At 34.4% G+C, this 288358-nt stretch overlaps 18 protein-coding genes across 23 annotated transcripts; 6 read left to right on the plus strand and 12 right to left on the minus strand.

The window, feature by feature from the left end:
• The first annotated feature begins 26074 nt into the window (after positions 1-26074).
• On the plus strand, positions 26075-89894 carry LOC142986193 (uncharacterized). 2 transcript variants are annotated; one of them, XM_076134531.1, is made up of 12 exons: positions 26075-26284; positions 26479-26603; positions 33366-33549; positions 77743-77915; positions 80581-80738; positions 81891-82078; positions 82321-82489; positions 84276-84507; positions 85959-86224; positions 86370-87243; positions 87331-87401; positions 87495-89894. In XM_076134531.1, exons 2-12 carry the CDS (start codon positions 26570-26572, stop codon positions 87582-87584), a joined length of 2439 nt encoding a protein of 812 aa, XP_075990646.1. In that variant the 5' UTR covers positions 26075-26284; positions 26479-26569; the 3' UTR covers positions 87585-89894. The 2 variants fall into 2 exon arrangements, with proteins under 2 accessions (XP_075990646.1, XP_075990645.1); XM_076134530.1 differs by lacking the exons at positions 26075-26284; positions 26479-26603; positions 33366-33549 and adding an exon at positions 46271-46614.
• A 1200-nt stretch (positions 89895-91094) lies between these two features.
• twz (BTB/POZ domain-containing protein twz) lies at positions 91095-116146 on the minus strand. The gene is made up of 5 exons (XM_076134532.1): positions 116048-116146; positions 97772-97947; positions 95072-95277; positions 93145-93299; positions 91095-92695 (listed from the first exon to the last, which is right to left on the minus strand). Exons 2-4 carry the CDS (start codon positions 97933-97935, stop codon positions 93151-93153), a joined length of 519 nt encoding a protein of 172 aa, XP_075990647.1. The 5' UTR covers positions 97936-97947; positions 116048-116146; the 3' UTR covers positions 91095-92695; positions 93145-93150.
• A 4699-nt stretch (positions 116147-120845) lies between these two features.
• LOC142986297 (uncharacterized) lies at positions 120846-127825 on the minus strand. The gene is made up of 3 exons (XM_076134721.1): positions 127666-127825; positions 121628-121770; positions 120846-121031 (listed from the first exon to the last, which is right to left on the minus strand). The coding sequence occupies exons 1-3, from the start codon at positions 127748-127750 to the stop codon at positions 121026-121028; spliced, it is 234 nt and encodes a 77-aa protein (XP_075990836.1). The 5' UTR covers positions 127751-127825; the 3' UTR covers positions 120846-121025.
• A 2172-nt stretch (positions 127826-129997) lies between these two features.
• LOC142986107 (serine/threonine-protein kinase OSR1-like) lies at positions 129998-150596 on the minus strand. 3 transcript variants are annotated; one of them, XM_076134358.1, is made up of 14 exons: positions 150400-150596; positions 148148-148249; positions 145871-145922; positions 144344-144530; positions 143842-143966; positions 143409-143502; positions 143172-143316; positions 142388-142553; positions 141749-141896; positions 140063-140265; positions 139628-139822; positions 139179-139255; positions 137964-138165; positions 129998-137868 (listed from the first exon to the last, which is right to left on the minus strand). In XM_076134358.1, the coding sequence occupies exons 1-14, from the start codon at positions 150432-150434 to the stop codon at positions 137794-137796; spliced, it is 1806 nt and encodes a 601-aa protein (XP_075990473.1). In that variant the 5' UTR covers positions 150435-150596; the 3' UTR covers positions 129998-137793. The 3 variants fall into 3 exon arrangements, with proteins under 3 accessions (XP_075990473.1, XP_075990475.1, XP_075990472.1); XM_076134360.1 differs by lacking the exon at positions 150400-150596 and adding an exon at positions 148325-148452; XM_076134357.1 differs by lacking the exons at positions 148148-148249; positions 150400-150596 and adding an exon at positions 147545-147699.
• LOC142986108 (uncharacterized) lies at positions 147820-160421 on the plus strand. Its single transcript, XM_076134361.1, has 6 exons — positions 147820-147903; positions 153392-153589; positions 153926-154000; positions 155902-156036; positions 157919-157992; positions 159373-160421. The coding sequence occupies exons 1-6, from the start codon at positions 147877-147879 to the stop codon at positions 159464-159466; spliced, it is 603 nt and encodes a 200-aa protein (XP_075990476.1). The 5' UTR covers positions 147820-147876; the 3' UTR covers positions 159467-160421.
• Positions 160422-162658: 2237 nt separating this feature from the next.
• On the plus strand, positions 162659-182880 carry LOC142986422 (putative fatty acyl-CoA reductase CG5065). Its single transcript, XM_076134923.1, has 8 exons — positions 162659-162813; positions 177463-177665; positions 177759-178067; positions 178514-178709; positions 179134-179332; positions 180072-180311; positions 180650-180907; positions 181224-182880. The coding sequence occupies exons 2-8, from the start codon at positions 177465-177467 to the stop codon at positions 181384-181386; spliced, it is 1566 nt and encodes a 521-aa protein (XP_075991038.1). The 5' UTR covers positions 162659-162813; positions 177463-177464; the 3' UTR covers positions 181387-182880.
• On the minus strand, positions 182840-185957 carry Tpi (triose phosphate isomerase). Its single transcript, XM_076134924.1, has 6 exons — positions 185798-185957; positions 184920-185047; positions 184596-184707; positions 184344-184453; positions 184054-184260; positions 182840-183683 (listed from the first exon to the last, which is right to left on the minus strand). The coding sequence occupies exons 2-6, from the start codon at positions 185028-185030 to the stop codon at positions 183477-183479; spliced, it is 747 nt and encodes a 248-aa protein (XP_075991039.1). The 5' UTR covers positions 185031-185047; positions 185798-185957; the 3' UTR covers positions 182840-183476.
• A 496-nt stretch (positions 185958-186453) lies between these two features.
• LOC142986325 (protein disulfide-isomerase A5) lies at positions 186454-198512 on the plus strand. Its single transcript, XM_076134772.1, has 12 exons — positions 186454-186615; positions 187193-187437; positions 187720-187927; positions 189340-189468; positions 190046-190146; positions 190947-191098; positions 192312-192442; positions 193311-193472; positions 193880-194021; positions 194553-194755; positions 195108-195285; positions 196262-198512. The coding sequence occupies exons 1-12, from the start codon at positions 186583-186585 to the stop codon at positions 196519-196521; spliced, it is 1944 nt and encodes a 647-aa protein (XP_075990887.1). The 5' UTR covers positions 186454-186582; the 3' UTR covers positions 196522-198512.
• A 987-nt stretch (positions 198513-199499) lies between these two features.
• Positions 199500-200386, minus strand: LOC142986705 (phospholipid phosphatase 5-like). The gene has a single exon (XM_076135308.1). It carries the CDS (start codon positions 200361-200363, stop codon positions 199500-199502), a length of 864 nt encoding a protein of 287 aa, XP_075991423.1. The 5' UTR covers positions 200364-200386.
• A 10566-nt stretch (positions 200387-210952) lies between these two features.
• Positions 210953-213659, plus strand: LOC142986420 (uncharacterized). The gene is made up of 3 exons (XM_076134920.1): positions 210953-211062; positions 211602-211660; positions 212059-213659. The coding sequence occupies exons 1-3, from the start codon at positions 211045-211047 to the stop codon at positions 213497-213499; spliced, it is 1518 nt and encodes a 505-aa protein (XP_075991035.1). The 5' UTR covers positions 210953-211044; the 3' UTR covers positions 213500-213659.
• A 2871-nt stretch (positions 213660-216530) lies between these two features.
• LOC142986606 (uncharacterized) lies at positions 216531-220817 on the minus strand. Its single transcript, XM_076135134.1, has 3 exons — positions 220681-220817; positions 219830-219882; positions 216531-218950 (listed from the first exon to the last, which is right to left on the minus strand). Exons 1-3 carry the CDS (start codon positions 220696-220698, stop codon positions 216793-216795), a joined length of 2229 nt encoding a protein of 742 aa, XP_075991249.1. The 5' UTR covers positions 220699-220817; the 3' UTR covers positions 216531-216792.
• Positions 220818-241392: 20575 nt separating this feature from the next.
• Positions 241393-244922, plus strand: LOC142986430 (uncharacterized). Its single transcript, XM_076134929.1, has 3 exons — positions 241393-241524; positions 243149-243377; positions 244271-244922. The coding sequence occupies exons 1-3, from the start codon at positions 241507-241509 to the stop codon at positions 244429-244431; spliced, it is 408 nt and encodes a 135-aa protein (XP_075991044.1). The 5' UTR covers positions 241393-241506; the 3' UTR covers positions 244432-244922.
• A 3287-nt stretch (positions 244923-248209) lies between these two features.
• On the minus strand, positions 248210-250658 carry LOC142986468 (uncharacterized). The gene is made up of 2 exons (XM_076134983.1): positions 250379-250658; positions 248210-249999 (listed from the first exon to the last, which is right to left on the minus strand). Exons 1-2 carry the CDS (start codon positions 250456-250458, stop codon positions 248916-248918), a joined length of 1164 nt encoding a protein of 387 aa, XP_075991098.1. The 5' UTR covers positions 250459-250658; the 3' UTR covers positions 248210-248915.
• A 1909-nt stretch (positions 250659-252567) lies between these two features.
• Positions 252568-257423, minus strand: LOC142986294 (uncharacterized). 2 transcript variants are annotated; one of them, XM_076134719.1, is made up of 3 exons: positions 257174-257423; positions 254726-254778; positions 252568-253705 (listed from the first exon to the last, which is right to left on the minus strand). In XM_076134719.1, the coding sequence occupies exons 1-3, from the start codon at positions 257189-257191 to the stop codon at positions 253375-253377; spliced, it is 402 nt and encodes a 133-aa protein (XP_075990834.1). In that variant the 5' UTR covers positions 257192-257423; the 3' UTR covers positions 252568-253374. The 2 variants fall into 2 exon arrangements, with proteins under 2 accessions (XP_075990834.1, XP_075990833.1); XM_076134718.1 differs by having other exon boundaries at positions 252568-253708; positions 257174-257421.
• A 2592-nt stretch (positions 257424-260015) lies between these two features.
• Positions 260016-262139, minus strand: LOC142986694 (uncharacterized). The gene is made up of 3 exons (XM_076135290.1): positions 261105-262139; positions 260392-260895; positions 260016-260084 (listed from the first exon to the last, which is right to left on the minus strand). Exons 1-3 carry the CDS (start codon positions 262137-262139, stop codon positions 260016-260018), a joined length of 1608 nt encoding a protein of 535 aa, XP_075991405.1.
• A 555-nt stretch (positions 262140-262694) lies between these two features.
• On the minus strand, positions 262695-268498 carry LOC142986683 (uncharacterized). Its single transcript, XM_076135266.1, has 3 exons — positions 268281-268498; positions 264468-264541; positions 262695-263308 (listed from the first exon to the last, which is right to left on the minus strand). The coding sequence occupies exons 1-3, from the start codon at positions 268302-268304 to the stop codon at positions 262933-262935; spliced, it is 474 nt and encodes a 157-aa protein (XP_075991381.1). The 5' UTR covers positions 268305-268498; the 3' UTR covers positions 262695-262932.
• Positions 268499-270889: 2391 nt separating this feature from the next.
• LOC142986206 (uncharacterized) lies at positions 270890-276293 on the minus strand. 2 transcript variants are annotated; one of them, XM_076134552.1, is made up of 2 exons: positions 272690-276293; positions 270890-271325 (listed from the first exon to the last, which is right to left on the minus strand). In XM_076134552.1, the coding sequence occupies exons 1-2, from the start codon at positions 272690-272692 to the stop codon at positions 271035-271037; spliced, it is 294 nt and encodes a 97-aa protein (XP_075990667.1). In that variant the 5' UTR covers positions 272693-276293; the 3' UTR covers positions 270890-271034. The 2 variants fall into 2 exon arrangements, with proteins under 2 accessions (XP_075990667.1, XP_075990668.1); XM_076134553.1 differs by lacking the exon at positions 272690-276293 and adding an exon at positions 271395-271692.
• Positions 271856-281604, minus strand: LOC142986205 (palmitoyltransferase ZDHHC3). The gene is made up of 6 exons (XM_076134551.1): positions 281139-281604; positions 280220-280377; positions 279789-279980; positions 279217-279438; positions 278856-279068; positions 271856-277649 (listed from the first exon to the last, which is right to left on the minus strand). The coding sequence occupies exons 2-6, from the start codon at positions 280358-280360 to the stop codon at positions 277491-277493; spliced, it is 927 nt and encodes a 308-aa protein (XP_075990666.1). The 5' UTR covers positions 280361-280377; positions 281139-281604; the 3' UTR covers positions 271856-277490.
• Positions 281605-288358: the final 6754 nt, after the last annotated feature.

The following is a 288358-nucleotide window of genomic DNA, read 5'->3' on the forward strand; positions in this document are numbered from 1 at the left end:
CTCATGTAAATTAAGAGCGGGTAACCACGTGGTTAGCACTCGTATTTACACACCTAATATTAATTTTCAATTCTTGGAAACGAATATTATAGCAATCCTCGAAGAATGCATACGTAGCGTTAGTTTAGTTTTTAAGGAAAACTGAATATCCTTTGCCACCTGGATTTCCTAATACATTGCATGTATTGAGTTGTATCAAACTCATAAATTAAAATAAACACACAATAAGGTTATGATGTAAATCATTTGAACAATGGCTTGTCGTTAAGTCAGGATATCGATTGAAACACGGGCTGTTTCATCAAAACGTCACAATGCACGGAACTATGTTGTAAAATATCGTGACTAATTAATATCACGATATTTTTCAATACATAACTATAGTATGCATATAGTGCAAATATTTAAATGCGCCGTCTCAAGTTTCCTCATTCCATTTATTCCTGAATAAAAAACATGTCAATAATTGTGTACTGATTCGATTTTGGTCTTCAAGATTCGATAGGACTTGAAATAAAAACGCGAACTCTATGTTTCACCTACTTCTTTTATAAAATCGTCGATGTGCAGAGTCAAATACCATTTACAAATGCTTGGCACTGGTTGGTAAGTTTCCAGCGCGGCTTGGTTGTTGAACTTGACAGCACATAAGGTGTTAGAGCACGCATGCGTGTTAGAGGTGCGGTCGTCGTCGCCGGCTGTGGCAGTGTTGTTCAACAGCTACCTTGGCTAAAGTCAAGGCTGCTACGTAACGTCCCGAATCACGTCGACGTCGTGGTTGCAGCGCGCTGCCGCCGAGCAGCCGCACCGCCGCACCGCCGCACCGCCGCCTGCGCACACAATGTCGAAGGTGAAAGTCAAGGCCACACGTAACACTGATCTAATGGACACCATACACATTACGTAACAGTAATCGAACAATTTTCGATAAAAGCCCCGATTGTGAGTAATTTTAACAATTATTCAACCAGCCGTGAATTATACGCTTCTTGATTATACTGGCTTAAAATCGAATCTAAATATAGATTTGAATACTCAACATTTTTGATTGTTGCGTAATATTTTATGAAAAAACTTATGATTTATCTATTTTGTTTTAGATCGCTGTAACATTCTAAGGAAACTGAACGGCTGATAAGCGTGAAAACAACTTCAATCATAAAGTGCATTTTCACGAAGCTAGATTGCTTTTGTTATTATTTAATGAAATTTAAAGTATGGTTAGAAATACAACAAGTATATGACCAATGACCAGGCTATTTTATCACCAAACTGCTTACGACGAATGGTTTAAGCAAGCAATAGCTCAAAGGTGACACGTTGACTGACCGGATCAACTCGTGAGTTCAAGTCCTTGGTCGCGCTAGTCTGAAATATTTAGCTCACTTGGAGGGGTTAACTGGTATTTAATATCACATTTAAATATTGCAATAATGCTATAAAGTTATTTGCGTTTTAAACTTTATACAAATATACTTAAAAATGCAAATGAAATCATGTCCTTTAAGCAATGTTCATTAAAAGCTAGGAAGACAAATTTTAGAAACAGGTTGTACCCACGTATAAGGTATTAGTATTCTTATATAGATTGTTACTTACGGAAAACATGAAAATATTAGGTAGAATAACAAGTTCCACTTGACTACGTCTTATTATATTTTAATTTGTTTATTTCTGAGTGCCAATGTCATTAATTTATTGTAAGTATTATTGTTGTTTTACTAAAACTTTAGTCGCACACATCTAAAACACAACGCAATGAAGTGACTCTACATCAACGTATCGTCAAAATACTCTTCAGTCCATGTACCTACTTAATAAAATTTATTTAATGTGATAGCCGAATATTTTACAGTTAGTTAAATCAGCAAAAAATGGTTGCAAATATCTAAATTTGCATAATTATTACCTCTTTTTATTATGAACCCATTTGAATTAATTTAATTGGAGCAACTTTAGACAATCATTTAATATACTGGTTTTATTGCGTCGGCCTATTTTTGTAATTAATATTATAATTATTTTAAAATATATCGTTACTCTGTTGTCATGTCACATGATCAATTTATTGTACTAATTGTGTTATGAAAATTTATCTTGTGACGCGAGATAAAGGAAAGATTGGAGTGCAAACATATCCAAGACTATTTTTAACGAATGGAGTTATAAACACGGTAAATATTATTTATGTAGGAAACAAAATAATGTTATTATAATATAGGTACCTCTACCTACCTATGAGTTCAAAGCATTTTACTACCAGGATCCTGCTTTCAATTGTCAGCATAAAGTGTAACCGGTAGAAAAACTAGTAAACAAACAAGAAATGCGTTTTGTGCGGAAATTATTATGCTTGCTTGCAATATATCACAGTTACGCGTATACTCGATGTAATTACTTCATGTGTTTGCATAATGTATTGTGCGTTCAATTAACGTCTCACTCTGTGACCCTCTCAAGAACACATATGTGTTCCGGCATCGCACCGTTCGACTCCCATCCGGGGCAATGTCGAGGTCTCTAACAATATCTGCATATTCATGTACAAATAACTTACAAACTTCAACAACGTGGATTAGATAACAGAGCCGTATAATATTGAATGCTTTTTTCTCTCGTAGAATGACACTTATCATTTTCTTCAACGTTTGGTTAAATGATGAATTCTCTCGATTGACTCTCGATGTCATGAAATGTTCATTATTTTATTTTTATAGCAGGCTACTGCAATTATTAGCTTTTATAGAATGTTTATAAATGCTTCATCCAAACGTCACAAAAATTATAATTGCAAAAGTTGTACAATTACACGGCTGCCACAAATGATTCAGATTGTGATCGTGGCATGAACTGAAAAGTATAGCCTTGTCCTCTTTGTCTCAAGTCAGGGCAAACGGATCAAGGCGAATATGTGCAGTTTGCAAGTAACACAGATCCTCCGTCACGCAGGCTATTTCAGCAGGTATATTTTCTAAGGTGCACAATGCCGCCGTAAACAATAAAATTATGAATAACCTAACCACATAATCGCTTACCGGCATCAATGTTACTTCGGTCATGTAGCATAACACTAATGAACGGATAATGCAATTTACTCGTCAAAATGCTGGCCGCTGGTGTCACCCAAGGCGAACAATACGTAGAGTCGAGCGGGTGGCTGAGGTCGGCATCTATCGGAGCGTTGTCGTAATCTTCTAAATAAATTCAATGTCAAGTGCGTGGGAGTTCTCGTGCAGGGCATGGCGTCGCTTCGGAGGACGATCGTGTCCAATGCTTACTGGGGCGAGGTTTCTTCGCATAAAAAATCGAGTCATGCACATTCAGGCTAAGGTCTCTAGTGAGCTCGTGGCGCCCCCGCGCGGTCAAGTACGCGTCATCTCGCGGCTCCGAGGTGGCTGATCTACATTCAAGTGTTTATGCCCGACGCCGCCGCTCCGCCGCTCACGTACCACCACAGACATTATGTTCTTTATTTAGATCTTGAGTTCATACAGCTCGCTCTGTTCTTATCGGTCACTGTGTTTGATCTAACAGGTGTGTTGTTCGTTTATACAATTGTATTATTAAACAGGTATTGCACTTAAGAGCTGTAGACTTTTGTTACGTCTGCAAAACGCTATAAATTAAACCGTTGACAGAAATGCAGTCGTAAGACTTTTTTTTGTCAATGCGTATCAATTTGATATGACTTATTGGTGTTTTTAATAAATCAAATGTACTGGCCAATTAAAAACCAGAATGGCCGGATGAGATCCAGGACGATGCTAACGCGAATTGAATTACTTTTGATAAATTATACTAAAGTGAATGCTTATATAGCGATGTCAAACTTTTATATTTGGCTTGGAAAAAACTGATTAGGAAGATCTTAGTGCGAAATAAACCTCTTCTAGTAGTAGAGATTTAATTCAAAAAGCGGAGCATTGGTAGACATGGATTACGACGGATCGGGGCGTTGAACATAGAGTCATGAGAACGCGACATTATTTTACAACTGACTGCTATTTTCAATTATCTAACGATGCTCTAAAATATAAAACGAAACTGTAACTTGATTTCAAGATTAAAATGTAAACACGCAGGATCATTACGAGATAATTTGTTTTGCGGACATATCGATAACTTGCAACTTTTTACTTTAAACTATCGGATGAATAATCTACAGTTTCCATTGCAATTTAATATTTTTACTGTTACCTCGAATAGCATTGCATTGCAAATAATGTCTTCTTAGAAATTTTAATGGCTTTGGTCTCTTAAAACAAAATAAGCGTAAATACGACGTAGAAAATGGCGTTCCTCAGTCTCTGCCTATCTGTATCCTTTTATTGGACATCAAAATAAAAAATGCTATTTTTTTTATCAAGCCACAATACATCGATATGATCATTGCTGTCATTCAAAGGCGAATAATCCCTTGTAATATCTATTATAATTATATTAATATGAGTTTATAATATGTAAGTATATTAATTGCAATTAACATACTATCCTAAGATCAATTATTTAAGATCTAGATCCATATTATTTAACCTTACGAGTCGAGATTGGTCTCGTTCAGCAATATATATAATTTCCCATCTAGATAACAGTTGTATTATCTTCTGTGAACGGAACCAGTATGATTATATTCTAATTGGTTCTCTTTCCTTCCTCTGGTCTTCGGACATTGTTGCGAAAAAGAGGTTAATTGTAATCGCGGATAAGATGAGCAATTATTGCCATTACCGAGTTTCTGTGCCGCGCTATCCTTGCCCATAAATAATGAATATCATTAGTATTGTTACCTGCTACTATTATTTATACTATGGCATTGTTGCCGACTCGGTGATTAATGTCGGTACACAGCTCAATTACATACTACACCGGAGTTTTCAAACCAGTCCATCCCGACTTACAACATGTCAAATTTATTTACACAATTATTAACTTTTAAATTATTTCTTGAATTTTTGTGCTATGTAATAAAAACTGAGTTATACTTTTAGCTGATTTTGTCTTGGATCTAAAATTTAATTCTCTTAATTAATATTTTTTACAGAAAATAAAAACTTTTAATAATTAAATAATTATAGACCGTCAATAACGTGACGTAAGAACTTTAATGATTTGGTTAATCTTGATCCGGTCTTCATATTCTACGCATTGACGAATATTTTTTTGCAGCGTGATTATGCAACTTAAGATACTAGTCTGTTTTTTTTTAGCGGCATTAATGGTTTTCTTTGGAAAATCTATTTACTCACGGCAGCTCTAAGTTTCAAATGGTTGACGGTAGCATCTCATAGTATGTCTATTGTAGTAATCTATTTGTAAACAAACTTATTATCCTTATGACGAAACTTGTGAGTTGTTACCACAGCTACAAGCACTTGACCAAGCTTCTCAGGACTGCTTACATTGACTTACATTGTAACGGAAGAATGAAGTAAAATACACAACATTAAAGGTTATTTAAGTACTAATTTAATGTCACAACCTCGAAATACTTTAAAGTAATTAACTATTAAATGTATGTCATTATGAGCGAAGTAGAACAGTTTTTCTGGACTCACGAACAGATAGACTAGATAAATTTCCCAGGAGGCCGTATTAAGCGTTATCGAGCAATCTTTGTTTGTGGATATCTTAAAGTCTTGAATTAAATTAATAAGTCGCTCTATAGTTTTAAGTTCTCGACGAGAAACCGTCATAATTGCCATACATACTAATAGATTCTTAATCTCAACAAAGTACACACACCGTGCAATTTATGCGTTGATCTTGACTCGCTGTTACGTAGGTATGACAGCTTATTACATTAAGTAAGAATTACATATTACCTCCATGTGTAATAAGTTAGTCTCACATGCTACCGTTTGTCACTAAGCACATGCCAACCAACTCGTCCGTAGTGATTATCACATATCCTTGGTACAGCTTCATTATGTAACGTGATGAGTGCATAATTTATGAAGTAACAATTAGTTTCAATTAACTCACTAGAGACGGAAACATACATTTATCAAGCCACGATATTAATAACATATTACCGTACTTAAAGTTCTTATGATAAATCTTAATGCCATCAAAAACATTCTGTAAAAACCTCAAGTCTCGCCGTAAAAAGTTGTGAGATCTATATAATACCAAGTCGATTAATCTATTTATTCTCTACTTAAAGGACCTTCTGTCTTAAGTTATTACGTATGTTATTATCATGCCAATTTTAAAGAAATACCTTTAAAACAAATAGACCGACCTGGCCATCGCATGATTTGATTATTAGTATGTATCACACTACACAGCACGACTAGAAGTTAATGCTCCTGAAATGTTAATAATGGCGAATTTGTGTTTTCTTGCGATGACCAAGTCGATCTATTTGTTTTAAAGGTATTTTTTTAAAATTGGCATGATAATAACATACGTAATAACTTAAGACAGAAGGTCCTTTAAGTAGAGAATAAATAGATTAATCGACTTGGTATTATATAGATCTCACAACTTTTTACGGCGAGACTTGAGGTTTTTACAGAATGTTTTTGATGGCATCTCACTTCTTTTTGTAGAGCGAACATAAGTCCAATTTGTATGGAAAGACTTTTTTTTTCATAATTCAACATATTTTTTTATGGGAATGTTGTTCAGTTTCATGGGCTAAACACCCTTACCCACCCTTTACCCCCCTCCCGTTATGCCTCATATAGTAGGTACCTATTTACACCTATTTATTTTATTTTCTACAGTAATAATAATTCATTAACTGTAAATGTAACCTTGTAATCTTATACATTTATATGGGATTACAAAGTTATTGTTGCAGTTGGTGTATTTAGAAAACTGGACCGAAATTAGCAAATATTAAATTTTTCCCATGATTAAGACACTAAACCCTATTTGTATTCTAAATTTTAAGCTTCTAAGTCTGCTAGAAGTACCTTAGACTTTTGATGATCGGTGAGTCAGTGAGTCAGTGAGTCAGTGAATCAGTGAGTGACAAAATTCAAAATTTTAACAAGTTGTCATTCTTAAACTACTGGTTCAAATTGACTGAAATTTTAAATATACCGTGTTTATACAATGACTGATTAGTTGCTGAAAATCCAGGCTTCTTGTTTTATCCACAACGAAATTATAGGGGTGTCAAAAATAGCCCGAATTGCTTCGAGAAAAGGATGTTACGGCCGTGCCGCTTTTTTTTTGCTCGACTTGCGGGGGCACTTCCGTGCCCCCAGATACAATTAGTTTTATTGTCAATTAAAAGTCGAGTGAATTGAGCGCCAAGGTCGCACCTAAGGTTGTTTTACTATTTGACGTTGAGTTAATTAAGTTATTGTTATGTATATGTTATGGCTTATACACATAAATTAGATAATACCCGTTCTATCATGATTACGCGATAAAGACAAACACGAATTTGTTTTACATTACGCGAATATAATTTGATAACTTGATTTTTAATGAGTACTCGTCGGCTACTTTGACGACACGTGTATCTGTCGGCCTTCTGCGATCTGTTGAGATTTTCTATATAGGAGAATACCAAAGAAAATTGCCATCTAAAAATACTAAGACGTAGAATTAGCTTTTAAAGTGAAACGTCACACGGCATTCATTGTTAACCGAACTAATCACAATATGGACAAGCGTTTCATTATTTATGGAAAAACAATGGTTTCATTCACAGATTTTGGAAAATTTGCACAAATACGTATTTTTAAATTTAATTTATACCTTTACCTTAAGTTCTCAGGCTTCGGCGGCAACATATTATTATATGTTTAATAATGATTGGGTTTAATTGCGATGACCAAGCAATCCGCTGGGATGCGACGAACCGTAGTCAGGCCTTTCAATTTCGTCTTTATTACTGGAGGATGTCCGTTCCTTTTACATTTAACTAGAACCTTAGATCTTTTATTAAATATAATTAACTTTGAAGTTAATTTAAACAAACAGGTTTTGTAGTAACGTGCAAAGAAGATACAACGGAGTTTGTTTTTCTTTCGGCTTAAAATAGCCATCATGTTAAACACTTCTTATTGGTCCATGTAAAAAGAGCTTCTACGTTTCTACGAATTGATTTTCAATCGGTCTATGAAGCAATTAGCTATGGGTAATGTCGTCAAACAGATACAAAGAACGGTGTAAAAACCAGAAGCTTCTTAATAAACGACCAAATTAAGGTAGTTTTCCGAAGGCGCCTTAGCAATTCACCTTTAATAATGACCGTGCGTTTTGTGGTTAGAAATAAACCGTCGGAAACAGCCAAGGAACTTTTTCAACGATACAGAGTATGTGGTTTTCCTTTATAAACATTCCAAGTGAGGTGTCTGAGACGGGAAAGACCGAGTAAACTGAAAACGGTACTCTTATTTAAGGGTTTACGTTTAAGGAAACACTCATTGAGAATTACTAAGCCCAGTTAATCATTTAGGTACTTTTTCTTTCTTCAATATGACATGGGATGGCGAAACAAGGATAATTCTTGTACTACTCATTCTATGACCTTTTACACTCAAAGTACATACGTACTAGGCAAGGGTTCATCAATATAGGTTTACAAGCAAACGAGCTCGTATTCAAAAGATTGACTTTACAATGCACCAAAGTAAATTATGCGGTGAAATCTTAGCTGCTTCAAAGACTACACATAAAACCACACATAATATTAACTAGAGACTAGTAGTTAAAAATACCGGTAGTATTTGTGACAAATATTTAATGCGAAACTTAGCAATTAAGTTTAATATAATCGACTAACAAATACCTAAACTAAATGTCAACTGGAACGGTAGAACTAATTCAACTCGTTCGAAAGAATATAAAGTGTTCTGGGAAAGAACCGTTCGTGCGTCACTGTAAGGTTACCGATGAAAATTTGCATCGGCTGTTTAATGCCAGTTCACGAGATAACAAATCTGCGCCATTTATTTTGCTGCCAATAAATTTCCATTTTTCACCCAAATTACGGACATATGACGGTTTGGATTACAATACATCGACTTGAGATCAACGTATTAATTACAAGACTGAGAGTTAGTTTGTATAGTTCGTATAAAGCTTAAGAACTAATAGTCTGCTGTCATATAATGCTTATCTTTAGTCTTATTTAAAATTTCCCTAGGTCAAAGCCATAGAAAACAGAGAGATCTACTATAATTCTTTCACCTATATCCCTGTACCTGTGACCTATATATATCCTGTGAGATTAATCTACAAAAATTAACCTTTTTAACCTAAACCGGGCTACGTACTACCTCTTATTGAGTAGAGAGTAATTGTTTTGCTGTTTTAGTCTAAGTATGACGCTTTATTTCAATATTTTTAGTGACTGTGTTGTTTACAGTTAGGTACTTATTGTTCTTGGAAATAAATGCATTAGCTTTCTTTTTTCCTTCTAACACTCATCATAATTTTCTAATTTGTTATAAACAAGGTAAATGTTTTAACAATAAATATATGTAATATCCCTATGCATCATTCAGGTGCCTTTCTCAAAATCCTCCTAATATCGCAATGCAAGGGAATATATTTTAAGGGTTTGAAGCCCTTTCTCGGAAAACTTTATATTCGTTTTAGTAAACAGGTATATTTTCATACATCCACTTAAATATTGATGGAAGAGTTTAGCTCCTTATTCATTTTCTCTTTATTTTACTAAATACCTTACCAGTATGACTAAAACCTATTTGATTCAGTTTCAGGTATGACTCGTGTCTCCATTGCAACACTCCTGTGCTTGTTGATTTTGACGTTATTAGACATTCTAAGGAGTTAGTTATATCGGAGCATCGGCCAAAGAATAATGCTTTTTTTTATAAGAATATTAAATAAAAATATGTAATTTTTATGTTTTTGATTACTATTTTTTTGACGTTATATTTTTTTACGTTTTTGTTCAATTTTTTACACACAATTTATCACAAAAATATCTGATGGCGGAAAAACGGCCCTTAACGCTTTACATACTTTGCGAAGTCTTTTTATAAGTAATTACAATTAATAGAATAGCTATATTGTTTTCTCGCCATTGTTAGCGATCCCAGGTGTTTACTCAAAGTATTTAATTATTTAATAAGAAACATATTGTTTTATTCATAGAACTACTTTGTAACACGTAAATTGATTCATAGCGCTGTTACCATCTGGAGCCGATACTGCAATAAATCATTTATTAAATAAGATACACAAACAACATATTATTAGATTATCTATTATTACATTTGGTGTTCTTTTTTTATTGTACATAAAATGTAAAGCTATATATGTTTTGTCAGACTAATTAAAATGTAACAGCAAACCAAAAATAATAAAAATAAATATCTGTGGCATAGATTGTTTTTAGTTTTTATGACTTTTCAACAAAATTCTACATTTTCTGAAAATCATGAAACACAGACACATCTTCAATTGACAATTAAGACACTGACTAAATATTAGTACTATCTGGGGGCACGGCAGTGCAAATAGATCAACTTGGTCATCGCAAGAAAACTTCGCCATTAACATTTCAGGAGCATTAACTTCTCGTCGTGCTGTGTAATGTGATACATACTTACTAATAATCAAATCATGAGATGGCCAGGTCGGTCTATTTGTTTTAAACGTATTTTTTTTTAATTGGCATGATAATAACATACGTAATAACTTAAGACAGAAGGTCCTTTAAGTGGAGACTAAATAGATTAATCGACTTGGTATTATATAGATCTCACAACTTTTTACGGCAAGACTTGGGGTTTTAACAGAATGTTTTTGATGGCATAAACATTTACTGAAGCGACTGACTGAGAATAGAATTTAATATTAAACTTCGGGCGTTTAAAAATCTTCGACACTAGGCTGACCATTAACCAAATGGTGAAAGAACAAACTTCAATAACTGGATAGAGTTACAAAATCTTTACAAGAAAAGTCCAAAATATTATCTCCGTAAATAAAAACTCGTTTAGAAAGTCTGTAGTCATTGGAAATAACAATGTAGTCATGAAGACTTAAGAACTACAGCTGCCAATCATGCTATTTTGGTATGAGGAGGTAGCTTTGTCTGTTTTACACATACTTTTTAAATTACTAGCTATTTAAGTTACATAAAGGTACATGAAGTCCATAACGCCCCGACAACAGCGTTGCAGCGGATCGATAACGGACGAATGCTAACAAGTAATTCGAGGTTCCTAGTACAGTTTCCGTAGTGTAGTGGATATCACATCTGCCTTTCAGGCGGAGGACCCCGGTTCGATCCCGGGCGGAAACAGTGTCTTCTGCGCTTCCCTTTTTGTTCTGTATATTAATTATTTTGTTTATAATCTGTTTGGTTTTGGAATATTTTGATCTAGATTTAGTTTTTAGAGCTTACAAGGAACAAAATTGAGTATTTCGAAATAATAAGGAAGAAAATATATTTTTTGGAGTTATTTGTGTGGAAATGCTTCGATTTATTTTTGGTTTTAATATTGGAACACTTAATATGTTGTTTTTGAAAAAAAGACTACTTGTTCAATGGTCAAATACTTACTATGCAATTTTGTTTAGAATAAGGGTATTTTTGTAAGTAGGTTATCTATATGATTTCTTATATCTGAAAATAAGTAAGCTAAGTTAGTATTTTCTGAAAGTAATTTTAGGAGAAGTTGACGTTTAAGTTTTAAAAAATTTGGTATCTTTTTAGAATCTACAATATGATGTTAATAGTTGATAATCCTGATAGTTGCCAATTGAGATTACAGTCCATGAGCCATGCCAATGCCTTCGGGCGTTTAAAAACTTCGACACTAGGCTGACCACTAACCAAATGGTGAAAGAACAAACTTCAATAACTGGATAGAGTTACAAAATCTTTACAAGAAAAGTCCAAAATATTATCTCCGTAAATGAAAACTTGTTTAGAAAGTCTGTAGTCATTGGAAGTAACAATGTAGCCACGAAAACTTAAGAACGGCCACTGTAGCTGCCAATCATGCTACCTTGTCATTTTGGAGGTGGTAGCTTTATCTGTTTTACACATACTTTTTAAATTACTAGCTATTTAAGTTACATAAAGGTACATAAAGTTCATAAAGCCCCGACAACGACAACAGCGGTGCAGCGGATCGATAACGGACGAATGCTAACAAGTAATTCCAGACTCCTAGTACAGTTTCCGTGGTGTAGTGGATATCACATCTGCCTTTCAGGCGAAGGACCCCGGTTCGATCCCGGGCGGAAACAGTGTCTTCTGCGCTTCCCTTTTTGTTGTGTATATTCCTTATTTTATTTATATTCTGTTAAGTTTTGGAATATTTTGATCTATATTTAGTTTTTAGGGCTTACAAGGAACAAAATTGAGTATTTAGAAATAATAAGGAAGAAAATATATTTTTTGGCGTTATTTGTATGGAAATGCTTCGATTTAGTTTTTGGTTTTAATATTGGAACACTTAATATGTTGTTTTTGAAAAAAAGACTACTTGTTCGTTGGTCATAATTATGCTATGCAATTTTGTTTAGAATAAGGGTATTTTTTGTAAGTAGGTTATCTATTTGATTTTTCATACCTGAAAATAAGAAAGCAAAGTTAGTATTTTCTGAAAGTAATTTTTGAAGAAGTTGACTTTTAAGTTTTAAAAAAATTTTTTTTTTTAGAATCTACAATATGATGTTAATAGTTGATAATCCTGATAGTTGCCAATTAAGATTACAGTCCGTGAGCCACGTCAAATGCCTTCGGGCGTTTAAAAAACTTCGATACTAGGCTGACCACTAACCAAATGGTGAAAGAACGAACTTCAATGACCGGATAGAGTTATAAAATCTTTACAAGAAAAATCCAAAATATTATCTCCGTGAATGAAAACTCGTTTAGAAAGTCTGTAGTCATTGGAAATGACAATGTAGCCACGAAAACTTAAAAACGGCCACTGCAGCTGCCAATCATGCTACTTTGATATGAGGAGGTAGCTTTGTCTGTTTTACACATACTTTTTAAATTACTAGCTATCTAAGTTACATAAAGGTACATAAAGTCCTTAAAGCCCCGACAACGACAACAGCGTTGCAGCGGATCGATAACGGACGAATGCTAACAAGTAATTCGAGCCTCCTAGTACAGTTTCCGTAGTGTAGTGGATATCACATCTGCCTTTCAGGCGGAGGACCCCGGTTCGATCCCGGGCGGAAACAGTGTCTTCTGCGCTTCCCTTTTTGTTGTGTATATTCATTATTTTATTTATATTCTGTTAAGTTTTGGAATATTTTGATCTAGATCTACAATATGATGTTAATTATATACAATAGATAAATAATGTAGTTGATATATTATTTACTTTAAGTTCTAAATTACAGTTGTTGAACAACAATTAACCGATTCGTTGTGACTTGCGTTTTCGTAAACTTCTAGCTGTGGCGGCAAACAAATATTTCGTGACACGCCTGTCGGGCCATAGAAGTTGATGACTCAATTTGAGCGAGTTATATGATATTTAAAAAAGACACGCCTCTCGTGTCATACGCCATATATAAAAGAATTGAATGGCACGCCTGTCGTGCCATCCGCAACGAATCGGTTAATGCCAGGTCGGTCGATTTGTTTAAATGTAAATTATTTTTAATATTGGCATGATAATAACTCATGTAATAACTGAACACAGAAGGTCTTTTAAGTAGAGACTAAATAGATTAATCGACTTCATATTATATAGATCTCATAACTTTTTACGGCAGAGAGACTCAGCTGCGAGACTTGGGGTTTTTACAGAATGTTTTTGATGGCATTAAATATTATACTAAACATCAGTAGCCTAGCAACCTTAGTACACCTTATATTCAAGTACGGTCCATACCTTTTCTTGAGACCAATATAACAGTACCGAGATTTTTGACAGCAACACTTCATTATTCAGTATTCCTAGGAGTTGAACAATATTCTGAAGTCTCATTTATATACGTCATTAGATTGTAGGTAGTAAGTACTATTGTTACCGCTGAATGTGGTTAGATTACTCATACAATGATTAAACCACAATTTTTCGAACTCTCGAAATATGTAAAAATGCGGTTTATGGATTCAAGTAATTAGGCTAAATAAGCAATAAGTAATATATTCGTAAATATAGGTAGGAACTATTTTATTGCGGCACGTGTTTTTCAGAAAAAAGATACGACAATATTTATATTATTATGTATAACGTAATTTGTTTGTCACTTTTCGAGGATTTTTTGACTGCATCAATTTCATTAAAAACATGGTAGGTATTATCTGGTTTATAAATCAGAAAATAATTGCACGTCGAACATCTAACTATAGGAAAATAATATCTTTGATGCTTTTATCTACATAAAAGTAACTTACTCAGGATGGTCTGCGAAGACCAAAACAAAGTTGGTGAAATGATGTGGTCACGTTTCTGGGGAGATGACCGGAGAAAGCCAACGACGTGGGGCCTGGATTTGTAAGAACCTGCCCCTAGCCCAACAGTGGGACACTGACGTAGGCTATTTAAGGTTAGTAAGTACTACTACAACGAATTTTGATCGCAGATCACTATCTTCATTGCATAGAATCCCAAATACCTATTAAAACATATCTTGATGTACTGAGGTCAACTTAATTACTAAAGTAACCTGTTAAAATAAAATGATCGTGCCCAACTCTATTTGTCGTTACAAAAACATCAAAGATGCGTAATTGTACCTTTAATACGCACGTTAAAGCAATTAATAAAAAACTACAATGATTATTATAATAATATGTTACTAAGGGAAGTACTTTAATGAGCTGATAAATCATTATTGAATACGTGTTTGCGAAATAGGAGGAAAATGATTGTATCAAAAACCTTTGATGTTTTGCAATACTTAGCTTCAGACAATGGAGCTAGTTTAGTTTTACAATAGTTGAAGGTACTCAACGATCGACAAAGGGACTGCATAGAAAGCCAGTTCTGAGAGGTTTTGATTCCCTTTTGACTATCAACAACCGGCTAGCCATCCAGATATTTTGTATTCAATTTTTATTAGCGCCTCTAGCGGGTGCCGTAGAAAATATTATTAGCGACTGTACAGAATTGCGCTACTGAATGATGTGATTTATATCAGCAGTTGTCTTGTCAAAGGTTTTTTTCTGACCAATTAGTCCTAACAGAAAAAAATACGTTCATTTGATTACACAGACAAAGTTTATTTTCAAAGAATTAAGTAACATCATTCAATGATCTCAAGCACGCGGGTTTCTCACGATAGTTTTTTTCATCATTAAAACAAGTGCTAAATTAATTGCTAAATCATATGACATAAGAAGTTTTACGTCTTATTTTTTCTGACGTTGAAAAATAATTACGAGACTAATTAGAAATTCTTCGGTGTTCTGCAGCTCGTTTTCTCCATTTACTGAATATTAAGAAATCCCAACAATTACCTTCTTGAAAAGGTAAAACATAAACTAATATTGGCAGAGCCTAGAACAGCTAGAAAACCAGTTACTGAAATATTCGTAATCCTTTTTGTACCCTCATAATTATTTCATCATCATAATGAAAGATTATGATTATGAAAGATGCCTGTTACACTTTACCGCAAATAGGGCTATAATGAATTTTGGTGAATTTTGGCACATACTTAATCTACACAGATAGGATACTATCTGTTTATCTATGGTGTCATTATGACAGAAAATCATACCACACGGGCAAAGTAACAGACGAAACTAGTGTTTAATAAAAAGGAAATGATCCTAGGTTTTTGCATCCGGTAGTTATTTTCTTCACCAGTGATTAGTCATATTGATTAGTTTCACGAAACTGTGTTGTAATTAGAACAGATTTATTTGGCGTATCGAGGTGCTCCTTCAGTGTCAATGTCGTTGCTGGGTTCCACTTCACGCCTCATTACTGCTTCTGTTTTAGAACTAATCACAATTTAATTATAAACAAAGAAGAGTGATGTAATGTTAAATCACGATTAAAGGATCTGTTGATTAAGGAAAGCTGTACTGCCTGAAGCGCTATTAACTTCATATTCATTACATGCTGTGGTATGTCTTTACATTAAAACACTAATATAAAGTATTTTACAGGGTATACTATAATATCATTGTAATTTCCGATCGGCATAGCTTTTTATAACTTTTGGCACATTGTAGAACTATAAAATACATTATGGTATGTATTGTAATCGCTGAAATAGTCATATTGCTACTGGCCTTTGAAGGCTAGAGGATTAAGTACGGGATTAAGTTTATTACTGGATTGGAAGTAAAGCCAAGGTTTCTTTATTCTACCAATGCCGCACTGTAAGCTTTCCTCATATTGTATCTAAAATGTAACCCATACTTACTACAGTTTCAGAAAACTGTCCCTTTTTCTGAAAAAAACTTATAAGGTGTGATAATAAATTACGAAATCATTAATACGTCTAATATTTCGGTCTGTTAAACTAGAAAATACAGGATTATCCCTTCAAACCCTCGAAGCTTTTGAACGTATTGTCAAGAATATATTCTTAACTACATAATATATTAATGTCGCTCTACATAACAGCGAATACTAACTTTCATACGAGTAAATTGTCCTGATATTTTGTTTTAATTTGTTCAGGGGAAGGATGTTTAATGATTTCGGACTCTACCAATGCCATCAAAAACATTCTGTAAAAACCTCAAGTCTCGCCGTAAAAAGTTGTGAGATCTATAATACCAAGTCGATTAATCTATTTAAGGCCCATTTAGACGGGGAGAGTTTCTCGTCTCGAAGATGCGATTATCGAAAGAATATAAAACATTTTTTTCGTCTAAACATTCGCTCTCCTCACTCGTTGCTTTGGGCGAGAATTGCCTTGCAATGTAATATTGTTATGTCCGTGTAAACATAATTTCAAAGCAATAATCGTATTTCGAGATTTTCGAGCCATGAGTGCAGTGCGCGATGGTGTTTTAATTATATTTGCTCTTCTAAGGCAAGAATAAGGTAAACGGAAAAAGAAAAAAAGGCGTTGGGTTAGAAAATGGATAGCTAGAAGAAATGATTTGGGAGCATCTAACATGTTGTGCCTTGAATTACAATTGAAAGATGAAGAGACATTCAAAAATATATTTCGGGTTACGAAAACTCAACTCATATATCTACTTCAAGAAATTGGACCATCTATACAAAAAAATGATACAAATATGCGTCAAGCTATACCCGCTCGTACAAAATTGGAAATAACTTTAAAATATTTGGCTACAGGAGATTCATTTTAAACATTATCAGAAATATTTATAGTATATAGGTGTACCATAAATTACTTTTTGGTAGAAGTTCTGCAAGCTATTTACATAGCATTGGAGGATTTCATTATGAATAAAATACGATTAATTTCAAAATCACTTAACTATCAAAAGATTATCTAAGTATTTATTCAAAATCAGTCTTGCTTTAATAAGGTAGATTACAAAACAAATAAATGGCAATTAGCTTATAATAAATCAACTTAATATAGAGATATTAGGAAAAAAATATTATTGTGCATTCGTTGAATCATTTGGAAAGTCATCTTGCATGCTTGAATTCCACCACTGTGTGTCGCTATCAGTTCTCGAAAATGCATTGGATCACTAAACTCGAATGACAAATCTCGCACTAAAAACGATTCAAACTGATTTGTACGATACTCGTATCAACTTGAAAATATGTCACACGAAATCGTGTTTATACAAGTTGAGATTCTCGTAAGCAACAATCTACTTACTACACCTTCGTTGTGTAAACCAACATAGGCAATTATCGCCTAGCGATAAGTCATAAGCGAATCTCGTATGACATAATCGTAGGCGAGATTTTAGTTCTTACCTGTATGTAAACATTTTGATACGATTGTGTTATAGCGATTATTGCTTGTGATAGTAGCGTATAGTTTCTCGCTCGGAACCGTACGAGAAACTCTCCCCGTCTAAATGGGCCTTTAGTCTCTACTTAAAGGACCTTCTGTCTTAAGTTATTACGTATGTTATTATCATGCCAATTTAAAAAAAAATACCTCTAAAACAAGTAGACCGACCTGGCCATCGCATGATTTGATTATTAGTATGTATCACATTACATAGCACGACAAGAAGTTAATGCTCCTGAAATGTTAATAATGGCGAATTTGTGTTTTCTTGCGATGACCAAGTCGATCTATTTGTTTTAAAGGTATTTTTTTTAAATTGGCATGATAATAACATACGTAATAACTTAAGACAGAAGGTCCTTTAAGTAGAGACTAAATAGATTAATCGACTTGGTATTATAGATCTCACAACTTTTTACGGCGAGACTTGAGGTTTTTACAGAATGTTTTTGATGGCATCTCACTTCTTTTTGTAGAGCGAACATAAGTCCAATTTGTATGGAAAGACGTTTTTTTTTCATAATTCAACATATTTTCTTATGGGAATGTTGTTCAGTTTCATGGGCTAAACACCCTTACCCACCCTTTACCCCCTCCCGTTATGCCTCATATAGTAGGTACCTATTTACACCTATTTATTTTATTTTCTACAGTAATAATAATTCATTAACTGCAAATGTAACCTTGTAATCTTAAACATTTATATGGGATTACCAAGTTATTGTTGCAGTTGGTGTATTTAGAAAACTGGACCGAAATTAGAAAATATTAAATTTTTCCCATGATTAAGACACTAAACCCTATTTGTATTCTAAATTTTAAGCTTCTAAGTCTGCTAGAAGTACCTTAGACTTTTGATGATCGGTGAGTCAGTGAGTCAGTGAATCAGTGAGTGACAAAATTCAAAATTTTAACAAGTTGTCATTCTTAAACTACTGGTTCAAATTGACTGAAATTTTAAATATACCGTGTTTATACAATGACTGATTAGTTGCTGAAAATCCAGGCTTCTTGTTTTATCCACAACGAAATTATAGGGGTGTCAAAAATAGCCCGAATTGCTTCGAGAAAAGGATGTTACGGCCGTGCCGCTTTTTTTTTGCTCGACTTGCGGGGGCACTTCCGTGCCCCCAGATATATATTATACTCGGAAGAATTGACCTAGTCAAGTGGAAACAAAGCGGATTTAAGAACTTCTAAAACATAAAAGAATACACTTATTTCTGCTCCTATAAAGTATCATTATCAACAACAGTTCTACGTCTAATAAAACATATATCATGTCAAACTAGACTGACATGAAACGTCTATTAACTCAATATTAACTGCAGGACAAAACATGACACAAGAAATGTGTCGGGTTAAGGTCCGGTTACCAGTTCCTATCTATCAATGATACATAGTTGAAACTAAAAGTATATCAAGTAATGACTAATCGATCATTGCGCTATTTTAAGTGCGGGTTTTCCTCGACCGAACTTATTGTAATGTATAGGTATAGTAGTATTAAATGGGTTCTGTCGTACTTGAATGTAAAGAGCTTAATAATAAGCCTTTATGTCTATAGAGACAGACACTTTTTGGGAAGTTGATTATTTTTTAAGTCTTCCTCCCTTTTCATTAAATAATTATGCAAATCTTCAAGTATTGATATAAAATCTACTCAACTAGTCAGCTGTTCTATTGAAATCTGCAGAATCTAAGCCTAAACTTAAGTACAAACATTATACACACGAATAATCCAAAGTGGAAAAAACTCTTACTTTAGTTACTATGCTAATACTAAATGTGTAATGTTTCTAAGGAACTCTAACAGAACTTGTTTCGAACGAATTGTGATTTAGCCGCTAGTCTTTCAGCTTTCGATAAAAACAATAAATAATTTGTTACGAATACTTTGTTAGTGTGTCATATCCTGTTGTATAATTTAGAAAAAATCTTTAAAGTGATGGAAACAATTGCTTACTAGGGAATGCAATCCCGACTCGAGATCGTCAACTCGAGATCCCTCGCGATCAGAAATATCAATGCCGCGGGATCCCGAGATTTTCGGGATCCCGTCTAGTTAGTAAAAATAATACAATTCGAACGGCTTGTTTAATGTAATATGTGTGTGATAGTGTGGTGAATGCAATAAATTATTATTTGAAAGAAAATAAAAGCCTTTACTTTTCAATATTACTAACAACGTAACACATTTAACAGGTGTAATATAATATTAACATGAACATAATCAAAAAAGTAGGTGTAGCTCCAGGAGATCAAAATAAAAAGTAATCACATGGCATTTTGAAAGTAGCCTCTTAAAATACAAAGTGTATCAATAGTACAAGCTTCTAATCGGCATCTTAAGTCTATTGCAATGTAGCCAGCTGCTGAAAATGCCCTCTCCGACAATCCCGAACGGGATCTCGTCATATTATGCTTCGGGATTGATCCCGAAAAAATACACGGGATCTCGCGAGATCGGGATCCCGCGAGATCGGGATTGCATTCACTATTGCTTACTTATAAAATTGGAGAAAAACAGTGTAAAAATAGGCAATGTTACAAAATATATTAAAAATAAATTAACAAATATATTACTTGTCAACAGGACGTAAAAAACAACACAACTCACTACTCCACAAAGGTAAAAAAGCTAATCAATTACTGAACAGAGGTCACTGATAATAAAGTGATGATAACTACAAGGTCATAGTCTCACATAGCAGCCTTTTTAAACAAACTACAATGTTTTAATTAGAACATTTACTTGCTTCGAAGGTTACACTATGATGTAAGGAAAAAGTCGATATTACGTCGAACTGCTATTTGTGATTCGAGATTTTGGCGTTTTTAAGGAATCGATTTGTATTCCAGTCATAAGTAAGGTCTCATCTAGCGAAGGTCGAAGAGTTCCTAGACGACACTCAGGCCTTATGGAATGTATTTTACTTAGATTAGGCTACGTTGAACGAATATGAAATGGGCCTAATAGAATCGGAAGAACACTAGCTCAAAGTTTTGCTAGTTCTCAATGACTTTACTCTCAAAACGCATTCGTCTTGTTAAGCGTAGTTTATTCAAAGAACATTCCCATCATTTAATATGTCTCCGTTAGGGACTTTATCAAAAAAAAGAGTTCTTAAATAGATATCAGAACTTCTCATAGAGCTGTCTAACATTTACCGCATTTTCAAACTTCTTGGGACTAAAGATGAGAAAGATATTTATCCTTTAATTCTCACCACGAAGTTATCGGCAGGTATGATTCTTGAATTGATTTGATTCAATTAAATAAAATATATCAATAATCAAGCTGACTAGTTGTCTTGTATTATAACAGTAAGCAATCACTATATGATTTATTGTTGTATCTCCATTTTATTATTTAAATGCTGCATTCAAGTTAATTTTTTGTAAATAATAATATGTACCTACTCTAGCACTGAATTGGGCGTTGGTGAATGTTTGGGACTATTAATTCGAGTGCGCACTTGCATTTCGGTTTATTTATAAATGCATTTAATCTTGTTAATCAGGAACTAATTGCATGAATATAATTTGCAACAAAATATCAATTTCAGTTCTTATGCCACTCATTTATAAGTCATAAGAAATTAAAACCGCGATCATTATAACAATCAACGAGTTTAAAAACCTATTATATATCAATCATCATTAACTTGTCTAATCTGACTGTAATGTCGTAGATCTACACAAATATTACGGATGTTATACGGAAGCATTTTCGCATCGACTACCCGATGTGGGTATATTATTATTATAGGATCGTGGTTGGTGCCATAAAGGATGTCGATACGGAACTGATTCTAAAATGATACTTATAAGAACAGGAACTTACATTAGAGCACTGAGTCATTGTTGGACATTATTACTTTTTGTTTCACCGCAACGAGAACACTAATAATTAAGCAAGGTGACACTAGAATCTTTAAGCAAATATGATAGTTTTACAGCAACAACTACTCATTACACATAATGTCAAGGTTCGCACATTGCGAACGGGGCGAGTCATGTAGGCCGCGCTGCACTTTGTGGTTAGCCCAAGGGGATTATTACGTTAACTTCAAAAATTATCTACGATCTAAGAAAATCACGAAGTCAGCGGCTCGTGTATCGTGTAAGATATTGTGTCAATCATTGTCTCCGAGCACTTCCGATAGGCTCCGCGGTGCCTACGTGATCGATCAAAGGTTTCCAGGAACAGTGGTCTGAGTGTGACGGTCGACCTTCGAGACGCGAAGATCGGCCCGCGGTTCCAGAGCATGCTTTCTGGCGCAATACTTGGCATTGGTGTCGACAGACCAGGAAATATTTAAATTTAACCTTCAAAGAAAAAAGTTTGCAAGGCGAATTTAGTTCAGTACTGACTACATGTGACTTTGAGTTCAACTATGAGGTCATTTTTGATTTGATTAACCGAAGATTCAGGTATTTGGATCACGATGGTAATGAATATCAAATTTTATGACTGCTGACCACTAGTTTGTACCTATTAGCATAGCACTAAGGAACCTAATTATAATAATATACATCCATTGGCAATGTCTGTAATCGTCTAATCTAGTTTTCTCTGCTCCTCCGTACGAATCAATGTTAGGAAAAGTTTAAAAATACATGAATTACACACTTTCCGTGCGTGTCGTGTATTTTCCTAACGTTCGAGATTCATTAGCAGCTTGGTCACAGTAAAATTGCCTTGACCGCAAACATGAAGATGTAATGTAATACATGCACTTACTAATATGACGTATTTTACGTAGACTCATCTAACCATACTCAAAGATGTAATATCACAAGTCATTGCGGGCGTTACTCTAGTTTTGTTGAAAGAACACTTATTTTAGGTGTTTGCCTGTTAGCGAGTAAATCAGTTACTGCTCGTGTAATACGAGTATGATAAAACAGTTTTAAGTTAGCTAATACCGAGCTTTAAACTTAAAGTAACAGATAAATGACTATAATCGGTAAGAAACGCCGCAAATCTAAGTAACTTGCTCTACATACTATCACACGCCTAATCACATGCTCGTAACGCAGATAAATAATGGTTCGAGACTAGAACAATGTTAGCGTTTTTAGGTCACTTGCAATAAATCTGCATAACGATGTTTTAAATTACATGGACTGTGCTGCCTACAGCCTTTATGGGCATGTCAAGACGGTTGAGGTCTTTAGACTCATGGAGTTTTTTATTCAAGACCAAAATAATAACGGCAGGATTTTCAAACATTTCCGAAGTAAGTAACACTCTTGCTCGATCAGATTCTTTCACTCAGTACAAAGTCGAATTGCCCGCTTCCAAATTGTCTTAATTGTAGATCACGAAAATAAAAAATAGTTAAAAGTTAAAATAATTGTAATGATAACTTATTGTACTTACTTATTGTCTGCAAGGATGGTAACAAATGACGTTCTTTGGTCTCTGGGACTAATATTTCTTTTTCTTTTCTTTATACAACAAGATTTTGCTTTGTTAGAGAACATTGCAATTTGAACGATAACTTTAATACCTATCGTCAACGCGATACGGATTACATACTTGGCATTCTTACAGGCTACATAGTCATGGAATGCGAAAAGTACGTCAATTACTAAGTATCAATCCATCTATTTCTACTTAGTTACCGTTTCCTACAATAATAACCAGTTCAGAGAAAAATTAAATTCAATAGTACTGTATATTTAGCAATTTACTACCGGCATACACCCACTCATACTGGTTTTCTTAGTATTATTTCTATACTATGTATGTGCAGAAAAAACGCATAATATGCGATAGACTTAATACTTACATGTAGGTAAGTAGTCTTCGAATTTTGGTAATTAGACAAGGTGTTCCCAAAAGTAAGACAAAGTTTATTTAAATTAGTAAGTGAAATACTTTTATGCACTATCGCGTGTGCTCTTCAAATGTTGCTAAACTAGGCTTTTCTTAGTTTGTTAGCAGGAGAGTGTTGAAGTCCTATATTCACATTATTTGACATATTGAAAACACACATATGACCCTCGAACATTCGATTCTAGAACACATCGAAAGCACTCTTCAGCTTTCTTTGAAAGAGCATTGCTTATTAATACAATAATGACTACAAATAACACTGGCTATTACGTTCACAATAGTTGTTTAGTATTATTTTAATTAAAAAATTCAACGTTCAGAAACCACGCGGTGACCTTGGTTGTATGTAAAGAAAGAAATTACAAAATATTAGAACTCAATTAACATCTATGGACTAATTATATTATTTGTTCGTAGATCTTTATCTGTGAAACCTTCGTTTGAAAGGAAGTGAGATAGCGAGTTTCGCGGGCTCTTTAGGGGAGCGTGGCAGAATATGTATCCGGTACAAAATATAGCGAACACTTTAACGCCTAAAACAATCACAAAGCTTAAGGTTTTTTTTTTATTCGTGACATTGACGTTGTTTTTTGAATTTATAATCTCAGCTTTGTTAAATTTTAATTATTTATTTGTTTCTATTTAACCCTTTTTCTTTTATAATAGTGTGAGTAAAGAACGAATCAACTCGTTGTGTAAATCAAAGACTAACCTTTCTTTTATGTAAAAATAGGTATCTTGTTATTTTTTTGGATAGGTTCACATGTTCTTAAATACAGCTAAACCTATATTTACCTACCTTACACTCCGTTTTCACATAAAATGACTTATAAGTGAAATGTACGAATAACTCGACCCAAATTCAATGCTTCCCACGATAACACCCTGTTTGTTATTAAATCAAATACACACGAGCAGATACCTATTCTAATTACTAAACCCGATGATATAAAAATTCGCATAACAAATAAAATATTCTTTAATTAGCGTAATAATTAATGTTGTAAGCTTAGAAAAAATATCTAGATTCAATCACAGGTTGCTCAATTGTGTCGTAAGACATAGATGTTGCGGCTTCACAATGTTTATTTACTCAAATACGCTAAGTTTAATACGTATTTTGTTAACTTAGTGATTCATTCATATTATGGATGCTAGTGTTTGTTAGAGCGTCCATCTTTCATGACAAAGCGGCTCGATTGGGCCTGCAAATTGTAGAATGATAGATTGTAGATGAAGAAAGAAGAAGAAACAAGGAAATTATAAGTAAGAATTTCTGTCAAAAATAGAAAATAACTTCAGGGGGAGTCTCGGATAGAAACAAGTAGGTAAATAAAAAGATCCGTGGGCACAGGCACATTTAAAAGCTAGGAAAGCTATTCCAGCCAGAAGTGAACGAGAATGCAAAGAAAACTTATATTGATTGGCGTTCCCTCTTGACATAGTCATGATGAATGAGCCATGTAAAGCGAGAAACGCACTTATGTTATATTCCATTAACACTCTTGGATACTATTACCCATAGGAACTATTATAACCCTTGGATACTAATTTGATCATTTTCTACAAAGAAGATTCACAGGAAATGAACTTTTCGGCTGGGATTCTGGACTTCGCATCATACCGGGATGAACAATTATTATAAGTAGGTATTATTCATTTTACTAGGCATATAATGAATTTAAATATTTGTGGAGTTTTGACTGATTTTAGGGAGATAAGTGATCAGACCAGTGCTACTAATGAAAACTATTTTCTGAGTATTCGTAACAACTTTACATGTCAATTAAAATTTAGTGTAGGTAGGTACCTACTTATACATTTGCTTAAAAACTGAAGGTCATAATGAATCATAATTTTGAATAGTCCCAAAAGTATTCATAATAATTATGTTAAGTTTTTGACAATGTGCTAATGATTTGAATATTTAAAAATATTTCCGTTTCCTTAGTATGGAATTTAATTATATAAGCCTCTTTTCATTTATTGTTATGTTCAGTTTTAATAATATTGTATTTTTGGTATTATTTTAATTTAAGCTTAACTCCATATATTAATTATATGATGAATAGTTTTTTTTAACGATCATCGCTAGCGTCATCTGTTTCAATATTTAGGAACTATAAGCGTCTATTAAAAATGCGGTGCATTATTAAATATTTGAATTAGGTTTTATTATGCATGTATAATATCATCAAAAATAAATAGTTCTTATGTTTCTGTATTTCTTTTACTTGAATAAAGTATATTTTTCGATAAAACTTGTATGCTTTAGCAGTGACATCTATTGGATATTTATGGTACTGTTTAGTACGCTGGTAAGTCGCTACCTTTAGTAGTTACACTTTTGCTCACTAGATGTCACTCTCATTGTTTATTATTCTGTTGTAGGCATGTTATAGATAGCGACATCCAAAACATTTCGAGTGGTAAATAATTATGTTTACAAAATTTAAGTAGTTATTCATAAAATTAATAGTAACAAGTGCAACAATGAAGAAGTGTAGTAGACTGAGGATCCCATGTATGGTTTACAAGTGGTGTTTGTGTGAAGTTGCGGATTAGAACTAATCATGAGTTATGACCGAATTCCTAAGCCGCTTTAAGGTATGTAGTTAAATAGTAGTTTACTATTGAACTTGAAAAATATATAACAAAAGTAATTCTATAAAGTCTAGTAAAAAGTTCTATCTATTGCAATAAGATTGTTGTAAAGCGTGTTAGAAATAAATGCATGAACAAATTGATGTTTATTTGGGTGCAGCGCGGGTGAATGACCTTTGCACTATATCTGTGTGTAGGTTTATAGGCCGGGCGCCGTGCACTCCGTCGTCATGGTAACGAACCCCGGACCGCGGCTTCTTTACTACAAATTAACTGAGACCGAATACAATGCATAAAGAACTCGAAGTAAACAATAATATTGGTAAGTAATTGGGTATTTAAACTTATTGATATGCCTTTAATTGTATACGGATGATGACAGACGACCTTTCCATGTTTGAAAATATTAGATTTTCGAAGAAGTGTATTTTGAACTGAAGTACCTAATAAAAATATAGTTATGAGATTCAAATAATTAAATTACATAACATTTATTATTCGATTTGTGTAGTTTTGAAAATAAACGGTTTTACTGAATGGTCATCAGACCAGTTATCAAATTATTGTACCTACCTATAATTTTAAGATACTTAGGTAGGTATACAAAAAGAAATAACTTTACAAGTTTATAATGAAATATTATGGTACAAAAGAAGCATCTAAGAATTTTGCCAATTTTTTGCGGCTGGTAAATAAACAAACAACTTTTAATAGGTACCTACACTATTATCCAATATTTTAGCGATCAAAATTTAATGTGTTAAATGGAATAGGTTTATTTTAAACGGTTTTATTTGTCAAAGTCAACTTAAAGGTAATAAGATAAGAAGATCAAGACATTATAACCCCTGGGTATCCTCGTTTTCGGCTGTCTTTTCCGAAGTGACAGTTCCACGAATTACAGTATTCAGTGAAAGTGTATGTATTTTGGTACTTATACCAATAAAATAAGCTAGATAAGCTATGTAAGTAAAAACTAGACACGTTAATTTTATACTTAGCTTGTTTAAAAAGTAAGATTTTACGTAATAAATATATAAATATCAGTGGACAACTCACACACGGTCATTTGACTCCAAACTAAGCAGAGCTTGTACTATGGTAACTTAAAATTGACACACAAAGATTTATCTCGGGTGGGATTCGAACCCGCCACACGCGGTGCTGCAGCTATTGCGGCGAAGTGACCACTTTAAACACAGCGCCAAACGTGCTGTTAAAAAAAAATAGAGATAATAATTATGATTCTCAATATTCGGTAATCTCCTGTATCGAGTGCTTGACATTTCACACAATGTACTGCAAAAGTTAGTTCTTTCACGTCCGCTAGAGAACGGCTGATCGAATGTTTATACAAAAGTTCTCAAAAGCTGGTTGTCGATACTCGATAGCGATAGAGAATCGTGCTACAGTAATGTAAGTATAGATGGGAACCCGTATTTAGTATTTATTCGATGAGATGAACCCTTTTAAATTCATTAGGCAAATTGATGACTAAAACTTATGTAACTTTTTAAGTACTTTTTTAATGGAGGGAAGGAGCCTCCTTTGTGCTATTTTCCTTAACCTATGGATTACTTAGTTTTTACATGGCTATAATTATTTCAGATTGTTAAGTAAAAAGAGCTAGAATAACATTAGTTAGCGTCGACTGAAAATCAAAGAAATCATCGTACGTATGACTTTTAACCACCCTATTTCATATCTCCGATTTACGTCATTATAAAACTGCTGAAGCAGTTTTGGGGAAATAAGCTCAGAAATGATAAAATTTAAGATATAGGTAATCTAAAGATGTATGATCTACGGCCTGCGCAAATGAAGGACTCAGATTCTCGGAAGAAATCTCAAAATCACAAAATAAATAATAAATATATTATGATGTACCAAAGGTAGTAATTATAATATTATCTTCTGCATATCTTACAATACGACCTATAGTAGGTATGGGTTGAGGATTTTGTCACACCGAATTTGATTTCGAACAAGTTAATGTGAAGAGCCTAATGCATCCAGAGATGATCCTTTTTATATGTAAAAAAGAATAAATATGCACATTGAAAGTATGAAATGTATAACGAAGAACAAAAAATTACATCGAGGTATGACCCTTGGACTAACAACGGGTGAAGTTTTTATATTTCCAGTAAATTCTAATAGTCATCGCCTGGCAGTCTATTTTAAAGTTAGGTTATCTATAACTAATTGAACTTACAACGCTTTTCACCCAGATAAGTGTTACTTAGTTGTTACTTAGTTTCTCCACGTGACGTCCTGTAAATAAACCAACAGAAAATTCCACCCGTTAACTTAATCAATACTTTTCTAGAAATATCAGTTAGAAGTTTCGGTAAGCGGTACTACATTAGCCAAAAGAATGTTAGAAAAATGCTTTTCTAATAAATGTGATTCGACTTGACCAGTGTTATATCGGTGCCGATAATTTGAGAACAAAAAAAATACCATAGTTTATTGCCATTTAAACTCTTTTTCTAGGACTCGCAGTTTGTCCGGAAAATGCGATAAACCATTTTTTACCATAAAAAGCTAACTCTCTTTCACCACGACAGAAAGTTATTCATTTCCAGCGGAGTGTCCGTAATGAGTTAATCGTGTTTATTTATTTAAAAGTATCTGCCAGAAAAGTAAGTAGCAACTAAAAAGCAAGCTTTGAAGTTAAGTTGTTGCTGAGTTTATAGTTTTAGTCCGCGCTAAGTAACTTAGACCAGACTTGACCAGGGCCGAAGAAGTTGAGCTAAAATATATGTTCTGTCTATCTACTAGCCCACTTCCACCTACTGTTGAGCATAGACCAACTATCAGAACGCCATTTTTTACAATCCTGCGCTTGTCTTTTCCATTTGATTGCAGTCCTACACATTTCACGATGTCGTCCGACAGAGATAATAGGTATACTTTATTTCCAAAATTTTAAAACGGTAAACCATCACGTTTATGTCGTTTATCCTTTAAAGTCGTTGTCGGACGCTGCCGTTCCATTCCTATGTGACAGAATATGTATGTAGCATCAAACTACCATCCGTAAAACTAACCAATATCAATTTGAACGCGTAAAAACAGGCCTTTCAGCTAGCAAAACATAGCTATATGTATTTGCGTTTGTAGTGTCGCGTCCAGGGGGTTATTTTCTAAATTGTGCAAACAGAGTGTGCACAATGTAACGAACGGCTCTGTCGGGCACAGAGTAATTTTATATATTTTGTTACAAGGGCTTTCGGACTAGCTCTTGTAACAAAATATCTGGCTAAATAAAAAGTTGCAACGTTTTAACACAAAGAGTAACGGAGTGGGAAAATGCCATCGCTATTTGTTGTAACCTGAATATTATTTAGCGTCATAGCTGCTGAACTATGTACCATAGCATGTAAGGAATGGCAGGGATTTAGCTGTGGAGAAATTCTCTTTGAATACCACTACTACATACTTATAAAACTCATGTCTAGAGTTCTGTGCAAGGATTACCGGAAAGTGCAAAGAAAATTAATGTGCTCTATATTTTCCAAACTGGTCGATTGTTATAATTTATACAAGATTTTAAGAGATAAAAAAGAGAAGTTTCGTTCTCTGGTCTCTACCTATCCCAGAAGGCATGATTAAAATTTTATGTAGGAATGTTTGTTTCATTTGCTTTAAAAGTAAAAAGAAAATCGCAAAGAAACGTGTGTATAAGAGTTCTTCAAACATACCTAAAAAAACTTTACTTGACCGGTGTTGTAAACGTAAAGCTTAACTCCGCTCTCATTCCTCAAAGAATTGCCTAACATTTGGTTAGTTATCATAGGGAGGGCAGGTTAAATTAACTGCAGACTTTAGGTGACCTAAGACAGCGATAGACGACAAAGTCCTGAATTACCAGGAATCGAAAATAAACTAAGTCGCAGAACTAAGTATGATCTCAAACAAAACTATGCAACTATTTCGAATATTTGTAAAATATGCCGTATGGCGTATAAATAAACTATTATGAATATTAAACGTCCATTATTACGCAATGCATTCGTAGTTACAAATGGAACACGTAACTGCATTTCTTTAGACTTAGGTCGACTGATAGACCTACGAAATGACGATAATATATACGTACGAATTGTTCAGATAATAAAGTGTATTTAAAAACACGTACACATACATAATATTACTTATTATCTACACTTTATACTCAAAGGTGTATAATACATCCGCATTTTGGTATTTAAAGTTAGTTCCGTGAAATAGGGGACAATCCTACTATCATATAGCCTCATCGCCAAACTCCGGGCTACTTTGACAATAAGAATTAAAAAAAGATCAATAGTACTTTGTACAACCTGGGAATCGAACCCATTGAAAGTTCAATAGTCGGATTACCAAATTTTTACTCGCTTTCTAGGTAAAATATGTCATGTTTTAGTGACGATGAAGATTCAAACGGCTCGTTGAAATAGAGAGGTTGTTTTGTGCAGTTATTTGATGTTTAGTTTCCTCTATGCTAACATCACAAAGGTATTCGTTTCGCCATACAATTTTGTCAAACTTTTTTGCACGTGTTATTGGACCAGCGAGTGTCATATGTATTGTGATGTGGAGTAAAACTAACAGCAATACACTGTTTGCGTTTTTTAGATTTAAAACCTAGAGAATGGTTGATTCGTTTTCAAAGATGATGAGATAAGCGTTGATTTGAAGCTTTAGTGGATTGTTCAGTAAGTTACTATTGAAATATTATATTTCACAAAGCATGAATGCTGAATTGAGGAGCTCGTGGCTTAGTTAACAACAGCCGCGCGGATCGATCTCTGAGGTTAAGCCATGCTTGCCGAGGTTGATTTGTGGATGGGTGACCATCTTATACATATCGAGTTCCTCCGTGTTTCGGAAGGCACGTTAAATTGTGGGTCCCGGCTGTCATTTTCGAAGATCTTTGACAGTCGTTAACAGTAGTCAGAAGCTTGAAAGTCTGACAACCAGTCTTACCGAAGGATATCGTGTTATCCCAGGTAACTGGGTTGCGGAGGTCAGATAGGCAGTCGCTCCATGTAAAACACTGGTATTCAGCTGCATCCGGTGAGACTGGAAGCCGACTCCAACATAGCTTGGAAGAATGGCTAAGCTGATATATATACAAAGCATGAATGCATTTTAGTTCTTAGTAGGACTATAAGTACTCGTACTACTCTTTCGGAAATAGGAACGTTTAAAATATTACTCCGACATCGCAGTAATTTGAAAAAAGTTACATACATATTTTTAAAAAATATTGTGTATTTATTAATCTAACTTCAGCTAACCCTCATTCTTAGTTCAACCATGGGACAAAGTAAATTTGTGCTCTACACTTAACAAATAAGAGAATGACACAGAAGAGAGACGAGAAGAGACTTAGAAATACTTAGCTTAGCTCTATAAATAAATAAGATGAAACCTTGAGTACATTTAGTAAAGTACCTAATAGAAAACGTTCGTCAGTCTTTTAAAAGGTTCCCAAGTATTTTTTAAAACGAGACGCATTTTAAAGGAAAACTAAGTACGATGTACATAGCATAATATAGTAGACTATCTATCTTCAAAGACTTATTGATGCAAGTTCACGAAGACGGCTCTTAAAAGTGCTTAAACTAGAATATGAGTGATCCTTCGCTCGGCGACAAACATGCGACAAGCGCCGAGAGGTTTCCTTTACGCTAACAAGTTTTACGAACGAGTATAAGGATGCAGTGTCGTGAAACTACTTTGAGAGCTTTTGTTAATCTCGCACAACATCTTACGAGGTGAAGGTTTTAGTATGATGTTAATAGTTTACAGATTTATACGTTGTAGATGTTCGAGAATGTTTTGGATTTCTGTTATACATGACTTAATAGTGACTATCGTTACAGGAGCTTACTCAACGACAGGAATAAATGTAGTACCCACTGTCTGCATAAAAGTTTCGATTGTCGAAGGTAAAGTGTGATCCCCATCTCCACATATAGACATTAAAAATTTCTGTCCAAAATCTACCGATACTCTATGGGCTGATAAGTAATACTCTCATATAAAATACAGAAGAGAGAAATGCAGCCAGACAGTTGATAAAATAACATTGTACCGTAGTTTTAAAAAAACTTCAAAATTAAGAAAACAATATACGCCAATTATCAAAATGAACTTATCGATAGCTACTCTCAACTTTATTGTCTTTAGTGTTTTGGAATACGCTATTCAGCGTAGGGTTTTCACGTTCCATCCCACAGAAACATACCTCAATGGCTATCATAGATCACGCCATACTTGATAACGATCGGTTTGAAACTGCGCCAATCCAATTAGCTTCACTTAGACGAATGATATGTATAAATTAAGATTTTTCGCCAGCCAATTACACTTAAGAGAAATCGAGGCATGTCATCAGTCAGTCAACATGCTAATTACTTACAAAAAAGTAGTGTTTTTGATTTAATTGTGTGTTTATCTGCGAAAAATACTTGTATAGATTGAATCAATGAATACAAAATTTGCAATTATTGTCACATTCCTTAAATAAAATGCAACTAAGCATGGGGCACATTATACATGAATTGAAGTAACTCCGTCCAATTTTAACTGCTTTGAAATATTATTGCAATAAATGTTCCTAAAAAATATTTGCCCTATGAAAATATTCGCATTCGACTTCATAACAGAGTTGCAACTAGTACCAAAGTGTCATATTCACTCGTGCAGAGCGAAGCTCCTTCGCCAATTTGATGCCACTTAAATATTCCTCGAATCGTTGAAAATACATATGCCTGTTATACTCAAAGGTGCAGGCAGAGCATACACCTCTGCCTACACTTTCGGGTTTAAACCTACATCCATGTTTCGCCATTGAAATCTAGTCAATCGAATAAGGGGCAAGCCTACTGCCATATGCACGGCACGATAGTCAACTCCGAGCTACTATTAGAGAGCATTCTATTGTGAATTAGAGTAGATAGCACTTTTACAAGCGGGGTACTAAACTCGAGACCTCGTGATCAGCAGTCGTATACACCCAGATTGCAGAAACAGTTGTAGAGATTTTTTTTTTTTATAACGCGCTGATTTATTTGGATGTTTTCTTCAGATCTAAGCGGCATGGCGGAGACGGAGAGCCACACGCCGGGCGTGATCCGCAGCACGCGGGACTACCTACAGGTGCCGGAGTCGCCCGCGCCCGCCTCGCCGGACGGCTCCGAAGATGCCCGAGTGCCTTCCCCCATCTCAACCCTCTCCGGAGACGATGACTCCTCAACAATATCCACCTCCAGGTTAGGCAGATTATTTTTCATAGAATAATTAACGTAAGAGCGAATTTGTAGTGTTACTTAGAGAATACGTCTTGGCAGCAGAATTATCTACACGTCTAAAATACAGGTGCGTACAGATTTCCTTAAAAATCTTCGAAATATTGTCTCAAGCTGTTGGAGTGAAGGTAGAGAAGAGAGGTAACAAACTAACAATTGAAAGAAGTACGGTAAACGGTAGCAAATATCCTATTTATTTTGGCGAATTCGGAATGAACAGAAAATATATCGATAATATTTTTTTGAATATATATTTTGGTACACCGAACAAAAAACAAGAGAATGTGCAGCAATTTTGTTTGCTCTGTCCATCCAGTCCTATTCCATATGTAGTGTTAGGTTATGGCTCGAAGGCATGCGAAAAATTCACGCATTCTGTCAGCACTTCATTGTCCCCTTTCATTTTAGTCAAAGACCTTTCAGTAGATGCATATTGTGATCCTGTACACGATGTTGGGTTTGTTCTCGCCGCCCACGAATTTTCATTCCAAATTGAAAAATCCTTTTGCGCCTGGGAATCAGACATGTCGGTAAAGCTAAAAAACTGGACATTTTGTACTCACATATGTACTGTACTTTGCAGTTTTATTGCACATTGAATTGATAGTGAACGGCACATAAAAATGGGGGAAAACGTGGCCCGAAACACGAACATGACGCGTACATAAATGTTTTGATTCGAACAAAAAATACCTTTGTTTTTGAAGCACATAGAAATGTGCTCTATTGTTAAAATATTCCTTTTAGAACCAAATATTGGTTATACAACTCTCGATAAATTAATCTAGTCATTATAAGTAAGTGAAGAACAATGGGCGTACATAATGAGTGATACAGTTATAGTAATTGAAGGTCAAGCCATGTAGAAGTGTTAATCCTGCTATGAAATAATAAGCGAACGTAACGAGAACTGTTATTACGATTGCTTTACTTCATTCATCATGCGATCATGATCATTCCGAAATCATATTACGCAGACATTAAAAAAATTCTAGTGAAATGCCAGACTACAGATGTAAAGGAATCGAACTCTCGAAAATGTTTTATCATTTATGCAACAGTAATGTTTCGGCTTAAGGACCACTTTGACCACTCTCGTCATTAGCGCTACTGAACGGATTATCTTTTATATTTAATTACAAATGATAGCAAAATACTCCAATTTTGTTAATGATGAAACAGTAAGATTTAATGTTTACGTAAATATTGAAATAAATTCATTAATTTGTATTGTATGTTGAAAGCCGCATTGGAAATATATCAAAAGTCAGTCAAGTCACAAAGTAAAAATCGGTGATTGGATTTATACTTGAAAGTAGACAATAAAGCTTTTTACATTTTATTATCAGTATTATTGATTAATACTCAAAAATAATACTGATCTCTTACACAAAGACTACCTTTGACACGCTAAATTATCCCCAAAAGAGCACAACTGTTTAAAAGATTATCAGCTAGCTTAGAAATCAAATTTACGAATGAAAATGAGTGAAAATCTTTTATTATATCTTTTGTCTGAAACGGTGTTGGTAGTAACTAAGTATAAGTAGAAAATCCGTATTATTTTACATCATTTTATCTCTTTACGCATTCGATGTTAAATAAATCGTATGAAAAAGATAGTTTTAAAATATTTTGAGTGGAATTAATCAAGCCCTTGTTTAACCAGGTGCATGGAGTCAATGAATAAATTAAGCAATTTTCCAATTTATTACCTTTTTTAATCATTATTCCCGGACAAGTTTGTTTGCTTTAAGCACTTTATGAAATTGCAACGCGTACTCGTGCCGTAGCGATTTACGAAAAAGGGAAATGCTCTTAATGCTCTACCTTTCATCAATTGACCAATCACTTTACTTTCCAGTCTCTGCCGGTGTCTTCTGTGGATATTTCAAATGAAATAATATGCAGAAAATTTCCTTGGAAGAGATGTACATATTTAACTTTAAAGGATCCTTTTCGAAAATTGGAAGACTTTCTGTTCCTAGTCGTGTTAAACCTGCTGTAGTTATGAAGGTTACCATTCTTAATAATTATAGTACAGTCAGCTCCAAAAGTCGCTTAACAACTTCATATTTTCAAAACCTCTGTGTTACGTAACTTAAATAAATAACTGATTAAAATCAGGTAAAATGAGTCAGAATTAAACATTTCAATCAATAGCAAATGTTTTTTCTATGGAATAATGTGCTCAGTTCAGTATATAGGGTTACAAAGATTGAGTATGACCGGCTACTTTTGGTGCTGGCTGTACGTAGTATCTAATGTATGCCTTATTATATTATGCGGTACTTACTCCTAGTAATGTGTAAAATATTTATGGAGTTCATTTTAATCACATTTCATAACCGGAATTGTTTATTAGCAAATTCTAGTGAGGGATTGCAACCGCATTGCAAATTAACAATATCGGTATTCAATCAGTCAATTTAGACTGTTGCAGTTCTCTGTAACTATAATGGACATTCCTACCCAATTCCACTCATATACAAATCCACTCCGATCAGTTTCGGGGATTGTTTAGCAAATTAATTGAGGTTAGGGATTAATTTTACAAATCTGCTGTAACCAAAATTGAATATGCGTGCATTTTAGGATTAACGAACAGATTTTAAACGATATATATCATCGATAAAACCTTAAAAGTAGGGTTTCGGTATAAAGTTCTGTTTTGAATTGGTGTTTCATCCATCCTCTTTAACCTTAGACAATGAAAGCAAGGCTATGTGATCACATGTAGTAAATATTTTATGACAGAATTTTACTCCTTTTCTAATTTCAAGAGCAAATATTTCGGCATCTATTTCATATTTTAAATTACTTGTTCATTGTGTTCGAAAATCATATTACACCTGGTTATAAAATTGCAGCCAGGCACGAGACAGTATAAAGAGGCTTTGAAAAATAACGAAGCTGTGTGAGACACGAACTGAAGCACAGACAAAGCAAAGACCAAATCACACACGGCTGTTGCTTGTAGAGTCGAGTTCTACTCTAATTTCAATATAGCAGCCTGTTATTTTCTAGAAAAGTGAAAAGGTAATGGCGAAGACGGGGTTGGTCGTTAAGAGTGCATTTTCTTGTCTTAGTGTAATCGCAAAAGCATGCGCTAGAAAAGGTGTTTTGAAAAGATTACTACCTTTACGTAATTCGAGCTTTAACATAAAAACATAAAATCATTTTTTCCATAACGGTAGCAGAGACCAGGCAACGTGATACTTATTTAAAGTTATTGTAAATATGCCTTTAGGTGCACTTTGCTTTCAGATATACCGCGTGACTATCTTGCGGCGATCGCGGTTCTTTGCATATCCATAAAAATTAAAATAGGCTGGATCATTGTATTAGTTCCTTTAAATTATCGATCAAAAGATATGACAGCAGACATGCAACTCAATGCTCTATTTAATCCTCTTTGCCATTCATTGTTCTCTTATTGCCCCACGATGGGGAGGCGGGCACAAATCAACAACTCTGATACATGTTGAGCGAGCTCCGAGCACCATCCTTTTTATTTTCTCCACCCTACTACATATCTATACCAAATAAACCAGGACCTAACAACGGTCCGTCAATTTTAATATTCCTCGCAGTCATAAAACAGAACCGCTCCGGACGCTACATTACGTTGATAATAATCAAATTACACAGTACTAGGGGATTAACGCGATCATATACATGGTTTAACTTGGTTTGCTTGACGTTTCGGCCAGGTTACTCTGGCTGTAATCGCAATCTGGGCTCAGTGCAGACCAAAGTGAATAATGCATGCTCGCGGTAATTCCCTTGTAATATTAGATAACAGTCATGCGATGCAAGTGTAGTATAATAGGTATGATGCACAAATGTAAATGTCAGCAAACTATCTCGAAAAAATCATAAAATACGAAAAGGTAAGCCTAAAAAGCCAGCTTTTTAAATGCCAGTGCTTGCAACTGCAGATAATGAGGTAGAAATCCCAATGTTTCGTTCAGGCACAGTTTCAAAGGCTTACTCTGTCGGCTTGTTCAGCTGAAGTTTGAAAAATAGAACGGCTAAAGGGCAAGGCTCGTCTCTACATAAGGCGTAAATATGACTGGTGAATAGTAGACCGCGAATTTAAACTTTGTTAACTTTTAAGGGGAAATAGGGGTGGTATTCTAAAAAGACAACAATGCTAACACGGCAGCGACGGCGGCACCGTAACAACACCGTTCCCGTTGCCGTACCGTGGTAACGTGATTTTGATTATATACTCGGATTTTATATACTGTGTATTAGGGTGTTTCACTTACTAAGGCAAAAAAATTAATGTATTATTTTTCTAGACTTTGCTCGCCTTTCAGATCTCAGTCATGTAAAAGGTATGTATACCAAATTTCAAGCCGTTTGAATAATATTTAGGGGTTGCACACTTGGTCACTTTTGAAAATGTATGAAAAATATTCAACTATAAATATTCATCACATTTATTAAAAAAATTGAAATCAAAACTCTATATAATAATATTCTTTGAATACTAAAATTAATATTCATTGTGACAGACGATAAACAATACGCATCAAACAATTTTATAAGATAGTAGCTCAGCTTTAGTTCACTTGGTGACGTCTTTTCCGTGATTTTTGACTACCATCAACAGTATTTGTTTTTGTTGCTCGTCTTTCACCGTTTCATTAAACTTTTCTTACATTAGAACTATTCCTCGTTCTGCAGTATTAATAACCACCTTCAAAACATTTACTTGGATCTTTAGTAAATCACTGCAGTACTCTGTCAAATCGTGGATTCCAAACAGCTCGAAGAAACTCTTTGTTTTTTTTTTGTTACAAAATCGCTTACGATAGTTTCTTTAAAGTCCAGTCCTTTACCTTCCAACCCCATCTTTTCTTTTTGTTCTGCGGGTACCATTTCCAGATTTTGAAGCACCTTTTCCTTCGCTTCTCCACGTAAATGTTCATTAAAAGAAGCCAGTCACACGTTTGTTTCTGATAGATGTCAGACGTCTTTTGGCCGCTGAAATAGCACTTTTGTCTTCGTCTGGCTAAGAATTTAATAAATGTAGTAAGTCAAGTCATATGAGCCCATCGGCTTACAGGTGCCTCGTGCCACAAACGGACGTATATGAGACTGACGGAATCATCTATTCTATTCATTAATTCCTGTCGAATTGCGTTGAAATATGTTCAATTGTGAAAAAAAAAACAATTTTAAGTGTATAATAATATATTATGCTTTTGTCATCGATCTTGCCTGACGGAATTCTGAAACTGAAGTTGATTTCAGCTCAACCTTCTAAATAACGGGAGTGAGAGTAGTAACAACTCCTTGTAGTCCTCTCTTGGATGGTTTTGTCCCTTAGAATACTTTGAATGTAACTAACCATTACCACACGTTGTTTTTCTAATAATCCTTGAATAGGAGAGCCTTAGTCTCAAATTGTTGTGTATAAATTTTTTACAAGGGTACTATTGGCTTTCGTCCACACATCTAAGAATTTAGCACTGGCAAAATTTAGCGGCATTTGAGAGTGTTTGTTTCATTTCTTTACGGTGATAATTCAACACCAAAGTAATTGCTCTTTTGAAGGAAGTCTAGCTCTTAAAAAATCATTAAAAGGCACTTTTTCTAATAACCAAATACCTCTCTTAGTCCCTATGTTTAAAATAGATTACTAACCTGCGACAAATATAATCCCACATAAGAATTATAGAATAAAAACCCACACTAGCACAATATGGTACAAAATTCGAAATTATGCTATATCAAGATAAAAGTCACCAATGTGTGCAACCTTTAAATATTGTCCAATCACAATGAAATTTGACTGAAATTTTGTTTGCACCATTGAGAATCAGGGGCCGTGCAAAGTCACATTAAAATCACAACTTCAGAAAAATGAAACACCCTACTGTGTATGTATTGCTTGTACTTGAATTGTATGGTCATAAAGTATCTTTCGCCAAAATATGTAATTTTTATTTATACAAGAGTATTTACAATATTGTATTTTTAGTTATAATGTTTTCCACTAATCATTTGAAATTCGGCATGAGTTGTCTGAGAACATTTTCCAACATGGACATAAACCATGTTCAACATGCACTCTACAGTTGAAGGCTGTAAATCAAAGAACAAAACAGAATTACGAGTGTCCTGGAACTGCAACATGAATGGTAATTGGACATAAGGGTCACGTCAGAGCACCGTGCGCGCTTTAACTGAACCGCATTCTAACAAGATCTAATTAGTGGACGAACTGTTGTGCCTGTCTCCGCTAAAGTTCACTCTCATTCAAGCACATATTGTATGAACATTGAACAAGTCGCGGACGCCACCTCTCGTCGCTGTTCCCAGCGCAAACGATTTTAGTTTGACACAAACTAGAACAATGTATGTTAGAAACTTGTTTACCAAATTCGACAATAGAACGAATCCGCTTACAGACTTCTAACTAAACCTATTGTCAAAGCACCTGGTGTGGTGGCACACCTAAACATAAGTTTGAGTGGTCACTCCACAACTAGCGCTACGACCTGCACAAATGTTTGCAGCTTAAGTATTTTGTCCAATATGAACTAAATATGAAACGGTGATACGTTGTATATAAGGGCATTGTCTATCATATTATTTACAGAGATAAATTTTACTGACAATAAAGTTTTTAGGAATAGGAATTTCATAAACTAGAAAATTTTGCACGATACAATCTTCGACTTTTCGACGCTCAGAGAGTTAGTAGACAATTATTTATTGAATCGAAAACAAATCATTAGCAGTTGCAACAAAATATTATCGTGAAATAGCCTTACCTGGTGCCGGCGCAGAAAATCACTGATTGGGTTTCGTCGCAACTTATTGGACGGCATTCAATATCCTGAGTTAGATCGCATTGTTGGCTGCATATCCCGCTTAAGTCTTTTTACTTCAATTTTCGAAAACTTAAATGCAGGGTGTATTTTCTAGATGATATTTCAGAATGATTGCAGTTCTACTCGTCTTCTCCGGTGTTTTCAACCAAGGTATACGAGTGGTCGGTATTTCATTCAAAACTTTTATGTACCATTCTGTTCTTATTTATGCACCGATTTTCTTCAGCTCTATATATTATTATGCTATCTAAAGATGTCATTAGTCGTAGAACTAGTTCACTTTACTTGTCTATTGTAGACTATTCAAGCAGCCAAAATTGTGATTTATCACAGAACTAATAAATTAATAATTCTCAAACATAAGTAATTTGTAAAAAAACTACTATTACTCGACGAAAAATTTTTTAGCTTAATTACGGGATTAAGGGAAATATTGTAATAACATGATAATTATCCAACCAATAACAGATACAAATCAAAGTGCGGTTACACTAATTAAAAGTAGGTGCAAATCATTTTACCATAATAACCACAAAAGTTGTATAATTAATACTGACTCTAACCACCTGTACCTACTATTTAATTTGCGGTTCATATGCTATCCAGTTAATATCGCATTAAGCTCTCGAAGGAAAATAGGAAATGCATCAATTTTGCATATTCAATTTAGTTTCGCAAACCGATTGGCTTGTACATGTGGTAGGAGGTGAAACGTCCCGAACAGGTAACTAACTACCTCGTTAAACCTGTTTGAAAAATACATACAAAAAAGCTAGGTAACACTAACCCCTATATTGTTTATTTTTCCAACACGTCACGAGCCTGCACGGTTTAATTAAAATGTCACCGTTTCACCTGCGATGCTTTTGGTGCCAAATAATAGAGCGCTCGTCTATTGTTACAGTTTGGACATACTGTAACACCCTGCTGATAATTTACTGAGAGAAAATCCAATTAATATATGCTTGCCTGCAACTGAAAATCGAATTTCGTTATCAAAGCACTACCGGCAGACCACACGAGTAATAGGTATATGCATTTATTATTTTTTGTATTGAAATACAACATTTTGCTTGTATTTGATTACCACACTGTTTATTAATTAACCAGATAGGTGTATCTGACACTCAGATTTTCAATTTTACATTAACTTTGTTAATACAGAGTTCATTCGATTTTTTCCAATTTCTAAAACAAATAAAGTACCTGTGAAATGGCCTACCCGTTACTAAACTAATTCAAGAGGTAATCCATCACGTTTAAACGTGATTTCAACATAATTAATGATGAACTTTACACACGTAAAGAAAATATCACCTTTCTGACACTCTTCTATCACCAGACAGATCTTTTACTTAGTAAAATTATGACTTTACTGATACCTTAAGTAAATATCCGGGTCAGGTCGGGTCTAAGACTTATACTGCTATTAATAAACATGGCGTAAGCTTGGATTAGTTCTACTGAGTTTTGTCGTTGACAGACCAAAGAGCCAATGTTCAGTAGTTTGATGATCAAAGTCTAGTTTCGTGAACCACTAAGATCAATGTAGCATGATTGGAATGACCGATGCCGAATTTATTAACTATTTGTAAGAAAGGATGAATGTCATATTTGTCAACTGAAATAGCAACAAAATAATTTCTCCAACACGAGAGCGCCACAGAAGTGATTACTTTTAGACAATAAAAAACTGTAAATGTAATTTATAATAAGATGAACGGTTCGTTATGATGCATGCAAAGTCCCTAACCTTGGCCGGCGTGGACCCAAAGCCTAGCTCCCCACTTTTCGCTCATAGAACGCCAGCAGGATAGAACCTTTGCAGAGCAATGAGACAATATGATTGGTTGAATTATTTTTATATATGAAGATATCAAAAAAGCGTACCTACGTAGCATGCCTTATAATTTAAGGTTCGTACTGTCGATGTTATTTTAACGTATAATGCTACGGAGATATTTAAGTAATATCACGAATACAGTGTGACATTTACATGACACGTCCATTTGTAATGCAAAAGTTGTTATTTATAAGTTCCATAACGATTTAGTCATGTAACCCCGTCACCACGGCTTGACCAACCTTAATTGAAGTAGACTGATGCGAATAGTTAGACTGAAGTTAGGAAACTAACGGTCACTCTTCATTTAAAGAAACAACTACTATTTAACAAGGTACCTGTAACTACTACTAAAAATATATGGTAACAGCTTCTGCTCATGTCTTCTTACAATTGTAGGCATAAGAGTATCGTATAGGTATGTATTAATCCACGTTGGAAACTACAGTGTAAGTGTGTAACCATAAAACTAGTATATACGTGAAAGATTAGCAATAAAATAAAGACAAACTACTCTTAAAAAAATGGTCTTCAAAAAGTAAAAATATCTCATCAAAAATTTAATTTAAAACACATGCTACCATCTTATACGTTTGAATACGATGGCATTTTGACTAAACTATAAAATAATTTGTGCGCATTTAAGACTGCTAGTTTTCTACTTCTTTGGATGATATGAAAAGACATGTTCAAGTATCCAATAAACGTTGAACCGTAACTATCCTACCTTCTTGGTTCAAAAATTTACAGCACTTTTAATGTAGTTTCTGTGACTTAAGAAGAGCAATGCGCACGCAAAGCGTCAAACTATTTGTTTACTACTCAAGTGCCATAAAAACTACATCGTTCAAATTGATAAAAATACTGAAATATTAAAAACTAAATTTTTATAAAACCATATGGCAGCAATACCGCGTCGATGAAAAAAGAATCACGTAAATCCGATTAGAAATCTCGTCTCATCTGAAAATGTATATTCGTAAAAAACATGCCATCGGAATTGAAAAGTCTCCTGCCTTTGAAGTCACATAAAAATGCATACTCTGCATGCATGAATCACAAACTTTCGCGTTTATAATATTACTAAGACTGTTATTTTTGTGTCTGTTCTTCTATTTCCTTGACCTCGCCCTCTGTGTGTTTGTCCTGTAGTCTTGAAACGTGCCTAAAGATACCTAAAGGGCAGTAGTATTGCTACATTGGATGGCAATGCTAATACGCATTGTGGAGAAGTACTTCGTTCAGAAATTTCTCTAATATTACCGCTAGCAATCGGGCTCTACTCACGACTCGACTCCACACGGCGAAAATTTGTGTAACGTTGTAATGTTCTTTTACGTCTGCCGTCTGTATTTTATAATTAAGGCATAAACAGAATTCAAATAATTGCAAGGAATACCCGACAACATGTCAAAAGAAATGTATATAGTAGTATCCCAGTGCGATCCGACGTCGTCGTCCAATAAGCCCTGTTAATTAATAAGGAAAGCGGATATTCTGCTATCGTGCTATTCGGATCTCAAAAAAGAGTATTTAAATTTGTTAGACGGCGAGACGGTCGCGTCGAAGGGGGTAGGTAGTCGCCGGAATTTGTAGATTCGATGTTGTTTGTATTTATGCAAAAGTCTGAGCAATTCTTGATTACTCCTTAGGGCGAGACATGTCAAAATATTAATTTAATTAAACGTTTTATGCCCATAAATAATAAGTATAGTAAGCTCATATTCGTGACGGAATTGATATTTCCATCATCGTCATCGTTGTCTCGACCATATCCTGTGTTAAGAAGGATCGTCAAAGCATGTTTTCTTCCTCTACCCATCGCTATCAGCCGTCAACTCTGTCTTAACACCATTCAATTCTATATCCTATTTCACACAATCCATGCATCTTCTTCTCCGACAGTCATCATAATCTTATAAAGTCTGTTTTACGGGACTCATACATTATGCACTTGATTATGTATTTAGTTCGACAACTTAGATGGCAGCCTTGGCAATATATCAACATTATAATAATTATTTTTCGTATTTCCAAAATAAAGTAGATGTATCAGATAAGTTAACGTCACCTGCATAATCCTGTGGACCGCTGATGTTCTAACATATACATTTTGTACACCTCCGGCAGCCGCGAACTATCCTTATAAGGCCCTCTACTATTGTAAGTCGTTGGGCTATATATAATATGTTCATTGAGTGAGCTAATAATTCAATAATTATAATTAGCCGTTTTATTCGCATACTTGAGCAATCCATTAGAATGTCGTTAAAGGCTGTAGTATCGCCTTGAATCCTAGTAGTCATTGTTATAGAGCTTTATTGCACTAAGTGGTGTACATTATACAAAAAACTTCAAAGAGAAATAGTACGGGCATGGCCTCCGACCGTCCTTAAGTCTTCACAAGTAGAATAAGTTACTTAAAGTGGTTATTGGAGGTCTTCCATAAAACATAAAATATACCTACTAGTTATGAATGCAGCGCGGCTCACGTGTACATTTTCATTTTCATTTTCAGTCTCTTTTACTACATAAATAAAAATGAATCATGTCAAATCAACCATTATTTCATGTGTTTGTAACTATTAGACCAAGGTTTCTACGTGATAGGCTGGGATCCAAATTTTTGCAAGTATGTGCTCAATCGGGTAAAATTCTACTTCGAAGTCGGGCCGAGCCACTAGTTTATTATAATACAATAATTATACCTATATTTCATTTATATACTTTAACTAACTGCATGATCAATTTTACCAAAGTGAGTCAAGTGAGCGGCTTAGTATAATTTTAGGAGCGTGAATACTCGGCCCTAAATAAAGGAGTCGCTTTTGTATTGCAAAGGTTTCCTAACACCTTTGCCTTTTACCAAAAAGTGCTCTAATAAGATTTTCCTGCAACCAAAAATAAAATCACAATGTGCACTAGGCACTTTGCGTTCGAATTCCAGTCCTACGTGGAACCAATTAAGTATATCGCTTTCAGATGAGTGAGCAGGGGTTGGTACAATGTTCCATTAGCCGTGCTATCATAACGTCTGCTGTATGCTATATCCATATTACTGCATACTCTCCTCATCAAATTGGATTGTACAAATCAAAACAATTTTTCTTTTTCCTATATTAAACTTGAAATAAAGTTTATCAGTCCATATCCCCATAACTACAAGTATTGTATACTTTCAGACGGATCAGTTAATTAGCCATCTGCGGTAAATTATACATCCACCATTAAAATAAACTAATGTCCATGTTTACTTAAACTGTCCGCGTATCGGCTCTATCAATTAATGCAGCTGCAATAATAATTCATAATAATTCTAATCATTAGGTACATACCTATCTAATTTACACTCTCAGCGGATTTATGGGTAAACAAGACATGTTTTCATTTTGCAACTTTGTTATTATCATCTAAGTTTACCTTAAACCAATCAGGTACACAGAGACATGCATCGACGCATGTATCGAACTATGTATTCTATCACCGCGTGACGAGAACAAGAGGTTATCGCTTACTTATTTATTTCGTTTGCAGTCAACGTGAACTGAACTTTTCCTTCCTACTATGTCAAGCGTGTATAACTCTATATTACCTTCGACTGCTTCGTTAGGAATAACTAACGGTCAACAGTCTAACATAAATAAAATCCATTGTATAATCGATGCATAAACTCTATGATTCAATTACCATGCAGCGGTGACGAAAACCGCACAATCGACCACGTGAAAACTGCGTAATAATGTAAACAAACCGTATGAACTGATAAAAATAAAAATGAAAACTCCTAACTGACTTTTCATGACATTGACTCTATGTTTGCAATGTGATAGGCTGACGAGTTGCAGTAGTAGCTAAGTGATTAATTAGTTAAGTGTGAACGCGGCTCAAGACCGCCCTTTATCAGTAGCCGACTAACGACGTACATCGGCGAGTGCCGTGAAGCGGCCAGATAAAGGATTTGCAGTTTGTTTATGCGTTGCACCGACGGCGGGAGACGCAAGCGGGGCGCGTCAGTGCGCGCGCGTTGCCTCCGCCGCTGCACGCGTGTGCCGTCGGTGCGCAGTACTCCGACGTCCACGTCCAAGAGCAGACCATGGCTGAATGGTCGCTGCCGGATCTCGATAGTCCGATAAACCAAAACGATTATCAATTCGCGACATATCCTCCGTGCTACCAAAACAAACCAATGCAGCCGCCGCAGCCGCCCGGAGTCCCGCCGAGCCAGCCATGCCCGCCGCCGCCGCCGCCGCCGCAAGCGCAACCCTGTGCAGCTCAGCCCACGAACATGGCCCTCCACTTACAACACTACGGCAACTCTTCAGTTGTCCCCAAAGGGTAAGTACCTTTAATGAACTTCCGTCCGCTACCTGGAAAATTGGCTAAAGTACTTTATAACTTTTAAAGTGTCAGAATGGGTCGTAACTTTGAAAATTTAGGACATTTCCTATATTCTAAGACTGAAACAGGTTAAACGCGGTTTTAGTAATATATTTCATTGTCCTTGCGGTATTTAACAACTCGCTAAATATTGCTCTTTATTATGTACTTGTCACTGGTGTCCGTCGGTAAAATACTTTCTTACATGCTTATTTTATCCTAAATTGGGGCGTAATCAAACAATTTTCTTATTCTAACTAATCTATTCGCGTTTTTCTGGAAAAATCATACGCACAATACTTTTTACTAGGTTTTTCCTACTGTACAAATGTATTTTTATAGGTTTATGTTTCTAAAATTTTCCAATATTTTGATACAATATTTTGTTGATGGTTTTATTATTTTCTATAGAGTTTTCCTTCATTTTCCATAGAATTCGTCAAGTATATTCTTACGGAATTTTGTTAGCAACAAGTGTAAGTCGCCGGCCGGCTTTTTTGAACGTTTCGCTACTTACAGATCTTGACCTATTTTAACGATAACCTAAGCAATTGCCATAATTCTATAAACAAGATCTTTTTGTAATTATCGATAATATAAGAATTTATGAAGAAAATATTGTTCTTGCGAAACAAGGTTTATTTATTTAATTGTTCCATTACTCTACATTCAACTACTCTTCTAAGTAATTAAGATATATTGGGGACACACAATTTTAAGAGTTTGGTGTACATAGGAGTCCTTATTAATGATTTCTCATTCAGAAGTATTTATAATACTAAAAATATATATTTTGTATTTATTATACATTTGATTCATAAGACGGATAGTAAAGGTGGGTAATAGACAAATATTATTAGGAAACTGTAATTGAAGTGAGGTTCAACTTCAAACAATGAGTCAACACCTAGCGGAAGGAAGTTCATTACTTAATTATGTTCCTGGTGTGTTTCTGCTGGCGAAACTAGTCCTCTAAGAGTGCTGCGCTGTAGCTTTTTAAGACTTAATAACTAACGATTCTATTTTCCTACTACATAGAATCAAAGTTGTTAAGTCCTAAAAAGTTTATGGTAACCGACGGGAGAACTCTCCGAGGTGAAACAACATCTTCAAGCCGAAAACTGATTAACAAATCGATGCTTTGCGATACAACTATGGTAATTCATTTATTTTATGTTTTTTTTCTTTTATTTTTGTTTTTTAATTTCTTTTTCAGGTTTTGTTATACTACCGGCGAAATTGTCATTTCATTTTAACACTTCACTTTATTTTAGTTTTACTATTATAGTTAAAAGTTATTCTTAACCCAAAAAATATCTGATTATCAAAACAGATTTTCTTTAGAATTCGACCTCTCATTTCTATTTTTATATTTTGACAATGAATGAGTATGAATAATTTCTGAGTTGCATTACGTTAGAGCGATGGAAATCGGAAAATAATTTTAGACGGTTCACTAAAATTGTTATTCAGATTTAGAATGAGCCGATACTTAGTTGAGATAATGAACGTCATTGTATTTGCAATTTCATTTAAATAATAGAGTTCAATAAACTTTTTTTATAACTACTTGCTCATTAAAAAAATGTCTTACGTTGTCAAATTTTGTTTACTTTTCGCATAGAACTAGTATCATGTTAATTTGGCAGGTACCTAAGAATGTCTTACGCTGCGTAATACGATCTATAGTAATAACAAGCCCTGCCTACTTTAGCGATATTACGTTACAGTTTCACTGACCTGGCCACACCGACTGAAATTATTGCAATTTACTAGAGTAAACAATAAAAGTATGTTCTTTGAATTATTGCGTAAACGTACACTATTTTATACTTTGTGTTGCACAAATTGCATAAACTTAAACTAGTTTTCTGTATCTACGTCAGATGGCTTGAGTCTCTTTGTAGTCACTTTAACCCGGAGGAAATTGTAATTCAATTAAATATAAATAGCTTATATTCATAATGGCGATATAAGAAATATTGTCATCTTTTATAAGTACTTCTTGTCTCAAAAGCTTGTTCTTATAGAAGAGCGTTCTCTTTTGCTAAATATCGCACATTTCATTCACGATTCATTTTCTTCTCGAGCAGATGCAAGACAATGACAAGTCAATTTAATATCTGAATCTTACAAAGAATTGCAGAAAAAATAAAAATAGAAAGGGTCATTTGAGTATTCAATGGAAATATAGCGAAACTGTAAAAGTTTTACTTGCTTTTGATTCTCGGAAAAATAATTATGCGCCGAGGCGACGGCATTAAGACAAGGTTGATAATAGCGCGACGAAGCTTTAAAAAAACACTTCATATAATGCTTTTAGAATATCATGGATACGGATTCTTATTTCGTATTTTTTAAATATCAAATAAACTTAAAAGTATTTTAAACTGAGTTTGAAACATTTTGGGCAAATTAACTAAACTTTACCGCGATATCAGTTTAAATCTGTTAAACTCTTACTTCCTATATTTTTATAATACAATTGAACAACTTAATTTTATCTAATATTAGAAAATTTATTAGGACATAAAACAACATTGTTAAATATATTTTCTATGCAACTTCTGGAAAACCTGGAATCGTAGAACCTGTGTTGAACCAAAAACACTTCCGAGAAGATTTGTCTTTGTTTAGTCAGCACGTGTTCATATTGCTCATAGAATTCGCTTTACATCCTTTTGTCCGAAGCGTGCATACCAGCAAAACTTTTCAGACAGAACTTTTTCCAAAATGTGAACGCCTCCCAATTTGTATAGAATCTTCCACATAACAATTTGGTCTGTAATTAAAAACTCATAAATGCCATAGGTATTAAATACCCACCTGGTTCAATCAATAGCGAATGTGACTGCTAATCACGATGGCCCTCCATTTGATTGGCGGGCCGGCCAGTTATTAGGTTTTTTTGCTAGAAAAAGTAGCAACGACTATGGAAGTGCTAGTTGCCTTTCACAGGAACTGTAAAGCTTATGAAAATTGGCTGAGTGTAGGGGAATTGAAATACTTTTGCCTATTAAAAAAAATAGTGAGAAAAAGAACGTTGCTGAACACTAGTTAATTATCTCGTCAGTAAGACGCTGTACACTACACGCGCAAAGCCCCAAGCTTCAAGAACGGGTCGTGTAAAATGTTTTGACAGGACGGCGAGGCTCTAGGCAAACTCTCCTTACTTTTTACTCAATTTAAAACATCTAAGTTTTCTACAAACTACTCCTATGCACTTGCAAGCTTTAACGTCAAATATTTAACTTTGAATTTTGAAAATCTTACCTGAAATTTTAAATTTTATTAAGGAACCTTAGCGTTTGCATTATTTTAAATGCACAAGTAAAATTTTAATATAACGTAGAGTAAGACTATAGGAAACACCTTCTTTGGTTTTTGTACTTGCTAGTTCTGTAGTGTGTACTACATATATACTATAATGAATATGAGAAAATCTTTTGTCGATTCTAGACATATAAACAAGTATTTCCCTATATTTTTATTTCCGAAGATGTTAAATTCTATAAATACTGTGTGAGTTGCATTGTATTATAAAGTCAGATAGTCGGCGTTTGCGTAGGAGTGGAATATTGCTCTAACACTCCGTGTAGAGTTATTAAGTAGACATGTACGTATATTGCAAAACATCGTTATACAGAACACGCGATTGAATATAGGTCTAAGTTGCCTATAATCCAAAAATCAACTTAAGTGTCGAAAACTTTTTCGCTGTTACAGTTGCATAAACGGAAAAAATATTTTTACGGGAGTAGTTTTTGGCGATAGCAATTTTGCGTCTGTATTTATTTTATTTGGGGAATAAATAAACTAACAGGAAAAACAAATTCTCTTAAAAAGTTTGCTTATCAAAATCTGGCTCCACCGAATTAGAGTGCCCACTTGAGGTCCATTGCGATCATTGAGTCATTTCCCTGCCGCTTCAAATTTCAGTCAAGTTGCAATGCGAATAACAAATTTCTATATCCGATGCAGTACGCTTTCCAAGTACTAATTCCCACCAGTCATTAAGCACCGTCATTCATATCGGTTTTAACAATTCTCAATTCAATTCACAGTTTTTAATTACATTTACGCGTAGTTTTCAAACGATTGGGTTAACACGACATATTGTAAAGTTTGCTCCGCGCCTTTACGGAATCGAAGAAAAGTTCGCAAATTGGTTTGTCAAAAACTCAAGCGCAGTTGCAAAGTTATACTTAGCTAACAGGTTCGCATTTACGGAATCTCGATACGCGCCGAAATGACAACTTAGAAACAGTTAAAAATGAACAGCCAATTTAAAATTCGACAAGAGCCGTCTGCGATTTTATAACTTTTTAATATGAGATGCAACAGTCAGAATTCCAAAAATACTTTCTTATTATAACTAGACAGTACTAGAATGTCCTAACTATTATTTGCAATAAGCGAAATTAGTAACAAAGTTTTTGATTTCTATTTTTGGATATCGTGACATCGAAACGTACTTTCAATGGTGCTCGTCAGACGTACCGGTGTCTAGACGAGCCTAATTTGAATTTTGACGTCCATTAATTGTATTCAATATATAGGACATACGTAGGACCGAAAGTATTTCTGTACCATAAATGCTCCAATTAGACTGGGTTGACTGAAGGTCCTAAGATAATAAATGCAGTGTCTATAGCAACTGTCTATAAATAAATCGTAACGTGACTTGTAGAGATGCTTTCGTTTGACATTGATCGGATCAAATGAGTATGACAATTTTAATTGACGCACGTGTGGTAATATCAAGGGTTAGATGGAAGTCATTTGAACTCGATACATCTGGCTACATCTTGCAATTACAGAATGCGACGGAAACGAAAAGAAATCATAAACTATACTTTTTATATGAATCTTAGTTCAAGGTGTGATCTGACAGTAAACTGGGATGACTACATTAAATAAAACAATACTGCAGTCTAGTGCAAGCATTTTTGGACTCGATCCAGCAGTTATTAGGTTAATTTTCGACACATAAACAAATAAACAAATTTATAGTCTCTCTTCTCTTTATGTACGATACTTATATTCAGTCAGTAACAGAATCTGAGAGCACTTATTTCATCTCTTATGATTGTTTTGGATTTTTAATCTTTTCCGCGTAGCTCGTATAGGATATTAAGGAACATATTTCCTTCCTTACAATATAAGAGCTGTATTAGAAAATTCAAACAGCGTAGAGATCATAATGTGAGATACGAGGTTCATAGGAGCACCTCACGCGTATTGTAATAACATACCCTTATTGCAACAAGAGCTACCAATTTATACCAGCATTTTGCCCAGAGAATACTTTTGTAGCGATGTTCGATTTTATTGTCCAGTTCTTTTTAATAAAACGGACACTTTTACAAACGGTGTAAGATAGAACAAATACATTCATATTTAGATATCTATTTGATTTTATGAGCAAAAACATGCATAGACTAACTAACTAAGGGCAGCCAAAACCATATTCGCATTTGAATCTCTTCAAACTTTGAAAAAATGGACTGTATAAAAACTACTTGAGTCTACAAAGTTTTCTAAAGTCTGACCGACCTGAACCTGACTTCCACATCGCTTCACATTTCATGAAGTTGAAAAATCAATAGCGCTGATAGAAAGATGGACATAAAAGGTAAAAAATGCAGACAGACAAATGCGCTGTCCGATATTTGCACTGAGTGCTAACCTCGTAGTTTTGTTTGAAGCTCAGAGAGACAATTCATTTCAGCATAGGGCAGGAATTAAAATCAATCGAGGAAATGTTTGCAGCTGTACAAAGCTCGCAATAACAATAAAACAAGTAATATTTTATTCATAACATCATGTCTGATATAAAAACTAATTACAAATCACAACAGGCGTTTTTTATCTTTACAAATTTTCAAGAAAATAGTGATGGCATAGATTTTCACTATTTAACTTACTCGACCCTCGTAAACTTAGAATTACTTCTAAAGAAATTTCCATAGTCAATTTACTCACTTTTCCGCAAGAAACATTATTAATTTATGCAAATATAAAATAATGTTTATAATTGCTATGAGCTCTACATTGTTTATTACCTGACAGATCGATTCCAATCATTACTACATACTAATCAAGGTGTAAATCAATCAATAACAATTATTATTGCGGTACTTAATATAATTTATTCGTAACTTATAACGACGATAAAGTCATTAATTGTTGGATTGTGACTTCGCTTAACATAATCAGTAGGTAAGGTCATAATAATTGAAATATTCGAATATGCGTTAAGGACCTTATTTTTCATACAATTTTTAAAACACACGTAACAAAACTATTTATTTCTTCCTTAAGTTGAAAACGTGCTTCACAATGTTGATGGTAACTCTTCATAATAGTGCTCCCTTTACGATAGACGAAAGTTAGAACATTAAATTTACTTATTAATCAAATTCTACATTTTGGAATTCCAGTCTTTGAGGTAGTTTGGTTAACATGGTCATTGCAAGCGAAACTATGTCTCAACTTTACTGCACCAGTTCAAGTGAAGTTTGAGGTTTACGAGTACGTACAAGTACGTCAGAATTTCGCTACAAATACCTGAAGCTTACAGTATGTCAAAGCAACGTTTCATATTAATTAAAACTTAAGTTAGATGACCGTAAAAGTTATACCTTCGATAGCGAATTTTGTTCGCTGCGATTACTTTAGTATTCCGAATTTCTCCTATTACAAAGCGCATTGGTCATTGAAATGCCAAAGTTATGAGTAAATAAGTTGCGGGGCCGTTGAATAAGTAGTACGCTATTGACGGATAATATCGTCGACAGTGATATAGATAATAATTTCAATATAGATATAAATATCCTCGTCAGTTTCTACTGAGCTCTTCATTGACTGCCTATAATCATATCGACCCTCGACTTTTTTCCAACTTTTAATTACTACCACTATTATACATGTACTACACACCCAAAATCTGCACCGTAATTAATAGGCATCTGTAATCTGTACCTATCGAAATATTACAGGTTCACGCTAGACAAAATCGCAATCCATAATCCCTGAATCAAAACGTTCAATTTTACAATATCGGGCTTTGAATAGGGACCGCGTCCCTCTCGGACCCAGACGAATCCTCCCATATAAGTTTGGATAGATATACCGCGAATGCGGCTCACTATAATTGCAGACTGCACTAATGACTGGGCACCCTATACCCTGTCAACAAACAGAATACCGTGATTGTCCATGCAATTCCCGAAATCCGTACCCCTAACGTAACTAGTGAATGCACATTCAAATTTGAATTAACAGAAATGACGGATCCATTTCAACGTGTAAAATAATCTACACTCGTTAGTGACTCACTAATTGTTACTAGGCCGTTGAATGATCTTTTGAACCGTGAACTAAATAAGTAGTTGTTATTCAAAATTTTGTTTATTAATTATTACGCAATGTAATTGCAAACGTATTGATTGATCGGCAAAGAATCAGCTAAGGTAGGTAAATGGTGACGCGGTCAATCCGTAGATAGATAGTTGCTAACTCAGGATATCCGCGATTCGGAAACACGTAAGATTGTGTTGTAATATTCATTGATTAGCAGAATCGAACATGAATGAAAAATCGTAGTGAAAACATATAAAATTACTGTAATCGCAACTCATTGTTGTATACCTACTTTCTTATCACAAGTGGGTAGTTATGACTACTGTACTATAGATAACATTTTTATTTTAAGTATTATTATTGGGTTTAATAGAAATATCAGTAATTTTTCATCACATTCATGGTTTTTTTGCAAAACAGCAACTCCGTTTGCCGCGGGTTCGATTCCCACACGAAACGGAGTTGCTGTCTATTGTGCTTCATAAAGATAAAACATTTAATTATTGATTCTTTTACCTAAGTCCTTTGTAATACAAGATCATATTTAACAAACGGGCTGGGTATTTAATGAAAATAAGAGAAAACTACCCCACATTTATCTTTCATGCGTTTTAATTCCTTCATATAACCGTGGTCAAGGCAAGTTGCAATTTATGACCCAAGAGCTAGCCTTACAGCGCAGCTTACGACTAAGTTGTCTTAGACCTACAACAAACTATGTAGTTGAGAACACGCAACTTTATTAATATTGGATTTCAACCCTTCTACAAACTGTGTGTGTGCTCCTCATTTCGCAGAAAACCGTCATTTTCTACTTAGGAAAAGGAAACCTTGCAAGGTGAAGTTTTATTGCTAAATTTCAAAAACTGACATATGTGTATAAAGACAAATGACAATAAGTACATGTTTATTGAAAACCTCTGAACCTTTTCTGAAGCAGATTAACCCCCGGTTTCTGAGGTACATTTAGCAGTTTATCTATTCAATAGCGTTAAAACTCATATTTAAAAAAAGGTTTCGACAGTGACGTGAACAAGGTGTATCAAAATGGCATTTAATACTTTGCATCCCTAAAAATATGCAGTGTTTGGTAAATTAAGAAGTGAATGTTGTATAAGCATGGCGATTTGAATTCCATTATTTAAAATTAAAACATTCCTAGCTCGTTGTTCGTGCTTTTTAACAACGCTGCTAGGTTTAAGAATGCACTTACTAGGATGGAGCCGTGTTAAATTAAAAAGGTAGCTAAAATGAAATACTAGGAACTGAATTTAAAAATAGCCATCATACTTCCATTTTCTTAGTTTAAGTAAGAAAAGCGACCTGTTGAGTTTCAGATTTCGCGTACAAATAAATCGTTTCCTCGTTTGTTTAGAATATCGGATATGTTGTGTCTTCGTGAACGTGCAAGAGTGCAAGAGGGCGACACGCTTACATTAGACTGAATTTTACACGAGTAAGGAAACGTGTTGGTTCTGTGTATCTGTCAAAGGTTAAAGTTAATTGTAGAACGAATATAAATAGGCAATTGTCTTAACTTATTAGTTAGTGTAATGATTTTTACAGTTATATTGAATTTGATTTACAACCTATGAAGTCACATTTGCACAGACTACAGAATATTAAAGTGACAAAATCAATACAAGCCATAACCACGTTAATTTAATACGAATTGCATGCGGTCGATAGTCTGACTAGTTTTGATTAGTTAAGTAGTACGATCGATTCCCAGTTTTCCATAGTTTAGTACCTTTGCACCGGACTTGCACCAGTGCGCTGTTTTATATTCATTTACTGGATATTTTCAAATTAGTTCCTGAGTACGACTCCGGCCAGACACTGAGGGATTCCAGCGAATAAGAGAAATGCAAGATTCCACAGTTCACGAATGGCTTGGCCGGCATCAAATGTCTCAGACGCAGACAGTAATTACAGAGCATCCATGCCGATGCGACTGCAGCCTTTGACGAACACCGTACACATCGAACTATCATGTGTACGGCGTACGTCTAGTCGAGCCTTAACGTGATACGTCGCACGTTTCCTTTTGCTGTGGTGAGCTTCGCTCGGACTAATCTCCGAAATTTAATCATGCATGAAAATCGAAGAACACAAAGGCATATATGTCCTTTCGATGCAGCTCTTAGCGTATAAATCCCGAATGGTACCGTACGTGGCTTGCTGATATAGATTTCACTTTGTTCTTCTGTCAAGCCTCATGCGGGCCAATACCGAATCACAAATATCGCATTGAAACGCATGGTATGGTTTTGACATAATTACTATGTACAAAGGACTACATACATAGATGGTAAAGATATTTGATTAGACAAAGACTATGCAAAGAAATAAATCTATTAGGTCATTATTTTAAATCCCCACGTATTCATTTGGCAGAATAGTATCAATCCTATTTCTATTAATATTTGCAATTAAATGTTATATGCCCAATTATCAAAGCGAAAATTAACATATTTCTGCTTTAGCAGATGGCGTTGATTGGGTAAAACCCGCAATGTATTCTAACTGAATTCTACAGAGATTGGTAAATAAAGTGAGTCAGTTTCAGTATTCCAGTGGCTCAATCCACTACATGCACAGTCCATCTCATAAATTAACCAACTACCGTGAAACTGATGAAGTCAAAGGGAATTTTCAGTTTGTTGTGTGCCACTAACTATAGCCACGCAATATACGATGTCTCATTAATAAATAACATCTCATTATGTGCTATTCTATTAGTAGTAATGACTAAAAAGCATAATTTTAAATAAAAATGAAGATAGGTATAATACCATATTCAAATTGTTTGAGAATGTCAACGTGTTAGATTGTATGATGAACTAGAAATTAATATGAATGAATATTTATAGCAAACAAAATCATTTTTCTGCCAACTAAGTGACCCTTTTTTGTTCTATCCATAATTTGCAATTTTCGTACGGAAACAACAGAACTTTCAATAAATTAAATTTAACTTAAAAATATTCTAACAATATACTGATTGACTTGCAAATCTGCTCAACGTGTATCATTTTAAGTAATGAAATCATTTTGTATCTTATAAATATTGTAATTTCTAATTCATACCGTAGTCGTTTGCCATAATGTATTCGCTGAGCGTCGTCCTACGCTCCCAGTGCACCGATGCTCGTAGAATGTTGCATACACTCAAATCCCGCTCGTGTACTAAACCTACATTACAAACATATCCAGTTACACTTTGTCGCCTGTAAAATATACTAAAAGGGGTTACTTTCTTGCAAGGATACGCTGCAAGGTCTTGCAACGTCTCATTACTTACCGCTTGTTGCAATTTCAAACTCCACTCACTTTGGCGTTTGTTATTCATACTCGAGTCTCGAGTATGTTTAGGCTGTCAGCTTCTCTGATAGAGCTTCAGGCAAAGTAATCAATTTTCGTATGGAAATGGGGATGAATACTGAAGGATACTTTGATAGCCTTTTGATGCCTTAAGTTAATTGAGCATACACTATCGTCCAGGTACTAACTTTGCCGTCGGCGCCGCAACCGGTTCAATCTATTCAATTAGTCAATGTGTCATTCTAATTTGCAAGATCATCAGTCAAGATTTACGCATTTCATAAATAATAAGGTTCTAGCGCTTCAGAGGTTTGTGGCACTAACGTCTCAAGCGCGCCGGTATCACAGATTTGTTTCTGTTCCCTAAGGCGATTAGAAATAGTCATAACTAATATGTTAATACATATTTACCTAATCTTAAGACCATAAAAAGCTTTATAAATCCTTACATAAAGATACTAATTAATCGGCCCGAGTATAATTCATGTAGCCACATGATTTGTAAACGGGCCGAGATGATAAATAGAGACATGAGTCGCGAATGCATCTTTACAAGTATTTAGTGAAGCCGATCGTGTGACAACTCCCATCTATCGGAGGCTAGCACAAGCGGTTATATGTCACGAATACGAGTAACAATCATTACTGCAGTGTTGAGTGCCGATATAGATTAATATGTTTTCGAGCGAACACCGTAAAAAGAGAACTTGATGGAGTATTGTTGAACTGAAAAGTTATTTGATAGCTTTGTGATAAACAAAGACTTAGATGCACTTGTAAACGAGCCAGTTGCGAATTGCGTTCAAGGGTCAATGACTCATTAATGACCTAAAAAAGACATCATACCTGCAAGTATTACACTATAGGCGAAATTTTCCATCGTCAGATAATTTTATTCTACAAATAATTGATGATTTGACGTCTTGCCATATTTTTTCGACAAATTATCAAAAAACGTTCTATAAAATTATATGACGTTGGAGAATTAGCCTTTATAGTAATTAGATATAAAATTATATCGATGGCTAAGAAGTTGTTGCCAATAAAATACGATGTTTCCAGAGACGTGATTGGTTTAAAAAGAAATAAACTCATTTCTTCGTAATAGTAGTAGTCACAACTCATTTCATACTAAAAGTAAAATGCTCTGCGACGGGACTGCAATGAGGACTAAAAATTACTTTATTTATTGCAATTTCAGAAAAATCTCATTTCTAGTATTAAATACGAAATAAGCACACAATTTGTAGAAGTTAATGAAAAAGTACATTCGATATTAAATGTCAATAAAATCGTGGAACTGCAACTAGTTTCAAATCTCTGAGGAACATTGCAACTAGCTGATTTCATCGGTATACTTTGAGAATCATACACTGTAATTTTATTAGGAAAAAAGAACTTGTTCGTATATGATTGGCTTATCGCGTAGCTGTTTAAGCGTTGCGTGCGTTACATTATGTACTATCTAATTGCAAATATCGGAAAAACCTAGACGACATTTACTCGAACGACTGCTGACAAGACATACATGGCTATACTCATTGTGGAGAACTTAATTTTACCAGAAGAATTAGAGCTTAGAACATTCTCTAAACTCAATAAAACTGACGCTGCTTAATCAATTCACATTGGTAACGTCCCAGCCATAAATGCTTTGTAAAAATATTTCATTGTAACTACATGAAACATTGCATAGCACATATTGTACTTGTAAACTCGTATCCTCGTGACCACGTGTCTAATAAAGGGTGTGGACTTTTAAAAATGTAATAACATACGAACACCGCATCCTACAACAAACCTATATTTATTGTTCCTACGCTTTTCTTGGTATTAAAGAGAAGGAAAAACTTTTATATTATTTGAGATGGGTGGCGAAGTGTGCAGCTCGCGCGAGGTTGAGCAATGTTTTTGAGGTAACTTTAAGATGGATGGCCGTTTTTAAAATGCTGCAAGCGCTTGGAGCTGCCATTAGGGAGATACACTATCTAGGTAGTAAAGCATACGTTACGAGGAGCTATTCCAACATGTATCGTGACAGTCAGTTGTTAAGTTCGTTAACGTTCTTCCTTCAGTTAGCGGATGACAGTCGCTACATACGTATAAGATCTTGAACAGAGTAATTTATTTAGATATTATAGTTAGATATTCCATTAGATATTCATAGGCATAAACAGTCATAGAAGTATTCTTCTAGTTACAACCAAGAATATCGCACAATAAAATTATGATTTACTAGCTGACCCGCGCAACTTCGCTTGCGTCACATAAGAGAATGGGTCAAAATTTTCCCCGTTTTTGTAACATTTTTCGTTGCTACTCCGCTCCTAATGACCGTAGCGTGATGTTATATAGCCTATAGCCTTCCTCGATAAATGGGCTATCTAACACTGAAAGAATTTTTCAAATCGGAACAGTAGTTCCTGAGATTAGCGCGTTCAAACAAACAATCAAACAAACAAACAAACTCTTCAGCTTTATTATACGTGGGCCACTACTTATATTTTGAGCCTAAATATGAAAAACGGTAAACGTGTGAGCGAAAACTACTTTATCGTGTTCTCGGGTATTCTTATGCATGATCTAGATAGATTTTTATCCGATCGAAATATTTTTTTAATATTTTTTTTTCTTTCCCGATGACCCCTCAAAAACAAGGTGTTTAAAAGCGTAACCTGTTTCTTGAAGCGATGAAAAATAAATGTTTACGGCATTTATTTTTGACGTTTTGGATCTAAATAAAGTCATTTGATGTCAAACTGTAACGGCATTACGAGAAACTCATTAATTAGTTTTTTTCGTGCACATAATAGCCGGCTGTTTAGCGAGATGCGTTACGGCCGGCATTGATTTTATTGAGCTCGACCTGTAGGATTTTGTGATTTTTCCATATTTTAAACCAGTCTTTAGGTAAATTTTTGGTTGTAAATCAATAAGAATTAACCATTCTGCATTTTTATAAAGACACTTTGTGCCGTTATAAAGTTTTTATACAAAATTAACGGACCATTTGTTCCGAAGTGCTTCAAGCGCGAATATTTTTTTCTGGATTTGGTTCATCTTAAAGCTTCCATAAAGTCGACTGGTGCTTATTTTTGGGCTCATGCGCATTATATCCTAGATCCCTGTTTTATCACAATTTGATACACGTATTTTGAAGCCAAACGATGGACTTTTCAAGCATTTGTTTGCACTAATCGGCGGGAGGACCTTCTCGAATTATTGTAAAAAAAAATTGGTTCATTTAGAAAAAATCTTCTAATCGGAAATGTTGTTACCTAATATTTTATATCTAAGAGTGGAAATAATGTTTAGGATTGTGTCATTCTTTTCTTGTATCAGGAAACTAAAATGCATAATTAATTTTCGCACAGCATCAATTTTTCCGGAGACAACTGGTGACCTTGGACGACCTTCAGGAATTTCATTGGTGATGGAAAAATAATCATTATAGAACTCTATTTATTGGCGTTTTAAATTTTTAAAGGATCAGACTTTATCACCAAAATAATAAATAAGTCGATATAGACACGACTGTTTCTATAAGTCACGTCGAAAGTCGTAAAAAATATTTGCTCGAAAATGTTAACATCCTAATGCCATTTTCCCGCACACTTACAATTTTCGATCGACGATATTGAAAATATTTTCAGCGCAGATTTCAAAACTTTCTTAGGAATGTAGTAGTCAAAAAGACCAAACTTTACGATGAGAACGCCAAATGAGGTCTAAAACAATCATATTCGTCAAGGCTCAAAATATAAATAGTGACCTAAGTATTAGTATAGATGATAATTGCAAAGTAGTGTTAGTAATTTAGCATACCTACATATATAAATGAATCTAAAATTATTAAGAGATTAGTACGACATTAATTTTCTTGCAATATTGTTACTCTTTAGTTTATTTAAACGTTATATTCCTGTGCTAGGTGATGCTTGCACTCTTGTTGCTAATATCCAAGCCGCATGTTCCCATCTATTTCGCTCTGGCTGCTATATTTCCTAGTTCGCCTTTTACACATCTCGCTTCATGTAAGAGCTATCCGGTTCTAATTAAGATTCGGGTTTTACTCACTGTAATGATGAGCAACGCAAATGCAGAATTTTGCGGTTATTACCGAAATAGTAAGGAATAACATAGAAGACGAGAGTTAAAACAAAATGCTTTGAGTTACGTTACATAAAAAAAAATATTCATCATCATCATCATCTCAGCCGGGAATCGTCCACTGCTGGACAAAGGCCTCCCCCATCGAGCGCCAATAGGAACGGTCCTGGGCCGCCCTCATCCATCGGACAAAAAAAATATTACGAAGAATGAATTGAATAATTAGTTGCTCTTTTGTTCCGAAGGCAATTAAACTACCTACAGAATTTGAAAAGTCAGATTTGCGTAGAAAATACTTGAAAACTGTGCGCTGTGTAGGTACAAAAATGAACAGAGAGCTTTTAATAAAGAGATTCAGTGCACTTTCCGTTTAAAATCAAAAGCTCTCTCTGCAATATTACATTAATTGAAATAGATGAACAAAATGTTTCAGACTTTTATCACGAGTGCTGTTACTCTATGAAGAATTAATAATAGCAGTTGTTTCGCCAATAATTAAACAAATTGATTGACAGTAATGCACCGCAGGAGTCGAGTTCACAAATATTCCCAAAATTAACTCGCATCAAATGTACTTAATTGCCCACTAAAGAGCATAATTATATTAGCTTTTATTATTTTAATTATATATGATCGAATGATTTTATATTGGAAATGTTTATTAACAATGTAATCGTATGCATTGAAGGGAAACTTATACATTATTTGAATCAATTAGTTACGTTTGAGGTAATGGTTTCATCTAGCTAATGTTCGTGGTGATCAACACTAGTCAAAGTTTCCTGCAGCTTTGCACTTAGTGTTTTCTTGGCGCAACTTTGAAAGCACTTCGGTAAATAAGACTGGAGACATCAATCTTGTGGTCTATCAATACTTTCACAGTGCACGAGTACCGTCCTATTATCTCTCCGACTCAGTCATTAGCGTGATCTAGGTTATCAGATTTCATAGATTTCTTAACTTTGTTTTTAATTGTGTGGTATCATGTCACCACCGAGTGCCACCTGTTTCAAGATATACGAAGGCGTTATTATATACACAGCTACGAATCAGCTATTTGATTTTCTACTGAGAGAAAATTCTTGAAATTTTTTCGCTTTGTTAAGAGAATATTGTTATTGCATTTTTTTTGCCGTCTTGTTCAATCACGCTGCACTCTTCACAAAGCGTTTTCAAGTCAGGGAACATTAAAAGACTCAAGGTGGAGCGGAACACGCTTATTATGTTGACTACTTATTTAATTAAATTTGCAGTTCACTAGCCAGTGCCGTACTCTAGTTCATATCATTTTATGAACTTTGAATAAGGGAAATTAAATGACTTGACTGTTTGTGGACTATATTGTTTTTACTTAAGATCTACTTAGTTAGAAACTAGCTATTGACGTCATTGGATTAAGATAAACATAATTAAATGAGATTGATAATTTTCTACAGTCGCATAGGTTAAGAAAGAATGATAACTTTTACATAGCGACTGTTAGATTGACGTTTGAATTACAAAGTGATTTCAGCAGAGGATTGAAACATTGTTGTTATACGACATGTAAACTTGAACGCGGGAAAATATTTGTTTGCAGTCTGCAACTGTTTGTATTCGATTGCAGCTTTAAATCAATTTTTGTTTGTGTATTTGTCCACTCAACCTGATGTAATTCACTATTGGATTGAGGTTTCTACGTTTACTCTGTATACTAGAATTGTTGAAAATGTTAACTGCTATAAAGATTGCTAAAAGGCTTTTCACTGGAGATTACGCGTCCGCTGAATGCTAATTGCTCGCTTAGAACTATACGCAAATAGAAAAAGTCCAAAGAAACTGCACGCGCTTTCACAAAACTATGCTCACCTTCGTATTTTTGAGAAAGATAAATTATTTCGAACTTTACATTCCGATTTATTTTTATTTAGACCTCAATAAATAGCGACAGAATCATAGTGGTCACTAATCCTAGTTTTCCTTATTTCTAATCTCAATAACAATTATAATCAAGATTGATTATAAAAAATTGTCGTCAAGGTAGGTATTTATGTCATTTGTTCATTAAACGTACATTTACAAACAATCCGATTCTATAACGTGACTATTCCATTTCTATGAAAAAAATGCTACTCCAATTATTGTATTGTATACATTTATGGGCTATTAGCTTCAGTAGGTACTATGTTTGTAACCAGTTCCATTCTATGTTAATTTAGACGGGAGACTCGTGAGTTCGTAGTGTAGGTCTTAGTCAGATCTATAAAGTAGTGCGGCAAAAATCACCTATCCCTGTAATTAATTACCGCACAGCGCAGTGTTACAATGATTGCCCATTTCAAAACTAAAGAATTTATTTCAAGTAAGAATTTTATCCCTAGTTTTTAGACCTAATTTTTATGCAAAAAAGTTCAAAGGGCCAATAATAAATACTACGCGTTATAGATGCACTATTTCTACATTTTTTTGGTAGACATCAGAATCACGCGAAGTAATTCTGATATCTATAAAAAAAAAGTAATTAAAAAGTGTTTTTGAATAATAACAACAATAGGTGAACGTTGCTTAAGCAAATACATTTAACAACACTCAAATATAGTAACAAATCGTATGCAAATACAACATGTACTGTTGAAACATAAGATCGTTTACGGATGTTTTATGTTCTAAAATGTACAGTCAAATGCAAAGTAATAACGAAGACACGCGATCCTTCTCTTTTAATTTTGAAACGGACTGTACCTACACAATGCGTTATTGCGATTCTAGTTTCTGTTTAACTTTTGTTTCATTCCGATGCAAGGTCCAACGTTTATTGCTTGTCGGTACGAATACACTTAACTAGTATATCTGCTAAAGGACTTTCGAGTGGAAAATGTTCTTGTTCAATAAGCTTATGTGCTATTTAAAATTGTAAATGTTTTTCTTTTCTCTAAGCTTTTTTATTGTGGAACAAAATATGGGTGAAGTATGTAGTGATTGTAATCATCACGAAAGTGGATGTCTGTTTGGAAAATCTTAATCAATGCAATGATTTGTGACTACTAACTACTACTGATTGTGAAAATAACACAAAAGCCTATAGCGGAAAACAATACATTTCTTAAACATGTTACGAACAGAAATCATATAGCACGCAAATAATACCTACTAATATATATTTAAGTCCAAATGTAAAGTGCTTGATAGCTTTCCACGTTAACACTTCCTCTACCCGCAAAATTGTATGTTACACAAAACCAAAGGAAATTCTACTTTCCGAACAACTCAAACGATAACGACCGAGGATACAGTCGCAAGTCGTTGAAAGCCACCTCCAATGCAACATTCAGAGAAAGAGTCAAACATTTCCACATGTTATAATGTTCTTGATAATACTGTATTGCTGCCAAAACATAAACAAGTTGGAAACACCGTTTATCCCCTCCTTTGCCTAAACTAATCCTATGGGTTAGCGCTGAAATCTGAAATACAAGTTAGTTGCAAGCTTACAACGTATTTCAGTAGCAGATGCTTTTAGTATGCCAGCTTCTAACTTGCGTACGTACAACTTAAAGTACTTAACGTGAGCTTTTGTATCAAAATTTCTGTTTATACTCGAACTCAAGACATAGTATTAATGTGTGGTGTGTTTGAGTCAGCTTTACTGATGGTGGAAACTCGTCTTTAATATAATGTTATACTGCAATCAAAGACCATAGAAAGAATAATAGTCTTTATTAATTTAAGAAAATTTTGATGAATGTTTGTTACATATTCATGCTTATACTTTAGAATGAATTTGGTTTGACGCATACACTTTTTACCCCAGTTTTTTTTTCACACGTACAATATGCGGGAAAAATCTAGTTAGGAGCACATTTTTTGAATTCAAAAACCACTTTTGAGATAAGAGTCACAGAATATTAATTTTCGCTGTTAAGAATAAATATCTTGCACTTTACGTGAAAACTATTGTTGATTTCCGTTTGACACGATCTTTCACTTAACTCCTCTTGATAATGAGAAAAGGGTTTCTCCGGGAATCTAGAAAGGAACCTAAAGATCAAACGAATCTTATAGCTATCTAGGTACAATTCTACGAAGAATTAATTAACACTTCGTCACTTCTGCAATCGCAATTGGCTCGATTTAATCGACTTAATAAGTTCATCTGAAGTCTTTACCTATTTAAAAGCTTAGAAGCATCGTGTTTTGTTTACGGGTAAATTATAAGCCCTAAATATAATGATTACCATAGTTTATTAACTGACTTTTCTATTTTGTAATAATAATATAATTAGTTACATTGACCGCCAACGCACAACAACTAAAATAAACAATTGAATTTTAGATACTAATATATCCCTAAAAGCTTAAAAATTTACCTTGAACTTAAAAATCAGAATTGCACTTGTAATTAAAAAAAACATGCAATAATATACCTACCTAACATTTTTTTTATTAACTTGTGAGCATGATCACAGATCTAATTATTAATGGAAAATCATGGAATACCATACATGTATATTTCTCTTCCTGAATAGGTGTTGGAGCATCATGTCATAACTCAACATCGACCTACTCTCGTACATTTTTATAATTTTCCGTTTGTTTTCATTCATTTGTATTCAAATTATTCCGGTACACTTCGCTTGCATCTTAAGCAGAACCTAGACTTGATAAAATATTTGTAAAATATACAATCCCTAGTATAATTCTCTGGTACAACATCTCCCGTCGACTTTAACGATAGCATGCGCATTGTTAAGCTGCGCTGCCATAAGTGGCGTTAACAATTATATCCAATCAGGCATAAATCCCTCAGAAGAACCTCTAGCTTACTACACTGCTCATTGCAAACAGACTGAATATAGGACTCTCATATCATTTAGAACAAGTATCTGTCGTCAATAGATTGTTGTTTTCGAATTAATCACGTGATAACAAGTATATAACTTATGTCGATTTCAAAAAATCAAATAAATTATTACGTACAACATTTTTTTCCATGTGACTTGGCCATCGGCTGTAGTACACTGTACTGGCTAGCGAGCCACGCTAAATTTAAATCTTGGCATCGCTTACGTACGCGATGCACTCTACATAAGCTTTAACGTAATAACGTACTTACAATCTTACTATCGAAATGTTTCTCCCATACTAATTGGTCTCATTATATTTATTAGACAGAGCGTTTCATTGCAGCCATCATTGCAACGTGTTTCCAATGTTGATGTTTATTTATTTATTTTGATTCAAAATGTAACCCGGCAAAATGTTGTGTGTCTGTATGGACTGAGCTGACATACTTGGCTTCGTTTGTATACAAAAGAAACATTATCTTGTAGACAAACAGACATTCACTAACGACGAAGATGACATATTAATACAGCAGTGAGTTCCAACTTTTTGGTTCGGTCTGTTGTTTTAAAAGTGATAGAACTTATGACGAACTTGTATGTCGTAATGCGAAGTAATAATCACCAATGCCGCTTTTTTCATTTTAAATCCGACTAAATGAATACTATATTGCATAAAGTTTGTTCAACGTATTGTCGATTACAAACTATTTTATGTAATTAACCATTACCAGTAATTATTCTCAGCTTCACAAACAGTAAATATCTTAACATCATGAAGTACGCTCCACAGATTTTTAATTAAATTTGAAATTTAATTAAGAACTGCAAAGAGCACAAAACTTTTACGTTTATTATAGAGTAAAAAGTCTAGTGAAATGTTAAAAAAAACATCTGGCCTTTACGTTAAGCGCTCGCATTCGTTGTAACTCGTGCATGCAATTAAAACTAAAAATCCAGTAAGTTTCAGTAGAACAAACACAGTGTAACGAGTGTCAATTGCATACAATAATATTCACACATTATAGACTACATAATTGATTTAATTACGCCGGGTCTCGCCACCAATGAATTATAAATTTATAGAATCAATACCATCGAAGGATCGATGGAAAGTTCAGTTACAATTCTTAGTTGTGCTTAAAAACTTCATTCGTTTGTGCGAGTTAGAACGGTTCTTGTTACTTTTTGAAACGGTAAGTTTTCGATAGGCTTTTAAGGTTCCAAATCTTACGCTTACGTTTTAAAGTATGAAGACTTGATCGAAAAAAAATATAATGAACGTAAATTCACAATTAAAAGTACATTTCGAGAACAAATTTTCAATTATAAGTTGTAAATGGGCGAGCGTAGCAAGCCGCCAAATGTAAATGAAATGCAAACTAATTAACCTGCCAAATAAATTAAGTACACGTATTGGTCTTTTCATGCTTGGTTTAAAACATGCGGTGCGTATGACAAATGAAAAGTATTGGAAACTTCCAAAATAATACATTTCCGTAACCCACAAACGCGATTACGTATGTACTTTGTTTTCTATTGTAATTTATGTTGCAACCTCGGCTCATTTTTTTTCTGTCGATATTGATTTCATAACAGGCTACAGAGTAGTGAGCTGCATCGGTAACAAAAATGTGTCTGCCAAATCGTAAAGAACTTGAATTATAAGACGATGATTATATCGCTGCATCTGATAAATTAGATGCGATGGAATAGATGTAATATATTTTTATTCGTATTCGCTTTGGCAATAATGCATTCTCGTCGGCTCATAAACGTCGGGTGCTGAAATTTAACGTTATCCGCACCGCGATCCTTGAAAGAGTTATAATTAATATGCTTGCCACTCGGTCTGTCGGTCACTGTTAAATGGGTTAGCATTAGCATACTTAGCGCTCAGACGGGTTCTAACTCCATGTAAAGTTTTGCCTTTGTCCTTATTCTTTGGGAAATAGTGTTCGAGGGCATTGACTACGAATTGAAGATTTTATACGAACTTCCGGATGAAACCTTTCGTAAACTTAGAAATTTTACCCAAACAAATGTAAAATTTCATTTTATGTCGTATTCGAGATGTTTTGTTACTTAATTTTTTGCTTTTAAGTCCTGTTACGTAAAAAGTCACATTTAGATCAAAATCAAGTAGCCCGAGCTTAGCGAAACCTCCATAAAAATCTTGTCCTTAAAACGGCTCTTATGATAAACCACGTTTACTTTGTACAAAGACATCTGCCTGCATTCAATTCTTACTAAAGAGTAAAGATATATTCATTAAAATTAGAGAGAATCAGCGTACACGTGCTCGAAGCATCGAAATGCTATCAAGTGATATCAACAAGAATACATCGCAGCCAGAGTAAACTGCCGCCGTACTGATTCAATAACGAAGCAAACAAACTAAAATCGTTTCCGATCACAATATTCGCTTTGCAGTTTCCATTACTGAGGGAATGTTACTATCGATGCATTTACAAGCTACGCGATAATTACCGGCAATAAAATTGTATTATACCTTATGGAATTGTATTAACACTAAGGGTTTATGTATATGTTATTCGTGCGTCTAATCGTTATTGGTTACACTGGACTACGATAAAAGATTGTGTCAATCAGACTGTAAAGAAATAAACTATTCACATTATTATTAATATGAAGTAATATTACCTATTCAGAAATATGTACATTTTTACACTAATTGAAATCAAGATACCTTGATATCAAATAATTTATTAGAAACAAAATATTATTACAGTGCTATACAGCCAAGTTCATTCGAGACGGCAAAAATAATAGTGGAAGCGATGTCAAAGATAGTTAATGAAATTGCCAACAGTTCTAAAGGAAGGAAGGACCAGTGAAAAGAATTCAAGAAACTGTGGAACACTCTTTTTAATTAATGTTACGACAAACTTAACAAAATCATACCCTTTATCAACGTACCTCGGAACTGATTTACTGACATTTAACGGACATATTCCATTTATTATAGAATAAAGCAATTTTAGTATAGATAGGTACATATATGAACCAAAGGCAACATGCCGTATTGTTAGGTATACGCAGAAGCTTCAAAGACGTGTCCGTCGTGCAAATGGCTGTATCTTGTGTCCGTTGCAGCCTGTGATTTGCTCTTTACATGTAAAATCGAAGTTCGAGAGGTATTGGTTAGGAACATGTAGGTAGATGTATTTACACTAACACCCATGCACTTAGTGCAAAGAGACTTTGAGTGTATTCTCCCGAATAATTTATCGAGAATTTACAATTGGGCTGCACCTCTGTTTTGGAGCTGCGGCCGATTGATTTTTTAATTGAATATTGAACAACACCTCTTGTGTCCGTCAAAGGACATAACATTTTCAATTAAATCCTGGTGGTAAAAATCCGACATGAACGCGGCGCGATAATACTTGTCCATATTTCCGATATTGAAGTTTGTAAAAACTAAAGCTATCATCGTATATGATTGGGTTCAGACTTCAGTTACATTAGCACCTCTTTGAAAATACTTTTGTCAAAAGGAAAATATCATATCTCTGCTCAAAGAAATCGTATTCCGTGAATAACTTTGATTTATAAAGTTGAAACTCAATTAGAATGCAACTTGCATTGCTGGGCCAACTATATCTTTTGAAATACTATTTTGTTTATGAATCTAAGCAACAGTTTTCATAAAGACGTAAGCCTAAACCAATCTTAGCAATCAAAATCAACATCTGATATTTAAATCGTCATAACTATTATTAAACTATGAAGTACTTTATCTGTGTGCCAAAATTAAACTTTCTACGTCAAAACATTCAAAGATAATCTGTGACAAAAGAGCAGACAGACAGTCGCCGTGTTTCTTCCTTATGCATTCCATTACGCAAATTTTTGTTATGAGAACAAAAAGTGCCTATCAGTTACCTATCAGTACAAACGTATAGTTTGGGCGATACTAAAGGAACATGTCTTACGAAGCTGACACTATGTTATTGTTGTCGAGTTCGACCTTGCACTTTATGACAGTTGGCAACAAATTTAAATAAAGCAGATAAATAGCATTGTACAATAGGACTGCACTTAACAATGACATGTCTGCACCTGCCAGACACTGTTTTGTGATAAGCCGAGGTAACACCTAAGAATGTAAATAGATAATATTTATACTGAGCGATTAGAAATGTTTCTTCGTTTTTCCTTACAGTTCTTTCATTCAATGCCTACGGAGTGCGAGTGTGTATGGATGAGACACGCAGACTACGTCTATACTTATTTATACTTAGTGCTGACACTACCGGCAGACTGGCTGTCTGTAGTTCTTTACTGTTCTCTAGTTAATCAAGTTAACTGTTTTACCGGTTCGTTGTAGAAGTAGTGCTCCTTTGTCGTTTATTATTTGGTTTAGACAAGTCAAAGGCACCAGTACAATCAGATCTTGGCAATTTTATATTTTCTGAATAGCGAGCCGTATCTTTTTTACACAAATGGTCGGCTGATATATCAATGAATAAATTGTTTCTGAATGAAACAGTTAATTCAATCACATGGATGCGTGACTTGTATTATCGCCGTAGTTGGTAGTTTTTTGTGGATTTACGTATGTGTCTCAGTGTATGACAACCAGTAGGCAGGTTTTATCGATAGATCTTGATGTTTTCTCATTAAGGTGCTTTCTACCGTTAGGTTATTTATACGCCTACAATAGGCAAATTGAATATATGAAGCTAGATCGAATCACGAGGCGATCCTTTTCCTCGAATTGACGCGTGAAGCGTAGCGTGCATAATGGGTATAAAAAAAATTAAACGACATAGAGCCGTAATAAAAGCTTTGCCGGCAGTTTTCTATGAAAAAAATATTAGTGCAAACATTTTCCACTTTCGGTAGAGTACTGTTTGAACTGCTCTTTGTTATCATAAAGTAATATTACATAGGGATTTATATAACAGAGTGTTCGTCCATTTTCACAAGTGACACAAATTTCAGTGTGGAATATGTTCTGACATGCACTTAACTGCCGATTAACATTTTATGTACCAACAATACTGAGTATTTAAGAGTAATTTAAACCGTACCGACGTATGTTCCAAAGTCTATTGAACAGCAGGTACGGCATTTAAAATGTGTACCCAATAATAAACTATTTATTATTCGCAAATCTTTATCATTTCATCGAGCGTTCTTTCCACCCCTTATTGCACCAACAGCCAATATCAAAACGTGCAATCGCAATGGATATTTCCTAACACTATTTAAATAAGAGCTTATTTAGATTTAATCAAGTGAAGTATTACATAGAGGTAGATTCCCATCACTCAAGGGATTGTGTCAAAGAGACGCGTGCATCAAATACAGGAGATAGACTAAATAACCTTCGTGTAAATTATTTAATGCTGCACTATATACTGACCTTTCCAGTCTGTACTTTAGGGAATAACCTGCAATTACTTTACTGCTAAATTTTAATTGAGTACGCAATTTAGAGAAAGCACGTCTCAGATCACAGAGGCGTTCTCCGAATTCATGTCTAAAAAATATGAAGAAGTGTATTATTTATTACTAGTGTTAAAAAGAAATGTATTTTCTGAGACACACATGTCATACTTTAATCTTTATCATGCAAAGACTAAATATAAGGAAATATTACTGACAGATCAATCATATATTTTTCCATCGCTTTGTCTATTTTTCAACCAATAAATATAGGGATTATATTTCAAAATTGTTGGACTAGTAAGAAGTGTAACTCATGCATAGCCTTTCAGGTCTCCATCGCTGGTCACGTCCTTTCAACACAGATAATAATCTAATTCACGCCTAAATGCACTAAGTTATGCGGCCTAAAGCGTCACAGTAGTCCATCGATGCAGCAACGTGAAAAGATAATAATGTCTCATGTCAGTAGCCAATTCACAGGGTGTAGTGCTTACATTATGTTAGTACCAGGTCAAAGATTTCACTTTGAAAGCATCGACGCAAACAACACTAATTCATGAATTGATTTGATTCATAATGTTAGTCAACTGCGCATTTCCCTGGGCGTTTAGGCATAGGCTTTATATTATACTTGCAATTGTGTTTGGTACATTCTAATACCGGCCGATTACGTATGCAGGCCAATACTGCATGGGTAAATTCCACTTTGGTAGTGTAGGTAATGGTCCAACATAATTGAATCAAAGTTTCATCCAGTTTAGCATGTTTCTTCACCGTTAAAACGATGATGATTTACTTCTCACATAACATGACCTTAACACATTCAACAGTGTTATTGAACAACCCTGCCTTGTATAAAAAATCTATGGAATTTCTATCCATTATAATAATTATCCACAGCACAGAGCGACATAAACTTTTAATTCACTTAGGCACTGCACTGCTGTAGTACACGTAACCATACAATAATAGCATTACACTGTTACAGTAATTACAATAAGCAGTGTTCTAAAAGTAATAAAATTTTATTGTGGGGAGTCTTCGGTGCACTATCTTTAGTTAAACACCGGAACTGGTAGATACAACGTTCTCAGAGAACACTTAGTTGCAGACGAAAATAGTATGCATTCAGACACTTTAATCTTAACCTACACAACGCTTAGTGCAGCTATAATAGAATAAACGCACTATCAATTACTTTATAAACTGCATTAGCGACAATTGGGTAATTGAGGAGTTTTAGTTTTTACTCGGATTTACTGGGATTCATTGTATCTGTGGTTTAATTGGGTTTACAAGTTTGCCATAGATCCTGTGATTGAATCGTAGAGTTGAACTGCTGACATCGTTTCTAAGCGCGTCTCTTGGACGGATTAAACTCAAACTCAACTCTCGATCGTGTAATCAGGTTTTGGTTTGACATCCTATTCATTCGTATTTTGCATCTTTTTGCGCCACCTCATATAAATTTTCGAGTTCAATAGTTTCGCTGTAAAAGTATTTTCAATTAACATCAAAAATGTTTTAATAACGAATCATAGTCTGTTTCTTGTGTTACGCGTTTAATTAAATATTCGCATTTCTCATACCTCTGAGTTTTTGCTACAACTATTAAAGCGAACAATGTATCAGATATAAAAATAGTTTAAATCAGTTTTAAGCTGTTTTGACTGATAACAAAACTTATTATGATTTTCACTCACAGTCTAGTAATCCCTATGATTGATGATTGGTTTTAAATAAATCAACTGAATTGTAAGTGAGGCGAAAATATTAATTTTCAATACATTACATTTGAGTTAATTACGTTTTAATATTATTTTAACTTATTTATCCAAATGTATGTAGGTAATTAAATACGCCTCGGTGACTTTTGCGAAATCAATTGGAACATACAAACATTATTTGTTTATTTGCTGTGACAAGCAGAGTAAATACGCCATATTAATAGGTACTTTTACAAATTTACAGTAAATGAAAATGTGGTTTAACTAAACATTAGAATTATGTTTCAAAATAAAATACATCTTGTCGAAGTATCCGGAAAAAAAATCGATTGTATCTTAAAATCTTTTATTATGAGAAGTAGCAAAACCACGCGACTTTGCTTCGCACATCGTATTAGTAAAATTGCGCCGATATTAACAGCTTAAAAGTATAATATATAAGTAAAAGTATATTATAGACTTCGTGTACAGTGTAAAGTGTACCTAATACATATAAAAATATGAAATACGCTGGAATTGTACCCACTAAGCGACAATTAATCGAAATATACCAGTAAAACCTTTAAATGACTAGGTATCATTTAGTTTCATATAAACAAGCCATTTAAAATAAACTATTCTATCGATTCCACTGCAAACTGTGCTCCTTTGAGAGAAATACGACACACGCGTGTCCGTGAAGATTTAGTTCTAGGACGATTTAAAGTCATCGGGGGGTTTCAGTCTCTACCGCAAACAAACCTTTTGCATATAAATACGTCTTTAAGCACACCGAGAATGTTCTAGCTTTCCATTATTCTATAAGATTACTGCACTTAGAATTAATCATTGTTGCAGGCGTCTTACAATAGAAGTAACGAATACAAAGTCCACGGAAACCCGAAACTAGGTATTTCTCCATCACACAAATATTGGTTCGATTTGGAATTCGAAACCCTTTGCAATGTTAATGGTAAACAAGCACCTAAGGCACTGCGTCATTGCCTCATAGGTACGGTCAATTCTAAGTAAACATTGTACGCCTGACTTGCAGTTGCATAGTAAGCAGTCACGCTACCCTCTCAATTGTCGCTTACGAATGCTTACATCAAAGTTGCAGCTAGACTGTTCCACACATGGAGATGATAGGATCATAATCGGTATTGACTTCATGTGACACCTTTAATATCGGATCACTAAGTAAACATGGTGATCTAGCGGATCAGTGCACGTTGTCATAGGTTATCTAACGCCAACACATAGTTGCAGGTCACTTTCGCAATTATTTTGTTGTGGTCCACCTTTCATACCTATAGCTAAACTGTCAACATAGTTACTATCACGTTTTGCACATCCTGATGTTGATTACCTACTTAGACATTTCATTAGAAATTATAAACAATTTTATTACTTTCATAAACAGATATTTGTATAATTTCTTATAAGGTCATCCTAATACTGGCATAAAGTGCATACTGGTTCATAAAATAAAAATGTCGATGACTTTTGATCATTATCACTATGGGATCGATGTCCTGTACTGTAGTTAGTGTTTCACGTATTGTGTTTAGTGAATTAGTAATGAGTTATAATAATCCCTTGCGCGACACAAACAATAATTATATTAGTATCATTAATCATTTATCCGCGTTAGTTTATTCATTCGTGAATATTAATTCAGTATAAAGCTCATTGCGGTTAATAATAACAATTGCTATCAAAATAAAGGTTTACCATATAAACTATTTGGAAGAAATTAACTGAAAAAATCCAGCATCTGTCATTTTTCATAAATACTACAAATAAAATGATTACTGTTATGCATCGAAAAATATTGTATCAAATCTTATGAGGCATTTAAAAGTATACAATGATAATAACTCAAGAAATGAAATAGTACCAAGTTGACTTTTAAATGTAGCGCAAAACACTGACTCTGCAATGGATATTAATTAGACATTTCAAGACGACTTAAGTCTTTCGCTCTCGGAAACTCTTCCTGCCAGTAAGAAAAGGTTCGTTATTTTAATAAAATAATGATCAGAATAGTTCTCGTTGCGAAACTATCATTGCTGAAACAAGCTAAAGTTTAGAGATAAACATCTAGTATAACCCTGTTTGTGATTCAGTAGATCAAACTCGTCAAAAATAATATTATAATCCGAGCTCCGAGCGTCCCTCAACTAACATAAACAAAGTGCATTTGCAATTATTATATTTCCCTCAAGCTTCAACTTTTCCAACTATAATAGGTATATACTTTGTAATACAAAAGTTTTAATCAAATCATGTTACCTTGGACCGATATACTCTATACAGAGGTGTCATCAGTTCCCTAGAGTTACTTAAAATAATTCATCGCATGTGGTGCAAGCTGATTCCCTAGCCGTTTGAGTACGTGCATTTAGATTTTTCATGAATATTTCATGCTGAAAAACTGTACATTCGCTTTAGTACTTAAACTTTATACGCAGAATAAAAACATGATATGCTGATGTGTTTGTGCAGCTCTCACACTAAGCTCTAACGTGTTCGTAATTGACTCAGTTTAGTGCACTGAATAATAAAACAGAAGTAAACATATGTATTTCGTGCAAATCATATTAATTAGTTCACTGTAGAGTGAAACAAATAGAATAGGACGACGAAAAATCTTGTGAAACAGTGGAAATGAAAAAGGGAAATGCACCGGAACACATATTTGCATACTGGTCGTTGTTTGTGGCTGTCCGCATTCGCAGCTCTTTGGACAAAGTGTCTCTGTCCCTTTATTCTTGCATGACTAAAATGCAGCTAAGTTTCCAATTTGAACGACTGCTTAAGTTGCAAATTATTCTCAATTTTACATGAGATCGTAAACTGTATACATCCATAAATCATCACTTAACAGAAATAATAAGCACCCTTTAATAAGTACCCTGAACAGTGAACATACAAAAATAATTTCATTCTTGGCTAGGTTAGAGCAACCGTTTAAAGTTTGCAAATATGGCTATAAAATATGAAATCTAATAAAATCTCCACATATACATACATGCTCGTTCCTTCTCCATACAATAGATTGCGAATGACTATCGTTTCACTAAATTGCATCGGACGGCAATTACTTTGACTCCTTTGATTTAGGTATTTGTACAAAACGATTCTCTTGCGAACAATTTAAGACCGCTTGAATTAAGTTATGGTGGTGCCAAGCATCCAATAATTTTCTCTACCCCGTCCATTAAAGTTATTTTCCATTATTCAATCGGAGCAATTATTTCATCATGTGACAATTCCAATGTAGATTTTCCAGACTAGCTGCGGACAGCTTTTTTATAATTGATCGATGACTCTACTAGGTACAAAGCCGTTGTTAATGTACCACCATCATTTGTTTAACTGTCCAATCAAATATTATAATTAAAAAAAAAGTGGCCAATTGTGAGTTGGACTCGCGCACGATGGATTTCGCAAGGCAATGACGTGTTTTTTATGGGAGCCTCCTTAAATATATATTTTTTTTCTTTTTAATATTTGCTGTTACAGCGGCAACAGAAATACGCCATCTGTATAAATTTCAATTGGCTAAGTATCACGGTTCATAAAATACATAATCTGGTGGCAAATCGACAGATAGGACCCTAACAGGGTTCCGTTTTGGTGCTTCGGGTACGAAACCCAAAAAGTGGTGAACTTTTATAATGAACCGAGATTTTTAGTGATATGTTTTCTCACGTGATTGTGCACACTTCTTGTTGTTTTCACCGGCTTAATTATGTACGTGAAACCACCTCGCGCCTCGCTACAATGTAAATTGTTCAAGTAGCAGGATGTTTGATTATACAAAAGTCATGTATTGTAAACTTTCAATTAGGCTATTCCTAGATGCAGTAGTTTAAACATGAAGTACATAACACACGTTGTTATGTGATAACCGATACCGACCACCCATTATTAACCAACAACGAAATGCTAAATCCAAAACTTGATATTTTTAAAACGATATTACCTTCGATATTTCTATTATTCTTCTAATACGTTTATTTTAACAATAAGATATAAACTGACCTTTAATCAATGTTGGTAAACAATTTCGCAAAATACATTTAAGTTTGTTATACGAGTATCCCATTTCACCTCATGGTTAGAATCAACTAACGGAATCATGACACAAACTCGATAACAATAATAAAAATATTAATTAGTAACGCGTAAATACGACATTATTTTTGTAGAAATCTCCCTAAATATTAGCAGTCTTCAACCAACACTGCTAGAGGAGATACCTACATAATTATATCAGTTGAGGACGATTTGCATTAAGCCATTTTAATTTACTTTAATCGTTCTTTCCCCAGGGACAATCCAAGAGAGATCCGCAACAGAAACGAGAAGATGCGAAGAGACAGATTAAATCAATCAGTAGCGGAACTGGCAGCTATTGTGCCTCCGGTGGTGGCCGCCCGCCGGAAGATCGACAAGACCACAGTGCTCCGACTCACTGCTCATTATTTGCGAGCTCATCAATACGGTCAGTATTATTTACACGACAACAATTGTACTCAAACGTCCAGTTTAACTTTCAGGAAAAAGCACTAAGTCTGATTGTGATAAAGCGCTAAACTTTTAAATTGGTATTGTTTGAGTTGAGCGCACCTTATCTTTGAGACATTGTGCATTCTACAATATAAGCAAAATATTACAAAATATTTATCTACTTTTAAAGCTGAGCCTTTGTATAATGCTGGCGTTAAATTTAGTTGCATCGAGGTTTAGGTGGTGAGGAGGCTTGATTAGTTGACGGACGGTGTGACGCAGTTCAGAGCCCCGTGAGTGATCTAGTTCTACGCTTTAATTTGCAAATATTTTCTAGTTTCACCACATTCCATGCAGTAATTGTTATGTGTTGGAATGCAAGCTCCACCCATACCAATTACGCGAGGCATACGCGACAAAATTGAAGAGTGCACATGTGTACTATGATCATCTCACAACAAAGGCGAATTGTATTTAGTAGGATATCCGTCCGACGATGCAGGTGCGCACATTTTGTATCATGTTATTAATGGCATGTCATTTTCCACATACGATCGTATAACTCTGATAAAATAAGGCGACAGCAGTGAATAATTAGAAAGTACATGTCAAATGAACAATGTATAGTTCCATAAGTAACAGTCGAACGACTGATTACAAATAAAAGTTGAAATTATAAAGTAAATACCCATAAAAATAATCAAGTGACGCGTGGAATTTCACTGAAAACCAATCGCGTGAGATAATCGTTGAAAACTCGACCTATAACATAGATCATCACCGTAATCAATATGGATATGTATCTTACTAACTACAATTGCGCAGAACAAGTATCTGAGTGTTTGTTATGTATTGACACAATGAGTCACCAAATTAGAATATTAATTTCATAAGGTGGGGGGTTATAGACTTTATCTAAAGATTGCCTACATCATTTTGTTAACATGCACCTGATTGTAGTCTATTATCTTTATAATTACATATTTGTGAATCTATATACTTAGACAGTAATGTACGGCGATAACACGTGGTTTCCCGTATAAACAGCACCAGTCTGTCACCTAGATTTTCCTATTTTGTTTGATTGTCTAGTGACGGTTTGAGACTAACTTCAAGCGTGTCTTCAATGCTAGATGCTCAGTTAATTGTAAATTTAGAAATAATATATTAGATGATTCAGCGCATGTAGGTACCTAGTGAGACGAGACTATGGTACGGATGTCATCGGCTTATAATCGCATAGATTCTACTGACGCGGTAGAACAACAGAGCTGCAGCAACATTGTTGCATGTCATTTGTACAAGGTGACATTTCACCAGCCAGATATTTGCACTTTAAACACTTACGATAATTTGAGGACGATTATGAGTTGTTAAGTATGACGGGTTGAAACCCTAAGTGTTACAAAGTAAACGGTTGTTGTTAATGTGATGAATATCCCGTCGGTTACTAGACGTGGTCAATAAACTGGTGCAAAGTGCAAATCTATTCATAGTACCGGCTCATTCGTGTCACTTTTAGTTTGCCTCAGATATGTAACATGCATTACATTAACTGGGAGTTCTGTTGTCAAAATGTAGAGTTCGCCTTTTTTAATGTTTGTAAGTTTATGGTAGACAGCCTTACAAAAATATTGTACACGATAATCGTTTTAATAATTTTATCAGATTTTCATGTAGTAGTCATTAAAATGATAATTTTACCCAAATTAATTTACCAAAATATTTAAAAAATTGTAGACAAAACTAAGTAATAAAATCAACAGTTTTCATAATATGTACGATTTAGAGCAATTAGTTATTGCAATGTAACATATTTGTCTATCAATATTATAAAAGGCAATCGTGTGTAGTAACGTGAGCGCGCGCGCGCACGTGCTGTGCCATGCTTCTGCGCTTAGGTCGTCCACACACTGCATTGCGAATTCAGTTATTTTGGTTCATTCGTTTCAATGTCACTAAAGACAGCGTGAACGTGTCATTACGCGGTGGCGTAATGAAGCCATAACCTTATCCAACATGAGTTAATCATATTTTAAATATCTCTTTATGAGTCTATAAAATACTATTAAAAAACAAAACATACGCTGTCACAATAGCTAGGTACTAAGCATTTATGATTCAGGTTATGTAGCCCTTATGTATTAGACAATCAACAAAGCAAATAACTTGATGTGGACGTGTTTATGTTTGTCTCATTAATTCTCTAAATAAGGCTAGGTATAGTAAGAACTATTCCGTACAACGCTTGGAGGACCTCAACGTCTTAACTTTTTAGTAAAGACACAATGGTCGCGTCGTAGAAATCTACTAATATAATAACGTTAGTTCGATTTCACTGCAATATGGCACCGGACTTAAGTGTCATATTAAAGCTGAACAAGACGATGATATCTGATTGGTAAACAAAAAATTTAGTGCGAAACATTTATAAACAGTTCTTCGAGGAACAAACGGTCAATAAATACGTAAAACTCGGGCTGAAACTGTCATTTTTATACATATTTGACAGTCAGCGTTTCAGCGGGGACGATCCACTTTATGTGCATTATATTTATGTATGTTACTGTGCATTTGTTCTTCGTAGCTGTAGTGTACTTATATTGTGAATTTGGTATTGCAGTATCCACTTAATAGTGTTAAAGTAAATTTGACTGCAGTGTTCGGCGATTCCATCGGTCAGTCGGCGCAAGAGTTCACTCCGGCCTCCGTGATGAAGGTCCTGAGTCTCTTCAATGGCTTCCTGATCACTGTCACATACAGAGGAATTATAGTCGTCGTCTCACAGAATGTCCATCAATATCTTGGATATACTGAGGTTAGTACCTAAGAAAATTATAGTTGTTAATGTACGTTAACTTCGATTGAAAACCGCTTTACGAAGCGACAAATGTGTTTTTTAAATTAAGTTACGAAAGTGAAATCATAATAAGATCTTAAGTATTATTACATTAAATAATACACTTCACTAAACTCTATCAGCTTATTCGTAAAAAATAAGTCATAATTTTATTCCACGTGAATCAAAAATATGGCACGAACTTAAATTTAACATAATGTATTATTATCTTATATTACAATATAATATTCCTCCCGAGAGGCGAGGAGGTGCCGTAATGACAGAGAGATGTCACTAGATATTTGTGCACCATTATGACGTCTGACGTCACTCGCTTGTATCACACGTGGAGTCAATGCACTTTATAAGATAACCACATTTCGCTCTGTTTATCCCTACTGTTTATGATAAACTAAAAACGTCAAATGTTCCCGTTTTCGTTGCAATTATTTAAATAGATAACGGTTACTATTCTAACGAGCGGCCTTGCAGAATATGTCGTCAAAATCTGTATGCAGTGCTTGATGCGCGTGTAATGATTTATGGGTCAGTGATTTTAGAGCTATTTCCTTCTAAGCTAACGGTATCTGATCCTTGTATTATTGAGTGCAATATTCTATTGCGACATTTGAACGATTTAAATTTTAATAAGAAACTACTATATTCGAGAATTGTACTGATATTTTCCTGCTTTTGGTAAATATGATGAAAGTTCGAATGTCCTTTTTACTGACAGATAGTTTCAAACTTAATCGAAAGGACCAGAACACATAACAATATGAACTTACCCGAACTTGATAAATAAGGCAGTAACTGTCTATTGGTACATACAACTTGCAACGCGTTGCAAATGCATATCATTCAAATGAACAGGACTAAAGTTTAACTCGTTTCATTCTGCGAAGCGGCCAACCTAGCCTTATTCCCAACTGTTCCGATGACAACTTCTAGTCGAGAGTAACTTAATATTAGATTTGTCTCCGCTCCTTCCTCTGCAAGCGAGAGATATAACCGATACTGTAATTAGAACTTGGCAAGATATTTGTCGGTACGGACTCTCATTAACACCTATCAACTACCTAATATTGGATTTAGGGAATATATTATTTACTATTATTTTTTCGTACTCAGCTTGACCTCCTCGGACAAAACTTACTCAACATTACACACGAGAATGATCGTGCAATGTTGAAAGACCAATTGATGCCAAAGACCCAGAACTTGGGCCCCAATGGCGAGCTTCTGATCCCTGATGAACCTGGTGCTAAGTGCGAAGTGGAAGAAGCACTAGCACGGGAAAAAAGGCGATTCATCGTCAGGTAATTGATTACTTTCATAATATCTTCATTGTCAAGTTAACAGTTTTTTTTTATAACTTTGACGTTTCCTCTTACCTTAAGTATTTAGTATAGTGTTGTTGATCTGACAATAAAACTCATGTGCTGAATAAATCTAGCAAACTTTTTATAAAAATAAAAATGGACGGGATAAATATTTATTTATCGCTAATATTTATCGATCTCTATAACCTCGCATTAAGTATATTTTGTTCTATCTATAGATTCAGGAAACTCGGACAACGTTCAGAACCTTGCCAATATGTAACATGCCACGTCGAAGGATCTCTGAGGAGGTCAGACCGAGCCTGCGGTGGCTCCAACCGATGCTGTCAAATAGTTCGCCGCGTACGCGCTAGAACCGAAAATCCATGCTCCAGTGGAAATGACATTGTAAGTACCTAATATTGAGATTCGCTCGCATATACCTACTCCATACATTTTATCGTAATCTGATTAAACTCAACCTATACTAAGACATATATACAACTTATTGCAGTCTTATAGGTTTTTCAATTTTACAAGCCCGTTCTAGTGTTAAATAGCTATTAAAACTTTTATAGAAAGATTTGATCAGCGTCTTAAGCGCAAATCTAAATGATTGAACGCTGCAGCTGTGGCGCAACTTACATATGTTATAGGATATAAATTACGAGCCAATTTTATTTTAAACGGTTCAAAAACTTAAACTGATTGTATCTGCAGTTCGTGAGCAATTGTTTCAAGGCAAATAACAGTGGTAATTGAATATTACACTCGTAAATCTGCAATCTGAATATCATCACATATCTAATTTAAACTATTTCATGAGCTGAACAAACCAATTATGCTTAGTCGGATGTAGAAAGTTTATCGGATTGCGAACCTAGGCAGTTGTGGAGGATATTTTAGATTCGATTTACATGCAGATAACATTGATTTGACCGTTATTACTTTGAGAGAATAATTGCGGCTGCGACTTACGCATGGAACGCCAGCATCTAAAACGGAATAAAGCTTTTGGTTGTTGCTTCGACAATCTACCTCCTCTATCGTTTCACATCTGAAATAGATTCTCTTCACTGTACTGAAATATAAATGGCTCATAGCCTAGTGGTTTTTGGTCATCAGGCTTTATAATGTATTCCAATGGAAAGCTTAAGTAGTTAATCTTAAATGGCATGGCTGTAGCATTGCCTTATAGGTATAAATAAATCTCAAATATGAAATATATCGAATCGCTTCGTATGTTGGAACCGTTTCAGTCAAACCACTTCATTCGAATACCTACTTGGCTATCTTCAGTAGTTTATCTTAAATTATATATGGATCACGGACTTAGTATTGCAGACAGGTTATCATATTTTCTCTAGAACATGTTAACTAAAGTTCAAGTTTGTTTACATGTTGAAAGATTACGTAGGAATATTAAAAATCTGTACTAAAATGGAGCGAAATAGAAGCAGATCACATCGAAATAGTGTTTCATTAAGTGGGCGTTAAACGTGCGAGTAAGTACGCCGACTTGAGGCACGACCATTCCCCTTATAAAGTTTACGTAGGTACTATCGAAACATGCGCTAAAAAACTCAAACCTATTCGTACATTTTACCGTTTTCATACATTTTAGAAACACTATTTTATAAAAGTAATTATATAGATATTATCAGAAAATATCAAAGGTTACAGACATTGTTGATATCGTTGGCAGCGATCATGTCATGTCGTTATTACACTATACAAATGTATAGGTAATACTGTAGACTAGACTAGAATAACGTGGGAATGTAAGTAGAAAGACGTAACCCTAGCACAATTAATACTAAGTCATTAGTATTTTCGATGTACTGGAATGCTTAAAATAATGATCATGGGAGTTTTATTATCACTAATTGCATTTAAGAAAAAAAGCAATGGTAATAATATCGTCTACCGATTGTCTGCAATTCGATTACTTATTTTGCTACGTCCTTCACAATGGATAAAACGCAATAAATCAAAGTTATCTCATGAGTGTCGTGACATGACCTCGATAACATATAACTCAGTTGTAATTAAAAAAACTATCAACACCTTGTTCATTCACAAGAAAAAAGGCGTGACGTTTTACATAAAAACCGTTTCCCTGGCTATTGTTGGCCGTTACAAGCTAATAACAAATTGTCTTATCAATCGATAATTACTTTGGAAATCTTTCTAGGTGTTTATAGGTATCGTGCGTCCCACGAGTGAGACGTTCATCAACGAGAGTGCTCTAGAGGGTTATCGTATGGAATACCGCACAAGGCACTCGATCGACGGACAGATTATCCAATGTGAATCTCGCATCGCGCTCGTGACCGGCTACATGACGCATGAAGTGAGCGGAGTCAACGCCATGAACTTCATGCACCGCGACGACGTGCGCTGGGTGATCATCGCCCTTCGAGAGAGTAAGTTCCTACGATTCATACCACATACATTACATACATTTGTACTCCGATACTGCTAAGCCTGTGGAGGGCCAAGTAAGCACGCACTACAATCAACATTACATGCGATACTATAAAAACGTAATTGGCACTTGCAGTTGAAAAGTATTATGTTGGTAAGAGGTACACAGTAGTACACAGTTGCACTTGTGAAAAATGTAGCAAGAGCTTTGGAAAATTACTGCTATATTCAGTTTCCTTCGGACTTATATGGAAAAAATTACATTGAGTCTTACTTTGTTAATTTTCTTTAAGAATTCACTTATATAGCATAGACAAGTTAATTTGCTTTTGCGTGAAATAAAAAAGTAAATAATTACTCATTTTAAAATATTATTTTATGAAAAGGATCAATTGCGAGGTTTCGAAGTAATGGAACTTTCTAATTAGTTTCAATTTTAATTGAACGTCGCGAACTTATTGCGGTATGGAATAACGATGATCAAAGCAAACTCCTGTGAATGCACTTATAAATGAATGAAATGTTTTGTTTTAAGTAAAAGTGTTATTACTTTATTACGCAATGCAATTTGTGCAATACCGTTACCTTATTCATGTACTTTCTACACCACTACATACATACATATACATATCATTCATTTTTACACAGACTCACACGTTCATACAAATGGTCTGTTTCGTTGACTTGTTTGTTTCCCTAAATTTTATTAACGTGTTTCAAATCATCAATCCTTGTATTGCGTAGTACCCGAATACCATTCTGCTGAATTGTTACTTTTATTGGTTTTATTTATACATTTTATGCGCATGCGAATTTTATTTTGTATAGGTATCTCACTTTACTTATTTAGGTTGCGCTTTGTCATTAGAATGCAATATAACGAGTGAAATATTTCCTTTAATTTTCCGCTCATACATTTACATGTAGATAGATGTGTAGATATGTGAAAATGTTATTTAACGCCTTTCAAGTCAATATGTACCTAATCAGACGACTATATTATCTGATGCCACTTGTTTACCGCCTGCACATCTGTCACGTCTATCGCCATTTCATAAATTGTTATTACTTTAGATAACCACTTTCTATTTTTCCATTGGAACTGCATAACGACAATATTAAATACCTATCACAATTATCCAAGACTGATTACATCTAGTATCAGTTGCCATCAAGTGTTTCAGTACTTAACCCCACATAAGTAGAAAATTTCCTTTGAGAGTAGAGTAGTTACAATTTTGTGTTATCATTATAATATGTTTATTTTATTTTCTTGCTGTGTGCATTACGATTTTTTATTTTTCTTAATAATGCTTAAGCGATTGTTTTCATTGTATATTTTTACTTTGCTACGCTCGCGCTGTTTAGAGATTTGCAACGCGATAGTTTTGAGGAAGCGTGGATTTAGTAAACAAGAATAAATTGAACATTGGTGAATATTTGTTCACAGTGTACGACCAGCACCGAATGTTTGGGGAGTCATGCTATCGCTTAATGACTAAGAACGGTCAATTCATCTACATGAGGACGCGGGGCCGCCTCGATGTAGATCAAGATTCTCGAGCCTGCACTAGCTTCGTTTGCACTAATACCGTGGTCGATGAAAAAGAAGGCAAACATTTGATCAAGCTGATGAGGAAGAAATTCACTTTAGTTGTGAACCGAAATAGTCAAACTCCAGCAATTGAAGCACCCGAAGAGGAAATAAGAGACGAAGTAATTATGCATCATTTTATAAATTTTTGTGTGTACAATTATAGTCTTTAAGTGTGAACTTAGAAACTTCCAGTAAAATTTATTAACAATAAACTAATAGGTACATATAAAATTGTGACTTTATATTTTTTCTCAAAACTTTCAGGTGGACAATGACGACAGTCCAGCGCCTGTTGAGGATCCACGGCGTTTAGAGGAAGTAATCCTTCATTTAGTCACCAACCTTCCCTCTCCTCCGCCAGATGATCCAAATGATGATGCTCGAAGCAATACACCAGAGAAGAGTATGTCTCCAACACATCGGATTACAATTATACCCCCAAACAAAGAAAAAATTGTGAGCGCTATTGAAAAGATTTACGATGTTATCAAAACTTTAGATAAAGACCAAGATACGAGTTCTAATCGAGAGAAGCGCACTGTAATTACAGAAACACGACACTCTTTACCTGCTATCTTCGATAGTCACCACTATCAAAATCCTACTCAACAATGTAGAATAGTCGAGTTAAACTCGAATGCCTCCGAAGATCCCAATGAGGTGTTTAATTTCGGACAAGCTTCGAATAGCTCTCTGGAAAATTATATGTGCGGTAATATGTCTGATAATAATCTAAATACTGAAGCTCTCCTAGATTCTGCCCTTTCGCCAGACCTAGGATACTTTGATAACTCACCTGGCGCTTATTCGAGTATATCATCAATCTTCGGCAGCATAAATCAGAACCCCGAGGAGAGCTTTAATATACACAATATGCAGCAGGAATGTGAGCCTCAGTTCCAAGTTATCGATCCAGATATGAACTTTTTCCCACTGCCTACATTAGAAGAGCAAGCCAGTTTATTGCAAATGCTACCTGAACCGAGCACAAGCAACTATACCAGTGGCACAAAGAGACGGAATGATTTTGGAGATGAAGAAGATATGCAGTACAAGAAGAAAATCACAGAAACAGTTCGACAAAATGATGAAACTGGCTTTGAATCACCAACACTCGAAAACTTTTTTGACGAAGCCCGTTAGTATTTTATTTTCATGTGACTTGACTGGGAGTTGATATTGTGTCTCGTATTTTAACTAATTATTAAATGTATTTCTTTTCCAGTTTTCAATTCTCAGATAGAGACAGCAATCAATTCATTAGACTCAATTGATCCAAGTTTCCCTGACTTATTGGTACGTATCCGTTATTTACCTTTTATTACTATTTTTCGTCTAGTATTTAAATTATTTTTCTTATTCCTCACAAATTGATTGTGTGTGTTTCAGATCTCGACCGACGTTCAAGATATTTTGGGTCAGCTGGAGAGCGAACAACAGCAAGAAAATGTCAACGATGACTTCCCTGACTTCGAGTAAATCGCTTGTAGTGAGTGTACATAATGTACAAAATGTGTTTGGAACAAAAAACTATGAACATCGTTATTGGTCCGATGTGAATCTAGCTTATAACTTCTATCGGTAAGTTATAGGATTGCAATTGCAGGCAATTGCGGCTATGAGTAAATCGAGTAAATATGTTTATTTCGGACCGAATCGTTAATAATATTATTCAGGACCGCTTCATTGTAAATACATTAACCAAACTTTTTGTCATCAAAAAGTACTTCATTTTAAAGTCATATTACGAAGATCTCTAAAATTTTATTATTTTGGTTTAATTTAAAATAAAGATAGGTCATAAGATATTATAATAAACGTTTTATATTATAAACATAGTAACGGATCTTAGCGTCACTCGCCCATAATGTCATCATGTCAAAATTACGGGTTCTTGTAGTCACTGTTATGTGAAATAATGATAGACTGTAAGCAAATTATAAATATTGGCATTTAGTAAACGGACTTATACGTTTTTTGCAACGAATAATATGTAGTTGAAATTGTTGCAAGTAAACATTTTGATGATTCGATATTTGTAAGTTTTAGCACCAGGCACAGATTTCAACCCTAACATTTATAGCAGCAAAGTTAAATAGGTACTTGAATAGTTAAATAGATAACGGTAGCTATGTAAATGATGTCGATGCGACTGTAGTTCAGTAAATATATCTCTGTCTGCTACGAATACAGTAGTTTAATTATAAGAATGGGGACTACTTGGGTATCAGAGCAGATATCAAGTAGCAAGTTTTAGCATAAGAACATTCTGTTATTATATTTTGCCAAAGCTACACGAAAAACTTAAAACCTAGTCACATCGACCAGTTACTTTTTGTAGAAAACGTATGAAAAATAACCAAACAAGAGCCAAGTCTTTCGTGAAAACGGAACTTTTGATTGTCTAATTATTTTTCACGTATCGTAAGACTGAGTATTTTTTAATTGTTGGATTTCATATTTTTAATATGTTTAAGTGTTTATTTAGATATATACATTTCAGCATTTTATAGATGTTTTAGTAGATTTTTGTACCCTAATTAGGGGCCTTTTGTTTGTACCTTTACATGTTTGAGCATCACTAGATCAGTGAAGACAACTTTATTATAAAGAAAGCAGCTTAATCCAATTTCTAAAAAACTGTAATGCAAACATTAGATACATAAGCAAAAACAAAAACTGAGATAAAGATTGTTTAACAAGTCACTACTAAGAAGATTTTCAATGGTTTAGCGATGCTACAAATGATAAAATTTGCACAAATATTGTGCTCTGTTTTGTTACGTCTCTGCCTGTCTCAACACATTAGACTTAGGTCAAGTGATACATATTTTTCACTGAATATCAAATATTACGAACATGCCAAATATTTTCGTTCTTTTGTTTAGAAAACCTCCTGTTATAAATGCCAAACTTTTGGTCATAACATTATTATAAATTGTACAATCGTTATTACGTATTAGGACCTGATAGTGTGTACAATATTATTATTCGTCGGTTAAACACAAATAGATCTCATGTAACAATATTCATATACGCTGACAAATTTTAAATTATTCAAGTAAGTGTATGAACATTTTATAGAATTTAGACTTGTACTTGTATGAACTAGAGTTAGGGACAACTCAACCTCTTTGATCTTAGCCAAAGCTCATCTTTGGCATAAATTGAGCTACTTATAGAAGTAAAGCGGCCATGATGTCTAGTTTATATAAATGTAAATACGTTATAAATTAGGGTGGACGGTGAAATATTTAGATTTCAATATAACGTGCCAATTCCAATATTTAAACTTTTTCTATCCATATTAACTCATTATCACCTAAACCGTCTCATCTTATGTGATCTAGAGACGGTTTTTTATCCATTTATCCATTTTTATCACTTCTGTAATCATAATAATATTGTGTACGTACGTCTGAAAATGACAATTATCATATAAATGAAATGATATTTACTTAAATACATGATATTATGAAAGTACGTACAAGCGTTGCTATTTATACTACTGAGGAATTAAAAACATTATTCATCAAGTCATGCAGCATGCAGTTGACGTTCGTTAGGTGACGTAATGATTTATCTGCAGTTTTGCAAGCAGAGGTCGGTCGAGTCAAAACCCCATTAAAATTAATGCTATGTACCAGTGGGCTACTATGTTGCTATTTATAAGCTATGTGTCTAGATAAACAATCTATATTATGTGTCGCTGATATACGTACATGTATCTAAGTGTAATCTTAATGTAACTTAGATGTTGTGCAAATATTAAATTTTCGTATAAATGTTTCAACGATTTATTATTTTCAATGCAGGCTTTGACAATGATTACGATGTAGTACACCGGTGTCACTACATGTTCTCTCAAATACATGATGTGTTTTGTCGATATTCGATTCTAGTTTAGTCCGCTTTGATTATCCTGAGTTTCAGAAGTTTTAAATATCGTATGACATAGTTATGAAGATTATAAATACATTACTAGAATGTCCCTTTACCGAAACTTAGATATTGTAAGTGGATGTAGACGCTGTAGTTTTACAATAAATATTTCCACTTACTATCTCTTTTGGGAACCAAGAAGGACTGGAATGATATTTGTAGGGAAGATTTTAGGCGGAGAAGGAATTGATAGGCATGACGTAAGAAACGAAGGTGAACATAAGTAACCAGGAACTGAGAAATGTGACGAATTTAGATGATAAAGCCTTGTATAGGTAGATGTGTAACGATACGTATGAAAAGATTTTTTGTAAAAGAAACTTGTGATTTTTCTATAATGGAGGATCGACGATGTATTTTGAAGGGATTTACACTTTTTATGTAGTATTTTATCTATAAAATCGCTCAAATTATTGTCATTTGCTACGTAGATGTATAATTAGGCCTGCAGGCTGAGTTTGCACGTCTGTCTAAGACTTACACCATTTAACTAGTTATGCACTGCAGCTAATAAACAAAATATTCCTTCATCAATGTATTGTAAGAGGTAGCATTGAATGTGCACAAGCCGAGGTACTGATATTTAGAGGCTTGATGCTCGGTACTTGTGTAGTTGAGTAATAATGGATTTTCATTTGCACAAACTCAAAATATAGTGAATCCAGATATCATCACCAATCTTCCACCATAGTCATAGTGTAACTGTTATGAGAAACAGGCATATGATGTCACTTTTTGCTATGGCACCTAACATTCAATTTCGTAGTAAACAGATGTTTAATAAATAGCAGTTCGATTTTATTAGGAGACAATTCACATGGACGTGTACACTCAGCCTAGAAATATTTACTGGATATATTTATATATTACTCGTACATAAACTACCTGCGATTTCATGTATTTATTGTATGTCTATGTAATACGTGTAGCCGAATATTTATCAACAGATAATCACAACTTATTGTTATATATTCCACTTTCGTAATCAAATCCATTGGATGCATCAATAGCTATAATTTTTGTGGGTAGTAAATAAAATACTATAAATACAACATCAGAGTTTTATTTCATGCATTGGTTATCCATATTATAATATATCGTTGAGATAAATGTCGCTAAATAAAGTACCACTATGTGGTACAAAAACTTACAATAAACCTTACATCTAATTGTCTTAGGTGCTATGACAATTACTTTCTGGAGATGTCATCCATTTGAAAGTTCCGAATACCAGGGCTTAGCGAGCCTCTGTACGGACGTTATCTAATCTAATAATTGCAGATCATCTGAAAACATTCCTACTTCTAGATATAATCAAGTTTTAGATCAATGGATATATGCCTTAACAATACAATTACAAACCGACCACAACAACACACACCTCAAATAAAAACATTACTCGTCTATTGATAGACCAAATTAAAGCTTTTAACTGGTACCATTCAGCCTCAGACAACCTAAATACCAAGTAAATATACTTAAAATAAAAATTACACTAAAATATAAATTTAAAAAAGGTGCCAGTTTTACTGACACACTTTAATTTTACGCTATTAGCCTACATACTTTATAATTATAGCTTAATTTTACTCCTAAATAAGATGTAGGTATAGAGGGGCGACGCCACTATCAAATTTCCAAAAATGTACGAAAAATACTTCAAATTTCCTAATTTTCACAATAGGTCCTAAATCGTTACTAGTCCAATTTCATATAAGAGTGCCAATCTATATACTATTTAAAAAGATAAGTTAACTAAAAGTAAATTACAATTTACGTATATCGAGGTATGTCTTGTTGCAATCTACTGTATTACGAATAGATTCTTAACATTATAACATACGACAAAGCGCTGCTAAATACTACTTCTATTTTCTAAAAGCTTGTATTCAAACCTCAAAAAGATACGATGCATAGAATGTTTGTGAGAAAGTGTAATAATTTAAAGAGATATCGTGTTTATAAATCTAAATTTCTAACTTCGCTGTATCCAAACCTCGGTTATCGGGTGATAATACGGGCAAATTCACATCTCTCAATCGCGTCAACAATTCTAAAGCTAAAACAATAATACAATAGTATAAATGTCAAACATATTTCTAATAACGGTATTGTAAGCAACACCAATGAAATGTGTAAAGGATAATATCTTAAAATTAATAGTGTATACGTTAAACGTGTCGAATCCATAATCTTTAAAAAGGTTAAACAACTTAAATAACTAACAAGATTTCCAAATAAAACTCAACAACATGTAGATAACAAGATTTACTAGAGCTTTGCTTCAACCTTACTTTGGTTCGGGTGAATCGCGTTTGTTTAACTTATTTTTATTCTTTTTGTCTGGTCTTTCGCCTCGATTTCGAGGGAAATATTCGTTAAGCCGGAAGAAATACCAGCCTCTGAACAAGCAAAACAATAAGAAACAAAGTGAATAAACGCTACATAGGTTCATGATAATGCTCCAATAAATCTGGTCGTCCATTAACAAGTTTTGAAACAAATTTTGCGACTAAATCTAATCCGCTTTGGAATGTAACATAAGATGTAGTGCAATGATAATAATAATAATTAATTATAACGACTTATAAGCGACGCCTCTTTAGCTCTGTGAACCCCGTACTCGTCGATGCACCCGACGCGAGGGCCTGAAAACAATAATATCAAAGAATTTAACATTAATTGAATAATATTTTTGTCCGGTTGTGTTCTACTAAATTGAATTCTTATAATTTTTGTTTTCTGAATAGGAACTACCCTAGTTACTAATATTGTTGCGCCATCTGCATTTCTACAGAAGAACCAAATACAAACACACCTCCGTCGAGCTCTCCGATCTTTTTCCATGTGAAATATGGCTAATTTTAGATGTGCGTAAAATGTTTACATAACTTTTCTCTGATCCTTATAGTATTAAAATCTGCTTATTTATTTATATTGTTTTTGTGGTGTTTGTCTAAAGAACATTGCGGCCAGTTCATCTCTTGAACCGATTTGTGCGATGTTTATATAATATGTTGATGAATTTACTATAACATTATGTTAATATGATGTGAAATCAATTTAATTTCATTTTAAAGCCGAAGTTTCTACCCACCCACATTCAGGACCACCGTTGCTGCAAGCGGTCTCTCTCCTGCATGAGGAGCTCGGCCTCCTGCTTCAGACGCTCGGTGGCCTGGCTCAGCCACTCACGGTCCTGCTTAGACTCTTCGCGCTCCCCCTTCAGCTTAGTCAGAGCATACACCATATCTGAAACACGTTGAACAAATATTAAGAAACTTGTATAACAATTTAGTTCTATATAAAAAATACTTCTCAAGAAAAATCTATTGGAATTTGATAGTCTTGTAAGTAGATCAAGATGTATCTTCATTGTAGTGCCAATTACAAAAGAAGGAAGGGTAAGACGACTCCCGCACTGCATAGGTATGAATCTTGTGTCGCGGAGATTTTACAAATAGTCGTTACGAGTCTGGTGTTCTTGGTGTGTCTGATTCATTACCTACACGAAGGACAAAAAGACCCGAAGCAACTATCTATAGTAAGTGCAGATGACATGAAATCTGGTGCAATAGTAGTGCAGCGGATTACAGCATGAGGTGCTTGTTAAAACCACTGTAAACCCTATTAAGCAAAAATTCAAGCGATTCATATTTAGGTACACCGGCCGTTTTATATAAACGAATTAAAGCGAAACCAAAAAAAAAGTTGAGATAAAATTCATGATGGATTTTTAACTCAATTCGGTAGCCGAAACTAGTGCAAAATATTTTATTACGAGCGATGACATGTAAGTGCATTTTCGTTAGTCCGAGCATGAAGTGTCAAATTGGAGCCGTCGCACGTTGGGTGGCTGCAAGTCACATGGAACAAATTTTATTTCGTTATACCACCAGCGGCACAGGTGCAAACATTTTCAATGTCTCTCGGTTGAATGTAGTTTTTGCATTAGTTGCCGACTAACCAAATGCATGAAAGCAAAAAACACTCAATTCTGAATCCCTTTAACAATGCAACTAGGTATGTTTAAAACCAAAAAAGTTAACGGAAACGCTCAATTCTGAGAATAAAACAATGAAGTAATACAATCCCTTTCATTTTAAAAGCCTTTCTCGATTTATATTCGCAGGGGTGAACAGGAGCTACAGATAAAACATTTCTGTCTCCTGTTCTGTTTATTCATTCTTAATAACGGATAATTTATTTATTAAAAATGTCCTAAATAATAACAATCTATTCGTAAATGCAGCTTCTATCGGTTTTATTATCATTTGATACTGTTTTAATAAAAAATAAACTTGAGTCTGCAATTAAATTTTACTTTAAACAGTTTCTCTTCAAAGCTTTAGCTTGTTAGTATTAATGTTTTAAAATACCACGCTTTACTTACTGCAATATCGGATGTTAAGCTCAAGAACATACGAGGGTGCAGTACTTGGAAATCAGTTCAGTATCAGTTACCCGGTCAAGTAAAGTCACAATCAAGGAGGTTTCACCGAATTGACCCGGCTCTAAATAGCCAATGTTATGTGTTCTGTAATTCAATCCGCATGTTGGATGTTAGTGGCAAATATACTTTATGATACACAAATATGATGTTAATCCGTATTATTGTACCTTTTACTGTAATATTATGTTGTATTTAAGGATTATAAAAGCAATGAACTAGTTTTCCTAAACTCAGCTATAAATTGCACAAGTAGAAATCTTGAAATAAAATATTTTTGAATGTTAATACAATATTATTAATGTTATCAGTTCGCCGAGAAAATTTTGTTTGCTTGACAATCAGATCGATTTTATCAGTGGGTGTTTGCTAAAGTTAATGAGGGTTTATTGGAGATGTAAATCCACAAATTCCGCGCTGTAGCATCACTTAAATAAAATCGCGAAAGCCAAATAAAAATAAATGTTGATAACTCTAGACGTATGCAACAGATCTTCGTATATCACACGCAAATTATGTGCAGATCACAATGAATAACACTTTAAGAATTAAGATAATCAGAGGAAAAACTTACGATCAAGTTCAAAATAGTGAGCCTCATGCAGCAGCAGCTCCAGGTAGGGGAAGTCGCAGGGCAGCAGCAGCTTCTTATTGCGCAAGAAGTTGAGAATGTGGCGGAACATGCCACCGTCGCGGTCGATGAAGTAATGCTGCTTCAGAGTGTCCAACACGATCGGTATTGTGCCATTGAACATCTTCCCGAGCCGCGACTCCGGGTAACTGCACCCAAACAATAACACACTTCAATACATGCACATACATTTCATCAAATCGATGCATCCGTCCTCTAACAATACATCTCGACCATTCACCGAGATCAATTCTCGAGTGTTGCAAATTGCTCGTGCGTCAGTGGTTCGTTGATATTACACTCGTTGATTCGAGTGAACTAGATTTTAAAATTGTTCGAGATTGAGAGCTCTCCAGCTATATTAAAAGCTATATTGGCAGATCAAAGTCTGACGAAGGCGAGCAGTGTTGGACAACAATTGAATATTCATGATATTATGTAAAATATTTTTTAGACCTTTGAGGTGAGGTATATTTTATTTTTGTGCCCTGAAGTGAGTTGATTAAAAGAAAAAGTAGCGGGGTGAGGGCGAGGGCGGGTGAGGATCGCGAGCGCGGCGCGCGGTATATCCCGCAGGGCCCGCGGCGCCGCCGCTGGCGCTCCGCTCCACGAACGCTCCCACCGAGAAATAACACGCTGAGTTGAGATAAAACAAGCTCATGTACAATCGTTCCTAACTATGGATATACCACATATTATGTAATCACATAACGCGGCCACAATTGCACCGGGGCCGCGATAATCCGCATCCGTTGTAACGCCTGCCACTGTTGACAATGTTGCGAATAAAAGTTGTAAGGATGCGTTTACAAACTCTTCTAATTTGTTCCTGCCGTAAACTACAATATACATACATATACACAATTGAACGCGCATATATATTTGGATAAATCTTATATAAAATGTTCTAAAGTAAATATTTACTCTGTAAGCTATTTATATTGATGTTTGTTAACAAATTGAGCAAACATTATTTTAATGTGAAAACCAGTATTTACTACAAACCATTTTAAAAGTTAACCATTGAATACTGTCGATGTAATTTATTTACAAACGCCCAGGTTTACAGCAAAAAGTCCCACAGCGCAATAATTAATTAACAAGGCTTTTAATTTCATGCTTAATAAAGTTATTTGTTATATTTATTCCATGCAAACTGTATGTTGTTGTTAATTAAAATTGTAATGTCTGAATTTAAAACAGTTACACGTTCTATGCAATAGTATTTTGGAACGTTAGAAACCACCAACATCACCATTTGACGAACTTATACTTTATTTTTTCGAACGTCAACTGAATCAACGCTAACTTAAGCTTTAATTAAAATACCTAAAAATGTATATCATACAGTAAATTCCACAACGTAGGCAAGTTAGTACTATCCACAGTACCTATACCTAATAAGTTGAAACCTAGACGTTAAGTAACGTTCATTTTGACAGCAAGTTTCCAAAATGAAGTACGAGCAACAGCATGATCTATCGGCGGGTTGCGACATATTTCTCAAGAGTCGGACTAAAGAAGATATTTTGAAGACGCGCGTTTATCGTAGTTAAAAGGCACAGTGCAAGCGCAGCATAGGTGACAATTGGTTTCGATACAAATGCAAGCAATTTGCTAGTTACGTGTTGACGATGTGCCGAGGACACGTAGAGGACACGGTTATCAAGAACGCACCTAGACTATACGGTTAAAAATAGTAACGTATTCAGTCCCCTATCGAATGCACCTTCTAGAATCTAGACTATACTATCTGTATAATTTTATTTTCTCCGTTAGGAAAAACTAAATTCTAAAATTAGAGCTGATATTCATACAATAACATACACATATACTCAATAATAGAGATCTTATTTCTAGTAAAATCTTCTAATAATCATTTCAGTGTAATCAATTATGTAGAACTAATTAGTTTACAATTCATTATCGGGTACAACAGTGTACACAAGATATTTGATGCTCTTATAATAATATTGCTAATGAGCAATTGATAAGCTTTTATCCGCTTCGCAACTTGGATTGCAACCGATAGTCTTCTTTCATTTTATTGTACCTCAAGTTTCAAACTTCAAAAGCAGGATAAACTATAGCATCCGAGAAAAACTCCCGATTAGCAGCTTGCTGGCTGGTTTTCCGTTTTCTTAGAATTAGTCATCTTATTTTACCCTATTTCTCTTAACAAAACTGTATTATAATTAAAAGTTTATTTAATTAAGTTGCTAACATTAGTTTTACTAACGATTATGTTATTGTACTAGTAGTTTCGATATTTCGATTGAAGGCATTTATAATAAGCAATATAAATTTAGTATAATGTGTATATTATAGAAGCTAGAATCTAGACATAATGATAAAATTTTAATAACTTACCTTACCCTGCCCTGTAAAAATTGCAATGCTTGAAAAAGGCTACTAAGTTTGTCACTACCCTGGCTTATTCCACTTTTCCCCGTTGGATGATCCCCATTGATGGGGATTATTGAACTTTTTGTTCACTATTCCCCGTTGACCCAAAATTTTTATTTAATGGGGATAAATGAACTATAAAGTTCAATAATCCAGATCCTTTTGTATATATAACTTAGTAAGCAATAGATGATTTGAATTTGAAGGTAAAAAAGTAATTAGAGTGAATATACGTACGCAGTCAAAGTCTCCAGGGAGGAGGTATAGATGGTTCCTCCCACGTCAATGTGGACCGGAGCGTTGAACTTGGTGGTAGCGGCCACACGAGGTATGCCTGCTATCAGTTTCTTTTCCATGGGACCTTCGTCCGGTTGCGGGCTGCTCGCCTTCACAGGAAGCATCTTGAAGTAATACTGCAAAATACACGAAAGATATGCCGTTAGAAAATATACGTAAGAATATGTTTTGGTAAGGAATTTTAGTTGGCTTTGGCTAATTAATCAATCTTAAATATGCATACAAAAATTTGTTTAATATGTGTATGTAAATAATTTAAAGCGTAATTTGTACAGATGTTCGAGTTTTGTATAGACATTTTTGCTGTTGTAGATAGCTGTAGTATACATAGTTTTAATTTATTATATAATGGCACTGCCTAAAGCGACCGAAAGAATGATTGCCCCAAGGCATAAATAGACTCGTTTCATGAGGCCACCAGATCCTCACGTTGCCATCGGCGTAACGCCAGCGGCCATGCTAAATTGGACCCGCAACAAATGTGAACATGTGCCATTTCTACCACACTATATTTAACTGCTATACGGTACTTATGTATGTTTCATTATCATTTTAACTAGCTTTATTAATTCTATGCGAGAAGAGTAATTCCTATTCTGATTAAGTATGTGTCGAACATAAAAAACAACATGATCTCTACCTCTAAACAGCTAGGGTTAACAAGTAGTTTGAGAATTGTAATCAAAAAGTTTAAGCATGAGGGGAATTGCATAGATAAATGAAATCGTTCACAAATATTGCTTGTTGCATTGAGCCGCAGGTATCTATTTCGATGATGTTTCAAAATGTAAAAGTGCACCGGCGACGTGAGGCTTGCGCCGCCCGTCAGCGTGGGAGCATCCCGCGAGACTCGACCCACTGACTCCGCTCCCACGCCATCCTTCACACACTATCCATCAATAAAGTTCCATGAAATACGAAAAATTACCTTCTTGCTCTTTTTCTGCGAAATCAATACCGTCAGTCCAGTGTCAACCGCAACACATTCGACAATAAAACAAAATGAGTTAACGATAACGTTAAAGCCAACTGCAGTTACCGTATTACGTATCTGTGAGAACAAACTAGTACTCGGATACTTATGCATTTAGCTATAATAGCGTATTACACATGCAGGATGTTAGTAACAAATTGCTATGAAAATTGTCATTTGCGAAGTCGTGTCGCGTGCAAAGCGCTGGAGGCTATACACCGGACCAAGTCCGACTTCAATTATTTTTTATCTCTTGAATGCATCTCCGGCGCAGTCGTCTGGTGGCCTATCTCACTGGTTTCACACCTAACGCTCTATTCATGTGCTAGACTTATGCTTTTGTGAAGGAAAGCGCCCTTTATTCGCCGGTGCTTCCGTTCTTACACCGGTGCTGATATTTAACAATAAAAATAATGTTCTAAAGAAAGTTTGTGACGGTTACAGTGTCGTTATTCGTGCAGTTTATAAAATAAATATAGGAATTATTTATTGTGAGGTGTTCCACTCGCTTAAAAGTAAAACATTAATTTTAATTAATTATATGGATAATATAAAACACGCTAGTTCATGTTTATGTACCATAAGTACATCTAAATGTGTCTTTACGATGACATTCACGACGATCCCTATAGACATCAACAGCATCGATTTATTATAAAAAAGAAATAACTCATCAGAGTGCTCAAACAAAACCAAGAATACTCAGAATAGAGGTCGAAAAACGAGTTGGAAATCAAGCGAGTAAAGTCGGCTACTGTATACTTGTAGTTACGGTAGCAAGCCGCTAGGGGGCGTAACGTCGCGAAGCAAGCCACCACTCTTACCTGTCTGGTTTCATTATAAATATGCCTCAGGCTGTTTGCCTGCTCCGCGACAGCCCAAATACCTAATCACTGGGTACCAACATTACCAACCAACGCAATAAACATGTACGATCTTAGGTTTTCGATATGGGTGAACTCAATATAGATATTAGAGAATTAAGGCCTCCACATGAAAGCCTATTTATTGATCGAACGGAACACTAAACGAATCGTAGCAATGTTTGATTTAGGTAATTAATATTTGAACTTCAAATAGGTCGTTATAATCTACATTCGTTGCGTCAGACGCAAATAGAGACCTACAATCCCGTCTGTATTGAAAAAAAAATAAAGTTACGTTTCTTTTTAAAATATATGATAACATATTCACAACCCATCAGTCTGATCAATTTTATTTTACAGTTCACTTAAGGCCGAGAAAAAACTTTTATAGCTAAAAGAGCTGTGTGAAAATGTTCATTGAAAACTCAACGTGGCTCATTATGAATTATGTCATAATCTACTTTGTGCTGGAGCTCGGAGAATAATCGATCAACGCGCCGTCGATTATGTCCTTAAGTCCGGTTATTAAACAATATTTTTGTGTTTTTTCACGAGACAACGGTGTCAATTTTTTATGACCAAGCTTTTTTTCTTATTTCTTTCATAATTAATAAGCATTGACGCGTTGAATGCGCTTAGGTCACTAAAACCGAGCTATAAGTGTCTTGAATTAAGTTTTGGTCTTCATCATTGTGTGAATAGCAATCTTTCAGCGGCCATACTATCAGAATTAACCATTAGCCTAGTACCAAATTTTTTTAAAGATAGGTTTGTTTCTACACTACACAGAATCAAAGCAAACAGGTTTAATTGAAACTAAATAGTGTTTATTGACTTCAGGTACATAAGAGCTACACACAATGGGGCCAATTAGCCCTGCGGTATTGCCCATGGGCATTTGAGCTAGCTGCAGGCTAGCATCAAAAATGAACTTGTGATGGTTATAGAGCTTTCCTGCTTAGAACAATTTCATGGGATATTTTTTCACAAAAAATACTTGAAAACCACAATTTCATTGAACGAAATGCAAGGTTTGTTTAACTCGCTGCTTGTTTCTCGGTTTATCGATGAATATAGTCTGGGACTCTTCAAGTCAAAAGTAAATCAGTTCTATCTAGGCTAAGGCGTCAGTGCCCTTGCCTAGGTAGAACCGATTATTGAAAACTATGTTACGGCTTCAGAGGCGTACATACTTTTTGATAAGGTTATATGCGGACAAAAAGCCTACCCACTATTTAAAAAGCTCCGTCAAACACATAAAAGAACAAAATTATCATATCTGTCGGATATCACATGACCACCGCAATATTCCTTTTTCACGACGAATCAGTAGAACGATAATTAATTAATGCAGTGCAAATTGTGCGACCAATCACGATGCAGATAGATATTTTAAAGCCATATTTTACTGAGTCGTAACTGACAGTGTAGCGACAGAATATTTTAATTTATATAGTCTTTACGACACATTTAGTATTTTACCTGACCCTACATCATTAAATAGCAACGATTTTTACATCCAACTGTGATACAGAACTAAAACGTCCGCTCCTACGACTCGTGACTGAAACATGTCAAGTTAATTCAAGCTATTGAGTCCTGATCCCGCTCAAAACAACAAAGTAATACTTAGTTGTACATAACGCAGGTGGAAGACATTGAAGATATGGAATGTAAAGCGTACGCGCTGAGCCCGTAGCACTGATGCGCGAGCCTGCGGCGGCGGCGACGTCAAACATCGCCTTCGGCTACGCGCGACGTTCCCTCATACCTTTTACACCATCAAAGTTTAATAGACTATAGACGTATATGTTTTTTATCAAACCCTTACAATGAATAGACATGTCTTCGGTTTCGATATGTGTGGCGGTATAAATTGATTGTTTCGAGTTCTAAAATAGAATGCTGTGTCTTTGTAGTCTTACGTAGTGTAACAAAACGTAAAATAATCGTCTAACATAAAAAATATCAGATCAGGCATAGTTTATTGACCGAGTTTTGAGTTCTGCTGCTACCGTCTTACTAAATATTTTGCTATAAAAAGCTGTCCCAAGATTAACGTATCAAAATGAACCTCACACGTCCTAAACTGGAGTAAATTCCGTGTGAATGATCTTAATTTCAAAAATATACAAAAAAAATACGAATAATACGTTACAATATATTAATAGCTAGTTGAATATTCATTCACAGTATCAGATGCACCGTGAGAAAGTGCGGCCACAGTTTGTCGCAAGGATTTTATATTATTCACAAACAAAGAGCACAATATCCACCTCGAACTGAATAAGATATTATTCCTGATGCTTCAGACCGGCGACGTCCATTCAAAGCTTGTGGTTAACCTTGTAGAGTGTCCCATAAACTACTTGTTACTATGTTCCTTTGCAAACGATTCAATTACGTACATACTTCATTTCTTTCACACAATCGCTTTGTTCGTAATAGGCGAAATGTACCAAATAATTTATCGATTTTCTGTCAAAACAATGCTACTAAGTTTATTGGCAAACAATAATTTAATTAAATCCCAATATCCGCTGGTTTTGTCTCATTTCACAAATAATAATATTATAACATAATGTATTCGAAATTGTGCATCTAATTACAGAAATTTATTCGCAATCGGTTAGAACCTAATATATTAATGATTATCAAGTTTAGCCTTGGTTTTGTTGGATTTCTATGATATATATTTTAATAATCCTGTTATCTTGTGAAATCATAATATATAGGGTGCGATTTATATGTATGTATAAGTTTGAAATGGGGCGGACAACTTAACTTCAACCCATATATGTATAAAATTAATAAGAGATGACTCTCAACAGGAGTCTATAAAAAAATGTTTCTAACATCACTAAGTACCCAATAGAGAGATTTTTGTTTCTTAACTACGACTCATATAAAAGAGGACATTATTCTATAATAGGGGTGCAATAACTAAAATCTGTTTTTTATTAGTTACCCTTTGGCCCATCGTATTGACAGACAGTAGGTATTATTACTCAGTTAAGCTGTTTAATATTGAATGGCAGTGCAATTCTAAATAGATTAGTGCCAATTGCTTGAATGCACTTTGTAAAGAGATCCCGTTCCAAAGATCGGATCGTATTGTCGAAGTGTAGGGCTAGCTCTTGAAATAAAAATTCTATAAAACGCTTTGTTTCCTTGTTTCTTGACTATTATAATTATTATTGCTAGACTTTATTCTTTGGTCTCTACCTATTCCTGTGGGAAAAAGGTGTGATTCTATGTATGTAATATATTTAAATCCAAAACCTCTTTTTATTAATAGCGGTTTACAAAAAGACCTTAGTCTTTTTGGTGTTAAGTCTTTGCTTAAACCTATTGAGTGCACTAATTCGTATTGCTACATGCTACAATAAATAAATCCGAGTATCGGTAGCTTGCAGGAATTATGCTGCCCCCGATAATTGAAAACACGCATCTAAAAAAAGTACGAACGGGTAAAAATATATTGTAATCTTCAAAAAAGTGTAAAAACGCATAAAAAGGCGCTTTATTCATAACAAAATTTTAACAAAAATGTTAAATTGTCAATGGGATCCTATCACATAAGATTTATTTACTTTTACCAGCTGTAAGACAGATACATATTATTTGTTTTTGTATTTATGTATTTATTGTCACTTTAAGTATCAGATAAATGATAAGCAAGCACGTAAACTTTCCCGTTAACATCGTAAGCACTTAATACGTTTACGCGCGATGGTTGTAGGCCCGATTCCCACATGCACATAAGTACCTATAGACTATTAGACTGTGTTTACTTTGTTTTCGTTATTAATAAAACACTTCCCCGCGACTAAAGATTCATTCTTAGAATGTGAATTGGGAAGCGTAATCAGTTGTCGAAAAAATATTAAACTTGTACCCGTAAAAAGTTTCTGCAAAATGCCTATTGTTATTTTTTTTCACAAATACTGGTTTAATTGTAATTATCGCGGTCTAAAACATTTTAATATGCATTCATTTGATACCAACAAAAATACGAAACTGACGTAACACCGTATTTCTATGCTAAATTTTGTTTCTGACATTTCATGAAGCGTAGCTGATTTGATTGGTAGTCTAATACCCAAGTGGGTTTTGAAAAAAAACTAAGAAGTAAATGCTATCATAAAGTAAGTCGCTGCAGCCTTGTCAAGCCGTCTTGTATTACGCAAAGCGACCATGCTAACTGCGGCTAAGGATTGCTTCCACATTTATGTTCCTCCATTTTTCATAGTATGATATTTAAAGCTGTCTACATTTTTATGTTAAATTTTTATTTAGTGTAAGAGTGGTAAGATGCGTGTGAATAGGTTTTTAGTGGAAATAAATAGTCTGAGATTATTATATTAACTTTAAATATTTAATAACAAACCAATATAATAGCAGAAACTAGTTCTATCCAGTTACAATTTAATCCTTAACGAAGTACTTAATCGTAGGTCATGTGCAGTAAAAATGGGATGCATTCAGCTATTACTTGGCTACTACTAAATAGCAATCTTCCCGCGAGTCCTTATGGATATCTTTTTATTTTTTTTTACTCTCAATTTAATCCATAATTTTATATATTATAAGATAAGATTAGGTACATTTGCTTTTATAAAATTAATATGAGATAAGGAGGCTTTGGCTGCCAAACTAAAAAACAGAAACAACGTATAAAATATTTTTTTTACTTTACTCTACAGGAACATTTGAAGGTAGTCAAATAATGTTCAGTATTCAGTTGTGTATCAAGACAGACAATTAAATATGGAAACTTTACAAATAAATCCAGGAAGCTAAAGTTTCACCACATAGCAACAGATGTAGGAAGGGTTGTTCAGAAGTTAACAGTCAGACGGAAGCGATTAACTTTTCCCCGTTTAAAGAACTTTGCAATTGCGCGACAATAAATAAAAGTAGTAAATTAAGCATTAATTAAATGCTTAACTTCCCTTGTCAAGTCTCTGTGAAAAAACGACAACCTTTTGCGAATTCATTTTATTTAGTTTCTTTTTTCCTGACTGGAGATTCAGCGATAGTTAGTTGCTAGCGATTATGATGATGATTCGCGGGTCAAGTAAAGCGTTTTTGGACTATTTTAAATCTTAAAGCTGATAGCGACAATGTTATTCTTCTACGACGATCCGACAATATAAAACGGCAAGGAAATAAAAATGGCTAAAATATTTTCAGATGTGGTTTTGCACTGACTGATCGAATATTATGAGTATTGAGAACTACCCGCTAGTCGAAGTTTTACCAAAGACAAGAAAAAAAATCATCACCTGTCCTTACGTCTATTACAAGCCTTTACAAATACTTACATGTAGTGTAGGGTAACTTTAATACGTTAATTAGAAAATTATGTTTAACTCGTTTAACCGACGTCGAGACCTGTTAGCTAATGTAGTCCTTTATACAATAAGCTTTAAACAAATTTAACGCTTGGTCTCTCATGGAAAACTAGATGTTCCATTACAGCTTATTACATACGTTGTTACACAACGGTCAAAGCATATTATTTCTTTTGTAAAATAATGGTTCTGTGGTTTACTGAAAACAATTTATCATTAATGTTGCATTGTACAAAAGATATAATTACAATAATATTATAGTGCTTGCTCTACATTTTGCTCCGTTTATAGAATGTTGACGAATTAAATTCATTTTTAACATTATATGTATTCCCATTTTTAGTAGTAGGCTGTTCAAAGCGCGGCAAAGAGTGCCGGCGGGCTGGCCTGCGGGTAGGCCGGCCCTTCTATTCCAATTGTAATTACTGGCCCGGGGCGAGGTAGGCAAGCGCGAACAACAAGCTGAATTAAAACTTTATAATACTCAACAAGGCATAGAAGAGAACCCCTGCCCCCCGGACCCAGGGAAATGTAAAAACTCAACCCAACTCCCTAAGCAATTGTATCACACAAACGTTTTTATATAAAAGCAACGAATGCACCGAGTACCGAATAGAAAACTACTAAAACAATGTGTTACGCTCTTCGCTGGGCTTACATTTACGCTTACTCTATCGTTCGGCTTTTCCACAGAGGACAATACATCCTTTGTTAGTTATTAGATTCCATGAGAAACAAAATACGCAAGCTGTCATTGAACGTCATGTTGTCAGGGCTATTTGATTCAATGCCTGATAATTGAGGCTTAGACATTCCTCAGAATATGGTCCGTGTTCTATAATTACTTGAACAAGCACTTGGGTATTGTAATAACTGTATTGTACAGCGTGTGCAAATACAAAGTACTTAACATTGTTGTAGTGTATTTGGATGTAATTACCGGAGCGATACGCGCCGTACGCGGTACTGTAAGTGTAGGCCCCTCTATGTGCTAAATGAACGAGTTAATCAGCACAATGTAACTATAATTGTAATCATTGCTCGAAGCAATCAGCCAATAATGTGTCAGCTGTGTAAATTCTAGAATATCAGTGTGATTGGTCCATATTCTATTAATAGCTTTTATATCTTTTGCATAGTGATAGTATCTGTGTTCCTTACGTTAATGGCTCTAAACGAGCCGAATTGACATGGGATCAAATAAATGGTCGCCTCCGAATAATCAATTGCAATTTATTGACACTCGTTTATAGTCAATCGATCATCGAGGATGCATGTGACAATCAAATGTCTTTACAAGCGGTAAATTCAATGTCTTACAATTGATTTTTAATAGTAATAACGAACCTTATTGTAGAGTAAAAAGACTTAAAGACACATATCAACTGGAAACTGTATTTATACATATTTTGTATAATTTAGGGACTTCTTTAATGAATAAATTAATATCCTTACATTTTGAAAGGCACAAGTATTAAGGTTTCTTACTTAGTCTTATTTAAAACATGATCACAAAGTGGCAAACCTACATAATAATATTTGGAACATTAAAACACACACATTTTTGGTAATGGACCAATAGGTTAACGGTTTAAGGTTAAAGGTTTATAGGTCGTAATAAGTTAGGTTAAACGTTATTTTGAAGATGCACACTGATCACAGATTACAGCATCACAAATAAGTGTACAGTGGGTGTCAGTTCCAACCGACATCGTACACCCGCAGTAGACCGTCAAGCAGTGCTGAAGGAAATTAATACGTTGTAACGACAGATTTTATATTCTGAAAATAGTAAAACAGTTAAGTCTTCTTGTACTTGATGTACTCAAATGAATATGCGTAGAAAGCTTAACATTATCCCATCAAGAAGAAAGAGAAGAGAGAAAGATCAAGATATAATCCGATTTGACTCTGGCACGATATTTGTACTATTTTGTGTTGAAAACGTTAAAACTTCCAGACGTTAAGTTTGAAGAAGTATAGTTGTTAGGTAGGTATATTGTACGTTCAAGAATTATCGGTGTATACTCAACACACAATAGAGCGGTCGTAATACAATGTCGTGGCCGCCGGCGGCACTCGCGGGGCTGCAGGCGCCCTTTCCGTTTTATCAATAGTTTATGTTTGTGCCCCGGGCTACCTCGCCTCTAAGGGGCTTGGCACACCAACCAATTTTTGTCAGGATTGTACAAAAGCATTCGCGGCCTGAGCGCGTGTACATTTCAACGTCAGAAAATTTTACACTCGAAATATTTGAAGAGCCCGCTATTCAGCTTCGCAAAAAATAAGTTTCTGGTTCCTAGTGGTATTCGTTTGTGCGGTGGTATTCACGAATTGTTAACATAATGGAAACAATACCTGCTTACAAAATAATTAACATTATAATATTATGAACTGTAAATTGTGAAATTTTAACAAAAATATCATAGAACATTGCTTTTCATTTCTTTTTGTCATTTGCCAAATATAAGATTACAGTTTTAGCCACAAGTGAAATGAAATAAAATGTCACTAAAAGTATCCATACATCTGACGTTTCCTAAATTATTTGCAACACATGGCCACAGGACAATGACAATGATGAAGATAAGCTTTTTCTAGAAGTAAATATTTGCCTATCTGTGATAGTCTGCGAATTTAATAAAATGTTACGATATTTTATCCGCATCCCGATAGAAAGATTCAAATTGATTGCAGTTTACATTTTTACCGCGCAGAAAGCCGATAGTATTTGTTCAGGGAGATATTAAAACTCAATACAAATAAACGAGTCTTGGTTTTATATTATTTTCAGAGGTAAATAAATGTTTGCAAGTTGGCTGTTGACCGCACAAACGTTGTCGCATATTGCTTATGATAGAACGTCTTTGAGTCCTTTGAGTGGGGATAGCAAATAGATAGTAAAGCTTCATAAGCATACAAGATGTCTAGTGCTCTATTTGATTTGATGTGGAACCAACCTCGACGACGCTGGACATTTACTAGACGCGCGTTTGACGTAAAATCACGTTCAGAAACTGAAAGCGCTCTACTGAATGCATGCATAAATTATCCAATATAATTTTACCAAAAGTAAGGATAAATTAAATTTGTTAAATACTGAAACAATGGTTGATGTATTATAAGACTAAAAAGACAACGATTCTTAGTGACTGTTGACACTATACTCATAGATTTCGGAACTCCAATAGGAAATAAGATATCTAAGTGGAATAATGAACACAAGGTCTACTCGTGATTACATCGTGTTCAAGTCCAGACATTGACTGAACTTGCCAATCACAATAAACAATCAATTGCAATCGTTATGGAGTCAATAAACTGTAATCAATCGAAAAAGGTATCCAATTCCGACTGTCGATATGGACTTTCGCTAATTTGTGTAGCATTATGTCTGAACTTTTTGGTATTACGATTTCTGTATGAAAAATTGAACATTAATAAAATGATCACTATACCAATACTTATACCCACTTTCAAGAATTTTAAAATCCTACTCTATGAAAAGTTTAACTGAATGCAAAATCTAATAACAAAAGATTTTTTGAAACCCAACAATTATTTGCTACTCTGTATGTCTATCTATAGCACAACTAAGTTGACGACATCTTCGAGTCAAAAATTGATCAACTTAATTTTAATGACCTTAAAAAGGTGATAGTTACGATAATAGAGTACGCAATAAACTTAAAATCTTTTAAAGTCTTCATATAATGTTTTCGTTTTAATAAAGGTCATAATAGTCTAGTTATAAGCAATAAAATATCACCTGCCTGTCTGGTGTCACAGGCGCCACAGCTGATGCATCAAAGCCGCTCTTAATTCTGTGTCACTTGACATTAAACTACACTGAAGAAAAAAACCAACGTGCATTCATTTGAATGTTAGAAAAACATTCTGTAGCATTTTCATCTTTTGGTACTTTTGGCAAATATCCATTTACTAAAAGAAGTTACCACCGTTTTGCTACCAAAGATAGCAATCTTATATCCAAACTAACAGGCTTCATTTTGCAACGCCTAATAATGTCAACGTGCCATTATTTAATTTATGAGATCCTTATAATGAGCTCCCATTGTCGACTTGTCGTATAAAGAGACCCTAGTTCAGTTATTTTTTATAATTAAATGCGGTAAGTATACAAGAAATTTTATAACGGTTTGGTATTTAGACTTTTTTACTCGAGATTACAAAATATTTTAGCATTGACACAACATAGTACCTCTGCACAGCACGTTAACACTGCGCGCCCTAGCTGGAATCACGAAGTCTTCTCATTAGTTGTTAGGTCTATTGGTGCCACCTACACGTTTTTCGTCCAATCAACCCTAACAACAAACTTATACCACAGAATAAGTAATAGTACTACCGCTTATACTCCGTGCCCTAAAAATGGTTTTATTAATAAATAAACGTTTGAGCAAAAAATCTTTTTCGTAGTAAATTTAAGTGCGCATACTTCGGTCATGTGCTATATCACGATTCGTTCATTGCCGTCGGCTCTGTATTTAAAACGCATTGAAGTCATAAATTATTATTTAGCCACAACGGCTGCGAAGCTTATATGCAAATATGATTATTTTATATTATAAGGAGGGTATAATGTAGGGCGGGTGCGGGGAGGTCGCGACAGAGGCGCGGCGGAGGCGCGGCGGCGGCGCGGCGACGGCGCGGGCCGGCCGGAGGCGTCACGGCGCTCCTCGCCGCCGCCGCCAGCGCTCAGCCTCCGCCGACGATATTAAAGCACACCTAGCTCTGCTTTTGATACCTCCGGCAATTTGACTCGAGGCGCTCATCTGCAGAACAATCATTTCGGAAATTATTTTGAAACTGCCTTAAGCATCCGAGCCTGAGTCATCGAGCGTTCGACTTACCACCGCCCGCGGTCACGCTTTTACACTACGTACGTACCTCTCGTATATGTAGGTACTACGTCAACGCACATAACACGAATACTAAATATATAATATAACATAACGCTATGAAACTGCCGAAGCTCACTGAAAACACGCTTTTTATTATATACATAGGTACACTACATATTAGAGGTGCGTATATTTCAAATATGTAAATTCCAAATTATTCTAAAACTTGTCAATATTGCGATTTTATAACCTAGTTTTATGGATATAAAAGGTATGAATTATTTATGCTGACAGATTTCGACTATCTGTCCATGACATTATTATATATTCCGCACCATTATGGATTCTTAACTATCGCCAAACATGATAGAATAGTAGCGTGAAGTTCCTATACCATGCTTCTAATCATGACATATTAAAACAGGTCCAGTTCACAATGGACATTTTAAATTAAATAAGTAAGTAAAGTGTCAAGTGCCATAGCTATAAATATCAAAATCAAAATAATAACCTCTTGAAAGCTGTCTCGCCGCTTTAGGAATATAAATTTATGTTTTATAATACAAGTCTAGATTGACCAAAGTTCCCCACTGTAAGTAAATAAGATGCTGAGAACTGGTCTAGCGATTTGAATATCGGGTTGCTTGCCGAGGACTGATGAAAATCGCTCCTCGAAACTGATATTCATCACTGGATAGTGATTAGAATTATGATAGAATCGCAACTACACGAACCGGATGGTTAGTCAAGCTAATTTCTATGAGAATAAGGCTAAGAAGTCGTCACTTGCTTTTTAGATCAGGCGTTATCTTTGATAACAATATCAGTTACCTTACAGTTCAGTTAATAATTTTATTGTTTCCGTATCCTACTTAATATTATGAATAGGTATAATGTTTTTGAGGTTTGATATAAGTTTGTTACTCTTTCACGCAAAAATTGCTCAATGGTTTGTTACAAAATTTGACACAAAAATAGTTTCTAACATGGATTAATACTGAAAATGTTTTCACGCGGGCAAAACCGCGGGCAGAAGCTGGTTATACATATAACAATAACGTATGTAACGTAATAATATTGACACAGTATTAAATTTAAATGATGATTTGGGAATAATAAATTCGCGCTCTTGTATTTATTTTCGAAACCCCAATATTTCAGTTTATTTAATATACTGCCTGTAATTATTATGTCATACTGATATAATTACCGATAATGAAGTCTCATAGAGCTCAATATTTGCGAGAGGACGGTGGATTTGTAATGACACTCCCTGACTAGTACTTTGACAACGAATGAAAGTATTGAAAGAAGATTTTTTTCTGATATACATTTCAGTATTTCAACAGTTATCAGTTTTCTAAGTCTTCCTAAACCTTGTGGACTGTTGGCAAAATAATTTTCTAATATAGAAACAGTTTCGATTGCAACCAAATTAATCCTTTTCAACATTTTTGATCTATTAAAACAAGTAGCAACAAATCTAAAATTTAATTAATATATGTTTGCTAGACGTCTGGCAACCAAAACACAAAGTCTGGCATTCAAATATAAACGATCAGTCGTATGTGCTCCGGGAAATTTTAGTTAATTGAAAAGTTTACTTGGATCCGTGCACCTCTCAATGTTAATTTCCGCACATGCGAATCAAACTATACCGGATTATTTGAGAGATGTCAGTAAGTTGTGCAAAGGGCTAACGATATTTATTTGTTCGACAAAGCGAAACTTTTTGATAAGAACACAAGCCAACAAGCGTATCCGCTTACACATATAATTATGTATAAGTAGAGTCCTTAAGACGCTCAACTAGTGGGCGTTTGTTCAAGCACGTCGACGCTCCTAAACGATTCAGTCAAGTGAAGCAGACCAAACAATAAGCGTATTTAACAAACTTTTCGGTATTCCTACCGACACGTATCAGTAAGATGATATCTATGAAATCTAGCTTTCCCTTAATCATTTGGAAATCGAAAAGGACTCGGGGTGTCGCCGCGAGGCAGGCAGCCCTTACAATAAATTATTTACCGCTACATAGCCACAGGCAAGAGACCCTCAGAATAAGTAGATACCAATCAATAACTTTATAGGTATTTACGGTATCCATAAAAGCCTTAAGGGTTAAAAGAAGTTTATAACTCGTACTGGAGTACATACATAAAACACAATGTAACAACACTGTAAAATACATAGATACCGATACTATGTAGTGATTTTGCCCTGGGGTCATTTCTATTGATCAAATATATTATCAGTCGTTTGTATAGTTGGTATTAAGCACCACACTTGAAACAATTGGTTTCATTCGACGTACTCGAGCGCAATGTGCGCGAGTAGTCGGGCGAAGCTTTGTAAATAAAAGTTGATCGAGAGATCCCTCAGTAACAGACTGATAAGCTATAGAACTTTCCGTTGTGTGGTGAACTGTGGCATACAACGTAGCACTAATTACAATGCTGTATGTACTCGTACGTATGATGAATTATCCTTTGAGTTCTGTTGATTTCCTGATTAAATATTGCACTGAAGACGTCTGAGCATTGTTCAAATGGTTCTTATTGCCGTATATAATTGAATGTCTTTTCAATACATAAAATTATGTAGGGAAAGTATTTAGTAAAACTACATTTATGTAGTTAAGTATCTGATAAAATGATAACTAAACCAAACATCTTAGAATAAAACTTCTTTCGTGATCTACTCTTCTTTTATTAATTAACGGAATTATGGAACATTAAAAGTTTCTAGCCTTGACTTCCTAATCGCCCAAATTTGATTTAGTTTATCCTTTAACACACACACACACTTCGCTACTAAATATTTTTTTAATTAACTGCACTTTATATCCAATTCTTAACGGTCAAAAATATTTTCAGGGAGTCAGAAGTTTTATATTTAGGAGTATTTTACTAAAAATAATATATTAAAATCAGATCATTTAAAAACGCTTCTGTAATAATAAATTCACAATTTTTCAAAACTTCGTACAATTACCGTTATTTCGAAAAATACGAATTCAGTCGTTTTGCTCAGGCCCATTTCTTCAGTAGTATATTTTTTCAAGTCAGTATTAACAAATAACAAATGTTTCTTTTTTAAAATAGTTCTTGTGAACCGCATTAATGAGCTTATTATAATAAAGTTATAAACAATTGAATTAAGATATTAACATTATAATTTGCAAGTATTTATTATTTAAATCCGTAACTATTAGTAATATCTTCAAAGATATTAAATTAAGCAATTTGTATCTATGTAATATTTTTTTCTATTGCGTCTGGTATGACAGCGCTATAATAGTTTACCCGTTCGGAAACTTAAGTAATTACATGGTATTTAAATGTAACTAGTAATTAGTAAGTAGCATTAAAAGCACGAATAAGAACTCTTAATTTCTTCTACGAGAATAATGAATTAATTTTTAAGTATCTAATTTATCACCGTAACATGGCCACCTCTGCGGCGCAGCCGGTAGTGTATTCAACAGCTGATCATGAGCATGAGATCTCGGGTTCGATTCCCAGGTTGGGCAAAGTACTAATAGCATTTTATAATTTATAATTGTATTAATATTAGCCCGGAGTATGGCAAACTGCACAATGAAAGGTGTTTTAATGGGACTAAACATTGTTAAAGTGGGCGTATTTCATACACCACTGCCTAAACTCAAACAAGCGAGATATTATGTATGCATATAGTACTTAAGGGCTCTGATCAGCATTATTTCTGTAAGTATATAATACTTATTAGTATTCACTATTACTATTGTAAACGTCGTTAGATTATGATTCTACAAATACCACTAATAAAGTCTTTTTGGTAAAAGTGTGTAACTGTTTGGTTTCCCTAAAAAGATATATAAACGTCGCGGTAAAACTATGGACTTATAAACATTATAATAAAAAAAGATAAAAGATGTTGTAAAAATACAAATAGTATTGGAAAATAGTAATGAAAGTTCCTATTTGCTAATAAAACACAGGTCGTTTTGCATACAAAGTTGTGGAAGACACAAACACCCTATTATAAAAAATATTAAACGTAGTTGACCAAAAATCTAAATTCGTCTTCTAGCTCAGTTAAAATAAAATTATGTCATTGGTTTTCGCCATTTTTTTATCAGATTAGTTGCATACGCGGGGCGAAGATTCACTAGAAGTAATCAGGTAGAATCTATACTAATATTATAAAGCTGAAGAGTTTGTTTATTTGTTTGTTTGAACGCGCTAATCTCAGTAACTACTGGTCTGATTTGAAAAATTCTTTCAGTGTTAGATAGTCCATTTATCGAGGAAGGTTATAGGCTATATATCATCACGCTACTACTAATAGGAGCAGAGTACCAGTGAAAAATGTTACAAAAACGGGGAAAAAGTTGAACCATTCTCTCTTATGTGACGCAAGCGAAGTTGCGCGGGTCAGCTAGTATGATATTGAGGTCTAAGCACCGGATAATAGAAGTAACTAAAAACGCACGAAAAAATTTGTAAAATATTTTCCCGATATGATAACAATTAAATATTTTTCTGTTTTATTTATTGGCCTAGTAGAAGGTATTGATGGACTATGTACAAGTGACGAATAATGCAATAAATTTGACTGAAAATGCATGAAAAGCTCTATGTTTTTTTCTTACTGTACTCACTTAGTTTTTAATATTCTCTTTACCAATTACGCCTACTCAAGCACTCACTATCATTAAGCCTTGAAAACCGGTTTATATAATAGTGAAAAGGCACATCTATTATATTTATGAAGATATTAAATAGCTCGACGAATAAAAAATGTAATACAGTAGCCGTCGTTAAACGATGCAATTCTTTCTTATTTTATATTCATTAGTGTCTGCTACTACTGGCGTGGTTTTTATGGCGCTTTATCAATTTAACTGTAAGTAATATTAATAGGTATTTCGATCGATGTATAAACTGTGCTTCATTAAAATCCGTTTTAGTATAAAAAAAGAAATACATTTTAGTTCTATAAAGCCCTTGGCGAATTAACGCGACGCACAAGCAACCGATTTTTTTATGTTTAGTTACGGCACCCGTGGTGGACTCAAGGCCTAACCCCTTCCTCATTACGGGAGGCGACCCTTGCCCAGCAGTGGGACATTAATAAGTTAAATGTATTTATTTATTTTATTTATTACGGAACCCTAAAAAGTAACACAACTGTTGAACGCGTGTTCGATCGTGTTCTCAATACAATAATGTGGTGAAACACGCGTTGAACTTTTTTGTATAAGATGTTTTAAGGCTTGGGTGTATGTAATTATTGTCCAAATATTTACGGTTCATGTGTTTATTAAGTTACCGTTTTTGCATTTTTCAGACAACGAAATCGATTGTTTTTAACTTTATCTCTCAATTAAACTTACTAGGTTTTAATGCTATAGCTTAATAGGCGAATTTATGTTAAGGAACTTTAACTATCAGTAATTCTAAAGATTTAACAAGATTAGATATTTATTTTAATATATTAATTATTATTTCTTATTGTCATTTAAAAGCATACTGAATACAGACATGAATACTTAAAATGTTTCCTGAGTTACAGTATTACATTTAATTTAAAAAGTACAGTTCTGTTAATAATTTACTCCATTGTTTAAAAAAAACTACCATTAGTTAGTTATTATGAAACTGTCATAAGAAAAGATAATTAAGAAATTAGTTCCAAAATCGCATCAGCAAAGATTTTTTTAAATTTTGGTATGATTGCGCTACCACGATAATTATGTGTCCCATGAAAGTGGCAAGATAGACACCAAGTAATATCATCTGAATAAAACTGGATTCAAAAGCTGTGAATATTTTTAAATAGCATGAAATATAAAATAGAGAAAATATCAAAAACAATTTTCGACTTAATTCAATAATTAAGACAACTTAAAAACAATGAAGTTTAGTACCGCTAACTGTATTTTAAACATGTCAACGCTCGAGCTATGAACTAAACAAAAAAAAATGCAACAGCAATAAAACAATCAGCATTAATTCCCTGAAAAAAAGTAACTTAATCAACCCAAAAACTCGACAGGAGCTGAAACAACAAAAACTGGTACTGCAGAAACATCGAAATCCTGAAAAAAAATAACACGCAAAGCAGAAAAAATAATAAATGAAGAAAAAAAGTGTATAGTTATTACTTACAGTCGTCGTGAAGCTTTGAGTTGAACGTCGGACGTAAGTTGTGCGGCCGGCAGCGCGCGCGGGCCGTGTCAGCTTTCCGAAGCCAAGTCGCGGACTGATGCTCGGAGCTTTGCGACTCGGCTCTCATACCCTCGGGGCCGCTACACCGCGTTTTCCCGCCGCAAAAGGAGTTGCCAAACCCTATACTTACTCTCCCCTATGTTGGCATATTACAAAGGGTGCATTTTCGACTTTAAGCTTTTTGTTCTAGTCGCAAAAATTGTTTAAGTTAGTTTTTGATTATTGTTTCTTTTTCAATTAACAATATTATTACATTATAAGCGGTAAGCGCCTGATTAGAATAAGATAACTTACGTAGGTGGGTTTGTATTTAAAGAATGTTGAAACAGAAGTCTTAGGAGAAAATAAATATATTTTTTCTTTCAGTTTACATACACATGGTTGTCAAAAATACTTACCTTACAGCCGGTATTGAAGATGGCCCATGAAACTAAATCCTGCAAAAACTCTAGACTACTAAACCATAACTTTTGGGGGCGCGTTCTTTACGAGTTTGATTTTTTTTAACTGATGGCTAAGATTATGAATTAGTAGCAATAATACTATTAACATCTTACATTATTATCCTTTAATGATACTACTTTTTTTCTACAATTATAAATAATCTATTATACATATTATATTATACATCTATTGTTATATACGATATATACTAGTAAATCCACTAAAAAGTTCTTACCAACAATGTAAAGACTTTTACCATTAACAATAATTCTATAAAAAACTTTATCTGCTATAGTTACTTTCCTTCGAAAACTAAATATTTTTATGAAGAAGAGCTCGTTCGTCTAAACTCCACGCTTATCTCCCCGACGAAGTGTAAGTAGTCGACAGCCGTTCTTAAATTACTTTTCTATTCATCTCACCTTAAGCTTAAACCCGTGGGTGAAGTACAGGAACAGTACAAATCCGGAAGACACTACGTATTTGTTAAAGTAAGTTAAGTTATTACATATTTGAGAGCTTTGCTCTCTTCTTTTTGCAAGATATTGTTTAAAAAAGACAACTCCCGCACTAAAAACTGCTCTTGTGTGGCAGGGACTTTTACATACATGCAAACAATGGACACAAAGTAAAAACAGACCCGAAACAACTATTTGTAAACCGCACAAATATTTGTTTCGTGTGGGAATCGAACCCCGACGCGTAATAGCGTGGTGACCACCTTAACCACTGCACCACAGAGGCCGTCCAGAGAGACGAGCTTGCTAATAAAGAGACGCTACATCTAAGAGATAATTATGTTAGTGACTACTTCTATTTGTGTAAAGACTTAGCCAAGTATATTGTAGGAATCTGAAATAAATATTATTTTTCAGAATTACACTTGAGATCGATCTAAACTACTCTTAAGTAATCAGTAAAAGCTTAAGGTATTACAAAAGGTCTAAAATCCAGGAAGAAAATCTATTTCTGCAACAGTTCTCTAACTATTCATTAAGGGAACGTCAGTTAGCGTCGATATCCAAAAATTGTTTGCAAATTGAAATCCTGAACTTGGCGGCTAGAAAAATTGAGATAAAAGCACTTGGACGGGAACTCAAAATAACTGAGTAGAGTGGGTAGATAGAAATGTATTTGTAGTTGCGCTTTTGGTCGAGAACAATAAAACAAAACGTAAAAGTGCACCCAAGGTACGCTAATGCTGGTATAATATTCTCTATGGTGTATAATTTCATGGCAGTGAATACAAAGTATCGCTTTCGCATGCTTTGTTCGGCTAATTATTGTCTCATTTGACGTCATTATTACATGTCTTCCCGTAAATTGATACATGTTCAAAGCAAATACCCACCACCACAGCCCGTTGGAGAAATTACACTGTGTAAGTGATTCGATGATATATTATTAAATAGGCTTTCTTAATTTCTACTCCTATAATAGGATCAAATTACATAGTGATTATTTCAATCGATTTTGCTTTACAAGTGTCCGGAAGGTTGAAATTCCATCGTAGCACTTTTTGCGACATATTTTATGGTCATTCAAATTTCAGGTAATTTAAATTGAAGTCATGGTAGAAAATCGAATGGAAAACCGTAGTAGAGGTTTTGAATAGTATTCAGGCGCAATCATTTAATCCTGATGAGTAACTTAAATTTGTTATAATACATTTTTAGCATAGTTGAGAAAAGGGCAAACCAAATGTTAAAGGGAATAGAGCTTTTTAGAATCAGTGGAAATTTAGTTGAGCTTTGGTGATGGCGATTTGTTTTATTTTTATTTACTGTCTAACAAGATGGAGGAGACTAAGACCTCTTTTTCACGGTAAGTAGCCACCATGCTTAAAAAAATTTGAAATTGTTTGAAAATTACGAAGTAATTACAAACAAAAATAGTTAAAACTTATCAAGGCTGAATAAATCCAGTTCTCCTGTTCAGATTCAATAATTTGTAAATCAAACATAAATTGTTCATAATTATTACGAATGACATCTCTATGCAGTCTAACTGACATCTGGAAAATGAAGCCCGTGTAGCTCATTGTTTTCAAATAGCTCATTTCTATTGTTAACTACGATACGAAATTGAAATTGTGATTGAAGCTTAATAACAATAAATATATTGATTGGAGAGCTTGTTTTCAATAAGGAAAAATAACTTACCATGTTTTATAAAACTAAAAAAAGAGACAGTCTAAAGACTGCCTGTGCTTCTAGTATGTTGATCATTTGAGTGGGTAAGAATTATTTTTATGTAGGGGAGCTTAGAAATAATAATCACGAATGTAAAGTTTCATGTCTACAGTCCTACACACAGTGCCGACGGCATGGCCGCCAGTCAAGCCGCTGGTGACATTCGAAGCCGCTGGATATACCACACATAAGAGCCGTCGGCTTGGCCGCCGGTGTGCCGGCGGGTTAAGCAGCTTGCCGGCGTCACATCTTTCCAGACATTCGAGCGGTAGTGGTGTGCGGTTTCAATTGCTTCAGGCCACGAAAAATCGTCTGGAAGGACCCAAGGCCTAGCCCCTTCCTTGTTGGGTAGGAGATCCTTGCCGACCAGTGGAACAGACATGAGTTTAAAAAGGGGAGCTTTACATTTTCCCATTCACAAAATTACCTTCAGAGAACTACCTTCTTACACATATAAGTAAAGCTTGCTTGTTTATAAGTATAATAATATGTTAGAGATCATAAACACTAATTAAGAAAAAAAACTTTTTAAAATCCACTGCGATTTCTGTTCTAAACATTCACACCGCGAGATTCGTTTATGGCTTGTAAAATCTCTCATGATAGTCTGCTACTCAGAAAGACTACATAGGGAAATTTGTGTCGTGCGTGACTATCATGCAATTTGCCCCGCGTCAAACACTTTATAACTTTTCTTCATCACTTAAACGCTCTTTGTTGAACAGCGAAATAATAACGACACGTCGTATTCTATTAGATTTTTCCGGTATAATTTTTTTGTAAGTGATATAAGATATTTTTCCTTTTTTAGATTTCAACATAGGATAACATTTCACATCTAAAACCCCTTCTTAATAATAATTGAAGTATCATAAGCTTTAGATTCAATATATTTTTGTACATATAAGGTGTTATTAGGTGTAGAAGCGTGGTGGTCTTTCCTAAAGATATCAATAGATACTTATAATAAAATATATTATTATGTTAATGCGTGCGACATAGTACGTAAGGTACTCTTCTTGAATGTATAATTGTGTTTACACTAATGCCCATTTGATTGTTCATGCATTGATTAATATATATTTGGGCAAATCACTCATGGTCGTCTGACTCCCAAACAAAGCAAGCTGTGCCACGATAACCAGCAAATTATCATTTAGTGATTTTATTGATTATTACGATTTAAGGCCGGTTACTAGCGTAATTTTGTATCTACCGGCTTATAATGTATCTCAATTGACAACCACGAACCGATGCAGTACATTGCAGCTATGTTATAACATATTAATCACCACAATTTTAAAAAAGGAAAGTGGTTTTCTATTAATATGCACACAAAATTCACCAGGTGGAAAACTTGTTGCATATTATTTTATGCTTGTTTTTTGGTTGTTTAATTAATTTACAACAATACTACATAAGTATAGTAATTATTAAGTTTGATAAGAAATTTTCCCATGATTTTGTACCAAGATTTGAGGAAAATTTCCCAGAGAATTTCTTCTCTCTCCAAGTTATCAAAGTTTATTGACCCTCTAGATGATTGCAATAAAATTCAACGATGACATCGATACATACTCATCGATTATGAATGAAACAACAACATATTCTAGTGTTTTCCTCCAACGACTTGTAAATTGCTTATACATTTTACAAGAGGGAGATATTAAATTCAGTACAAACACACAAATGTATTGATTTAATTTTGTTGATGCAATAACATCTCTCTGTAAGCTAATTGATATTCTAGGCTTAGGTACTTGTATAAATTACTAACAAGAGTTATTTTTAGATATAAAACATTTATACTTCAGTCAAATACTAGAATAATAAGGTGGACACGTTATATTTTGCAGTACAGTTTAATTAGTTAGCAGTGTTTTATATCCTATGGTCCGCGAACCACTTTGTAAGATCTGAATACGATTACGTTTTTCAACGGAAGGACATATTTGGAAAGTTTGACTCACAGCGATTGCGTATATTTACTACAGTTGTATGCATTTTATTATTAATGCGAAAATAAAATAACTGGAATACAAATAATGTAAGTTTTTTCACCCTTCTTCAAACTCTGGCTTTTGAAAAAGAAAAGACATTAATTTTATTTTCTAAACTTACAATCATTTATTAGGCGAATGAAGAATTACTGTCTAGTATAAATCTTAACATAATTTTAGTAATGTTATTGATAAAGCTTAAATAAACTTAGGGCTACATTATTCTAATTAAGTTTCGATGCTTATTAATTAATAGTAAGTACGAGCGATGTCCGCCGCTGCTCAGAGCTGAAAACATAAAAATAAAATGTTATATTATATGCAAATAAATAAGAACATAACCTATTTTTATTTATCTTGAAACGGATAATAAGGTCTATAGAATAAGTTTTTTGTGGCCAAGAGTAACTTTTAGTGTTTGTCAAGTAAATCATTTCAAGTGTTGGAATATAATAAAAGTAGCTAAAAACTTAATAATCCGAGAGTAATTAGTAATTAGATTGTTTGAAAATAAATTCCAGTGAGCGATAACCATCACGCGGTGACACTCCTGGGTTCGGTTCCCACGATAAACAAATATTAGTGTGATCAACTAATACTTTAGAACTAATTACAATTAACCCTGTACTCATAACGAGAATATTATCTCTACACCGTAATGAAGCCTTGCATGCCTGAAAATTCTGTAAGACAGTTTTTAAGAACATGCAAAGTTCCCAATCGGTTTTTGGCTTGCGTCGTGAACTCTAAAACTAAAACCTCCGTCATTCTGAGATACTCATGCCCAGCACTTGGACAGCTAAATTATTATTTAAAATTGGGATGTAGAACAAACATGGGAATTGGGAGATGGAAGACTATACTACTTTGGTAGAGAAACTTACATAGCAACATATGACGCCGAGATGATGCTGCATGGGGCACAGGTTCACGCTCCCGTGCATCACCACGTTGTCCGGCGGGCAGTCCTTCATCAGTGTACATGCGCCGCCCTGCAGCACGCAGTGCTCCTCTATACTGGCCACAACTGAAAATTCAAACGAGATAACTTTATTTATTTAAATCTGTAGAGTATATTTATGATAGACAACAAGACTAAGTTTATAATAATGAGGTCAAAACAGTTATTATTTATTAATAACTTACTGATGTTATAAGTAAATCATATGTAGCAAAGTATGTATATGTGCTTGCAAAATGTTAGGTACATTAAGTAGATTAAAGTCACTCTAGAAAATTCTGAAAAGTATTGTAATCGGATCTTATACTGTAGAGGTATCTAAAATTTTTTTTAGAGAATTTTCGAAAATTTTTGCAAGTGTTTCGAAAATTTTGCAATCGTGTCCACATGTTCTACTAGGTTTAATTGCCGAAAATTATTATAATTTAATAGGTGTACACTACGAAAAGTGACGGTGTATGATCCGATGCTCGTTTGTCAGTCATCGTTACCGCCTAGTTTTATCATATCCGCACTTCATCACACCCTTTAAAACTAGATTGAGTTGATAGCACATTGAATTGTAAATAAGTACAGTGTGCACCAATTTATACGTAACTAGATTTTGCGCGACTCTTCCTGCGTGAAACTACAAAAATAGTTTTACAACGATCTGTAAGTTGCCCTTTAGTTACCAAAAAATCTGAACTTAAATATCAGATTCACTTCTTTCTAATTCAGTGTCAGTTTTAGCAATACAAACAAAACTATTTATAGTAAATTGAAAGTGTGGTAAAATTGTCGTAGCTAGCTTTGGTCTGTAAGATTTTCGCACGTGTCTTGTCAGCTTGTCCGACCGGAAAATGTCGATTGCCCTTTAGTTGTTATCAAAACTATCTGCTTAATTTGTTATTGTTATGATCGAGGGATATTAATTATTGGCAAAATAACATCTAAAACCAATAGTCATAACATACTTAAGGTATATCCGATAGCAAAACATCACTACCGGCGTAGGATTTATTATTACTGGTGCTTGTAAACATACAAAATGAAAATTTGCAGACTGCTCCCTCCGCCCGTCATATTATTATGAATTGACAGGTAATTATCAAGCAATCAGACACAGCTCAAAATCCCATCGGCAATATGAAATTGAAAATTGAATGTGCCATGGATATCAAACTATTTAGCCGGACTTGAAATGTGTGTATGCCTGATCTCGCCCTGTCGACGTATATCCATCCCGCTATCCCATACGCTATGCCTTACGCAGATAACTCGCAAATAAAAATAAGAAAATTTTGATTGTATATTCAATATGTATATTACTGCTTTGCTTTTAAGACGTCTTGAAATATGCTTTTAGTAACTATAACAGATTTGCTATAGGTAAAAATCTAACCGGATAAAGAGTATTATTGTCTTAAACCAAACTAGCTAAATGAGTTTATAAGTTTTAAAATCTTTAACCTGTAAGTTTAAATTAAATAGTTAAGTTAAAAAAATAATCAGTACTCTTATTACACGTTTGAGGTGGAGTGAATACTACCAGCATTAAAACTGTTCCTTTCAAAGCACAACCACTTCCGAAACTACTATTTGTGGACCATACAAACAAAATTAATCCTCTTGGGAATTGAACCTACGACACCCACGCGCATGATTAGCGGTGAGACTACCTTAACCAATTCCCTATGGACATGTACACCTACGTTATAAAAACAACGTGACAATGTATTTCATTGACCATCCCTTTGCGATGTCGTGTTTCCAAACGCGTATCTTGTTACCAATTACTGAGAACGATGGCAACTTCCGTTACATCCCTTTAGCTCGCGGTATTATTTGGTATACGATATGACGCTTATTGTTCGCTTGTCAATTTCGTGACATCACACCGAGACATACGTCTCGTCACCCAGGATTTACTCGTATGAAACTCAATATTAAAATCTAGGAAAACGTAAAAAACATCGAAAAAAAAGTTCGTATATTTTGATTTTTTATCAAAATATACGAACTTTTTTTTTCGATGTCCCTTATTACGCGGAGTATTATTATCAGTTAAGCATTTTAAGTGTTGTTGTGTTTAGGTTGAAGAAATTTTATTTAGCTTTAGTAAAGAACCGGTTAAGATCGGCTGAAAACTAGTTGATAAGACGGGGAAACAACTAAAATGTCATACCACGGGTTTTACGGATAAGAACGGATCCAATATCCGACTGATGGGACGGCAAAATCTGTCAAATTATCAGACTGATGTAAAAATAAATATCTGTCAAAATTCCTTTTGATACTTATACACATTTGGTGGAATCAAGGCTTGAGTTTTCTTATTATACCTAAGTAGATGAATGTCAATGTGTCGCAATCAAATCGCATCATACAACCATATATAGGCCCGTCGCAGCAGATGCTCATTTTCTTTATGTTGGCAAAGAAAAAAATTTTTTTGAACCATGTATCCCAAATTTGGAACCCTTAGGGCCGAGGGTCTAGTGTAAAATATATACCATGTATAAGTAACCTTTAAGTAAGTACTTTGTCCACCGGAATAACTCGTGATGTTATGTATTCAAGTACTTGCGTACTTCGTCGGTAGTATATTTTTATCTTTATTGCAAAAAACTTAAACAAAATATTAATCAAACGCTGAAATAGGTCAATGTCGAGCACATTGGTATTATCACAGCCGTCGGATTTCACGTCAAGCAAAACTAAACTGACATTGACCTCATTGCTACAAATATATCTGGAGAGGAAGTCATGGTGCTCCAAATAGCGCATTTTATTTACGTTTCTTCCACACAAAATATTACAATTTTAAGACGTCGTTAACCTGGATTTTGGAAAAGAATTTTTGTATCAGCTGTGATGACTAATTGGGTTTCGATTATAGTAAAAGATTCTGTCTCTATTAATAAAGGATTTAAGATTATAACGTTACGTTATAAAATATGTTTCCGATTATTTGATGTATTAAAAACTAAAGATACCTATTGAATGACAAGACTGAACAAATAATGTTAAGTGTTATTGCTTCAGGGTCTAAGATGAAAGTAGAAGACCATGCTTAATTACAAATCTATTTTACTTTGAAATCGAATAAAGCATTATAGAAATCAGTAAGTACATAATCTCGTCGTAATTGAATAATTTGTAAACAAGCGTAATTCTCTATCTAATACCAAGTAAAAATTAAATATAAATAATTTAACAAAAACAATTAAATAATATCAATATATTTTATAATATAATGTCATGCAGCAGATTTTTATATCTTTTTGTAATCTACTTTATGTAACTTGAATAATTTCGGCCAAAAAAGTAGTTAATAATATTTAACCAGATTCTAATGTTATCATCTCAAACATAAGAGAACTAGATTCAATTAGTAGGTACCTAAAGTGTAAACTTAGCGTAAATTCCTTATTGTTGGTTCAAAATAGCTGATAAAATTCATTAATAATAAAAAACAGCAAGTCACGCGGATGACTTGCAAAAATCTTGGGGGTCTCGAGAAGTCAATATGTGTTCATGCATCGATAAGAGACTCTTATCAGAGGAAGAAGAATCACATTGCCGTGATGTCATTATGTACTACAATATAAAGAATTCGACATTACGTTCCGTTTGATAAACTGTCGCCGTTTATTTAAAAACAATTCACGTGTCTGCTAGTGTGATTACCGACCAGCAGTGTTGGGCAAAATTTAGTTTGATTGATGATTGATGATTAAGATTAAATTATTTATTCATGACTAATGAATAATGACTAAAAAAATTCAATCATGAGTCGTGATTGATGATTAATTAGTGTTAGTGTTAGTTATTCAATCATGACTAAAATTTTAATGACTAAAAATAATAGTTAAATAAAACTAAGCTTTTCAAGTTTACGTTCCATGACTGTTGATTTGTCAATCACAGGTTTTTAATTAAAGCTAGTTTTACAACAGAATCAGTAATTTTTTTTTTTTTACACAGGTACACATTTGCAAAAATAAGTCGGGCTAATTTAGTTTAAAATAATTTAAATTGCTTTTTAAAACTACGCGTTTTGAAAATCAAATTTTATAAATAATGGAATTATCTTCTTTCAGTCAACTTAAGGTGGTGATCAGTTATAGTTTTATAGATGTGTTCAATTAAACTAAAATTATGTCACCTGAATTATTTTTTTTATAATAATGTAATAATCATCATACATAAATACAATAAATTAGTCATCAGTCATTTAATCATTAAATGATTGATGACTAATTTATTTAATCATGATTATGATTATTATTTTTACTCATGATTAATTCAATCATGACTAAATAATTCATGACTAAATTAGTCATGACTAATCAATTGATTGAAAAAATTAGTTGATTGACCCAACACTGCCGACCAGCCTATTGCTTTTGTTATGAACATAGTTTGAGGAAATGTAATTATGATGTTTTTCAGTCTTAAATTATATTTTTTCGTTTCTCCAGTTACAGAAAATTGGTCCTCCTCTCAAGATTTGTGCATTATACTTGATTTAACGCTACTAGACCCAAAGCACATCCGCGGCACATTCAATCTTAACGTTTTAACTCAGAAAAGGATCAATGTTAGGATACCAAGTGAAATAATAAAAGTTAATTAAGGAAACAGTATCTAATTGTTTTTGTTTAGGTACTCGTTTTAAATAGATATATCTATTCCTTGTTTTTTTTTGTGTTATTTTCCTCCTTAAGAAATAATTTTCGTTTTGATGACAACTAAAAAAGTTCCCCGTATTTAATTAGATCTTATCTTAGTGGGGAACTAAGTCGTAAACATGATTATATAAACTTTTTAGAACGAATTTGGCAGAAACGATTTTTATTTTTGTTTACAATTACAATAACTGTATTAAGATATACGCAGAATTGAAATCTATGAAGACATCGGATCAGACAGGTCAAAGGTTAATGAAAGCAGATAAGGTAGATTATCTGCGAGTTCCTTCCGAATGACAGTATTTAACCCATCACTGACCTACAGCTGAGCACAGATCGCAACTCAGATAGATAGCGAGGGGCCAGGTCTCAATCCGAAGCGATATCAGGTACGGGTATTTACAATTAATTGTTAAATACAATATTCATTTTTGACTGATTCCGTGGCGCAGTGGTTTAAATCGCCGCGCCAATACCAATACCATTGCGTCGGGAGGTTGTGGGTTCGATTCCTATACGCAGCAATTATTTGTGCGATCTAGAAATAATTGTTTCAGGTCGTGCTTTATGTCCGTTGTTTGTATGATTGTAAGAGTCCCCGCGACACAAGAGAAATTCTTAATGCGGGATTGTCTTTTTTAAAGAAAGAAGAAAGAATTTTCACCGATATGCCACAAACATAAATTAGAAAAGACCTAACCAATTTTTCAAATGTAAAATCTAGTGAGTGCAGTTGAACAGATGTTTCAGGTTTTTTCCGATATTACGCATTAGAAAATGGCCAATAATAAATCAGTGAAAAAAATGGTTGGTGGCCAATAACATAGGTACCAAGTATTACTATTGCACGTAGGTTTACTTATATTTTTATACCATAAAATCTTTCTACGAATGTGCAGAAAACGTAAGTGCCTGTATTTACAACTTGGCTAGTGTGTTTTACATTTACAGATTTTTACAGATTAATTACATTACATTACACGATTACATTAATTAATATGTAAAATCTGACATTATTAATAAATAATTGTAGGGTAAACAACAAATAACAATTTTATAATAAATTCGCAGCTTGTATTTCATAAACCTACCTACAAAGTATTTATTAAAAATCGCAAGCTAAAGTAAGACGTCATATTATTATGTGGGTCATTTAAAATATTAAATTCTAATTACAAGCAGGGCTGAATAATTAAATAATACTGTTGATTTAATATACATATAGTGAAGTAAATAGTAAACATTATATAAAGTAATCATCAAAATTAAATGTATATAAACTTACTAGAATTGGTATTAATCACACCGGCCCTCGCTGCCGTCACCAACATAAGTGCGATCAGCACAAACACTAATTTTAACATTTTCATTTTTAACGAACTTAAACAAATCAGCTGCGTTACTAGCGTGGTTGATTCCGGTAATGTATGAGCACGCCGGTTCGCTTCACGTTTATATAGACGCGTAATGATAAACAACGCGTACCGTTCACATAGATACTCGTAGCAGATATACGCAACCAAATACAACGTACTAGGGTTTTCCCAAATGATTTTTAACAAATTATGCTATTTATTTATTCATCCTTTCACATCTCCTAAATTCGCATTAACCCCGCTTCGTAATTATACAAGGATCTTTCGCGAAAAACTTAACGCATCACGTGCTTTTGTTATCTCAATGAATAAAGTTGTACCTACACTGAGCGACGTCAATTGTTTTGATTAATATTGCTTATAAATGCTTGTTATGTAATTTTCTGTAGTAAATATTGTCGATATCGTATTTTTTATTTCCCCAAATCGATTGGGTAAACACAGGGTTCCAGAAATAACATGCGTATTTTTTATGCGTGCCTAATCACGGACCTAATTTACTGAATAACATTATATTTGGTATTGTGGGTAATCCCTACTTAAGATCTAAATGATTTGTTATATTTTTTAAAGTTTGATACTGATAAATACCTACCTAATATGACACTAATTGCGTGTAATAATATTGGGGCTTTATGATATAAGATCTGTAGTACTTAGGTATTCAGAAAGCATGGGATTTGGTGCCTAACCAAATCCCATATTCACGGAGCACGCCGCATGGGCTAGAGCATCTACAATAGCGTCTGACTTAAATCAGTAACAACCCAAGTAATTATTTTAAATAACCAATTAACGTGTAGGTACATAATACGAATGACGGTTTCCAGTGGGTCACTAGGAACTGGGTAGGTACTGCCCGTAGATGTGCGCGGTATGAAGAGAAAATTGGCGACAAATAGAGCAATTATTGTTATATAACATGATGATTGGTTGGGTTTCCAATTGACCTCGGACAAATTTGTTTGTCGCAGGGTAACCTAGGGGCCTTCCCACTCATGAGACTTTTTATTAACAAGTTGATTTAATTCCCTACACGTAGCATTATCATGCTCTCCGCTATGTCATTCTGGGAACTGTTTTGTATCGAGTTTCACTGTGTATGGAGTACCTACAGATACCTACATATTTATTATTATAAACTACTTCTAACTGATTTTTACTGAATCAACAAGTGCAGAAGACACAATGTAATGAGTACATAATAGATAATTATCACAATAAATAAATAACTACTCACGAAACGTATTTTTTTAGCTACCCATATTCAATATATCATACACCCAAATGGTCAATCAGTACATGTCGAAAAAACAACTCTAATACTGCGCAACCAACAGACTTGGGACTAGAGTAGCAGGTAGGTAACCTGCTACTCTAGTCCCAAGTCTGTTGGTTAAGCTTTTAATCTGGTATATTTTGATGCTATCTGTCTGTCTAAGAATGCGAGCGTATACCTACGTACAAATTGTGCGCTTATAAGGACAGGTGACCAGAAAAATTAATTAATGAAAAAATTAATTACCTATAAAAGCGCAATGCAAAATAACATGTAAATGCTTCAATCAAATTTATTTCGTCTGTAAGTTTGTACACAAACCATTAATAAAAGCTGCAAACTAAAACTGTTTCGCTTGCGGAACTGGGTCATGGTTTATTGATTAACTGCAGTATTTTTAGTTTTCGTAAATAATGACGAATAAACAGGATCGTTGGCTATAAAATGGTTTGTAGCGAAACGAAAGTAAGTTTAGAATTACGAATTCATGTAGGCACGTTCATAAACTCTTTGTCCAAGAAAATAATGGACGATTGAAAAATCTGTGTCGAGATATAATAATGTAAAAACACTCTTAATTGGGATCCAATCACAGCCATATTTTAGGTTCTATATAATTTTAAACAAGATTTTTTGTGATAAGACACCCTGCACACAATACCAGGTTTCTCTACCACAGCCGGCGGGCATGCCCACAAGACCCGCGGCATCCCCGTTGGGAGTTATAGCCGAGGGGTAGCGGATATTATAGCTGGCAGCCCTGCTACAAAATGGAGCCGAGCAGTGTGGCCGCCCTGGGGTTGTGTAGATAATAATTGGTAAGCGCCTACGGCTTCACAATACCCGTCGAGCAAATCCAATACACTATGTCGCCGACTTGATATTAAGTATTAACTCTAGTGTAGCATAATTTGTTTACAACCGGTGTGTTTTTTAGATGTAGAAAAATAAAACTGTTTTATTTCACAATGTATTTATTAACAAATTCGTCTTTAACACACAGACTCCGTACACTTATGATACTGTTTGTATAAAATAAATGGTACAAACACAATAGTTTATGTGTAGAGTTAAAACTCAAATTATAACGTAGGTAGGTATATCTTAAACAAAAATTACATAAGCTTGATACATAATGAGCACGGTAATGAAATAAAGGCGTTTCCACATCTAAGCACGTGTTTAAACATCCCTATACCACATTGTTTCGATCGTGTATGCAATGGACGCATCACTCTATGAGCATGAACTTGAGAGCTTTTTGCGACCAGTTTTACACATAGTTCGCGTGCACTCGGTCATAGAATGGAATGATTGCTTAATTCGTTACAGTGATTGTCGTCGTCTGATATCATACATCCAAACGATAGATGAACAAAAAATTTTGCACACATGCCTATATTGATCTTCAATTATTACACAAGCTAGTCAATTCGCCTGATGCGCCAGTGTGAAAACGCCCTACAGTATTAAACTAACAAAAAAAATATGCATGTTGTGCTTTTCAGCCAGTACTTAAAGATAGTGATACTTTTAGGAATTATTTGTGAACCTGAATGAGCGCGAACTCTATCAATCTAATGATAAGACAGCCTCCGTTTCTCTCGCTGTGGCAATTAAGAGTGCACTCGAACTGATTTAACAGGTTCACAGTTATTTCCAACAGTTGTACATAAAGGTCTTAGCCTACCAGAATTGTTATAATAACAATATTAGATCTTATCATAAGTGAGCCTATATGAACTCGATTTTTCATAAAATTTACGCAAATTTTCATAATAATTTATTATAATAATAAAGGTGTTACAACACCAAACACTGAAATTTACTTGAATAATATCTATAGAGTACACACAGAGACACAATATAAGATGATTTTACAGAGTCACGTTTCGCAACATCGGCTCGATATAAATTCCCTGATGATCACATAACTATCATATTACATTCTTTTGTACGATTGCGGGAATCCCCGACATATGTATATCAAGTAGACTAATTGGTAAGAATCTGTATAATGATAGTAAATGGTAATAGTCATGTCTTTACTCGCATAAGAATTAATACTGCTTTAGAATGGATCTCTTATTACTAAAATATTTTATATTTCGTAACCGCATTATTAATTTAAATCCACAAAAGAAGTGCAGTCCATAGAAATTTACTCCAGCCCCGGCATAACAACAAAAGAAATAGATCTAGGTATCCCAGGATTTTCAGATCCTACCGAATTGTTTATTTGCCGAAATACAGGTGCAAAATATTAAACAAATTTTCGTAGAGCATTTATAGTAATCACCTGTTTAGAAAGTAAGAGCTATCCAGTATAATGATAAAACCACATATTTACGCACATACAACACCTTGCGTGAATATTATTAGAACAGGGCCCGGGGTTTAAATTTCTCCTAAGTCCTCTCCTCTCAATAGCCCGTAATCATTTAGTCAAATAATATGGCCGGTTTTTTTTAACGCATAACAAGTTTAAGTCGCACAATTATTCATTCTGCTTCTGATAACTAACGAGGTTTTCCATGACCCCTTGTGTTATGAGTTAAAAACAATGCCTGTTTTTGTAAATAATTTGGCAAAGTATCGAGACTTGCAATATAAACAGTTTTTTTCTACATCAGAAGTATATGTTCAGATATTACAGATAAAGTCTAACTTAATTGATACAAATTAAGATTGATACGACATCGAGACCTTAACTTTAACAATACAGGTGGCATTATGTAACTATATTATAAATAAATTTCATTTACGCATCCACAAAAGTTTACGAATTTCAAAACCCTAAGACAATTATATAGATGTCTCAACTATCAAATTAGGTAATTTATGAAAAAGAACCTCGCTTTAGCTGAACCTAAAACTAAGTAATATTATAATGTGGCTGATTAAATAGACATGATATTAGGGGGTTCATTTATTGAAATCTACAGCTAACAAAGGCTCACAAACATCAGCGCGGGGATAATACAGAGATTGTGTCAAGATAGTGAATAGTTTTGTACGTACGTCACGAGCTCAGGTGAGTCATGCACAGTTCGGTTTAATCTAATTTTATAGACTAAGCGGAGATAGCAAGGCACAACATAGGGCTTTTATAACTACATAACTTTATAAGCGACAGTCATCATAATGTCATCAATAGACAGAAATGAGATAAAGTTACATTTAAATACTTCACCTACGAGCTCATTGTTAGCTCGGGAACGGAGACTAAACCTAAGGGCTAAAGTACTAAGGCAAAAGGTAACCTACAGGGAAGAATTACAATATTTTAAATGCGTATTTAGAATATTCGTCACATCCTTCAAGGTAATCTAGATGTACACGTGCGCTGAATTTGACCCATGACACCTTTTTATCAATTTGTATGGCATTTACATCTACAGCAAAGAATATGAATGGCTGCAAGAACCATCGAATAAATATGGGTAGTTTCATAGGCACATGCAGATAGAAATTACAACACTAATGCTTTTAAGCAGAAAAATCGAAATATCGCAATGACATAAAATTCTAGAAGTTATGTTACTATTTCTCTAAGATATGTTAATCGAATAAACGTTTATATTTGCCTGTGGATTTATTAATTTTTTATCAATGTTGTCACATGATTTTACAATATTATATTTCATAAATTACGGATAGTATTAAAAATATATCAATATATACGTATTAACTAATCTTGATGACTCAGCCCTATATAGTAATACAATAGCATAGTTGGCTGCTATAATCTTTATGAAAATAAAACATTATGTACGGGAAGGGGTGTCGTATTAGTTATGAAGCGGCTATATAATATACCCAATATCACTTAATATACAGTGCATTGCAGGAGTTCGATATAGATTAAATCGATCTGTCGATTATAGCAATGTGGGTGCGAAGATATTATATTTGCTGATGACTGCTTATCTACGCGACATATTATTACGAAAACTGACAAAGCTCAAAATTAGATTTCAACTTTATATCTTCAAGGCGTTAAATTTACTTATTTATTAATTTTAGTATTGCCTGCAAACCTATTTATGACATTACAATATTCAAAATTTATATATCTTTTAAACACTATTCTTGATTTTATATTCATTAGCAAAATATATTAGCTAGGCAACCTCTTGAAACACTTAAACTGCAAGGTGTTTGAAATTATATATTCATTATGTACAAAATATTACGAACTATATTCGTAATTTAAGTAAACTTTGAAGAAAGCGTGCTATTTTTTAATAAATATTTCAACAACACTGACAAAAACATTTAAATTACCTAATTTCACCAGTTTTGGTCTCATTATGTGTTATAATTTTTCTCGCCGCATTTTTTATTTCAGTTAAGCCCTATGGCTTGCAAGCAACCTTAGGGTTCCAAACAACATTTGATTGGTGATGCCACAATTATATTTGTAGCCTTCCTAGATCATTTACTTCCTCTATGTAGACGTAGCCAGTCGTGCTAGCAATCTCGAGCGCCGTGCCAATATACTTACCTATTTCAATGTATTTAATTCTGACTTACTATACCTACTATTTGAAGTTTTACATCGATATCAATACTATATTTTAACAGTTACATACAGTGAAAGATTTTATTTTATAATAACGGTACCCTGTTTCTACACGAGAGTTAGGCCCAGGTAAACTACATAAATATATATATTGTCATAATTTATTTTTGATTATAAAGAACTACCCAAATAGTAAGAACAGCAATTGATAGATTCCCTTCTAATGTTTGGGGCGAGCTGTTCGCTTGATTATTATTAAACATACGTATTTTAAGACTTAGCTGCTTTAGAAAAGAAACGATCCAAACTAAGAACTAGTGTACAATTTGTAGTTACTATTAAAGTTAGCAATGGACGTTTTTGTTATAATAGCCAGTGAATAGATAATGTTTTATATAACTATCTGAGGAAATGTATCTAAACTTATGATATGATTTAACACAATACTTATTAATCACAGGGATACGCGAGTCGGAAGAACTTGCCGATCACTATTTCGTAGTGAGTGGAATTTTATCTTACTATTAGAGTATAGTGAGAAATTAAAATTAATTAGGTATAATCGATATCTAAAGATGTTTAGTATGTCTAGTGAGTTCCCAATAACAACCTCATTCCATCACTGCGTTCATAAAAGAGCCAACTTACAAATAGTTAACACCCAAACTTACGTTTATCTCCAAAAAGATGAATTACAATAATAAATGTCTATAACATTCTTTTAAATCCGTTAATCTTAAAGTTTTACGTGTATATAAGTGTTGGGCGTTCTCAATATATTCATATTGTTTCTCCTACATTATATTGGGCCAACATCAATAGCTCCTTTGTCTACTTATCCGAACAGTCTTCGTTTCATGAAACGCCGCGGTACTAATGTCTGTCATCAAATCACCGACGATCGCTTCACGATCAAACCCAAGCATATATTATATAGATTAATACATATATATTTGCTTACATATAAAGCCAGCCTTTGTCGCGTACGTTATACACACTCCTATGAAACTATTATAAAGAAAACTAAACTATAATAAGTTGATACATTTAGGGCAAACTGATATAATAATGGCCATTTGCAGAGACGGGTCAGTATGGAATATTGAATAGTACAACCAGATACTTCTAAAAAGTAATGGATATTAGGAATTGATCATCAAATCTAATTTTCAAAATAAACGACACTAATTCAGGGAATGAAATAGTAACAAGTAACGAAATTGTCACCAGATTTACGTTGAAAGACATAAGGGATACTTAAAACCACTATATTATAATTATATTCATATTCACACTGGCCTATCTCAACACACATAACCATAATTCGGGTTCTACATTAAATTAAATACGGCTACGGTATTGTTATAAAAGTAGTATTTGACCAATAGCCTCAATAACGATCCATTCCATATAATGCAATGTAGCAAACGTGAAACGAATTTATTTTATCAATTACATTGATTTTAATGGACAGATCGCGATGATCTAAATGGAAGATATCAAACAGATTTGAGAAAGACACGAAAATCTATGATATAAGACCGTACTGTCCAAAATCATTTTACTGTCAATAATTATGTTGAAATTAATTAATTTTCGAAATAGTTTTACCGATGATTCACTAATCTCACGATAGTCACTACAGATACGCTAAGTTTAGGATATTCGCAGTTACATATAAATCACAAACGGCACATAGTTAGTAACATAAAAAGAAAAATGTCACATAATTGGAAAATTTCTAATTAAACTTATTTATTCAGCAAACAATATAATAATATAAATATAATTTTCACAGGTTCAATAATATCGAATTAAATTTTTAATGGAAAGTAATTTTTCGTTTAGAAAATAACAAAAAGTAATTCTTTTAAATTTTAAACCCTGTATTTAAAAATATGAAATTATCCCTGTTATAAACAATAAATACCAGGTTCACACAATTGATCGTAAAAATAATACTTGAATGATGACTGATGACTTCTCTATTACTAAATAACAGGCCTAGAACTAAATACATTATGTTAAATACGTTGAGGTTAATTCGACAAAAATGTTAAATATACAAACAAATTTGTTAGTATTATAAATATTTATAATGCTTATTTTTTATTATGGCCTTTTGATGAATCCTGTGTTAGGTCACACTTTAATATTGCAGATTTCTTGATTCAACAATGCAATGAATTTTCAAGTAGGTCTAACATTTTTTTACATGTTATTCTGATTTGCTCTGATTTTTATAGAGACCAGATGTAATGTTTTTATTTCAAAAACATGTGCTGTTTATCAGCTTGTACAGATATTGTTTGAAGTTCTGAACATTAAAGTATGACAACACACAATTTGGACTATAGTAACACTACAGTGGTGACTGTGAAATGAATCTAGGAACTTTCTGTAATCGGTTTATTACCGGTAATGATATTTGAACAATGTCTGAAAAATGCTTGAATTCTCGCATTCTAGAGAACATAATACTGATGAAGATGGCATCTAACATAAATATATTAAAGTTACTTTTGGACGTTTAGAAGGAGAAGTACAATTTGTACATATATTTTATGATCTTATGAGCCACTGCCGCATTCAATAATTTAGCAGGACAATGAACTTGGGAATACGAATATTCCAATTTAACTATAATTATAGATTTTTCTTATAGGCATTCGTATCCAATTCCACTTTCATCCATAATTTTTTTGCACGTTTAGAACACAAATTACAATAAATAAAATCTTTGACAATAAGCTTCTATAACTAAATATATTAAGTATCAATAAAATACGAAGGAATGTAAAGGTATGCGCATCGGCCGAGATGTTTTTTTATGTTAAAACGATTTGCTTATTCTTTCATAAACTGCCTTAACATTTATAATGTCCAGATCATGATATGAGACGTTTAGTTCCAAACTCCTTACCACTATCTGCCGGCTCTTAACTGTTAGCCCTACTTCTTACCTACACAGTTACGCGGTAACATACCAGTAGTCAACTCACATGCCACTCATAAGAATCGAAGTACAGTATTAGCAATAAACACAATAATTACAATCGATCATATGCAAGAGCACCTAAAACAACGTATGCCAGCTACTTTTATATATCAATCACATTTAAATTCCAATAAATTTTTGACTAAATATATGAGGCCATCGTTAAATTTAAAACTTTACATAGCAATTGACTTTGAAAATGGTAACAGTGTTAGAGAAACGATTTTTCTAGATACATTTTAGTTATGAAACATTACTAGATACAACTTCGAAACGATAGCAAGGCACATCGTTTTAATCGCGATGCAGTTACAGCTACAATACTGCCGTATTTATGAACAAACTATTATATTTAATACATATTATTATAGTCATAAAAAAATAATTACGTATAGCATCAATTGATTATTTCCTATGTCATTAAACGTTTGAAATTTAATAACAGAAAGGTAAGTTAAAGTAGAGATTCAAGTAAGTATTGCTAAGATCGAAGGTTTCGGGCATCCGTATGTTGAGACTAGGACACCCGTTATTAAGTATCGAGAATATTAAAAGATCTTATATGCTTACGGAATTTTATCGCTTTGTTGGTGAAGAGATAAGTTAGAAAATATGCATACAACACTTTAACCAACCAGCGGTGAATTTGTTGTGGTAATGAATATTTTTTAAAATTTCATTCTACGTCTTTTATATTAATCTATACAGTTATTTGAATGATTTAGTATCTCTTCCGCCAGCAAAACGATAATTAATAAAGTATCAATAAGAATTTAATATTGAATTTCCTAAGTCTACGATGCAAGGAACACGTGAAGATATGTATGGTATGTAGTACTAAAATAATCAGATTTTACGGACATCAAGTAACATCGAAACATCGAATCATTATTGAATAATTATAAAAATTAAAACATGTTAAAATTTACGAGTACGCAAACGCACATTTAGTAACAAAACAAACAAAAATATCTTACCAACTACACATCAAAGCACTTATTTAAGTTATAAGACTAAAATTCTTTGGCTCGGTGGAAAGAAAAATGGCCAATACGACAAAACAATTGCATGCTGGAAAATAAAATTATAGTCATTTTTAAATTTTTACAATGACCCAAGAAGCCTTCACATTTTAGCACCATAAACAAATACAAGTACATAATAATATTGCTAGCAAAACGACGCCGGCTCACCAATCACAATGCTTCATACAAAATTGTTCTGCCATCATGTTTTTAATCAACGATTGATATTTGCGCGAATCCTATCAGAGTTTTGTCATCGAACTGTTCGTTGGGGCCAGCCGAGTTCTGAAACGTAAACAGTCATTATTTTAACCCTAGTTCCATAAGTACATTGAAAAGAATATGTAAATCAATAGAGTAAAATTAAATGATGATTTTACCAAATGGAATGTAACAGCTTTGGGTGGTGTCTGCGAGGCGACGAGTTGTGCGTCGAGCAGCTTGGCGAGGTTGTCGGCGATGGGCACGGAGTCATGCGGGTCGACGAGGCCGGCGCCCACCAGCTCCGTGGCTATACCCTCCGCCGTATCCTTGCCCATTATGAACTCGAAGCGAATGTCGTTCAACTCGCGACGTGCGTTCCTGTATGTGTCAACCACGGTCATTGTAAACAAAAGCACATAATGCCAATGCTGGACTCATTTTAAATTGAATATCGTCCATAAGTGGACGTATCAATCAAATAAATCAGAAAAAAATGGTTAACATGCCGTATAGAACATTCCTTCAAATAAAATAAAATATAAGAGGAATGAGGATAGAAGGTAAGTCACACCTTGTTGCAATGTATTAAACAAAATAAATATAAGCATAAAAAAGTTAAATTAAACATTTACTGTGTCTAGGCTCTTGTACATGCTAGAGCTCTTGCACAGCATGTTATAAACTTCAATTAAACATATTACAACGGTAGTCAAGTGATACCGATGTAATATTTTCAATTGGGCACATGACACAGCACATCAAACTCCAGTTTACATTGGTTTAAAATGGCTTGGCCACAGTTTGATAGTTCATTAAGGGTAAGAATTGGTACATGAGCTAAAAGGTTTAAAGGTAAATGATAATTCCTAATGATACAAAAAAAAAACACAATATGAAAATAAAATGATACTTTTACTGCAGTATTTGTTTACAATTACCCTGGTTGACTGTTTTCAAATCCTTATGTATTAATAACTTTTAAAAGTACACACTAAAGCACACACTTTAGACTATTAGTATAATTTCTAGAAATATTGTTAACCTAACCTTCCTATTGTTTATTAAAAGCTGAAGAAATATTTGAATCGTCTAAACTTTATCTTCTGGTCGGATTTATGAATGGGCACAAAAACTTAGTAATAATATGCTGGCAACTGCGTTACAAAAAGCCATAAGCATTGTTTATTGTTTAAGAATAACGCTTAAGTTTTTAATTCATTACTTAACACGCTAATTCCTGCAACTACCAATCAGTATCTCAAAGAAGGCTTTGTCTTACACTATGCTATGCCGCAAGTATATCACTTTACAGGTATAACTGGATACAACTACCTGTGTTTGTAACCAGTTATGCCTGAGATTATTTAATTTTCAGTGCTAATGATACTTACCTAAGTCGTAACACCAGGTTGATGACCTGCGGCTCGCCGTCTGGTCGCAACTCGAACGCCTTCTTAGGCGGCTGCTCCTGTAATGTTCACCAGTAAGGTTACACTTCACTCTATTTGGACACCGAGTAAACAAGATTGTTCTACATTCTATGCGTAAGTCTATTCTTCCCACTGATGGAAAAATATGTGGACAAAAATGTTGTTCGCGTAAATCTATACTTATAGTCTACTTGCGACACTGATAGAAAAAATTTAAATTTAGTGCCTCTGTTCTATGGGCGGTGCTGTACACGAATGTTAATCACTACTTCCCGGGTTAGGTAGTTTTATTTGGCTTTTCTTATTTATATTAGAACACTTTTAGTACTAGTCCAGAGTGCAGTTACGTGCCCAATACATGGGAGCTCTCCCCCTTCTAGTATAATAGGCGTCATAAAATATACATATACCTCTTCATTGTCACTGCCACTGGAGTCAGCTCGCTGCAGCTGGTTCATGGGGCGTTTATCATCAGTCATCGAGGCCTCGTCGTCCGAGTCTACTTCGGCGGCCGCTTCGGCAGACTCCTCTTCCTCCTCGCTCCACACCCACTCGCCAGTCACCGTGCGGTGCAAACGGCCTGATGCCCCCTGTCGTTTGCTTGCCTGCAACAAAGATGTCGATTATAAACTCTAAAATACCTCTTAGAATATAGATAAGCAGCAAGGAACTGAATTAATCTGTCAAAACTAGTGATCATCACTGATCATGCTTTTTCTAGTAGAAATTATTCATAAAATCACCACAACTCAAGAAATAGCCTCGAATTTTGCCAAATCTATCTTTGAATAGCATCAAGATAAGAACAGATGAAAGCTAAATGCTCAGCAAGTTGTCAGTCTCACCTTATGAACCCTGGTCTCCATGCTAGGACCGATAGCCACTAGGGTCTGTGTTAGGTATTTTCTGTCCTTTGCCTTCTTAAAGAATGGGTGTTTCAATAACTCTGTGGCAGTTGGCCTTTTTGATGGGTCTTTTTGCAGACAGTCAATAATCATTTTCCTGAATGTCTTTCCGTACGCCTTGTATTGTTCCTTTTCATCAGCACCTGAAACAAATATTTAAAAACCATTTAATACATGTTCATTTTTTGTATCATGAAGCAATACAAATATATCCAATGTATCTAATAAAAAGGCGAATTTATTAGTACCGATCCACATAACAGTAATATAAGGATAAATATTGTTGTAAAGTTTATAGTGGAATCATATAGGAAACTGATTCTTTCATACATAATTACAATGGACCCGCGATTCTGAGTAAAAGCTATGAATAGAACACAGGATACTGGTAATGTAGTTTTATTCAGTTGTATCCTATAGAAATTCAAATGATCTTTCATTGTGCAAAATTGTAGCTAATTTTATAGCTCCATTCGTGCTTATTAACAAAACATTTCATGTGCATTTTAAAAGTGTGCAGTCATCTGATATAGGAGGTCAAGTTATTACTAAGTATATGATGTTATTATAATTCAAATTAACTGATCTGGAACTTGATACGCGGTTCATATAACAATTGATTACTTATAACATCAGTGTTGAACATTCTAGTGCTATTGCGATTTAAGAATCTTATTACACGATACCTATTTGCAATACAAGTATTGAATATCAACGGTGACGACATGCATTGTCATAATTGCACGTGCAAATATTTTGGCTATCTTTGTTTCACTTTTAACTTGTTATAGAGGAAAGTACTTTACTATGAATTCTTATCTCTGCTATTGCCTCTATGGTGCGGCCGCTAGTGTTAAGCGACTGGTGATCATGAAGGTTCGATTTCCGGTTCGGGCTACGGGGACTATTGGTCTTTTCTAATTAATATTCGAATATTTAACAGTATTAGCCCAGAGCTTGGTAACTATAGTAATAGTCTCAAGCCGTTTCTTAAACAAGTGTTTATTACGAGTACCTCTACCTATATCTTCGCATATAACAGGCGTGACATTATGCATGTATTTATGTAAATCTTATTCTTGTAAATCTATATATTTCAACAGGTTTACTGTTCGCAAAGCCAACATTAGTTTTACTTTTCAAGTGGTGTCATACCAATAGAAGAACACACACAACACAATGACATGTCATTATTACTCATTATGCTCTGCACCCATCATTGTTACAGTATATAATTTTATAATGTCATATAATGACCAATGAGTAGATTAGCAGATATGTATTAAATTCAACTATATTTCCCCGTTAATCATATTAGTTCCATGTAATAGGGGGAGTGACTATTGACATATACAAGACGCATTATCAATCGCTATCTATCTATTTCCAATAGGAATTGTAAAAACATAAAAGCCCTTGGTTTGAAATACAAATCAAGTCAGAATAATCTGGGAGCAGCTGCATACCCTACATTCGAATCAGAAACAGATAAGACCTTCTGTCTGTAAGTGTTCACATGATAGCAGTATCGTAAATATGGTATACCACTTAAATTCAGTGAATAAAGTTGCGGATATCTGCTACAAAGTCTTTATTAAGACATTAAAAAGTTTAGTATATTTTTACCTGTGTCCAAATTAGGTGGGTCATTCTGTAAGGTAAGCATCAGGACCTTCATCGGTGGGTACTTGTGGTATGGAGCAGTACCCGTGGCCATCTCTATGGCAGTGATACCAAATGACCAAATATCAGCTTTGAAATCGTAGCCATGATCCTGAAAATTTAATTAAGTGTTAATATATAAAATTCTAATTTCATAGCACTTGAGAGATTACAAATTTGACTCAATAGTTTTTTAGTATAAAGATTTAGTGTTAGTATAAAGATTTTTTTAAGTTTTTTTTGTAAGTGTTTCATCGTAAGTTGGTTGGTATATATTGCAATATAATTGTTCTACTATATAAAAAGTTAAGGTAAAATCAAAACTAATAGTAAGCCTAATTCGCTTGGGGTCTAATAATTACTAATATATCGAACTAACTCAACTAATAGACAAATACAACAAGCACGAGAAGGAATCTAACTGAGTAAAAAAAAATAGGTTCAATCTGAAGGGACTATACTACAAGTTTGTTCATAGAAATCATATTGATTTAGCATTCATTTTTACAGTAACTGTTATGTAAGGATTGCATTACAGACGTCAATAAAGGGATCAACTACGACACCCATGCGATGTTAGTGATAGTATCATACAGATCTCACTTGTTCCATGACTTCTGGGGCCATCCAGCATGGCGTCCCAACGAAAGTATGCCTAACTTTTTGCCTAGATATGTCTCTACCAGTGGCCAGCCACGCAGACACACCAAAATCGGCAATCTGTACTGTACCATCTTCTCCTAACAATATATTTCCAGCCTTTATGTCCCTGTTGAAGAAAAATAACAATTATCATCCACTCAAATATAATTAATCTATTTTTTATACATGTTACGCAAGCATAACGCACAGCAAAAGCAAGTAGCAATATGAGTAGTAAGTACTAAGTAGCAAAAAAATAATACTTTAATTAGTAATGTGAATAGACCTTTATCTTTGTTGTAGTATCAGTTTAAAATCTATTTGTGAAAATATTACTATAATCTACCAATATTGGTTTGTAAAATTTCGCATTTGTCAGCTAGCTTCATTAAAAATATTTATCATCAAATTACATAAACATCTTTTGGGGTCATATTATGTAAGCAAATTATTTGATTTGTGATCTCCTAGCATATTAGTGTAATATGATATGTAAACGAATTTCACAGAAGTTATAAACACAGTTCGCTTTACTGAGAATTGGCCGCTAAGCTTGCTAAGCATACTTATGAGGGAATGTTTACTTAGAACTATTCTGTTTATGGACATGTTTTGTTAATCTTATTGCTGAATTGACTGTCATCAGATCTCTGACATCATCAATAATGAATGATGTAGGTATATTATTATATTGAAATGCAATTACTAAGCAAAATTTTTCCTACAATCTGTGAAGATCTGGTACCTGTGAATTTGTCCATTACTATGAAAATACTCTAATCCCCTGAGGACTTCCTTCAGCACCGTAGCAATAGTTGCTTCATCAAAAACACCATGTTTGCAGTTTGCTACTTTCATTTTATGTTTTATCACATCTAGCAAGCTGCCACCTGAAAAATAAAAAGGTTTTTTTAAGTAGATGAAGACCGTCTGGACACATTTTTAAAGATGCAACAATTAATTATATAATAATTTTACATACCTTCAAGGAGCCTCAGTACCAACCACAACTCATCATGCACCACAAAGCTGGTGTAGTATGTTACTACATTCTCATGATTACAACTTGACATAGCCTGCAACAAATATTTACACTTTTTATGAATGTTGTAAATACAATCTATTTAATATATAATTATTTAGATAATATAATTAGTTCCAGCTTACAGGAAAATATTTCAATCGGAAAAGATGATTTTAATTTGGGAATTATGGTCTATGTCCATATCCAAAACTGAACTAACAGTTGATATGCAGGCTTCAAATTATAGTAGTTTCATCTCTGCCATAACGGAATGACAAATTTCACCATCACTTTTTATTCAAGATGGATGCTTAGTTTTATACTATCTGCTTCTATTTCACAGTGGATTGTAAAGTGTTCACTATGTTTGTTTGAAAAAATAAATTCATACCTGTATTTCCTTCAGTAATTCGTCCATGGAGGTATTCCATTTCTCTAAATTGATGCGTTTTATGGCACATTTCTCACCCCGCGGTTTACAGTAAGCCGCATGTACCACCGCTGTGGCCCCAACACCTAAAATCCACCACAGCACAATTCAATAAAAATGATTAAAGACAAAGTTTAAGTAGTATTCACTGTTAAAAATAATGATATGCACTGGATTTTATTGACTTGCTCACTGAAAACAAAATACAATGACGCACAAGGCAGTTTCCTGGAAAATCTGTAATGGATAAATATTATCCTTTTGCCTGTATGATAATAATATAAGAGTCATGTTTATTATCTGCAAAACATCGAAGAATAGTACCAGCAGTGACATTTGTCGATCATATGGAATTTGACAGAATGACTGTAGCCGCTGATCATTTACGGTATAACCGTGAAGGCCAAAATTTATAGAATACAATTACTGACTAATGATTTAAAATATAGATTTTAACACTAACCGATAACGTCGCGTAGTTCATATTCCTCCTGAGTATTGGCCCATGGAGACAACTTGTTTGCTGTAGTCGCCATTTTGCGAGTGAATAAATTTCCGATTCCAGCCGCTGCCGTTCCGATCGACAAGCGAGCAGCTCGCGCATATGACGACAATGCGGTTATTTGACGATCGCATGCCCCAAATGATTTCTGAATGAATACAAAATAAATTATGCAAGACGTTAAAAAAAAGGGAACTAAGCAGGTTTTTTTTGCATGTGTTTAAAAACGCACACATATTAATTTTTCTTTTGTTTAAACTTACAATAGAGTACTAACGTCATCTATGTTTTTTATTTGACACTACTACTATGTGGATAGATAAATAATGGATAATAATTAAGAGATGGCAGGGTAATCATAAGCGGGAAATTTAAATGGTTTAATTAAAAAAATAATTTAAACTATTGAGTGATATCCCGATCACACATATTGAATTACTGGATGGTTTACATAGTAACCGAAAACTTATTATTTTAGTAAAAGTATTTCAAGAAAAATACTAGCTGAAGATCAGTAAGTTGCTCAAACTGCACTCTGCAGTACCTACTACCTACCTATTTTACTTACATATTTAACTTGACTGAATTATTTTTTTTAATGCTTGAGTAGGTATATTTTTAGTCTTCAAGGAAAGACTGTGGAAATTATTTCAGTTTAATCACTATTAAAACTTAAATTTGATAGTTTATAAAAACTTGGTAACATTTACCTTTTACCTGAATAATATTTTGAAGATTCGTGAGTAAGATTGATTTTTTTTAATGTTTAAAGTACCTACCTTAATATAGCAGCATCATCCTTTTAAAAAAAATGGATAAAAATGCAGCTGAGAGACCTAGTTACTGCTATGCAGTAAAAAATCAAGGTCGCTGAAAAAGCAAAATTCAACAAGTGTTGAATTGTTGTTTTTACATTACTCATTTACTCTTCTTACTTACGAACCTTATACTTAATGAGGTTAATATTCAATACAATAATTTATGAAAATCTTTATTAGATGCTTAACACTTTTTAAAATATGGTAATAGAAAAGCGTCAACGTAAGTACAGGTTCGACCTAATATCGGAAAAATATTACTAGCTTAAAGGACAGATTACCGTACACTGTAATATAAATAATTACAGCTAAGTAAATTGGTAATGTAACCTGTGCATTCACATCAATCTTTCTACTAGAAAGGTAAAAGAATAAGCCCCCTACGTGTTAATAAAAGAGCTCAAATAAAATGTATTTTTTTCTTACGCGTCAAATATTAAAACGACGTCTATTTTTATTTTCTATCGACAAGCAACGAAAAAACGACAAGTTTTCGTATACATGGATTCTTTCCAATTTTTGGATCCCTTAATATAAATTAAAATAAATTACTTGGCCCTGATAAGTAGATTAGTATAAGCAATGGTAATTACAGCTAAAGCTATGCGATAACCAATTTAATATTCTATTACATTTGTCTAATTTTATAATCATGTTTATTTAAGTATACCTGTCTGAAGACTCCATGAGCACCAGACGAAATTATATCTCCAGGCATATTACTGAAAACAGAAAGAAAAGCGTAATTAGCATTATAATTTTACTATGATATTTTCATTTCTTTTCACTTCCTCTGTTGGGTGTTAGTGATATTACCTATTTATATCGACAAGTGGTAAAACCTAGTAGCAGTTAGTATTTACTTATTGCACAGCCCTTACCGTACTGGCAATGTATGATTTACCACAAAACAAAATCTATGCAGTAAATAACAGGATAAAGATCATTGATGCTCAGAGAGGAAACTCACTGGGATTAAAATGCACCTATTTGCGGTGAGAAATACTTAAAGTACCTAACAAGTAGATAATAATGGTGTAGTAATGGTAAGTATCTACTACAATAATGAATATTGATTTTAAATCTTAATCATTTAAGACTTCTATTATAATTGTTTTGTACCGAAGTAGTAAGTATTCGATTCACCTACGTCTAAATAATTTCTGCCACACCAAGCCAAATTCTTAGTTGCAAACCTACTAAGCTGAATAGCCAAATAGGTAGTACCTATATGGTAACTAGTAACTCTTTCTAAAAAGGTCAGAATTCTAAGCATAAGAAGTTGAAATCTACGTCATAAAAATTAAAAACGTCATAAAAAGTAAAGTATATCAAAGTAACTCTTAAATCAGCACAACAATCCGAATTAAAAGCGGGTTTTTCCATGGAATTGAGTGTAAAAAAATATTTTCAATCAACAAAATTATGGTCACAAAAAATGGTAAACATTTTTGTGATGTTCTAAATCTGCGTATTTTTACACAAACTGTATCAAAAAGGAAAAGGGAAAAGACAATTTAGCTAATGACGCGGATTGTGTTAATTTTTAGAGTTTGACATTTTACTGATTGTCTGGTTAATCAGAAAGGTTCCAACAGATAACGATGAACTAATCTCACTGTTATAAAAACCGACGACTAATATAGAAAATTAAACCTTTGTGCGGTTCGAACTGAATGGATAAGGCTTTTTCATTTTATTGTTTATTTTATTCTGATATAAATTTTAATCAGTTGCTCATTTTGAAGATAGGTGATATGCGTTTTCATTTTGCGTAGTCCAGTTCATTTGTATTATCCAAATTATATGTATAAAGAAGGTTTTATAAAATCACCCCTCCTTTAGGGTGCATGTTAATTGTGAGTACAAGTAACGGTTATTTTTTCTCATCCTTTTCACATGGATATAAAGGGGTTAAAAAATTGCAACAACTTGGACCGCTTCCCAAATAACTGACATCAAAAGAAAGTTTAAAATTCCTATTAAGTATTTGTAACACACAAAATAATTGAGTCAGCAGCTGACCCTTGAACTGGTTAAAGAGATCATATCAAGACAAGATGATGTGCGTCTTGTTCTGAGTCCTGTTAAAACTTGAAACAGGACGAACCAGAAGAAAGAATAGCTTTTAAAATATCCAGTAATTTTATCTTATTTAGGACATGTCATGCATACTTATCACATAATAGAAGTAAAAGTTGATGACAGTTATTTCTGCATTCCATTATTTGATTAAGGAAAGGATACATTTCTAGTCGAACTGATTCTTTAATGGCCGTGGACTGTTAAATAACGGTTTATCTCATTATTATCATTATCAAAGTTTAAAAGTATTTGTACTTACAAGTCTATGAATATGTTACTTCTTTTTGCATGTACTGTCCTTTCCTGGACAAACGCACTTTGGCTCTCATCAGGCCTCACAGAGTAGGTAACCTTACCGGCATTACTTTTCAACATCGTATATTTTTTTACAAAATCACCGACCAACTGATCCATACTAAATTAACGAAGAGATTAAGTTGAACATTTTTAATAAAACACTTGGACAACAATTGTCACGGATTGAGATAATTTGTGATATAAAAAGAGGTTCGTAGAAGGGAAACCATTCAGAAAACCGTCTATTGTGATACAGTAACGATCATAACTACCCGAGAACTACAAGAACCAGAGATGTATCTTAGACAACTTCTCATAAAGGTACGTGCAGTTATTTTGAAATACCCTCGTATTATTATTTTGTCGCGCAGATTATAAATACTATCTAATCATGTTCCATTGGATTACAGTTTTAGTGCAACGATTATTTTTAGCACATAAAACTAGAAAAATGAATCATATAAAAACCGCATTCGAATAGGGTCATTTTAAACTACAGTTCAGAATAAAAAAAAAAATCTATGCGCACTTGCGAAACATTCAAGTAATAAAAAATAAAACATACCCGTCTCCAATATTATTGGTTTTGAACATTCCTCCTGTTTCTGGCACCGGGTCCATCCTGAAGGTGCCTCGATGTTTTCTTCGCATATCAATTTTGCGAGAACTAAATGTATCAAAACAGGACAATTAAAACCAACAATCTTATTAAATAGGCAAAATTAACTGAATTATGTATTACCGTTTGGCTATGCGAACCATATTTTTATCTTATAGAAAATGTTTCTTAAATAAACACTATTTCTGTGTGACAAAATGGTTTTTCCCGTTAAATTTTCACGTCGGAGTTACGTGTTGTGTTGATTATGGATTTAAACTTTATGAAACATGTGGAAATACATTTAACTCGTGACTAAATAAGCGTATACCATGAAGTCCTTATCGACTAAGAATTTTTAAATCATGGGTTGTTACTCATAGGTGGAAGTAGTGCAGCTCTTTTATTTTATGATTTAAATTTAATATTTTTGTAATTTTGGGAAATCTTGCCGTTTGCTATCACCTGTGTATATAGTAGACATATGAGTATGTCCCAATCCATATTAGAATAAAAAAATCTTTACAAGGCCTTTAATATGTACCTACCTACATAAAATAATTATCTTGATTTCATTTAAGCTGGTAATAACCGAAATCAATAATTGTCTTTCTATTCGCGCTTTTCATTTGTTAAATACTTTTTGTAATGTTACAAAAAGTTAATTTTGATCTAGAACTAGGACCAAAAATACTAATGTTTACCTTGCTTAGAATTTAATCATCGCAGTTGAGCATTAAGATTCGGTAATCATTAAACTTTAACATGTACTTAGTTCAAATTCACTAGTCGAATAAATCTTTAATGGGTCGCCAGAGTTGGGTGTAGCGGCCTGCTAAACTTTATTTCAGCGCGGCGCAGCCTGTGGCTAGATGCCGTCAATCACCATGCCAAGGCATTCCCAGCGGCATCGGAAATATAATCATTTGCTAGTCTGTGCCAGTAACAGATCTAAAAGTCTAAAGTCTTATGTAGTCTAAGTTTAAATTTCTAAGCCGAGAACCCGTCGGGTCTCCTTATTCTTAGAAGCCACTTGCTATGTTTATTTAGATTTAGAATTGAATATGGACTCTACTACTTTAAGCGAATTGCAAAAAACTTATTTTAGGAACCACATATTTTTTATTTTCTACCTGCCTTACTTTACTACCCAATCTTTTTGAATGAGACTTGCGGATGAAACATTCATAGGCAATTCAATTGAATTAACCCTAATTAGATTAAATAGTTAACGGGTAAAACAAGCTAATTTCAATAATTAAATTTATTGAACGTTCAGGGGAATTACATACCAATATTACAAATCTGTAGATAATCATTTCATACGTGTGTATTATTACATAAAAGAAAAACTTATTGTTTGTTATAAAGATTCAATAAAAAAATGGCTTCTGTTAGATAACTCCCACTTTAACAGTTACAAATAATAATTTGCGATCTGTTTCAAATCAACCGAGATTTATCAACACAACAAATCTTATTTTAGTGCGACAACCGAAGGTACCGTGCGGCTATTAGATGCTAAATTTAGTTCTTACAAAGGGGCTTGCTGGCTACTCAAGTTGTTTGCAGGATACGAGGTCGACGGTGTATTACAATAGGACTCCAATGAAACACGCGGGACGATCCTATTGTAGTCAAAACTAGTGTGCCTTTGAATATTTATTCTACGCAGTGCAAGCAAAATACATACTAGATCTCTTCTTTATATTATAACAACAACATATCTATCTAAAGAGATGTCGATAACGGATGTCAATATCAATAGAATTTCTATTGTGACTAATTTGGTACTATCAGCAATCAACATGCATGATTTTGGTTCATACTCGTATTCCCCTCGGCCTACATGCAGTCTACTCGTACTCAGTTAATGACATAACAATCCGTGAATTTTGCATAGAATAGTATCAAGGATTTGCACTGATTTAATAAATGAACATTTATCTATTAATAAATTACATCACTTCAGAATAAAAGACAGTGTAAAAAGAATCTCTTATATTGTTTGGATAGTCTTTCTGCATGCAACGAATTTGTTATTGCTTAGTCAATAATAGTAAACAACAAACATCGAGTATGTGTCATGCGTGTCTCATTGACCTCCATAAAAAAGCTGAATGAACGCTTTACGATTTTATTAAGAAGTAGACACATAGCAGGTGGTGGACGGCTGCATACAAACGAGTGATAGATTATTTATAAAAGTCAAATCTTACCCTTTTGGCAATAAATATACTGTATCTGCTGACATGGGAACTTTTTTCCCGGCCGGTCACTGAATGGTTTCGCGATCATTCACTTGTCATTAACTCCACAAAATAAAACATCTGATTACTCTGTATAATAATATGTAAAGCCTAGACTTGGATAAGTTGACGAACCCAGCGAGGCAGGTGCCATCACCACCACACGAATATAATATTGGCTGTAATGTGAGCGAAGTGTACAGAGAGCATCCCACAGGCCAAAGTTGTGACCGCAGGGTTTAACAATCATTTGCGATGTTACTACATCAATTGTTTGCGTATCTTACAATGTATCAAATCCATTCATAACAGAAAGAATAGTTTTTAAACGAGACATCATTATAATATTATGTTCTAATTGAATTCGTATCTGCGTGTTAATCGAAGAATAACTTACATATTTGTGTACATTTAAATTGAAGAAAGGAAATGGTTAATAGATTCAGATTAATTGAAGGAAATGATTATGAATAATCGTTCTGACCTGAAGGAGTCGATGGTTAAACGCAATCATGAACTTTATACTGTAGTTTTTTACTTGCAGTTAGTTTTTTAACTATTGCTATATGTACCACCCTGACGTCCAAGCTAATACCTAAATTTGGATGTTTCAAAAAACTATAGTAAACAAATTTAAGGTTATTATATAACGTAACTAATATCTAACATCATAAAAAGACGAGTTTTCACGCACGCATTCATAAAAGTGTGTGAAATTACTATGTAATTTGTGTTATATTCTTCATAATGTGAGTAGTAGATCTTCTGATCAGTGAATTTCTTAAATAAGCAGTCTTGTTTTAAATTAGGTAACTATGTCTTAGCACGCTGAAGCTGAAAAAAATGTCGAGTGTGAATAACTATTGTCGTATATGAGAGCGGCCTAGTTTCTGCTAAGTAAAATAATTGTGCTGATTTGCAGCCTAGTTTAATTGCACACGCCATATTTTAAGGCATGTAGGTAACGTATATTGGTAATATAATATCAATGCCATATAAGAATTCTGCGGTACCTTAATCGTGTATCAGTTAGTAAACTGTTCTTAACCCCTGGGTTCCTGCATAGTGCGACCAAAGCGAGATCTCTACGAATGACTGCCAATCAGAGCGCGGGCGAGTGCGACTAATCAAGTGAACGAGTTGACAACGTGACGTGATGGCCGCGTCATCTCAAACCTCGTAATAAGTGCACATAATACCATTCAATTTTATTTTACATAAAATCGTAATTGGTTCTGATATTCAATTTCACTCTCATATCAGCAATTCAATAATTCTGCGAATGATTTAACAATGACGCATTTATTACGTGGATTGCATAGTCAGGATTTAAAAATGAAATGCCAAGTCAACAGTCAAACACGTATAACAGTATATTCGCTAGCTTACCTAAATAAAATAAAAAAAAATCCTATATAGTATATCCTCAAATCGCATTTTGTTCGAAAGCCTAATTACAAATTAAGACTAATTATTTAGGTACCCGTGGAAAGATAAATATACAAAGAGCCCACACAAACGTCAGGGCGGTCATAACCAGTTGCATACAAATTATAAGGTGACCTTTGGCTTAACCAGTATTTTGTCGGAGCGTCATCGTCAGCGACATTTGATCTTTCTTGCTGATGGGCAGAACCCTAAGTCCTATCCTAATCAACATAATTATCTCTGCACACCAGTCAGCACTGTACAGTCATTTCACTATCAGTACATTCTAAAAGGTTCACTATCTTAATGTGACATTTTCTTCCCACTGCATCCGCTGCGGCCTATTTTTGCAAACATCCGCTTGAAGAACTTGGAAACAAATCTGAAAGTTTGAGGCAACTTATTAAGGCCAAAACTGCAAGTAGTTATTCGGCCGGTGATTGATACTGTTTTCAATATAAAAAATAATAGGAGGGAAAAACGACAATATTAAACAAAAAACTAAGTCAGATGAAACATGTCATTGTGTGGGAAACTATTCGGTTTTCCATAACGTCGTCATAAATGGACATTAATTAAGCTCTTGATCTTACGACCTTAGACTTAATTAATTCTACGATTACCTATTACGTTTCTTTTTCCTCTGCTGGAGATACAAATTTTTAGTTTATCGAGACTCGATAGTTTTTATTTTTCGTAAATAGGAATACAAGTTTTAAGTCATGAATCTATTGAGTTTAGATAAGAAAACGAATTTGCAAATTACCGTGAATGAGTAAATGTTTAAACTTCAGTAAAAAAGTTAGTTAATATTTACGTCACAATATATAATATGTTGCGCAATAATAACTAGTTGAAAGTTTGAAGCTAATAATTTTATTATTCACTGAAGAAATACTAGACATCGGACGCGAAATATAATACTAGTCTGGTGGTCTAGAAAAATAACGCAATTACTACCGGTTGCATTATTTTTTCGAAAACTAATTATTTGGTTTGACCGCTGGTTTAATGTAGGTACAAAATGTTTGACAATATACTTATTATAGTGTGGAGGATAGATTTATAATACAGAACCTTTATTTATGAATAATTAAATACCGCATACTTACGTTTTCAAAGAATTTACGTATTCTTTCGTCGGCATTTTATTTGTTTTGCCCATCATTTCTGATAACATTATCAATTAGGTAAAAACAAAGTATTAAAATTAAATTAATTTTTGATGTAGTTTAATTTCTACTTCTTTTTCCGCTCATGCTGTGTATAAAATTAATCCGATCCGTTTGGGGATGAGAACCTTAAGCTAAAATACAAATAAAGATAGTTCTTTTTGCACCAAAAATTATAATTAAGAAAGCAATAAAATATTTGAATAAACAATAATGTAAAGTTCTTTTTCTAACAAGCAAATAGGTACCAATAACCCAATAATGTGGAGTTCTTTTTCTGACGACAAAATACAGTAGGTAACGACAATCATAGTTTTATAAGTTCGCACTAGATTAGGGGACTATAATCCATATTTTTTTAGGCGCTGTGCGTGACGTTATGTTTAGCGTCGTCACCATCGTCCAACGAAGAGATAGCTCGAGACTTTATAGAACATGTCTTGAGAATCCCGAATCCCGACAAAGTGCTGAACTCGGTGCTGGGCAGACTTGAGAGGAACAGACAACAAGGGCTCACGAGACAACGAGTTTCTGAAGAGGACTGTGACGACCCCGCCGATGTAAATATAACTTATTCAATACTTACGGATGTACCTTTTTATTATGATTTTTTAAGATAAAAAATATGTTCTCAACGACTATCGTTAGCAACAGTGATATCACCAAAATTTTAATGTAGGTTTTTATACAGTTGCCTTTTGAAAAGAATAATCCCTATAATGACAACAGAACAACCTTCGAGAGCACATCATTAGCATCATCGTATCATGGTGCTTATAAAGATTATAATCTTTTGAAAATAATTATTTTTGTTAGCGTTTATATTTTGTTGGCCGAATAAGAAGGGAGAAAATCCACTTTTTGTTTGAAATACTATATTTTTTTTACATTTGCAGCTCCTGCCTGAATACACTGAAACCCTTCAGGGGTCACGGGAGCGGGAACTCAGACAGCTAGGCGTGCAAGTGCAGGTATTATTTCAATTTCCAATATTATCATCATCAATCACAGCACATTTCCACCCACTGTCGAGCATAAGCCTTTCTTTGTATATAGGTATGCTAAGATTCCCAATTCTGTGCTTATTGCATCCAGGCATTCCCCACACATTTCCCAATATCGTCCAACCAAATAATTTCAAATATCGTGCAGTATCTCAGTACTCTTCATCAATTAATAAGTGAGTCCACTACGTGGTGTACATTTATCCAAATTGCGACGAATATTATTTTGTGGTAAAACGATTTTTCGTTGGAGGCAGCTGAAGGGGTCATTAAGGTCATGGTCGGTCACAGCTCGGGGTTTATAACCGCCCTTTACCGTTTAACTGATATCAGACAAAAAGGTAACACGGTAAAGAAATAATTCCGTTTAACACCATTTCAAAACTTAAAAAATATAGAATGAGTTGACACTACCGTGACTTTGGTTGCGTACAATGTTTAGTCTTTGTTTAATTTGGTCTTTAAATATCATCATCGTATTTTCCTTCAAAATCGGTACAGCGGTATAGCCGTGAAACTGTAACACATTGACAGACTTTCCTATTTTTAATATTAGCGACGATCTTTTATCGTACACATACATAACTGTGACGGTACATAACTGAAACTGCGAGTTGTTAATCTTGAAATTACACGCCTAAGATTATGACATTGTATGATTATTACCTAAATTGTATTGATATAAATAAAAATCCAGTTACAAAAAAGTTACATAGCGATTAGATGGGAAAATAGGAATAAGAAGCCAAAACTATAGTAGAATCTACAATCTCAATACCCGTGTAAACGTGTTGCTGCTACGAGTTATTTGTTTAAATTAACAGACGTAGTAAATGTATAATGTATGCATTTCATTAAATTATTACTAAACATTAACTCAAAATCCTTTCTAATCCTTTATTTATTAACATTCAAATTTTTTGACTTATTTAAATTATCTAGCTCAGACATGTCTTAATATTATTGCTACTCAAAAATGCATTCAGCAATTATATAATTATGTAATGGTTTTGAAAATATACTGCATAACTTATAAGATACTGCAAAATAAACTTGCATTATATTACATTGCAAAAAATGCATACTGAGTAAGTATATGCAATTTTTGAAATGCAAATCATACAAAAAAAATATAGATGGAAAGTATTTTGACATTTACTTTGCTTTGAATTTAAATGCATGTCAGGGTTTTTGTTCATCCTAAAATTACTTATGATGGCTGACAAAACTTGATGGGTGGCTGCTACTGTAGATGAGTTAGAATGAGGGCCTTTCCTCTATTATAGCTTTATATAGGCAAAGTGAGACGATAACTGACTAAGCCGTCGAAAAGTTCTTTCTAACTCCTCCACGGAACTCTATTATTTTTTGCATAGCCATGGCCTATCTTTACATAACCAGTTTGTGCTAAGTCTAAATTTCCGCATTGTATATTAAATTTTATCGTAATAAAAAATAGTTCGCACATTAGATACCTACTATAAATAATTTCGCGGCAAGCTCCTATAATAACATCGTCTCAATAACATTTTTTTACATCTCGAGCTTTTTTTCACATTTCCTAGTCTAAAGTTCTTGTCTAAAAACTTTATAGGCAGTCTGCGTTTTTTAAGTTTAATGACGCAGTAAATATTATTTATGATCATTTAATATGTTAAACTAAGTTAAGTAATTTAATACCGAGACAATCCCTTTTTTATACATCTTTATAGATATTCCTATTAAATACAGACTTTGATGACAGATTTAGATAGATAGATTAGGTCACTGGTTCGTTTTTAAACAAGTTAAAAAAAAAACAAAACCAATAACCAATGTTAATTAACTCTCAGACGGTATTGCATACTTATCTCATAACTTTTTTTCAGAAACATTACCCAATATGTCATCTGGAGCGCAAAATCAAGAAGTTGAACACAAACGAGTATGAATACAGGCCAGCTTATTATGAAGAAGTTCGTTGCACTGTAACGCCCAGCGAAGAGATTGGCGTCACCAATGAGGTATATTAGATGTTATTGAAACATTCGATGTCTCGTGCATTGCAATTATTGGTTCATTTGTATCTATTAAATAGGTTCCGTCGGGGAAGATAACAGGAAGAAAGTTAGAGATTTTTCATAAAAACTTAATTTGCTCTACATTTTTACCTACTCTGTTGATTAGGTACACGTCAATCCGTATAAAGCTTGCTCAAATTCCTGACGTACGCAAAACAAATAATAAAGTCGGTTATTTCATTAGACCCATGTCCAACCCTTAGGTTATTATTGACATATTTTTTGCATTTTGAAGCTGTGTGTCATTGAACCTGTGAGTAAAAAACACAAACATAATTAACTCCCGATATTTAGTTTGGGACGAAGTAAAAAATAAAGGTTCTTTTATACATACATATTCTTTTTTATTATACAAACTGAAATAAAATGTCATTACAAATGAGAGATTGATCCCGTTTTAATAGTAATAGCGGTTCATCATTCTCAACTGAAACGAAATAGAATTCATTCAGCCTTACGTTACTATGACTAATGTATTCCACTCATTGATGTGTGTATGAGAACTAAGTACAGTGCGATAAGTTGGAGACACACGCCAAAATCTCAATAAGATGCTAGTTTTGACTGTACAATTCAAGGATATTCTTCTACTCTTCATTCTATGATGCACATAGACCTAAGATTTTAACGAGTAAATGCTCAGTAGGATGTGTATATCTTCCACTTCTGAATAGTATAAGGTTAAATATTAAGGTCAACTAGTATTGACATGAACGATGTCAACTCTACCATGCGTTTTATGAGGATTATATTTTAAATGGAAAATGTTATTCTTAGTATCCGCACGTTTAGCACCGCGTGCATTTTAACATATTAGTATTTTTGTGGCTGACAAATATAACCAGTTTACTAGAATGCTGTGTAACACATTTTAGGATAAACTTACTTGTTGTTATATTATGATATCTTAAATAGTTCTATGTAAATATATAAATTAATATTGAAAATTCACGCATAGATACTTAAAGAAAATGAAAAATCGAATTATATATTTAAAATAGGCTGTGCCACGGCCAAGGCCGCTTTAAGTAACGGAGATTTTACAAAGACCTTCCATAGATACGACATTGTGACATACTATCAATGCTGATTGTATTTACTTTGACTCATTCATAAGCAATAGTATTCCTAGGCCGACTGTAAAAATACCTATATCCGTGATTTATCAATCAAACGCACACGCTAATACATTTTTTATCACGAGTATTAAATTTTGCATTCATCTATGTTCTTACATACCAAGTTTACCATAGTTTAATATTATAATGCAACGGGTCTTATACGCGATTGAAAATTTAAAGGTTAGGATACCTTATTTGCTGCTCGACGTTTTCTAACCTTTCCCAAATCCTAACCTTTAAATTTTCAATCGCGTATAAGGCCCGTTGCATTATAATATTATGTGTACTAGTCGCGAGAGTTTAAAAACGTTAATTTACCGTAGTTGTAATGCGACAAACTTAATTGACGCCAAACTAGTTTGTGGACCCAACTGATCATTAACTTGAACCAGATACGATGTGTTTAGCCTTGTCTAGGTGACGGTGTTAACATTGCAATCGTGACTATGCTAAAATAACAGCCTGTAACTTGTGCCATATAGCAGTTTTTCTTTGTTACTTTTAATATTTTTTCTAAAAAGAAAATCTTTTTTCTATTAGTCTTGTACGAAAAGCTGTTTGGATGTGAGTGAAACAAAAGAATTTTGTAAGGATCGTAATAAATGGCGTTCTTTAGTACCTGCCGTAACCTACCTATATGGAAATAAGGCCTAATTTTATATATGTATGTACTTAAACTTTTCTAAAAGTCATTTGTTTTGCAGATATGTTCGAGTCTTGGGTTCGCCTGCGTGCAGTGGAATAAGACTATCCATTTAACTAGAAGACGATATTCCAGGTACGTTTGTGGGTGCTAATGTTAGTAGTCAGTGAATGCAAGCAAAAGTATTTAATTTCACGTGGGCTTAATGGTCACAAATGTTATGACTGATTCTGATAATCAGTAATCAAAGTACACATTGTTAGTACTTACTTCACCAGTTTAGAAGCAGTTTAGATAGAAAGTCGTTAAGTGTATGAAGATTCTATCTCTCGTAAAATGTATGTGAATTATAATATTAGTTTTTCTAAAAATAAAATAATAATTAAAAATAATTTGACAATTAAATATAATCTTGAAGGTTTACATGTGACACTAGATTAGTATCGACCTCGTATTGTTTATTGTTATGTTCAGATAGATTTTTGTGTTTTGTCATTACCTAGGCACCTTTAACACCATTTTTTTGCCAACCAACTTTGCCTAACTGTCTTGTACATCCATATTCGAAAACTTGGTTTATAAAACAGAAGCCTAATACTGAGTAAAATAATTACGCCATCGATTTGAACCTTAGCACTTATTGTTTTCTATTTCCATTTTAATCTTGCAGAGGTTAATATTGGTTTTAATATAAATTGGCTACAATATTACTGGCTGAATTAATAATCGTTAAAACTGAGCTAGATATTTAACAGACACCTTGTTTAACCTCTACATAACCGACAGTCAAACATGCAAATAAGTTTTTTTCTACTTAAAGACCTGTTTATCTTTCCATAACTGGAACAAATGGTTCTTATACCATCGGTGCATTTTACACGGACTTACAACGCGTCATCAACTGCATAATTTCGACACCTATGCAATAACTAAGATTAAAAGAATTGCGTAATTTGGGTCACGATTTATTAAATATGATAGTTAAATGTTAATTAATTTATGAATAACTTTCATAAATGCAATCTATGCATCCTGCAGTTGCATTATGACGATAAAGAAGGTTACCTTCAGAAATTATACATATTATTATGCATACTGTTGTCAAGTCGTGATGATGTCCAAAGTTCAAGTAAATTGAGTTCAATTGATTAAGAAAGTGCTTAAGGTGCAAATAAGATCTACGTCAATATGAAATTAACCTGATTTCTCGTTATTAACTAATTAGAAAATGAAACAGCTTATTTGAAGATTCGTAAAATAACAAATTGGTTTAAGTGACTACACCTAACAACCACAATGAACTAAATAGAATATTTTCGTCGACTTATATAAGTTTACTTTATATAAGTCATAGATGGGTCTTGGTCAGTCATACATAGATCATAGAAAACTGACGCGAAAGTAAAAGTTAAACTATGTAATTTTTACTACTCTGGAAGAGCAAATTTCGAATCAACATTGAAATTCCAGTTGAAAAACTGAGGTGTCTTTACAATTTTGATTTTAATTTTTCAGTGACTGTTGGGAAACCAGGACAATGGTGATTCCAGCTGGATGCGAGTGTATGTGGCCAGTCCATCGACTGGGTGATATGAAGCTTCATGTATAAACCACATATATTCATATAGTTTACCACGCATATTTATTTTAATCGTAATGGCTCATCACCATATAATATTATCGTTATTTTATCGAGTGAACAATCTTTACTAGTCAGTAGTTAGTAAGATAGTTATTAATCAGTGGCGTAATTACAGGGTGGCAAGTCGGCAAAATGCCACGGGCCCCCAGCCGGAAGGGGCCCCTGATCAGAGGAAAATCCCAACTCATTTTTTTTTATTTATCATACATTTAAGCTTTTCCATACTGGGGGAGGAGGTCCATCTGATGAATTTGCCACGGGCCTCGAACGGTATAGTTACGCCACTGTTATTAATGTATTATATGCTCTAGATTTATGTACTTACAATTTATTCTCGACTTCGAAACTATAGATCTCTTAACAGTGATAATTGTATGAAAATCCGTCAAGTATTTTAAAAGAAGCAGACACACAAATAGGCAGACGTCAATCACTATTGTATTAGAAAAAATCCTTCAAAAACATCCTAAGCTATTTCATAAACCTTTTAACATTAAGCATAAATATTGCTTTATACACTTAAATAAGTAAACTCCTCTGCCTTTATAAATAAACATTACATTAAGCAGAGATTAAATTTAACGACGTTTTTTCAGATATTTCTTGTTATAACATCTATTATATTGTACTACAACGTGGGTATTTATTGATCAGCTACTATATTTATCTGTGTATATTATAATATCATAATTATAGGCATAGTATCAAACTTACATAACTGCTTGAATACTTACAAGTTATTTTGATGCAAAGAAAAAATGTTGAAGGTTGTTTAGAATATGTATGTATTGGTTATACTGTTGTCGTTAGATTTATACATTATACTGTATCGAACTAGAGGTATGTAAGTAAGGAACTAAGGTCATGTAATTATTTAGTTGATATGCTACATGTACTTACGTGAAATAATTTAATTTATTGTAACGGTATGATAAAAATACACGTATACTTTTCTGCAAAATTTGTTTTAATTTTAAGCCAGCCCTATAATGCCTGTTACCGACTGAATATCTTCTGGTCCGGCATTTAAAAAAAAAATTGTGTCACCTGTAGTTATTTTAAGATAACAGCTACTGATTTTGAGAGGGAAGTAGAGTCAATGAGTTGAACTGGTAAAAGACTCTTTGCTACTTTTTATTGGTAAGAAGATCCCATACACACTTTCGAGAAAAACTTAAAGATTACAACTATAAATCGCTTCTTAATTGTCCTAGTTCTATTTCACCTTAACTTTTTTCTTTGTCAGAACTAAAAAGACTCTAAAATTCTAACCTTTACTAAACTTGTTCGACATTATTATTACTTTTGACATTGCTTGATTACGTAATGTCTGATGGTTCTAATATACTATGCAGTTTAATTTTCTTTCGAAAATACTTTGATTGGAACTTGTCCTGTGACCTTAACGTATCCTCACTCAAATACTCCTCCGACATATCTGGGGGCACGGAAGTGCCCCTGCAAGTCGAGCAAAAAAAAAGCGGCACGGCCGTAACATTCTTTTCTCGAAGCAATTCGGGCTATTTTTGACACCCCTATAATTTCGTTGTGGATAAAACAAGAAGCCTGGATTTTCAGTAACTAATCAGTCATTGTATAAACACGGTATATTTAAAATTTCAGTCAATTTGAACCAGTAGTTTAAGAATGACAACTTGTTAAAATTTTGAATGTTGTCACTCACTGATTCACTGACTCACTGACTCACCGATCATCAAAAGTCTAAGGTACTTCTAGCAGACTTAGAAGCTTAAAATTTAGAATACAAATGGGGTTAAGTCTCTTAAGCATGGGAAAAATTGAATATTTTCTAATTTCACTCCAGTTTTCTAAATACACCAACTGCAACAATAACTTTGTAATCCCATATAAATGTATATGATTACAAGGTTACATTTGCAGTTAATGAATTATTATTACTGTAGAAAATAAAATAAATAGGTGTAAATAGGTACCTACCATATGAGGCATAACGGGAGGGGGTATAGGGTGGGTAAGGGTGTTTAGTCCATGAAATTGACTAACATTCCCATAGGAAAATATATTGAATTATGAAAAAAAAAGAACGTCTTTCCATACAAATTGGACTTATGTTCGCTCTACAAAAAGAAGTGAGATGCCATCAAAAACATTCTGTAAAAACCTCAAGTCTCGCCGTAAAAAGTTGTGAGATCTATATAATACCAAGTCGATTAATCTATTTAGTCTCTACTTAAAGGACCTTCTGTCTTAAGTTATTACGTATGTTATTATCATGCCAATTTAAAAAAATACCTTTAAAACAAATAGATCGACTTGGTCATCGCAAGAAAACACAAATTCGCCATTAGCATTTCAGGAGCATTAACTTCTCGTCGTGCTGTGTAGTGTGATACATACTAGGTAATAATCAAATCATGCGATGGCCAGGTCGGTCTATTTATTTGTTTTAAAGGTATTTTTTTAAATTGGCATGATAATAACATACGTAATAACTTAAGACAGAAGGTCCTTTAAGTAAAGACTAAATAGATTAATCGACTTGGTATTATTATAAAGATCTCACAACTTTTTACGGCGAGACTTTGAGGTTTTTACAGAATGTTTTTGATGGCATTTTGTATCCAATATGTCTAAAGATTCTAAAAAACAACCAAATCTTATAAAGCTCTTTTCAAAATATTTTTTATTTGTCGGCGTTAACCATCAGTTTTTGGTCGCCTTTTATTATTTTTTATTCGAACTTTTTTGACAGCTCTTGATATCGTGTGCGTTTTATAGGAGGTAACTGGTAGAATATTCTAGACATAAAATAAGCAACTTTTAACTCACAGTGGCTACAATCGAGCGCTACTAACTGTAGCAGTAGGTATGTAATTGAAAGGTTTGTTTGAATAAGATAGTGTTTCTTTTTAGTGTTCTTTATTACCTGCCATGATGCTGTATTTTGTATCATCGGCTTTTCATAAAACGCAATAGTTCAGCCAACTGCGTACTGGTTCGGTTACCAACTGCATACTGGTTCGGTTACCAACAGTAAACATATTCGCATTACCAAGTCGTGAAGTTGTTGTTTTGATAGGGACTCCGTGCTATCACGTGGTATCACCGTAGACTGATAAGGCTGTAGTTACGCGGTCAAACTAAACTAAGTTAACTCTTGTAGTGGCAGTTAAGGTTGCATGTGTTCACGTCACCGGCTGCCGAATTCGTTTTATCTGCGAGGCTGAGAGGTTTTGCGCTCAGTCCGCTACAACAGGTGCGCGAGAGAGGCTGTCCCTCACCCGTCACTCTTGGTTGCTCGACATCGTCCAACATCAACGTAAACAACCAAAGTAAGTTCGTTTTTTCACCGTTACTATTTGTTGTTATGCAACAACGGCAACGGGCGCGGAGCGAATAGAATATTTGGCAATTGCCCACTTGTCACATAAGTAAATACTTATTTGTTTAGACTATAATTGTTTGTCGCGTAAACAATGACAGGTGTGACTTGAACTTGTGTTGTTTGTAAGTAGGTATGACAAAACAATACCTTGGTACTTAATACTGAAGGTAAAAGTAAGGCAGTGCTTACTGTTTACGTAAATAAATACGACTCTACCTGTCATCTGAAACTTTCATGACGTCTACAGATTTTCACTCACCCTTTTGGGACTTCTGCACTGAAGTAGGTTTCAGCTTTAACCTTTTGTTAAATTTCGATCACTTACATGAAGGTATATAATTAGTTAGACGATCGAAACGGGTCCTATATTCCAAATGCAATGGAAATAAAACTGATAAGCGACGGGTGTTATTGTGAGACATAATTATTTAGTAACTAGCAGGAATATTATTATGCATTATGCCGGGATTAAAGCGACGAATAACTTTATAAGTTATTCAACTTAAGTAGTTTTTGTGAAACATTTTGCCTATTCATAAAAACTATAAGTTTGTACATCATTAAGATGAAATACTTTGTTAACTAGTTTTTGCACGATTACGAACCATTCATAACAACGGGTTAAAGGATAAATTAACTTCCTATAATAGACAAGACTTAGACAGAAGTATTCGATATTTTCCATTTGTTCATACATACATACAATACCTTTTCCCACGGGCAAAAGCCTAAAAACGCCTCTTGCAATGATCCCTACAAACTTCTTTTGCTTGCATTCATCATCGATTTATACAATTTGTTTTTTTCTTATAAAAGTCCCTAGGAAAACTTAGGCCCTAGGAAATTACTTTTTACAGTCCACTAACAAAGTTTCACGATCTACATTGCGAAACAGCAACATGATACTATACTATACTATACTCGTACTTTATAAACTTATAAATGAAAGGAGGATAAACCTGGCCGAATGTAATCTAGTTTTCACTTAATAAATACTGAATTAAAAAAAATATTTGTTAGTAAACAACTCTACCGGCAATTCATCGGATTTGACATATTTTACGGGATTTTCCTTGTAATTCCTCAGTTTTTTTTTCTGTTTCAATCATTGATAATGGAAAATGAAAATAAAATCTGTGGGTAAAGTAGTTGGGAAAAACAACCTCCATATAATATTAATGTTTACAAAACAATTTCGGTTGTGTTATGTTTGGTACAAACGTAGGAGCGTAAATAAAACGTAAACATTACGGGAGGACTCACTAATTACCCTAGTAGCAGGCGACAACTAACAAGCAAACAAGTTGCAGTGTCAGTACAAACAAAGCCGAATGTAAACATAGTTTAGTAGTTGTTTTACTTGTTTTTACTATTTATTTTAATACTCGTTAGAATAAATAAATTATAAACATCATACGAATCTGGTTTATTATGCCTCATGCTAATGAGTTCTTGTCTGCACACACATTTGATTTTTATTTTTGAGTAAAATTTTGACCCACAGTAAATGCATTATTTTCGGTAGATTACGTTACGTAAATCATATCTCTAATATCCATTAATGAACCTTTACAAGTTAATTAAAGTGATATTACCTACGTCACATATAGGAGAACTCAGTCACTGCAACTAGTCTGAAAATACGTAATAGGCATTTCCTAATCGTTTTGAGAATTTTCCTCCGGTTTCCACATAATTACCGCAATAGGTAGCTATTTTCCGCGACAGTCCTTTGTATCTATGATCCATAGTTTTCATAGCCACAATTAACATTCGATCTCATTATCTGCACGCAATTAGGAGATACGATCTTTGTTTTAATAACTGTGACATTTGACTCTGATTCTCCAACATAACCCGTCATAAAATAATTAGTATTTTTTTTGTATTTCTTTATACTTTGTATAATTTATTATACTGAATATTTTTTTTGTAACGTGATTAAATTAACAATTTAAATTATAATTACATGTTTAAACAAATAATTTATGCACTAACTGACACACAATGTATGTTTGTACCGTGTCCTAACGACAAAGGTTTCCACAAAAAAGAACATTATTTTCCAAAGACATACTAATTACGCGATTGATTAGATACTTACGTAGATTGTAATCATAGTGCATGATTCATTGACCCCTAACTTATTCGTAATCTGAAGTAAATGAAAATTCTTCGCAATTTTGTATTTGCAACAAGATTTTCATGCAAAAATTATAACAGTTCGAGAAATTTTACCCGATTCCATAGTACTACGGTTAGTTCCCTAGTTAATCGATATACGTTACTGTCATCCACGAGTAGATCAATAAAGTAATATTTTTATGTTCTCGCTTATACGATCGCATCAGTCCTACCTACCCGCAGCCTTAGTGTTTTAAAAACTATATTTATAACACAAGTAACTTTTTAAGTTAACTATTAACATTTTTATTTTATTTAAAAATCTTTGAGGCCAATGTTTCCTTGGAAAAGGTGTAATAGAAAACATTTCGCAATTTCGCAATTAATATTAGGTTCAATGTAATGGACGCTAGCCTATTGCGATATACTGGGCACGGTTCCAAACTTCAAGCTGAATAAGTAGAGGCATTAATGTAGTGATTATTTTTATTTAAAATAATTTGTTTGGGAAACTTTTTCATGTGTAGTACATGATTATGATATCATCATTTCATAGTCATGAGATACATAATATGTGCAAATTGACCTCCAGCCGTAACCAAGCCGTACCAAAAATATAAGTTATTCGCTTTCTAGGTGTCACTTTTAATAACATTACGACCTCTAGAAGTCCAAAATCTATTAGGATCAGCTACAAAGAATGTTGTAAAGCTGTTTTGAAAAACAAGCTACGCGAATGACTACGATATATGTGTCGAACTAATCTAGAAAAGCAAATTAAAAAGGACGACTCAAGTACTAAGGTCGTCATCATTTCGATACTGCTTTGCGTAACAAACTAGTGCGATTGCGAATTTATTGTGTTAATGCTGAATTTTAATGAATGTTTGTGTGTTTTTCTATCTTCGGACTAACCGTTTCAAATATTTGTAAACACTTTTAATGGACGTGGGCGTAGGTCTATGAGATACTGTTGCTTATAGCACCAATAACGTGAGAAGTCCGGTTAAGTAACAAAACTTCGAAAATTAGAAAGCGTCTTTCCGGCTATGTGTGTAGGTTCAGAATGCTACCTTAATTGTTTTAATCCTGAAAACGCTGTGAATATAGACCGAACAACGAATATTCACGTATAAGTTTGATATTTTTTAAGTCTGTTAAACAAGGTCTTAAGACTGAACATTCTAGCAAAATTTACGAAATATCATTTTCATTTAATATTTACAAAGGCGTATAGTATTCATTTTTATACAGTAAATTCATATACCAAAGTACATCTACAAACTCAGTTTGCTTTAGCTTAGCCTTTAGTATTTTTTATATTCGTTAAAAACAATGTGCGAAACTTCCACTATTTACATAGTTTCGAAAGAACCACTGGAATTTTACCAAATATTGAACAAAGATTGGTTCGATGACTCATCGGAACAGTGAAATTACTCGTATATAAGACCTAACGCCTCGATCTAGCGTGGTCAATGACTCTACTATGCGGCTGAGGTTTACGCTAAAACCAAACGATTAATTAAACTTTATTTACTCAAGGAATTGCGACTAAGCTTTCCATTTTCTGAAAATGCATTACTTAAATGCGTGTACTAGTATTTAAATTTATTAAATTAGGGTAATTTGTCTTTGAATAACTTAGATTAAGTAAATAGCCAGCCAACTTCAATTATAATTAAAAGGCAATAAATGAGACGGATGTCAAACATTTATTATGGTAAACGCACTTATGCGGTGACATACAGACCGGCAATTTCTTCCCACGCTCGTGATTTTAATAATTTCAAAACAGATTATTCAGTTAAGAACTACTTTACCTGAAAATTAAAGTGCACTATGTATGTAATTACGTATGTCATAAATATTCACAAAGTTCTCACCCAACGCTCTGCAAAAAAAATGTACTACTTCCTTAATTATAAAAGGACGATTACCTTTAGCATATAAAGTTTTTACGGAAGATCCAGGTAAAAAAGCACTCAAAATAATATGTACTTAGGTTTCCTAATGAGAGGGTTTAAGTTTAAGGGAGACCCAAAAAGGTCAACATTAACATATTTTTACAAAGGCAATTTTAAATGTCTTGTTTTTTGGTTAAATTGACTAATCAAATCCTAAGGATGAGGATGTAAACAGGTAGTCAATGACCTTTTTGATTGGAGTCGTTTTGTAGCTTGATTAATATTATGCTGTCCAATAATTTGCTTTTGATTTAAGCACTTCCTATTTATTCTTACCTCAGGCTTAGGACTAAGGATGCAACATTATAGAGTAGCTGTTTCAAAGAATTTTAGATATACTTAGAATTTAAATATTATTTTAGTTATATCGAAAAATTTCGAATCTAAAATCGCGCATAACTTTTATTTAATCAACTAAACCAATTGCATAGTCCTTTTTTAAATATTAAGTTGGTAATTATGGAGACAAGGTTTCTATGGGATCGATGAGATTCAAATTCTCATGGAATAAAATAGTACTAAAATCGGACGAAGTTGGGCCAATCCGCTAGTAATGTAATAAATGTTATTATTACAGTACATTAGTACATTTGCAACTTGGTGTTGCATTTTCCAAAAAAAAAGAACATCGATAAACCCAAGAGTTGCATTTGCAAATTGCAATATTTCGTGTTACAAGATACAACGTTGCACAATAATGTTAGCGTGTGATGCCTCGTTTACACGAGTTCAGTGCTGGTCGTTTGTACTAACTACTTGGTGAGAAGTAGGCAATCTATTTTCATGATGTTGTAGCTGAAATAGGAATACGAGAATTTCAGGCGGTATTGTTTTTCTAACGAGTAGTAGAGAGAGACAGTGCCGGGATTACTTTTAAAGTATTTTATTTTAATACTTGCTTTATTGTTCCATAAGCCGAAGATACGAGTATTTACCTTTTTTACTCACTGCCAAAGCTGGTTGGATGTATGCCGAAACTTCAAGTCAACGTCTCATCGGATCGGATTTTATATTCGGTAGAACGTAATTATAGAAATTAACATGGATACTTATCAAAACAAGGAAAATAATACTAAATTGTATTGATTTTTTATTTTTTATGAATCTTATAACATAAAATGATCATTGATCTTACTAGATCAATTGTTAGCTGCAACATAGGCAATGATAGTCATACATACGTAAGCTAAGTACAAAACATTATTGGTCAGGTGATCAATGGATTAATGGTCATAGTCCATTACAGACAGTCAAATTAACGTTGCGTATTATATCAGGTACTGCGAAATCGTTGTAACAGACACTGCATATTTTGATATCACTATTTATTTCGTCAATACTTATTTATTTAGAAGCGTACCTAAAAGAAAAGGTACTAATGAGATAAAAGGGTCTCCTCACGCTAGATATGTGTGAATTGATTAAGTACTTAACATTACTTTAAAGTTTGTTTAAAGAAATTTCTATCATTCAAGGTTTTGCCACGATACCTTATTTAAAAAATACATATAATCAAAAAAAATCACTCATGTTTTCACCTAGGTTGTATATGTAGGCATAACTGAAGTTATTTTCAATGAAATAATTCACGACTTGATGCACATAATCATAGGTCATCTGTGGTTATTTGGTTATAACATTTTAGTGAAAGTTATTCAATGGTCTAACTAGACGGCTAAACTTGACCAGAAAGTTCTAGAGAATGCATTTTTGTGTCACAATGTCTAGACAGTAATGACGTGGTCAACCGCTGATCTAATTAAAAAATATTTAGTAATATTTTGAGGGCACGTAGAAATTATTTACCAATGCATTTTATATTCTAAATTATAATATAACTATTTACAACTAGCCAACTGGTCAGACTTCGTCCCGGTATGTAGTACAATTTTATCTCGTTGCCTCCATTTCTGTGTAAATTTAGTTCTGATCAATTCCATACAAACCTTGCCCATTAACCAATTTTGGTCTAGTTGTTTAAAAGTTATGAGCGTATACATTTCAATGATTTATTTTATTTATATAGATGTATTGCAAATTTGCAAATAATTGCATCAACAAAAAAAATACGATAATAATATCCCCGTACAAATATAAAAAAAAATCTTCTAACGTCTTCTATGTCAATATGTTTAAATACTATTTCATCATAAACACAGCTGCAACTTTGTCAAATTAATTAAGTATGTCGTTATGTATTTATGTAATTTTAATAGGAAAAACAACAGAAGCTAACCTTGACATTAATTGTCACATTCTGGTTTCCTGGCTGCTAATTATAGTTTTTACTTTTTTCCACTTCAGTGTATAATTAGATTTATTTTAATCTATGGAATAGATACTGAAAGAACGAAAAATAGTTTATTATTTCACTTAATGACTAACACTATTTTAAATATAATACTAGCATTCATAACCAAAAATAGAAACCATTAGTTTAATGAAACTTCTAAACGTTTAGTCGACCGAAACCGGAGTCAATTTAAGATAGTTGCGTTGCACGTTTTTCAAAATTCGTAGCTGTTAGCTTCTACGTAACTTGTAGGCATAAAAGTTCGTAGGCCGTAGCATTTTATCGTTTTCATTTCGCTTACTAATACGGTGTTACTTTTTTTTTGATCGCCCACATCAATGTCGGAGGGAATGATATTCTTTCTATCCATGAGGTATCAATTAAACTATGAGGATAGTCAAAATCGTATAGCTAGTATACCGCTACATTTGCGACAATGGTGTTTCTCTGCTAAATCTCTGAATATTGGTATCTTCCTTAATTTTGGCATTTTATGCTGAACTTCAAACACTAAGTGGAATTCACTATGTCACACAAAGGATATAAAAAACAGAAATGTTGTCGTGTAAGAATAATCGCACAGTGCCTAATTATAATGACGGTCAGTCAGTTGTCACCAACAACTTAAAAACTGTTATGAAGCTTTGAAGGCTGCCTAGATTCAAATCCTGTCGAGATATCAACATACGGTTTACCTTGAGTCTAGATGTTCTACCGTGTTGCTCAGTCTTATGCATTCGTATTTAATATTATGCACGACAGTAGTAAATTATTTTATTCTAATTTATTTTTATTGATATGATAATTTAAAACTTTTTGTGATCATCGTTTCCGAATAGAGCTATATATACATTATATAGATCGACGAATTTTTCTGAGTACGGTTTCTGAGTACATTTAGCGATAGTTTATCTATTCAATAGTGTCAAAACTCATATAAAAAAACGGTAAACTGACTTTAAGCACAATATATATTTTTTCCTCATGTACCTACTAAACTTGTGCTTACACATAACGTTTTTGTGAAAAGACAGGAATATTTTTAATGATTTTATTAAAGTTTTTCTTTTGTATCTACTTAAATTCCAAATGTAAGCACTCTAGTTCATTGTTACCTTGTGGTTAGCCTCTTAACTGCGAACACTTAAAGAATCGTTGCAGCATTTGCGACACATTCATGTAATTTATTTTGCAGTTACAATGAACTATTGTGATGTTGCTTATGATCAATTCATAGTGGCCATTACGGCATACTTACTTCACCGCGTTATTATTTAAAAACTTTTTTTATTTAGTGATTTATTTCATTCGTCTAACTGTCTCGTAAACTCATAAAAACCTTTATTTGTTGTGAATAAAAAAATAAATTATACATTCCTGCATGTTTGCATTGTACGTATCTAATGAGGAAATCTAAGTTCCTACTTGCTGCATTACGGACTAACAAATTACTTCAAATTAACAACAAAACAATATCAATTAGTAAGGATTATATTATTATTATCACTGTTTTATCGCTTTAGTAGTTAATCGTTTTAGGTTGTGTAATAATAAGTAAATCTCTTTCAAACAGGAAGTGTAGACGATCTTTAAACTTTGAAGAAAAAGCTAACAAAGCTTACTTTGTAAAAAACGGCCTTGAGAGATGTGAGATAAGAAAACGTTAGGTACCGGTATAGAATTTATTTTAATGCTAATTGAAATTTGACATCGCAAAACGAATATTTTTTATTCAACTGCTTGTTAATTTTATTATTTTAACATCAGCTATGTCTAATTAATGTTTTTTTATTTAGTGTAACTAGGATATTTTGACGCGAAATCTCATAAAATATGTGGTTAGGTACCTATTTGAGAAATGGATTTTAAACAGCGTCTCAAGATTTGTTCTCAAGACCGCGGTCCCAAGTTGATACCCGTTATTAATATGGGCCTTGGTAATCTTGTGAAATCGATACTTTTGTAATTATTTTCAACTAGTCTAAAACCTTAAATAATAATCATCTTGAACGGAAATGGTGTCAACACTGAACCTTTAAATTACTAACTTGCTAGGTTATTTAGGATACCAATTTATCAAATATAAGGTATTAATAAACATATAGACTGTTTCGCAAATTACAATTTAAGCAAAACGTGCCTGAAACGCCGTGATTATTTTAATTGATATTTCAAATCGACAAATTGTATCGATTTCACAAACCCTATGGATAAATTACCTAAATTATCTGCGGTCCAATATTTTAACTACTTATTATTTTATTATAATTAAGAATACGCAATAGTAGTTAAGGAAAATATCTTAAATTGCACACTATGATATTGCTAACTGCTCTGTGTTTGGGAAATTCGTGAAATGCAATCAAATATTATTTGTGTACAGGTATCTTAGTAAAAAGACACTTTGCCTTACCAAGCATTCGCGCAGTACCTTTTTGGTAACCTAATACGCGATCCTATTTAGGAAGTACTTACATACTTCCATGTATCAGTCTAGAAGTCATATCCTATTTTTAAACACAGGTTTTTGGCCTCAATGTTGACGGAGTTTAGTTGCTTTTTGCGATACACATCCATTAATTTATAATTATCGCAAGCATCTTCAAAGTACTATTAAAAAAGTAAAAAACAAATACAAACATGGAACTAATTAAGCATCTTCATTCATTTTCTTTTCATGATTTTTTGTATGAAAAAATACGGCGCAACTATTTCTACGCTTCTACTTTTAGTAAGGTCATTATTTATTGTCTGGAGGACTGAATTATATCATTTAACTTTTAAAAAATACTAAAATATGAGATTTATTCTACCTTGTTCACCAAGATCTAGTGAAACTGGCCTGTCAACTTTTTATTGGACTAAGAATTTCTTCTCAGTTATTTTATAGTAGAGCTTGTTATTGTCACAGAATATAGAAAGTATGTTAAACACGACATTATACGTTTCCTAATATCGCGCCAACATAGCATATTTCTGTATGGCTAATTTATGTCTAGGTCCTCCTATGATAAGGGGTGAGGCTACTGTCACCTTAAACTTTTACAATATTTTGTAAGATGGCATTTCAAATATTCGTTGTCGATGAAGCAATCGGTACGCGCGATCAAGTCGTACTTACAATCACTAGACTAATGACCAGCTCATCAAATACAAGATTATTTTTAGAAAATTGTCAAGTTGAGGCTACTTGGACCAAAGTACTCCTTATTTGGTTGGCCGTGTACGTAAATTACAGCAATTTTGCGGTGAACCAGTATTCACGAGTACTTATTTTAAATACATCCTCGAACCAGTAAGATTTTAAGTAGATATTTTTTAATTATCCAAAATTCTCATGAACCCGCAATCCCGCTAAACTTCCTTTTTGCCCAATAATTTACGAAAGTGAAAGTAGAGTGATCAAAACATAGTCAGATCCGCTTCCTGAGATCCACGGAATAAGTATTTGGAGATACATCAGTGGATTTCGCACAAACAATATAACGCGTAAAGAGTTGACTCCTCTTATAGAAAATGCATATTGCCGGGTGTATAAAACGCAGAGTACTTTGAACATCGTAGGTAGTTAAACGCGGAGGTTAATAAGATAGATAATTGAAATAATTATAGTTACTGGAACTATCAATGACACAAAAAATGTGCATGCTCCTTACCTGGCGAAACCTGATCCCAAACAGTTGTGCAAACCTTCCATGTCAGATTCCACGAATGTTGTTTGTGAACTCTACAATATTTTACTTGCATACTAGCGATAGTGTAAGTCTAAAAATACACCTAAAATGTAAAATAAACAGTTCGCTGTTGATATACAAAAAAACAAAAAAATGCCTGTAGACTGTAGAGATACTTATATAAAACTAGAGAAAGATTTCTCAGGAAAGAATCGGTATTTGAACACCTTGTCTAATTTCTATTCGCAAAAATGTTGGTCTTAGGTAGGTGATAACCTTAGAACTATTTGCTTGATATATTGCACACTGCCCATATCTAGTTTATTCCAGATTTCGGATTAGCGTTTGACGCGCAAGCACTGCGCAAACAGTCTCTATTGAGGTCGAGGTATCACTATAATAGGGCACCTAGTAACTCCGCACCCAATGTTGCATACGTGACATATGTCTCTCCTTTTGTTTTGTGTCCATATTATTATATCACCTAGAAAACCAACATACCAGAAGTGTTAGTTACCGACGAGTCAAAATGAATATGAAATGTCTGTAAAAAACAAACATAATAAACTTCGCACTATTGCCAAACATATCATGGTACGGAACACTAGTTGCGTAAAGTGATCAACTCGACCGATTCTTTTATTTTTATCAAAAGTTATTTTTAAACTGTACCTGTTAGTATTTCCAAACCGATTTCAGTAACGGCAATTAACTCTTTACACAATAACTTAGACCAAACTAAGTTGTCTCTGTCTTGTCCGTATGTGAAGATTTAATCTTAAGTTTTATCTAAACCAAATCCTAATTAGGTCATTTAAACAAATAAGATGTCACTTAAATGTAACGCTGACATAAATGTGTAGGACAATGTTTATTAAAGTTATGTGACAAAAACAGACAAACAAAAATAATCCGCCATTTTTAGAACCACCTGAAACATTTCCTTATGCCTAAATTATACCGACGGACTGCGTCTAATCCCTGACATTTAGCTTACTTCGTATTTTAGTGCATACTTATTTGATTTTATCATTATATACGATCTAATTATAACATTTTAATGTATATAAGCTGAAAACACACAATTTTAAAACAAACATAATTAAAATGCTTATTTAAAACGAACAAGATATATCTTACTCAATCATATTTTATTTTGTTTTTGCCTGTATTTTTCCATTAATGGCATCTTAGAATGCCGGCCATATAATAAATTGTATAGATAGATCGACTTGCACGAAGCAGGCATATTAAATAGATAAAAATATACTCGTAACTTATTAATATATTTTATAGCAGGTGATCCACAGGATTTTTTATAAACATAGGTAGTCACACTAATTAGATAAGTGTAGATTCCTGTTTGGATGACATTTGATCATTATAATAATTATATTATGATTGACATTTACATCATTGCAATTGTCATGACAATCTATTAAGCATTTTAGTAAAAGTGCTTGACAAGAATTATACTTACGCCTTTTTTATTGAACAAGTTTTTGATGTGCTTTATCATCTCTATTTTTCTATATTTCTGCACATAATATTGTAAACATTTAAACCTAAACAACGACTTGAATAACTAATAGAGCCTAACCCACGATATTAACCAATTTAGACTTCGTTTACATATTATGTATCTAAATTTAGAATAAATGTATTCAACATATTATTCGCATTTCTCGGTGGAAAATTACGCAGTTTTATAACAAACATAACCTTCTCGAGGCTTACATTTGAACGCATTATTATCCAATATTAAATACTTTAACCAACTCACTTATGGACTTGCCAGATACAGATAGATAATCTGATAGACAAGCAACAAAATTTTTAACTTAACCGACACTTATCCGAAGAAAATCTTCTAAACACGTGCATAAGCATGTGCGTCAACAGTAAACAGTTAATTATGACATCGTATTACTTAAGAAAGATGACAATTTAATTAGCAGTTTACCAAAGTAATTGGTCTGTTTCGTTGTCGTTAAAAGTAGGTACCTACATTCAATAATGACCATAGAAGTGCTAAGTACAATACAATAGACTTCAATAGAGTTGTGAGAATCATGCAATATTGTAAAAACTACGCTCTCGGTGCGTATACGAATGTAAATACTTACAAAACCAGTTGTGCGGGTAAAGCTGACTCCACATTTGCGTCTTCGACCATTTAATATTCTACATAATAATAAAAAAAGTATAATAATTGCTTGTTTACTACATTATTTCTAATTATTTGACTGGCGTATAGTATCACATCTGTTCAAATATTATTTTTTTTATCAAGTAAAAATGTCTCCCTACAGTTATGAATGATAATACCAGATCCGCGCTACACATTATGATTCCGGCCGATGCATGATCGTGTAAGTACACAAGTCGTCATAGCGGTCTTGACCTACACGGTACTCCGTTCTAAATGTTCCAACGCCGTCATGTAGTTAGATACAAAATCAATGAATATACAAAGAAATTAAGCTTCCTGATAGTGGATAATAGATACTTAGATATTTAAAAAAAAATACAATTAAAATGTTCCTTTGCCAGTGTTAATGTTTACTACTTTTAACAGATCAATCCATGGATATAGCATATACATTATACAATCAAGAGTCATCCATGCAAAAAAAATCTGATGACCTTAACTAATTAAATAAAATGTATGATCTCAATTGTTTTCACTGTGCGTCAATCAACGTTAATATTTTTTAATACATTTCATGCACCTACTTTAAAAAAATATCTGTATCCAATGACACAAAAAGGCGATAAGTCCAGCCTTATGATTTTATTTCCAAAGTACTTCTGTTATTATTATGATTAGCTATATTTATAAGACTGTTCGCACTTGCGTTGTTGTTGTATCAAGTATGTGAAAAGTGGATACTTAAGACCATTTATTTTATAGTAACAGCCTATGAAGTGACCTTAAGCCATTAATATCTCTCAACTATGTTTTTATAACTGCAAAATATTTCACATTATATGTATATTATGTATGTGGTATTATGTCAGTTTGATCGCCGATTTTTTACGCCTTACATAGCGCTCTTAAAGAGGATATGAATTTAAATAAAAATATGGGCAAAAACCAAACATGTTTCGAGTACAACGACTTTTCTCGAATGCGATTGGAGTACTCGCAATTAAGGAAAATCTATGCATTAATTAACTGCTTACAATAGGCACTCACATAAACAGTCCCAAGTCCAAATAAATTCTAAAATTCCTTACCATCTTAAGAAGGAAACATTTGCTTAGATCTACAAAAAAACATATTAATCCTAGATAATACTCGTAAACAAAACATCAGAGCACTAGTAAACAAGTCATTCAATGTAATTCATTAATGTTCACGCCTAAGGCCCTTACAACACATTCTATAAATAGAATTTCAAAATTATTCTGATGAGCTAAAAATAAAACCGACAAATGTGAAATATTTATGCGTTACGCAATATAGAGTAGACCGTAGTGGAAACAGTTGAAACCTCTATTTCGTAGCGGATTACGTTACTGCCTACGGTTCCTAACACAAATATACATGAATGTTTCTCGAAAGAATCAAGTGCCGAGGTCGACGGCTGCCATGATCTTGAATGCGGTACTCTAGCATATTAAAGTTACGAAACACGGGTCCATGAACCTTTAGGCGAAATTAAGCTCTACATTATAAAGGCATTTAATGGTAGACAAAATATTGTCGTTGTATGTTAAGTATTGTTTGGTAAAAAATATTGTTGACACAATGGTGTTAAGTCAAGGTCAGCATGTTTATGCAATGTTTAATGTTTATTATGCGTAATAAAAGAAAAATAGTCACTTTAGAATAGTCAATTTGTATACAAGGAGTGTACTGGAGACCCCGTGGTCAATACATTCTGAACCTCTTTTTTTGTCTTGGGATATAAATTAGGTCAATTATTAAAAAGATGACAAGAAATAGACTCGGTCTTTTCCATAAAATAAGGTCGATGAGTTCATACGCATAGTTTTACCTACTTGTACACTGGTTGTAAAATACCGTGGTTTTCTCGAGGACATCACCGATAACATCGATGTGTGCCCATGTCCCTTACCCGCCTAATACGATTTCACAAAAAAACATATTTGCCCAGGCTTTTAACCTTCAATGAGATGTTAAGCAACATCATTTAGTATACGAACATTACGATAAAATATTTTCACGACAATGTTAAGTAGTAAATACAATATTTGATTTTATGCAGAAATGGCTTCTGTATGCGTAATGAGATGTACCTATGTAGGTAGGTATGTTAGAGACGAAGAGAAGATTTATTTCTTTTTCTAGATTTTACGACTAACAGGAACCTCTAATTGGCACAAATAATACTTTTTTTGCTTAATCGGTTTAGCGCTCAATTGTGTAGAGTAATCCCATCGATTCTCTATATCCATATCTCTAAACCATTCGATGGCCCTAAATAAATAATAATAGATACAATAACTATGACTTTAGATTTTTTATAGCAATTCAAACAACATTTTGAATATTATTATAATCATTTCAGAAATGGCGTCCCAGTCCCCAACGATCAGGGAGTTCTACAAAGGTAGAAACATCCTTGTCACTGGCGGTACAGGGTTCATGGGTAAAGTGCTCATTGAGAAGCTTCTCTACTCTATCCCCGACATCGGGAAAATCTACATATTGGCGAGGCCTAAAAGAGGCAAGTCTATTCAACAGAGAATTGAAGAATGGCAACGGCTCAAGGTAAAAGTCTAATCAAAAAGAAATAAATGTCCTGTAATTAATTTTTGTTGTCTTAATTGCTTATATTCTTATAAATACTTTTTATTATTTCAGATGTTTGAGCGTTTGTGCGCCGAAAATCCAAGCGCTATGAAGAAAATTATACCTTTACAAGGCGACGTTCTCTTTGATAATTTTGGCTTATCCGAATCTGACATTTCTACTCTATGTGAAGAAGTATCAGTGGTATTTCACTTCGCCGCCACTCTGAGGCTCGAAGCGCCTTTGAAAGAAAACGTTAATATGAATACCAGCGGAACGCAGAGAGCCATAAACATCGCGAAGAAATTGAAAAACTTGACCATCTTCATTCACCTTTCAACTGCTTTCTGCTATCCTGATTATGAAGTATTAGAAGAAAGGGTAAGAATACTTACCTACTTAGTGTTTAAAGTACCTACACAGCAAATTATGGAAAATTATTAGTATACAAATTGGTTGCATCAATTTGAATAGGTGCTAATAATTTTCTAAGACCATCAAACGTTTTATGGACTACATAACGCTTCTTTTATACTTTCCTGTATTATGCATTTAAGTACATAATGGTTTTTGTCACACCCTTTAATGTTACAAAGAAATTGCAGTTATGTAACAGAGTGTGTTTCTACTATAATAAATCGCTAGGAAAGAAACCCCTATCTTTCAAATTATCCATACTAGCCAAGTATTAAATTACTTCAGTGGCTTTTCTTTCGTTATTTTCTTTAGTGAGAGAGTGTGTGACAGAAATATTAGAAGAAAAACAAGTGGAAAAAATACTCAGGCATTAATGCAACTTTGCTTAATAACTCATTTGATGTTTTCAGTTACACGCGCCTCCAGTCAAGCCAGAGAACGTAATGAAGCTTATCGAGTGGCTGGATGACAAACAAGTGGCGCTTTTAACGCCTTCGCTACTTGGACCTCACCCTAACTGTTACACGTTCTCAAAACGGCTGGCCGAAGCTATTATAGGACAAAATTATGACGATTTGCCACTCGTCATTGCTCGGCCTAGTATCGGTAAGATTACTATTTAAAGTGAAACTCGAATTTATAGAAATTTGTTATTAATGGTTTAGGCTAGGTCTGTGACACGAGTTAAGATGATCTTCACATAGAATGATTGCTACGATTGTGGAGGTAGGGATTCTATTCCTACAAGGACGCTACTTTGTCAGACGACCAATTGTTTCTAAGATATTTTGCATCCGTTGTTTTAAGTAGTATGGTAAAATACCATGGATCGAGAAAATCGAGATTCTTGACTATCATCTTAACCCTACGTCACACCATTTATTGATTACAAGATTAATAAGGCTTTCTTCGATTCAATAAACTTGAGTGAGTGACGGTTTTCTGAAAGATCTATGCATGTCCCGAAGAATAAGGGCAGCGATTTTAAACATTATTGTAAATATTCTAAATTGTTTATTTTTTATTTCAGTATGTCCTGCGGCAGTTGAGCCAGTGCCCGGTTGGGTGGACAACTTGAACGGGCCCGTCGGAGTCATGATAGGAGCAGGCAAAGGTGTGATTCGGACCATGCTTTGTGACGGCAGCCTGATCGCGCAAGTTATCCCTGTAGATACTTCGATCAACGCGATCATTGCCATCGGTATGATTGAAGGAACGAAGAAGGAAAAGTGAGTTTATCAAGCTATTTAGGCATGTGAAAAAAATTATTGAAGTCATCAAGTTGATGTTTTTACCAGACCAGTATTTAATTTACTATCTAAAACAGATGTACCACATCTTATTCTTGCGTTAATTATTTAAACCTTAATAATAATTTAAGCAGCGGCTTGGGTGCTCAGGTATCCTAAGACCTAAATTATGAATCCATGGCCAAATCATCGCCCACAAAATTAAAATGCAATAGTTTTTCCTGTTTTAAAAAAAATAAAACTATAACTTGAAATTAATGTAAACCAGCAGAAGCTCATTTGGCAATATTAATAATTGCATTTTATATAACTAAGTACGCCATGCTAATGCAATACCAACGTTGCATATTTGGCCTTCTCTGATTTAGTATTGTACATTTGCAATCATCATGATCATCAATCCATTTCATTATATAGCTTGACATTTACTGCACTAATAGATTTTTTCAGAACTTATATTAATAAAACATATTTTTAACTTGACTTGACGTGGGCTCAAATATCCACACTCGTTTTAAACCGTCGTGATGTGCGTTGTGGGTTCGACTCCTACGTAGTTGTACATTTGCGTGAGAACGGGTATTTGTTCCGGTTGTAAATTAGTCTTTACTAGAATTAGGTATGCTTATCAGTTATCCGTATTTACAAAAGTACATGCTCATATAGACGTATGTGAGTTGTCCAAATGGATAGTTGATTTTTAAACTCTTAATTTCAGACCAAAAACAATTCCTGTTTACAACGTGAATATTGGCCATCAACAACCAACAACATGGGGAGAAGTTCTTGAAATTGGCAGACGTTATGGCCGGATCCGTCCTTTCGAATGGCCTCTCTGGTTCCCTAATGGAAATATTACCACCAATCACCTACTGCACGGGTACCGACGTATCTGCTTCCAGTTGGTGCCAGCCTATCTCATTGATTTCTTACTGTTTATACTAGGACAAAAAAGATTGTAAGTTTAAAATTCTTACATTTTAGATTAATTAGGTACTGAGGTTCCTCAAGCAAATTTAAGGCGCATAGTTTAAATAAATAGATACGAGATATTCCTCTTTAAAAACTACATTAGTCTCTTGCGTAATGTTAAGGAATAATGTAATATGGAATGCTTCTCTTAATATGAATTGGGGAAGTTGAAATACGAGCAGTTTTATAAATGCTTAATATTAGAAATATGGCCAAATGTTGATGGCACGATTCAAGTATTTAGAGTAGATAAAATTAGTTTGTTTTTAAATGAGCAATTAATTAGTATGTTTCGTGTATCTAACTAAACGTTCTGCATTACAGTATGATTAGAGTTCAAGACAAGATAACTAAAGGATTAGAAATGTTACAATACTTTACGATGAGGCCGTGGAGCTTCCCTTGCCCGAACTACGACAGCATTGACTCCAAACTGAATGAAGAAGAAAGAGTGATCTTTAAGACGGACATCAAGGATTCAGACCGCACGCAATACTTGGAGACATGTGTGGAAGGAGGCCGAATTTTCTGCTTGAAGGAAGACCCGAACAAAAATACCATCAACAAGACTTACCAGAATTTGTAAGTAGCTAATTAGTTGCTAGATTTGTTGGAATTTAAATGGCTTTTACATCTGGTTGGTGATACAAATTGTGAACGTTTATGATAGTCCAACAAAGAGGGTACGCGAGTGGATGAGGGTTTAAAAATTATACATATGGTAGTCGGTATAGGTATCCTATTTTGTGTGACGATCGTCTTAACACCACTGGCTACGAGTGTCACAAATTAGGTTGCTTTTCCTGGATTTTTAAACTTCCAATGATACCCGAACCTACGTATCTTGTTTAATTATGAATGCCTGATGTTAACATTCATTAATTTTCTTTTCTTACAGCCTGTACTTCCTAGATGTGGTTTGCAAGACCCTCTTCTGGTTGCTGATTCTTTCATTCTTGGCGTCGTGGTTCGAGCCAATCAGAGCAGTCTTTGAATACGGGGAGCCAGTCGTCAAGCACTTGCCTTTCCTCGGACCAGCTGTTTTCAAGAACTCAGCGTGATATTAGAAAATTTATTTAAAAGATTTCAAACATGCAATTTAGTCACCTATCTTAATACTATCCTAATTAAAGCTTGATGAAACTAAGTTCAAAGGAAGAAGGTGACTAGGTGACTTTTTTGTAATCTTTTTTTGTTGTTAATATAACCATAGGATTGTGAAATTATTGAATAAGTAAATGGAATTAACGTGGAAGCGATGCAGGTATAAACTTGCATCATAAAGGTGTTCACTAGAAATGTTTAAATACTGGGGTCTGCATATTTCGATGTGCCCATTTTTTGTACAATTTAGGTCATTAATTTTTTTATGGAGTTTGGTTTGAGTCGATTTTCGTAATTCATTATTTGCTTGTTGTGGTTTTTGACTAGACGAAAATGTTGTAAGAATTTTACGTCATTGTGATAAATAAAAGCTCCTAAAATATGTACCTGTCTAATACAAGCGTATGGTATGAAAAGGGTTTAAAGTTAAAGTAAAAAGTCTTGGCATTATACAATCTTTTAGTTTTACGAATTAATTGTGAGTAAGTAATGTGTTAACTTTAAGGCATGAAAATTAAAGTACACCCAACAACTAAGAGAAGAAAGGTTTAAACTAGTCACTGAAGATTTCTAATGAGATGGTCTACGTGATATGACGGTATACATAGTGTAGATGATTTTCAGACTTATTTGCAAAGCTAAGAACCGGTTTAAATAAATATCATATTTTCAAGTCTAATAATATAATAGAATCTTATAATAGAAATAGCAGATGGTTATCTTGTAACTTAGCGATCCTACTGAAGATACGGTATTAAAACCGCGCTAGCGCTTGAGCGTCACCGCTGAATATTACAGATACTCCTATCTATAATCTGACATTGATTACGCGCCAACAGTATTGCACTAATTTTGCTATAAATACTGTGTACAGACTTCATTATAGCATGATTTTATTTCAGTACTACCATTTTGAATAGCATTGAGATTACATTTTACATAATAGGTTAGCCAATTATGGTACAATAAAATGTTAAATTAGTTATATTTTAGATAATAAGGGATAGAGGCAATGTATTTGAAAACTGTACGTGTGTGTTATTACGGTACGTCATGTGATATCTCTCGGGCAATGGCATTTATCAACAACTCGGATGATTACGTTTGGAGTGGTGATAGTTCGTTCTAATAAGTAGATAGATAAAAATCGATTATTTTGATCCTATCTCTCGTTGCGTAAGTTATTTCCATACATTTGTCAATATTGGTTGAAACATTACTAATCATATCAAGAGCATTAATATAGCACGAGATTATTGACAAGTGTTAAGCACGCTAGGATTGTTAATGACTTTAAATAGATCTAGATGGATGTTTTAATGCATATCTCAATATATTTTTGTATGGTGCTTGGTATGACATTTTTGTTAAAATAGTATGTACGACTGGGCTTGTAATAAAACACATACATGATTAAAGTAATACATATATTTTATACGGTAAAGTGTAAAGTATGTTTTATTTACCACTTGTAGAAAGAAAATCTCGAAAATAAATAGCAACAAAGATCAATATAACCATTTCCCAAACAAAACTGTACTCCCAATTTGTTTCTCAAACAATCGCAAAAGCTAGAAATAATATGATCTAAGTTTTATGACACAATATTTGATTTTTAGAGTAGGTACATGATTTATGATTTCCTACTTCCTACATTATAAATAATCTTACAATAATAAACAGTATGCAGCATTTGTTTTACATCATGTCTTGCAGCTTATTGTTACGCTAGCAAACATACTTAGAAATTAGACTTCAGAAATTGCAAACGAAGTTAGTAGAACTTCTTCGAGAATGTTACACAAAAAATCTCTTATCACCAGTCAGAAATATGTGTGGACTTTACAGATACGTAGTGTATGTAATTCCTTACCTACTAGAATGAGCCTTATCACATAATAAACAATAAATTATTACTTATCTTGTAATATTGGAAATTTTATTCCCACAGATTAACGTGACATTGCAGACGCATACTAAATGATGTTATCCCTAGTTAATGTTCCTAGTCCACAAATATTCCTAGCTTAGTCTGCACCTTAAATGTTTACTGAGTAGCGTTCACGATGTCAACGAACTCAGGTTTAAGACTCGCACCGCCGACCAAGAAGCCGTCGATGTCGGGGCATGCCGCCAGTTCTTTTGCATTTGCCGCAGTAACAGACCCTCCATATTGGATACGAACCGAATCAGCAACTCCTGCTGGTGCGTTGCTGGACAACCACTTCCTCAGGGAAGCGTGGACGTCCTGCGCCTGTGAAAATATCGAAGAAGAAAATTGTACGTGTGTGTTATATTCAATGAGAAAATAAACAAGTAATGGATATGTTACTGATATGTAACCATAAAAATGTCACAGACTTAATGCTTTAGGTGATAAATTGAGTCCATTTAAATCATGCAAGTTGAAGACATTGATTGAATCAGCATGATAGCAATCAATAATCCAAGCAATATTATCAACATGATAAACTTGAATCATGTTCATGCAATAAATTTTTACAGCATTTAATATCTTTACAGTTGGTGCAATTGACGCATTAATCTGTGCAAGGAGTTGATATCTTAACTCTAGTGTAAAAATGAAAATCTTGAAAATTTTTAACAGATGTTTGTAGACATACCTGTTGAGGAGAGGCAGTCTTGCCAGTACCGATGGCCCACACAGGCTCATAGGCAAGTACAACATTAGCCCATCTGTCTCCAACAGCAGGGATCAGGGCCTTGGTCTGTCTGAATACTACCTCCTCGGTTTTACCAGCTTCCCTCTCTTCAAGAGTTTCACCAATGCAAGCAATCACCTTAAGTCCTGAGTCCAGAGCATGGGCAACCTGATAATGGTAATAAAAGAATTAAAAACCTTATTCACTTCCATAAATTAAATCCACAGTTAAATACACATTATCATACAGACCTTCTCAGCAACAAGCTCATCTTGCTCTTTGAAAATTGTCCTTCTTTCAGAGTGACCAAGGATGACCCAGTTGCAGCCAATGTCCTTGATCATGGCCGGTGAGATTTCACCTAGAAAATTAGGCATATAATTAAAGTAATCAAAGCACTACTTTAGAAAAAGCTACAAAAATGCTTAATTTAGCACAGCTCTATATTTTTATGATTAAAAGGCATATTAAAATGTGTGAGTGTATTTTGTTTTTTGACTCACCAGTGAAAGCGCCCTTTGCAACCTTCCAGCAGTTTTGAGCTGAAACTTCAATGTTAGCCGGGGCAATGTTCTTCACATATTCCAAGTAGATAGCAGGGACTCCAATGACAACCTGGATACAGAGAGGTTTAGTTAGAAAAGATATCTTAGTTATTAATTTTCATGTACTACAAATTATAAATCACTTCAAGACTTGGAATGTGTTCTTGGGCGCACTAGAAGTTGTCACTTGCAACTGTTAATTCCCTATAAAAAAATAATAATAATAAGAATAACCCAATTTTATAAGGAAGGAGGTTATAAGAAAGAAGTCCGATGTCTTACCTCAACATTAGGGTCCAATGGGCCTTTTTTCAGTGTTTCAATGATGTCGGCAACTTGTTTCTTGTCACCATTCATCTTCCAGTTACCTCCAACAATAAATTTGCGGCCCATTTTGTTTGGAGTGTGTACTAAAAGCAAAAAATATTTATTAAAAACAGATATTTAAAGTTAATAGTTACTTCAATAACCTATATGAAAGGATGTCTAAGTAAGGACCATAAGAAAAAAGTGAAACGTGGGTAGTTTGATAAACATTCAGTGATGGTTGTAAAACTAGCTACCTAGTTGGTAGACAATGTTTACTAAAACATGATACATGTGCTAATGTAAAAGAATATGAAATGCTTATTTATTTTCTGTTTTTATTTTGTCATTGCTGAAGTCATCTGTATAAGAAATTCAAGTGGGTAAATTGCGATAACTGTGGTTTATTCGTTATCAGCATATACCTACAAGTTCAAGTTTATTTAGAAAAATATGACATTGACTCATGACCTATTTGACCGCCTATTGACCTCCGTAAATAAGAAAACAATCATTACAATAAATTCTAATATTAGGTCTAAAATTAATATAATAGAATGTAAATTTTGCGGATACTTAGGGCGGTATACCGGCGGTATACATGTATTTATTTGTGGACATGTACATTTATATAAATAAAGTAAAATTAACAAGTAATTTTGAAATGTAAATTAAAAGCACAGCTCTGAACAATAAGTATGAAATATTTGCTCGGCTCTGTCATAGCAAAAATATGGTTTAAAATATTTTTTTAATGCATGTATTTTCGAGTTACACAAAAAAAAACATAATAAGTAATTTCTGGATAGCAGCATCGCAATACTGTAATAAAATAATGGAAATCTGAAACTTACCACACAAGTTTTATCAGAAATGAACTTTGCAAAGAACTTGCAAGAGGGCAGCGGGAAAAATCAGCAGACCGGTAGACGGCAATGAAATCAGGTAATCTGCTTATTCTGTTTCCTCTGACACAAAAGCAAAATCAATTTAACTGTTACAGAAACTACAAATGGCAAGTCTAATAACATACGTCTTTAAAACATCAACCAATCACATGTCGACTAAAATAAAAACATTCATTTTGTGTTCAAAGAGAACAGACTAAGAGAAATGACCTTTGTGACATTGACGACTTTAGTTTTAAAAATCCCGTGTTTGACACTTAGGAAATGTATTTTACACGTAAAGAAGTCATTATTAAATATACATAAGCGTCACAAATCACAACTTTATTTGCTGATTAAAGCCGCAAGACACACGGTAAAGAAGTAATAAAAAAATAACAACAAGAATGAGAAGAGTTTAGAGGAAAAAACAGATGAACATCGTCAGTCGTTCATCATTGTTGCTACCGATCAAAGTCTATAGAACTTCTCTTTTAAATCATGAACCACTGTAATGTTTAACAGATTTTTGGGTTCATGATGCTCTTTGAAAATAATTTTAGAAGACATAGCTCAAGTCAAAATTATTTACTCTGGTAGCTCTCCGATGCCATGCTGTCAATGTGTCAGATTAGTCAGATATGTCATAGAAATTTAACAAAGTAGTTTCAGTAGTTTGTAACTTTTTTTAAATAGATTTAAAACTCTACAACTTAGCGAAATAATATATTTATTTATTTGAGGTGCTAAAAATGAAGCTCATGGACGGGAACATACTATGGAAGGTGTGTATTACTCACAAGTATCAACAGATTTTTTTATGCCCAAAACAATAACTGTACTTTCAAATATTGGCAGTTTTTTATTTTTAGATCATACCAAAATACATGAACTTTATCAATTGAAGTAAGCTTAATAGTATAACACTCTCTGATTCGCCTCATCGTTAGGATAAACAAATAAAATCATACCGGTTTACCGGCGTTTTTATCAGCGAGACAATGACACGATATGCCGCGATGGCACAAATAATGTCAATTTAGTCGTATCCTGCTGATATAATAATATGAGTTTTTTGTGAATTTCGTCATCGGTCTTGTTTAGTAATTGTGTGGGACTGTGGATGCTTTGAAATTGCAGAAGGCTGGCAATTGCTACATTTCTAAGCTAAAAACTATAAGCGCTATTTATAACATAACCCAGTTAGTTTACTGAACATTTTCACAGGTAGTTTATGAAGGGGACAGCAGGACATTGATAAACATGACCTCACTACTTTACTTCCATGTGGTAAACTCTGGACAGACTGTAAACTCCCTATTATATTTTCTCAATGATATATCTGTCTTCTCATTGTTGCAGGTGATATTGGGTATGTGTATAATACTAGTACAAACATCAGTGCAAGCAAAGAAACAGAAAACTTCAGTCATTACAGATATAGGTGATATAAAAGAATTTAAAAAGTTATTGAGAACTAAGACTAATGTTTTGATATTGTTTGTGAATGAGCCAAAAGCTTCGGCGTCAGTCACAGATGTATTCAAGGGTACTGCTGATGCTATGAAAGGACAGGCTACTCTGGCTATTATAGACTGCAATTCTGGGTAAGTATTTTTCTTGTTAATAAATAATTTTTACTTATAGCTGTATCATTGTTTGGCAACAGTTTCTTTATAGAATGAAGGAGGTGGCTAGGCCTTGAGTTCCCCATGCTAGCCTAAGTTAGGTTTGAAACTTGCATTCCTTCTAGAGCTTAATTTTTGGTAAATATTGTAATATTTTATAACAAAGTTTGACTAAAATTTTGTTTTATTGATTCCTCTTTATCCTTGTAAAGCACAAAGATCTAAACTAAGTACGTTCTAATTTTGTTTCCATTTTTTCAGAGAGGGAAAGAAGCTGTGTAAAAAGCTTAAGATAGGCTCAGACAAACCATACAGCATAAAGCACTATAAAGATGGAGACTTCCACAAGGACTATGACAGGAGTGAGACCATCAACTCAATGTCTAACTTCCTTAGAGACCCAACAGGGGATCTGCCATGGGATGAAGACCCAACAGCCACTGACATTATACATCTTCAAGATGGAGAGGTAAGCATAATTAAAAACAATATATTTTGTCTAAAATGCCAGTGTTTTTTTGTTTGTTTAACTCAAAGATTATCTTATCTTTAAGTTAAGCAAACAACTGTATTATCTTTGGTTTTGGGACACTATGCTGATCATCAATCAAACTGTCACCATTTTGGTAAAGTTGTGAATGTCCTATTAATGAAAAAGATAGAAGATCCACAACTATACCATAGAGGTGATAAAATTTGCTGTAATTTGGTTGAAAGCACTAAACAAAGGCTACTGTGTATCAAAATTCAATTGTAATTAGTAATTAATTGTCTGTATCATTTATTATGTTTGCATGTCGCGACAGTATTTAAAATAGTTAATAACCATTTTATGACTTCATGAGCTGTGCAAATTATACAGCTGTAGCATGCTATGTGTTATTCTTTTAAATTAACTGAAGCAAATGGATTATAAATTGTTATCAGCCATGGTAGGGAATGGAAATACTGTGTTGAGTTTGTAGTTGATAACAAATTATAGTGTGTTACCATTAATTGATTGCTTTTTACATTATTACTGTCTTACTAATAAACATAGTGTAAGCTATGATTAGTTATACAGGGTTTTATCTTTTTCTCTCATATACATTTTGATAATTGATTCAAAGTGACAATACACTACTCAGTCAGTACAGAACTAATCAGAGCTTAGACTTAGACAATTATAAGCAAGACAGATAGATTGCAATTATTTGTTTTACTAAGTACTGTTTTGTCAACATGTTTTGATAGAATGTTTGCAAGAAGCTTATATCTCAGTTACATATACAAGCTTTGAATGTGCTTAGCCTGTAGTTTTTAAAGTGCTGCTTATGCTTGGCGTTTATTGTAAAAATATCCATTGTTTACTTGCAAGAAGCTTATCTCTTAGTTACATATCTATTTCAGCTTTGAATGTGCTTTGCTTTTAGTATTTAAAATGCTGCTCATGCTCAGTGTTTGCTGTAAATATATCATCTTACTTCTGTTCTGCTAGCTGCAATTTGTATTTGATAATAAAAAGATGACTGTGTTGTTTGTATAATGTTTACATACTAATCTCCATTTTGTACCTAGTCAGCTATTGTCTTCTTGCGATAATATTGTTATGTGTTTACATTCTACTCATTTAGAAACATTATACTACTACTAACAAATACTAGCTAACCCTGCAAACATTGTAATCCCATTATATCGCGTCGTTGTTTTTTTGAATATTTTTTTCATAACTATAACAAACATTAACGTGTTTGTTATTGTTATGAAAAAAAAATATTCTATATAGAAAAGATTTATCGAATTTTGTACAGTCGTTTCGTAGTTATGCACGGTAAAACTTTCGGTTCATTATTTTTATTTGTATAGATTCTTATTTTTAATAGTATTATTTGTTTGTTTAAGGCTCTTGCAAAGTTCCTAAAGAAAAGTGCTGCGTCTTACAAGAAATCCCTTATAATGTTCTATGCCCCATGGTGTGGATACTGCAAGAGTATGAAGCCAGATTATGTTCAGGCTGCTGCAGACCTGAAGGTAAACTTACACCTTACTAAAATCATGTTTAAAGACTTCAACACTGGTATAAGTACTGGCTGAATGTATATCATATCTGGTTTAAAGGCTTTATAGGAATTATGACCCGCGCAACTTCGCTTGCGTCACATAAGAGAAAATGGGTCATCATTTTCCCCGTTTTTGTAACATTTTTCGTTACTACTCCGCTCCTAATGGCCGTAGCGTGATGAAGGCTATAGCCTATAGCCTTCCTCGGCAAATGCGCTTTCTAACACTGGAATAATTTTTCAAATCGAACTAGTAGTTCCTGAGATTAGCGCGTTCAAATAAACAAACTCTTCAGCTTTAAAATATTAGTAAAGATTAATCAGTAAAGCTGACTAGTCAAAGATAATATCAGAGCTTTACAGATAATATCTTTGTGTGTATGTACCATATGAGTTTGCGCGTCATTCAGCACAATAATAATTTATATTTCGATGAAAAGATTGTCCAGATAAAATGCAAAATTCAAACTTGCCTTTTTAATCTGCTATACATTCCATGTACTTTACAAGTCTTATCTCAATAATTGAATGCATGTAACTGGTTTCAGGGTGAGTCATTCTTAGCTGCCATCGATGTCGCCAAGCCAGGAAACTCGAAAATAAGACAGATGTACAACATAACTGGTTTCCCCACTCTATTGTACTATGAGTAAGTAAAGATTCTTATTGTTTATTCTTCTTTAACCTGTTTTAATGTCCTCACACACTTTACCAGTGTTTTGTGATGGTAATTGATCTTAAGACAGCAAAAAATTAGAACTATGCCATGCTGTAATTTTATTTTCGAAGTCTATTCTTTAATAGAGTAGTATTAGTTAGAGTAGTATTATATAGTAGTTTAGTAGAGTGATATATTTCTTAAAAGTCGGGTTTTGTAACAAAAACGCCGAATCACCACTCTGGTGATTCGGCGTTTTTGTTACAAAACCCGACTTTTAAGAAATATATCACTCTTAAATGATTGACCCTATGTATAAAGTAATACTTAAATACGAAACAAGATCATCCGGCTTACTCTTGGCGGAATCGAATTAGAATGTGATTAAATCAAATTCGAGTTAATGTCATATTGAACTCTTAAATTGCATACTTATGTTTTGTTTGATTTAGATAGAGAGATATTAGTTAGAGATATTTTCAAATTATACATATTTTTGATCGCGTGTTAGTTTGGAATTTATCGGATTCGTATTCGATTCTGTCGGGAGTAAGTCCACGTGTCAATATGCCCAGCAAAGGACTGTCCATAATATGATAAATATGTTTCGGTGTTTTACCAAGCTGTCCTTTTATTTTTTCGTGATCACAGTTTAACCCTTTTGCTGCCAACAACCCAATTGGTGGGTTCAATTTTAATGTGTTAACTGACTTAGGCAGTGAAAGGTAAAATTCGTCCTCACAAATATTGACAACATTGTCCATTTATTTAACTCTATTGGATTGTTGTAGGAAGGGTCAGTACAAACTACCATACAACGGTGATAACAAGCATCAAGCTATCGTAGATTTCATGAGGGATCCTAATGCTGCAACGCAACAGAAGAAGAAGGAAGTGGTTGATGAGAGCTGGTCTGAAGATACCGATGTCATACATTTGACTGGTAAGTTTTATAATCATACTATATCTTGCTATAGATTGTTTCACTCAGGTGGCGTATTTGTAAAAAAGCTACTTTCCGAAATTGATACAATAGTTACGGTCTACAAGAGTTAGGGAAAGGCTTCACTGGTGCCTTGCCATTGCAGCGTGAAGTCTAAAAGTATAAGGAAAAGGCTACAACGTCACTAGGACTTCGCGTTGCGGCGTGATTAATACAAATGTACATGATAAAACCAAGATCAACATGCGGGGCGGTGCCGAAATGCACCTTAAAATAGGTGTGCAAAGGGTGGATGAAAGTATATGCGAACTGCGAAGTGCAGGTGCGGCGCGGCACCTTCGATGAGTCTTTTCAATCCAAGACTGGGGAAAATTCACGGTATCGTAACCGAAGCAGCGAAACTGTTGTACACTTTTTACTTACTGGCCAGAATTAGAATAATAATCCAAAGAGGTAGGCTAACTTGTAATCAAATGCCTCTGTCTGTCACTGTTTGTGTTCTTTGACAATGTGTCATTTACATCAATATCAGCGCGAAGTTTTGGTATCGTCGCGATGAGTTCACGTAACGAATTGGGATATTTGAAGAATATTCTATGAAAATTTAAACTGCACTATGAATTTTTACAGACAGTGGATTTCGAAATGTTTGCAAGGTATAACTGTAGTTATTATTTATAAACAAATATTAGCAATGAAGGTTATGTCACGTTAGGCTAATGGTGTGTTTTCACTGAAGCGGAGCTTAGCAAAGCGCAGTGGAGCGAACCGAGAATCGGCTAAGAACCAATCACGGTGGTCGAAATCTCCGTCCGTAGAGCCAGGGTCTTTGGTGGAAACGCGATCGACTTTACTCCGATCTCCAAAGATCCGCTTCCAAGGAAACCTAAAATAATGATGAGAGCAAGGAACAGGTGTCGGACATGACAGTACGCCACGGTTTATTATTCGTGTAAATATCTATATGATAATAACAAGAATAGCTGTGATTGTTCTAATAGTCTTCTGGTATCATCTTAAATGACACTGTTCACTTCTGGCTTCCAATAGAAGTTTCGCATGCTTATTGATTTCCTATGTATTTCATTTCTCCAGATGTCTGTCTGTCCATTTATATTTTATTCCATAAGTCACTGTGTCTGTTATGTCAATCTGATATTCCATCTATTAAGCCATTTTTTGACACCTTAATTGAGTTTATTTTTTGTTTCAGTGGATAATTTTGAAAATGTTTTGTTGAAAGCTGAACATGCTTTAGTGGTTTTCTATGCGCCGTGGTGTGGACATTGTAAACGTATTAAACCAGAGTTTGAGAAGGCTGCTACAAAAATTAAGGAGGAAAAGGTAAAAAAAACTACTAAAAATAGTAACTCAACTGTGACATCTTTATTTTGTCATATTAACTTTACAAATACATAATTTAATTACAAATATGTTAAAGTTTAATGATAAAGCGCTACTTAACCAAGACTTTCATTGAAAAACGATGACTTATCTAAATTATTGTCCATCTGCCAAATATCAGAGAAAAAAGAACCTGTTGGTAAAATTAACATGGCAAAGTAAAGATGACACAGTTGACGCCATTTCTTATTCTGCAGTAAATGTTATTCCCCGTATATTCCTAATATTATTTTTACTTAAAGTGTGATAAACACACTTTAAACAAGATAACAACCAGTTCTGAATAATCATGTTAAAAATATCAATAATTAGGTCATTATAGATAGTGAAGTCACGCTTCTTAGAATTTGCTTTGATATTTACCATTGATTTTTTATTATCAACTTATTATTGTATGAATGAACAGAATAGATATATCTTTAGACTACAATATTTGAAACATAAAATAATGATTTGTATTAGACGTACGACTACTCGAATGACGTACGTGCGAAAGGCAAGTATTATTTGTTGCACAGATAGATGACAACTTACAAGATTAATTTATATGTCGACGACTGTTCTTTAATTTGGCAAACATCGGTACAAACTACAGACTAACATGCCATCTGTAACACATAAGTATATTTATAATGTCTATGTTTGCACTAAAGAGTGATCCACTGATTTACTTATCGACTGGTTTACAAACTGCCATTGAGTTCACTATAGTCGCAAGTGGAAAACTAAAAAGCAACTATTTTTAGAAAAACTCTATACTTAGCATATTATCATCATAAGCTATGAACGTTCTTTCTTATTTTTTTAGATAAACGGTATACTAGCTGCAGTAGACGCGACAAAGCAATCTGAGCTCGCTTCACGTTTCGGCGTGAAGGGCTATCCTACACTGAAGTACTTCAACAAGGGTGAATACAAATACGACGCGGGACATGCGAGGCAGGAAGAACAAATTATCAGTTTTATTAAGGTATGTAGGTATATATTTGTTTATGTTTACGCACATTGCTTTTTCGACTCTCACAAAATTTACTTAATCATCGTAAATAATGCTGCCTGCATCGAATTATATAAAAAAAAGAACTATTATTTGAATAGAATACGTTTTCACAAACGAGGCCACATGGGTTAAATTGTAATAGGGTTTTTTATTTTTATATCAAGTTCCAAATTTAATAAAGTGGACCATTACTTTAAATTTATTTTTGTTGATAAACTAGGCTAGTTTTTTTAAACATTCATAACAATCTAACCTCTAACCTAACCTTTGAGAGGCATGGATGGATGGAAAGGGTCCCTTTCTATCCAAAACGAGGGTAGCTCGTAATAGTGGCAATAATTCTGTTTAAGGTAGTATGTTAATGTATTTGTCGTTAGGATCCACAAGAACCGCCGCCCCCGCCGCCGGCCGAGAAGCCCTGGGCCGAGGAAGAGTCAGCCGTGCGCCACCTCGACACCGCGACCTTTAGGAATACACTGCGAAAAGTCAAACACGCTCTTGTCATGTTCTACGCACCATGTAAGTTACATTTCAATATTCTGTAAGTTCAGAGCACATTTTGTAATGTAGATTAATAACTTGTAGCTCTGTGATGTCAACTCAGTGGGCCTACGAAAGCTCGTAGCCGTCTGGAACAAAAAGCGAAAGTTTTGCGTTCTCTTGGACACTGTACACGAAGCGTTGCATAGTGTTCCGGTTTCAATAAAGCTAGCGGCTCGACGCAGAGGACATTATTATGTTTTATTTAGTAAGGGGAAATCTGCGCCGCACCGTAATTATTTGTCAATTGATTCGCATCGGGCATTCTTACGATATCGTGCACCTTTCGAGAATTTTGAAGAAGACGCCTTGACGTATTAAATCGTAACGTAGCACATTTGCGGCTTTGTAACAAATATTACTAGTTTGATGAAAATATTGGCAATTTAAACTCAATTAAAAATAATGAAACTCCTTCATCCAGAATATTTAGTCAAATTCAAGAAATTCAAATATTAACAGTCAGGCAAAGCGAGGTTAAATTATAAGTAAATTATATTTCTGTTTTAGGGTGCGGTCACTGCAAAAGTACAAAGCCAGAATTCGTAAGAGCGGCAGAGAAATTCGCTGACGAGTTAATGGTAGCCTTCGGTGCTGTAGACTGTACCAACGAGCAGGAACTGTGTGGCAACTATGACGTCAAAGGATATCCCACTATCAAGTACTTCAGCTACTACGATAAAGCGGTCAACGAATACACTGGAGGCAGGAAAGTACGTACACAGTGGTCATATACACTACACTTGTATTATAACTGTTTCATGTTGTTTGTTTTGTTCATCATTCAATCATTAACCCTGAATTTTCGATCGCTGCGTTAAAATTTTTCTCGACATCTCCAAGAATTGTCATCGTATTTCAGTCAATTTACATAATACCCTAATATTAATCATACTAACTCTCAAACCCCGCTCAGATAACGTCATTTTTATTGGTGAAATCGGCTTAAATTCCCGTTTACCATATTCGAGGTTTTCATGAACAGACAAACAGGCAACGCGACTGGGGACTTAAACAGTGTTTACAAAATAACTCATCTTTAAAGCCCTTACCTTTTTTTTGCAGGAAGATGACTTTGTCTCATTCATTAAAAGGCACATATCAGTGAACCAAGCATCGAGTGCGCAACCCAAGACGGCTCAAGACGCAGGTTTCGGTAAAAACGTCGTCGTATCCACCGATGCGGACTTCGAACAGATTATTGGTTCGCCCACTCCTACATTCGTTATGTTCTATGCCTCATGTAAGTATATTAAATTGAATGCATTCTTCCGTTATATTTAGACTGTCGTATTAGTAAACATTACGAAAGATCAGAGCAGTTAGTATTTGATTTGTCTTTTTCTGACAGCTATTTGAAAATGTTATTGAAAGAGACTATTGAATGGCTTAATTAGTAATTTTTATTGGATATAACTCATATTATTCTATCATAGATACAATGTGTGCAAATATGTCAGATCAAACAAAGCGAAGATGAGGTTTTTGTTTGTTAATTTAAAAATCAAGCGTTGCCGAGAGTCTTACCAGATGTTCTGAGTTGCAATACAAGATTTAAAACGCGGAAGAGTAATAAAACATCCGAAATTAACTCAATGACTGGCAATCAAACTAATCTACGCCATGCCAAGCATTCCGTGCATTCTTGCAACTAATTGTAATGTATTTGTAAATACCAGTATGTAATCAAAAATGTATGTAATATAAGCCAGACCTCTAATTACATAATGAAAAATCAGATAAGACAAAAAAGCATACAGTCCAGTCATAATATTAATTAATTAATATGCGTGTGATTATTCTCACGTGGAGGCTTTTGTTTCATTATTCGATATAATACTTAAAATGGGTGTATTGTCAGCGTCTTAATATTTGATAACGACGATTGTATTGGTTGTAGTATTTTTCTTGTAATCTCCGGTACCCAATGGATGGGTATCTATACTAAGAGTAAAAAATGTGCGTTTGTTTGAACCCATTAATCTCAGGAACTTGGTTTGAATTAAATAATTATTTTTCGGCTGGTTAGTCTATTTATTGAGGGCTAATAGGCTAGATAAAGTTACGCATTGAGAAATAGGAGTGGAATAGCGATAAAAAAATGTGAAAACGGGGAAATTACAAAACTAAGGTCCACGAAGCCAAAGGCACTGGCAGCCGCTGGTCAACTATATTTGGCTTAGATCGGCCAAAGGATATAACGATATTTTAAATTACAGGGTGCGGCCACTGCGTCACAGCTAAACCGGCATTCAGCAGACTAGCCACTACTTTGAAGGAGACAAACCATGGAGTACAAGCGATAGCCATCGACGCGGCTGAAAACTCTAAAGCCGCTGACTTTGCTAAAATACAAACACTGCCTACGTTTAAAATATTCGCTAACGGAGCACATTTAGCTGACTACGAAGGTGACCGGTCTATGGAGGACATGCTCAAGTTCTGCCAGTCTCATGCAAAGGTGAAAGACGAATTGTGATTATAGTATATAATCCGCTTCCTCATTATATACATACTGCGCCGTATCACAACTTGATGTTCAGTCATATCATGTTTTTATGTATTCTTCTTGCATTATATAGTATTTTAACGGTAGATCGTTTAAATAGTTAGAAATGTGGCGTGTGTACTCGTACAAAAATACAGCAATAACATAGATTATTTTACTATACACAGACACTATTTTTGCATGTTAAATCAATGTAAGTAATCGTTGAAAATGTTATAACGTAATAGTAGATGAATACAGTAAGACTATGACAATATAGACAATACAGTAAAAATAGCAATATATATAACATTATTTTATCTATTACGATTTATATGTGCTTAGATTTGTATATGTGCAAATATTATTTAGAGCAGTTTTTAGCTCAAGTATAAAGTTGCTAATGTAACATAGGTATGGATTACTTAAAAGACTAATGCAAACATATTCTAATAAAACGAATAGTAGTAGTTGTAATGCAATTGTTACTCTAATCTATCAGTTATTTTTGTACCCATTCTATTTAGGTGACTTTTTAGTCGACGTCTCTATTTAGACAATATGAAACTAGTAATGTATCCTCAATATAATTCACAAATAAGTATAAAGTAAATATAAATACTCAATTACGTTATACGGAGTTTATATAAAATGTAGCTTTTTATCTCATGTCACTATGAAATTGATCTTCCATTTTTATACATCGTGATCGTTAATATTACTAATACATTTTAATTAGTAGGCATTTGTGAGGTTTCGTAGTGATAAGAAGATCTTAATATAGTAAATTTTGCCTGGACAACAAACAGGCACTAAAGGCCCTTAATTCGCTGATATGCGATTGTTTTATGCGCAATATTAAATGTATATTTACAATGAAATTTAGTTTTTTGTTGTAAAATCGATTTAATCGTGCTCAGGGCTTGTGTACATGAAAGCAATAAGTCATGCAGAAACGCGGTTTTGCATCAAGTAGCATAATATATAGTAGAAAAATTTACGCGTTTTCTGCATGTTCAAAAAAATCATGTGCATAGCCCATAAAATCATGAAGGATTCCTATTCGAAACCTTTCAAGTGCAATTTTAATGTTTTTAGATATTTTATTAAAATCAAATTGAATATTTATATTATTAAGCGGCATGATATCAGTCATTCCTTGTACTTACATACGTATTATATAATATATTTAATTTTACAGAAATAAATAAGAGAATAGTATATACTGAAGGTTGGAGATGTTAGTTTGGTGAGAGACTACCACGTTAATTACATTAGTTAGAAATCTGAGGGTTCTAGTTCCATCGTAATTTGAAATCTCTTGTAATTTGTAAAAAGCATTTATCCACTACACCATTAATACTGTGCTATAATTGTCTCGATAAAGAGTCAAAGAAGTTTACTTATTGGCCAACGCGTTACTATGGTCTATCGCAATCAATGAATGGAATACGATACCTTTTGGTATGACATGGTGTAGTGGGTAAATTCCTCTAAAAGACCAACTCTATACGTATCTTGAAATTATGTAAGCAATATATTTAGTTGGGCCCTCTAGTTCGCTAGTTTCACATGTTTAGATAATAGTGAGGGCTTCCGAGATTCGCACTTAGTCAATATATTTATGTGCTTAAGTAGCTACGATCTGTTATTGTATCCTCAATATGCATTTATATTTGTTAAGTATATAACATATTATCAATTTACAGAACTAATGATAATAACAAGATGGTTGAGAAGACAGCCAGGCAGCTTTGTGTATTGTAATGTTTGTTGAGAGTTATTTTTTATTCATGTTAATGTGAAAGCTGTTTTCTAAACTTTACACCCTGAGCTCTGTCTTCTCGTGGTGTTACAGCAAGTGTAATGAAATAAAATATCATATTTATAATAATGCATAACTAAACTAAAATGTGTCGCGTAAAGTGTTAGATTAACGCAAATATTTGTTACATTCGTGCTGAATAAAATTTTAATTTTTACTTTTATTGTTTTATTCAATTCTCTACAACATACCTACTTATAATAGTATTAAGTTGCACCAGGAACTCTTTTAAGTAGGTACCAATTCATGACGTCAGATGGGGTCAATGATCGGTAAGAATGACGCAGGAAAAAAATATAGATAGGTCTTTCACTGCGATCAAGTAAACATTGATATTACTTAGTTTTTTGTTCCATATTTAAAATAACTACCTCAAAAAATGTATTTGCATCATGAAACAGGTCCCTATTTCTGTTTGTATAAAAATTAAATTTAATAGATAATTACCACTAAGCATTAATTTATTATTAATTAATTCCCACATTATAATAATATATAATTAATTAATTCCCACACGTAATATTGCAATATTTGCGTTACTTATATATTAGTTCTTTCGGACCTTTGTGCAAAGAGCTTGCCAGACAAGTAAAAAAATATATATCTTTAAATAACGCTTGCTATACCCGAAGGATTAGGTAGAGGTGTAATAAGAAAAATAAGTTAGCCAAGCCAATCCGTCTCAGGCATATATTTATCTACCTATTTAAGTATTTGGACTTGCTAACTAGTAAGTACTTAGTAAATAGTTGAAAACGTTCTAAGCTGTTTAGGAGTTAATTTTTCGATGACATAAAATACATCAGCAGATTTACACAATATCTAAAATTAGCGTGTTCATATAATCAGCAATTTGTTACGAGTTACCGATAATAAAACGAAATATAAGCTTTACGAAGTATTTTTTATTTGATCCTAAAGAAATACCTAAGTACATAAGTGTTATAAACAATCAAAATCGCAAATAAACTTAACATAAAAGACTACGAAATTATTTATTTTTTGAATAAGCTTTTTTTGTAACACAATATAATTTTAGACAGTTTTCATAAATTAAATGCAACTGTTACTACCCACACTTCAATTTGTTAACCTAGAAAATGACTAACATAGTAAACAGTTATGATGCAACAAAATATCGCTTTTAGTTAATTTTTCTATTGCTTTCTAAACTGTCCTTATTGCATAAATTATCTAAAATTAGACTAAAATCATCACACAGGTCTCTAGTGCAACACTGCATTTCATACGAGTGGAACAACTCTGCTTCCGTCATGGACGTTAGCGGCTCGCCCGATTGTTCCGAGCTGAAGGGATAGTAGTACTGGTGGTAACAAAGGTACGATGACGCGAATCCCAGTAAAGATCCCACAACGATGTCTTCCCAATGGTGGTGATGGTCATAGTACCGGCTTACAGCGATGGCCCCCGCCAGCACGAGTGGCGCCAAGCATGCAAGTGTTCTACAACTTTGCCTTTCTGACCACAACACTTTTAACTTTCCAAACATCCATAGACTCAGGAATCCCAATGAACAAAACGAGAAACTGCTATGCCCACTCGGAAAAGACTTTCTGCCTTCGATCACATCTCGCACACTACCGGTACACAATCCTGACATAACTCCATTAGGAAAACACCGGTAGAAGAAGTCTGGCCTCGGCCTTCCCACCATAAGCTTGAAAGATTCTGTGATCAAAGCGGTTACTGATAATGCAAGTGTCCATGTTAGCATCGCTTGAATGGTGTCCACGAAGTTTCTTGTTAGCATGAAGACGATATAAATAGCGAGAAGGGGCACAAATACAACTACGGCTACCATTGCCCATGGCGGCACGTACGACGGCTGACGGGGACGTTTGTAGCTGCTTAGCAGATCAGCTTCTGGTATAGGATCCATACGAGGCTGCACTTTCAGTTGTAACATACACACAATACCTAAAATTACCACCCTTAATAATATTTCCCAAAGTAAATTATAAATTATATTTTGGACTCCCGGCCACATAACTTCTTGTATGCTATGTGATCCATTTGTTTACCCTACAGATTTTGTATTGTATAAATAAAAAGCTACATAAAAATAGCAATAGTGCAAGCTGTTGATTGATATTGACAGATGTCTGAAGAACTAAATAATAAAGGATTGTTTTTGGTCTTTATCATAAAGTAGAGTAGATAACCGTGCGGTTTCAAAGTCGTTAATAGGATTCACTATGATTAGGAGATTAGTAGGTACACTCTGTCTGAAGAAGTGATTAGGGAGAGTAGCAGAAACAATAACATACATTCAATTCCGTGCGTCCTAGGGGCGTTCTACAAGAAACTATTAAGCCCCACTTCGTATGTAATTGATGATTCGAGCAGGCAAATGTTGTGCGGCGGAACTTGTTTAAGCTCGCACTTTACAGTGTTTCCGCATTTCCAGCTGTAGACACACGAGTGCACTGCCTCTGAGCTTTCTACCGTTTCTCATAAAAGCGACCAGTTCTTTAAACGCACATACATAATGAAATATAGAATATGCTCCTGCATTATATTTACTCAATAATTACCTCTCAAAATTATACTTAAATTAAATTGGCCAAATTAAGGGCGAATGTGGTAAAGCCACCCGAATAGAATCTTGAATAAAGATATTTTTTTGCCTTGATTCCAACATGATGCTTTGGTTCAATAAAGAAAAGACGATGAATCAAATAGGCAACAAAAAAGTCTAGCTTTGCAATTTGCGGTCACTGAACTTTGACTAATCTGGTGTATTACTATCGCACATAAAAAACTTTTGCAAAGAGTTGTAATCTCAGGAGATATGTATATTGCCTAGGTAATGCAAGAACAAGCCTGAATTTGAGAAAGAGAAAATTGCACTGGCTAGGTCCCAAACAATTTGAAAGATTTATAAAAATGTTTAATGGTAGGTATGCGTGCACTGAAAGACATTGCAGTACAAAAACTATTCTATCAACGCTGATACACTATTTTTACTATAAACCGTATTAAATAGAGGTAAAACACTTTTTTTAACTGCGACAACGGTTTCTATTAACTGCGACAGTGATAATACAGGTGTCAGTAATTTGTAGAACGAAGGGACTACAGTGTCAACTCACCATCAGTGCGAATTAACGACACAGAGATGAGGTTTTATACCATTATTAAAATTATGTACATTATGTGGAAAATGCTTCGAGGAACAGAGGTAGAGGTCACACGTGCAGGCACACTGCCCTGTGCACCATTACACAACATCTGCACCGGATACTTCCTCTCTAAAAAATAAAAGTGAACGTACTCACGTAATCGTAAACATATTATTTATGTTATGAAGTCAAACTTGAAATCGACATTTGCCATATAGAGCTCTTCACAGTCGTTATAACAACGTGTAGTAAGTGTGAATATTGCTTGATCGATGCCGTTCATCGTTATCGAATGCTGAATTTGTGTTATGAAGTTTTTTGCTACCGTCAGTTCATTGACAATGAACCGCAAATGTTAAAGAATGGCTACGAAAACCAACAATGTGGTCGTGCAATGGCTCGCCGACGTCAGCCTCCACATAAGAAATAATAACATTACATAACATGCAATAAGAAGAACCGAATAAAGGTCATAAAAAAATGTTTCTGTAGTATTCAGTTTATCGAAACATTCTTCTTATATAACGCTCGAGTTGTAAACAATAATTAAAATAAATTGAAACTGGAATTAATTTGATTATCTACTATTAATATTCATTCAATAATTAATGTATTCAAAGAATATTATGGTGAGATTGCGGTATTGTAATCAATATGATTCTGCATGATATTAAAATGCTTCGATTTAAAGATGACAAAGACCTGCTCAGGTTATTTTTAAGGACTGCGGCGCTACTAGGTACCCTATAGATATTATCACTTACCCGTTGACATTTCAAAGAGAGTTCATCGTTTAGGGAGCACGGCATAATGTCGTTTATCCCGACTTTAGTTGAACATAAAAAGCAATACTATATGTGAATTTAAGCTGTGGGACAATACGATCGTAGTTGAGTTGTCGCTTGAGTTCTGTGTTCAAAACACAATTTACTTATTTTCTTTCCTAATCATCAAGCAAATTGTATGAACTGAAGTCAGTCTTACAAATTGGTTTGGTGCAGAGAGATAAGTAGGCTCGTATACAGGGTGTTTACTGTCCGTCAGTACTGCGACCTATCTAGATCTGTTGTGACGCAACTAAATGTTCCTAGACAAAAAGAAGTGGACAGACACGTTGTGTAAGATTGCGTATATCTTGTTCTTCCTGTTTACACCTTTACCAACTTTGTGTTGGTTTTTCTTTCTCCATACTACAGGTCTTTAATACGATGTCAGCAATCTAGATTGTTGACAAGTCATTTGATTTTTTGCTCTACGCAACACGTAGGAACGTAGGCAGTTTTATAATGTTAAGAGTCTCTTAGCCCCCTTATTTGCCCTTTGTTTTCGTTGATGGTCGACCTATTTTGTTTGTTGTTTTAGCTGCTCGAATTCGTATTTGGCTTATCAGCTACAAGTGTGAGACGAGATTTTGATACCACGATACAGGCAATGCCTAGAATGGCTGTCATTGTTTTAAAAATATTGTAAACATGGGCAGAAATAAATGTTTTTTATCTTTAAAAACGATATAGAAGCATTCGGTGCTTGGATTTCGGGCCTGTAAAATAATATCATAGTCGAACACGTAGGTACATACTAAATTAATGTAGAGTTATGGTAATTTCAATGTGATTAGTGCATGGAACAACTTCGGACAAAACTTTACAACTTTCGCGAGACATGATTAATTTGTAGGTTCAAGATACGGCTCAGACTGTTGCTCCAGATCTAGTTTTAGATTACTAGTGCAGTCAGAGAGCGTTGACCTGCCATTTGTATTTTCTTTCCTTTAAGTGTGTGTCAAGAGACCAAATTTCAAACACTAGACACGAAGGTGACACAAAAATTGTAGAAAGTAAGTGTGCTGTTGAAAATTCAAGTAAACAAAGGCAAAATATTGCATGATCATCTTAATTCCCATGCTATATTCAGCCAGACACTTTTTGAAAAATGAGAGTTATATTCATAATCATATTAGACAATCATTCTTGCGTTAGAAAAGTTTTCCTCGCATAATTTACAAGGCTGACGATGTCACATTGGTCATGGTCTATTAGTGGGATTACAATACAAAACTATAAGAAATATGATAGCAAACGTTTACTTCAACCGTATTTGTATTCTGCTATGAAGTGGAAGAGTTCCATCACTCTCGTAATTTTGACATTACGTACGTTTAATGACACTCTTTTCCAGACTACCAGAAAGGTATGATAAGGTAGCGTGACTACAGCATACATATATCGAAGGAGACCTTTGAATTATATCGAGCCTTTTACAATAATACATAATAATTTAGCGAATAATGTCACAGTAATGTTATATTATGTTAATGACGGCTTTTTTAGTTTAAAATACTTGAGCACTAAATGCAAAAAGTTAATTCATAACCGGTTCGCTTTTGTAAAGTCAGCACACATTGCAATTACCCACTGATGTGTTTAAGAATCGCAAGAGTATTTTTTCAGCGTTTTGTAACACCGCTCAAGAATAAGAGAAGAATAGCAAGGAAACCGTTAGCAAACGCCCTAAACCCAGCTATGTCGTTAACAATTTATCATTTATGCCGAATGAACCATGCAAGTACCGCCTCGACGTAACTTTAGATGTTATCGATACATTATCTAATCACGTAGTTAGTTGTGGGTATGAAATATTCGACAGATGTTCTTGAGTACTCGCGGTTTTGAGGATTTTGGATGACCGCTTGACCGCGTTCTATGGAACATAAAAATACACGATTACGATCGCGCCGCCAACTATAATAATCATGTGGCACTCAACTCGCCGTAATAGCATCAACCTTTGACTTTCCTTATATAACAATGAAATGAATAATTTGGTACTCACTTGGTACGTTAGCAAAAGCATATGTTAGGAAATTCTTTGTACTGTAAAAGACTAAGTGCGTGTTATGTCAGTAAATGATAATAGTCTGCGTACTTACGAAGTTAGAAATCCTTGCTGGTCGCTTCACACGTCCTAGAATCTTTCCATAATTTGGCTAATATTTTTCTTTGGATAGAATCCATCGCATTGCCAAATATCATCTAAATCGCTGAACCGATTGTCGTGAAAGCGTAACAAACAGGTACCTCTCAGTAAGTATAGATTAAGCACGTGTATCTATTTCCTTATATTACATTAAACTACAAATAAGTACACACAGTCGATGTTCGATCGATTTCGACTTATATAACAGTGTAATACAAACACACTTGACGAAAACAAGTGTGACTGTCGATCTCAATAACTTGACGAGTCTGTCTTCAGAGGAGAGATAGTTGTTTTCACCCAAAAGCAGCATTCGAACCATATAAATTATAATATTTCTTTAGAAAAACACCATGTAAAGTACAAAAATATATATGACTAGGGGCCGCCCGCGACTTCGTCCGCGTGGAAACCCTTCCCATGTAAATCTCAATCCTCGGGAACTCCAGGATAAAAAATAGCCTATGTAACTTTCATCGTAATCGGTTTAGTAGTATTTGCGTGAAAAAGTAACAAACGTCCATACATACATTCTCACAAACTTTCGCATTTATAATATTAGTAGGATTAGTAGGTATTCAGACAAATGAAGACGTGGTCTGTCCACGTCTTTATTTGAATAGCCTTAAATATTTTAGACAAATTTTTCAAAATCTCCACGTGTGAAAGTGTATGCAGGAATAAATAATCGTGGATATCGTGAATAGACTAGTATGTACATATCGCAAGCATCATTCCTTAATTTCCTGCTGCGTACAATAAGCCAACGTGTATTGCAACTCTAACCTATTCATCTCTCACAAGCTTACACTCACGTCTCCTGATGTGACATTTCTACCGCAGCAGCTAGTGAGCGAAATCTGATACAGGTGTGGGAAGACATCTCAGTAACAGCAAAAATGCCTGAGTAGCATCTTAGCCACGAATTGATGAGCAAGTAATTGATAAAAAGAACGTTGCCAAAAGATCAGTGCACGTGTGCGGTGACCAGTACAAAACCACAACATTATAATGTAAATCTCTTAAATAGCGAGTTGTATTAAATATTGCATAGTTTCTCATTTGTAGCAAAAATATTCATAAAAGTGTTTTTCTACTAATTAGTAGGTAGATGACTCTTCGTCCGTAACTTTTATGCATACGAAATAAGTTAGATATAAATGTAAAAATGTCTAAACAACGACGATATCACATAACGCTTGATAATATTTAAGTTAGTGCAGAGAAATTTCGGATTCGGTATTTCACGTGGATTAAAAAAACTTAAATCATAATTCCTACTCCGTCTATTACTCCCGTTATCGAATCAAGCTCTAGAGGTCCCTAGTTTGTTTTTTGCTCCTACACCCCAGACTACCTAGCAACTACACTGTCTATATGTACTTTAATTAAGAGCTGAGAATTTTTAGATCTAGGCATCACCCATGAGGAAGGACACAATTATGAACTACTTGCAATCGCAAATACACAATATATTGTGGTCACACTACTTGCAATCCTTAGCTAGAAAATATTCACGCAGATGAAGAAAACATTCTGCAATCAAGTAATCTTCACGTTATAGTCACGTAACTAAGTTGAGTGTTTTGATATTATAAATTAACGTTAAGTAGGGATTTCAAATAAGCACCATGACCTTCTATTATTCTAGTAATGACCTGTAGGTAAGTAATAGGTAATTAACTTCAAGAACGACAGCTGGAGTACGTTGCCTTGTAAGACTCATGCAATGAGACAATAGGTCGGGTCTTACATACGTATATCTATTGGAAAAACCTTAAAGGAAGAAGCTAAACGTAACACGTAATTTGGAGAGAAAGTACAGTTGGGGAATTTGGAAACATGGGTTAACATAATTCCATTAATATTCTGTTCATGATATCGACTTGATCTTATAGTTCGTGGGTAAGTCGAGGATTAGATTCGTTTACGGCGCATCAAAAATTCATACACGATTTTGCAACGATTTTTGGAAATTGCACAGTTTTTTCGCCTGCAACCTAGTCATTATCACTGGCACGGGTTAACGACCCATCAGATGTTATGCAGTAGGTAAATTACAGTAGCCGTATTCTGGCCGATTTGGACATCAATGCCAGTGTAATTGTTCAAAAATGGCTATAGTGGCCGCTTTTAATCGCGGCAAAAATGGTTCCGCGTTGCAAAATATATGTAGGTGAATCTCTAGGTATACTTTTCCTCAAGTAAAAATTTTATTAGTCGGCTACTCATTATGATGTTATTTTGTTACGGTATGATAAGTGAATCAGATTAATTAAAATTATGCAGACTTAATTCAAATTAATGGGTGCTTTAACAAGCAATGTGCTGTGTCATGCAAATTCAAGAGATTATTTTTTCCTCCGGCGGTTAGCGAATTGATCTTACCTGGCTTACGCATTTTGATGATGCAACGTGCCAATAAGCAACTTTAACAAAATGTCGAGTGATGTGTAAACTTGACGGTCACAGACTTATGTTCCACTGTTATATAACACTTATATTATAGTTATTATAGGTAAATCATTTTTTTAGAGGCTTGCAATGATTCAGTATGACACATTCAAAAACTAATGTTATACCTATGTATTTGTAAGTTTCTACTCCTAATTTGCTATCTATTGTCTCATTTAAGTGCTGTTGTGGGAAATATACATCTATACAAATGACTGACTGTAATCCTGGATTACGAAATTTAAAAGAAACAAGTAGGTATCTACCTATTGTCGCTTACTAAAGCACTGTCCTAGTTACAACGAAAAAGGAGTTATTTTGTTAAATATTGCAGCGAAGAAATCAAATCATATAATTTATTGTTTACTAAGTTTTATAAACGAAAAAGTCTTATAACAGAGAGGTTATTTAGAGTATGAAATATTATTACTGGAATACACTTCAGCAAGTGTTGGTGTGTAATTCAGTAATTACAGAACCTGTGAAAAGTGAAGTATATTTTCAAAATCTACAAATATATTTATAATATTCGATTAAAATGCAGCAGGATCGCGAGATGCAGTCATACAGGTATAGCTATAGCATAGTTACAAAGATTTTTTGTTATGTTGTCTAATTACGCTAATTATGCTTTCTTTAAAGAAATTCAGATTGTGAAACTGCGTACAATGACCTTGCTGCAATTTAAAATAATTTTACTGCTTTTATTATTACATTTATAATGTTCTTACATATATATTATATTATATACACCTAACATAAATACAATGAGTCGTTTCTTTGCAGATTTTTACTAAATATATCTCAGAGTATGTACGTTTATATTTTGAAGTTTTACTGTAATATATTTAAAGGTGAAAAAACAATGTGTTCAGGATTTAACCTTGTTTGTATTAAACCATACCTTAGCATTGTAAACAGAAAAACGTAATTCTTTGTTTTAAACGTTTATCAAGTCTTTATATCTTAATAGCGAATTTAATGAGTGATTTTTGAAGAGAACGCTCGCATCATAAACCTGTTTGCACATTACAAATAGTTGATTTAGCTTGTAAATAAACTTAATTATAGTCCAACAACTTAGTAGAGATACTTAGCACGCACGTTTTATTTCGATTTTAATGAATAATTCTGTGTATTTCCAAAATAAGGTAGCCTTATCTAATTTTCCACCGGCAGCTGCAGCCTTCAGGTCACGGAGGTTCCTAATTCAGAGATAGAACTTAGCGTTCGAGGCTTCCTACTAAGTTGTTTGACTGTAAGAAACTGGCTGGTTTAAAATAAGTAAAAGTATTCTGCAATTTTATGCTTATTTCTAACTTGTATATTAGGTAGCGCCGGATTCTCCCCTTACGGATAGGTAATTATGCAAAACGAAGTGAAAAAAAACGTTGTCGTCTAAATATAGTGGTTTACGGCATATGGTTCATCCAGGAGTCGTACTCCGGTGAGATATATACTACGAAGCTTCATCAAAAGAGCACGAATATGTCAACATGGAGACAAGAATTCTTTCACATAGTAGATAAACTTTAGTGTGCAATGGTTTGACCTATGAAATTAATATGCTTTTTATTTCTTTATTACAGTTTATAATTTATTATGGTAATATTTTCTTACGTTTTCCATTGAACTTGAAACATTCGTTAGAGCAGTTTCAATTTGATTATTATCAGTTACATAATATATGTACATTCATATCATACTTTTGTCTAATCATAAGAAGAAATATTTATGTAAAACTTCATGTTCAATAAAGTATTTTCAACTGTTACAGGTTACTTAAACCACAAACATTTAATTTATGTTTTGTTTGTAAGATACACTTGGTAGTATCTTATTACTTAAAATGAGCACTAAATTCACAGAAAGAAATTGCGGATGGAGTCAGTCGCCAATAAATTCAGGAGATGGGAGAACATTTACGACACGGATGTCAAACATTTCGTAATCGCCTCATCATAGAGAAGCTTCCTCTAAATTGATCATAATGTATGCGCTAACACGTGAGTGTGAACTCGCTGCGTCATATAACGCCGTGTATGTCAATTAAATGCAATTCTTTAGTTTGTTTTCCTATTTTGATAGTTAACTTGTTAACCAAATTCTGTTTAAATTATATTAGGTATACGCAAGCGACTCTATCGGCTTTATATCATTGCTAACGAAATTCCCTTAAATACAGTAAACCAGGTGAAATAATGTTATTTGAAGTTTTTTTTACCTCTTACTGTCCTACTGCAGGGCAGGGGTCTCCTCCCGAACAAGAGAGGGCCTTGAGACCACCACACTGGCTAAGTGTCTGGGTTGATAAATTTCTAGGCATGCAAGGTTTCATCACGATGTTTTCCTTCACCGTTAGACCAGTTGATAATTATTTCTTATAAACATGAAACTTCCAAAAATCATTGGTTTGTTGCATGCTTATATGGATGAGATATTGAATCTTAATTTTATTAGGACTTAATTAAATCCTGGAAAGGTACCTACGTTTATTATTTTTCAGATACTTTCGCAAGTTGTCGTATATATGGCTGCAAATTTGGAGTTATCTATGTAATGGAAATTGATTGATGATTATATTATAAAAACATGAATAAAATCACGTGGTTGTTGTTTAAGTAATTTTATTTCTTCCATCATCCTAGATAGTACAATACCCTGGAGGCGTAAAGCCTAATAATGTACATGCTCGAAGCAATATCAATGAGGTCAGCAACCTCTAGAGCGGCTAATTGTGTCATCCACTTAGTAGTAATTGAATCGAGGTTTAAAATCTAGGAACGAAGGGCATGTAGAAAGTCAGTCCTGGTAGTAAACTCGTCTGTTTAGTACCATTCTGAAAGTGTTGGACGAGGTCAAAGGTACTCGGATCTCTGACATAAGGTTGATCACTGGCTAGAAGAATTGAGATCATTGAACTCTCTGAATATAGGTCGGCTGGTAATATTTTTTATTACCTGAATAGTATGTAAATGCTTCATAAAATAGATAAAAACATAGTTTGATTTGATATCATTTTAGGATATAGAATAATTATGATTAAGACTGCCAGCATCTATATAAGAAGTAATTCAAAGATCAGTCATGGCGTTTATTAATTACATCAACTTTTTAAAATTTTATGGCCGTTAATGTAAGAGAAAAAATACTACACAATTTCTTAAAACACACAGTTCGATATAATGGAACATTACTTAAACATTATCTAAATGTAAATGTATTATTACATATTGGCAGACACGAAACACGTTCTTATGTGTATCACAAAGCGCTTATGGGAGAGTTCCATTCATGGCTTCGTTACATAACACATCGGACTCGACAAACTGTAAGCCATTATAATATCATAATAATTACGCGGTTGTATCCGATGCGATCACTTTAAAGCCCGGCTTCTGTTTCCTACAATCACCCATTGGAATGTATTTTAATGTATAACCACTATTATCAAGTATTATTGCACATAAATAATATAATTTACCAATCAGACACAACATTTTCTGACAATTGTACGAAATTGCTAATTATTAGGTACTCACAAGCCGAAGATAGACTTGAGTAATTTAACGCTTAAGGCTCGCCCAGGAGCTCTTTTGATTTTCGCCGACATCAGATATCAATATAAAGCAATAAATCATGGTAGTTACAAACAACTGTGCACAGACCTTTCTTAATTTATGTCACAAGCTCGGTTTTCAAACTACGATAACCGCTTAACCACGCTATAGTTAAGTACATCGCATTAATGAAGAAAACACATACGGCATACCTATCTGGCAATAACAATATAAGTCCACAGAGTAATTGTATCTACCTCTACAATGTTATTTCGAGGAACAATGATATGGCTACGTGCACACACTCGTGCGTAGGAGAAATTTCGGAAAGCATATATTTTGAGCACAATAATGCTCTAAGACAAATTTTAATTACACATATTTATATTATCAATATAATATTAACGCGATGGGAGTAGGGGTTGTGCACATTCTCTGTCATATAAAAGGCTTACACGTTGCAGTGAGTTCATAAGAGTAGTTACATTCGTTCGGTCGGCATCTGGTGGTGGAGAGGCGGTCGCGACCTTAACAGCACCTTCACTCCCCACGCACCATGGCTTCCCGTCTAGCCGTGAGTAGCATCATTACTTTACGCGACACTGCGAATTGTTTCCGGGCCTTCCTCCAACAGTTCACTCTAACTACCTGACACTAGTGACGGAAATAGTGATCAATTAGCTATTCTATATTTATAACCCGCCCATAACTTATGTACAGATGATAACGGAAAGATTTAAATAATTTAATAAATAGATACCTAGGTCTAAAATATAAGTTTCTATTAATGAAATTGTAATTGTTCATCTGAGAGAGACTACACTTGTTTATATTTCGTCGGTGTAATCTAAAAGGTCTCGATTGAGAGTTTTGATATTCGTGCGTAGTTCCTTACGTAACTCAATTGTCATGGGGACATGCACTATCTCCGCTTTTGGCGGTTTTTAATTATAACGAAACATTATACGAGGCACTCGAATTTCTATAGAACTTTCATTTTCATATATATAAACACATTAGCGTGCCTTATAATCAGAGACTACGAAGAGTACGCTCATCAACGATTTAATAGTTTTATGCAAACTAAATGACTCTTTACTGTTATTATTTCAGCTGAGCTGCTTTCTACTGGCTAGCGTTGGCGTCTGCCTGGCGACTTTTGGACATGAACAGTTAGTATCATCATGTTCCCATACGTCAACTGATTTTCTCTATCCCTGTTTACATTTGGCGCTGTGGTATCAGCGAGTAAATTATTAGTTACGCTAGAAGACAGCGATGCAACCGCAAAAAAAACAGTGGATGGAGCAATTTGGTTGAGATTTCTATAACGATTCTCACGCTTCTTCATTGCGGTAAATGGTGAAAATCGAGCTATTGTGTTATAATGATAGACCTACCCTTGCACTAGGTTTTCACTGGTATCACGTTTGACCTGCTGGCTCTGCGATCTATTGTTCCTCGTTTACCTTCCTATTGTATAGTGCGTCGAGCTTTTGTAACGATGCGAACATAATATCTATTGTCGTTTGTAAGAGTATGTAACAATTGTTGTTTTTATTTGTTGTAGCGTTCATATTCGGGTGCATATACCTGAAGAGCATCACTCTTCCAAAGAGGTTGTGATACACGAGCACCACGATGATCACGGGCACGGCGGGGGCGGAGGCGGCGGATATGGCGGCGGCGGTGGCGGAGGATTCGGCGGTGGGCATGGCGGAGGATTTGGAGGAGGACATGGCGGCGGACACGGCGGAGGTCACGGAGGTGGCCACGGCGGCGGCCACGGGGGTTCCTTTGCTGATCACTTACATGGAGGATTCGCTGATTACTTGAAAGGCGGTGGCAGCCATGGCGGCGGCCATGGAGGCGGCTACGGCGGTGGCCATGGAGGTGGTCACGGCGGAGGCTCTGGCGGAGGACATGGCGGTGGATTCGGTGGCGGTCATGGTGGAGACGATTTCGGAGGAAGTCACGGAGGATATGACTTAGGAGGTGGACATGGCGGCGGCGGTGGCGGCGGTGGTCATGATTTTGGAGGCGGCGGTCACGATTTTGGAGGCGGAAGCCATGATATTGGAGGCGGTGGCCACGGAGGATATGACTTGGGCGGTGGACATGGTGGTGATATAGGCGGTGGTTTTGGAGGTGGCCATGGAGGTGGTTATGGAGGTGATCAAGGAAGCGGGCACGACGACCACGGACACGGCGGCGGATTCGGTGGCGGCTTCGGAGGTGGATTTGGCGGCGGTTTTGGAGGAGGACACGGCGGAGGTCACGATGAACATGATCACGGCGGCGGAATCGGTGGAGGCTTTGGAGGTGGTCACGGCGGAGGTTTCGGCGGTGGTTACGGCGGCGGCGGCGGTGGTGGATTCGGCGGTGGCCACGATGACCACGGACACGGCGGTGGATTTGGCGGTGGATTCGGAGGAGGTCATGGCGGAGGATCAGGTGGTGGTTACGATGGGGGCCATGGAGGTGGATTCAGTGCAAGCATTGGAGGAGGATACGGAGGTGGCCACGATGATCACGGAAGCAGTTTCTCTGGAGGCTCCGGCGGTCACGACAGCTATAGTGGAGGCGGTGGATTCTCATCGGGTGGACACGATAGCGGACTAGGTCTCGGAGGCTACGGCGGCGGCGGCGGTGGAGGTGGACATGATAGCTACAGCATTGGAGGTCACGGTGGTGGTGGCGGCGGACACGATAGTTTCGGCTCGTTCGGCGGAGGCGGCGGCCACGGCGGTGACAGCTACAGCCTAGGCGGAGGCCACGGAGGTGGTGGCTTCGGCGGTGGCGATAGTTACAGTGTCGGTTTTGGTGGTCACGGGGGTGGCGGCGGCCACGGCGGCGGCGGTGGTCACGGAGGATTCAGCATAGGTGACATCGGCGGCGGACACGGAGGCGGCCACGGCGGCGGCCATGGCGGTGGTTTCGGTGGTGGTGACAGCTACACTAACGCCATATCAGCCGGCCACGGCGGCGGTCCTTATCATAAACGGAAATGAAAGCCTTCATAGTATTACAAATCCAACTAAGTCATATTCCTCAGAGGTCGAAGTGGATAATGTTGTATCCAGTGCTATATAGTACAAGTTTTGTTATTGTAAATAGGTTGTAGGTTAAGTTATTGTTGTTATGTTCAATAAAGATTATTTAATTACCTTTTTTATTGCGTTTTTGTTACTCAAAATCCTCAAAGTAAAAGTATGTTTCTGATTTTTATTCCCACCTAGGCAGCTAGATTTTACGTTTCTATTTAGTGTTACATAGTATGTGTCGTCTGACCTAAGTAACCTCGTCTGTGAGAACAAAATTATGAGCATAAGCTAGCTCTGGCATTACCAATTATGTCTAACCTCAATGCCCATCAAATCTTGTTGTTATGACATAAAATGAATATTAAATAAATATTATTATAATAATAATAAAAGGAGAGTAGAATAATAGTTCCTATTACATAAATCATGCTTATCTGAGGTATAGTTAAAAATGCGACTCCAAATTAAGATGACGTAATCGCATTCTTTTTATAATTTCGAGCTTTGTCTCGTGCTAATTGACTGGCCGATAACAATTACATTGGGCTGTAGCAGCTTTGTGTAGAGCAGTGGTTACGTCACCGAGGAAACAGTCGCGGTTGTAGTTTAGGATCGAGATAGTCAAAAGACAAGACAACAGGAAGAACGTGCACGCAATATTAGTTTCACTCTCGACACTCGTGAGAAGAGACATTCGTTACGTAATTGTTTATAACAAAGTTGACTCATGTGTTGCATGTAATATAACTTTATTATAACTGCTCTTTTGTAAGGTCAGGATCGATTACTGTCATTTGTATTACATTAGCTTTTTTGACTTTCTTTTTGTTTCGATATCATTGAGTCTTGAAGTGTTGTAGGAACTAAGCAGATTCTTTATGATATTACTGCCAAATAATGTGTAAGAAAGTCTGAGATACCTACTACACTTACTTTAGAAGCCATATATAAAAAGTTTCCAGCATATTATTGAAATATGGGACCTCCGTATATGGAAGCAGGTAACAGGAAACAGATCTTTAGTTATGTCTCGCTATGTCCAGAGTCGAGTTCAGAGAGAGAGCCTGGTAAATTGTAGGAAACATTAGCAAACCTGCTGACATTATATTTTCTCTCATTCCTTACTTCAAACATTGTAAGTTTGTACCAGCTACTTGATAAACATTTAAAGTCCAATATTTGGTACGTATATTATTTTAGTCGGATTGTATAGAAATCTGCCGGTCGGTCATCTAGTCCTGTTTGGTTGCCAAATTTATTTTTATTTTAAAATAACATTTTAATTTTCAATTCACATACAATTAAACACGCTGGAAGTAAAAGCCTTGAATATTTTGAATCTTCCCACACATAACAGACGACGAAAAAGATTTGCATTGTTTTCAAAATAATTAACCGTCATTGTATTTTTGGTGTAAAAACGAATGCTAGTGTATTTTCCAAACCATTAACATGATGATAAGGAAAATCTTTTCTCATTATATTTTTACGGACCTATTGAAAATAGAAGTAAGATACAGGAAGTATCGGCATGGCTATTGTCTCAACCCCGTACCGAATAACTCAAGCTGTCATATGAACAAGTGATAAGTTGCATAACGATCTGATCTCTCCGCGTTGCCGTCGCAAGGAATGCCTTGATCTTAACAGTATCGTTACATAAGCGAACCTTGCTTGTCCGCCCTTCACTGGCAAACTTCCGCGAATAAGCTCGCCTCGCTTTTACCTAGATCCGCACTTATTCTGTCATCAAGTTTTTACTTCACACCAACTTCAGGAAGTAAATAAGAATACATGTAAGCGTCGTTGATGTGTTTGTCTAAGATGCTATTATATTAAAATGAGTTGTTCTACGGCTAGAGAAAGCTATGAAAGTGGTCACAAAGTATGCAATCTTATTATGGTAGACGCAACTTGATAAGTTAATGTTTGCTGAGTAATGTGTGTTTGTTTGTAAATTACTACTACTTTTAAACACAAAATGTAAATTGTAATATTTACAATTTATGCAAAATGTAAATTGTAATATTTACAATTTACATTTTGTGTTTAAAAGGTAAAATCGTATGATTGGTGCTTAGTTAAAGTATGATGTTTAATTTTATACACAAGTATGTAAATCCCACTTAGTTCGCAAGAGAATGAGAGCGAAATAGATCTCAAGAGCGCAGCTTACTATGATGATTTCTGCCAACATCTGCTCCACTATTTTTTTTGAAGGACGAATGTTATCACCGATATGATTCGGGTATTTCTCCATATTTGTTCCTCTTCTCCCATCAATTTGTACAGCACATTTTGTTCATAAATTAATATCATTTCTTAATTGTAAACATCATCTCTCAAAACCCAATTTTATAAATATGATAAAAGGTCATATGTACGAGTGGTTCTAATAACCTAAAATTAAAATAACAGGGTTTAAGGCTTTTTAGACTAAAGACTTTAATTAATTGAACCATTCTCTATTTACTGCACGTTACAATTGGCTAATGTTACGACTTACGAGTGTAACTCACAGTGCTGTCATCTGATATACATTAGCTCATTGAATGTGGTTATTAAACCGCAATAATAGGAGTTATGTGTCACAATTTGTACATCTGCAAGGTAAACTTGGTGATATTTGAGCGTTTCGTATTGTACGAAAAGAAGTAGGTAAGTGAGCATCTATAGGTTTTTTGCGCCATCTTAAAAATATTTGATAATTACAAACAGTAACTTGTAGATAAATGTTACGTTTCAAGTAATGTTCGTTTGATGTATTCATAATTTTGACCGGATAACTAGAATATAAAACCTACCTGTTACCAATCGACGTGCCTGTTCAAAACGTTGCAGCAACCTGTTGAATTCACTCGCGAAGGCAAATCTAGTACGTTAGGAGCTAGTACATGTTGCAATTATTTATTTATAGTCTGTCTATGTACGATAATCAATATCTGTGAAAAATTAACAATTATTTACATATTTTTTTATTTAATAAATTAAATAAAAGTTCTCTTTTATTTACATGTTTTAATATTTTCACTTCGCCTATAGATTCGTATAAAATGCATGAATACCATCTCGTTCGTACTCGATTTATAGCTACTGATTAATAGCTACGATAAATATTACAGTAACATAAATAACAAAAATATTCACATAGCGACAGACATTGAAACTCACAACACTCACGGCATTCAATGTTACACACAGACCTAAGATCACGGACTTACATAACTAAATTAATAGCACTAGGTTAATTTAGTCACTGTTCATATTTTGTCACCGTATTTCAGTTTACCCATGACACTCACAGAACCAGAGTTGTAGTAATTTTGTCCGGATTCATAGGACGCGTGCGCTGGGCTTTTGGGCTGTAGCGCTAATATTTTGTACCTAGGTCTGCGCTCTTTGGTTGTATTATGAACTTCGACACTTTGCTCTTCTGTGACACCTCTAGGCCGCGTGTCGTAGTTGGTGGGTTCCGTAGTGATAGCCTCGGAGCTTTGTACATTAAAATACTCTTGCGGGGGAGTCGTAGTTGTCGCTACCGTGGGCTCATTGGGAGTAGTTGATAGAGACGGTGCTTCAGCGTACTGAAAGTTGTCATTAGAAGCTTCGGCTATCGACTGTGGGTTATTATGCAAAGCTTTCACAGCCATTGCATTGTAATAAGGGTGGGCAGGGGACGTCTCTCTTATCGTGTAAACTGTGGAGGACGCGGAGTCTAATAATTTACCTTGATCATAGTTGCTTTCGAAAGCAGTGGGTACATTCCCTTCAATAGATGTGGCGGAAATACCTGAATTTTGCAAGTGATCGACAGTTGTCTGATGGTCTAATCCTCCGAAGCTAATATTTTGTGTAGATATGGATTTCTTTTTCCCTTTCTTAAACGGAAAATTTTGCGGGTAATTTTCAGTGGGATATACATTTGATGGCAAAGCGTATGTGTCAAAATCATAGTTATCGTTCGTATAGCTGTATATGTCTTTATTAAACTTTGAAAGCCCTACAGCTCCAGGGTGACCCGTATAACCGACATAGTGTTTAGGCTTGTACTCGTGAACCACGGTGGACGACACTGAGTAAGGGGCCGGAGCACTTGCCTGTGGCAGCCTAAAGTCACCAACCTGCTTTCCATGTCCATAATAAAGGCCTGGCACTACGTTGCTATTTTTAACGTGTCCCTTATTTTTTACTTTGAAGGATGGAACAACAGGTCTATAATCATCTAAGCCTGCTTCGTTAGTGGGCTCAAAGGATGTGGGAATCGTTGGCTTCTGTACATTACGAAATTTATTGTAAGGAACGTACATATTTTCGTAATATGAAAAGTCTGGTAGATGACTGGGTTTTTGATGATGTTTTAAATATTTTTGTCTGTGTTTATTTTTCAAATCCTTACCATTTAATCCGACGCGGAACCCTTGGCCCGTATAAGTCATTCTTGGCGGAAATGGTAAGTGGTTTTTGGTTAAGTCAACACCGGAAGGGATTTCCCCGTGATCATGGAATATATGATCGTGAGTGACTTCTCTTGGATTGTAAGCAGCATACTCAAGATGTGGCGGAGTTCCCATAGAACCGACGGCACTGAATCCCGTAAGAGTTTCGGGAGGTATAGCTATTAAAGCTTGAGAGTTCTTGATCGGGAAGGGTGGAAGTGGGTGAGGAGGGGCTAGTGCCGGTAGGCCACCGACGGACTCGAGCCCCACCACTCCAGGAATTCTGGACCCGTCGTCAAATACTAGCTTGTGTATATGCTCCTCACTGTATGTATGAATGTGTTCGGTATCACCGTCGATAATTTTTTCCACTCGTTGCGGCTTCTTTACTTTTCTAATAGTCCCCGAACCATCCACATCCGAATAAAACTGTTCATGGAACGTTGTGACTGGGTGTTCGTCATCTAATTGCGGTTGAGGTTTGTTTCTTACGGCTACTCGTTTTGGTTTTACCTTTCTGGGGGCTTTATTCCGCGAGGGCTCATTGTATTTTGGATTTTTTCTCTTCGGAGGATACTTGGGTGATACTGGAGATGCTCCAGGCGGGGCTGAATAGCCAGTGGGTATGTATGATATTTCTGAGGACTCTTCAGGTGGAGATAAGTCATAGTCCTGTTCTTCCCACTCGGTGGGAGTAGGCCCGTAGTAGCCGCGCGCGCGGTACAACGGCAGCAGTTTGGAGGCCGCCGACGATATCCCCGGCATCCGCGTGGGCGACTCATCGTACAGTTCTACTGAGCTGAGCGGTAACACATTCGCCACGGCCGGCATCGCAACATTGGTCGGCATTGCCACCGCACCTTCAGCGCTCGGCATGAAAGCCGGTGCATATTGTGATGATGCTGGATGATTGGTTATGTAGATCTTCTTGTGATGGTGAATATGCTTCACCTTTTGTGGTAGATGGATGCGGATCTTTTTCCTGCAACAATAAAAAAATAACAATGCCGGTATTGTATCGTGAAGTAATCGATCGCATGCATGTCGGACAGGTGTTTTTCTGCGCGGCCGGTGTTCCGTCTAGTGCAGTGTCAATGGCATGACGCGTGACTCGGTAGCGGCGCACGGCGCGGCTTTCGCTCTCGGTGGTCGCGACGTCGCCGTGCGCCGCTGACTACCCGCAGTTCGTCACACTCGACATACGACTCACAATTCGACTTGTGTTATTTATTTTTTTGCTACATAGGTAGCGATACCGTATGAGTGACGACGTTGATTATCGACTTGCACTTTCTATTAGGCAAGCGCTCATTATGCGCCTGGTTGGTGATGGTTCAACGTTCATGCAATTAACGCTAAGCGGAGAAACATAACAATTTATACACACTCGCCGGCACACTGACATTGACAACACTTAAAGATTACGTCGCGTAGCTAGCAATCAACACACTTTCGCTTGCAAATGAGGGCTACTTATGTCCTTCATATTGCATAGATATGTAGAATCACTGGAAATGCAGAATGAATATAGTAAAATTATGTTACTCTAAAAACGCTAGCAGATCTATAAAACTTGACATTTTCTATTGCAGTCGTAAACAGGAATAGGAAATTAATTTTAATAAATGGTTAACAAAAGGTTAATATCATTAAAACTCTGGAAGGGCAATTGCAGATAGATTTAACAGGAATGCTCGATGTTTGACAGAATACAGAAGCATAGGTCAGAAAGATTAGTGATTAATTTTGCATTATTATTTTCGGTTCATTCAGAGAGAGAACCCCTAAGATAAATAAAATTAAGAATAGTAAACCAGAGGTCAGTAGAGAAAAGAAACAAAAGATATATAAAGTTACTCACTTAGGCGCATCTGCCGTAATCTGGACTGATGCAACAGCTACCAGAAGAGCGAACTGTAAAGACAAATATACATTGAATTACACGTTCAAAAGACAAAAACATTTTTTCGGAAGTTTAATTATTAAGGGATTTGGATTAGGCGTAATAATAGTAAGTACAACCACTCTAAGCTAACATGCCCGAAAACAACGAAGAAGATCGAATTATAAAAATTAATAATTCGTATTCGAATTGAGAGGTCGATTAATTTGATTATTATCTATTTCAGAAACTGTGACAGTCTATTTTGTTTTTAATTTATGTGAAATAGCCAATAAGACATTTAATGACAGCAATTCTCTTGCTTATTTTATCTATGTTTTCGTTTCTACTATAAATCCATAGATCCATAGATCCATAGATGGAATTAAACAGACGACCATGCTTATGTAGCAGCAACATAAGCATACAAAATTAAGGAAAAAATACGAGCATTTCTCAGGCACAGGAATCTTATCATCAAAACAATATTTAAGTTAGCAAGCAAAATGATTTGATGACCTTTTAGCAATGGTCATAGTAATACGTATTATTTCATTGCCATTAATCGTTTTTATAAATCTCCAATCATATTATTACAACTTATACAATGAACTTTGCAGATTACTATTCCTGTACATATTTTAAATTAACGCTATTGTTATTATTCACGTTTTGTTTAGTTTTACGCAAGACGTCACAATCACTGAGCTGAGGGCTAGTTTCGGGAATCACTGATTATATAATATTTCCACAGGAGGTCACTTTTCAGCACACAAGGTCACTATTTCACTTTTAAACTAATTAGTAAGAACGTATCACAAGATACCGACCAATTTCAACCAATCCATTGTCGCTTCTTCTGTCGACGAACAGGGAACTTTGTATTATGTTTTTTTTATCTCCAATTAAACCTTTTTTTTTTCACTTTATTGCACTTGTGGATACCGCACTGGCGTTCGAGCTTATATGATAATTGTTCGCGGTGCGCCTGATTATTTATAACATTCATTTTCACGCCTGAAAGAATTCCGAAGAGCATGTGTGTGCGTATCGCACTGCACACGTATTGCACTTCAGTACAATACATTGCAGCCGATGGTGCACCAACGATGGACGTTGCCGACGATTAACGTACATATTTACGATGACACAAACGAAACGAATCTATTTGCATTTTTGTTTTGAAGTCCCCCATCGATCAACTTGATATTGAAAAGTTCTGCATTTCCTTCCTTATCCTCCTCGTCCATAACATAAACCGATGTTTCTCATTATATAAGAAGATTTGCTCAATTAAGTAAATTGTATGCAGTTCCGTACAATGCGTAATGTGAGAAACAAATTTGCATTATACATCATGCACGTTGTTCATATAGCACTGGTGTCATTCGGAATAGATGTTCAATATATTCAGCCAATTGTTAAAGGTGGGATCATACGGAGCAACTTAAACATTTAACAATAACAAAATTATGAAACTTGAGATAAATAGGTTGAAGTAGCGTGGGACGTATTGAGTGACAGTTAAATGAGCAGTCATGCTTAGGCTTTGAGATCACCTACAGCCACTTATCAGAATTAAGTGATTTTAGGGAGAAAGAACTGATGAAGAAATTGTGTCCATGCACCAGCACCATGTTATTCATGGTACCACACAAATTTTACAATCAGAAACTTTGATTACTTTGAACCACAACTGACATTGCATTCCTATGAAGTAAAACAGCTCATTTTGAACAAAATTGACAGGTTCATTAGTCACAAGCATCGAAATACATACAATAACAATGGAAAAACAAATATCGGGAATCATAGAGATATAATAAGTATAGTACTAGTTAGTTTGTTTACGATTACATTGTCGCTGGTAACTGCTATTGCATATCGCTACCGGCAGACTTTCATTCAACATAAATACTATAGGAATATTTGCAACATTGTTTCGCAAACCTATTACGGATCTATAGACTTCTAATATAGGTGCTAATATCCAAACGATGTTGATATAATAAGTTATTGTGCAATTAAATTTCCGTTATAATGGTATACAGCGAATAAGTAATGCTGTACGGTTCACAAATGATGCGGAACGTATCGAATTTTGTTAACGAGTTAATAACATTTATCCGTCAGCACACATCTACTAGCCACTTAATTTGCTATGCACGTAACTGCAAATATATTCAAACAGCTACTTACATACTTCTGACAGAAACAATACTAGAGTAGTTCACTGTTTTGCTTTTCATAGAGCATGATGATCACGCATGTTGATAAATAGGTAATTGTTTTTATGATGCTTCTTTTATATATTTCCCGCACCTCTTTTATATACATTTGAATCAACGTCTTGCGGTAATTTAATCAAAATCTAGTATTATTTAAAAAAAAATCTGGTAATTGCTCTGTTGACCACCCTGACAACAGGCTGAGAGCATCGCTATTTCTATTCTTGGATCTGTCAAAATAGTATGTATAAACCTCCTATGACAGTTTGATAAACAAGTCTTAACGCAACTTTTAACGACACAATCTATTGCGGTGGACTAAAGTCGATTATTTCTGAAGTGTCTTGGTGAAAAAAGGACAATTTAACTCGTCGAGTTAATGGCATGTCTTACAGGAGGTTGTCGTAACTCCAGCGTGAGCCTCCATTTATGATACAAGCTCAAGTTTATGTGAATGCAAAAAAATAATATTTAGTATAGATAAAAGTCGCTGGATAGTTTGACTAGCTTCTGCGGGTATTTTGTATCAAGAGACTAACAGTTTTAAAAAATAAATGCTTTAGAATTTGTTTACTTGTCGTTGTAGGTGTATCTTTACAACACATAGGTACACGCTTTTATCAATACTTATTAGTAGATAGAAAATCGGACCTCAGATCTTTCGATCAGTTCCTACTAAAATCAAATTTAATTCAGTTTTTGCTTTTACATGGAAAATTTATAAATTTATACGCATGTGGGTAAATGAAATCGAAAAGTAATGTACTAATACCAATTGGAAATTAGGAAAATTATCTTATTAAAGCATTTTGTAATACAAATGTGCGCTACAAACATCCGCGTATTATAACGAGCGCATCGTTCGACGACGCGTCGTTTTGAGGAAACTACGCACTACAGTCAATATTTCACACAACACAAGTAATCACAGTACACCGGGTACTTTATAACTGTCACTGGCCTTTCATTACTTCACGCTATTAATAGTAATGACTGGGCCCAAACACGAATGTATGCTATTTTACAATTTGCTTGTAATATAAGTTTTTATTTTCAGGAAAATGTAGCAGTGAAACGTGTCTTTAGGATAATCATCTTATGCCTAGATTTCATCTCAATCGGTTCGGTAATCTAGTGAAAGCGTGAAATATAGATAGTTAGTTGGATTTGAATATTAGTGGTAAATATCGTAGTAAATATCAACATAAGGTAACTTTGATATTTAATGGACTTGTATTTTGTCCTGATTGTCACGTTTGTAATCGTGGATATATATGTCTTTTACCTTCTTGTTAAACATAATATATAGTATTGTCGATTACTCTAGCTATTCTGTAACTCCCAAGGTTTATCATAATAATTTGTATTTGGAGTGTGTTATCGTCGATTCGAATCCACAACCGTTCGACCGCAAGTCCGATAATATTTGGAACAAAACCCGTCAATAGTATTACAGTTAATCGTCATGAAATATTCATTGAGCTACATTTTGTGCCTAGAAATAATGATTTTTACAATAACACGACTACTTTTGCTTCGGTTCTTTCGTTCGTTATAAAAAAGAAACTTTTGTTTAATATCTGTTTATATCATGCAATGCATAAGTTTATTTTATTATTAGTTTTATTACTGATAATGTGACAACAATGTAATATAATTGTGGGTTTTAAGTTTATGTTTTAAGTTACACGATATTAAAGACAATCGAGTGCGTTGAACTCTTTTGTTCGATCCTTTTCCTTAGACCATTTTATAAGCGAAAATCATTAATGTAAAGGCATAATTAAATTTCAATTTAAAATTTTCAGTGGTATCTAAATATTTTTGAACGATTTTCAATTTTAATTATCTTAAATCCAAAACAACTTTATTCATATAAGAAGAAATTCAAGCAAACAGAAACACTATTCAGAATAGGTGCACGTATGTGAATTGATACTAATAATAGTCGCTTATATCCTATAGCTAGATAATACTGAATTCAAGACAAAAAATACCACGAAAAAATGGCATTTCACGAGCTAGTCTAATTAGTTTCTTCATAAAAAGTAACAGCCACAGTATAGGAGTAAATTAAAAATGACACTCAGAATTGTATCTTCACGAATTGAAATAAATGTCTAAAAGATATCAACGACTTTACCTCTTAGATATGTACGAAGAAAATGGCCGTGAAGGAGCTATAGTTACAATAAATCACAGTGCATTTGCGTATCTTGCACTTTATCGGATAATATCGACGCACAAATTAGCCGGTGCATTTCCCGTCAGTCAGGAGCAGTGCCTAGATACAGCGATTACGTATCAACATTAAGTACATCAGCTATCCATGACCGTGGCGCAGAAGCCGTGCACTTCACGCACGCTTCGCTGAACACTTTATAAACCTAGCAATAAGGCGAACTACACAAGATGCTACTACAAATATAACCTTAAATCTCTTTTTTGTTTTCAACTTTTGGTCGTTTTACAACAACAGTTTTATAGATATTTTTTTAAACTTTCCCAAAGTCTGTTTGAAAATAATGTTTGCCAGCATGCGGCCAAATGTTAGGCAATAAAAGGGAAAAATTATAGTTATTTTGCTGTAGTTTATAATGTCTTTCTACGTCTTTGTCTAAGGCTTTGTTAAATGATATGAGTAACAGGTAATGTTTTATGCAAGTCCTAAGTTTAACGTCTCCCATACTTATTCCATGAGGTTTACTCCTCACACAATGTAACTCATGTAGTTGGATGTTGGATTATAACGCACATATTTTTGTTTAAATTGGTTGAGAATTTGAGATGGTTGATATAATTTCAAGTGTGTGGTATATTAAAACCACTTTCTTTGTTAATCATCGATTGCTAAAGGCTTTATAGTTATTGCAATAAATCAATTGGATAATTAATAAATTCAGTTAAAATGCAGGTCTTCTAAACTATTGTGTATCGTAAACTGTCGACGAAATGCCTTCACGGTCGTTTACATCCGTGGTGGTTTGTATCTGGCGCTGATCGGGTTCGAACAAACCGGCCCGCTCGATTCCCCATCTTGAAACACTGTCCCTTGTCCACAACAGGCATTTTCACACGATTATCAGTTCTAAACGCTTGAGTTAAGTGTTCTGTGTGTATCAAATGTTCGTTTGTCGGCCGCTTTAGTAGATACGCGTGAGACATGCGACTAGTTATGTAAGTATGTAACTGTTGGGTACTATTACGTGCGGGGAAATGGTCAAACGTTTGATAACATATAATTTATTTGTTACGACTGTGTGAAGGGCTTTTATTTGTGATCGACACAAACATCTTTATAGAATTTTGTGTTTTACAGTTCGATGTGTTTTTGTTTTGTTTGTTGTGTAACTCGTGTGATGGGTGGGAACATTGGGAACTGTTGTAACTCTGTTGTGTATGTTAATGTTAGGTGAAACTGAAGATATTGTTCACTCATAACATGATGAAATAAACTAGAGAATAAAACATTCAACGACCTGTTAGCTTAATACTTGCTTTGCTTATATATTTCATTTAGTTGATAGATTAACACTGAATACTAGTATGAATACTCATCTATATAAGTAATAAAATCTTGGAAGCAACTAATAACTACAAGTAATATTGTTTATTTCTACTTCAGCCATATTCGTGTAACCTACATACCTATATTACATATCCCAATACTCTCTCGGTTAGCAAGTGAAGCGGCAAACATAGTTGTTTTTATTCAAGTATTGTGCAAACATCGCTTCCCACTTTCTACGCCAGGCTTATACTGTCCATCAAACGTTATCCTAACAGTTTAATATAACATTTTACTTTACTTCCTTCCTTTCATGAATTCATTTAACTAATAAAAATGTTTTTATTATTTTCACTAATTAAATATTTATCATGTTCAGCGCCTTTAAAGTGTTTTTTTTATTACTTTAATGGGTAATATTCAATGTGATTTATTTGATGAACGGCAAAGAATATTTATGGCAGAAACAAAGTATAGAATAAAGATCTGTATATTTATTTGTTTCTCTTTTTTTTTTATTTTAATTTACTTAACATACTGACATAGTCTGCCAAGAATATGTCTAACACATATCGTAATTACTTATATATTTATGTAATAATATTATTAATATATACGCATTGCGTAATGGTGCAATGCCTTTGAAAATGAAACAAAGAAGCCTACGTATCTGAGCCGTAATCTATACATATAGCATTAGTAGTATTTTATATGTTTGGTACTGTAGTTTTATGGTACAAACACACCTACACATACGTAACTAAACTTCATGAGTAAAGCACACCTATGAGAAACATTCAAAACATTGAAGAGTAATCAGAAAAAAGGAATCATAAAACAAGAGGCCCGTTAAGAGTTGATGCACAAACCGATACTCATCGCCGTTGTACCGTGAGTAATATATAGCTCGATGTTCTCACTTAGACAATTTCACCTGCTCCTTCCCACACTAAGTGGGAACTCGCTATTAAAATGTTACGACACAGTAAGCAGGGTAATTGTGACCAATTTTTGAACGTTTTTATTACCCGTACAAGTATCAAATTGTTATCTGGGCCAGTTAAGTTAGGGCCACGCTTCAGTGATGCCACTTTGTCGAGGAAAGGGGAGCCGCCTCTTGTTTAATGTATCCGTCACTCAATCATTCTCTGTACACTCCTCTTTTACTTGAACACGAAATAAAGAGGAAATCCTAATTGTGTTCGTAATTGTAACGATTATTTTATTGTAAAGTTACGAGTGAGGAACGACGAACTGTCAATTTATTGTTTGTTATAAAATTGTAATGCTTTCATGCAATATAGCCATTAAAATGTGCGTAGTTCCTACTTTTAAGTAATAATGTCAGTGAGAAAGTTAGTTTATTAGTTTAATGCACACAACTTTGGGTGTTTTTATGCTTTGACACGATAATTCCAATGCCTAGATTGCAGGAAATTCATATTACCTAGGTGTGCTGTAATGTAGTAAGCAAGTGAAGTAATAACTACCAGTTATGTTTGAAATCATGTCAATAACCAATGACAAGTCGTTAATAGTTACTTCCAGTAATTAGTGTTTAAATAAATTAGCCTTCATCAGATCTTCACTAATGTTAGAACGTTTTACCAAGCACAAGCACTACTTAGTCACATTAACTTCATTATAATTAAATACGCGAAACGTAATTGTAAGTTTCCTTCTATAGTTAATTGAGCAATAGAGGCATAAAAACGTCATTATAATTACTATATCGTGAATCTTCTATAGCCCTGTCTAATAAAGAAATTTTTGGTTGAATTAATAAATCACTTTCGCGATAGCATTTCCCTGATCGGCGGCGCATTTTCATGAGTTTCACCGCCGCCAGCGTAAGTGCAGGAAATACGATGTGCGCTCACGCAACTATCCTAACACTGAATCGCAAGTAAGCGAGTATTACACACTCGCCTCTCTTTGTATTTATAACTATTTAACTTACCATTTATTACATCATACTATATTATATTAATGTGACTGTTATTGTCATCGAACTTATTTAGACTGTATAATATTATAATTTAAATCATCGCTTTACTAACTAAATGATTAATATCAATAATATATTTAATAATTTTGACATCCACTTACAATAGTTATACCTGTCTTAAACGTATAAATGATTGTCTTGTAAATAAAAAAATACTTTGTAAATAAACACTGATCGTAAATTTTTCATGAATAGAAAATATATTAACATTAAAATTTACGAAAAAGGCTACCAAGGCATTGTTAAAGTATGTCGTGTATAACTTGTAAATATTCTTGTGTAAAATATAAATATTACACTGATTAAAATAAAACGAATATGCAAAATAGGTAAGGATTCATATAGAAGGTAAATTACGTATTTTCTTATAATTTCGTATTATTTGTTACTCATTCAATTATTTCAAATAAAGAAGAAACGCGTACGAAAAATATTAATGTTAGAAGATGTAGTACATATTGCGCCAAACGTTGTTTTGAGTGCAACATTAATTTATTACATGAGGCACATACAATCTAGACTAAAACTAAACATTAAATTAATACATTAAATAATAATTTTATATGTACAAACGAAAAAAATAAAATAAAATAATAATAATAAAGGAACTAAACATAAATAAAACTAAAATAAGGCATCATAAAATATCTCCGCATCGCCGTCCCCGGGTAACGTGCCCAGAAGGCTGGCAGCATTGCCACGTTGAATGGCAATGCTTATTCTTTGCCCTAAGTAAAGGCCAGCCCTCTGGTCACGTGTCGTGCTGACTATTCGGCGAGAGATATCAAAGAAATTTTTTTTTGCACTCGGACCCCACGACCCCATCGTCTCAACTCCGAACGGCTCAAATATGCAATCACCAATAAGATTTGCATATTTGCGCCGTTTGAGGGACTCTGCAGCTGCAGCAGCAGCGCCGGAGCAAATCGACGTGCTAGGAAGATGTGATGGCGCAAGGGTATCGACGCAAGTTGCGTCCCATACCAAAGGCCTACCCATCTTCCAAGGTAGCAACGACATACCATCAGGTCTCTTGCCATCGTCACGTGCCAGCCCATTAGGTTCAAGAACAGCTGGCACGCCGGCGGTGACAAGAGCACGACGAATTATGTCATTTAAGCTGCAATGACGTGAAATGCGGCCGGCGCTCCTACTACAGGAGAGGCCGTGATGTCCGAGGTTGTCAACTAGTACACCGCAATGACAGCGGTGCGGAGATACACAAGGTGCCCCTACACGGATGCAGGCAGCAAGTCGGAAGGTGGCGTCGTCCAACATAGTCCCTACATTGGACGACGGGAGAGCCTGCAGCCATAAACCCGATTCCCACTCACCCACAGCCAGAAGGCGCGCGCGCTCTGCGGCAGTGGAAGTGCTGTCCAGAAGGGACTGCCTTACCTTGGCGCAGAGCGGCACGTCCCACTGTCTTTGGCAGGAAGGGTTAGTGGGAGCATCTATATTTGGACAAGCCATTTTCCAGGCATTTAAGGCGTCAGTCTTACAAAGCACCTCGGAATTAACCAGTTTTAAGGGTTCTAGAATCTTCCTGGTTAAAACTTCAGTGCTGTGGACTGAGGCCAAAAAAGCTGGTAAACTCACATCAGAAATTTTGCGAACGCCGAGGCCGCCCAGGCGAACGGGTAAGCTCACCTGAAGCCACACTCGGTCGTTCATGGCTAAATTTAAAATTTTGCTGACTGTATTTTCAATAATTTTGTCTATTTTTCCTAAAAGTGTTAAATGTTTCCAAAAATGTGTAGATCTAATTACGTGGGTAAATTTAGGGACAAAAAGACAGTACCGGATAATTGTAAAGGCCGAATGAATGTTAATTTTTTCCAGGCGGTCCGAAACTTTACAAAAATTTTGTATTTTTTCGTCTATGAAAAAATTAAAAGCATCGTCAAAGATGGGAGACCCAAGGAGGCGAAGAGAATCCTTTTTAACAATTTTGATATTAGGAGCTAAAATATTAAATTTTGAGAGGGCCAAATCTTTATCAACTGAGTCGGAAAGATAAATTTCGCATTTGCTTGTGTTAAGTTCTAAACCGATTTTTGAAAAATTTATTTTTAGAAATTCCAAATCCTTTAAAACTGTTTCTAAATCACCTCCAAGAGTTCCGTCATCTAAATACCAAACGTTGAATTTTGAATTTAGCTGCCGAATGATTGGTTGTATTGCCAAACTGAAAATGGCTGGTCCAAGTGGGTCACCTTGTTGACATCCCACTGCTGATTCTAAAAGGTGGTCTTTATATAATAATTTTGATGGTTGTCGGTAACATTGCCAAAGAAAACTGAAAATTTTGGGAGCTTCCTTTTTAATTTCAGTCAACAAGGTGTCCCGGTTAACCGAATTGAAGGCGTTTTTAACGTCAACCTTCAGGATGACCTGTCCTTCCTCGCGGTCAAGGTACGTCGCTAGGGCGTGGATGGCAGCCTCACAGCCCCCTCTGGATCCATAGCCGAGCTGCAGGGGCTGCAGTTTATCTGAAAAAGCGTCACGATAATGATAACAAGCTATTTTGGCTGCCATCCGCCGGTATGTACAACCTACGGCGATGGGACGGATGCCACCATCGCTTTTGCGTAGGGCACACAGATTGGCCCCATACAAAATATCAATGATGCCATCAGTCACACCGCCGGAGAGCATTAAATTAATTAAGGCCGTTAACTCCTTCAACAGCGAATCGCCAGCCTCCCCGGCGGTAGAACACAGCAGGTCTTTTAAGTGCTGCGGCGTTAAACCGTCGAGGCCACCGGCAGAGCCACTCCTGAAAGAATTAACAGCCATAATGACGTCCTTGGCTACAATGCTTAAGTAATCAGAATTAGTGTCTGGTGGATCTGGGAAGGAAAGACCATCCCCTGGCACCGGGTGTTTGCTCTCCAAACCAGCAAGTGTTTCAGGAGAGCAAGGCGCCACCACATCATCGCTAAATAAAAGTCTAGCTGCCCCCCTTATATCACCTTCCCTTAATTTTGATTCCACATAACTAAAAATTGATTTACTGCTGAAGGTTGAAAGTTTGGGTTCAAAATCAAGGGCCGAAAAAAGACAGTTTTCTTTAATTTGGGATGTTAAAGATTTTTGGTTGGATCGAAAATTGGGAATATGTAGTATTCTATAAATGTTTATGTTTCTATTCTAATGTTTTAATTTATTGTATCTAGACTAGAAAATACTTATTCTTTTTTTTACAACAATTACAAGTATGAGAAGATATAAAAATTCATGAGGAAAATCGTACCAAAACTACTCGACAAAAACAATTGGGTTACTTTTTAGAAACAAAGGACGCGAGCTATGAATAAAAATTATTCAACTGCAGAACAGCTGTCTTACTCCCGGCAGTCGAATTTGATTTCGATTGATTTGATTCAAACTATAAATAAAATGTATCTGAACTAGCGACCCTCCCTGACTTCGCCCAAATTAACCTTTAAAATCAAACTATTGATGAAAACATTGAAAATCCATTCAGAAATGTATTTATCTCGAAAAAACAAAAATAACAAAGACCTTAATAGTTTATTGTTAACCAATGTTAGATCATGCGCTAATGCAAAGTACCTACATTTTTAACAGTGACTCGAATTCGACTCCTTCGAATTCGTTTGTTGGAAGTCAGCAGCAAATGCGTGAATAACTTAGTCCAGTATACAGTCTACTTAATATAGCAGGGTAATTAGTACTTATCATTTTACAAGCAACCAGTGACGAAGATTTACGACTCTCTTTAATGACAAAGCAACAACAACTTGTCAATTTTATTAGTGTGTCACAGGATGTACAATTTACTTTTAAAAGTGAAAAAAGACATTTGTTGTAGTTTATTGTACTAGTTCGTATGCTTGACAAAAGTACTGTATAATATAAACATACAGTGACGTTACCATCACTTAACAGAATTTGCTTTATAAGTTTGATTTCTATGGTCTCTGTCTTCAAGAACTAGAATTGACGAAAAATCTGGAGAAACATATTTTTGAGCAATAATTTACTTTTCTTTAATTTATTTACTTTTCGCGAAAAGTAACAAATAGCCGGAGCATTTAGCACTTTGCGTGAAACCCAGTCATCGGTTAGATTGAAGTTGATAAAAATTAATTTAGTATGTTGATATATTAGATAATTGGAACCTACAAAACGATATTTATTATTCTGAATTTGTTGGTCGGTCTTAAATCACAATAAACGGCGTAAATCAAGTAGATACGCAACGATAAATTAATTTAAAGTAAATGGCCAGTCGGAAACTCTTTTAATAACTTTAACATGCTAGTGACATTTTGTAGGGATGCCAAAACCGGCGAATACAATCACACATCACACTGAAAACAAACAATCGTTAAAAAAACAGTCTCCTTAATCGAAACACGTGGGTATTGGAGTTCATTCACTGGGTCGCGCATTCCCCAACTTTTAACGGTCCAGACCCTTATTACGAGAGGCAATATTCAAACTAAAATAAAAAGTAAAAAAACGTCTCGATAAGAGTGGCCTACGCACTGCAGCGAGAGAGGCATCAATCTGGGGCCATGCTAAAGCCCACCGGCACACTCCCCATGTTTTTTACTTATTTTCTGATTATTAGGCCACATTAAAATGTCAGCCAGTGACTGTTAAAGTTTTATACTGATCGTATATTTTCAAACAGCGCTTTTAAAGTCAAGTTCATGTTAAATGCATATTGCAATGTTTTGATCCGCATATTTATTGTAATCTTTCCGCCAGCAAATTATATGCCTCTTAATCGGGTTCACATAATCGTAATATTGCAACATAGTTCACACGGAATGTAAATTATTTTAAACGACTATAACTAACAGCATAAAGCTCATAAAAGCAGTCGTATTAAACACTCTAACACGAACAGTTATAAATGTCTTGATCTGGGGGCACGGAAGTGCCCCCGCAAGTCGAGCAAAAAAAAAGCGGCACGGCCGTAACATCCTTTTCTCGAAGCAATTCGGGCTATTTTTGACACCCCTATAATTTCGTTGTGGATAAAACAAGAAGCCTGGATTTTCAGCAACTAATCAGTCATTGTATAAATACGGTATATTTAAAATTTCAGTCAATTTGAACCAGTAGTTTAAGAATGACAACTTGTTAAAATTTTGAATTTTGTCACTCACTGATTCACTGATTCACTGACTCACTGACTCACTGACTCACCGATCATCAAAAGTCTAAGGTACTTCTAGCAGACTTAGAAGCTTAAAATTTAGAATACAAATAGGGTTTAGTGTCTTAATCATGGGAAAAATCTAATATTTTCTAATTTCGGTCCAGTTTTCTAAATACACCAACTGCAACAATAACTTTGTAATCCCATATAAATGTATAAGATTACAAGGTTACATTTGCAGTTAATGAATTATTATTACTGTAGAAAATAAAATAAATAGGTGTAAATAGGTACATACTATATGAGGCATAACGGGAGGGGGTATAGGGTGGGCAAGGGTGTTTAGCCCATGAAACTGAACAACATTCCCATAGGAAAATATGTTGAATTATGAAAAAATAACGTCTGTCCATACAAATTGGACTTATGTTCGCTCTACAAAAAGAAGTGAGATGCCATCAAAAACATTCTGTAAAAACCTCAAGTCTCGCCGTAAAAAGTCGTGAGATCGATATAATACCAAGTCGATTAATCTATTTAGTCTCTACTTAAAGGACCTTCTGTCTTAAGTTATTACGTATGTTATTATCATGCCAATTAAAAAAAAATACCTTTAAAACAAAAAGATCGACTTGGTCATCGCAAGAAAACACAAATTCGCCATTAACATTTCAGGTAACTTCTCGTCGTGCTGTGTAGTGTGATACATACTAATAATGAAATCATGCGATGGCCAGGTCGGTCTATTTGTTTTAAAGGTATTTTTTTTTAATTGGCATGATAATAACATACGTAATAACTTAAGACAGAAGGTCCTTTAAGTAGAGACTAAATAGATTAATCGACTTGGTATTATATCGATCTCACGACTTTTTACGGCGAGACTTGAGGTTTTTACAGAATGTTTTTGATGGCATATTTTTTACTGCCCAATCCCTATTTATTATAATGAAATCAAAAATCCGATTTATAATATTTAATCTCAACACAATTATCAAACATTGGGAACCGCTTCATTTAAGAAGAGGACTCCTTAAGATTTATTATGTACAAGGAAGAAGGCTCGGTTGTCTAGTAGGGTTTATTAGAAAGTCGGCTTATCTGAACATTTTTTGTGTTACGGTAAATCGGCTTGTCGGTCGTTTCCTCGGTCTGACCGTTCCGGACGCACCGCTCCGACTCTCTATCTGTTTTGACGCACGTTTCTTTCCATGAATCCTCTACAACTTTACAATTCAAATGCATTGTTTTGTTTAAGGATCGATCGGTTTCATTAGATACAATTATTTAGGAATCCAATTTTTACAACTGCTCTTGTAATATTTATGGAGATTTTAGATCACATATCCTTTGGTAGCAGATTATTGTGTAGAGTTGTCAGTTACTCTAGTTGATTACTTGTTATTTATTATTGTTATCGTCTGTTGTACATCGCCATCTATCTATCAAGAAGTGAATCAGTGCAAAGTTAGCGAAAACACTTTCGCTTGTTACAACAGCTGTTTCGCGCAACTTACTCGATTACATTCACTCTAGAGGCTGTAGTACTTCATCGTGTCTATAGGTGGTGTTGTTTCATATCGATTCAAATTATTCATCATTTATCATCGAACCCAACAACATTATTCTCGAAATATAAATCGTGTTTCTGTCTTAATGTGTGGGATGACGAATCTATTTCTGATTCATTCACAATATTTCATTCATATCTCGTCGTCGATAACACAAATATATTATTTATTTAGAAATGGTTCCATCTCAGTTGAAAGCGGCTTAAAATATTATGTAGATAAAAGTAATATTTTAACTATTCCTGTAGTTATAGAGGTCAAAGAGGGTCATAAACCGGCGGTACCGTTATAACATACATTCCTTATAAAGTAATAAAAACGTCATATTCCTCATAAAAAGTCATTCAACAAATGACTACCGTCAGCCGGCAGGACCCCGGCTTAATTAATTAAAATAGTTAAAAGAGATTGGATGATATAATCATATGTAAACTGTAGAGGGGAGTGCGGGGGTCTGGTACAATATACCACCCACCTCGACTCATATGACCATCATAAATAGAATATATGGAAGCAATATTCTGTTTTAAGAGCCACTTATTTATCAAAGTTGAGGATACAAGCACCGCTCAGGCTTACAAATGTTGTTTTTGTTTTATTTTCATTGCTGTTTGCCCTTCTATAAGACTCATGGATAGAGAACGTTACATACACGGATCGAATACATCGTAACTTATTTAAGATATGCAGTACCATAACTTAGTACTTCCTATTTAATCACTAGAAACGCGAGACAAAAATAGTCTGTTTTGTGTTTGTTGAAAAAATGCAAAGTCAATAGGTTTCATAGTCAAGTTTTTCGTACCATCCAAATTGTAGTCATAAGTACAGACTTCTAATAAAACAATAAACGCCGACGAATTATAGAAGTTTTTCACAGCAGGCTGGCGCTGAGTGACTTTTATAAGCGAAATGGAGCAAACGACATCAACGCGCGACAATGAAAACGTAAAATAGCCACACACATACACAAACCTTCTATTATATTTCCGATAACTTTACTTTGACGTATATTTTGTCAAAAACCTACAGAAAATCCGATGATAGTGTAGGTTAGATATGCCCTAAAGTAATTAAAATGGTGATCGTGTGAACTAATCAGAGATAAATTGTTTGTACCTCGCAGCTCAAACTTTATGACATAAGTTATGTTTGTTTGCTTATAACATTTTTACGAGTTTACATAAAGTGTCGATAAATCACTGTCTTACTTAAGTACTAAAGAGGATCCTTTAAGTTTAAGCTGCTTACAGGAGTGATTAATTTTACTGATCTATTAGCATTATAACATGAAGCTATAACATTTTAGAATGTCAGGAGAAAGTAATCGTAATATTGAACAGCAATAATAAGTGTAAGTAGCAGATTTTAAATTTGTCTTCAGTAACGGGTGTTTCGAGTAGTTCAGTAGGTACTTACTTACTCAGCTTTTGCTCAATCATATTGTACTTAGAAGTATAAATACAGAAAGATCTTTTAATTACTTGATAACCGGAGTAAAAAGATTCATCCAATACGAGTACGCACCTCGGTAGCTTGTATGGGAGTACAAATATTATTCTAATCTAACTACAGCAATTTTATCACTTTCGAAGAGTAATAATTATGGTTCATACAGTAAATCATAATCATTCATCTGAATAAAAAAATAAATTTTGAAGAATCGGATAATCTCGATATCATACATATACCTACTCCTCGTAAACGCACTGTTCAAAGTACTACTATTATTAGTAAAGGTATTTAATACCTTTTCTAGTAGCACAAGCCTCGTACCAATCTCTTCTACAGTATTCTTTCTGTACGAACTCTCACGACGTACTTATTGGTTTCGTTAATCCCACTATTGATTACACTGGAATGCAGGATGGCCCTTATGTTTTAAAGAGATTCATGACGCCCCGTCCCACTAACCTGTAATTGATATTGAAGAATGAACATCGAGGTATTTCGGCGTATTCTACTCAATGTACTGTGAAGATGAGAATTTGATAAAAGAAGATCGAAAGCATGCACTTATTTTATTTTAACATCTCGATTATCATTTGTTTTCTCGTTGCAAGCCTTTTAAAAGTATTTTTTTAATGATTTTTGCACTAAGGACTTTGTTTGCCTCGCGGAATTTTTTAGGAATTTACAAATGTCAGATGCATATTCTAACCAAATTCAGACATATTTATTGTTTCTGTTCTGTATTTCTGTTACCAAAGGATTTTAGACCAAATACCCACACCGTTTATTGTGTGAAAGATATAGTAAATAATTTTTCTTTAATTTTACTCATTTCGATAATTTCGTAAGATGCAGTCATCGTCAGAAATATGTATACACAGTCATATTTTAAATCGCACATTCTCCCTTCTCCTGAACACGTCAATTTAATTATTGTTATTTATCAACAAACGATTCGCAGTGATTGTATAATTCCTCTGAAGTTAACATACATTAGTAATTTCACTATTGTATTGATAAAAATGCATATTTATAACGTTGACCAATGACCGTACTTAATGAGATTCAATCATCTCGAATCTCAAGATTATGAATGTTGTATATTGTATCCGCAATTAGCGAACAACTTGCACCTTCAGAACTCATTACCGACGTAAATGTTCACATTATGTATACTTATTGCATATGTTTTACATAATTTACTTTTTTTCAATCATTACTCGTTTTATCTTGTCCGTTACTTAAAATTCTGTGATGACAATCTCGAATACATTTCAGATTTCGTTCAAAAATATCAGTTTCATATCGTATGGAAGTAATTGAAACTGATTAATTTGTGAGAATATTTACGACTTTTAAGTATTGTTTAAATGTTGCAGAAGCTTTTAGCGAAGGATGATTTCATTAACGTCTAATCAGTTGCATATTTTATTGGTAACTAGAATAACCCGAGCAACTCCTCCCAGACACTTATCTTTTTGACAAAATGTTTTTATAGATTTTCAATAAATAGTAGTAAATGGCGCAGTCTGCACTCGTCACCTAGTGACACACTCCTTATTTATAAATTAGGGCCCCACAATTGTTAACCTGAGAAAATTATACAAATAAAGATTATACCTACATTACAGCTCTATAAAACAGTAAACATGTACAAAACGATTAACGTTTTAACAACAACGTTAATGAATTGAACAGATAACATCATTCAAGTTATTGTACTCACTCAGTACACGTAACCGAGTTAATAATAATGCCACTTAGCGGCTTTAATTGTGTTCTTTCATTCCGTATATACAGTAAGTGTGTCATATCGACGACGGGCCCACATCGACATTATGAAAGGTACTATAGTGTTTACAATATTACATAACTGGAACGGAATAGTTGCGTGTGCGTTGTATCACTATCTCAACGGATGCATTTCCAAGCGATTGCTTTTAGATATATCTACATATTGTACGTACATTGTAATTACCGCTTTCATAAAAACGCGGCTCATCAACGCACAGACAAAACCTTATTGTTGTATTTTGAAACTGTTACGCGGAACTAGTTCTCTTATTCTAACACGATACATGTCGAATCAGAATGCTAAACGACGGTGGCACACGCTATCGACCGTGCAAAAACTAATAAAATATAACATAATATCATGTCTACATATTCGGTAATGTATTACAAACTTTGATTGTTAAAGTAGGTAGTAAGTGTTACCTCACATGCAACCTGTCACAGTTAAGTCTGTCATGTAAGTTCGAGTTCGAAACTGAGGAGTAAATGTAACTGGAACGAAACGATAAACCGGAATAAGCACTCTTTGGTAAAATGTATATTCTGATCTCTTCGATATTTTAAGGTACTATCAAACCAACCTAGAACTTTACCTTGTTAAGTATTTTCATACCAGTATAAACATAGAAGTTTAAACTTAGTCCCAATATCCCCATATATTATTGGATCTGCGTACTTATAGACTAGAGTTGTCGTATTAAGAGAAAGAAAGTTTTTTTTTTAAATCATCATTTAAACAAGGTTTTATAAAAATTGGGTAATTTGGAAACTAAAACCAAATGATAACAATAAGATTTCTTAACTTTTAATTTTTTGTTACATTTTTGTTTCATTAAATTACTTGTAAGTTCTCAGAATTTTCCACCGTTTATGAAATTAAAGTAGCAGTATTATGCGTTAACAAAACGATGTTATTGTAATATTTCATATTGAAAAAATTAAATATTAAAATAACACTAATGCCATTTATATTACTAACATGTTGGGATGAAAAATCTTGAAGATCTCACATTAACATTTACTCTCCAACTTAAGAATCATCTCAGTCAGCAAGTGAAAACTACAGTCGTTTAAATACGAGTAACTTCATAGTACCTAAACGTAAACAATAGTAGCAATACATTCATCATCAAGAGTCACAGTCGTGACTAAACAAAGCTCGGAACAAAGAGGAAACCTTTTACAGATTAACTTTACCACGGCAATTGTACGTAAACACTTACTGCCATTATGGCTTAGGTTCACGCAGGAAGTTCTTAATATTCAAAAGTACTTCCTTTTAAAAACGTTTTACTTCACACGTTGTGTAAGAATAAAATATGGACACATCATAACAATTATGTAGATGCTCGGTGCACATAAGAGATTTCATCTTATCTAAAAGAAAGATCGGGGAGTAGGTAACGCATTGTTGGTTCTAGCGTATATTAAAAAAGGTAAATAAAGTGAAACTATTATTGTGGTGTTGGGAAACGTGGGTATTTCCTCAATTGACCTTCTAAATGGACATAGGAAACTCTCTGTTTCAAGTCGAATGCTTCAGACGTCACGGATGATCGAGCGGATGTTGGTGGGCTCGGTATCACCATTCATGTTCATATACTTAGTATCTAGTGCTAATTCTAATCAATAGTACAGAAGAGCTCAGTACGCTCAGTGCTGATCAATACCAAAATAGCGGTCTTTAACCTATGTGAAATACTGGTATGAAATTTTAGGAGCTTTCAGTAAACTGCTACAATGTCCAGTCAGCAAATATCTATATCTTGTTCGCTATCAAGGTCCATTATAGAAAAGATAAAATAAAGAATTGATAAAAATATGGTGTCCAAACAATGCGTCATCATTATATTAATTACTATCTTATAGTTGAAATTGTTCTTGGGCCAAACTGGTACCGGTTTTGTCAAAAAAGTTTGACTTCGTAATAACGAGGCCTATTATTTTCTATAACATTGAGTTAATTAAGCAAAAAACTCAGGGCCACCCCTTTAAAATCACTAAATAATTTAAAATTGTAGTCGTTTCAAATCTATGAAGAAAACACATTAATGGAATCAATCATAATACAGAGGGAGTGAAACGGGTAGAATTGCTACCAATTTATCAATTAGCTGCAATAATTTACCGTGTTAATGCAAGTGGACGTACATGACAATACAATTCAAGTAAAACATTTTCTGTGACATTTACAATGACAAATGGATTCATACCATTCGAACGTTTAAATAAATGTTGTACACATAAAGTATTTATAAGTCTGTGTATATTTTTGAACCTTAACAAGCGAGTGCAAGTGATGAATGTTCTAGAACAGTAATCAAAATATTATATGGCTGTTATAATCTCATCAGCTTCCCTCTCGTTCGAATGATAGTAAAAGTTCGCTTCCGCTCGCGACTGTGCGCACTTACATTGCAAGTTTACTTTGACTCATGCACATACGCATCTCTTTCTGATTGGTACTCTTAAATCATCATACTAAATTGTTAAACCTTATATAACGTAATGAAGCTAGATTTAGAACGTCTGAAGCGAATAAATAAAACAAAATGGTTTCATGCATCGTTTAGGTAAAGAGCATAACTGGTATACTTAGTTCTAATTAAGCAAGTTAATTAGAATAAATTCCGGAACATTTTGCAGTATACAACTCACAGTGCACAGATTGCAATTTGTATTGTAAGAGAATGGATAAATTATGACTTCTGAATATTAATTTTAACTACTTTTCAAAACAATGCTATTTTCACTTGGTTCAATTGTACCAGTACCATACATATTTCGGAAACCTGAAGATGCACTACATGACATTTTTTTAAAATGATTTAAATGTTTTAATCTACTTAAACCATGTAAACAAGTAAGGTAGACATGTAACGTACAAAACTTCATCAAACAAAAACGCCGTAAAAAGTTATAGTCGGCTAACAATTAGCATTAGACACTGTGCTTACTGGTAAAAACTAGATTACAGAAAGAAAAACAGGGAAACTACTTAAATTTTTTGATCTGACAGCTGCACGTAAACTACATTGTAACTAAGCCGAAATTACAGACTTTATTCAATTATTTCCACCTGATTATTGTCATTGATTGATTCTGCTGTGCGCTGATTGACTACTAATAGCATGAAGATTTAGGTGCTAAATGCAGATAAGTTAAGAACAACTATTAACGTGTTATAAAGGATTTCTAATAACTAATATCGAACAAATATGTTTTTTAGGAATATTTGAAAAAAAAGGGTTTCAAGAAAAATTGTTTATTCATTTTAGAAAGATATATTTTTTTAAAACATTCACAGCTCCAATTAATATTATTAGAAGTTTTAATATCTAGTGTTACAAGAAGAACTGCACTAGCCCATTGTTCCCATAAGCACTATTTTTTTATAAGATTCAGACTGAACCTACATAAAATTACTTTCCTAGATTTATAATTGATTTTTGAACTACTATACAATAGTTTAATCATTTGGTCAATACCGAGCAGTAACGCCGCGACACTCTTCGCGCCCACCGTGCACCGTGTTTTGTCTGATACGATCTCAAAGTTCGTTTTCATCTCTCTATCACAATCGAATTTCCACTCTACTACTACAATGTAAATTGTATTTTCACTGTAATGATAGAGTTCTAAAGACGTCTTCGCAGAATCTCGCTCATTGAAAAATAACCCTTCACTGTTATGAATTCGGATTGAAAATTTGTTGCATGCTTGCAGCTGCTTGTAAAGTATTCGCGATTTAGAATACTATGTTTTGTTACACTGTAATAGAAACGATATTTGTGTGAGCGGTGAAGTACTCCGCATTTGATCGAAGGCGCCGAGAGGCAGTGTCGCGAAACGCGACCACGTTGCGATATAAAAGGAAGTTTTGTTTAAATTTCTTTATCACACACCAACTGCCTGCACCCGCGTTCGCCCACTCACCGGTATATCTACCTACATCATGTCTGCACGTTTTTTGGTGAGTTACATTATTTAATTCAATAATATAATATAAGAAATATTACTCATCCACAGAGACGCGCCAAATTGGGACATATTTGTTCCCCTGAAATAATGTGTAAATGGTTCAAGGATCGTACATGTGATGTAGGTAGTCACGTGATGATTATATCATATCTTCGGTGTACTAATTTCGTTTTACTGAAACAATTCGGAATATCCTTAGCTATATTTTATTATTGTATTGTACCAACGTTTGTGAGATTTCATACTGAGTAATTTGGAAGTGCGAAACAAACGAAACTAAGAACATTGAAATGTGCGGAAATTCTGAACAAAACTAACTACTTGTAGTGTCACAACTAGTTCGGAAATAAAAAAATAATAGGTTTGCGAATGAAACAACGATTGAGCGACCCAATAAATGTTGCTTCATTCATCAATCAAGTGGAAGAAGCAGTTTGTCGAAGTTAATTAAAAACTTTGACACAATTTCCCTCGCGGGAGTCATGTAATTTCACGTTCATCGTTACATGCATTATAATCGACTAACAAGGTTTCAACAAAACAAAATAAACGTTTTGCGTTCATGTTCACAACTTTATTGCAGATATAAAACGAAGTGTAAAAACTTTACGAACTTTCTTTGTAATGATTGTTGTATAATATTTTGATCTCAAGTTCAGTTCGTGAAAGCATCACAATGATTATTATGTGAGCTATTATGTCACGAATATTATTGAGTGGTGCAGTGATTACGTACTTTTCGTTGAATGAACGAGGGACACTGGGTGAGGCGGTGGTACCGAACTACTTGGTGTAGTTGTGTTTCACGGAGAGATACCTCATTGTTGGTTACATAGATTCAGCCGATACCTGGTCAGTTAGAAAGTTGCTTCGAATGTCACGTTCTTTTTAAGTGTTTTTTTATTGTTTATTGAGTGATTATTTGCATTATAACTTTGTGAATGTACCTTTATTCTCTTTACTATGATTATTTTCATAAGCAATGCAAAAACGCCTAGCGAAAACCCATTGTCAGTCTGCTCAAGCGATTGTTTTACTGTTATAATTATTACTTAATCTCTTATGATGCATAATTAACTTACAGAATTGCGTCTTTTTGCACCAGCCAATAAGTGCATGACGTAATAAAAACCCGTAAAATTTCTTTTTCTCCATAAATCGTCATCAAAACTAGTTCCACACTTAAATACATTTCTATTCGCCATTAAACTTTGTTCATAATTGACGAACCTCTGAAGGTTTAGCACACTTCAGTCTGTGCTGCATTTAGAAGTAATTGACCAGGTATCGGTTTGAAAAATATCCACATGACACGCTCGTAACATAATGATATATTTTATTCATCAAAATTAGTTCAGTAACCACTGCTTTACCAAAATAAGGCCATAACCATACACTCCGTATTTTTATCTGAATGCAATAATACTTTAAATTATGATTTTATGAAGAATACCGACATATCTGTCACACGTAGTCTGTATTCGAAATGACTTCAATATACTTAAATTATAGGTTCGTGATCGCAACAACATTTCGCTAGTAGAACACCTACCTATCCCTGACACAGCACAAACCCTAGGTGACACAATTCTAATAGCATTCTTGTCTGATTCCAGCTGGCGTTAGTCTGTGTGGCGGAGCTGTCGCTGCTGATCTCAGCGGGTGGCGGCGGCGGTCACAAGAAGGTCATCATCCACGTGCCGCTGTTCGTGAAGCACCACCACCACAAACACACCATCGTCAAACACATCCACCACAAGCACGGCGGCGGCGGCGACGACCACTATGAAGTCCTTGGATACACGTACGGCGAACCTAAGGCTGCCCCTCATTTCGGCGGTGGAGGTAAAAACAATTATTAAGCATCTAATATTCAGATTTGTCCTAAGAAAACTATCTGAGTTAATGTTAGTGTTGTTAGTCAAAAAGCTTTTACAAGATTATTATTGATTAGCCGTCGAAATTTTCATGTACTCGATACGAAAACGATAATTGCATTGCCTGCCCTGGAATCGATTTACTCGCGTAAAGCTAGAATTGAGACATAGTAAAACCCTTTTTAGAAACTAGGCGCAAGTAGAAAAAAAGATCCAAAGGCACGAACGAATAAATGATAGTTAAGTAACTAATTTTCTAGTAAAGGATTATTGTTTTCAAAATTCCTGTCTAACACACACATTAAGAGTTATAAACTGTTTTCGTTGAGTTATAAAAACTAGTCCCTTCTAATAACTACGGTATAATTATATAGCTATTTGTTTGAATATAATCGATGAACCGAAACCAGCTAATTGATAATTATAGAATACAACGAATTCCTTTAAATTTTAATTGATATTTTCTCATTCCCAAGTAGGTAGACGATGTTTGGGTATCTAATGTTTGTATGAACTACATATTTCTAATTTAGCTTTAGTTTAGAAATCTACTATAATAATATTCAGTGCCCACGTATGATTTAGCTATATCGAGGAATATTTTAAATATGTATCTTTTGACAAATAATACAAGGGCTTACCGTTTTCTTTAATGAACTTAAGCAAATTATTTTATTAAGAATGCGACAATATTTATATTTTTAGTTTTTCCATAAAACCATAACTAAGTACTAATATACTATTTATGGTAAAGTCCTTAAAAGTATAGGTAAAGTGTAAAGTAAAGGTTATTAGGTAAAGTCAAAAGTCTGAGAAATGCATGAGAACATTTTATTAAACAAATATCTGTGCATATTTCAGGTCACGGCGGTGGTCACGGCTGGGGAGCGGCCGAGGAGTCTCATGACGGAGGCTATGGAGAGGCTCCCGTAAGCTTCGAAGGAGGTGACCACACCGGTTACGCGCTATCATCTGGCGGCGAAGACTACAGCTCCGATGTCGGCGGCCACGGTGGATACTAAACAAAACCCTTTACATTTTGTACATAGCACAGTATTAAGGTTGTAACTCTGTACAGTATTGACTGAAGAAAGATTTTGTTACTCGGTTTATAGTATTCCATTACATATAGGATGTACACGACGAAGACCTCAATATTTATAAACGCACGTGTGGTATTTTGTAGCTTTAGGACTGACATACACATGACTTAGAAACATTGTTAAAACTTGCCACGGAAATTTCGTCATAAATAACGTGATATAATTTACAAAAGATAAAATCATCAATTGAACTAGTATCAGAAGTATATTTGTGTTGAAAGCATGTGTATTTCATAGTTTTTTTTACAAGTTATGAACGTGATTGTATGTTGTTTATAAGTTGGCAGTTCAACTGCAACTCATTCCTGTTGATTGTGTTAGTGTTATTTAGCTTTAAGAAACGAATGTTGTGAATATTCCCGTTTGTGCGGGACCTGTTATTAATATTATATTGTTGGTTATTTAAAATATTATTTTTTCAATGCGTGTTATTTTACCCGTCTTCCAATGTTCCTGAAATTCACATGGAGAAGTGATACGTGTGTCATTTCTAGTCAAAAACAGCATAAAAATGAGGATGTCTAAGAATTTAATTTAACATACTTATTTTCAAAATTATTGTAACGGCTTTAAAAATGCCGTGTGGCAGTTAGAGGATTATGGAGATATTAAGGAGACGGACGCACTATAAAAAGATTAGCGTCTGTTCCTTTTACAGAGAGTCTGACTATGATACATTATGCAGAATTACAATTCAAGAGTAGCAGACACACATAGCAATTAAGTTTGCTACTTGGATGGATCTAATGTATAAAATGAAACAATACAAAACAAATGAGTCTGTTGCCGGTACAAGTAAAAAACAAACATTGGATCGTCAACTTTCTAACATGGCGAATCTTTTTACGTTTTGTTATTTTCCGCGTCTGGATCCAACGTAACTTAACCTAAAAACGTTTATTTTTTTATTTATTTCCTACATAAATTAGTTTCGGAACCTTAAACACGGTTGTTTCTGTTACTTTCAGCTGTGAGTTGCAAAACACGGAAATGACATGCATGCTCTTATTGCTTTTTGGTTTTATTTTCTATAAGATACGTTCTATCCATTATGTAATGTCTATTCTATTCATTCGTCTTTCAACGTAGCTCAGAACCTAATATAATATTTCATAACTCTTAGTATAATAATTGAACGAGTATCTAATAACTTTTCGCGAAATATTTGACTCAAATAACGATTGATGTTTTGATTGATTACATTTTTAACGATGAATCCTTACAGCTTATAAATTCTACTCATTATAAATGCGAACGTCATGAGATGGATGGATGTGTAGGTGTAAAGTGTGTTACTCTTTCATATATTGAATGGACTTGATGATATTTGGCATACGTTTTCATCCGAGAAACACAATGAGAGTATAAGCTTGTAGTTCATGACTGTAGTCTAAAAATAGACATAATGTGAGGAAGTAGTGAATGTTGCGGAACTGTAAATCTATCTGTCGTCTCTAATGACACGTGTAGCGCATCTGATGTTAGTATCTGACCTTTCTAATCAAATCACAAATATAGGAAATATCGTATGCTTTACATATTAGGTCGGGGAAAAGTCTTTTCGCATTACAGTACGTACGAACTTGTAATAAAATCTTTTCTCTACACAATAAAGCTCGATATTTGGATACCTCACGAACTCACTCAAAGAAACCTAATGAGCCGTGTACTCATTTGAGATTCTTGAAGACAAAGAGATTTTATTACAAGTTCATACCTACTATAATGCGAAAAGACTTTTTCCCCTACCTAATGCATAAAAATTTACCACTATAATAATATATCCCCTATGTTATTACAATGATTTTTTTTTATTTAAAGTTTGCACTCCGTGCACTTTACATAGAGATATTATTTGAGTACACGCTTGTTATACCCGAAGGTAAGAAGTATGTATAAAATACACCCTTATTTCGCCGTTTGCAATGGCCGTCCCATGTAATACGGCTTCTTTAGACTAAAAATTGCTTCCGATTACCGTTTTCCTCTGGTATATAATTTTCTCCGAATTGGTTCTGTCTTTAAACCATTGTGTATTTATTACGTTGCTGTGACACCTGTTACTCTATACACCTATCCTAAATCATATTTTGAAGTTAAAAGAAGACAAGAAGTCTCTACCTGAATCTAGGTATATTATCTTATATTTAAAATTGTAGCAATAATATAACGTAAGTAAGCCGATTAATACAAACGGCTTCCCGGGTATGTATCCTTGGTTTTGGCTTAGCATTAGGCTTACCCCACAACTAAAGCTAAATGCTAAACGCTACAAAACTAGTCCGTTCGTTTCTGTGCTGCTACGCGTGACTTGGTAAATACTTATTAAGCTGCATTGACACTCTAATAATTTCTAGGCTTACATTTTTAAGCTACGTTACCATCCTACATCGCCCACTTAAAGCAAAAAATAACAATAAGGTTTTTCAGTTTATCTCGGGCTTGATTTTCCGGTCGAGCCGAAAAGATTCCAGAGGTTTCCATTAAAAATATTTTCAGTAATTGTTCAAAGTCTATGATTTGCTATTAGAACTCTAAGTTGAGTCCAGTTGGTGCTAAGTCCTGTCAAGTTCTGTCCTTATAGTGTCGGTCATACTATCAACATGTGGTAGGTACGAATCCACCCAGGACAAATATTTGTGTGATGAGTACGAGTATCTTAATCTATATAAGTATGTATTGAGAAGTATGTTTATAAGCTTTGCTTGGTATGGAATCAAAGGACTGTGTGTTAGTTGTTTTGATATTTATTTATTTATACTTCATAGTCGTCAACAGGAATGTAGCTCTAGCATTTATTTTGTGTTTAGTGCGTACTTAAACGTGCGCACTAAACGCAAATGCTAGAGCTTATTGATACGTAACCAAAATCGTTCATATGTACATATTTGATTGAAAATCAAGTAATACATATGATTAACCTACGGATCATGTCGAGACTTTTAAAGCTACGTGATAATTTTCAATATTGTAAAAAAGTTACTTGCATAAATGCACTTTCTCAGAAAATCACTGACATACTTGCGTATTTCTCAAATAAGTTAATTGTAGCTTCCAATATATCTGTCTGTTTTCAGTATAAACGAAGGATTTCTCAACGTTAATCACTACACACTATAAATTGTTTTTAACTGTTGTCTATAATAGCATGATCAGAATCAATGGAAAATGCCTAAACGATTTTTTGTGAAAATCTCTCTAATAGTTTCCCGTTCCATGGTATCGTGGGAAATAAACACTGAGTTATGTACGATTATTCTTTCATATTGAAGAATTTTGCCATATTGATGACAAAAAATTAATAACACGTCGAATGCTTAAAGATAAATCTTGCTTTGCGATTTTTAAACCTTATCAAGTGTATGTATTAACTTGTTGACTTCGAGTAGCCGAAAGTCGAGCAGTATTGAAAATATTAGCGTGCTACAATCTACCTAAGTCGTATGATTAGAATTTTGATATTTCACCTAAAAATATTAAATGATTTTATAGTGGTAATATTTACGTCAAAAAGCACACTTTGCATGCATCAATAGTATGAGTTTCCCGTACATAAAATACTTAGATGTTTCAATATTGTTCGTTTATTTTTCTTTGTCGGTTAAATGGTATATTTGAGTATGAAATCAATGAGTAAATTTAAATAAAACAAAATAATTTTAACAGTTTAATACAATAGTTAACATAATGTTTGGCATTCACTTTAACAACAATGTAATGAACCCTTTCATATTATTATATCTTAATGATTTATTACATGAATGTATTATTTATTACGTGTTGTAAGAAAATATATTATATCATTTCCATTTTCCACAATAATAGTACAGGGTAAAAGGAAATTGTATCCGGACGCGATTTCATTGAATGATTTCTTGATGGTTGCACAACACTTAAGTAAAGAAATGAAAATTGCTTTTTTCTTATTAAATTATTCCGTTACAGTTACGTTGACACTCAATATAGTTTTTTTAACAACTTGCGCAATTCCGGATCTAGGGCGTATCGAATTGTCCGATGTCGTTTACTATTTGGAGCTTAGTAAATTATAACGTAAGTAGTTAGGTGACATAAGCGCTTTCAATCTCTATAGAATAGCTAGTTACATCAACTTAACTAATAACTATTTAATGACATTTCAGTTAATAGAATGAAAAATCGTTTTTACGAACATTAGGGTCATTTTAATCACAGGTTATACATTTTTTCTTAAAAATATTCAACAATTGGACATAAATTAACTTACATATTCTTTTATCTTATTTAACAAGAACTTTGTACTTAATTCTTAACTATTTAAGGTAAAATATATTCATCACTTATTTTGTTGACAACGAACTTACATAATATAAGTACGTGCGTTCAATTGTAAAAGTATGTACAAATATATTTTTCTATTCTAACTAATGGTTTCCATACACTATAGTTTCAACATTACCAGTTTTTGTGGTTTGTTGTATGCCAGCTTCTCTTGTAAAGGATACCGGCGTGTCTTCAGATAAAATACTTTCATCATTGGCTATAAAAGAAGGTCCTTCTACATCAGATCCCGTGAATGCGCTCGTTGGGCCATCGAAACCTGTATCTTGGAAAGTAACTGGAAAATCTGCAGAAGGTGAAACACTTGGTAGTCCGACACTCTGAGTAGGGGCTGAAGACGAAAATGGGTCATTCTGTACAGTTCCCGTAAATGTCTCTATACCGCTAGAAAGAGATGTTGGTTGAGGGGCTGCCGCAAATGGGTCGTGACTTGGAACAGAAGCTTGAGATGTTATTCCCGCAAAAGGATCATGTGTCGGTTGAGATGCGGCTCCTCGCACATAACCAAACGTCGCTGGATACGTGTTTTGCAGATTGTTGACTGCTATAAAGGCTTCGTCCCCATCCTCACCTTCTTCAGTAACTTCATATCCATGTGAGACGGGTTTGTTGGGCAACGCTCCAGGAAGCGAATCAAAGACTTTAACTTGTTTAACAGTGTGAGATATTCCGTGCACGTGTGGTACTTGATGCGGTATCTGAGGAGCTGTGAAGCCAGTGGTAGGAATACCGCTGTCAAACGACGGCACCGATGGAGAAAATGAGGAACTGTAATCGTCTTCATATGATGGAACGGCGCTTGGTGCGTAATTGAAAGTAGGTATGACAGGCGCGTCGTGATGGTGGTGACCATGGTGGCCGTGATGACCATGATGACCGTGGTGGCCGTGATGTTTGTGATGTCCGTGGTGACCATGATGCTTATGATGGTGCCCATGATGACCATGAGAACCATGGCCACTTCCCTTCGACACCGAATGAGTCTTTGTATGAACTTTTTTATGGTGATGACTGTAATGATGTCCATGAGGTATATGTGGCTTGTGATGGTGGTGATGATGATGGTGGTGTTCTTTCTTTGGCTCGTGGTGATGATGATGAATTGTTATGATTTTCTTGTGATGATCATGGTGATGGAACTCCGGTATATGCAACCTCACGTGGTCGCTGCAAAATATAATTTTGGTTATGGATATGTACAGTGTTACGAATATAAATATTCAATGTATTTACATGACGCATTAGCATTATTTTAAATTCGCACGAAGCATTAATTCTTTACAAGCCTTTGACATCTACAGAGAAAAAAAGGGTTAGAAGATCCCTATAATATTATAAAATACATTCGCAAAACCATCGCTTTGATGCATTTATTGTGATTTTAAAGTTACAACTCACAAAACAACCAATAGAAATGTTTACGTAGTTACAGTTTAAGTATTTTTAAATTAATTGGATACGGTAGGTTTGGATAAATCTATTTAAAAACTAGTCAAGAAAACATTGATGGGTCATTAGTTAGAACATTCTCAACAGGGGTCCTTACTGATGTTTCCCGCCGCCTCCAGTCTCGCCGCCCTCGAGGCACAACACTACCAGCACAGTCAGATACTTGGCGATATCCATGTCCACAGTCTGTCTCTACACTCCAGTCAGCACAACAAATGTCCACAACACGCGGTGACCAATACAGCTGAACTAATAACACCAACGGACCGGACCTACGTTCACATTTTGTTTTACACCACAGTCAATACTTTCTTTCCTTCCAGATTTTTAGTTTTATTTTTTAGATCAGTGGAGCGACGAGCATCACAAGGCCGAGCACCGCACTGCCGCCACGCCGCACCAGATTGAATAGCGCAACATCGTGAGATGACCATTTATCCAATTTCACTTAAATAAACCCGTAATATCAACAAAAAGACAACAATGACCATTGTCGACGGAGCATGCTAAAGACATAGTGGGCGGGGGCAGCGGGACGATTGTCGATCTAATTTCTATCGATGCAGAGTTCTTTTCGCGAGCCAGGAAGTCAGCTGATAGACACGTTTTTTGTGGACACTGTGTGTAATAACTATTTCGCTACCGTTCCAAACAACGCATTCAGACTAACCGCAGGGTAGATGCTGTAAGAGCTATGATTGCGCGCTTGCCACTAACTACTACTGGTCAACTCGCTATTTCGTGTATGGTTTTCAGGATTATTTTATTTCAGAGAACGAATCGTAAATAAATGTTTTTTGTTGGCTGAGACTGTTCCGGTGTAATGAATGGACTCATCGTTCGTTTAACTCAATATTGGCTTTTAACTCTTCCGTTGAATGAACTCGGTCAAAATAGAAAAAAGTGTAGCTAAGGTAACGAAATCGATTAGATCTTTAAGTGCGGGGTGGCGTCTAATAAATAAAACTAGTAACGATCAGATCGTGGTCGTAAATAATGTAAGAGTGTGTGCCCATTAAAATTTAATCACTCGATACATTTGAATTTATTGATTTTGGTACTTAGTAAAGATCCTTTAGAATCCCAATAACTCGATATTCATTAATAAAGGCCTTCTTTTCTTGTTTCATTTCTTAAATCCACCATACCAATATTTAATGACAAAGTATTCAATCAATAGCACGTTGGAATAGAATTATATTTTAATCTTTCCTTTTACCACATTCAAGAAACCTTTTTACACCATCTGCAAATAGGGTGGTGTGTGGTTTCAGAAATTTTTATATTTTTCTAGAAAATGTTCGTTAACATTTAAGAAACTGAGTGAAGAATATTTTAAGTTAACCTTATAGGTTTGGGTTATTTAGCCGACTTTGACACCTCGGTCTTGTTTAATAAGAAGTTTCTATAGTCTTCCAAAAAATCTAAAAATACTTTACCAAGGTCAACTTGATGTGAAATGCGCACATTATTAATTATGCATTCTATGAACCCTAAAACGTGTATTGCAATTGAACCACTTACCTATAACTTTCATGAAATTCCTGACCCAGTTACTTTGTAAAATTATAATTATCTATACAACGGCTCGTATCAAGTTATGCCGTACGGGAAAACTCTAAAATTATATAATTGCTCGTAATCGATTTAAATTACATGATTAAATTTTCGAAAGTTAACAATGCCGATAAAATTAAAATATTCTAAATTGTAATCAACTTGCTTTATATTCTCTTTCCAAGAAAAATGCGGGATATTATAGTGATCTTTTTACTTAAATTATTTTTCCTAAATTAGAATCTAATTTTAATCTGTTCTAAGCGCTGCTATAAAATATTCTTCAGTATACAAAGTTTTTAGACGTTGGAGCAGAGGATGTGATTAGTATATGAGTTTATTAAATAATATACCATGAATATTTTTCATTATTACAGTTTAGAATAGCTTCAAACTGCGACTGTATAAAGTATTTACTTTGTGGCCGCGACATGGGGTGAAAATTATTTTGTGTAAAATCTATTCCACAGTTTTATCCTGAAAGATTTATTTCGTATTTATCATGCTTCATGCAACACAGTTCTCAATTGCTCAAGCCATAATTTTTTATTCGATCTGTCTCTTCATTGGACGATCATTATTTAAGTGCTATCTCTCAGTCATGGGTTTGCAGTACACGTATTGATTTTTACTTATGTTCGAGTAAAACTACTACAATATCGTTTGTGAGTACCCAGTATTTAAGAAAAAGTATAAGATATAGTGGTAGGGAAGCAGGAAAAATAAAAATAAAACATTTACAATTATCTTTATTCTCATTTAACAAAATCCTACTCTATTTACATAATTATTACATTTAAAAAAACCAGCGCTGGAGCTTACATATTAAAAACAAATAATTCGCAATCCGTGAAACATATTTACATGAATATAGTTCATTAGTATTACAATATTCATAAAAATACAATTTAGATTGGAACGAAACGGGAGAATTGTACCATTTATGAAAGATACAAAAAACTAAACATATAAAACAAAAATAGTTTTCGCATAGCTGTTTACACTAAATAGTATTAAAATGTAAAAACTCGTGCACTTCTCTAATTATCATCAAGTTAATAAATTCAAAGCTATGAAGAATTTTAACAAGCATGTCCTTATCATATTAATTTAATCTAAAATAACGAAAAATAAATTATTATTGTCTAACAAGTCTTTTCTTTTCAGTCCGGAGATATAAATTCAGTCTTTACAGAAAACGTGCAAAATATAACCTTAATTAGAGTTAAAAGTTAAATTTGTACAATAATCAAGTTTCCCTACCCACTTAATCGGTATGACTTAAAGCTAGTAAAACAAATAAATTAAAAGGAGGCAAGATATCTGGGTGGTTTAGACATATAAAAGTTTGAAAAACATAACCGTAACTAAACAATTTAAAGAACATAAATAGGTTAAAGATTTTATGGCTTTTAACATTGTGTTCTTATTTTGTCGGTTCCATTCCTACAAACAAAACATTGTCAACAAAATTGCTATCCAAATTTTTCTCACTTCAATATTGAATTAAAATCAATTACGTTCTCGGTTACTTACTTAAACCCTTCTGTAAAGAGGTACGATGTGACGGTTTGGTAGGCCCGGTATCTCATGGGGCGGAACGTCTGGTATATCCAGAGGGACGTCCAAAGGGACATCTGGCAAGAACTCTGGGATTCCGATCCCGACGATTGGTTGGCTGTGTGAGCCGACGGGTGGTTCATCATGTATGTGCATGTGGTGGAAATGTTCATGCTCCTCGGAAGGCGACATGCCGTGGTCGTGGTCGTGGTGAGTGTGGTGATGATGGATCGTCTTGTACACGGTGTGCGTGTGCCTTATCTTCTTCACCTTGTACGGCACGTGGATGACTACTTTCTTGTTGCGCCTGCTAACAAATTAATGTTGTTACTGTAGAAAGAAGAGGTTGGGGAAGACGATGTCAAGGATAAGGAAAAGTGAAGAGAGAGTGTAAAGAAAGCTGACCCCACCATCATAAGGGACGATTAGCCAGAAAGAGGTAGGTACAGATTGTAGAAAGAAACTACAGCTATGTAATTTGACAAACTGCGTTCAAAATTCTGGATGCATGTAAATATATTTTTTATGAAAACACAGCAGAAACTTTCATTGACGATCTGTGTACATAATAATACCGACGTACGGGCTGTGCAGTTTTATACTAATGTTTATAACTTGTCAATCACATCGCACATGTAACGCAAGTCAAGTAAATGACAGTAGTCAATGTGTTTACTTGTTTACTGTTTACATTGCAAACGATTCACGTTAGAAAAGCGCGCGGTTCCGTCATAGGCCAGTAATTTCGGGAGCTTCCTAGTTCGATGCGCGTGAGTGCCATTCCATCGTTTCCTGTTATTTCATTCAATTTAGCGGTGAAGGGGGCGTTGTTATAATGACTCCACTTGAGAGAAGTTTATAGTAAATTGTGCTATTCCCTTCTATGATAGTACCGAAGTACTATAATTATCTCCTTACTTTAAGATCGATGCTTAAAATCATCATAGGCTGGTTGCATTTTGGTTTATGTTTTTAGGTTCTTTCATTTGCAACCCCAGGTGCACAATCATTGCAACCCCAGGCGTAATTACTTAATTGGTTTTAATGTGTCCTCATCTTTAAAAAAATTGCAATCCATTTTGTCCAACGATTACAACACGATAAGATTATACACTCCCTATCTTATGAGCTGAAATGTTACGCCCGCAATCATCTAAATCAGAGGAATTTGGCACATACGTTTTACAATTGAAGATTTTGAAGTACTACCCCGACAAAATGAAATTTGTTGACCTATACCCATGTTGCTAAAGTGCCTATTATCCTAATAAAGGTTTGCTACCCCAAGCACATTCATTATAGAAAAAATGTTAACAATAATGTTTACCCTTCTGTATTCGCAACTAATATTGCCAGGAGTGCAGCCAAGCAGAGAAGGATCTGAAAGTAAAAAACATACACTTCGTAGAATGATCGGGGTAAATAAACAGTATAATAAAGAATGGGTCTATCCCACTAGTCCCGTTGAGTTGTCCCGTGACGGGACAACTGGCACTATTTTGTCCCAGTTGTCCCGTGGCGGGACAAGTGACACTGTTTTGGTGCCATTTGTCCCGTTGCATATAAATCACGGGACTAATGGGACAGACGGAAGGGTCAAAACAACTGGTTCCATTGAGTTGTTGTGTCACAACAGGTACTTGGTACTTTGGTAAGACAGCAGATGATGAATTGTATTTGTACGCTACTCTATGTAAACTTTAAATTCACAAGAAGTTTTTTTTACCACTTGGGCTTTTCACTTTATAATCTGGGGGCACGGAAGTGCCCCCGCAAGTCGAGCAAAAAAAAAGCGGCACGGCCGTAACATCCTTTTCTCGAAGCAATTCGGCCTATTTTTGACACCCCTATAATTTCGTTGTGGATAAAACAAGAAGCCTGGATTTTCAGCAATTAATCAGTCATTGTATAAACACTGTATGTTTAAAATTTCAGTCAATTTGAACCAGTAGTTTAAGAATGACAACTTGTTAAAATTTTGAATTTTGTCACTCACTGATTCACTGACTCACTGACTCACTGACTCACTGACTCACCGATCATCAAAAGTCTAAGGTACTTCTAGCAGACTTAGAAGCTTAAAATTTAGAATACAAATAGGGTTTAGTGTTTTAATCATAGGAAAAATTTAATATTTTGTAATTTCAGTCCAGTTTTCTAAATACACCAACTGCAACAATAACTTTGTAATCCCATATAAATGTATAAGATTACAAGGTTACATTTGCAGTTAATGAATTATAATTACTGTAGAAAATAAAATAAATAGGTGTAAATAGGTACCTACTATATGAGGCATAACGGGAGGGGGTATAGGGTGGATAAGGGTGTTTAGCCCATGAAACTGAACAACATTCCCATAGGAAAATATGTTGAATTATGAAAATTAAACGTCTTTCCATACAAAACGGACTTATGTTCGCTCTACAAAAAGAAGTGAGATGCCATCAAAAACATTCTGTAAAAACCTCAAGTCTCGCCGTAAAAAGTTGTGAGATCTATATAATACCAAGTCGATTAATCTATTTAGTCTCTACTTAAAGGACCTTCTGTCTTAAGTTATTACGTATGTTATTATCATGACAATTAAAAAAAAATACCTTTAAAACAAATAGATCGACTTGGTCATCGCAAGAAAACACAAATTCGCCATTAACATTTCAGGAGCATTAACTTCTCGTCGTGCTGTGTAGTGTGATACATACTAATAATCAAATCATGCGATGGCCAGGTCGGTCTATTTGTTTTAAAGGTATTTTTTTTTAAATTGTCATGATAATAACATACGTAATAACTTAAGACAGAAGGTCCTTTAAGTAGAGACTAAATAGATTAATCGACTTGGTATTATATAGATCTCACAACTTTTTACGGCGAGACTTGAGGTTTTTACAGAATGTTTTTGATGGCATTAAATTGACAAGAGTAGAATGTAAAATGTTTATCCGAAATTACCTACTTGAAAGAACATAATGTAAGGAAACTAAAAATATATTGTTAACAGCCCCCGGAACAGCTCAAACACTCAAGTCAATTCAACATGTACCTAATGGAATTTCAACTTATCTACCAGAAATTAAGTAAAAATGTACTACAACACAACGTATAACGTCTGCTATCTTATCAAAGTACCAAGTACCTGTTCTCACACAACAACTCAATGGAACCAGTTGTTTTGACCCTTCCGTCTGTCCCATTAGTCCCGTGATTTTTCTGCAACGGGACAACTGGCACCAAAACAGTGTCACTTGTCCCGCCACGGGACAACTGGGACAAAATAGTGCCAATTGTCCCGTCACGGGACAACTCCACGGGACTAGTGGGATAGACCCTAAAAATTAACTACACATAGTTTATGTCAGTTGAATTATTCAATGGTAGGGTCCAGGGAAACTTTAGAGCTATGAAGCGCATTGCTTGCAAAACCATTATGCCTCATTGCTCCCACAATTTATGACCATAGAGTGTTTTTGTGAATCTGCTTTTGTATTTTTGTCTTTATTAATTTTCGATTCATAATGAATGTTTATTTATTATATTATTCATTTATTTCAATCATGCCAATTAGCTCTTATTACACAGCAAAGTAAACGATGACAGCTTTATAAATCGCAATAAGATAGATGCTATTGAAAATTATTAATAACAAAAAAGCTCAATTATAAATTATTCTATAATGACATAAAACGTTTACATAGATTAACACCCTATTAATAGTAGTTAATAAACAGACGCAAATTGCTGATTTATTGTTCTCATCGTATGAAAAACTTACCGTGGTTCTACAATCCATAATCGAGTCTATTGTTGTATAACAATGTGGTGAAAAGAACAGCAGATGAACATATGTAGCGACGCAAAAAGCACGGAGAGATGCGCGTGTGAAACAACACCGAGCCTTCAATGGATGACGCGTCCGACGCTTTTGCACACTTGCGGAAAAATTGCACTTTCCCACCTAACGATGCGACCGTGTCTAACAACAAACTAGCAATGAACACCGATGCGCCTATCAATACTTATATATGCCATACATTAACACTGACTTCCAACATTTAGTCTGCACCTGTCCTATTTCTGAAGCTCGGCATTGTATACACCTCGCTCTCTCTAATGTGTGTCTAGAAAAATCGAACCCCCCTATCGAAGCAGCGTTTTGTCGGAATCTATTAACAGGTGAACAAAAACTAAGACGAGCTAGTACGTGTACTCGAGTACGTCGAGTTATACAGACAGTGAAATGTCCTACTCCCGTGACTCTTACTTTTTAACGTATTAGTATTACGAATTGTTTCTTAACGATAGGTAACGGTTAGGTAGTACCTAATACCTGTACAATATATTATGGGAACATTTTTTACATAAAGCCAAATATTTGAGCCCTCTCACCGGGTATCTTTTGATCTTAATTCCCCAAAAATATGCAATGATATGTTGATAAGCTCTGTTCGTTTTGGGACTATTCCAATAACTTAGCTGCAGCCAAAATAACATTCGAAGCATTGTGACATTCGCCGTCGACTCATTGGAGGGCAGCTTTTATGTTAACTTTAGTCGTAGCTCTAGTCATAATATTATAATTATGCTAACACATTGTAGGCGTGCTACGCAAGTTTAGCATAATATACGCAACGTAGTGTGGGGAACGGAACAAAGAGCCGGCCGTGTCGTAGGCGCTTCCGCCGCGTAGCACTGACCTTTACGGCGCAACTAATGAGCGCCGGCGCATTGCAATGTTATAAGCGTGTTACACTCATTGTTCTACACATATTAGTACTACGCCACTTATAAAAACAGACAGATAATTATTACTTTACCCCGTACTCGCTTCTATTTAATCTTTTTAATCTCTTGAACTATTCACCTGTAAAAGCAATCTAGCTTGTTGAGTTATTTGCAACAATAATTAAACAACAATCAAAGATTAATTATGAGAAAGTTAAATCCTCACATTTACATGGGAATATTTCTTATATATTCTCATAAGTTATCTGAAGCGTATTGAAGACTATTAATTTATATTGACGGATAGTATCGCAAAATCTAATTTATGCGAAGCAATCTTGAATCCCAATGTTAAAAAGGTTAAGTCACATTGTGTAGAATCTAATCTGGAAAATCTGTAACAATCGTTTGATTGAATGAAAATTCAAAGAGAAATTGACCGAGTAACCAGGCTATTTGTTTACAAATATTAACCAGGAAATCAAGAACCATTGCAGAACTCTATGGGCCGCACAATTACCTTTCATAAAACTGTTTCACGCTGCGTAATCAGCTATTTCAAACAATTATCGAATTATGGTGACGAAAACCATAAAATCGATTTACAATTTACATTGAAATATTGTCTAACATTGTTTGCAGAGAGGAGCTGGCCTTCACTAATCTACAGTGATTTATTAAAGTGATGTCAACATGACTCCAATTTATTATTGAACTTCAGTAATCATACTTTAACTAATTCAAATTTTATGCAATATTACAACGTTTTTATCCAAGACTAAATTACTATTTTCTGAGCCATTTCAAATGAGTAATTTCCATGTTAATCACATCGTATTTTGTATCAAAACCGTACCTTTCTCGTAGCGATGCCTTTGAATATTAATGATCTCTTCCACTCCCACAAATAACAACAAAGTTGTGATACGATCAGTGGTCCTAACTTACAATAGAATGGTTCGTAGTTTAAAAACTATCAACATCGCCTCATTACATACGAAGCTAGTGAAACTGATGGGAGTTGAGCAAATTACGTCTTACATTGTCATCAGAACGTCAGTACTTGAACAACTTCGAGATATTGCGATATACTCGAAAGTTAACAACTTTTCACTTGTCACTACCAATTTGTTGTACAATCGATTCTTTTTCTAATAATAGACATTTGCATACAAGCTTTTTATTGTTTCCAGGTTCTATGCACTCATTTGTGCAAAATAGTAGAAAATATGTACAATAACAATGCCGATGGAGGAAATCGTAGTTGACATCAACCATCTGTTATTTACAGTCATAACTTTAAACATATATATCAAAATACGCAAGTCTACGTAACGTATTTGTTAGTAATAATAAGGAAATAAAAGTTGTGCGTGGATATAATCCGACTGCAGGTATAAAATCCATGCCTATATTATTTAATAATGTTCGAGCCCACGCGAACAACTTCCTCGGATACTCTGGCAATCAAATTAAAGAAACGTAATCAGCAGTTAAGCTGAGTACACAACATCATTCAGAACTCAGACAAGAGTAAAATTCGTTAAAAAAAGCGGTACGGTATGGTATTTAGGATTTGTTTTCTGATACAGGTAAAGAATAAGAATACTAAGTTGGTGATAACATTTTCATAACATAATAATATATTACCAGCTAAAGTTTATTGGACATACTGTATTAAAACACACTTAATAGTATTTACAATACAAGATTTTTAAATGTTTTAACCTGACCCTGTATCTAGCGCTGCTTTTCCTCTACACATGAATCTGGTGAGCAGCTAGCCTTAAACAGGCCGGATGTATTTACATTCGGGCGTTCAAAAGTCTAAGGAACGTGTTTAAGGTATTTTTCCATCTACTTTTACGCAATACTCTCATCATACTTACATATCAGTTCCGTAAATCCAGAGTTGGTACTTTCTTGTTCAGCTTGCGTTGGATCTCTTTTGTTTGAGCAGTCTGAAATACGATATAAAATTTAATATTCTGTTGCAAAAAGCTAGGTTCACAAAAGTAGTTAACGTAGATTGGGGCTACTTTATGAAAAATTTGACGTTAATCTGATTATAGAGATAAGTAAATAGCTCACATAAAAAGCTAGCGACGAGTTCAGTTTTCCGGTTCTCTTACTAAATGTCGCTATGAATACAATTGTAGAATTTCAAACAGTGTAAATTAACTTTAAACATGCCCATTCCTTCTTTTTTAAAGTAACACCTGTATTCTAAAGTACCCCCGTTCTACCTGTATATGAAAAGAGTATTACCGGAACTTTCTGGAAATGTTTCCACAAAGCATACCGCAACTCCCAGTCTTCAAAGAAAAGTGTTGGTTTGTTCCAAGTAACGTGATGCCGTCCTATTTTGTAATAGTACATAAGCGGAGGATTCAGCTGCGGCGCTTCAGTCGCACGACGAGATATTATTTGATTCACATAGGTATATAACACGGGGGCTTTATGCACCCAGCAGATTAACGACATCACTGACACGACGACAGCATGCATCCAATACCTCGTACAGGGAGGAATTTTCTCTGCGTTTAACGCCATGTCTTGTATGGCCATCAGCATGCAAGCAGCAGCCGCGGCCGTCAATCCACAAGGTACCTCTAATACTATAGAACATATTATTGAATAGACGTTTCTCAAATTCACTATATTCGTGCCGTGGAATTTTATAGCTTTCATTATGTTGTTGTGTATGTACTCTCTGTGACGTCGAATGAAACCTTTGTCACCGGCTGTACATTCTCCTACTTTAAGCTGCACCTAAGGATTTAAAATTATGTCTATTATTAAAACAAATAGTAAATTAAGATCAATAGCTACTTAGGCTAAATGTTAACTACAATCGGAGCCCAAAAAGGAGATTCTTATTTAGTTTAGGAAATACGGTCAGCGTCTTTAAGACGATCGATAATAGAAGTTCGCATTGTAGCTATGCCACTTAATAATTTGATTAAGGATTCGAAACTAACCTGGGAGAATTCGTAGAAAATGGTAGGTATATTTAAGTAATGTCTGTTCTTCTGTCGATCCACAAATCTTTTAAAAAGCTTGCATCCAACGAGGCTGTAAGTTATATTCGGAGAGCCGACCAAATTGCACAGTACGTGTTCAATCAATCCTTCTCCGAAACTGTCGTTATACTCCTCCACTTTGTAGAATTCTGCTGCATGATACAGCAATGAAGAAAACTCTAAGATATCTTCAGGATTCATGCTCACCATTGAGAACCAATTCAACATGGTCGTTATAATCATCAAACGATGTTGATTCTCTACCCTCTCGAATATCCGACGGAGACATACTTCAAAGCCCTTACTCAAATACCTGTAGGCACATACTTTATTATCCTTAGATATACTACGCGCGAATAAATCCAACAATCGTGTGACAAACGGCAGTAGCTTATGTTTATCTATAACCCAATTAGAGCTATTAAGTAACTCATACAGTACTCTCATGCGATGTCGTGCAGTTTTCACGTTACTGAATAATACATAATGAATGTCTGTAAGCATTAGATTGAACAGTGTGGTTTTTCCTCTATTAAAGTACAAGACCACTTCCAATATCTGTCCCACGAAACTTTCGAAAGGCCATAATGATACTTCTGTGAAAAATGTGAGCGTTATTTTTATAGTGGCTTCGCTACGTTCAGGCAGTAACATGTCCATGGTTTTCTGAAACGCTGTCTCTGCTTTACTGAACTGTCGTTTGCCACACCAGTACCAGTACCTTGAAGTCAGCCGGTTTAGTTTCAGCCTCATACCAAAGTAGAAAACCAGCGTCAAAGCACAATAAAGTATATCTTTAAAATCACTTGCTTGAAGATCTTGCCGCTTGCAGTGTTTTAGGATAAAAAGCAACTTTTTAGTAGCTTCAACTTTATTTTGATAGTGTGAAGAGTTCAAATTTGTAGGCGAATAAAAGTCAAGCAGCTCATTTATTCTCTCTTGTAGTTCTGGTCCTGTAATACTACTTCGTGGGTGCGAAGAAAATATCGTCATAGCTGCGGAATAGAATACTGTATCGCTTATAAAATAGTTCCAATAAAGTTTTAGATTTTCACGTATTTCTACAAGTTTGGTTATGTCCGTTTACGTCAAAGCGTTGTTTTGATGACATTGGCGTAAAAATATATTTTTAAGCTATATTTCGTAGGATGTGGCCAACCTCTTCATTAGCCGATCTGTTTGAAAAGTATGGGTTTAAAAGCTGATCTATTAACTATTATGTTTCCAGACAATTTGAAGAAAGTAGTAGCAAAGCAGCAGTTACAGCACTGTCACCGCAGTCAACGTTCAAAACAAACAAGCCCCGAATCACGTACTGTGTATAATTGCATACTTAGTGTATTACAACACCTTTTTACTATTTACTATCTTTATGTAATAAGTCTCGCAACATTCCATTAATAATATCAGCGAATGGAAGCCTTTCCCATTTCTTCTTTTTATTCCAATTATAAAAGCATACTCTACTTACTCCGTTACAACGTACTGTTTCCGTTTCTTTTGGGTTTATTTTAGAATTAAGTATTGCAAAAGAAATAAAACACTTGATTATATTTTTATTTTTATTTAGAATGCACACACGTTCTTAATCTATCAGTCTTCGTAATCTTTAGAACGAAAACCTCCTACTCGTTAAAATCATAGAACAGAATCAAAAATGAAAGGTTTTCATTCTAAGACGATAAATTAAATATAAATCAATGAAATAAATTATAAATTAATGAACGAGTCATTGGTGGGATTCCTTACTGATAATGAGGTTATTCTCTGAAGCGACTCTTCTATTTTACTGCTGAGATTGTGCGTTGTCGGCCTCCATCGTCGCTTGTTGCGGGACGGTGTACGTCGCAGCTATGTATGGGGCCTGACCGACATGGTCTTGAAGTTTTTCAGCCTCCTCTGGGGCGACGGGGCACATGCAGGGCACAAGCTGCACGTGCTGCAGCGACACAGGAGTGAGGCTGGCTCCAGCGGGAACGCTTATAGGGATCGGTGCAAGGTTCTGCTGGACGGGTTGAATCTCGGGCTGTTTGTACTGCGGCGGTTGAATCTGGTACACTTTGCGAGAATCGTAAGGCGTGTAAGTGTATTGGTACCGGTAGCCGGGCGACATGTTCGGAGGCAGAGGCTGCACCCATGTCTTTTGAGACGAAGACTGACTCCTGCAACAAAAAATAGACAATTTAATATTTGAGCCGATTAAAATGAATAAAAGTCACTCGAGCTGTACCTATCATCCTCGCAATTATCTAATACGTACACACACATGCGTATCTTATAATAAATAGAGTAACAATGCCTATTTTGTACTACAAAGTGGTAAAAGTAAGCTAATTTATTTCCTTCCGTTAATTGTAAGCCTTGAATCGTTTTCAAAGTCATTAAATAAGTATGATAGCCATCTTAGGTTATCATGTCCGTGTCCACTTATCATGAAATCAAAACAAATTGTTTCCGTAAAAACATGAGCATTGGAAATCAAATTAAAACTGAAACATGAAAAACGGCCACACCTCTAATAAAAAGTAGAGTGTGTTGACATGAAAATGCACAATAAATAATATTATTACAGTAGAAGGAAACGGAGAGGTTTTTTTTATTTGTGACATTGTGTTAATATGTGACTATAACACGACAATCGGTTTTATGTAGCATCCGTAAGGGGACGTCCGCAGTCAAGCGTAATGTCCGCAGCTCACAATTCTTTTCATAGTAATTTGAAGTCTTACATTCTACAATCTTCATAGATTACCGGTTCGGTCTCGTAATACTATATTTTCTATCAATCATCGCTATTATCCCTAATGTTGTGATGGGCCAAGACAATGTTCTATCCTAGAATGAGTCTAAAACTTTTGATGCAAGTCACAAAGATAAATTTAACAAATGTGACATGTGTTTATACATTTACGTTCGTGTGTAATTGACTAGTAAATTGCGTCACGTGTTAACATCGTTAATAGCATATTAATTAACATTACTCAATAATTACACATTTCCTTCGTTGAATTACGACATGAGGGAAAACTATGAATTTTAATATTTATCTATTACCGAGCGATGCGTGCTTGTACAATGTAAACCTAAAGCAACTAAGTATGTTCAAAAATAGAAATGAAATATTTTAACGTATTAAGACAAAATATTTTCCCACTAATTTATTAAGTTTCTGAATGTGTGTTTAGAGAAAGTTAAACCCAGTATCTTGAATTAGGAATAGAAAAAATCTGAACCGGGATCGTGCTTATGAATAGATCATTCGCTCAAAATAAAATATTTCGCTTCGCTAAAGGCTAAAACAACTTTACAAAAGATACTTACGCCGAGTCAGATCCCCATTTCAAAAAGAATGCCTCAGAAGAGGCCACCAACGCCAAACTTAGAAGAAAATGCATCTGCGAACAAAATTTACTTTAGAATACACAAATAAAATAAAAAAAAATAAAGTATTAACATTCTTAATAACTTCGCCGTGATAAATAAAAAGAAAAAAAGGAGTAACTGTTACCCAACGAAATTATGTAACGGACAAAAATGTAGAACAAAAATAAAATGAGAACACTCCAAGTAAGATAAGAGGAAAACGAAAGTAACTCAGTATTTATAACAACAGGTGTATATCTACGAGTAGAGTATCTTTCTCACTGGCGTATATTAATTCCTGTACAGTTGATATATTGCATGGTTGGAGGTGACCTAACATCAGTATTTTGCTCATTGTAGTCGACCAAATAGGTACCCAATTTACATGCTTGATTATAGAAACTAACGTATTTTTATCTTATCAGTTTTTCGTGGATAAATAGTTGCTTATTAATTATTCATGTTTAATCAACAATACTTATTCATAGCAATAACAAAGTAGATAAAAATAATATCGTTTAAAAGATATTATTTTGTAAAATCAAAGCTTCGATTTAATGACCTTCTATCTTATGCCCACGGAAAATACATAAAAACTATGCACAGCTAAATTCGCAAAGCAAAGAGGCAGTAGACAACAAAGAAGAAACGCAAGCTCAAAACAAAGAAACGAATGGACAGAATTATAAGTTACATTCCTAAACACACATCATCGTTTAAAATGTAGAGTTGATTGTCTACTAAAGTTTAAGATTAATGATCTCACGGTTTAAAATTTCAACTACTTAATTATAAATTCCATAATTATAGTTCTTGAAATAAACACGGGTGTTGGCTGTTAAAAGGTTAAGATTCTGTACCTTCTAAATAGAATTGGGTTTTATTTTCATGAGATAGAGATCACTTAATCGTTAAGAGCTTGTTATGAAATGTGGCGTGAGCTTCAATTTATGTAGCTGTCAGAGGATAGATACGTTATTTTTATTTTTATAGGATGTAGTGTAGAGCAGTACACAACGCAGGGATAGAGTAGGATCACGGTGTTTTCCTGTGTTTCGCTAGATACGAACATTATAAAGTGATTTGTGCCGGCCCATGGATAATCGTTAAATGGTCCGTGCTAGTCCCAAACTCATAAATGTTTAATTTATTTCCGACGCATCGCTCATGTAGGTCATCGACTTTATCTTAATTTTCATGGTTGTAAGTATATTATTTTTTGGGATAGAATTTCGTTACGGAGTTTTGGAGGAACGCACTCAATAATTGTGCCAGGTGAAGGACAATTTTAGGAAAATCAAGCTATATAAAATTTAAACATTATCTATCCTGTTTTTAACACCATGTTGTATAAATTAAAAACTATTCGTTAAAATTGTGACAGTCATTTTATTTACAGTTCAATGAAGAACGAAGACTAAACAAGAGTTGATGTCTCAATAGAATTGTTATAAACCGATATTTCATTAAGTATCGGCTGTCACAACAGAGATGTTAACAAAACGTCGGTCGAGGTGAGATTACAAGAGGCCGACGGACGCGGCGAGGCGACCGATGACTTGCTCGCTGCACTCATCACACTTGAGCCTTGTTATTGCCGCCTTATAAATTGAAAATTTACTCAACAATAGATGATCATGAGGCGCGACCAAAGTAAACATCCAATTGTTAAATGATTTTATGAATGACAAGTTGTTTTATTCGAATAATGAAAAGCCTATAAAAAGCGTACAAAATAAACGAAAGCAGGAATTTATTTGTTAAATAAACTAAACAATGTTATACGTCTTTTTTGAAATATTATACTATACTTAGAAAAAATGCACATTTCAATAAGATCCTCTTTACCAAAAATTATTAGCTGGTAAAATCAACAATTATCCTTTTTTTTATTTGTTATACCGCCCCTGGCCAAATTATTAGACGCACTGTAGTTTTTTGAAAGATTAGTATTTTATACTAGTTTTTATGTGGTATTTTTGTATTTGCACATAAATAAAATAGTTAGTTTATTAAAGAGATTTGTTTTATACTTCGTATATGTATTTATTTTAAGGTATGGTAATAAGTACTATGTTATCCTTTTGAAAAACGAACGTAAGTAAGTACAAACCTGTTCTAGTCGCGTTCGCGCGCGTTTTTGAGTTGCGGATCTATTTTTGTGACTTTATGCGCTGTGTTATTTGTTTCGTAGTTTTATGCTATGCAGTTATTTGTTTATTTCGTGTGCACAATTTAAATAATCGATAAGAGCATTTTCAACATGGGTAAAAAAGGCGATCTTTCACCACGTAAAAGAGCTGAAGTAAAGGCCCTCGTGAATGCTAACATATTCTCAAACCGAGAAATATCACGAAGACTGAAGATTTCTGAAGCTAGTGTGCGTCGCATGAAGAAGAAAATTGAGTCAGGGGAGGAATGGAGCCCGAAACGAAAGAAGAGATGCGGCGGAAAGCCTATTTTCACTCGAAGGTCAGAAAGATGTTTAAAGAAAATATGCCTGGAAAACCGATTTGCCACCACGAAACTAATAACATCGCAACTCCAAGAAGCTAATGTGAATGCTTCTGAGCGGAGTAATAGAAAGAAATTGAATGATTTAGGTTTTAAGGCCTGCCGCCCCGCCAGGAAACCCAAGTTAACAGCTGCAATGAAGGCAAAGCGACTGAAATGGGCCAAACAGTGGTGTGATAAAGATGTGGATTTCTGGAGATCTGTAAGATGTTGTTATTTCATCAGAAGTGCTACTTTCCATAATTCTCTATGAAATTAAGCAAGAGTAGGTGCTACTCTTGATGTTTATGTTATTTTTTTCTATTGTTTTCAGATCTGCTTTAGTGATGAAAGTACATTTGAAATTTAACAAACCAAAGCTCAATTTGTGCGGCGTCGTCATGGAGAAAAGTTTCATCCTGACTGTGTCCTACAGACTGTAAAGCATCCTACAAAAGTAATGATTTGGTCAGTCATCAGTGGCAAGGGTACTCGACGTCTGTACGTGGTTAATGGCATGATGAGACAGGATCAGTACAAAGAAGTCTTACAAAAGCGATTGATTCCACAGCTCCAAGAGTGGTTTCCAAATGGAGAACCCTTCACTTTCATGCAAGACGGAGCTTCCTATCACACAGCTCGGTCTGTTAAAGCATATTTAGCAGAACAAAACATCCCTCTGTTGGATTGGCTGGGCAATAGCCCCGATATGAATCCAATTGAAAACGTGTGGGAGCTCATGAAAAGAGAAGTGGCTAATGTGAACATTAACAATAACCAGCTCTTAGAAAAGATCATACATGTGTAGAATCATCATCCTCGAATGCAGGAGATGGTACAGTCATGCATTAATAGTATGCCACGCAGAATAAAAGCTCTCATAGCGGCTAAAGGTGGCCCAACAAAATATTAAAATTTAGTCACATTTATTTCATTTATTTTCAATGTCTAATAAATACATTTTTTTTCTATAGTATGATGTTTTATTTATGTTGAAACGTGAGATAAATAGGTGAATAATGAAAAAAAAATACATTATATCTAGCAAAAACCATAGATCTGTATAATAGGACCTGATAATTAACATTTAATATAAAATGTTATAGTGCGTCTAATAATTTGGCCAGGGACTGTATTTCAATACTCATGAATTTAGGAAACTCAAATAAACAAATCTATAAGTATAAATAATAAAATAAACAAACATAATATAAAACCTAATAATAAAACACCTGAAAAAATAAATCGCCAACGAATATAAAACAAAACGTAACTCACCATTTTGCCCGCATCCGGATACATGGCACTTGTCGAGATGTGCTAACTAGACGAGAGAACTAGGCCAACGTTCACCCCCTCCGAGTCAACTCTCAAAACTACTGATCCAACTCAACTCGAGAAATAAGGAGGCTTTACACAAAAAATATTTGTTATTTTGGGAACGAAGATGCGTGCACCCACTCCGGCCGCGGAATGACCGATCCCTGGGGACCAGTCGTTTTTTATACACGGTTTCAGAAACATTCCGTCCTTAAAAGCCGGTCCCCGACCTCAACATGAGGTATAATAATAATCTTATTAACTTATCTACACTTCTATCTTTACTTAGAACGTACCGTTATATTAGCCTGATTTTAAATAGGAGTTTCTTAGATACTGGCCACTTAAGATAATTTCACACTTTTTTCTTAGGGTGCGGCTTAAGTGTTTTGACATGGAGTTTTGGAAGCGGAGTGGAACGTTTGGGCGATTGGCCGGCGCTCGCGGTCTAGTGCACACCTAATGGCAAGGAAGGATGCGGCTGACACTCGTGACGAATCGCCTCGAGGTGTTCATTATGGACTCGACTCAACTAGCCTGTGAAGTGCGCCTTCCTCTGTCCTAATCCCATGACTTGTTTTGTTACCCCAAGCGTAAAATCTTAAATGGTCAAAGTCAACTAGGCGACACAATGACTATTAAAAACACAAAATGGGTACAAGTTGTAGATATAATTTATTTTAACGAAAGTAAAGAGAACGGGATTCTATTCTAAAATTCAATGATTTTGATGACAAAGGTAGATGCCTTTGTGGCCACAGCAAAATACCATCGAGTGCAAAGGAATACTTATAAGTAGGTACTAACTTATTAGTATCACTTATCAGGCCTGAATTATTCTTGTAGGTAATGCTTTATTCTGTAGATAATCGATAGCTTCGTCGTGTCATTGTTCATAACCCATCACATAAAATGCATAAGTTAACAATTAAATAACTAAACTCCGGTACACTCACCGTAGTAAAGATACATTATTAACGAAAGCCATACCAACAACATTGAACACTTTTCAACTACGAAATTAGCTGATGATCTTCGAACATTTGAACAGATCTTCATAAATTTAATTAGTTCACAAACAAAAACGTCTCCGTATGAGAAAGATCAGGCCCTGAGTCCACTAAGCTGGCCATTGCGGGTTGGGGACATTGAATGCTCTCATGAAATGTAATGTAGGTATTAAACAAATTACAGGCATGCCAGGCTTGATGTTTCCTTCATCGTTAGAAAAAGTAGATACTTATTAATATAATTATTTATAATAGGCACACACGCGTAACTTAGAAAAATCATTGGTGTTTTGATTCATTATGGTATGATTACTTAAATCTTATATCACTTAGAATGCAATTAAATTGTTTGGTTTATAGTTAACTGTCATAGAAAAGAGATTTTAACCAATTATCCAGGGCGCATTTAGAAAATACTATGATTTTCGTGCATTAAAATGATGAACAAACTAAAACATAAATGATTTTCGTTCTGAAGTTTTTAGTTCTGTATGCTATAAACCAAACCTTAATAACAATACATACCTACATGTGGACACCCCTTGAAAATCCTTTTAATAGTACTTACCATCTTTGCAAACAGTGAGACAGAAAGCTGTTGAGAAAGGGTTTGTTTAATTGAATGCACCTAACGATTACGCATTTTTTTTTAAATAGTGAGTTGTGTACCCGTCGGTGCGTAAAGAGCAGCCTTTATTCAAATAAGTGATTTCATTGGAAGATTATCAAATAACTAAGCTAATAAATTATAATTCGTATCATTTCACTTGTCACCAAGTTAACTGAAGTGGAGGAGTCCTAGGCGTAATGAGGATACCATGAATTTGATTTGTCTTTTTGTCTAGCTGTGACCACCCTGTATATCAAAGTGGAGTAGCTAAACAAACTTATTTGTTGTGACGTATTTTTAAAAGAAAACTAAAAACAATACCACGACAATACAATAAGTAAAAGACTTACCTACTTTTATATTTAGCAACTTGCAGCGGCGCGTTATAATAAAAGAATCGCGAATTATTGCTCAGTATAGTTCTCGATCTTTGTAAATTCGGAACGGTGTAAACGTCTGTCAATGTCAAAATTACCCGTTTAGGAGGTTTATACAAGGAGGTAAGACAGCTATTTTGACGATGGGAAACAAACGTTTACAAAAAATGTTTTATTCTTATCATTTTCCTTGCATCGCCTGCAAGGAGCTCCGACACGGGAAAACTCTTCTTCTTGGAGAGAAAATCCTCTCGGATACTCGCTATCTCTGGGGGAAGAGAGTATGTGGTTTAACCACAAAAAATCCCGAAAACTAACCGTTTGATGCATATGAATTGCGGGACCCAAACAATTCTACAGTACGGTAAACGTACAGTCTTGCTTGTAAGTTTCACCAACTTTACTGGGCTTAATAAATAGAATGTTTTGAGAGACTTTTAACACAGGCATTATAAGCTCATGCTCAGCTATGTCTCGTCTATCGAATTAATTTTATCAGATGATATTACCACAAGCGTGGGCAGTGATTAGTATTGATTAATGACTGTTAGTTCATACCAAACAACAGACTAAGTAAAGAAGTTTTATTCCAAATATTTATAGGTAAATAATTAATTATACTATTGTACACAGGAAGGAGTTCTGCAAATGTCGCAATAACAAATATTGGTTTAACTAAATGAGAGAACAACAGATTTTAGGAAACTAAATAACTCTACTCATCGTCGAAGTTGAACCTCCTCATGCCATCGAACCGGAATCCATACGCAGCTGCATTTTTGACGTCAACTAGCGCCGGGTTGCGATGCTTGTAGAAACTACCATGCCCGTGCGCAGGCCGCGACGAGCCATTCGGAATACCGTGCGCCTCTCGCGGATAAAACGCTTCAAACTGTCCGCTAGATGGCAGCACATCCTTTAGTCCATCGTCTTCCGGGTCGTACGGCCGAGACACAGATAGCGCCACGATCGTCAAGAAACATGTCAAACAGAATACTAGCCGCATCTGGAACAACCGCACAGTTTCTACACAAGACTCGTACTAAAAATACAGTAAACGAGAAACATTACGTACAATGATGATTAGCGCTGGCTATTAATTGTGACTCGATGGTGTGAGTAGTGGTTTGCGCAATGGTTGTACGGCCAGATCCGATTCGTACGTGGTAAACGAAACTGGTGTGCTTTCGACAGCGGGCGGACACAGTCGATCACCTTGACGGCGAACAGCTCATGCTAAAATCCGTGAAGTCTAACAGGCTCGGCGTGACGCGCGCGGTTCCGTAACACAATACTTTCCCTTCGCGTTTGTTACACACGTACTAACGACGTTGTGGCCGGCCACCTACACACTGTCCACATGGCCACTACACTCATGTTCATATACCCTAACTTCTTTACATACGCAATATTACAAGAACTTAAATTTACTTCTAGTTATTCAATATTCAGCACACAGGTTAATATCGAGCAGATTTATGTTTATGGCATCGCAGGTATTAAAGCAAGTTCAGGAAGCAATAAATAAAACATGAATATTCATCCCACATGTTATCTTTAATGAAAATAAATTCCCTCGAAAACTTATTATAATTATAGACAAAAGGACATTTAGGACACTAGGATATTTAAAAATGACCACTATTTAGTTCTACATAGTTTAGAATGTGTTGTGATTAGCAATTTAATTACTAATATTATGATTTATGTCTTTTAGCAAAATATATTGGTACTTATTCCGAAAGATAAAAATGTCAGAAAAGCGTTGTGCACGATACACTATAGTTTACAAGATATAAAGGTATTTTTGCAAGTGAATTCTACTCTGCAATGAAATATGCGTATATTTTGACCCAGATGCAGTAATAAGTATTATTTGTTCAAGAGCTACACGTTTATATTATTCACGTGCAACCTTGAAAGTTAAATAATCCATTAACATAAGACTTGCTTTATGTAAAAATTCAAGTCATGGCCGAAAGTTAACACAGTGAATAATTTCGATTTTTAAAATATTTAAAACATGCATTGCTAACAAATATAATACAAAAAAAAGTTAAAAAGACAACATTGAATAAGTATAAATTAAACATGCAGTTAAAAAATAATTGCGAATATTCTTCACTGTATTAGCACAATGTTGGTTAAATAAGTACCTATATCGCGGTCTTTATTATGAAGGGCCAATTCACTTCAACTTTGATTTAGTTTTAAATCATTTTAGAATATCAATGAAAACCAATTCTATAAAAATATCTATATAAAATACAATCGCCATATTAAAACAAAAACATATCGCATGGCAGAGTAAAATGTATAAAACAAAACGAGAGTAATGATAAAAAGATATATTACATATAATTACAGTACCATGGGATGTAAAGTTGCAGTCTCGTACAAAGACAAACCAGCAGCAATGATTTATTGTTCACATATTGGTGTTCACAGTTACCTCAAGCCAGCGAAGTCATGCGACTACTTTAGGTGTTTATATTTCATTCTAGTATCACGAGTAGTAGAAAGATTGCCTATAACAATTCAAGCTAAACAGCATGCAATGTGGAAATTATAGGAATTGTATCTAAGTACAGTACTGCTCCTTAAATAATCCCAACCAGTGACATTTGTATTAAATTACATACTAATATTAATATTAATTTTCTTCTAGCAACAATTTATTAGGGGATCTTCGGGTATTATTTAATTAGTTGTACTGTACACTGTAAAATAAGCGCTAACTAAAACCTCATAGGTATGTATAAATAAACTGTATGTACCTTACACAAGTCTACTTATATATCATTTATACAATTGAAAAAATATATGTATTTATGCTTAGTGTAATATAGCTTTACTAAAGCAATGACTTTGTAAATAACTAGGCCGACTTGCACCATGAATAAGTATTAATTTTAAAATGATAAGTCTAATGACGTTAAATTAATTAATACTGAATGAATGGTCGACGGTTGTAACTCATGTTAAAGTTAAAATATAACGTTTAGTTATAGCTATTACATATAAACGAAACGAACACTACACAATATATTATGTATCGAGCACTAAGTAGTGGTGCAAGTGCAAGGGCCTTCACAAAATACATCAACACTTTGTTTCTAGACAACGAATATAAGTAATGAATATGTTATTCTGAGGTTTATGATCATGTACATCAACAAACAATTAAGTCTCTCTACTTTCTCACAAAAATAATGTACATACAACTAAGTCTATTTGTTTTGTATTAGCTTATTCAATAGGCACATGTTTATCGGCAGACAGATAACAACACTGTTACAACTGTGTAAATTCTTACTAAGAACCTGAAACTTCAATCTATTTATATATTATAATATCATGACATATTCTATGGTCTCTTATAAATACACTTGGGTGTTTCGGAAACATCATTTTCATTGTTCTTTAAGTACATCACAATATTTTTTAGAATAATTTGTGGATACCGTGAGGGTACTAAGTCTTAAAATATTCCAAATAAATAGAGTATTGGGGTTTACAAAAGTTTCACTCAGTTAAAATCCTGTAATAATTCAAGTGGTGTTATAGTTTTCTATTTAATCCTAAGAAGCTAACCTATTTGTTCAAACAGTCATCACAAAACTTAGATATACATACAACGGTGAACTTTAATACGAAAACATATTGAAACCTTACCGCGCTATACTAAATATATTTCAACGTGTAAATGTACGAGGTACGACTTACTTGTAACAACAGGTGTGACTATCGATTAAGTCGTCATCATTGCGATGCTAGTTCAAAATCTAAATAAATTACTCTATAGCTGTATCATCATCTCTCTATTATCTCTCAGCGTACATAATAAGTATTTACTAAAGCGGTCCATCTAGTCTATTATTCTATTTCATTCTGAAAAATAAGACACGGTGAAAGCCAGTAGCCTGATGTATGTTTACATCTATTGGGAATTAAATTGAAAGCAAACAGGCACATTCCCACTGTTTACAAATCTCCCTTTATACTATCAATTATATTTATGTATTGCTAATGAAGTAACCTAATTTATTTTGAATATTGTATACTATTAAATTTAAAAATGGTGTTCATTATCTCATAATATTAGTTGTATAATATGTAATAAAGCTAAAGTAACAGGTTATCATATACATATTTGCTTTCAATCACTTGAAGTATGTATGTCATCCTCCGATCCAACCCAACAGTATATTACAATAATAATAATATATTATATTACGATTTGTAAAGCTTGAATTATAAAGCATTCGCGTGTAATTTTATCTAAGCTAAGATTCCGTTATGCGCCAACATTTTATATACTGCGCTCATTTAAAGCTAAGCTGGAGAGCATTGGCTCATAACCGTTTGTACTAACTTTTCCTTTGTTGAGTCGACATATTATAACAATATAAAAAATTGTAACATTACAGAAAAAGCACAATGTAATGCTTGCTTCGACATATTCTTCTACAATCTACATAATGCACGAATCTGAACTGTTGTATTACACGCGAGTTATCCAAGGAGCTGTCACATTCGTATGAACCACTCCACGAAAAATAACCTTCAGTCAGAGTATTTGTGATACACTCCGATATTAACAAACAACAAAATTGGACTGGAGGATAGCATTCATACATTACCTTAACTATTTTATAAATTATTGCTCTTGTGGTGTGTATGACTAACAAATATAAAGGCCCAATATTACGCTCATTTAGTAAAGTGATAAACCAACAACGGTTTCTATGCTTATCACGACAATATTAAACTAGCTTGTGGAGAAATTGAACAGACTAATACACTTGCTAATGGTTTAGTAGTTATAAGTATTAAGTTAATTAATAAATAGCAACGTTCAGATTAAATTGATTTCCTTTGTCTATTCATTACATTAATACGTTAAGTCTGGTACAAATATTGTACTACTCGGCACGAAACATAATATACTAATAGATGAAATGATGCCGCTAAGTTATATTCTTAAACAGTACTTTAAGACTCGGCCGCGTTAGTGTCGTCGATTCTATTTAAACAGGGTATTTTATAATATTTATACCATGTAGTAATAGTGAATAGGAATCACTTATCAAAGTGTATTTAAGACTTATAAATAGGCGTTGTTGTGATCACTAAGGTTCAATACAAGTCCTATACGGAATAATTTCTAGTGAATATAATAATGACTTGCCTGAACCATTTCGTTTAACATACATTCACTCTCTTACAATAAATAGTATAGATCTTCAAGACACGCACGCAATTACTTAATATCGTGAATAACTTGGCTCACATCACTCGTAGACATAACTCACTACTTACGATAGTATGGACACAACACATCAAATAAGCTGGTATACTTGTAAATTCATATAGAAATATTCGCTAAGCCGCATGCACATTAACGAAGTATTATTATACAAATATAGAATAACGTAATCATGTATGTAAAACCACTGAAATGGTGTAAATATGATTTAAATAATAAGATAAATTCAAACGCGTATTGTAAACTCTAAGCACAACTTCAATATTTAAAGCATTCATAGAATTAGTCAAAAACCATGCACAAGACGAGTGCGCACAAACATCACTAGGTTATTGCTGGTTCGCGACAGACGCGCGATCATACGAGTTACGACAACACACTTATATTATTATGCAGTCACCAGGATCAATGCAATTCCTTAACTCTGTTCTGTTACTCAAAACAGAAACGTTCTAAGCTATATAAAAATATCATTTCCAATAATGCTAAAGCCACAATCAAACACGGATGAACGATCAATGTCCACGTACTAACACTAAACGATTTGTATTCACGGTTAAACATCGATTTTGGAAAATTTAGTAAATCTCAGTCCAATCCTAGCAGTAATAGTATTTAGTAAATTATTTAGATTGAATTACATAATACCATCCATCGTTGTTATGTAATCATCATTTAAATAACATACCAAATCAAATATAACTATTGAGTTGTTTGTTCCCATATCCGATACATCGTCTATAATTCATACGAAATAAACTTCACAATTACATATAACAAAAATATTGAACGAAAATTTACAACAAAATAAATACACTCACAATTCATTCAATTTTAAAATTAATAATGATCAGGCTCAATAATGAACATATTAACAATTAATTACTTCATAAAACATCATGGAATCAACAGTGACCACACTGCAATATTAATATGTTTACAATCATATAAAATGGAAGTCAAATATTACCGAATGAACATTCATAAAATTCCAAATAGTTGGGAGACGAATCTCCATATTAAAATCAATTTCGTGTTAATCATATCAATGATGTCTTTTTTATAAAATTAAGAGAGATCTTTCGTGTCATCGGCTCTGTCTTAGAGCTAGACCAGTAACTTAGTTACCGCACACATTCTGAAAGCAAACATACTTTATTGAAGATAAAGCGTTTATTTATTTGCATAAATATATGTATTCTAACTTACTTTATATTTTGTGATTTGAACTTTTATCATAGCACAAGAACTTAATACCTTTCATGTATTATATTATTATAAGAGATCATTGATGACCTTAAAAACGTATTAAATTTATTTTCTCAAGAATTTAGTACAGCATTCGGCTCTAAAGTTATAATTCAAGGATTTACGTGTGCGCTACTTTGTACACGCATGAATGTATATCATGTGTAAATATCTTATTCGCACAATAACAACAACGGGAAATATCCCTACAATGTTCGTGTGCCTTAACATTCAGAATATATCAACGCGGTGGCTAATTATACTTAACTATTTGAGAATAATTCCGCATACATATCTGACAATTCATTATTTGTGATAAATATTTGTAACAATAAAAATAGTAAATGCAGATGTTTGGTCTCCTAACTAGCTATACATTCTACAAATTCCATCGTCAGTCATTGTCAATCATAGTAAGAGAAAGATGATTTTGATTACATACAAACAAACAATAAACGCGTGAAATACTTATATGAAGAGAAAATGACAGTTCATTAGGAATATCTAGTAATATTGCTCGATCGAAACATTTAGTATGATAGTACAAAATGATTACTACAAGAAATACGAGTTAACGATACATCGAGACGATTATGACCGCATTTCACACTGAAACAATGAATGAAGATATGTGCTCATCTTACAATCCTGCCATTAAACGCTGTACAGATAGCTCTCCAGTTTTGTTTTAGGCGAGGGTTGAGTAAAAGGAGAGAACCAGAGTATGGAAAATCTGCCGAATACGGACTGTATGCTCTTCCATCGCGATTTGCGTACCCAGCGGGCCTGCTCCTTCTTCAGTTGCTCGATACCCTGTCAACAAAACACCATTTATTCAATGTTATTACAAATATTTTACTTAGAAGCACTGCTGTACTCACTGCATCACTAAATTTAAAAGTCAATTGGTACACTTGCATAGTTATGTTCTTCGTTTTGAATAGGATTACAAGGATACACATTGATAGTTAGATTTGTTAAATTATCGCGTTTTTTTGCTCTCGTCCCTAAACATATATACAATAGTATATTCATTGTACAATGATAAAGCAAAATATTAAAACGAAGTCAAAAGTCAAGTCTGGAAATAGGTACGGTAATAAGATCAGACGCGGTGATAATTGACGGCTGCGATTCGTTCTAAATCAGTCCGCGCGAGTCCGATCTCCGATCGACAAATTGTTACTAGGTAACGGGTCATCGCATGAGAATATCCGACAAAACGATGCTTCACAAACGACGTGAGAGCGAAACAGTTCAAAGCTCGCGAGAAACGTATGTACATATGTATAAATACTTCACAGTTCAGACTATACGAAAACAATGCTTGTTAATTGTTTAGCTCTTGTTCTAGAATTTGAACGTATCATATTCCATTTTCAGATTGGTATTCGTTGATTGCGATAGTTTAAAGATCCACTACACAAAATGAAATGCTGATTTCAAAAATAGATAATTTCTAGCTCTAGTGGCTAATATTATCTAAACTAAAAACATATTCATAATCAGGTTTTTATTACTGATCGGCGAGATAACCTTGATATCATTATCTTAGATCATTTATATGACGTGTCCAGATTCATAAAGGTATAAAATGGTATTAGTACTAGCGCAATGAAGTCAGTGAGCATTAATATTAATGAGCTCGCAGCATACTGACGTTGTCAATACGTTTTATTATGCACGCATTCGTCATACTTGGATAGCTTCAACCTATTTGCTAAAGATGGGAAAAGCTACTAAGAGTATGTATAATCTCCAGGAGTTCAATAAGTATGACTTGATAAAAAGTAGGACATTTATTATGAGTTATACCTACCATTACCTGAAAACTATGCACCCTGTGGTTATAAACAATAAATAGCACAGCTGCAATTGATTTCACCCAAAATAGAAAACATGGTTTATAAAACCTTATTCTGTAGTTTGACCTAGGTTAAGCGCAAAAGTTTACTATAGAAGTGTACTTTCTCACTCATCATCCTTTGAAACATAGGCAATTCCTAATAAGACACTTACGGTTTCATCATTCCATATGGCATGTAGCTGAGTGCCAAGCATAACCGCGGTGAATATGGCGAACAGCAAGGCTTCAGCGATGAGAAACAGTAGTAACACGACGGTTGCGGGCGGCGAGTACGCGCTGCAGTCGCGCCATTCATGCCGAATGCATGTCACAAATTGATATACGGCGAGGCCGACCGAGTGGATCGATATCGCAGCGATGTAGAACTAAAAATACACCTCAAATTAGGCCACACTTACAAATTTAATAGAATTTTTAAATACTAGCAATCGATACAAGCCACTGCCTCGAAAGTTAGATCTATTTCAATACCTGTGGCGAGAGTTATTTATAAAAATGTTACTGAATATTTACCGTGAATAAAACAAAGTATTTCTGGTTGTTCTCTCCAACACAGTTATTGACCCATGGGCAGTGATGATCCATCTTTCTGATGCACCGCTGGCACACTGAGCAGTGATGAGCCCTTTCTGGCTTGATACTGCAGCACTTAGTGCACTTGAATATGACCTGACCCTCGCGGAAACTCATCTGCTTAATCATTTCCTTTGTTGCATTCCCCTTTGGAACCGCTCCCTACAAAATAATTGCTATCAATAACAATCTATTATCTTATCAGGGCCCTATTCTCTTTTGGGAATATAAGGCAAGGTAATGGAGACAATATGTATTCCTTTTCTACATTGACTATAGTAGAAATTAGACAAAAACATACCTAGTAAAAATATTTTTGGATATATTATTTACTTGTACTTAGTGCAATCACACACATTAAATTAATATTTCCATTTAGATTCTTATTGGAGAGTTAGGTAAGCACAGATGACTATACATGATGTTGATAGATACCTCAACATCTGGCTAAACAATTACTCAAAAGATAATAATAAAGAACTAAATTAAGATATAAATATTTGATAACTCACTGGATCTGTAAACATGGTTCTAAGATGTGATGCAAAAGCTAGGAATGCCAGACTTTGGAAAATGAAAATATTGATGTAACTGTAGACAGGGTATGTTGATACTCCGGGCAGCAACATCACCATCATCACAACAAACTCTGCATAAAGTATCAGGAGCCATGTCAGAACTGCACATATGATTCCACAAATGTCCTGAAATTATAACAAGATTCTTATTAGAATTACTTTCTATATTATTATGATTCTATGAGTATTAAAGCATTATTTGCTTAACAATAGATAAATATTGACAAAGAGGCCAGAAATATTCTGCTTAGAATTGCTAATTTGCTTGTAATGCTAACCTAAACATTTTTTGCCCCACATATATTTTTATCTCAATGTGTTTTGTTGTAGTCAAACTTATTCTTTCTATATTAAAAATGGCTTACCCTAATGCACCAAGCTTTACCACCACAGCACCGGTTATGCATGTCGCAGTCAGGTCGCGTAAGAACCAAACACTCTGGGTCTATTTGATACTGACTTTCCATATCATCATCTTCAGAACTGTCATAGAATTCACGTATCATTGAGTGCTTCTAAAGATCTGAAAAAATATAACATGTAGTAGATATAACATTCTCTTTTCTATTTATTATCACAGTTTTACAATCTCATTAGGAGGTTTATTAGGTTTTTAACAGATCTTTTCAAAAACTTAACTGTATTCATCAATTAGTGGTAAAACAGTTTTGGCAAGGACAGTAGAATTGTATATAGTAATAACATTAGCAAAGAAACGCACAGCTGACATAAAGCTTATAATAATATGCAATGCACTAAGCATAACAATATCTACAAGTAAAATCATACAATCCCTATGCTATGCCTACTTAATGTTGGATATGATATGTATAGAACAATAATCTTGTTACTAAACAGCAAGCCTGGTTATTTTAAAGTTGACAACTAGGAACAACTATGAAAGTTTCATCAGTATGTAGGTATTTTATGTTGATGATTGTTTTACCAGTGAGATTGGAAATCATGCACATTAAAGATAGGATAAAATAATATAACACCCATACTTTAATATTAAGTGAGAAGAAATAATTAACCTCATCAAAGTGTCTCATTATTTTAAAAAGTAAACAAAGATATTAAGATTTTTGAAAAACACATTTTTAAAACATTGTTTTCATGCTTATTTGACATTGCTATCACATCAAGTTCATGCAAATTTCAGTAGCAACTGCATATACACTTTGCCTGTACATATTCGCATTGTGCAGCATCAGATAACCTTACAACATAATCACAAATGATTAGAAATCTACTGCTACAAAAATATTAAATACACCTTCTTACCTTGACAAAAGTAGGTCCAATACACACCAACTCAAAATGATATCGGGTTCTAAAGATGTGCTTGATCTTTGTTAGGAATTAGAAGATTTATCTACGTAAAGAAAGTCAGGTTCAAATACGCCGACAAAATATTCAAGTTCACTGCTAAACACACAACAGCAGACAAGGTTGTTCTTTCACTTGGAATCGATCTTGTAATTCATTGAAATTGATCGTCATAATCAAGAGCTTGCAAAAAATTGTTGAATGAGGACGATGTTCGTGAAAACTGCACAAATATAAGCCAACTAAGACGAGGGTCAGGGTAACCACTTTAATTCTAGCTGGACTCTCATTATTTTTTAAAGAAGCGGTGCGATTACTACTATAATTTAGAACCGATATTTACAATAAACTTTATTTCGAGATTGCGCTCTAATTTTATTTTCGGAGTTATTCAAAATCAATAAAACGAAACGAAGTCACTTTCTCGCCATAGTAAGGCAACAGATAATAAAAGGAAAAACTCAAAACTGTAAACAGTAGAAAAAAGAATCCTTGACATCACTCTGTTTAGTCGAGTTATTATAACTTTTCAAACTAAAATTTAGCAAAAACGGTGAGTTGTATCTACCTTAGAGATATTATTTAAATCTTTATATATTACAGTGTCTTCATAAAAAAACACCGGTACAGTACTATCAAACGCAAACCATGTTTTCTTTTATAATTTTTTTCTTGTACGTGAAATATATGAAGATTATTTACTACTAATGGATTCTTAAACTATTAAAATAATTGTTTATTCAATGCACACAGTAAATGATTGAGAAATCATATTCAGTAAAAGAAATGGTCTTGGTATCTCTATCAAGATCATAATTATTATAACATTGTCTTCTCTTTTACTGTAGAACCAGAACCAACTATTTACCAATGAAGCATCTCACTATCGCATACCGGACTGCTATTAATGTGTTTAATTGAAGCTTAGATAGAATAAAATGTATACTCGCAGAACTCGCCTAAATTATAAATTGCAGATTAGTAAAAAAGAGCCTTTAACTATAGGGCGTCACTATTGCGTCAACTCTGACATCTGTTTGTTGTCATCAACTGTCAAATATGACAAGTAGCACAGGATAAAAACAATACCTACGTTACAAATGCATTTTTCCTTACTTTAAACTCTGGTTCATTATTCTCCTCGTCATTATTCTATAGTATTGAACGTAACGTAATGTACCTTTATATGATAAGTTTCAGTAACAAACATGCAGCCGCTTTATTCTGTTGGTAAGTAGCATTTAAATCGTTTCTGTTTATTGTCTTTGTTCCAATACAACTTCAACTGTAGAAAACTCTATAATCTTTAAGTATTGCAAAATAAAACTATAAATACAATTTAGTAGCGACTAATATCAGCACACTAATGGGTTATCAAAGTACAGTATAAATAGCATTTCTTATTGTTTTTATACCCTGAATCTTTAGCGATTCTGGCCTTGGTACGAGAAGGGCAAGGACTGAGAACACCAGTCAGCAAAGCTAGAGAAAAAACCTTGAAGAAGTAACTAAGTTAGCACTGCAACAAGATTTAGATAATCCTATTACTATTATAATAGCAAAAGTTTGTGAGAATAGATGGACAGATGTTTGTTACTCCTCAACACAATAACTGCTGATTAAATTTAGATAAAACTGTACAGTAATATAGTTAAATACATACAAATTACATTAAGCTATTATTATTTATAAACTGAGGCAGTCACATGTTTCAAGCTAGTATATAATAATAAAATAGCTCTGTCATAGATAATATACATATCATTACTGGCATAGTAATGACTGGGTAGATACAACCAACTGTGTATCAATGTTAATTTGATACTCCCGGTATTGTTTTATAATCTGACACTGTTCTATACTTGATAGTGTATTAAACAGATAACACATGTCAGTCTATGTTAGGCATTTATTACTAGCTCTCCTACGCAATATAACTACACCTTTCTGTGTATTAGAACTTGTAAAGTCTAATAAGTTTTGTTTAAAATTCATTATACTTTGTAACTATGTGATAACAGTGTCTAAATAAACATCTATCTGTGATTTACTCAAACAATCGTACAAGAGATATAATGACATTGGCTCCAAACAAGTGTTCTTGAAGCTGATTTAGTTAAAAGAAGAATGATCATAGTTGTAATGGTTGAACTACCTCTTCAATGTTTAAATTGTAAATGACAGGTTTTTTATCACTATTTGAATTTAACATTTCCTGTAAATGTTTGTACTTGATAATATGAACAATGGGAATGTACATTTATCAGTTTGTATTTTGTTCAGTCCATCGCTAGCTACTGATTGTGTAGTGCGATTTAAACTTTATAATGTCAATTGATTTAAGTCATATTCAGAATAAGACTGTGAATGATATTAAACATTTCACAGATCACGAAACTCGGAATAATGCGCACAATGTTGAAGAACAACGTGATCCACCGAGTACAACGGAGCACACTCCACTAATCCACCGATTCCCACTCTATACCCACCCAAGGAATCCTGTAACTACAGTAATAGTCAGCTTGTTGCTGATAATATTGATAACTGGAGTCATCATTGGTATTTATCTTCTTGTGTTGCAGAACGATTCTGGTGAGTGTGTTACGAGCTGTTATTTATAGGAACGTTATCAGTGTACATTTTTAATGTGGTTGTTGTGACTAATAATAAATTATTTTATTACAGAAAATGTTTTACCTCCTGTTGAATAGAGAATAATTTATACGCAATCATCACATGAATTATATAAGATTTAGTATTTTAATGTAAGAACTAGTAGATATTAATGATTTATGAAGAGAAGTAATGGAGATAAGGAACCTCGAGAACTGATACAATGTATATTAAAAATGGTACTAACAACCTGCACAATTAGTGCACCAGTCACAGAGAGATCATAGATTTTATAAGATGGTTCAAATGAATAAATCCAGTGAGAGTGAAGCATAAAATGGAACTGTGGAATAATACTACAAAAGATGGTAAGTTTCACTTCTATGTATATTTTGCTGGCGAGAATGCTAATTTATATTATTTATTATTTTGTTAATAAAGTTCAAGCACTGCCTATCCAACAAATTGCACTACATGTAGTATAAACTCACCTGGTTAGTTCCGTATTTAAGAAAATCAATATTATTAAATATTATTCGTCATGTTTAGTCAATTTGCGCAAAACCTAAATGAATTTTAGGTACAATTATTAAAACTTTCCTTTTAAAACATTCCATATTGGGGAAAACCGCAATAAATTCCGTTAGTTGTCTAGTCCATAGCGAACAAAAAGACGCAAGAATTGTGTTTTATAATAATATAGTGATATCATCTCTTGCACACAACATTATCATATTTATCTAGAATAAATAGCTGCACTGCATCACCAAATAAATATTACGAAATCTAGATCTCCATTCATTAAATTGTATGCATTCAAATGCACATTCATTCATGATATAATCTTTGAGAACGTAGTGCTATAATTTACTATACAATACGCAAGTATAACAAAAGGATCTCATTTCTTGTTAGCTAGTTCAATGCGCCAGATAATATTACACCGCTAGCCTACATTCGGACGGTGGCCCCAATTTCATGATATAACACATTGGGTAATGTCGTATTCAAACTAGGCATTCACTATATACGGCTCTAAGACGAGTATTTTAATATTTAATAAGTTTACCTCATTCATACTACTCATAAGTGTAATTGAAATAGAAATCGATCTAAAGTATTAATTGAGCTGGTTTCACTTCCTTAAAGTGCCGTAAGAAATACTTGTCGAAAATTCGGTCAAGATTGTTTTAAAGAACAATCTGTTCTGCGTGAATATTGTAAGATTAGCAGTCATTTCGCATTAGTATTTACGGAATAATGTATGATTAAACTGTAACGATGTTATGAAACATATTAAATTGGAGATTATTTCCAGTATAGGTAGGTACCTAGTATGGTTTGTTTTCGCTTCAGCCGGTATTTCTTACATTTGTATCGTGAGTCAAACCGTTATTAGAAACTAGTTAATCCAATTATGTATTAGGTTCTGTGCAAGGCCTTTATTTATTTTCCCGAGATGCTACAGCGAAATACCCCAGACAATGTAAATTATTTGTTTGGGATTTCCCTTTCGGCACGAGCACATCATTGTTTGTGAATAAGTACCTAATAGAAAAATGTATCCTCCTTAGAGACGCGGGTAATACCTCCGCACTTACTTTTTTTTCCAATGGTTGTAGTAGATACAGTAGGCAAGTAGTTAATAGAGTTGTTTAAGAATTAAAGATGGGCAATTGGTCAGTAAGTCCATCTGATTTAATTCCAACCATTCAACAAGAATCATCGATACCACCCAGTAAAAAGTTATAAGGTAATGGATGAAAAATACAGAAGAGCTGAGACCCTCCTATTTTGAAGTCGGTTAAGATTCATATAGTGGTCGTATGTTAATAAAATAAAAAACTGCACTTACATAAAAGTTAGGGTACCTACCTATAGATCTTCTCATAGAGATTCATCTTCTAATATTGTGCAGATGATTCATATCATTAAAAAAACGATGTTTTATTAGCTTTAGCTCAAGTCAATATCCCGTTACTATGAGCGCGGAGTGCGTCTATATTATTGATAAACCGTATTTTCATTGCTAATACGACTTACTAACGATGTTGTTAGTTTTTACACTCTTAATGTGCCGTTTAATTTTATTTATTTGTATTTATCATATATTTGCTTAGTGATTGCTAATATTTGTACGAGTTATTATTAGTGTAAGCCTCTATCGTCCCTAAGCTTGGCCTCCCCTATAGTTTTTCATTGTAGCCTATCTACATATACTAATAATTAAATATTACATAGTTGCTGATTAGCTCTTAGCTTATGAAGTATGAACTCGCCTTTTAACTGTTCCCATTAACTTGTCAGCCAATAAACGGATAGATTCTGGCTTTACAAGATTTTATTAAAATATAGAGCAAGACAGTCTCCGCTCTTTCGATGTCTAAACTGTCTCTACATCTGAGAATACAGTCACGTGTTACGTGAAGAATTTTTATAAACGTTATTTAATATTCATTTAAGCTTTCGCTAATGCTCAAAAACCGATTGTCCTCTATCAATGAGTCACTAAGATATTATACCTTTGTACTTATCGTTATATTGTTTTAGGTGTCATCACAATGGCTGGAAATGGTGTTACATTAAATAATAGGTCATCGTCCAAAGTCAAAAGTCGCTCGCGTGACATAATATCCGTCGAAGTAAAAGCAACAGCCGCCCCATGGACTAGTCATAACTATCAAAGGTGAGGCCTTAACTGTAGCCCATTACAAGGTTAATTCAACCATAAATAATGTCTGCATGAACCTTTAAACCAACTGTATAAAATTAAATATTCAAAACCGCTTCCAAATAGTACCGTTTTGGTTTTGTAACATGGCGTAATATTTTGTAAACAGAATCGTATGCTTGGAAGACGCACACAGCAAATACAAAAGGTCGTGATAGACGACAATACGACTCTTTTCCCGAAAGTAAATTCGATTTTTGACTCCCTGCTTAGTACTAATACTAAATGTTTTTTTTTTCAGGTAAACAGAGAGAATGCCAGCCATTTCGTCCGCGTATAAAACGACCAGGATCTTCGCAGACTCAACAAGTTAGCAATAATTAAGTATTTTACGCTAATACGCTAAAGTCACATGGGCAACGTTTATCACTGTCTACACAATAAATTCACCATTAATTATAAAATTTGAATTAAACCACAAGTGTACACCGTGTCTCACCTTGGCATAACTAATGTTAATCTTTTTAATCTGTGACGCCATCAAATTCAAAATTCGAAATTGCCCAACGTCAACATTAGTTTATAGAGTAAGATCCCAGAGCTGCCAGACCTACGTCATTTTAGCAAAGCTGAAATTTTGAGGATTGTTAGTATAAAGGGTCTGTTAAGAGGTATGCACATCCACTACCTTGAAAGCGGGGCCGTTTCTGAGGTAGCGCGGAGTGAAGGTGCGTAAAAAACGACCCAAACTACGTCATAGTAGCAAAGTTGGTTTTCAGATATGTTATTAATGATATTATGTAGAATTAAAATTGACTATTGCCAGACCGTTTCCCGGGGCCATTACTTCTGCCAGACGCCTTAAATGTTGTTAAAAAATGAGGTCAACTACGTCATAGTAGCAAGCCTAAATTTTATATATGTTATTAAAGGTACAATTTTAAGACCCCCTGTATGCGGACAGACCATTCCGCAGGGCCCTTTGTCCCCTAGACGCCATTAAACTTTCCCTATGAGTGCGAGAGTAAGAGCATTATTCATACGCACAAATGAAAAACAATTGAATTAAAAAAATAAAAATTGAAAAATTATTGAATACTAGCTGACCCGCGCATCTTTGCTTGCGTCACTTAAGAGAGATAGGTCAAAATGTTACATAAACGGGTTATGTAACATTTTTCACTGGTACTCTGCTCCTATTGGTCGTAGCGTGATGATATATAGCTTATAGCTTTTCTCAATAAATAGGCTATCCAACAGTAAAATATTTTTTTATTCGCACCAGTAGTTCCTGAGATTAGCGCGTTCACACAAACAAACAAACTTCTCAGCTTTATAAAATTAGTATAGATTAAAAGTACTTGGAGTGTTTAAGGAAGATAAGTAACATTATTTTGGGAATTATTTTAAAAATAGATATGGTTTACACTATTCACAAAAATTATGAAAAAAAATTGTAGTCATTCATCATCATCATCATTATCTGAGCTCTTACTTCCCTCATCAAATTGAATATTTAAATCATCTCCACCATCGTCTTCATTGTTACTTGAATTCTCTGTAAAAAAAAATGTAGGTAATGATGTTGAAAACAGTTACAAGTAGGTATATTGAAATAATTTATAGTTAAAATAAAATACCTAATTCGTTTTTAAGTGATTCGCTTACGAAACTTGGCAATTGGTCACCATCAAACCACTTAAAATGATAATGGTTATCCTTTAGAACCCACCCTTTATTTGCGGGCTTAAAATGTTAGGACGCTTTATATGAGCATTACTCCAGACACCCGCAATATAATTTGCTCGTCGAAATTGTTGAAGCAATTCAGATTTACAAGGAGGTAAATTACTTGCGTCGAATTTTTTAACATTTTGCCGGTGGAATT

This window comes from Anticarsia gemmatalis, chromosome Z, assembly GCF_050436995.1.
Source record: "Anticarsia gemmatalis isolate Benzon Research Colony breed Stoneville strain chromosome Z, ilAntGemm2 primary, whole genome shotgun sequence".
Taxonomy (NCBI): domain Eukaryota; kingdom Metazoa; phylum Arthropoda; class Insecta; order Lepidoptera; family Erebidae; genus Anticarsia; species Anticarsia gemmatalis.

Coding starts and splice junctions, on each gene's coding strand:
- LOC142986683 (XM_076135266.1), bottom strand. CDS start 268,304: ATGTATCCGGATGCGGGCAAAATG. Junction 264,542..268,280: donor ATCCGGATGCGGGCAAAATG/GTGAGTTACGTT, acceptor TTTTGTTCGCAG/ATGCATTTTCTTCTAAGTTT. Junction 263,309..264,467: donor AAATGGGGATCTGACTCGGC/GTAAGTATCTTT, acceptor TTTTTGTTGCAG/GAGTCAGTCTTCGTCTCAAA.
- LOC142986193 (XM_076134530.1), top strand. CDS start 46,373: ATGGCTGAATGGTCGCTGCCGGATCTCGATAGTCCGATAAACCAAAAC. Junction 82,079..82,320: donor AAAAGGCGATTCATCGTCAG/GTAATTGATTAC, acceptor TTCTATCTATAG/ATTCAGGAAACTCGGACAAC. Junction 82,490..84,275: donor GCTCCAGTGGAAATGACATT/GTAAGTACCTAA, acceptor AAATCTTTCTAG/GTGTTTATAGGTATCGTGCG.
- LOC142986422 (XM_076134923.1), top strand. CDS start 177,465: ATGGCGTCCCAGTCCCCAACGATCAGGGAGTTCTACAAAGGTAGAAAC. Junction 177,666..177,758: donor AAGAATGGCAACGGCTCAAG/GTAAAAGTCTAA, acceptor TTATTATTTCAG/ATGTTTGAGCGTTTGTGCGC. Junction 180,312..180,649: donor ATACTAGGACAAAAAAGATT/GTAAGTTTAAAA, acceptor TCTGCATTACAG/TATGATTAGAGTTCAAGACA.
- LOC142986325 (XM_076134772.1), top strand. CDS start 186,583: ATGAAGCTCATGGACGGGAACATACTATGGAAG. Junction 189,469..190,045: donor AGGCTGCTGCAGACCTGAAG/GTAAACTTACAC, acceptor AACTGGTTTCAG/GGTGAGTCATTCTTAGCTGC. Junction 193,473..193,879: donor AAATTATCAGTTTTATTAAG/GTATGTAGGTAT, acceptor ATTTGTCGTTAG/GATCCACAAGAACCGCCGCC.
- LOC142986430 (XM_076134929.1), top strand. Junction 243,378..244,270: donor CCCTCATTTCGGCGGTGGAG/GTAAAAACAATT, acceptor TGCATATTTCAG/GTCACGGCGGTGGTCACGGC.
- LOC142986420 (XM_076134920.1), top strand. Junction 211,661..212,058: donor GCGACTTTTGGACATGAACA/GTTAGTATCATC, acceptor TATTTGTTGTAG/CGTTCATATTCGGGTGCATA.
- LOC142986107 (XM_076134357.1), bottom strand. CDS start 147,699: ATGGATCAGTTGGTCGGTGATTTTGTAAAAAAATATACGATGTTGAAA. Junction 145,923..147,544: donor AGTAACATATTCATAGACTT/GTAAGTACAAAT, acceptor TTCTGTTTTCAG/TAATATGCCTGGAGATATAA. Junction 139,256..139,627: donor GTGGCAGTGACAATGAAGAG/GTATATGTATAT, acceptor TGAACATTACAG/GAGCAGCCGCCTAAGAAGGC.
- LOC142986606 (XM_076135134.1), bottom strand. Junction 218,951..219,829: donor ATTACGGCAGATGCGCCTAA/GTGAGTAACTTT, acceptor TTATTGTTGCAG/GAAAAAGATCCGCATCCATC.
- LOC142986297 (XM_076134721.1), bottom strand. CDS start 127,750: ATGAAAATGTTAAAATTAGTGTTTGTGCTGATCGCACTTATGTTGGTG. Junction 121,771..127,665: donor TGTGATTAATACCAATTCTA/GTAAGTTTATAT, acceptor TTGAATTTTCAG/TTGTGGCCAGTATAGAGGAG.
- LOC142986294 (XM_076134718.1), bottom strand. Junction 253,709..254,725: donor TTAGTTGCGAATACAGAAGG/GTAAACATTATT, acceptor TTAATTTGTTAG/CAGGCGCAACAAGAAAGTAG.
- LOC142986205 (XM_076134551.1), bottom strand. CDS start 280,360: ATGATACGTGAATTCTATGACAGTTCTGAAGATGATGATATGGAAAGT. Junction 279,981..280,219: donor GTAAAGCTTGGTGCATTAGG/GTAAGCCATTTT, acceptor TTATAATTTCAG/GACATTTGTGGAATCATATG. Junction 279,069..279,216: donor AATACTTTGTTTTATTCACG/GTAAATATTCAG, acceptor GTGTATTTTTAG/TTCTACATCGCTGCGATATC.
- LOC142986694 (XM_076135290.1), bottom strand. CDS start 262,139: ATGACGATATTTTCTTCGCACCCACGAAGTAGTATTACAGGACCAGAA. Junction 260,896..261,104: donor TTTTCTACGAATTCTCCCAG/GTTAGTTTCGAA, acceptor TTAAATCCTTAG/GTGCAGCTTAAAGTAGGAGA. Junction 260,085..260,391: donor AACATTTCCAGAAAGTTCCG/GTAATACTCTTT, acceptor ATCGTATTTCAG/ACTGCTCAAACAAAAGAGAT.
- twz (XM_076134532.1), bottom strand. CDS start 97,935: ATGCTTCCTGTGAAGGCGAGCAGCCCGCAACCGGACGAAGGTCCCATG. Junction 95,278..97,771: donor TCCCTGGAGACTTTGACTGC/GTACGTATATTC, acceptor GTTTGGGTGCAG/TTACCCGGAGTCGCGGCTCG. Junction 93,300..95,071: donor TCACTATTTTGAACTTGATC/GTAAGTTTTTCC, acceptor AACGTGTTTCAG/ATATGGTGTATGCTCTGACT.
- Tpi (XM_076134924.1), bottom strand. CDS start 185,030: ATGGGCCGCAAATTTATTGTTGGAGGTAACTGGAAGATGAATGGTGAC. Junction 184,708..184,919: donor CATTGGACCCTAATGTTGAG/GTAAGACATCGG, acceptor CTCTGTATCCAG/GTTGTCATTGGAGTCCCTGC. Junction 184,454..184,595: donor TGCAAAGGGCGCTTTCACTG/GTGAGTCAAAAA, acceptor CTAATTTTCTAG/GTGAAATCTCACCGGCCATG.
- LOC142986705 (XM_076135308.1), bottom strand. CDS start 200,363: ATGTGGCCGGGAGTCCAAAATATAATTTATAATTTACTTTGGGAAATA.
- LOC142986468 (XM_076134983.1), bottom strand. CDS start 250,458: ATGGATATCGCCAAGTATCTGACTGTGCTGGTAGTGTTGTGCCTCGAG. Junction 250,000..250,378: donor GGAGGCGGCGGGAAACATCA/GTAAGGACCCCT, acceptor TATATTTTGCAG/CGACCACGTGAGGTTGCATA.
- LOC142986108 (XM_076134361.1), top strand. CDS start 147,877: ATGTATCTTAGACAACTTCTCATAAAG. Junction 156,037..157,918: donor AGATTGGCGTCACCAATGAG/GTATATTAGATG, acceptor TTTGTTTTGCAG/ATATGTTCGAGTCTTGGGTT. Junction 157,993..159,372: donor ACTAGAAGACGATATTCCAG/GTACGTTTGTGG, acceptor TTAATTTTTCAG/TGACTGTTGGGAAACCAGGA.